The sequence below is a fragment of the Taudactylus pleione genome, unplaced genomic scaffold (genome assembly GCF_031769625.1).
Source record: "Taudactylus pleione unplaced genomic scaffold, aTauple2 ptg000296l, whole genome shotgun sequence".
Taxonomy (NCBI): Eukaryota; Metazoa; Chordata; class Amphibia; order Anura; family Myobatrachidae; genus Taudactylus; species Taudactylus pleione.
In genome coordinates, this window is record NW_028284698.1 from 12,256,158 (window position 1) to 12,544,515 (window position 288,358).

At 44.2% G+C, this 288,358-nt stretch overlaps 1 protein-coding gene and 1 pseudogene across 1 annotated transcript; one reads left to right on the plus strand and one right to left on the minus strand.

The window, feature by feature from the left end:
• Positions 1-4,039: 4,039 nt before the first annotated feature.
• On the plus strand, positions 4,040-220,646 carry AMMECR1 (AMMECR nuclear protein 1). The gene is made up of 7 exons (XM_088482851.1): positions 4,040-4,129; positions 115,876-116,470; positions 157,467-157,577; positions 191,645-191,759; positions 199,591-199,681; positions 204,463-204,559; positions 215,137-220,646. Exons 2-7 carry the CDS (start codon positions 116,076-116,078, stop codon positions 215,249-215,251), a joined length of 924 nt encoding a protein of 307 aa, XP_088338977.1. The 5' UTR covers positions 4,040-4,129; positions 115,876-116,075; the 3' UTR covers positions 215,252-220,646.
• Positions 129,226-131,003, minus strand: LOC148511721 (uncharacterized; annotated as a pseudogene).
• Positions 220,647-288,358: the final 67,712 nt, after the last annotated feature.

Consider the following 288,358-nt stretch of genomic DNA (forward strand, 5'->3'; position numbering starts at 1 on the left):
GCCATACACTACAAAGAACATCACAGCCACACAATATGGCTCCTGAAATTAGATAAATCAGATAGCAAGCAGCTGGCAGATCTATATCAATAATACAGCACAGTCCCGAGCCCGCCTAAAGGTGTGTATACACGCAGTGATTTTTTTCGACAACAGAATGGTAACGATATAGTTATCGTTCAGTCATCCAAAATATTGTTCAGTTTCTGCCCCAAAACGATGAACGATAATGATCAACGTGCACTCCCGTTTGTATTTGGTCATTATCGTTCATTGCCTGAACCTCCTGTCCACTCTGACGACATTGTCAGGTTGAACATGTTCGGCAATGAGGGAGGGAGCCCGGCACTGAATGATACTGAGCACACCCCTGCTGGGGGCACACGGGATGATGTCGCTAATGCAGCGAATCGTCCCGTGTGTATGCAGATTTACTCCTCCATCCTTCACTCCCTCCATACCGTGTGCACCACTGCTAATGTGTCAACACACACACTGAGCTTGCGGCTGCATTGTAAAGAAGCAGAGCTGAGGCATGAGGCCAACAAAGCTGTAGTCTGTGGCCTGCAACACCTCTGAAGGGTGATGATTTTTGATTATCACCCTTCATTGGTCCAGCTGCAGCAGTGCTCTCTCACTCACTATGTGCATATACTTTATATATATATATTAGTGTTCACTCTAGGCAGGGTGCCGGACCTAGAGCAAAGGCACTTCTGTGTGCACCAGAAAAGAGAATGAAAAGGGGGCATGTCTTTATGATGCTTTCCCTTTTCATAACTCTTGGGGGCATGCCCGACATGCCGGGCAGCCCCTAAGCTCCACGGTCACTGTGAATGTATTCACCGGCGGTGACCGCTGCTGTGCCATTTTCCCCACCCACGGGACACTGCTGCACACAGGTGGAGAATAGAACCCACAGGTTGTTTCAGCAGGGCACCACGCTGGAGGGCAGGGTGCTTTCTGCCCTTCATAAATAGGGCAGGGTGTGGCGCCCAGCTGAAACAGCCTAGCGGGAATGCTATATATATATATATATATATATATATATATACATACATATATATATATACATACATACAATCCAGACAATCTGGCACTCAATAATTTGAGCCAATACCATTCCTTTGCCAGTGTGCCCCCCATAGGAATGGCATACTCCAATAATAATTGCCAGAGAAAAGGCGGCACTCCCGAACATCAAAGTGGAAAAAAAAATGGTGTTTTATATCAAAGTTTCAGGGTTATTCCTCTGTCATCAGGACACACAGTGACAGATAAAACAAGTGCAACTTAAGTACTTACTTAACAGAGCCCTCTCCCACATGTTGAGGCCATGTCCCCGGTGTCCGCACTCCCACTTCCGGTCTCGAGTGAGCCATCGCGCAGGAAGTGACACACAACAAGGGCCTCAGCTAACTGTGAATGACGCCCATGGAATGTGTCCAGGTTCCCAGAATGTCAAGTTATGACCTGGCCACATAATCGAGCATTGTGATAGCATTGCAAATATATGCAATGAATCAATATATAAAGTGTATAATTATAAACAATACACATAAAATGATGATGCACATAACCATGCTGAAAATGTTGTAAATAAATTGTGATAATACACGTACAATCATGATATTCATAAACGTGATAAAAATCTCATCAATAAATATATAGTGAATATATACCACAAGTAAAGTGCTTATTCAAACCATGTAAAAAACGTGTTACATAAATATATTGTGAATTCTTATAAAACCACACCTTGCATAATGCATACTCCTGTGTATATATATATATATATATATATATATATATAATATTATAATTATTAAGCTTTCATAATTAACTCTGCCTGCTCTGCATTATGCATAAAATTTATATTACTATACAGCAGCACCTTGATAGCCTTGCAGGCAGGTCTGATACATACTTCACTTCAGGACTGCTGCTGCCAGGCCACCTTCATGAGGAGCTGCTATCATGGAGGACATAGTCGGCTAAGCCGGGCGCCAGCAGGTCGGCTGCTTCAGGGTGGTGCGGTGGTGGTGGGCGGCACCTATGTGACGTCACACGCAGTGACATCACGTGGCGCAGAGGCGGCGTCATTGCCAAGTCACTGACACTGTGCATTAGCGGTGCTGGGAGGGTTTGTGAAGCCCTCCATGCGCCGCTGTCACGATTATTCATTCTGCTTTTTAGAGCTGCGTGGGAAGGGGGGGTGTCGTGCGGATGGGGGGGCGGGGCCTCTGACTGCCACTCGCAGGCTGCTGTTGAAGGAAGAAAAAATCCTGTCTACAGCAGCACACTCAGTAGTTGGCTGCTGTGGGCCTATTCTGATGGTGGGCCTGGAGCTGTAGCTCCATCAGCCCCATTACTAATCCGGCCCTGCTCACAGTGCTGCAGCCAGCCCACAGTACACAGTGCCCCTGCCTTAACAGTGCTCCTAATCATTTATTTCATACATGCCTACCCTCCCGGTTTTCGCGGGAAGCTCCTGATTTTTCGGGTAACCTCCCGCACCCCCGGAAGGGTAGGCATTTCTCCAGCATTCTGCCCACTTCCTAGTGAAGTGGGCAGAATGAGAATACCCGCGGCGATTGCAGGTCTCCGTGTAGGGTGCGGGGGTTTAAAACGTGATTCTACATGGATCACGTCATTTCGCCCCGCCCCCTATGCAAATTCTAGCCAATCGTGGCAATTTCCCCACGAGGGGGCGGGGCTTAATTATGCAAATCGTCAGGCCCCGCCCCCATCATTTCCCTCCTGCTTCTCTTACGCGGGCTTCTCCCGGGAAGAGATTTACAAAGGTAGGCAACTCTATTTTATTTTCTACATAAATATGCAAAGTGACCCTTTTCCTGTCCACTCCTCTTATTGGCGTTTATTCAGTGCTGCAGCCAAGTTCCCACACCTTCTCCCTCCAGTCTCCAGTGTGAAATGGCATCTGATCACGAGGGAGGGACTTTACTATGCAATCCAAAACACGTGAGATCCAACGCCAGGAAGATGACGTTTTGCTTCAAATTGAGATCCGAACATGGCGGGAAGACCCAAGTCCCGGCTTGGTATGACTCATTACCCCTACGTTTGGGTGTGCGGAAACCGAACTTGCATGTGCAGGGAACCTGTCTGGACTGAGCTAGACCTGATGAGCAAATAGCATAATCTCCAGAGATAGGTGCTTAAGGGAATGCACTACACTACCTCTCAGATCGACAAGGAGCTACACATACGGTATATGCCAAAATTTATATGATATGCCTATTTTAGTGCCAGTTTTCATTTCCAAACATTTGTCAGCAGTGTTATATACAGGGAATCACTATCTGTAAAACTACTGGCCCAGGTTATTTAAAAAACAAACAAAAAAACATAAATTACTTTGTGAAAAAGAAAGCGGCCAAATAATAAACAAACTTTAGCCCGGATAGGAAATTGGCTGAAGAAATAAAACCAAACCTTTTACTGCGATGCGCTGTGATAGACAAGTGACCTCTGAGACACAGCCAGACATATTTTCAGCTATACATGTTATATTACCTTAACCATTGTCTCTGTCCTACAGCCATTAAACACTGCCTGGCTGGTTTCCCTACTTGTGTATTAGTTTACTCTACTATTATTCTGTTATATACATTTTGTAGGCCACATTTTGATGGGCTTCTAGTTCCATTAGCAGCAGAATTGTGCATCCAATGGTCAGAGATCACATCGTCTTCCCTCTCACACTGGTATTTTATTCCAATGACCCACGTGGTGCAGTTCCCCTGTGTTTCCTGCCAACCTTTTTCTCCTCAGTTTAATCCACACACCCAGAGCGACCCAGATCTTTAAATTCAGCAATTCTTTCTCAGGTTTCAGCAAGTCATTGGCAGCCGGGGCTATTTTGGGACATTTTTCTCTCTCACTCTCTCTCTCCCTCTGTAGTGCAGATGCAGCTCAGGGAAACGCAGGGAGCATGATAAGAACCCACAGCTATATGTACTGTGAAATCCTCTCTTTCCTACTGAATTCCCTCTTCCCCTCCTCTGATCGCTCCACGAACCGTCTCTCCCTTTCACATCCAGCCTGTGGAGCCTCCTTATCGGGATACCAGTCTTCATTACACGGATTAGTAGACAGCTGCAGCACGGTAAGGACAGCACACTTCATACTGCAGCTTTTTTTTCTAATAATGGGATCTGTGTGGGGAGAGCAATGCTTTCTGTGACCATCTCTTCCCAATCTACCTTTGCTGCCGTAGCAGGCTCAGTCATCTGATCTCCATTTCTCTGCACTTGTAAGTAGTGCTGTTTCCTTCATCTTGTGTGTGCATTTTCTTTGTAGGTGAAAAGACATCTGAGATTTGCATGGCACTCTGCCAGTATTTTATGCTGTGTACCTCAAACATTGCTCTGAAGATTGTCTATTTATCTATCTACATTTGCAAGTACTACAAAGGCCTATTACATGAGTAAGATGTCTATATACATAGTACTAGTGTATGCATCAATCAGTACTCAACCCATAAAGAAATAGTTAATGACTATGCCCGCTCTTCTCTATTCTGCATTGGGTTTTAACCATGACATTACTCGTGCTCATCTTACAGCAGAGCAGATAGGTCCACAATGATGTGTGTGAGCTGAGAAATGCATGACGCAGCACTGCGTGCTAGACACAGGACCCCCACTGAGGAGCTCTGTACAGTAACCTGGTGCTACCCTACAGTCACACAGCAAGCCTGAGGGAACGTGCTGACAGGCTGTAGATATATGCAGATGCTCATTTAAAACAGCAAAAAAATCTTAACAGCTATGCCTCCAGGGGAAATAGGTCTCCCTGGTATTGCTATGTAAGATTACAGTCCAAATGAATCAGCAGTGTCACCAGAATCTCCAGTGCATTGCCTCGGAGGGACAATCTCCATTTCTAATTAGGCCCTGTGCTGTGTGGAACTATTCAGAGATACCATAAGCCTTCTCAGAACTTCAACGGAAATAAATGATGACAAAAACGACTTCACCTACTGATTTATCCAAGGGAAGCATTTTGCCATGGTCACCTACTTGCAACAAATCAATTTATAACATAAATGGCCTGATACAGAGCTGAACACAACTCTTGCATTGCGTGTACAGAACAAAGAGTGTGTATATACGCCCGCATGCAGAACTGCAAGCATTTTCCATTGTGCCCACCCCTTAGCCATATGCTTGGTTTGATACCCATCATCATCATTGTGCCCGTCCCTTAGCCGTATGCTTGGTTTGATACCCATCATCGTGCCCGCCCCTTAGCCATATGCTTGGTTTGATACGCATCATTATCATTAGTGCAAACGTGCGCCAACTCTATACTAGTTAAAAGAGATAAATCCCAAAACAGGTGTTTTTACGCTTCTATCAAACTATTCATAGCCCAGTTGCACAAAATGAACTTTAATATGTGTGACTGTGCTTTCACAGTTGAGTTATGCCTCTTCAGGTTCAAATGTAGATGCAATTAGCAGGCAGAGCCGGAGAGCATGTACAGTCAGAGCCGGAGCAGGGCTCACTGCCGCCCTGTGCCGCCCCCAAACACATGCAGGGGCACTGATAGGGTCGTGGGGAGGGTGCTAATTACCCAGGCACCGGGCTTACTGGAGGGGCCTGGCGGGGGCCCGGGTCCGACTCCGCTGCCCCCTCCCCCCTACCTATCAGCAGCTGGACTGCAGTGGGAGATTGCCCACTGCAGCTGAGCAGCAATAGTCTCCTCTGTGGGGATTTGGACCAGGCTGGGGCAGTCACAGCTCCCCCCTCCCCGGCACGCAGCGCCACTTTGCGGCACAGCAAAAGGTTTTTTCTCTGAGGGGCCGTGGCCACGCCTCCCACAAATAGGCCATGCCCCCTTCACCCGTGCCAGCTTTCTACGGCCATGAACATGTGATGTCTCTCAGGGTCGGCAGGAGAAAGTAGAAAGTTGCCCGGACACTCTGGGTGGCTCTACACCCTGCATGGTGTATGTCCTTTGGATGCTATGAGCAGCACTGCAGCAGCGCTATTGACCATAGGGTGCCATTCCATGCACCATGTTAGCCAGATGCATGGGCCCTGGGGTAGCAACAGTGCCCTCCCTGCAACCCTGTGTACAGTGCAAAAAAATCACAAGATACGCTCACAAGTGAAAACAAGAAAGCAGAATAAAAAGAAACTTAAATACACATGGAGCATTTGTGATTCCACATATATGCTTGAGTCATCTCAATAAAGAAGTAAATGTTTATTTTCTTTCTTGTTGTGGGTAGGAAGTTCCATATTTGCATAAATAATTTCCTTCCTCCATTGACTGATAAAGATTTTCCTTTTCAAGTGATATTATTAACTTTTACATATGTTATAATTTATTGGTATTTTATTTGTATGTTTTTCATGCATTGTACTGTGTATTTACATATTTTATGATTATATTGAGATTAATTATTGACATAATCCTGTTGTGCACACTCTTTATTCCTTTTTTTTTTTTTTTAGTAAACTCCAAAAAGTTTAACTTTTTGGAGTTTAGTACACAGGGGTCAGATCGTAGTCCCCATTGATAATAATGGGGACTGCGATCTGAAGTGCTAATTAACACTTTGCCAGAGATTTCTTTGAAATCTCCTGCATTGTGTCATTAGTACATAGGTACTAAACTGTAGTTTCTGCAAAACATACATACTGCAAAAAAATACTTTAATAGATAGGTGTCTAAGGGCAGAGGAGTAGTGTGGAACCATAGCACCCGGAGAAAGTGCATGTCATAGCGCCCCCCTCCCCTGTACTGACCTGTGCCAGTGGGGTATGGCCAGCCTGTGTGGGAATATTGAAGTGAAGAGAAAAACAGCAGTGGCATTATCATGCTGGGGCATGGAGGTCCCATTGGGGGAATAGAATCTGACATTAAGGGGTAGCTCCTTTGGCACTGCTTTATTTATGTATAGCACCTAGGATCTGACTTTTGCTCCTTTGAATCATTGTTATTAGTCAATAGAGAAGATTGTATGATATATTCTGATAATTTAACTTAAATTGACAGAATACATGTGCTAGAGTGAGATTCCACAGGGTGCACAGCTTATTACTGCAATTACTGCCCCAAGCAGCTATCACTGGAGTGGGAACACCTATGGTAAGCTCCCTTCTCAGCTATGCTCCTACTTCATAAATATACATTGCACCTAAATTAATGTGAGTACTACTAATCATGTTCTGTCTACCACCATTATTATTATTTCAGTTCTCCTAATAGGTTTTAAAAGATCTTTTTAATCTCATACTTTATAATTGATGTTTAGGACTTTACCTCAGATGTGTCACTCATTGAAGCACAATGAATAAATGAGAACAGATGGATCAAACAGGGGAAGGGGAGAGGAAAGTGACAATCAGAGAGGGGTGGTGACAGAAGCCAATAAGAAAGGAGAGATGAGGGGCAAAGACAATTGGAGAGGGTCAGTGACAGCAGCAAATAAGAAAAGGAGAAGGAAGGGGCAAAGAGTTGATCAGAGAGGGGTGGTGACAGAAGCCAAAAAGAAAGAAGTGGACAGAGGCAAAGACCCCATCCCAGAGTAGAGAGAGGAGGGAATTAGAGGTGAGAAGTGAATGTAATCAATCTGACAGGAAAGGGGAGGTGATAGAAGATCACAGAGGAGGGAGGGTCAGAGGGGAGGCAATCTGGGCATCTTGAGGCAGCATGAAATATAGAGACGGATCTCAGATACATAACTTATTTAGGATATAGAGCAAACAAACTAGATAAAACTAACAGGAGGCTGTCATACTGTGCAGTGCCTCATGAATTCCGGAACCCTGAATGGCACCCTTTGTCCATTTTAGCACCCGGAACTCATGCTCCACTGGAACCACCCTTGCTACTCCCTTGTCTAAGGGCCTGATTCGGATTTGGGAATAGAGTAAGAAAGAGAACGTAACTGTGCACCTTAGTAATACCATGTTGCACTGCAGGTGGGGCAGATGTTAGATGTGTAGAGAGATTTAGATTTCGGAGGAAATGTACAAACTGAAATCTATATTACAGTGTAAAAATAAAGCTGACCAGCATTTGTGGGCTACAGGTAAAAGCAGCCAGTATTTACCCCACACGTAAAAAAAAGGTATGTATTTACACCCCTTGCGTCGTAACATAATTTGTCCAGGTACACAGTGACATGCTCTAACTTACTCTATTCCCAAATCTGAATCGGGCAGTCTGTAGGTTTCATTTTGAGGACTCAATATAATTTCCTTTACTTTGGCAAGTCTACAAAGTGCTCTTTTGTCTGCGGAACTTAGCAAGGACATAGTAACCAGCTCCTGCCCTGTTACCTGAGGGGGGCTGCTGCTGCTGGTGGTCTGGCCTAGCACAATGAATCTGGCAGATGCCAGGACTGGTGCATGAGCGGCGGTGGCACTGCGCATGCACATGATACCTGTGTACTGCATTGGTTGCAGCCAGGGGCTGGTTGGCAACTTTCAGGCTAGGGGACAACACAAGCAAGTGGTCCCGGCTTCTGAATGAAAAAATACTGTGACAGAAAACTATAGATCGATAGATAGATAGATAGATAGATAGATAGATAGATAGATAGAGTATGTTATATACATTTACTTTATTTATTAACCATATATAACTGTATATCTATCTAGTGTATATTTGAACATATATATTTAGAAATATATACACCTGTATATATTAATATTAATCTACATACCACACTGCGCTCCCCCTCCACCAATCCACATCCCACACTGTGCTCTCTTTCTCCCATCCACATCCCACACACTGCACTCCCCTTGCCCTAACCACATCCCACACTGTGCTCCCCTTCCCCCATCCACATCCTACACTGTGATCCCCTTCCCCCATCCACATCCTACACTGTGCTCCAATTCCCCTATCCACATCACACACTGTGTTCCCCTTCTCCCATCCACATCCTACACTGCGCTCCTCTTCCCCTATCCACATCCTACACTGTGCTCCCCCTCCCCTATCCACATCCCACACTGTGCTCTCTTTCTCCCATCCATATCCCACACACCACTCCCCTTGCCCTTACCATATCCCACACACTGCTTTCCTTCCCCTTTCCACATCGCACACACTCCACTCCCCTTGCACTAACCATGTCCCACACACTGCTTCCCTTCCACTATCCTCATCGCACACACTGCACTTCCTTTCCCCAATACACATCCATAATGCGCTCCCCTTCCCCTATCCACATCCAACAGACTGTGCTTCCCTTCTCCCATCCACATCCTACACTGTGCTCACCTTCCCCTATCCACATCCCACACTGTGCTTCCTTCCACCATCAACATCCTACACTGCACTCCCCTTCCCCCATCCACATCCCACACTGTGCTCCCCTTCCCCCATCCACATCCTACGCTGTGATCCCCTTCCCCCATCCACATCCTACACTGTGCTCCAATTCCCCATCCACATCCTACACTGTACTCCTCTTCTCCCATCCACATCCTAAACTGCACTCCCCATCCCCCATCCACATCCCACACTGTGCTCCCCTTCTCCCATCCACATCCTACACTGTGCTCCCCTTCCCCCATCCACATCCTACACTGTGATCCCCTTCCCCCATCCACATCCTACACTGTGCTCCAAATCCCCTATCCACATCACACACTGTGCTCTCTTTCTCCCATCCATATCCCACACACTGCACTCCCCTTGCCCTAACCATATCCCACACACTGCTTTCCTTCCCCTTTCCACATCGCACACACTCCACTCCCCTTGCACTAACCATGTCCCACACACTGCTTCCCTTCCCCTATCCACATCGCACACACTCCACTCCCTTTGCACTAACCATGTCCCACACACTGCTCCCCTTCCCCTATCCACATCCCACAGATTGTGCTTCCCTTCTCCCATCCACATCCTACACTGGGCTCACCTTCCCCTATCCACATCCCACACTGTGCTCTCTTTCTCCCATCCACATCCCACACACTGCACTCCCCTTGCCCTAACCATATCCCACACACTGCTTCCCTTCCCCTATCCACATCGCACACACTGCGCTTCCTTTCCCCAATACACATCCATAATGTGCTCCCCTTCCCCTATCCACATCCCACAGACTGTGCTTCCCTTCTCCCATCCACATCCTACATTGTGCTCACCTTCCCCTATCCACATCCCACACTGTGCTCCCTCCCACCATCCACATCCTACACTGCACTCCCCTTCCCCCATCCACATCCCACACTGTGCTCCCCTTCTCCCATCCACATCCTACACTGTGCTCCCCTTCCCCCATCCACATCCTACACTGTGATCCCCTTCCCCCATCCACATCCTACACTGTGCTCCAATTCCCCATCCACATCCTACACTGTACTCCCCTTCTCCCATCCACATCCTACACTGTGCTCCCCTTCCCCAATCCACATCACACACTGTGCTCCCCTTCTCCCATCTACATCCTACACTGTGCTCCCCTTCCCCTATCCACATCACACACTGTGTTCCCCTTCTCCCATCCACATCCTACACTGTGCTCCCCTTCCCCTATCCACATCACACACTGTGTTCCCCTTCTCCCATCCACATCCTACACTGCACTCCCCTTCCCCTATCTACATCATACACTGTGCTCCCCCTACCCTATCCACATCCCACACTGTGCTCTCTTTCTCCCATCCACATCCCACACACTGCACTCCCCTTGCCCTAACCATATCCCACACACTGCTTCCCTTCCCCCATCCACATCGCACACACTGCGCTTCCTTTCCCAAACACACATCCATAATGCGCTCCCCTTCCCCTATCCACATCCCACAGACTGTGCTTCCCTTCTCCCATCCACATCCTACACTGTGCTCACCTTCCCCTATCCACATCCCACACTGTGCTCCCTCCCACCATCCACATCCTACACTGCACTCCCCTTTCCCCATCCACATCCCACACTGTGCTCCCCTTCTCCCATCCACATCCTACACTGTGCTCCCCTTCCCCCATCCACATCCTACACTGTGATCCCCTTCCCCCATCCACATCCAAGACTGTGCTCCAATTCCCCATCCACATCCTACACTGTACTCCTCTTCTCCCATCCACATCCTACACTGTGCTCCAATTCCCTTATCCACATCACACACTGTGTTCCCCTTCTCCCATCCACATCCTACACTGCGCTCCCCTTCCCCTATCCACATCCTACACTGTGCTCCCCCTCCCCTATCCACATCCCACACTGTGCTCTCTTTCTCCCATCCACATCCCACACACTGCACTCCCCTTGCCCTAACCATATTCCACACACTGCTTTCCTTCCCCTTTCCACATCGCACACACTCCACTCCCCTTGCACTAACCATGTCCCACACACTGCTTCCCTTCCCCTATCCACATCGCACACACTGCGCTTCCTTTCCCCTATACACATCCATAATGCGCTTCCTTTCCCCTATACACATCCATAATGCGCTCCCCTTCCCCTATCCACATCCCACAGACTGTGCTTCCCTTCTCCCATCCACATCCTACATTGTGCTCACCTTCCCCTATCCACATCCCACACTGTGCTCCCTCCCACCATCCACATCCTACACTGCACTCCCCTTCCCCCATCCACATCCCACACTGCGCTCCCCTTCTCCCATCCACATCCTACACTGTGCTCCCCTTCCCCCATCCACATCCTACACTGTGATCCCCTTCCCCCATCCACATCCTACACTGTGCTCCAATTCCCCATCCACATCCTACACTGTACTCCCCTTCTCCCATCCACATCCTACACTGTGCTCCCCTTCCCCAATCCACATCACACACTGTGCTCCCCTTCTCCCATCTACATCCTACACTGTGCTCCCCTTCCCCTATCCACATCACACACTGTGTTCCCCTTCTCCCATCCACATCCTACACTGTGCTCCCCTTCCCCTATCCACATCACACACTGTGTTCCCCTTCTCCCATCCACATCCTACACTGCACTCCCCTTCCCCTATCCACATCATACACTGTGCTCCCCCTACCCTATCCACATCCCACACTGTGCTCTCTTTCTCCCATCCACATCCCACACACTGCACTCCCCTTGCCCTAACCATATCCCACACACTGCTTCCCTTCCCCCATCCACATCGCACACACTGCGCTTCCTTTCCCCAACACACATCCATAATGCGCTCCCCTTCCCCTATCCACATCCCACAGACTGTGCTTCCCTTCTCCCATCCACATCCTACACTGTGCTCACCTTCCCCTATCCACATCCCACACTGTGCTCCCTTCCACCATCCACATCCTACAATGCCCTCCCCTTCCCCCATCCACATCCCACAGACTGTGCTCCCCTTCTCCCATCCACATCCTACACTGTGCTCCCCTTCCCCATCCACATCCTACACTGTGATCCCCTTCCCCCATCCAATGTAGGATGTGGATGGGGAATTGGAGCACTGTGCTCCAATTCCCCATCCACATCCTACATTGTACTCCCCTTCTCCCATCCACATCCTACACTGCACTCCCCTTCCCCCATCCACATCCCACACTGTGCTCCCCTTCTCCCATCCACTTCCTACACTGTGTTCCCCTTCCCCCATCCACATCCTACACTGTGATCCCCTTCCCCCATCCACATCCCACACTGTGCTCCCCTTCCGCCATCCACATCCTACACTGTGCTCCCCTTCTCCCATCTACATCCTACACTGTGCTCCCCTTCCCCTATCCACATCACACACTGTGTTCCCCTTCTCCCATCCACATCCTACACTGCGCTCCCCTTCCCCTATCCACATCCTACACTGTGCTCCCCCTCCCCTATCCACATCCCACACTGTGCTCTCTTTCTCCCATCCACATCCCACACACTGCACTCCACTTGCCCTAACCATATCCCACACACTGCTTCCCTTCCCCTATCCACATCGCACACACTGCACTCCCCTTGCACTAACCATATCCCACACACTGCTTCCCTTCCCCTATCCACATCGCACACACTGCACTTCCTTTCCCCTATACACATCCATAATGCACTCCCCTTCCCCTATCCACATCCCACAGACTGTGCTTCCCTTCCCCCATCCACATCCCACACTGTGCTCCCCTTCTCCCATCCACATCCTACACTGTGCTCCCCTTCCCCCATCCACATCCTACACTGTGATCCCCTTCCCCCATCCACATCCTACACTGTGCTCCAATTCCCCATCCACATCCTACACTGTGCTCCCCTTCCCCTTACCACATCACACACTGTGCTCCCCTATTCCCATCCACATCCTATACGGTGTTCCCCTTCTCCCATCCACATCCTACACTGTGCTCCCCTTCCCCTATCCACATCCCACACTGTGCTCCCCTTCTCCCATCCACATCCCACACTGTGCTCCCCTTCTCCCATCCACATCCTACACTGTGCTCCCCTTCCCCCATCCACATCCTACACTGTGATCCCCTTCCCCCATCCACATCCTACACTGTGCTCCAATTCCCCATCCACATCCTACACTGTACTCCCCTTCTCCCATCCACATCCTACACTGTGCTCCCCTTCCCCTTACCACATCACACACTGTGCTCCCCTTTTCCCATCTACATCCTATACGGTGTTCCCCTTCTCCCATCCACATCCTACACTGTACTCCCCTTCTCCCATCCACATCCTACACTGTGCTCCCCTTCCCCTTACCACATCACACACTGTGCTCCCCTTTTCCCATCTACATCCTATATGGTGTCCCCCTTCTCCCATCCACATCCTACACTGTAATCCCCTTCCCCCATCCACATCCTACACTGTGATCCCCTTCCCCCATCCACATCCCACACTGTGCTCCCCTTCCGCTATCCACATCCTACACTGTGCTCCCCTTCTCCCTTCTACATTCTACACTGTGCTCCCCTTCCCCTATCCACATCACACACTGTGTTCCCCTTCTCCCATCCACATCCTACACTGCGCTCCCCTTCCCCTATCCACATCCTACACTGTGCTCCCCCTCCCCTATCCACATCCCACACTGTGCTCTCTTTCTCCCATCCACATCCCACACACTGCACTCCACTTGCCCTAACCATATCCCACACACTGCTTGCTTTCCCCTATCCACATCGCACACACTGCACTCCCCTTGCACTAACCATATCCCACACACTGCTTCCCTTCCCCTATCCACATCGCACACACTGCACTTCCTTTCCCCTATACACATCCATAATGCGCTCCCCTTCCCCTATCCACATCCCACAGACTGTGCTTCCCTTCCCCCATCCACATCCCACACTGTGCTCCCCTTCTCCCATCCACATCCTACACTGTGCTCCCCTTCCCCCATCCACATCCTACACTGTGATCCCCTTCCCCCATCCACATCCTACACTGTGCTCCAATTCCCCATCCACATCCTACACTGTGCTCCCCTTCCCCTTACCACATCACACACTGTGCTCCCCTTTTCCCATCCACATCCTATACGGTGTTCCCCTTCTCCCATCCACATCCTACACTGTGCTCCCCTTCCCCTATCCACATCCCACACTGTGCTCCCCTTCTCCCATCCACATCCCACACTGTGCTCCCCTTCTCCCATCCACATCCTACACTGTGCTCCCCTTCCCCCATCCACATCCTACACTGTGATCCCCTTCCCCCATCCACATCCTACACTGTGCTCCAATTCCCCATCCACATCCTACACTGTACTCCCCTTCTCCCATCCATATCCTACACTGTGCTCCCCTTCCCCTTACCACATCACACACTGTGCTCCCCTTTTCCCATCTACATCCTATATGGTGTTCCCCTTCTCCCATCCACATCCTACACTGTGCTCCCCTTCCCCTATCCACATCACACACTGTGTTCCCCTTCTCCCATCCATGTCCTACACTGCGCTCCCCTTCCCATATCCACATCCTACACTCTGCTCCCCCTCCCCTATCCACATCCCACACACTGGGCTTCCCTTCTCCCATCCACGTCCCACACACTGCACTCCCATTCCCCCATCCACATCCCACACACTGCACTACCCTTCTAACATCCACGTCCCACTCTGCGCTCCCCTTCCTCCATCAACATCCCACACACTGCACTCCCCTTCTCCCATCGACATCCTACACTGCACTACCCTTCCCCTATCAGCATCCTAGCATTCCCGCTATGCTGTTTTAGCGGGGTGCTGCGCCCTGCCCTCCTTCTGTAGCGCCCTGCCCTCCTTCAGGAAGGCAGAAAGCACCCTGCCCTCATCACGCAGCGCCCTGCTAAGACAGCCTGCTGGTGCCATCTCCACCCATGGGTCGCAGTGTCTCGTGGGTGGGGAAATGTGCGGTGACCCAGTCACCACCAGTGAATAGACGCTGGGCGCTTGCGCCGGGCATCTATTCTACCTGTCAGCAGCGTTTGGGGGCTGCCCAGCGTGTCCGCAAGGGCCGGGCATGCCCCCAAGAGTGATGGAAAGGGGACGCAACTTATAGACACACCCCCTTTTCAAGGAACACCCCCCCCCTTTTTGGGTGCATGCTTATGTGCCCTGCCTGCTGCCAGAGCTAGAGTGACAACTGCTTCCTGCACTCCCCTTCTCCCGTCCAAATCTCACACACTGCACTCCCCTTCTCCCATCCTACACTGCTCTCCCCTTCCCCTTTCTACATCCCATATTGTGCCCCCCTTCTCCCATCCACATCCCATACTGTGCTCTCCATTTCCCATCCACAACCCTTAATGCACTCCTCTTCCCCTATCCACATCACACACTGTTTTCCCCTTCTCCAATCCACATCCTACATTGTGCTCCCCTTCCCCTATCCACATCACACACTGTATTCCCCTTCTCCCATCCACATCCTGCATTGCGCTCCCCTTCTTCCATCCACATCCCACACACTGCACTACCCTTCTCACAGATTCAGATTCCATCTACATCCCACTCTGCTCTCCCCTTCACCCATCCACATCCCACACACTGCACTACCCTTCTCCCATCCACATCCAACACACTGCACTCCCCGTCTCCCATCCACATCCTACACTGGACTCTCCTTCCCCTTTCTACATCCCATATTGTGCTCCCTTTCTCCCACCCACATCTCACAAACTATGCTCCCCTTCTCCCATCCACATCCTATACGCTGCGCCCCCCTTCACCATTTACATCCCATACTGTGCTCCCCATCTCCCATCCACAACACACAATGCGCTCCCCTTCCCATATCAACATTCAGACCCACACAGGGCTCCATCCCATTCCCCAATACACATCCCACAAAGGGTTCCCTCATCTTCACCCTTGTGTTACCATTCCCCTCCAACTAATACCGCAGCATAAAATAAAATAGCCTTACCCCCCGGCGGTCGTGGCTACCCTTACTGTACTGCACTTACATAGAAGTGACATAAAATTCCACCCCACGGCTGCTGCTGGATGGTACGTTGGCTGAGCACTGGGTTGGGGGCGTGGCTGCTTGATGATGACTCCTCGGACCACTGACTGAAAGATCTAAGTCATCAGGCAGTGCTGCTCACCCTCTGAAGGTACGAGTGGCTGTCTTATTAAAGACAGTCACAGATTCTGATGCCGGACAATTCTAGGGGTCGCCTGTGTGGTGCCGTGGTGGATATTGATGGCGGCACTGCGGGAGGCGATCAACGAGGGACAAGGATAGCATCAGTGGCAGTTCTAGGGTGCCGGCGAGGTGACTGCGGCCACGCCCTCATGCCGCAGTGCCCCGGGCTATAGCACTGCTTGCCAGCCCGTAGAACCGTCACTGGTACAGGGTAAGAGACAGAAGACAATGGTAAAACACACATTTGCATGGGGAGAATGGGCTGAATCTAGGAAACAGCTGCTAAAAGTCTCTCCTAGTAGAAATTGAAGGTGAATGTAAAGTCTAGACAGGTACTTACAGTACTTCATCAATGTATCAGATGTCTGTCACTGACTTGCCTGCATTCACATTCCACACACTGTACTCCCCTTGCCCTAACCACATCCCACACTGTTTTCCCCTTCTCCCATCCACATCCTACATTGTGCTCCCCTTCCCTTATCCACATCACACACTGTATTCCCCTTCTCCCATCCACATCCCACACACTGCACTCCCCTTGCCCTAACCACATCCCACATACTGCTTCCCTTCCCCTATCCACATCCCACACACTGCTTCCCTTCCCCTATCAACATCACACACTGTGTTCCCCTTCTCCCATCCACATCCTACATTGTGCTCCCCTTCCACTATCCACATCCCACACACTGTGCTCCCCTTCCCCATTCCCAGTGGTTCCATAACTATTTTGAACCACGGCACCCTAGAGTATCAGCATTGTTTTCAAGGTACCCCTAAGCCAAAAGTTTGTTATTGAGAAATTCAGAAAAAAAATGTAGTGAAGTAGTACAGTGAAGTAAATTGTGCTTACCTGCCATCCTTAGGTTTGGTTATATAGTGGTGGACAGGTTTGTGCTTCTGTTTGTCCACATATTTACATTACATTGACCATAAAGAATTTGATTTGGTGCTGGATCACCAACCTGAGGCACCCCTGCAAGTGTCCCAAGGCACCCCAGAGAGCTGTGACGCACAGTTTGGGAACCACTGCCCCATACATATCCCACACACTGCGCTCCCCTTCACCATCCACATCCTACATTGTGCTCCCCTTCCCCATCCATATCCTACACTGTGCTCCCCTTCCCCTATCAACATCACACACTGTGTTCCCCTTCTCCCATCCACATCCTACATTGTGCTCCCCTTCCACTATCCACATCCCACACACTGTGCTCCCCTTCCCCATTCCCAGTGGTTCCATAACTTTTTTGAACCACGGCACCCTAGAGTATCAGCATTGTTTTCAAGGTACCCCTAAGCCAAAAGTTTGTTATTGAGAAATTCAGAAAAAAAATGTAGTGAAGTAGTACAGTGAAGTAAATTGTGCTTACCTGCCATCCTTAGGTTTGGTTATATAGTGGTGGACAGGTTTGTGCTTCTGTTTGTCCACATATTTACATTACATTGACCATAAAGAATTTGATTTGGTGCTGGATCACCAACCTGAGGCACCCCTGCAAGTGTCCCAAGGCACCCCAGAGAGCTGTGACGCACAGTTTGGGAACCACTGCCCCATACATATCCCACACACTGCGCTCCCCTTCACCATCCACATCCCATACACTGCACTACCCTTCTCCCATCCACATCCCACTCTGCGCTCCCCTTCACCTATCCACACCCACACACTGCACTCCCCTTCCCCCATCCACATCCCACACACTGCACTACCTATCTCCCATCCACATCCCACACTGCGCTCCCCTTCCCCTATCAGCATCCTAGTGTTCCCGCTACACTGTTTTAGCGGGGTGCTACGCCATGCCCTCCTTCTGGAGCACTCTGCCCTCCTTCTGGAGGGCAAAAGCACCCTGCACTCACCACGCAGCACCCCGCTAAGACAGCCTGCGAGTGCCATCTCCACCCATGGGTCGCAATGTCCCGTGGGTGGGGAAATGTGCGGTGACCCGGTCAATAGAATAGACACTGGGCGCATGTGCCCGGCATCTACTCTACATGTCAGCAGCGCTTGGGGGCTGCCCAGCATGTCCGTAAGTGCGTCCCCAAGAGTGATGTCTTATAGACACGCCCCCTTTTCAATGACCCCGCCCCCCTTTTTGGGTGCATGCTTAGGTGCCCTCTCTAGCTCCGGCGCCCTGCCTGCTGCCAGAGCTAGAGTGAACACTGCATCCTACACACTGCACTCCCCTTCTCCCATCCAAATCCCACACACTGCACTCCCCTTCTCTCGTCCACATCCTACACTGTGCTCCCCTTCCCCTATCTACATCCCACACATTTCCCCCCTTCTCCCATCCACATCCTGCACTGCACTCCCCTTCTCCCATCCACATCCCACACATTGCTCCCCTTCCCCTATCCACATCCCACACACTGAGCTCCCCTTCTCCCATCCACATCCTACACACTGCGCTCCCTTCTCCCATCCACATCCTACATTGTGCTCCCCTTCCCCATCCATATCCTACACTGTGCTCCCCTTCCCCTATCAACATCACACACTGTGTTCCCCTTCTCCCATCCACATCCTACATTGTGCTCCCCTTCCACTATCCACATCCCACACACTGCGCTCCCCTTCCCCATTCCCAGTGGTTCCATAACTTTTTTGAACCACGGCACCCTAGAGTATCAGCATTGTTTTCAAGGTACCCCTAAGCCAAAAGTTTGTTATTGAGAAATTCAGAAAAAAAATGTAGTGAAGTAGTACAGTGAAGTAAATTGTGCTTACCTGCCATCCTTAGGTTTGGTTATATAGTGGTGGACAGGTTTGTGCTTCTGTTTGTCCACATATTTACATTACATTGACCATAAAGAATTTGATTTGGTGCTGGATCACCAACCTGAGGCACCCCTGCAAGTGTCCCAAGGCACCCCAGAGAGCTGTGACGCACAGTTTGGGAACCACTGCCCCATACATATCCCACACACTGCGCTCCCCTTCACCATCCACATCCCATACACTGCACTACCCTTCTCCCATCCACATCCCACTCTGCGCTCCCCTTCACCATCCACATCCCATACACTGCACTACCCTTCTCCCATCCACATCCCACTCTGCGCTCCCCTTCACCTATCCACACCCACACACTGCACTCCCCTTCCCCCATCCACATCCCACACACTGCACTACCTATCTCCCATCCACATCCCACACTGCGCTCCCCTTCCCCTATCAGCATCCTAGTGTTCTCGCTACACTGTTTTAGCAGGGTGCTGTGCCCTGCCCTCCTTCTGGAGCACTCTGCCCTCCTTCTGGAGGGCAAAAGCACCCTGCGCTCACCACGCAGCACCCCGCTAAGACAGCCTGCGAGTGCCATCTCCACCCATGGGTCGCAATGTCCCGTGGGTGGGGAAATGTGCGGTGACCCGGTCAATAGAATAGACACTGGGCGCATGTGCCCGGCATCTATTCTACATGTCAGCAGCGCTTGGGGGCTGCCCAGCATGTCCGTATAAGTGCGCCCCCAAGAGTGATGTCTTATAGACACGCCCCCTTTTCAATGACCCCGCCCCCCTTTTGGGGTGCATGCTTAGGTGCCCTCTCTAGCCTCGGCGCCCTGCCTGCTGCCAGTGCTAGAGTGAACACTGCATCCTACACACTGCACTCCCCTTCTCCCATCCAAATCCCACACACTGCACTCCCCTTCTCTCGTCCACATCCTACACTGTGCTCCCCTTCCCCTATCTACATCCCACACATTTCCCCCCTTCTCCCATCCACATCCTACACTGCACTCCCCTTCTCCCATCCACATCCCACACATTGCTCCCCTTCTCGCACCCACATCCTACACTGCGCTCCCATTCCCCTATCCACATCCTACACACTGCGCTCCCCTTCTCCCATCCACATCCCACACACTGCACTCCCCTTCTCCTTTCTACATCCCATACTGTGCTCCCCTTTTCCCATCCACATCCTACACTGTGCTCCACTTCCCCTATCCACATCCCACACATTGTTCCCTTTTTCCCATCCACATCCCACACACTGCACTCCCCTTCTCCTATCCACATCCCACACATTGCTCCCTTCTCGCACCCACATCCTACACTGCGCTCCCTTTCTGCTATCCACATCCTATACACTGCGCTCCCCTTCTCCCATCCACAGCCCAAACACTCGGCTCCCCTTCCCCTTTCTACATCCCATACTGCGCTCCCCTTCCCCATCCACATCCCACACACTGCACTCCCCTTCTATCCGCATCCCACACATTGCTCCCCTTCTCACACCCACATCCCATACTGCGCTCCCCGTCTCCTATCCACATTCTACATACTGCGCTTCCCTTCTCCAATCCACATCCCTCACACTGCACTCCCTTTCCCCTATCCACATACCACACATTGCGCTACCCTTGCCCTTTCTACATCCCATATTGTGCTCCCCTTCTCCCATCCACATCTCACACACTGTGCTCCCCTTCTTCCATCCACATCCTACACACTGCGCCCCCCTTCTCCTTTCTACATCCCATACTGTGTTCCCCCTTCTCCCATCCACATCCCACAATGCACTCCCCTTACCCTATCCACATCCTACACACTGTGCCCCCCTTCTCCCATCCACATCCTACAAACTGCGCTACCTTTCCCATTTCTACATCCTATACTGTGCTCCCCTTCTCCCATCCACATCCCATACTGTGCTCCCCATCTCCCATCCACAACCCACAATGCGCTCCCCTTCCCATATCAACATTCGGACCCACACAGAGCTCGCTCCCCTAATACCGCAGCATAAAATAACCTTACCCCCTACGGCGGTCGTGGCTACCCTTACTGTACTGCACTAATATAGAAGTTACTCGCCGGCCTGTAAGTGACATAAAATTCCACCCATGGCTGCTCCTGCTGGGCACTGTGTTGGGGGTTTGGCTGCTTGATGATGACTCCTTGGACCACTGGCTGAAAGATCCGAGTCATCAGGCAGCCCTGCCTTCACCCCAGCACTGCTCACCCTCTGAAGGTATGAGCGGCTGTCTTATTAAAGACAGTCACAGATTCTGATGCCGGCCAATTCTGGGGGTCGTCTGTGCCAAGGATAGCATCAGTGGCAGTTCTAGGGTGCTGGTAGGGTGACTGCAGCCACGCCCTCAGGCTGCAGTGCCCAGGGCAATAGCACTGCTTGCCAGCCCGTAGAACCGCCACTTGTACAGGGTAAGAGACAGAAGACAATGGTAAAACACACATTTGGATGGGGGGAATGGGCTGAATCTAGGAAATAGCTGGTAAAAATCTCTCCTACTAGAAATTGAAGGTGAATGTAAAGTCTAGACAGGTACTTACAGTACTTCATCAATGTATCAGATATCTGTCACTGACCTGCCTGGATTAGACAGAATAATGGCACCTCTTACATTGCATGCTTCCACAGCTACTTTCCTATTTATTGCACTTTAAATAGGGGCCAGCACTAGCCTTAAGGGCACTGGGGCCAGCACTAGCCTTAAGGGCACTGGGGCCAGCACTAGCCTTAAGGGCACTGGAGCCAGAACTAGCTTTCAGGGCACTGGGACCAGCAATCTCTAACCCTGCAGTTTTGTGCCATGTGCTCTGCAGTAGTTTATTACCTGGCCCCAGTGTTGTTTATGGGGTTGGCCCTATTCTAGCGCCTCTTGCATACTGTATCTTTAGCACTCTCAGGGGCCCATAATCCTGGCAGCACATCTCAGGTCTTAGCCAAGGGGTGGTGGTATTAATCTCTGCTGGTGGTTGCAGCCAGGCCTCCTGCACTCAGACAGTGAGTGCACACTCTGCAACAAAACTATTAGGCAGGAACTGGAAAAGTTGAGCATTCTTTATTCCTTGGGCTCCTGCTGCCCACACTGCACCTGATGCAGCATTCTCCGTCCTCATCACAGGTCCAGAAGAGGCACCTCATTCTCTCCTTCCCAGAGCTGAAGGTGTTCATGCTGCCACGATAGCTGCTTGTGCAACTGGTCACTTGCAGTACTGCCGGTGACCACTGTGCAGTTATATTCAGCAAAAAAAAAATGCATTGACAGCCCTAGCACTGCAGAATTGTGCCAGCCCAGCCCGCCACTGGTTGTAGCCCCGAGAAACCCTATTGGGCTGCCCGAAAGCCAGAGCAGTGACTTTCACTGGAAGCTGCTCTCTGCTAATCGCAGTACGGACTGGCAGCCCGGAGGGAAGGAGACACCTTTTTTGCATGACTGGCAGATGGCGCTTCCAATGAGAAGCCACCTCCAGTCACAGTGAAGCCAGTGCAGTCACGGACTGCAACTGGTTCACTGAAGTAGCAGATCATACTGGGGGGGGGGCTGAAGCCCCGCAGCCACTAGGTAAAATCCGCCACTGATAGTAATCCATTCAAGTGAAAAGCTGACCAGACTACAAAGTATTTAATATGATCATGCCCTCAATTCACTTTAAAACTGGAGGTTGTCCAGCCTGGAAAAAAGTGGAACTATACCTATTTCAACCAGTGATAATTATATATACAGTGAAAATAATACATGCTGTCTAAGGGGCTCGTAAAGAATAGGCAGGCAGTCAGGAGCCTTTCTTTACAGAAGCAGGAACCTGATGGTAGTGATGCCATGTATACACGCATTCAATAAGAATAACTCCTAATATGTGTGTAACCACAAAACAAAATATCAAATTTTTCATATGCCACATGTCCTCTGATCCCAATGCTGTGTGCTTCACAGTGCGATTTATCTGGCCTTTTTATTAACCACAGACACTTTTATTCCAATTCCGATCACTCCTTGCTTTCAGATAGGAAAAACTACCTTCATAGTGCATGTGGCAAAATATATCTTGTAAAAAAAACAACAGATTGCCATGAAAGTCTTATGCCACCTAACCTGGTTATTGCATGCAAGGATATGTGACTGGGCTAATATATTGTGCCGTGATACAATGTTCAAGGTGGGTGGTTACGTAGTTTCTTGCCCCAAACCACACACTGACTAGTGGAGTCAGGTAAGAACTCCCAGAATGGGGCATTTTATTAAGCTACCCATCACTTTAGTCACTATATGCCATACTTGTTGACTTTACAGAACTCCTCCCAGGAGCAGCCCGGAGAGGAGACTCTGCAAACATCTTCGGGGGTGGGCCGAACTGTAGACATCATTAGGCCCCGTCCAAACACAGGAAAAGGCCGCGATTCGCCGGTCCGTGAGGAGGGGCTGGTGCTAAATGATGCGATTTGTGTAATTTTAGCCCCACCAGCCCCCGGCGGACCCGGAAATTCCTAGTAAAATCTCCCCATCCTGCCCACTGTACTAGGAAAAAAAGGCAAAATAGGTTCAGGAGCCAAATGTTCTGTTTACGTGACAAACACTTAATGCTGCTCCCTCATAAGGTGTGATCAGCCCCTCCAAAGTTACAAAGAATAAACCAAAAAAAAAGGTGGAAGCGCAAGTAAGCTATGTAATAATTGGACTTCAATTATTTGCCCCATCCTTATTTGCAGACACAAAAAAATTAATAGGGATTACAATCTAGAACAGCCAATGATGAAAATATATATAATATTTAATACAATATATAATATAATTAATACATACGATACAGTAGAAAAAAAATTAAGCAAAAATAACAATCCCCTGATCCCACTAAGTCAGTCCAACATATAAGCTTATATGAAAAATTGTACTTTACTAGGAAGTGGGCGTGATGCGGGAGGTCTGCCACAATTTCAGTAGTGCAGGGGGCTACCCAAAAAATCGGGAGCCTCCCGCCACTTCCGGGAGTGTAGGCAGGTGTGCTGTAGGGCTAATGCCAAGTTTGATGGAATTTGCATCTAAATCCCAAAAGTAAAATGTGCCTCATAAAGAGATGTAATTTGCTAGATGTACGCATAAAATATGTCCAGCCCAGCAGCAAGGATAGCATAAGTGCCTGCTTTACTTCTGGAGACAATAGTAGTAAAAGCTCCTGATTTGCACCATTCAGTGTGGCTCCACATTGGTGGTAGTAAATTGTAAAAATACAGCCCAGGTCCTGATTCAGAGATGGACGCAGTGCCGATATTTACACATATTGGGCAATTATTTTCCATGGTACATGCGTGTAAGCCATGCTGCGGAAGCACAGCGACTGAATTGCGAATATACTCAGAGTGTGAAGTGAGTGACAGGTGGTCAGCGTTTGGGGGAGGTAATGGAGGGTGGTTAGAAAAATGCTGGCGTGTCTGACAGTTTAAACTCTGTATTCTGGGCAGCCATAAATTAGCCACTGTGTCCTTGCTTGCAGCAGGAGAGCCCTCTGCGTGTCTGGAGATCCGCTATGTCTGTGACAGCTTAGACCAGGGATGGGGAACCTCAGGCCCGGGGGCTGTATAAGGCCCCCGGAATCATTCGGTCTGGCCCTCTGAGCTTTTTTCTACTAGCCTCATCTGGCTAGCAGGGTGCCTAGAATGGCACCCTGCAGCCAAAATCTATGCAGCAGTGTCGCCAGGAGCGTCCTTAGGACGCTTCAGATGCTCACACCACTGTCCTTACAGCTCCCGGAGCATCCTCATGATTACTGGCGATAGAGGCACCGCCCCGTGTGATATCATACGGAGGGGCGTGGCCTGCACAAGGCCCGCGAATAATGTTATATATATGAAAATGGCCCTCGGCAGAAAAAAGGTTCCCCACCCCTGGCTTAGACTTACTCAGAATGCTGATGGTCGCCTGATCTGCGTCTTTAATGTTTCCAGTTTTGTATGTGAGCTGCGCATGTGAGATGCTCTCAGAGGGTATCCGTAAACACTGGATTGTGAATCAGTCATTAGCAGATTTTAGCAATTGCGATCTGTGAGAGAGCGGTAGCTGCGATTGCATTTGCATACATCACTGCATACTTGCCGACATCTCGGCAGGGGAATCCGGGAGGGAGCTGGCAGGTCCGTCCAGCAGGGAGGATGGGGGCGGGTCAAAGAGGCAGAGTGGGGGCGTGCCGACGCGATCGCGTCATAGTGGCCCCGCCCCCCGCTTTGTAATGCCAATATTACTGGCATTATAAGGCAGGGGGCGGGGCTACGATGACGCGATTCGCGCTGAATCACACCCCCGCACCGCCCACTTTTGCGGCTGGCGCGGGGAGCCGGCATCTATTCCGGGGGACTTACCTAGTCTTGCGGGGTGTCGGGAGCGGCACCCGATTTTCGGGAGGCTCCCGACAGTCCCGGGAGAGTAGGCAAGTATGCATCACTGAATCAGGCCTCCAATTCATACACAATACAGTACACATCTGGACAGTGTTTTTAATATAATATAATTGCATTTCCATTTCATAGAAAATTAATCGAAGATGCAAAGACAAAATAGAAATATGCTTTATTGCTGCGTACCAAGTGCTAATATCACTGTAATAATGCAAATAGATCACAGCACCAGCCATACCGTAGTGTTAATATATATGTGGCAGGCATTTGCACCAGGGGTGGAGTACCGGAAAGTGATGAGCGTCTGAAAATTGCAATTCCGAGTCGGATCCAAGACCGGCTCGGGTTTCCCCACATGACTCGGATCTCAAAACTAGGCAAAACATTATCCTCCCGATGTCGGATTCTTGCGGGTTTTGGATTATATAAAGTTTCCCGCGAACGGTGCCATTTTCACTCCGGCTGCAGAGAAACTAGCAGATGTGTAGTCACTGTCAGTCACTCAGTGTGTGTCTAGTCGGGGTCTTGGACTGAAGGCTGCTGCTGTGTTGCCCATAAAGGGGCTTAGGCTGCAGTATATAAAGGTGGGCTTCCTTCATGGGTGCTGCAGCTGCGGTGTCACTTGTTCTGTCAATTAACTGTGGAATTGCTTTAGAGCAGAATGTAACTGAATTAAGTGTCATTTTATAATACAGCTGTAAGTGATATGGCATATTGTCTGAGTTCTTAATGGATACCATCACCAACCACTCTAACTTTTGCACTGTTGTTATTATGGTCACAACTTTGCACTAATAGTAATGTGATTCAATTTATCACCCCTGCACAGATTTGTCTCCTATTTCCCTTTTGCTTAAATGACTGACTTGCTACATGACAAAAATTTTAGGACATATTTTAAAACAACGGGTAACTACAATTTTGATAAATTCTTTCAAGTGTATTTTTTTAATCTAATAGTTACTATGATGTAATATGTGGTAATAATATTGTAATACTTGTAATGGCATTGTATTCATCAATTCTTCAAAACATTTTTCCTTCATTGAAAATCAGTGGCTAAAATTATAGTATTATATGTAGACAAATTTCTATCGCAATTGTTTTTAATTTGCCTAGTCTTATAATCACTTTTCTAATGTAATAATGAAAAAAAACAATCGGCTAACTACTGTAATATGTGAATGAAGTAAATTGGTGTAGACCATCCTCATTGGTGGTTCACAGGAGGTGATGATGTTTTAGTTGCCGCTGTCCTCAGATAGTCTCCTTTCTGTGTATTTTTTCCTATTGTTGTACCCTTTTCCTAGAACTTTTCTGTTATGTAGGGTAGATTTTGTGATGCTAGTAATGTAATGGGTTCCGAAATGAAAGTACCAGCATGATTTCAGCGAGTTTGCCACTAAATTTAAAGTGGCAAACAGCTATAAGTTATAACCCCCTTAATGGTATATTTACTAAAGTGCAGATTTTTAGCAACCAATCAGATTCTACTTATCATTTATCTAGCACCTTCTAGAAAATAATAGCTAGAATCTGATTGGTTGCTATGGGCAACAACTCCACTTCTAAAAACCCGCACTTTAGTAAATATACCCCTTAGTCTCTATTTGCTGACAATGCCTACAGCTCTTAATGTGAATATGTTCTCTATTTTGTGTAACTTTCAACTGTTATTATGCTCTTATTGGGGTGCATTTATGCTCTTATATCGAGAAAAGAAATCCTTGCTGGCATTTGACATGGTTTTTGTCTCCAATGTTTTTTGTCTGGATCAGCCTCCAGTAAGCTTGTACTACTTTGCACATAAGATGTGGGGGCAACTCAATACTAGAGATATTCGCTGACCCCCCGTGTTTTGGTTTTGGATCTGGATTGGTTTTGTTTTTCGGTTTTGGATCTGGATTTTTTCTTTAAAAAAATCATAAAAACAACTAAAATCACATAAAATGTGCCTGTTTTTGTTCCTACAGTATTATTAACCTCAATAACATTTATTTCCACTCGTTTCCAGTCAATTTTGACCACCTCACAGCTCACTATATTGTTTTCATCCAGTTTAGGCCCAAAATTTGCACCAAGCTAGCTGGCTGACTAAGCTAAGTGGCAGCAGTGGGCGGCACAAACACATGGTAGTTCAATTTCAAACATGGCACATCAAGAAACACTTTTATTATTCAAGAGAGGCCTGAGGGAGTTGGAGTATGTATGTAGTGGAAGGCAGGGCAGGGACAGGAAGGGTTGATTGGTAGTAAATTTAATAACATTTTTTGATTCTGAAGAAAATATATGAGGGAGAAGGGGAGGGGAAGAGGCATTTACAAAAAAATGTTAATACAATCACATCAGTCCTTGCCACAGAATAATCCTTGAGCATGGCTGCTGCTGGGAGTGGATTTTCTCATCCCAGAAGGGGACCAGGAAGATTTCTAGTAGTGCTTTCCACATGAGAAAGCATTTCCCAACCTGTACATGCACATTAAAAAAAAACATAGTTAGTGGCCTCAAGCGTAAGAGCTATGATTAAAGGCAGGGGTAGCCAACCCTGGTCCTTGAGAGCTACCAACAATGCTTGTTTTCCAGGTCAATAACTGTAATAATTAACTCCACCTGTGGATCTTTCCAAATGTATTGGTGAGTAATGAATACACCTGTGCACCAGCTAGGTGGTCTGGAAAACATGGACTGTTAGCAGCTCTCAAGGACCGAGGTTGGCTACCCCTGATTTAGGCCTTACATTGTGCCTTTCTTGAGAATCCTGCGCCTGCTTCTGCGGCTAGAAGTGGATTTTCATCCCAGAAGGGGACCAGGAAGAATGCTTCCAAAAACAATTGACTTAAATAACCCTTTGCAAACCTTTCATAAAGGTATTTCCCAACCTGTACAGGGACATTAAATAAAACAGAGTTAGTGGCCTTCAAACTGCCATTGTTCCCACTATCCACTTAACCATATTACTTAGATATGTGAACAAGCGGAACAGAGCATTAAATGCAACATTCCATTTTAAAGTTTAAGTTTTACGTTGTGTCTTTCTTGGGAATTCTTGAGCGCCATGCCTGCTTGCTGGGAGTGGATTTTCATCCCAGAGGGGATGAAGAAATTGTTTTTTCTTCCCAACGGACACAGATCTGAAGAGAAAGACATACATGTAAATGACTACTGGCAGGAAAAAAGAGGCAATTTGGGGGTATATTTACTAAAGTTTCTAAAAATGAAAAGTGCTCATGTTGCCATAGCAACCAATCAGATTATAGTTATCATTTCTCTATTGCATTGTAGAAAATAATAGACAGGACCTGATTGTTTGCTATGGGCAACATGAACACTTTTCATAATTAGAAACTTTATTAAATAAATATACCCCTTGGAGGCCCTTACACAAAAAAATTGCCTTTGCTTTACTTGAGCTGCTCACCTTCCAGTGTGTACTCAGAAAGAGTTTTTAGCACAGCCGGGAACCTCGTCAGTGATCGGCCTGAGACTACTTCCCCAAAATGTGGAAAAGATGATGTCCATCAAAATGAACTACAAATTCTACGAGAAAGACCTTTACCATCAATTACCTGCAAAAATTACAGAGGCACCTGTAATGGCGGATTCCAGCAGGGACAAATTAATATTGTATGAAGAAGATTATGTATACATCACCCCAGATTGTACCATCACCCAAGCATATATTGTCATCCCATCCTGTGTTGTGTATAAATTACAGCTGTGCTCCCTGTTAGATTGGATTCAGTATGATTTACCGCCGGCCGCATGGACGGTGGTTCAAAAGCCGACAGCGGCTGCTCTGCAGGGGTGAAAATCCCGATCGTACAAGGTAAGTATTTGTTAACCCTATTCTACCCCCTAACCCTCCCTTAGGGGTGCCTAACCCTAACCTCCCCTTCCCCGCTGCCTAAACCTAAGTCCCCCGTGGGGGTGCCTAACCCTAACCTCCCCCCAGGGGTGCCTAACCCTAACCCCCCCTTCCCCTAGCATAACCCTAACCTCCCGGGGGGTTCCTAACCCTAAGTCCCCCCCGGGAGCCCTAAACCTAACCCTCCCCCCACCCCCCCCCGCCGGTGTCCGCGCCCGGCTTACCAGTTGTATGGAAAATTAGCTCCATTTTAGTCCATATCATCACCACACCCCCTACACATTTTCTGACCTGGGCTACAGGAGGAGCAGCTGCACTCTGGAATACGGTTGCATGGAGTTGCCCCTCTGACTCACTGAAAGTCAGGTAGAGGGGCCATGGGTAGGGAGTAGGGACACTATAATCAGAGAAGGCAGTTAACTGATTTATTCCATTTTTTAAACCATATTCTCTATTTTGTCACCTTTGAAAATGTTTATGCAATTCTCAGCAGAGGCATTTGTGATGGCATGGCTAGCGCGCACACAGACACACAAAAAAAAACACATTGATTGATAGATTTAATTTTTTTCTTTGCACTTGGGAGGGAGAGAACCCGAACGAGACAGCAGCCTCTTGATAAATAACACAGGCAGCACCCCTGCGCACCTACATTGCTGATAAGTGTGGCTAACAGGTGCGGACACACACACACACACAGAAAAAGTTGGTTTTATCATTTTAACACTGGTGGTGTGGCAGGCTAATATGCACACAAAAAAAATTGTTTGTTTTTTTCACACTGGGGGTCGGTGAAGAGCACCACTGAAAGAGGCAGCAGCAGCCCCTTGACAGACAGCACAGCCACACCACTGCGCACCTACATTGATGACAGTTGTGGCTAACACGCAAACAGAAAAAATTGATTTGGGTTTTTTTCACACTCGGGGTGGGTGAAGAGCACCCCTTATGGACAGAGCACCCCCTGGACAACACAGCAGAACAGCCAGCCTCTATGGACAACAGCCAGACCCTATGGAGAGGACAACAGCCAGCCCCTATATATAGACAACAGACAGACAGCCCCTATGGATGGGCAGGACAACCTCAGTCACAACAACATGGACAACAACAACTGCAGCCAGCCCTATGCACAGCAGCACAGCACAACTCCCAGCTCCCTCCCTCTTCACTCTCCACAGCCGGAATGAAAAATGGCGGTGATCGCGGGACCTTTATAGAATCCAAAACCTCAGATTGTCAACATGTTCACATCATGAAATGTTGACATGTATAAATCTCAACATTTTCAGAATGTTGACATTAGGGTTAGGCTGTGAGACGGGAGGGTTAGTGTTAGGCACTAGGGGAGGTTATGGCTAGGCACTAGGGAAAGGGTTAGGGTAAGGCTTAGGGATAGGGGAAAATACTCAACGGAATGATTAATATAGACATGATCAATGATCAATGTCGACCTTGTATACCACACCCAAAAAAGCGGTAGTCATATCCTTGCTCTGAGAAGTTTACTAGGCTTTTAGTTTGGAGCCATAGGGGGTCATTCAGACCCGCTCGCGAGCGCAGGACGCTCGCAAGCGGGTCGATGTTCCCCCACAGCGCATACGCACGACGGAGGGAGCTCCGTCGTGCGCATGCGCGAGACCCGGCGAGCAACGGGCTCTCCATCGCTCCGGGTCTCGCACCAAAGGGGGCGTGCTGTCGATGTTGATTGACAGCACGCCTCCTTTGGTGGACGTGCCGGGGGTGTGCCTGCCAGACGGAGGCATTCCCATGGGAACACCTACCGTCTGAAGCCGGCCCCAATGACATCACTAGTGATGTCAGTGGGAGTGATTTTGGCTCTGATAGAGCCAAAATCACTCCAGGGCTTGCGGCAGCGAGACCCTACCGCAGGGTCTCCGTCGCAAGCCCGATGGTTGCGATGGTCAAGACCATCGCGACCATCATCATGGGCGCTCGCATATGCTGTGGGTCACCGACAGCTATGCGAGCGGCCAGGAGGCCGCTCCATTTTCATGGAGGCAGGCCCTGATTCAGAGCGAGCGCTCTGGTCAGAGCATTCGGCTCTGAATCAGGCCCATAATACCATGCCTTTCTTTATGTGGACTTTTTTTTTTTAACATTGAGTTACTCGCTGATGATCCTGATAAAGTAACATCTATAGATGCTAATCTTTGTTCTTTAAGACAAGAACAGAATGTAAGATTACTGTGCCTAGCTTCTAACGATGGACAACTTGGTCTGGATGGAATGATCCAATGCTCAGGTTAATTAAGGTTGTGACTTTCTGAGCAAATCAAAGACTTTCTGTGGCAATACAGCTTCTTATTTGATGCAAAAAATAAAGAATATGTGTCTGCACCTGGGACTACTAAATAAATACAATTACTATAAACATTCAGCTATAAGCTGTTTTAATTCACAATATCAAAGAACAACAATGTATAAAATACACAGAACTGCAGTTCCTGAAATAGATACCAAATTGGTTATATAGCATGCATAATGTAGCACAAATAAAAAACAACAATATGGACCTGATGTTAATCTCATAGAGGAATATGCTGATAAAAAATATATATTTCAGCGCAAAAAAAATCCCATAAGAATATTGTAAACGATGATAAAAATAATCCTTGTACGATAATGAACACAGAGTCTTTATCCTGAATAGGGGATTGCTGTGGTCCCTCAATAGTGAAAGGGTCACGCACCACTCCAATTGAGACAGCTTGGTGATGGATAACAAGATCACATATGATTTTTTGAAACGTGGTGACCTGGCGTCAGTAATCCTGTAATGGTCCCAGGAAAACTGACCGGGCACAGTGAGAGCCTGGGGGGAATGCCGCAGCAGCTTTCACTACTGAGGGATCACAGCAATCCCCTATTCAGGATAAAGACTCTGTGTTCATTATCGTACAAGGATTATTTTGATCATCGTTTACAATATTCTTATGGGACTTATTTTGCCCTGAGATATATATTTTTTATCAGCATATTCCTCTATGAGATTAACATCAGGTCCATATTGTTGTTTTTTATTTGTGCTACATTATGCATGCTATGTAACCAATTTGGTATCTATTTCAGGAACTGCAGTTCTGTGTATTTTATATATTTTTATACATTGTTGTTCTTTGATATTTTGAATTAAAACGGCTTATAGCTGAATGTTTAAAGTAATAGTATTTATTTAGTAGTCCCAGGTGCAGACACATATTCTTTATTTTCAGTTCTATTTTGGGGATATTCAGGCAGGAATCCCCCTGTGTCAGCTGCCAGTGATCTACTATTGATCTCTGCTTGAATTAGCGCACCACTTTTCTGCTGTATCCTTATTTGATGCAAGTCTCTATTAGGAGACTAGAATGTGACCAACACTCCACATCTTCCTCTTATACTTTGCCTCCAGCAGAACTTATGGTTCATCCTATCTGGTTAGCAACCACTTGCATACAGACTGTGCCTTTTCAATTGGTGATTTTCATTATGCATTATGCAAGTTATATCCACATACTGTATGAGCTTTAATGGCTCTATTAAAATTGTTGGAAGAAAGGATCCCCTCCACTAGTCAAGGTAAGTAATTGGTTTCCTGGTAACTTTCACTATCGTTAATCCCCTCTGAACAGAATGAAGAGAAAGCCTTGGATGCAAATATACCAGATAGAGAAAATTAAAGCAGCATATTGTACACTGTGTAAAGTACAGTATATGTTGTTTCACCTATGGTCTTTAGTTAAGTAATTCACCCTTAAGATGGTGCCCAATTACATAGTCTAGTCCATCAGTGGTTGATTTCAGTAATTGGTTTTAGTGATAGTAATCTATAAAATAAATGATAGAGTGACGTACTAGGTCTTAGTAAAGTACAGTTGAGTACAATTATTTGGTGTGGACAAAGGACTTCCAGTTACCAAATTGATGCATTTCACGGGTCAACTGTCTGCTTCATCAGAATGGGTTGTGATGGTTTAGGTACAGCCGGGAAGTGAGATTTGTGTTAAAAGCCAGTGGTGTCCTCGAATATGGATTTACTTGTCCAGTATGTCTCCGGTCTCTGATTAGATTCCAAAAGTGCTCGAAGAAGAATAGCATGCAAATTTAAGGCTGTATGATTACCCACAAGAAATGTAAAAATATAGACACCCCTCTGACAATTTGTAACCAAGGTACATTGACCCATTTAAAATATCTTCAGATTAGGCATTGGATCCAAACCGTCTGCCATTTATCTGACACCCTGTGAGCTATCCCTCTTCTTACTATGCCCAGTATCACCTACATGAAACATAGAGAAGGCATACAGTATATCATTGGTATTCCTTAATAGTTGAATGTCTGCCCGATAACATACCAGCTCAACTGAAGTGGGAATGGGACTTAGATATATGTTTTGACTCTGAAGAATGGGTCCATTTATTTAATTCAATCTTCAAAATGTCAAAGTATACCAATCATATTGAAATGTACATAAAATTGTTTGTATTTGACTCTTGATAGACTGCATAAGATTTGTCCCTTACAGCCATGCTTGCGTTGGCGTAAGTGTGGCCTAGTAGGAGATATCTTGCATATGTTTTGGCATTGCCCACTTATTCATCCCCTCTGATTGGAAGTAGAGAATCTCATTTTAAAGGTGACAGATCTCCAGTTGTTCCTTTACCCCGCCATTGCCCTCTTACATTTATTCCCAGATTCAATGCCACAGCATCACATGGATAAAAAAATGTGGTCTCCCGGCCTGGGGGACAACCAGCCCTGGGCTGCAAGCATTAATTCATATGAAATTAATGGATTAATGTTCATTCTAAATAATGGCTAACTTTAAATGAACTCCAAAGTGTTTTAGTTAAACATAGGGAAATGTATATCACATAGCAGATATAACAAACTCTGTAGTCATTTTTGATTGGAAGACAATACAAACATAGAAACATTGCACCTACTGTACCTCTGGGCCTAGAGTAAGTATTAATCATAGTTGACTACTTTTCAGACCAAGGGTCAAGTACAGGGGCTAAGGCAACTTAATTTGCATCATCACAGGTTTTCTTACTGCTGTACAAGGACGGGTGGGGGGCAGGGCCATGGTGATCGGATTTCCATTAAATCGCATCATTCAGGCCCCACTGACTTCAGAACAAAGTAAAGTGGGATTGGAAAGGGTGACCGACTCTGCCCGGAGTCCAGGAGGTAAGTATGATAAATATGACCATTCATTAAACTAAAATCAGATGATATTGAGACTTTTTTTTGCAAGCTGAGTCTGTGCAATTCCTATGAGCTCTAGGTGCAATGTTGTAAAGTTATATTTAAAAGCTGCTTACCTGTTCTCATTAAGTTCACTAACTCCATTAAATAAACATTTCTTAGTACTAAAATGCAGTTATTTGTTTGAGCCTTAAATTCAGACAAAAAAGGAACAAAGAAGATTGAGTTGCATCCATATGTCATTTTTGGAGGTAGTAGTGTATTTTAGGAATACTGAAAAGCTACTAATTTACATTACAACTTAACACCATCATTAGGCTAGACATTACATTAGGCCTTTGCATAAGTGATAAGTCATGTGACCTTTAGCAAAGTAAGGGAACACTTCCAAGCATTGTTCGACACAAGCACCTAGATGGAAACATATCCAGAACACCGCAATCCACATATAACCCAGCTGAATTATTTGAGGTCCTGGGGCAATGACATCACAGACTAGCAATTTTTGTTTCTTGCTGCATACTCTGTACAATCTATCTGCATAAAGGGTGGAGGGTTTGGCACAACAGATATTCCTATAGGTTTATGTATTAGATACGTATATACTGGTTGGTTGTGTACAACTGCAGATTATTATATACTATTCATATGATAAAATAGAATTCAGTATCTGACTGACACAAGAGGAGAAGTATTAAGCCTTGGAGAGAGATAAAATGGAGAAGCTGATTAGTTGTCATGGACAGAATGGGTATGTAATGCCGGCAGTTGGGATGCCTCCTGTCTCAATACCGACAGTGGCATCCCGATGGTTGGCATCCCGACAAGGGTTGGGTTAAGTATACTTACCCTCCCCCTTCTAACCCTAACCCTCCCTTATTGTAGCCTAACCTTCCCCACCCCGCTCCCTAACACTCCCAGTTAGTGCCTACACCTGTTTCCCCCTTCGTGCCTAAACCTAACCCTCCCCCCTTAGTGCCTAACCTTAATCACCCAGTGGTGCCTGACTCTAACCCTCCACCCTAGGGCTCCCTAACCCTAACCTCCCCCCCTCAAAACCTAACACTAACCCCGTTAGATTACCTAAAACTAACCCCGCCCCGCGGGCTAACACCCGCAGCGCCCCGGGCTTACCTTCGTTCGGGCACACGTCCTCCTGGATTCCCGCATCGGGATTAAGATAGGCATCTGTATTATGACGCGCCTCTTAAGTCCCTTGTCGTGATTGCAGAGTCTGGATTCAGACCGGTGGTATCGCGGCCACCGGTCTCATAACTACATCCCGTAATGGACAACTTCTCCATGTTATCTATCTCAGAGGTATGATATATCTTCCCCGCAATGTTTTCAATGGGTGCAAGGTGTACGGTACATACGGGCATCTGGGTCCAGGGGGGCCCACACACCGCACACCCTGCACCTATTTATATATACTTACCTCTCCATTGGCCCAGCGCTGCAACCATTTCCCCGATGATTCGCACGTTCGCAGTAGAGATGTCCCAGGAATGTGGCACAGGCGCCATGTTCCCAGAGACTTGCACATGCGCCATAGTAGTAGTCTACTGCGCCACCGGAGAGGAGGGGGCCTGATCAGTGCCTGCACTAAAGTGGAGAGAAATAAAGTACCAACCACTCAGCTCCTAACTGCCATTTTTCAAACAAGCCTATAAAATGGTAGTTAGGAGCTGATTGGTTAAAACTTTATCTTTCTCCACTTTATCACTCTCCAAGACTTAGTACATCTACTCCTGTATGTATAAAGGAGGCTTTCATATTATTTGTATCACTGTACAATGAAGTAACATAAAATTAATCCTTTATCCCTTCAAATGCAGACCCTCCAACTCATATTATCTGTATCACTGTACAATGAAGTAACATGAAATGAATCCTTTTATCCCTTCAAATGCAGACCCTCCAACATAACCCCTTCCATCAGGTACAAAATGCTCTGGTCCTGGACTTCCCACTTAATTTATGATTACCCTCACCTGTGTTTAAACACAATTCTCATCAATTAACTCGTTTAACACAGGTGACTGCAATCATATATTAAGTGGGAAGTCCAGGAGCAAAGCATTTTGTACCTGATGGAATGGGTCATGTTGGAGGGTCTGCAAATGGCCCAACAAACCAGACAAGAAGTGTATGTAGTGGAGACAAAGAGACATAAAAGGAGTAGCCCCTCCAGAAACAAAAAACATGATAAGTCCACAATTTGCAGCTTGAGGACCAGCTACTATACAAACCAATTTTCAGATTTTTATTGAAGAAATGATGATGTCCAGGGCTATTTTTCAGCAGGAACTCAGGGCCTGATTCAGACCCGCTCACGAGCGCACAGCGCTCGCAAGCAGGTCCATGGTCCCCCACTGCGCATGCGCGAGACCCGGCCAACGACAGGCGCTCCGTCGCTACGGGTCTCGCACCAAATCGGGGCAGCTGTTGATTGTGATTGACAGCTTGCCCCATTTTGGAGGCGGGCAGGGGGGGTGGCTGGCCAAACGGAGGCGTTCCCGAGGGAACGCCTGCCGTTTGGGGGCGGCCCCACTGACATCACGAGTGATGTCAGTGAGTGAGCTTCTGGCTCTATTAGAGCCGAAAGCTCACTGAGGCTTGCGGGAACGAGACCCTACCACAAGGGTCACGTCGCAGGCCCCCGGTGGTCAGGATTGTCGTGACCATTGCGACATCATCTGGCTGCTCACTAAAGCTGTGGGTGGTCACCCACAGCTTAGCGAGCGGCCAGGAGGCCGTCTTTAAAAAAAACCAGGGACGCCCTGATTCAGAGGGAGTGCTGTCAAAGAGCATCCGGCTCTGAATCAGGCCTTCAGTTCCTGAACCTCTCAATAACTATGACGTAATGTCCTGGGCCAAAATGTATTTTCCATAAGATAAGTTTTATTTTAAAGTCCCTTTTGAGTGCCTTATTTTCTAAATACTATATATACAGTATATGTATATATTATATAGATAATATACATATATAATTGTTTTTCTAAAGCTCCGCCACCAGTAGCTTCACCCACAGTTCTTGACCCTATTTTTCCAGAAAAATAGCCATGATGATGTCTATCTGCATAGGACATTATTCCATTTAAAAATGTGACAAAGTTTCTGATTGTTCGCTGTCTGTACTGCCAGAAGTCAAAATGAAGATAAATTTGGTGAGAATACTGAATGTGTTTCTGATCTGGGAATAACTGGGAATTTCCCTCCAATATGTTCTATAAGGAGGTATTGTAATCAGGAGCAAGTTACCACCACCCAACTGCAAGTTCACAGTTCTCCTATACAGCATTTTTCTACATTTGTACAGCCTGGCAGCAGGGCTGTGACTTTATTGGGCAAGTTCAGGCAGTTGTCTCATGCAGCGTGTTTTGAGGGACAGTGAATTGTAGATCAGAAATTCCCACTCAGTGAGTCAAATACATATGTGGCAAAGCCAGACTGTAGGGGGGTAAATTTACTAAGAATCGTGTCTGGTCGAGATTGCAATCTCAGGTGAGTTTAACCATTTTCACCCACTCAGAAATTTACTAAAGGCAAACTCGGGAGAGATTTCTCTGTGTAGACAAAAAATCAGGTGAGAATGCAATCTTGATTCAATACACCATCAGCCAAACTCGCAAGTACTTTCTGTGGAAAGTATACAACTCAGGAATTTACCAAGAATCGTGATTATAATCGCGGGTGTAATTTGAGCAAACTCGTTCCTAAATAGAAGTTTTAAATAGACTACCACCTGAGCTGCAAGTTTGTCAGAAACATACACATATCAGTGTGATCTGTGTATGTTTCTGCCTGTAATTACTGTCTAAAGGGTTAATGTTAAAAAAGAAAAAAAAAATTACGTCAGGTCCACCCCCCCAAATCATAACCAGCCCCGGGCTCCTAAGACAGTCCTGGTTCTAAAAATATGGGGTAAAAAACGTGTACGGTTCCCCCATATTTTAGGAACCAGCACTGGGCTCCCAGAGCAAGTTCTGGTTTTAAAAATAGGGAACAAAATGGCGTGGGGTTCCCTCTATTATTAAAACCAGCACTGGACTGAAATCTAGCAGGGGTGTAATGCCACAGCCATTAACACCTCAAGCTAGTCAGCACCAGCCGGGGATCTCAGGGGAGGTGGGAACCACCCCAATAAAGGGGTCCTCCCTCTCCTGAGCACCCCAGGCTTACACTGAAGCCCGGGGCTCTTCCCTGCACCCCTGGCTGGTGGGTGCAGGGGTAATAGTGTGAACAATAGATTAATACTATTGTTTTTTACAGTAGTACTACAGGTGCCAGCATGCCTGCCCTTTGGCACCTATGAAACTACCTAGATTTAATACACCCTACCCAAAGTGTACAGTGCTATGAGGCACAATGGTGCCGTAATGGAGACAGGTCATTTTCTTGCTAAGGGCCTGATTCTGAGTTAGATATAAAGCAAGAACAAGTAACTTTGCACCTTGGTAAAACCGTGCTGCACTGCAGGTTGGGCAGATGTAAAAAGTGCAGAGAAATTTAGATTTGGGAGGGGTGTCCAAACTGAAATCTAAATTGCAGTGTAAATATAAAGCTGTCCAGCATTTGTGGGCTTCATGCAAAAGCAGCCAGTATTTACCCCACATGCAAAAAAAAAAAGTTTCTATTTGTACCCCTTGCAGTACTACATGGTTTGTCCAGGTGCACAGATACTTGCTCATCAGGGCCGTAGGGAGGGTGGTGCGGCCGGTGCCACCACACAGGGCTGAATCCTCTAGCGGCACTGGCCACAAACTGCCCGGCTCCGGAGAGGTCTGCAGGAAGAGACCTCCTGCAGTGCTGCGCGGCGCACCAGCGACGTCGACGAGAATCTCCGCCCTCCACTCACCTCCCAGAGGAAAAGGTAAGCGCTCAGGGGGAGGAGGGGGCCAGCGAGAGGGGTGGCAGTGCAGCACAGGGCGCACTGCCTTCCTCATATGGCGCTGTTGCTCATTCTTGCTTTATTCCCAACTCAGAATCAGGCAGTAAGAACGGAGTAAGAACACCTGTGTAGCTACTGGCCAGGCATTGAAAAACCGAGATCTAATTTTGCAGAGCTTAAAAATGGATATGTTCTTTTAGGGTGGAAATGGGACATTCCTTGCAGTGCAGAGAAGTACATGGTTATTTTTACTCCACAATGGGGATTGAAGTTTGCAGTGATGGTCTTCAGGTCTTATCCTATACTTTTATTAGGCCACATGTTGCACTTCAGTGGAGACAGTGGCCTCACTAGGGTGGTTGCAGACCGCACCGGGTGTCACCCTCAGAGGGGGTGACGCCAAAATGCTGTCTCCTCCTCAGTGACCGTGAGCCAGGCACTGCACTGTGACGTTTGTGTGCACGGCTCAGCCCATGATACCTGACTCCAGGGGTCAGAGCACCCTGTGCCAGCCCATCATATGGCGCCCTTTCATCGCGCATGACCGAATTTGGGGGCGTGGCCTAATTACCATAGGCCACACCCCCTATGAACATTATTGGGAGGCGTGCCCGCATGGCACGCCTCCAAATAACGTCAGGCTGGGGGTGAAGCCCAGCAATCCGTCACTGGCTGGGCTTCCCCCAGCCCTCTTCCATCAGTGAATGGATGCCGCGCGCAGTATCCATTCACACTCAGGGGGGCCAACCTCCCAATTAGACCACCCGCGGGCCACTTTGACCCGCGGATGGTCCCGCTGAAATCGGGATGCTGGGGAAGGATGCCGCCCTCTAGGGGTGGCGCCCTTGTGCGACCGCACTGGTCGAACACCCCTAGAGCCGGCCCTGGTACCCGGGTATTACCTACCACAGTGACACCACTGGGTGGAAAGAGGTACATTTCTAGAATTATCATTTCTTTCTTTAACACATTCATATAATGCAGCATTTCCCATATAGGGCGTATTCAGTTAGCGGCGAAAAGCCATTTTTCAGCGTAAAAGTTTCACCGGTGATGTCATTTCGCCAGTGGAAACTTATACCCATATTCAAATATGGATACTTTTCGCTGGTGCGGAAACTCAAAGCATTATAACCAGCGAAAAAGTTTTGCCTATGACTAGGTGTCGAAAAAAGTGCAGAATTGGGGTTTTGGGGTGCAAACTTCATTCAGAAAACCCACCTGCACCTTTAGGACAGTCCCCCAAAGGTAAACTGCATAAAAAAAAAGTTTAAAAAATAGTTTAGATCACCCCAAAAAAGTACTTTCATTTTGGGGGTGAAAAAGTCCAAAGTTGGGGGGACAAATTTAAAACTAGCGAAATAGACTCCAGGGGGGTCCCCAAGTATGCCCCAGGTGTTTTTAAGTTTGCAGGTGGCTGCGGCAGGTGGATTTTTAACATTTTTTAAAACTTCACTTTAGCAACTTTAAAATATGCTAGCACACATTTTCGTGTACCCAAAATTTGCTGGGACTACTTATTTGCTGCAAAAAGACCTCCTAAATGCTGTTCTTCATCGCTTGTGCAAAAACGCTAATTAGCAGTTATTGAGAGCATTTAAGTACCCCAAATACCATCAGCAGACCTATTCGGGGGTATCTATAGTGATCCCCAATGTTAGTGCATCTTTTGGGGGGTGTCAAGCTGATTTCCCCAAATCTGACAGCACTTTTCGCCTGTTTGCTTTTCACCGGGTGCCGTTTTCGGCGATTCTAATTGAATACGCGGATAAGCAGGGACGAGAGCGTTACTTCTCCGCATGGAAAACCAGTGATGACGGCGAAAAGTCGGGCATGCGAAAAGTACAGGACTTTTTGCACCTAAATGAATATGCCCCATATTATTGATCCTTTACATCTGCCCCACTGGAGATTACAGTCTAATTTCTTCTCCACACAAACATGCACTAGGGTTAATTTTGTACGAAGCCTATTAACCTACTAGCGTACTTGTGGGCTGTCTCCCTACTATGACAAACAAAAAATTTACAATACCTATGGCGCTGCACTCCAGTGCTGCAAAGGTTAATAATAGGTCACCACCTTATATCTAATAGCACATAACAAACCAAATCAACCTCACTTACGCTCTGGATTGTTCCAACAAGTCAACAATAAGTCCATCAAAGGAATTGTCCCACATCCTCTGGTTATGGTAATTCTCTGGTATATAAAATAAATGGGAAACAGAATATAGTGTATTAACGTCACTGTATAATGTAGCCACCTGGGGATGTGAATATGAGGAGAATATGGTGGACTATGAAGATCTTCTCCCGGCTTTATATGGTCCCAACTCCCGTAAGAATCACCCAGATGTGAATAAGGATAAATCTCGTATTGAGGGCCTGATTCAGAGCCGGACGCTATTTGCGCTCGCTCGTTGAGAAAAAGGGGCCGGCTATTTAAATTGAGTGCTCGCTCTTTGCGGTCTGTTGACGCCTCTATGTCTGAGCGAGCGAACGAAACATGCGCTCGCTATTTTGTTAATACGCCCCCTGGCCGCTCGCATCATACGTCATCTCCGCTATTTATTAGATTAATCGAGTACATCGAAAGGCGTCTGAACTGCTCGCAGTTCAGGCTAAGAAACAACCAAGTGACGTGGTCGATGACGCTGCTTTGTTAATTATGCACACCCTTAAAACGCCCGTTTTGACCGATTGGCACGCCTGCGTTCGGATCTCCACTCCCCGTTTTCAAGCACCTTCCCCTGTTACCACCCACAAATGCCTCATCCTGTCACTCAAATTAGCAGGCACTCGCAATTTTGCGAACACACGTTTTCCGACCGCACTGACTGGTTGGCGCATGCGCATTACGACCCATACGCATGCGCAGATGTGCGACCATCGCTCGGAGCGAACGAGCGGCCGCTTACGAGCGGCTCTGAATCAGGCCCTGAGTTTCTTGCATGTACTCCACACGAGATTTATCCTCCGGCGTGCACATGTGCGTGACCCGTCCAGCGACGGCAGCTCCATCACTACTGGTCTCACTACAAGGGGCGGCTGTCGATGGTGAGTGACAGCTCGCCTCGTTTTGTAGGCTGGGAGGGGGGGTGGCTGCACAAACGCAGGCGTTCCCTTAGTAGAGCAGGAAGTCCACTCGGGCTTGCGGGAGTCGAGACCCTACCACAGGGTCTCGTCGCAAGCCCGATGATCATGATAATCGCGACGACTCCAGGCCGCTCGCACAAGCTCAGCTTAGCGAGCGGGTTGGAGAGAAATAAATAAAAAAACACGCCCATCAGACCTGCGAGTGGGTCTGAATCAGGCCCTATATCAGGCCCGCACTGTATCCCACACTGTATCCGACCTGCACTGTATCCAACCTGCACTGTATACCGCACTGTATCTGGCCTGCACTGTATCCAACCCACACTGTATTCCGCACTATATTAGACCCGCACTGTGGGCCTGATTCAGAGGTGGACGGAATTGCACAGCCGCACACAAGCAATTGTGCAATGACGTCCATTTAAAATGCAAATGCAGAAGGAGGTGTCACACACATCCTTGCTGCATTTGCGTGATCCCAGCGCTGCGGGCCAGGTCTCAGCCTGGGGTCTTCATCGAAACAATCACGACCATCAGTCGCGATTGTTGTCGATGTTCCATTGGCCAGGCTACATCTTCTAAGAGAGCCACAGGATTGCCCCCCAAGAAGGGTCCTGACCAACCGCCAAGACATCGAAAGTTACCTGCTACAGTAACAACCACCCCGCCCACATCATCGGCAAGGTAACGCTGCGCACCAGTACGAGTGAGATGAACCACCGGTGAAACACCCACACTCGTGATCCTACCTTGAGAAGCCAGGACCGCACGGGCACCACAGCACAACGCCCCCAGTCCAACACCAGCGCACCCAAGCGACAAGGACACGAAGCTCCAGCTAGACCCCTGCCCCACCCACCAAACTTACCGGTAAGTGATAAAGTATAAGCAGGACGCCACTCTAGCACTGGAACACCCCAGACTGTGCATCCACGGAGCCAGCCAGGCTACCCCCACCTTGGAACTATTCAAACCCCCCTAACCAACAGGGTATGGACTTTTCTCCTTGGACTGTAACAAGCTTCATACGGTTCTGAGCCCAGGAGGGACTTGCACAAGTGCTTAGAGCACTGTGGGCCTGATTCAGAGCCACTCGTAAGCGGACGCTCATTCGCTCTGAGCGATGTTCGCACAACTGCGCATGCACATGGTTCGCAATGCGCATGCGCAAACCAGTCATTGCGGTCGGAAATCGTGTGCTCGTAAAACAACGAGGGGCTGCTAATTTGATTGACAGAATGTACCGTTTGTGGGTGATAATAGGGGACGGTGCTTGAAAATGGGGGAGTTTAGATCCGAACGCAGGCGTGCCTAACGGTCAAAACGGCGTTTAATGGGAGTGCATAATTAGTAAAGGAGCATCATCGACCACGTCACTTGGTTGTCTTTTAGCCTGAACTGCTCGCAGTGATAGCGGGAAGTAAATCCTACCACAAGCACTGCGAGCAGTTCAGATGCCTTTCAATGTTCCCGATTAATCTAATAAATAACGGAGATGACGTGTGATGTGAACGGCAAAGGGGCGTCTTTACAAAATAGCGAGCGCATTTTTTGGACGTTCGCTCAGACATAGAGGCGTCAACACACCGCAAAGAGCGAGCGCTCAATTTAAATATCCTGCCCCTTTTTAAGAACGAGCGTCCGTAAATAGCGTCCGGGTCTGAATCAGGCCCAGTGTCTCTTATCTGTACACTGCAATAAACACCTGTTCACCCTGTATTCACTGTCCAGTATTTATTCACGCCTGCATCAAACACCACCCCACACCAGTATAGATTACCACACACAGGCATCCCACCTCATGCGTTTCCCCCATCTCCCCATCTGCTCGTCCCCCCTTCTCCCCCATACACCGTCATCCATCCCTCTCCCACCTTTCCCCAGTCACCACCATCCCCCACCTACACCTGTGCAGTGCTACCTTTCCAAACCTTCAGATACCAATTTAGAAACCAGACACCTCTTAGGGAACCTGCACACAGACTAACTCCCCGCTCCCCTCAGCCACCATCATCCCCTACACCCTCCCCTGCTCCAATCAGAGCGCAGTATTCAACCATTGTTATATAGATCTAGGGGTATTTAAGTCTGACTCCAGGAACAGGAAACTGCTGTTCAACTTTGCTGTTTCAGTGATTGTTATGCTCTCTGGTGTTTTCCACGAAGTATCAACAGTGTGTTGTCTCAGCCCTCACGCTGTCCTCCAGTGTTACTTGTATTAGCTCCTATGCTAATTCCCAGCATTTTACTTCAGCTCTCTCACAGAACTCATTTGTTTCTTGTAAATCCCTGTGTTGTTTTAGTGTGCTGCTCAGCTCTCTTAACTGCCTCCCTGTGTTCCTGTGGTGTCAGCTTTCATGCTAATTACTAGTTAGCTCTCAGCTGGATCTCTAGTAATTCCCAGTACATGCCTGTATCCACATTTCTCTGTGCAAGTCAGCACGTGGATATCTAGCAATTCCCAGTACATGCTGTGTTCAAGTATTCAGTTAATTCGCTGATCTCCTGTGCTCAAGTATTCAGTTTATCTGCTGATCTCCTGTGTTCAAGTATTCAGTTCATATGCTGATCTCCTGTAGTCAGTTCATACCCTGATCTCCTGTGCTCAAGTATTCAGTTCATTTGCCAATCTCCTGTGTTCAAGTATTCAGGTCATATGCCGATCTCCTGTGTTCAAGTATTCAGTCCTAGCTGATCCTTTGTGTCCTAGCAGCCTAGCTATTTAGTTTTCACGCTGGCCTCTAGTGTTATTTCATTCCTAGGGTTCCCAGTGCTAATTCATTCTATTATAGTTCTGGTCTTCATGCCACTCCCAGGTACCTGTCCAGAGGGCCGCGACCTGCTCACTTGTTGCAGCAAAACCCATAATCCAACTGGAGGGATCACTGATGAAGACCACCAAGTGAGTTAAACTCCTCGCCTCTGGGTAGATCTAGCCAAACCTTGGTTTGGCTGTAATAGGAAGACCTAGTACTGTCACTCACCTGGTCAGTCCCTAGCCGCCCTAACCCCCTGGCTTTTGTCTTCTCCCGAAGGAACTTCCCATACGGTTCCTGACAGCTATACCGTGCACATTCTGTGATCTTCACACATACAAAGATGACGTAATAAAAACAATCTCATTGTCCCCAAGTATTAGAACACTTGAAAAATATATATTTTATTATTTATTTATTAAGTTTTCTTATATAGCGCAGAACAAAACTGGGTAATAACATACAGATATATAGGTAGGAAGGCCCTGCTCACAAGCTTACAATCTATGGCCCTGATTCAGAGCTGCTCGCTGCCACTGCCCGCTCGGATTGTGGGCGTTTTTGTTCTCCGGCCATTCGCAAAACTGTGGGAGACCACCCAAAGCTTGTGCGAGCGGCCAGGAGACCATCACGATAATCATGACCATCGACCTTGCGACAAGACCCTACGGTAGGGTCTAGGCTGCCGCAAGGCCGAATGGACTCCTGCTCTAATAGAGCAGGAAGTCCACTACTGGCACTTCAGTCGCTTGGCGGGGCTCACGCACGCTGGATGCGGCGCTTGCACAGTGCATAAACATCGGGCCACTTGCAAGCGGCTCTGAATCAGGGCCAATATTCAGGCTTCCCCTGAGTATGAAGAATTATTTATTTGTGTATAACAAGGTTGCACTGCACTGTAAAGTCCAGTTAAAGTAATTTTACTGTGTTAGCATAAATAGGGACATTTTTAAGATTGCTACCAATCAGACACAGTCATCATCAGTGTGCAACCAGGGTTATAGCACCCACCAGTCAGACCTTTTCAGCCAGCTACGTTTGCAACTCTTCGCTGCCCATTTTATTCACAATTAGCAAATACAGGTCTACACCATGCCCTTTCTGTACCTTGGTAGTGTCTGCATGCCCTCTGCCCATCTCTGTACACTCATTCCAGCCCCAAACCAGCTCCCTAGTCTTACACAGTGGCACATCCGACTTATGCTTGAAAAAAAGACACGCAGTTTGAAATGAAGCACATGTGGAATAAGAAAAGATGCATGTTCCAGCCAAAAAAGCCACAAATTGTGTTTATGTCTGACTCTGAATAAGGTCCCCAATGTGTTTCTTATTCGAACTTTCGGGGTTTATTTAGCTCTTCTGCTCATGTTTATGCCTGACATTTAAAAGGGCAGTGCTTTTACTAGCTGTGTCTAGCTGTGTCTTGCTAGTAAGAGCGCTTCCCTTCTAAATATCGGGCATAAACATGAAAAGAACCGTCGGGTTTTATAACACTTCTTAAATAAACCCTCAAATGTCTAACTTACACTAGAGAGAGATTCATACAATCTATTATTCAGCACAAATGTTTTACCTAAATGCACTTGTAACTCTCCCTGATTGTCAGGGAGACTACCTGAAATAGTAGCAATCTCCCTGATTGCACCTTACCCATGTTATGTAGCTGTTATGTACACGGGAAAAAAAAGAAATAAGATATCTATATACATTCAAATAGGATCACCGGTGCCATTTCCCTGCATTAGTTATAATCCATATGGCAAAATGCATTTTCTGATGAGTATCAGTGTGTTTTCATCAACACATTGATCTTACTAACTGCTGTGGGACTCATTTACATTTGGATGTAAATCAATTTTATGAACGCCTCTCAGATGTAGCACTAGACGTCCGCTTTAATGCGCGCTCATAGGTGTTACTTTCACAATCTTCCTGAAATGCTTTTTCAAAAGTAGGCAAGTATGAAATGAGCCCTCTTGTCACTTGAACTCAGCTTTTACCAAGCCTATAGCCAACAATATTATGCTGATTCCTTGCTGACATTCAGGGCAGCTAGCAGCCAGATCGGCACAGCAAGAAGGAGTGAGAGGGTGTGACGCATAAGTAGGCCGTACAAGGGTGCACTGACAAGATCGCATCAATGTGGCCACACCCCTGCTATACAATACTGCCTGGCTACGATGACGCGTTTCAGCATGAATCACGTCATTGGCTGTCCAGCCTGCCCACTTTAGACAGGGGACACTGCGGGGATACTTGTATGCCTTTCCGAGTGCCCGGGAGCAGCACCTGATTTTCGTGAGCCTCCCGGCTGTTCTGAGAGGTCACATCAAAACGAATGACCTTTTACTAAATATGTAATGGAATGGCCTACAATTCCCTTCTGCACAGTTCTGCTTACACTTTATAAAAAAAAAGGAATACAGTTATGTTAAAATTAGAGATGTGCGTGGACAACCTGTGCTTTTGTTTTGGTTCTTATTCATCATCTTGTTTTGATTTTGGCAAAACCATGCTCAAGTTTTTGGATTCCGATTTGGATTCCTTAAAAATAGATTAAAAAATCAATAAAAATCAATAAAACAGCTAAAATCATGCAATTTGGACTGTTTATATGCAACCCAAAACCTGAGCTCGGTTTTTAAATCCCAGTTCTGAACTGACTGCTGAACCGTACCGGGACTCAGGCCCTGATTCAGAGCCGGACGCTCTGACCAGAGCGCTCGCTCTGAATCAGGGCCGTCCTATTTAAATTTGGAGCGGCCTTTTGGACTCTCGCATAGCTGTGGGTTACCACCCACAGCTTATGCGAGCGTCCATGATGATGGTCGCGATGGTCAAGACCATCGCGACCATCGGGCTTGCGACGAGACACTGCGGTAGGGTCTCGCTGCCGCAAGACCTGGAATGATTTTGGCTCTATCAGAGCCAAAATCACTCCCACTGACATCACTAGTGATGTCAGTGGGGCCGGCCCCAGACGGTAGGCGTTCCCATGGGAACGCCTCTGTCTGGCAGCCACGCCCCCGGTACGCCCACCAAAGGGGGCGTGCTGTCAATCACCATCGACAGCACGCCCCATTTGGTGCGAGACCCGGAGCGACAGCTTGGCTGTCGCTATCCAGGTCTCGCGCATGCGCACGACTGAGCTCCCTCTGTCGTGCGCATGCGCATTTGGGTACCATCGACCCGCTTGCGAGCGTCCTGCGCTCGCGAGCGGGTCTGAATGAGACCCTCAGTTCGACTCGGAACTCCAAAGTGATTCCGAACTTTAACTCAATTTGACTCGGAACCCCTAAGTTCGGGTGTGTTTGTATTTTAGGAAAACCAAACCGCATATCTCTAGTTAAAATGCTGTTTGAAAACATTTGTTTTTATTTTTTAAGAGGCAGAATGATTTTGCTTTATTTATTTGCTTTTACTGTGTGTCAGGACTTTTTAGGCCTGTATGAAACCAGTGTTTGCTTACATTGCACACATAATATTTCCTGGTGAAAAATTGTTGTATTTACCATACATAGATCTCACTGTACTTTCTGCAGTCAGCAATTCTATAGAAAGTCACTAGGGGTCAGCACTATGCAGTGAAAAACTGATCTTTGTCATGAACAGCATATGGCTTTAACCTGGGTCTTTTAGGGTCTGAATCAACAAGGATAGCAACTTCTAATACGCACGCAATCGGACGATTGTTGCGTACTGCGCATGCATCGCGGTGTGCGTACCATCCATTGCGATCGAGACTGCAGTGACTACACAGACCCATCGCAGAGTGATTGACAGGAAGTGACGTTTGTGAGAAGTGTCGGGGGGTGGTCAGAGAAATGCATACGTGCCAGTGCGTTTGAACGCCTTTGCATAGGCGTGCATAAATTATCCACTGCGATGCCATACACAGATTGAGCACTGATAGCCTGCAATGAAGTTAGCAATTCCTGAGTAAGGTCAGGGCTTGTGCAAGTGTGTGTGAGGCTGCGATGGTACTCTATGTTACCGGGTTTCACAGTCTTGCTAAGGATTACGAATGTGTGTAAGGTAAAGTGGGCGTCCTTATGTTGTGCTTCGGCAGCATAGCGATCGCAATGGATTAGCATACTATCACAGTGAGACTGCGTGCGTAAATGCTATTAAAATCGCAGTTGCAATCCGTAATGAATCAGGCCCTTGATGCAATTGGTCAGCAAATGACATAGCATATTTATTAATATTATTTTTACTCAAATATTATGAAACCGGGTGTTTTCACACCCTTTTCACATTATTTTAGTTCACCAATCTATATTAATTTAACCACTTAACTGACTAATTTTTTTCCCCAAAAAAGCTCAGAAATTGTCTTTTTTTCTTCTGATTGAATTAGGTCAAGAAGATCTATTTAAAACTTATCCAACACAATTTTATTAAAAAAAAAGTATACCATAAAAGCAGCAATTCTATCTTTCCGCCCCTGACCTCTCCCCCTCTCTCCTCACTCGTGTCTCCAAATGTCTCTCTGCTATCTATTCCTGGATGTCCCAGCGAATTTCTTAAACTTAATATGTCTAAGACTGAGCTGATCATTTTCCCACCCCCCAACATAACCACATTTCCCACCATTTCTTTATCATTTGATGGCATAACTATCTCCTCTAGCCCCAAAGTGCGCTGTCTTGGAGTTATCCTGGACTCCTTCCTCTCCTTCAAACCACATATCCAGAATCTCTCGCAGTCCTGTCGTTTTCATCTTAAAAAATATTTCCAAGATTAGGCCCTTTCTCACCCAGGATGCCACTAAAACTCTCATACACTCATTGTATACACTGGCCATCTCCAGATTGGACTACTGTAACCTCCTCCTATCTGGCCTCCCCAAACCCCTTCTCTCCCCTCCAGTCTGTCCTCAATGCTGCTGCTCGGCTCATCTTCCTCTCAAAACGCTCTACATCCGCCTCTCCATTTACGTCTCGGATCTCATCTCCCTTCACTCTCTTGTTCGCCCTCTTCGTTCAACAAATGCACACCGCCTCTCATGCCAATTGATTACTTCCTCCCACTCCCGCCTCCAAGATTTTGCCCGCGCTGCTCCCCACCTTTGGAACTCTCTCCCGCTTCCCATCAGACTCTCCACCTCTCTTCAATCAGGCTCTCAAGACCCACTATTTCATGTAAGCCTTCCAGATCTCATCTTAACTTGCTGCTAAATACTCCTTCCGCCCTGCCTACACCATCTGTGTCACACCTGTTTGTCTGTCGTCCCCCCTTTAGATTGTAAACTCTTATGAGCAGGGCCCTCTACTCCCTTGTGCTTCTCCCTACTCTACTTTCATCTACTTCTTACTCTCTACTAGAGCACCTAACACTTGGTTACTTTGCATTGTTGCTTATCTGGGTGTTATGGTCACAAATGTAACAATGTATATTATCCATGTCCTGTATTGTACTGTACTGTAAATCAACCTATTTGTTTATGTACTTTGTAAGGCGCTGCGGAACACATGTGGCACCATATAAATAACTTATAATAATAATATGGTATACTGTAGTGATGACCATCGACGGCTGTACCATCAATGGCTAGTTACTTTAAACCATCAATGGTTTCGTTCCACATAAAATCGATTTTTCTGAGGTATCGGGAAAATCGATAGTAACAATGATCAGGACTGACTGGGGGAAATAGGGACTTGGGATGGCCAACCATTGATGATAAACCATCGATGATTTGCACCCCCCTCGATAGTCACTACTGTTGGGGTTGCGGTGGGCCAATAAAAAATGGAAAAGGGGCTTAGCAGGGGTGAGGCTAAGCTCTGTCCTGTTGAGGAGGAAAAAAACATCAGCCCGCACTCATCCATTGATGACAGAGAACCATTGGTTCTGTGCCATCGATAGGAAAACTAGTTATCAGCCAGCCACTATCGATGTTGAAAACATCGATGGTTGATGGTCATCCCTAGGGACTGCTATTAGTGAGTGGAGGCAGGCTGGCTTTCCTTGGCGGCTGCTGTCTGCCTGGCTATACTGTACAAACTGTGGGGCTGGCTTATACCCGGCAGCTGCTCTCTCTGCAGGTAGTGAGGGGGAGGGCCACGTGCTGCCTGTTTCCCCGATGGCTGTGCTTCACTGCAGCTGCCGGGATCAGTGTAGAGGGAGGTGCCGATGGCAACGTGTTTCCACAGCAGCTGCTTCTCCTTGCAGCTGCCGGGTTCAGTGAGGGTGGAGGGGTCATTTTCAACGTGTTCCCTGGCGGCTGCTTCTCCCTCCAGCCACCGGGTACAGAGAAGGGAGAGGTGCCGCTGGCAGCTTGTTTCCCCCAGCGGCTGCTTCTCCCTCCAGCTGCCGGGTACAGAGAAGGGGGAGGTGCCGCTGACATCTCGTTTCCCCAGCAGCTGCTTCTCCCTGCAGCCAATGCGTACAGAAAAGGGGAGGTGCTGCTGACATCTCGTTTCCCCAGTGGCTGCTTCTCCCTGCAGCTGCTGGGTACAGAGAAGGGGGAGGCACCGCTGACATAATGTTTCCCCGGTGGCTGCTTCTCTCTGCAGACGCCGGGTGAGAGGTGCCACCGGGCCGCCGATCAGTGGTAATCGGCACCAACCCGAGGTGTAGACTAGAGGGATGGGGAAGTCCCTGTAGGATAGACGGCTGGTGAAAGATTAGCTTGCCGCAGCTGCCCACTGGACATTTCTGACCGGTTGCATCAGAGGGGACCATGTCAGGGAAGCACAGCCTGGTGTGGTCGCATCTGATGCGACCGTGCCAGGCAAGTGGTTAAAGGGCATTTGTAGGAGAATTTGCAAAACTTTCCTCCAAGCCCTAATTATCAAAAATTTTTAGTAAGCATGTTGCATTTCCTATAACTGTAATGGGAAATGCGATCTGTTCACATTTACTAAATTTGAATTGTAAATAAATAGAGAAGCCTTGTGATAATAACGCCACCTGGAGATGGCCCCGTTTCACCGACTCAGAGCAGAGCTGAGAGCCAGCGCCTGTGATCAGCCTTGTGTGTCTAAATAGACCACAAGCTGACTGCAGTAAAAAAAAAAATGTAAGAAAAAAAAAAAAACACTTATCTGCACCTTGGGGCTTTCTTGCCGACAACCTGTGTAGCCAGGTCGGCACAGCAGGTGGCGTAACGTGTGATTGGTGGCGAAGCATGATTTTGGGCGAATTTATAACATCCCATCCGAATTTGAAATGCGGATTGTGATAAACATGCTCCTATTTGTATAAAAAATTATAAATAGTATTGACACCATCTTGTATGACTGTCCATAGGCAAATGCAGGGAGGGTTTCTGGTTGCCTGGAAACCCCCGTCCCAAGCCCACATCATGACCACAATAGAAGTAGTAATATAATAGAATTTTACTAGTGTTGCATGTTCCTCAGTTTCATAAATGAAATAATTAGTACCACCTGTGGATCTTTTAACATGTGGCAGCAGCATTGGTTCTGAGTTTATACTGTGTTACCAACGTGTTGTTATAACTATACTTCTCTGACATTTTTATGGGCACTCTCATTAGACTTCAGTCAGGGTAGGTTCCTGCAATATCATATCAGGTCCCTTCCTCTGACTGGATCTAAAAGCAGATGCTCAATACACTCATTCTTACCCCTTGGTGAACGGATAGTACGCTCACATATCATTCACTACTAGCTATAATGATATGCAGCAGCTGCTACCTTGCCACTGTGCAAAGGGAGTAGTCTATTCTTTGATTCAATTCAACTTATCTTTCGCAATGCTATCTATCTACAGTGCCTGAGGCAGGTAATATACGAGGCTATTTGATGTCTCCTTCCTGAACACATTTTAGTTATCAGGACCTAATATATTTTCTGTATACTCCACAATACATTATGATGTGCCAGTTAAGCAAAACATTCTTTATGCTATTATGACTACTAAAACTGTGACAAATATCACAGCGCCGGTCGATATGTTGACTGGTCACTGCACCTCTAATTGCAATATACCTTGAGCTATATAATATGTTATGATTCCGTGACTGTGGTATATTTTTGAATAATAATTGGTTATTATACCATTATTGTTGAATCACCCTGTTATATTTCATCAGCTTTCTGGTGATTCTTTTAATCTCGTTTTTATAATGATTTGCCTCTGATTTGTGAATTTTGGCAGATTATTTATTATAGTGGTTCAAGTGGTACTGAACGCTATAGGGAGGTAGATAGACGAGGTTTAATAAGAAAGGGACGGAAGATGAATATAAAAGGGAATAAAAATGTAAATAAAATAATAAAAAAACAAATCTTAAAATCTTAAGAAATAAATGGATAAAAACTCGGTAGAAGCATGTACTAAAAACGTCACTATGATTTAAATGGTGTGTTTTATGTTTATAGCCTTTTTAGGAAAAGGTGGGGAGCAGAACTCGGGGCTCGGGAAGGGTGTAAACAGTCCACTTGGTAGGAGTCCGCAATACGCATCAACAGCTATCCCTAATCTTACCCTACTCGGGGCTGCTGACCGCACAGTACATATACTGCCGATACGTTTTTGTTTTTTTACTTCCCCATCTGTACTACACTTTCACAAAAACAAAATATCACTATTAGCAAATTACTTTAATTATTATACTGTTGTTTTGCTCTCGAAAAGAAGATTTATAGAGATACAGAGAAGACGCTTTTAGTAATTCTATTTTTTTCATATGACCTGCTTGTTTGCTTAGCGCATTCATAGATGCAAGATCACATTCTGGTTTTGGGAACTGCCCCAAAAAGTTATCCTGCTCCAACTTGTGCATGTACATCTAGAAATTAGGAAAGTCTGAACAACAGTCCAACCCTACTACCTCCATCCTGCTACCTCAGCCCTACTACCGCCACCCTACTACTTCCACCCTACTACCGCCGTCCTATTCCACCCATTCCATGCAAGTGGCAATAGATACGCCCATATGTGTAACTAGACATGTCCTTTGGGCAGAACATGACATGCCTACTCAACAGAGCACCTTGCGAGGAGCATTCCACTACCAATTATAATCTCCCAGAAACTAGTTTTCAAAAGTTTTCGAGTATGGTGTGTGGCAAGTGCCATGAGGGTGTGGATACCCCTACACCATCCATCACAATCTCTCTCTAAGTACCATTTTGTGAGTAAAAATAGAAATACAATTTTAATACTTATGATTTATGGCCAACCATGTGGTCAACTTAAATCTGGCCTTGTGCCTTAACATGTGTCCACTCCTGAAAGTTCTTGTGTGATAGGGATCATTTACATATTATGTTTTGATTAAAGAGGTTCTAAACACCTCATTTCATTGGTTGAGAAAATGCATGAGCCCGAAATGACTGTTACACTATTAATATGCACAGAAGCTGCTGGAAAGATGGAGCCCTTTATGAGGGATTCGTTTTCTGTGCTCTGTGATTGTGTGTCACTATTATGGTCTGTGTCACTAAAGTAGTAAGACTAGAGGCCTCGCAGTGAGTCATGCACCATACAAGTTCCTGTTTGAAAGATATAAAAATAGCACATAAATAGTGCTGGGGTATTCTCAGGTTACTTCGTGAGCATTTAGTAGGAAACCCTCTGGATCAAATCTGGCTCAGAAAGCAGCCGAAGGCATCTGATGGCTCAGTTGTTTTCATAACTGTACATTAGCACAAGCCAGAAGCTAGCAGCTTTTTATTTTCTTTTTCTGTGAGTACAGCATAATACTATGTACAATTCTGACATTGCATTGATCATTATATACTATACATACACTGGTGTTTATAGATTGTACCCACCATGCAATTAGGCTTCCTGAATGCACATAACATTTGCTAAAATAAAGTAACACTGATAATAGAATCATAGGGGCATATTTATCAAATTGGCCCCCCCAAAATTTCCCTACCCTGTGCAAGAATTTTTTGAGCGCCCTCCCGCTGTTTAATTGACACTATAGCGCCACATACTGTAGATATGGCACCTAATATCCGTCAACTTTATCTCCATCCAAGGCTTAGTAAATAGACCCCTTAGAGAGGGGAGTGCGTTCCTGCGTGGTCTCCTCTACAGTGACCTCAATGGGATGATGTCACTGAGGTGCTACTGTGCATGCGTGACCCGGCACACGCCACTGTAGAGTACTGCACAGATGTGTAATACTTAGCTCTTTTAGTGAGACCTGATTACTGTTGATAGCCTCTGCAATTACTGCTGTTAACCCTGTATATACTACCTATTGTGTATACCGCTGTTTAACTCTGTGTACACCGGTGTTATTATAATAAACCCAGCAGCCTGGTTAAGGACAAATCTGTGTAGACTAACCTCCATTTCGCTGGTACCTGTTGTGGCCAAGCAGTTTACACAGTAGGTTATATAACACTCTCATTAGGACGATGTCCTGATGGAAGTTGGCCCTGCAAGAACTGAGTTGTTATGGCAACACTGGACCAAATCTTGTGTATGATCTTACCAGTCTACACACTTTATTCTGCACCGCATGTCTGCCAAGCTGCTGTCTCCTTCTTTAGTTAGTAAAGCTTGTCCCTCCTAACATGAGAATCTGCCGTGAGAGAGCATGATGAACATAATTAGTTAATAAGCCCTCCAGCTGTTGCATATACATGTATATTAATCAGATCAGTAATGTATGGCTTTTAATACATACAGTAGAGCTCTGAATATCCATACTAATTGGGACCAAGGGTACAGTAGTTTGGAAAATCAGTAAGTTTGGATAATTGAGCATGTGTTAAACCGAATCCTGACTGTACTAGAAGAATGTAAAGGCCGATATAGGAAGAGAGCACCTGTGCAGAAACTAGGGCCAATTTTGAAGTTGGGTAATTCGGGATGTAGTCAGCATCCCGGCGTGCAGGGTGCCAACGGTCGAAATACCGGCGCTGGAATCCCGACCGCCCGCACCCTGAAGGTAAGTATCGGGGGTTAGAGGGAGGGTTAGGCTTAGGCATGGTGCAGGGGAAGGTTAGGCACGGGGATGGGAGGTTAGGGTTAGGCACTAAGGAGAGAGAGTTATGGTTAGGCACCGAGGGGGAGGTTATGGTTAGGCATGAAAACGGGAGGTTAGGGTTAAGCACTATGGAGAGAGGGTTAGGCACCAGTGAGTGGGAGGTTAGGCACAGGGGAGGAAGGGTTAGGGCTAAGGGTTAGACATCTTATTAACTGAAGGGTGTCAGGATTCTGACGGTTGGGGTGCCGATATTCTGACCAGCAGCATACCAACCGCTGGGATCCCATACCCAGCTGAGGTAATTCACTGTGTCTGCTGATAGCAGCTGACTAGGGACAAGTGGTCACCGGGTATAATCAAGAGAAGAAAGCTGGGTGGCAAAAGGAAAGTTGTTTGTCTAATTGCCCCTCAAAGGTGGGCAATCAGTTTGGCTTCAAAATTTGACAGTGATAGACACTCTCCAATGACATCGCAATCGAAAAAGACAAACTTTGTGTTTTGCATTTTAAATGGTTGGTGATTGGTTAGTTGTTCTGTATATTGAAGTCACATGTAGTCATTATTTGCGTTTCAAAACAGACCATTGAGGATTCAGTCTCCCTAATGGGTCTTATTCTACAAAAAAAAAAAGTGGGATGACTTTTTGTATTATGGCTTATCTCAGCAATATATATATATATATATATATATTAGTATAATGAGGTCAGAACTCTCACTTTGTTCAATTCACATCTCCTGGGGAGCTCTAAAGACTCAGTGGTGCCCCAAAGGAGGAGTAGCACCACTATATTCCAAAAGGTAATAAGAGTGCACTCACCAGGCTTAATAGTCAAATGATAGAATAATTATTTGGCTTATACACCAACATGTCACAAGGTTGACGTTTTCATCTGCTACGAGATCTCTGTCAAGACAGGTAATCAAGCTGTCTTGACAAACGTACTTTTCAACTTGATTACCTGTTTTGACAAAGTTGTTGTAGAAGAATGAAACGTTGACCTGTTGGTGTTAGCCAATAAATTCTTAATTTAACATCTGAGCCTGGTGAGGACCATACACAAAACCAATTGCTTATGTAGCAAGGGGAGCAGAATGTAGTTTGGGAGCCAGCAGTGGGTGAAGAGCAGGGTCACCTCTGTCAGTCATGGTTCCGACAGTTACCACCTAGTTTGATAATGGGTGGGGAGTAGAACCAACAAGGATGTGATACGGAATGAGCAGGTCAAGAAACTAATGCTGCTCATTGGTGGCTGATCTCAAGGGATGGGCCAGCTATTGGGAAGCACAGAACTGGCCCTCTTTAGACCAAGGCTAGTCCCGATAATCTTGCGGTGCTCAGACATGAGGGTGCCTAGTCCCTACATTTTGAAACCTGGGTGAGAGAGGGTCTCAGCAGATTTTTAAAAAAGAAAAAAAAACATTGGAATTGGAAGACTGCCGGCATAGCTTAAAGCTGATATCAGTGTTATAATCAATGGGTGCAGCATGTGCTGTGCACATGGGCCCCTGGGTCCAGGGGGGCTCACAGTGTACCCATTCAGTATACATATCCCTCCAGAGTGTATACTTACCTCTCTGGAGTCCTGCTTTGGCACACAAATCACTTGGAAAATGGTGTGACTGCTATTTTTCAGGAGAGTTGCACAGTACAGATATCACAGGAGGAGACCAGTGCATTCGCAGTAGATTCTGGTAAAGTCTACTCACAACTGCGCTGTAGAGAGATGACGGGAGTCTGCATGGAGGCTAATATGGCCCCCTCCTCTCTTCATCCGCTCCTGGCTGGTATCAGCATTCACGGGAATCACATGTTTATCCCAATACCAGTACTAGGCTGTGAGAAGGAGGGTTGGTGCCATAATGACGACTAGGTCTAGCCCATTCAGCACTGGGGTCTCTTTGGCAATCCATAAGTTAAAAATAAATAACCCTCATAGAGCACAATAACTTTCTCTGATTCGTTCCTAAGGTATTGTCATGAAGTTAGTGCAAGGTAGAAATATGCCCAATATTTAATTGGCTTATTCTCCTGAGTATAGTGTTACCACTTTCTTCTGTGTCAAAAAGTTCTCATTTTGAAAATGTCAAAGATTTTCTCCTATGATTTAATGGTGACTGCAGAAGAATGATGACTTCTAGGGGTGTTTTTTTTTCTATTACAGGCACAGTAAGAATTCAGTTATGATGGGGGTCCCAGTTACTTATTATTATCATGAATTTATATGGCGCCACAAGTATTCCGCAGCGCCTTACAAAGTACATAAACAAATAGGTTGACCAGTGACTTTACAATACAGGACATGGATAATATACATTGCTACAGTACATTCGCGACCATAACACCCAGATAAGCAACAGAGCAAAGCAACCAAGTGTTAGGTGCCCTAGTGGGGAGTAAGAAGTAGATGAAAGTAGAGAACGGAGAAGCACAAGAGGGTAGAGGGCCCTGCTTGTAAAAGCTTACATTCTAAAGTTGAGGGGCAGACAAACAGGTGTGACACAGACGTGGTAGGCAGGGAGGAAGGAGTATGTAGCAGCAAGTTAAGATGAGAACTGGAAGGCTTTGATGAAACAATAGGTCTTGAGAGCCCGTTTGAAGGATTGTAGAGAGGTGGAGTCTGATGGGAAGAGGGAGAGAGATCCAAAGGTGGGGAGCAGTGTGGGCAAAATCTTGGAGGAGTGGGAGGAAGTAATCATTTGGCATGAGAGGCGGCGTGAATTTGTTGAATGAAGAGGGCGGACAGGAGAGTGAAGGGAGATGATGTCGAGCTGATGAGTTCACCTAGTGAGGATGTATAGAGTGAGAAAAGGAGAGGTCCAAGAACAGAACCTTGGGGAACACCTACTGTAAGAGTCTGCGGGGGGGGAAGAGGAGTCATGAGAGGAGACAGAGAAGGATCGGTCAGAGAGGTAGGAGGGGATAGCCAGGAGATGGCAGTGTCACGCAGACCAAGGAAGTGAAGGATTTGCAGAAGGAGAGGGTGGTTCACAGTGTCGAAAGCAGCAGAGAGGTCAAGGAGAATGAGCAGAGAGTAGTGGCCCTTGGATTTAGCAGCAAGGAGGTCATTGCTGACTTTTGTGAGGGCAGTTTCAGTGGAGTAGAGAATGGAATCCAGACTGAAAAGGGTCAAGGAGGGAGTGGGAGGAAAGAAAGGTGGTAAGGCGGTTGTAAACAACATGCTCAAGGAGCTTGGAGGCAAAAGGGAGATAGATGGGACAGTAGTTGGAGAGAGTGTTAGGATCAAGGGTAGGTTTTTTTTAAGAATGGGGGAGACAAGGGCATGTTTGAATGCAGAAGGGACAGTGCCGATGATAGGGAGAGATTAAGGAGGTGGGCAAGATGGGAGCAAACTGGAGAGAGGTAGCGGAGGAGACGTGAAGGGATAGGGTCAAGGGGGAGAGGACCGGATGAGGGACATGACTTCCTCTCCAGATACAGGGGAGAAGAATGTTAGAGTCTGTAAAATGGATTGGAAGGGGAGATCTGGGAAAGGATGAGGTGGAGAGCAGGGGGACTGGTGGGATATGATGTCCTGACATATGGAGTCAATTTTAGATGTGAAGTAATTAGCAAAGTTTAGGGCAGAGAGCGAGGAGGGGATGGGTGGAGGAGGGAGTTGAAGGTGGTGAAGAGATGCTAGGGATTTGAGGACTGAAAGGAGATGAGTTTCTTGAAATATGACTGTTTACAGAGGGAAAGGGCATCACTGTAGGATGAGAGCATAAATTTGAAATGGATAAAATCTGCCTTAGAGCGTGATCTTCTCCACTGTCGCTCGGCGGTTCGCGAACACTTTTGCAGGTATCTGGTGCATTTGGAATGCCAGGGTTGAGGTGTGGATCTGCGAGGGTGAATAGTGATTGCTGGAGCCACAGAGTCCAGAGCAGAAGTAAGGGAGGTATTGTATAAGGAAGTGGCTTGTTCAGCGCAGGAGAGACAGGATAGGGGAGAGAAGTGAGTCAAGCTGGGAAGAAAAAGAAACAGTGTCAATAGCCTCCATGTTATGCTTAGTGATGGTAGAGGAAGGGAAGGAGAGAGGGATAGGTTAAAAGAGAGAATGTGATGGACAGAGAGGGGGAATGGGGAATTGGAGTAATCAGAAATGTCACAACGGTGAGTGAAGACCAGGTCAAGCGAGTGCCCACTTACATGGGAGAGTGAGGAGGTTCATTGGGAGAGACCAAATGAAGACGTGAGTGTAAGGAGTTCAGGCAAAGGCTTCTGTTGGGATATCAATTGGAATATTGAAGTCACCTAGGATAATGGAGGGAAGGTCAGAGGAGAGAAAGTGAGGGAGCCAGGAAGCAAAGTTGTCAAGGAAATGACAGTAAATGACCAGGGGGCCAGGGGGACAGTAAATGACAGCAGCTCTTAGGTGTACTGGTTGGAAGATGCATATGGCATGAACCTCAAATGTAGAGAAAGTAAGGGATGGTTCAGAGGGTAGGAGTTGGTAGGAATAACTAGGGGATAGAAGGACCCCCACACCCCCACCATGGCGACTCCCAGGCCGAGGGGTGTGAGAGAAGGTGAGACCCCCAGAGGAGAAAGCTGCAGGGGAAGTGGTGTCAGAGAGTGAAATCCAGGTTTCAGTAATGGCTAAGAGATGCAAGTTTTTGGACATGAAAAGGTCATGGGTGGGAGCGATTTTATTACATACTGATCTGGCATTCCAGAGGGCACAGGATAGAGGGACAGTGTTTGTGGGAGACATGTGAATTAGATTATCAGGGTTGCTATGACGAGAAGGTGAGTTTAATTTGGTTAACCGAGATGAATGTAGTGGAGAGACTGTGATAATTATTATGCCATAGCAGCCATAGGCTTGCAGCCTAGCAATAAAACTTAAATAGTGATTGCTGGCATGTGTATGCAATGGTTACAATCAACCCCAAATACCCTCCCACTAATATGGCTAGCAATAAATTTCCTAACATAAACAAACAAGGAATACCACAAAAGCTAATAAGAACTAGGTCTAGTTATATATACACTGTGCAAATAGTACAAAATTAGATGTTCTGCAGCAATGATGAAGTTACCTAATATGCAGTACACTGCGCAAGTAGTACAAAATTAGATGTTCTGCAGCAATGATGAAGTTACTTGCCAATGATTATTGTACACTTGTGGTATTACACATGAAAGTATATACTTGTGCCCAAGTGCATACTGGTACCTGTACTGCCACAAAAGGTTCTAGTATATTTTAACCCTTTTACCCTGGTACCCAATGGACAGGAGTACAATGTGTTACTTAACATTGGACTGGAACTCTCTAGGTTAAGCACAATAATATTTTCAGGCTCTACCCCTCTTCCCTACAGGTGGCCAGGCTTGGAGTTACCATCCGGTGTAGCATGAACGGCATGTGGATTACGGGTTTGCAATCCGTCACACATCTATGTGTATGAGATTTCTATCTTCAAACTACAAGGTATTAAATCCTAGGGTTTGGATCTGGTGTGTGGTGGTTTGCAAACCGCATACTAGTTCACATTTTAGAGAATATAACCCAATAAGAGCCAAATGTAGCAATAACAACTGATCTTTCTCTACCACAAACACTGTAGTTTAAAAACACCCTAGCACAACTACCCAGTGTTTCATCAATAAGTCATTAGGAATGGCACTGCCAACTACTCTAATAATGAGTGCACACTAGAGCGATATCGGCACGATATGTCGTTTTGAGGAAAATTGGTGTGTACACTCAATTGCATGCTCCCGTGCATCGTATACGACATACTCTTGTTGGCTGCACTGCACGGTCAATCAGAAGATATCATGAATGATGTGGTTCACATTGTGTAGTGTGTATAGCCAACCGGATGACCAGACGATATGTCATTCCGATTTGGCCTCTGAAGACGTCACCTCTTAAAAGATGTTTGTTCTAGTGAGTACAGGGGCAACGATAAATCGTATACAATTAAATAACACGTTAAATAATTCCGTCACTTGAAGGATTGCAGTGTGTAGGCACAATATTTGTTCTGGAATAAAGGGACATTTGAACAACCATCTTGTCATTTTGGCATCGTATTGATGTGTACCTGGCCTGAGGCTACATTTAACAACAGTCTATATATCTGCAGGTCAAGTGATCTGCAGATATATCTGCAGATGATGGTTCACACTGAACAACCATCATCTGTGTTCTTATACAGAAAATAAGAGAAGGCCACCCAGCGCTGCTCTGAAAAACAATTATTTGTTAAAAAGATTAATAAAATATATTATGAAAGGTTCTTCTGTCCGATAACACCAATCCAAGTCCTTAGGGAACTTCAAGCATCGATTGCTTGAAGTTCCCTAAGGACTTGGATTGGTGTTATCGGACAGAAGAACCTTTCATAATATATTTTATTAATCTTTTTAACAAATAATTGTTTTTCAGAGCAGCGCTGGGTGGCCTTCTCTTATATTCTGTATATGTTTTGCAAGGTTAAGAGCTGGTGATTCTGTGGGTTGGACCCCGGCTGCCGTTCTTTTAGCGCAAGTCACATACCTTTTTTCTTTGTTATCATCTGTGTTCTGTGTGTTGGAGGGGGGCAGGTCCCGCTGGCCGGGGCGTGTCATGCCCCCTTCCCCGCGGCTGCCGCACATCACGATGACCCAAAATATCTGCAGATATATTGGGCATCTGACATTACATGTCTGTGAACTACATCGTTCACAGATATATCGCTGGTACACACAATTGATCGGGCAATATATCTGCCAGTGTGTACCCACTTATTCACACTATCTCCCATTAGTGTCTGCTGATGTTGGCTGTGTTCCAGCTGAAGCAGTGCGTGAGTCTGTGGATGCAGTTTTCCATTGTATGATAATCCAGTCTCTGACACTGAACTGCTTCTCAGCAATCTGATCCTCTGTGTATGGCCCAATTGTTCACAGGTTTAATCGTGCTAGACAATCAGATTGCACAATAGGTCATCATTAATCGTACCATTAGCTATTTTTCAAAGTTTTGAATTTATTTAGAATCCTGAAAACCCCACCTTAATAGGCCTGCATTTGAAAATCATGGCGAACCTATGACACCAGTGGACAGACTGTTTATTCTTCTAAAACCTTCAGCAATTCCTTGCAAAGACATTACAGCAAATGCTCAGAAAATGTAATGTTGTTATAGTTGGTGCTTATTGAAATGACTAATGTGTTAAGCGAGTCCCTTTTTCTATTCATATCTAACATTCAAGAATGAGTGTTGGATGGGAGGGATCATTGAGGTTAATGGCTCAGTCCCTGAGCTATTTTGAAAGCCTGAGATGATTTATTTGCAGGCTGCACTTTTAAAAATACTGTTGGCGTCTTCTATGGATATTTATTAAATTACGGTTATATCCTGATATAATGAATGGAGAGACTAAATGTAATTTTTCCCTAAGTCATTTTTAACCAAGAATATTATTTCTGAAACCTACGTATATGCAAAGCATTGATGTTATTGGCAGATCTCCCAGTGGGAAAACGGCCAAGAACCCAGCAAAACTCCGGTACTTCTCTGACCATGAATTATGGGCCTAATTTAGAGATGTACGCTAACCCATTGGGTAGCATACATTTCCGATGGTTTATGGTCTGCACATTCGCAGGACCCGTTCTGTGTATGTGCAGAATGGGTCCTGTGTTGTCGCACTCAGACCCCACCCCAAGCTGCAGTATGGCTGACATGCTGCGGCAGTTGGGTGGGTGGAGCAGAAGCGCGGCTGGCCACCGTTCCGTGTAACCCACATTTTCCGGGAGGGACGAGGCCAGGGTCTGCATCGGTGGATGCAGATTTCCTGGCTTCGCAAGTGACCAGGACCCGGTCAGGCTGCAGTAAGCTTCAGCTTCCCCAGCCGATGGTTGCGAAGGTTGTGTTGGTGATCCCAGGCTACATCAGTCGCAGCGCTGGGATCGCAGATGCAGCAAGGAGATGTCTGTTTCCTGCTGTATTAGCATTTTAGGTGGACGGAATTCCCAGGCGCTAAAGATGTTTCCAAAAAAACATTATTAGGCCTCAAATTCATTGGCATCAATTTTGTGCTTTGTGCTAATGTTTTTAATGCCAGAATAATGTTTGAAAACAGGTCTGAAAATAGAAGCCATTGTTTCCAATGGACTCATGCTTATTTGCGATATTACTTACATATGTCAGTGTTGCATTTTTCAAAAATCTGTTTGGTCTATTAACTTGTATTTACTGTCTTGCAATTGACATGGTACCAATCAATCCACAGCGTTTCTCCCTTTATTCTGTATTATTGTATTCATACAGAAGTCTGTACTGTATAAATAAATTACATCAAAGAATTAGGTTTTTTTAATTGAGTCAAAATAGAACATTGTGTTTTCACATTGGATGGCTTTGTGTTTCTGTTTTGCTCATATTCTGTGTGTGTGAGGCCATCTTGTAGTGGTTAAGTAGCATACTATTCACATTTAGTCATGGAGCAGTAATATTACAGTGGGAGGACACTGTGCTTTAATGTTTACTTAACTATTGAAAACTTTTTCCACACAATTTTTTTCTTTAAATTATTATACTACAGTTTGTTCTTTATGTAACTTCAGATTATAAAGAAAACAAACACAGTTGCCCAGGTTACATAAATCTGGTTAATTGTCAAGTGTTTTAGGTGCATATTTTATAAACAATTGAAAAAGCGCAGAATATAAAAGATTTATGCTAAAGGTTTCAGATCATTTACATTTTTTTCTAATTTACGAGATTACGTTTCCTGTGGAATCCGATTACAGTTTGTGAAAGGCACATTGTCAGAGAAACGGTCTTCTCTTGTAGGTGAACTAAAATACCCGTTCCTGTCTACACCATTCAGTCCAAATTAGCTTTGTATTCATTTGGAATCAATTCCAGTACAGGTTGAGTTTCTCATATCCAAATATTCCGAAATACAGAATTTTTTTTGGCATGACTGAGATAATTAAACCTTTGATTTTTGATGGTTCAATGAACACAAACTTTGTCTAAGGCACAAATTATTAAAAATATTATATAAAATTACCTTCAGGCTGTGTGTATAAGGTGTATATGAAACATAAATGAATTTCATGTATGTACACAAACTTTGTTTGAGCCACAAAATTATTCAAAATATTGTATAAAATTACCTGCAGGCTGTGTGTACAGTGGCGTCACTCCCCGCGGTGACACCTGGTGCGGGGAGAGATGCCTTGTGCGCAGCAAAGACGTGCGCGCTAAGAAAAGGGGCCGTGGACTCGGGTAAGGGGCGTGGTCTCGCGGCCCGAACCCGGTGCCCGGCCCGTGTAGATTATGGAGAGTGGTGGGGGGTGCTGGAGGTGAGGGCAGTGCAGGCTCCCTCACTGTGACAGGAACCGAGTGCTGCACTTAATGATACAGTGCAGCACCCAGCTCCTGTCACTGAGGGGAAGATTGCACCTTGGTGTCACCCCCACGGCGGGTGACACCCGGGTGCAGCCCGCACCCCCCTTGTGACACCACTGTGTGTGTATAAGGTGTATATAACACATAAATTCATTCTGTGTGTATATTTGGGTCCTATTCCCAAGATATTTCATTATGGTATACAATTATTCCAAAATACGGCATATTCCGTTATCCAAAATACCCTTGGTCCCAAGCATTTTGGATATGGGAGACTCAACCTGTACATGACTTTGAGGGCCTAATTCGGAGGCGCATGCAATTGGAATGCATTGCCAATGTTCACTTTTTTGTACCCTCTAGAAATTTTTCATGCGGTTACGCACATTAATATATAAAAAACTACTCATATAATAAATAGATTTAAACACACAAAAGTTACACATTAACTACACACCTAGCTCATACTCCAAAACTATCCTAACATAACTGATTCTGTCTAATCCCTAAATAGGATGCAAAGCAAATTTGTTTCACAGGAAACCTAATTAAAATTTATTTTTGGACTTTTCTCTTGATGATAAAACCTGATACAGAAAATAGCTACAAGTTGAAGAAGAGACTGAACAATGGGGGAGATGTACTGTATGAAGAGGTGCTGTCAACTGCGCTATAAACAGCACAATTTGACCATCGATTATACAGATGTATGAAAGCAGATAGCTTAGACAAAGGCACTTTCACTTTTCTCTATAGTATCTGACCACATCTAACGATTATTATAGACATACTATTGTATGGCGATGGAAATTATACAGATGTTACTAAAAAAAATAAGTGCACTTTTATGGCTTATTGTTTCTTAACGTATCAGCAGAATTACCTGCCGATATGTGTTCTGTCCAACGTTGGCGTCCCATCTGCGAATGAGATCTCATGATGTTAGCAAGATTTTGCTCATGCGCATTCGGACAGGCCTGGAGGCAAGACATAGGGATCGCCGGGACATGCAGGGATCGCCGGAGGAGGTTGTTTTCATCTCAATGTTATTGCTTCTTCTCAAAATACAAAAGTCAAGGATGGAGAATAGCCAGACATAAACATATGGGATAGGGAGATGTGTTACCATGGCAGTTCAGTTGCAGGACAGATGTAGAGCCGAGGTAAGACAGTTGTAAACAGGGTGTAACTAGGTGTGGGCATGAGGTGCAACCACACAGGGCCTTGGGGATAACACATTTGCGCCCTTATCACCTGTATTTGGCATGCAGGGTGCCTGGAATGGCACTATGCTGCCTAGAAAGCCACTGCCTGGAGAGTGCTTAGGGCAATCAACTTCTCCCTGGGCCCAGTGACAAGCTGCCGCAGAGCCAGCAGGAGTGTCCTTAAGATGCTCCAGAGCGTTTAGTTTCTCCTTGGTCTCGGCGCCCCCACCTAAATGTGACATCATGATATTACATTCAGATTGCAGGGCACATTTTTACCCTGCTACAGCTAGGAGCGCCAAGAGCAGCAGTCCAGGACACGGTGCTGTGTGCTGGGCTGCAGTGGGAGACTGCTCGCAGCTGCTAAGCAGCAGTCTTCTATGCCTGTGGCGGGGGGAGCGATTACACTGATCGCACCCACCCTGGCTGTGTACTGGCCTGAAGGGCTCATAGCACCCCCCTCCTCATCGCTGCAAAAATATTTTTTTTAATCCTAAGGGGGCGTGCCCACGCATCCCACAATTAGGCCATGCCCCTTTCCCCGGCACGGCTCTCAAGCACCCCTGGCTACAGCCCTGATGGCAAAGTAATATAGTAGTAGTTCAAGGGTGAGAAGTAGGGGCGTAACATGACCTAGGGGGTCCAATACCAAAATTTTCACAAATATGTCATTAACAAAAAACGTTTTTTTTTTGTTTTTTTTCTAGGCCAATTGGGCAATAGTTAAATGTAAGAAGACTGTGTAGCTTCTGTACACATAATGTGCGATTATTCATTCTTTGCGATACGTGACGCTGAGTCATGCATCTCTGCACCAGGATTCTTAGCTCCCTCTGATTGCATTACCTTCTGGAGAACAAATGCTACAGACCTCTAGTTTATGCACCAGATTTATTTTAATTATTTGATCAACCATAATAACAGTAAGTCACACAGCAGTGTAATCCATGAGTCCCCGTAAATCCATTATAATATGAGCCATAAAATTTCTCTTTAACAGTAGAACATTTACAATGCATGTTTTGAATTGTCAATTATCCACGCATGCATATTGGAGATAAAATATGCCTTTTACACATTTTGTAGACAACACAAGTTATTTTCTGGTTTTATATACCTTGCATTGTAAATTACATTCTGATTTCTTTTGAAAATGTGCACCAGAAACTACTGTTTATATCCTTAACATTAAAAAAAATAATTTGATTCATCCATTAATAAAAAAGAGTAACACATTTTCTGACATTAGATTTATTGGCTTAATTAGTTAGAAGCTGAAGTATGGGAGATTCATTCATCTACAGTGCCTTGCAAAAGTATTCGCCCCCCCCCCCTTTTACATTTTTCACGTTTTGTTGCCTCACAACTCAAAATTAAAATGGATTGTTTGAAGGTGTGCATCATTTCATTCACAGAACATGCCTACAACTGTGAAGTTGTGTTTTTTTTATATTGTGAATCAAACAACATTTAGGACAACATAACAGATAACTTCAGCGTGCATAACTATTCACCCCCCTAAAGTCAGTACTTTGTCGAGCTATGAGCTTGCCACATCATGCCACTGAGATTTTTCCCCATTCCTCAAGGCAAAACTACTCCAGCTCATTCATGTTGGATGGTTTCTGCTTGTGAACAGCAATCTTCAAGTCTGACCACAGATTCTCAATTGGATTAATATCTGGGCTTTGACTAGGCCATTCCAACGCATATAAATGTTTCCCCTTAAACCACTCAAGTGTTGCTTTAGCAGTATGCTTCGGGTCATTGTAATGCTGGAAGGTGAACCTCCGTCCCAGTCTCAAATCACAGGCAGACTGAAACAGGTTTTGCTCAAGAATATCCCTGTATTTAGCACCATCATCTTTCCCTCAACTCGAATCAGTTTCCTAGTTCCTGCTGCTGAAAAACAAATGGTGTTCTTGGGGTGATGGGATGTGTTGGGTTTGCGCCAGACATAGCGTTTTCCTTGGTGGCTGAAAAGTAAAATTTTAGTCTCATCTGACCAGAGCACCTTCCTCCATACATTTGGGGAGTCGCCCACATGCCTTTTGGCAAACTCAAATCGTGTCTTCTTATTTTTATCACTACGTAATGGCTTTTTTCTGGCCACTCTTCCATAAAGCCCAGCTCTATGGAGTGTACGGCTTATTGTGGTCACATGCACAGATACACCAGTCTCTGCTGTGGAACTCTGCAGCTCCTTCAGGGTTACCTTTGGTGTATGTGCTGCCTCTCTGATTAATACCCTCCTTGCCTGGACTGTGAGTTTTTGTGGGCGGCCCTCTCTTGGCAGGTTTGTTGTGGTACCATGTTCTATCCATTTGTTGATGAGGGATTTGATGGTGCTCTGGGGGACCATCAAAGATTTGGATATTTTTCTATAACCCAACCCAGAATTGTACTTCTCAACAACTTTGTCCCTGACTTGTTTGGAGAGCTCCTTGGTCTTCATGGTGTGATGCCTCTTGCTTAGTGGTGTTGCAGCCTCTGGGGCCTTTCAGAAAAGGTGTGTTTATACTGACAGATCATGTGACACTTTGATTTCACACAGGTGGACTTGATTTCACTAATTATGTGACTTCTGAAGGTAATTGGTTGCACCAGAACTTTTGAGGGGCTTCATAGCAAAGGGGGTGATTACATATGCACACGCCAATTTTCAGAATTTTATTTATAAAGATTCTTTTTTATATATATTTTTCTCATTTCACTTCACCAAATTAGACTATGTTGTGCAAATCCATCACATAAAATTCAGATTACAAAAAAAATATAAATTACAGATTGTAATGTAACAAAAAAGGTAAAAAGCCAAGGGGGGTGAATACTTTTGCAAGGCACTGTATATACAGATCACATTTTGTTTTGTTTTTAAAAACAAACACATTAAAAAAGTAATTTCTACTGTTAAATATTATTAGAATAAAGGGCCTGATTCAGACCCACTCGTGAGCGGCTGTCCGCTCGCAAGTGGGTCGATGGTGTGCACTGCGCATGCGCACGACGGAGGGAGCTCCGTCGTGCGCATGCGCGAGACGTGACGAGCGAAGGACTTTCCTTCGTTCGTTGTGTCTGATCAAAGGGGGCGTGCTGCCGATGTTGATTGACAGCACGCCCCCTTTGGTGGGCGTGCCTCCCAGACGGGGCCGTTCCCAAGGGAATGCCTACCGTCAGAAGCCGGCCCACTGACATCACTAGTGATGTCAGTGGGAGTGATTTTGGCTCTGATAGAGCCAAAATCACTCCAGGGCTTGTGGTCGAAAAACCCGACCACAGGCTTCTGGTCGCACTGGCGATGGTCGCGATGGTCAAGACCATCGCGACCATCATCCTGCACGCTCGTATGTGCTGTGGGTGGTGACCCACAGCTATACGAGCGTCCAGGAGGACGCTCCATTTTTATGGAGGACGGCCCTCATTCAGAGCGAGCGCTCTGCTCAGAGCGTCCGGCTCTGAATGAGGGCCAAAGTTCACTTTAAATATTACAGACAGGAAGAGAAACTGCCAGGGCTGCTCAAACTCTGGATTCTGGGCCTTTTTCATAGGTGGACGCAAATCCCTTTGCAGCTGCAATCCCGTACGTGGCAGGTGTGAGAAAATATGCAAAGTTCGCAGCCACTGGGATTTGTATTGAGACGCCCACTAACGATGTCTCAAGTCCACCGCTTACATACAAAGATGCACCATCGGGCTACTGAGAAACCCTATGGTCCCTCAGAATGTCTGTTGCAAGTAAGATGCCACTGCGAACAAATTTGCAGTTTCTGGCTGCGACATACCCCCAAAATGGTTGTGACTCGCCTATGTTTAGTTGCCACTTCCCCGTTACCTTCCCCAAATGGTCAGTGTCTGGCAATCACTCTGCGCCCTAATCCACACTACAACCACCAGCACAAAACCATTGCGACACGTGCAGTGCACCTCTGACAATACCAGCCCCTTGTGACTGAAATCGACAGTGTCCACTGCTGACATAGGCCCCCTGTATTGCTGCTTTGGGTTCTTGATCGTCTCCCACTAAAACAGTTATTCTTTGATTTGCAGTTCTTAAGCGGCTGTTCCCAGGATTTTCTAGTTACTAAAGGAGTTTAACCTATTCCTACTCCAAACCCAGCCTCGTCTGATTTTAGGGTTTGTTTGTGTCTGATTTTGTGTTATTGGAAAAATATTACATTTAAGTATGTGGGAAGGACAATGAGAACCCGTTTTGTGCCAACTTTTGCAAAATTTTACCTGGGGGAGTAGGAAAAGTCAGTGTTAATGAAAGAAAGCCCCTTTTCAAAATTATAATGGTCTGTAAAAGATTTATAGATGATACCCAAATGATATGGAAAGGTTCTAGGAGTTAACCTATTATATTTATGGTCGGAGATTTTGTATCTAAATTAATTTGAGGTTTACAGCCAACTTTTGAGAATACAAAATGTAGTATTTTCATTTAGTGCTAGATAGTACCCAGTGCACTGAAGATAAACACATATACCTTCTTCAAGGATGTAGATAGGAGGCTACAAGAAGCAATTGTTCCATACTGGTAACCAAAATATATAGTGAATCATGCACTAAAGTATTACAATAACAAGTAAGAGCAATAACAATGAAAATAACACATTCTTCTGTCCCCTCTTTATGTAATTTAATGGCTCAGAAAGGAAAAGTTAAAAGATTATGGGAAACCATTGGCATATCTTACAAATGGACCCAATTCCATCTGAATTCCTTCCAGGAAATCCTAATACTGACTTTATAATAGCAAAATCTTTAAAATCTTTTTGGACTCCTAGTTTCCTACAGAATAATAAAAATCCTACTAATTCAATTAAAAATAACTTCATGAAAGCCCTATAAGGCTTCTTAAGATGTGGGATGTGCAAAGTTTGTAAATATATTGAAAAGGGTGCAAAAAAATGAAGAAAAGGATAGTAGGCGTAAAGGGATATATTAATTGTAATACGGCCTTTATAAATGTATATGTTTGACTGCAGCTGAGAATTAAAGTTGAAATGAACCCAGATATTCAGATTAATAAAGCAGATGGTGCTTGATCTGTGGGACCCATTCTCTTACACGTGACAGATAACGCTGATAATGGCATTAAAATAACTGTAATGATTTCTGATAGGGTGGGGAGCACTTCATAAATTGGCCCTCTGATGAAGTCCTGATGATGAAACACGTAGGAACCTAGCTTTGCACAGTTCTAATGGTACCACAGAGCTCTGCATCAATTCGGTTATAGTATTCATTGTACTATTGTACATTTAGAAAAGCTCTGCAACCTGTTCATCCTGCTGAAATGATTGACTTACATGCTTGTTTTTATCTGATTTTGGTATGCAAAAGATATATATTTAGGCTGCAAAATAAATAAGATATACTTTTAATGCACTATGGAGCACCCCCTTTGTTTTATTTCTTTAGACTGAACCAAAGTCCATGAGGATTCATGTAATAAAGGGGAAGCAGCAGACTGACCTGGTCTTAGACAAATGGAGCCCACAGAGTATCTGGTGTTGCACTGAAGACGAAGATCCGTTGCTAGTTGACTGATAAGCTGTGCCACAGACTGTAGCACAGCGTTTAGATGTTAAAACAAATTAAGAAACATAAATATTTGGTTTTCTAACTTTTTAAAAATTTTTTCACTTACACTAACAAATATTTTATATATATATATATATATATATATATATATATATATATATATATAATGTGGTAGATGGGCAGCGGCACTCCTCAATAAGATACGTTACAAGTTGGGTATATGAACCACTAGTTTACTTCAACGTTTCAATCTTACACGATTTTCTTCAGGAAGCAAATACAAAACAAAATAACACTTACCTATATAGCACCACGAGTGAGACACACCGCGTCTGTCGGAAGCTGTCAGTGACGTCACCTGCGGCACACAGTCCAGCGGGCGCGACGTATGCCATAACGCTCACTATGACAACAGAGTACACAAAACATAAACATCAGGTCCGTGCCACCATCACCAATATATAAAAGAAAAACTATTACAGACATCTGGGATTATAGCAATAGAGCAGGGGAACAGCCAATATGAAACAGGCTAAAGGTAACATCTCATTCAGACCATGAGGTTGGGCTGTGTTTAAACAGTGTATCCACCTAGTTTCTGTCTGCAACAGGATCTTAGACCTGTCGCCACCTCAAGATTTATCGACTTTCATCTACAGCCAGTGATTCAAACTGAAGGGACATACTTAAAGGACACCAACTCTTTTTTACTTAAACTTAAAGAAATTGGTGAATTACCCAGTCAGTGTTGGTTGTGCACTATCGATATAGTTAGTCTATATACCAGCATACCTAATCATAGGGGTTTAGCAGCAGTTAAATCACTTTTGACTAGGGATGTGCAGGCTCGGATAGGTTCGAGTTTGCACGTGGAGTTCGGATTTTTCCCTCCAAAAAAACGGAACTCAGAAAGAGGCAAAACGTCATCTTACATGGACGAACATCATCATTCCTGGACTTTTGTCCAGGAATGATGATGTTCGTCCATGTAAGATGACGTTTTGCCTCTTTCTGAGTTCCGTTTTTTTGGAGGGAAAAATCCGAACTCCACGTGCAAACTCGAACCTATCCGAGCCTGCACATCCCTACTTTTGACTGACAATCCTACCTACAGTGGCCCCAACCTTACTTTTTTGTTACAGCTGTTGTCTCTTACTTTGACCAGAAATAATTTTATTTTTCATGGGTTATTCTATCTACAAATCCTTGGCTGTGCCATGGGTTCTTGTGCAGCCCCTGCCTATGCGAATGCATTTATGTACTGTGTGGAGTCCGAATTGTTTTTTGGTGACCAGCTTGTCGCCGATAGCATTCGGTTCTTCACGTGGTACATAGATGACATCTTCTTAATCTGGCTTGGCAGCAGGGAGGAGTTTATACAGTTGATGGATGTCATAAATACTCGTGACCCAGATATCAAGTTTACATACGAGATTAGTGCCCAAGAGGTACACTTCCTGGATGTGTGTGTGTCACTTGCTGGTGGTAGGTTAAATAACTCTCTTTACAAAAAGCCCAACGACTGTAATAATTTGCTCCTAGCTTCCAGTTACCATCCCAGAAGTCTAATTAAAGGTCTACCGTACTCTCAGTATTTGAGAATACATAGGATCTGTAGTAACCTTTCTGATGAACTTCAGCAAATGGACCGTATGACAGATAATTTCCTGAGTAGAGGGTATTCTCTTAAGTCCTTGAATACTGCTCGCCAAAAGGCTTTATCTGCCCCTAAATGTCCAGATTTCTCACAAAACAAAGAGAAGAAACTAAAAGATAGTTTTGTTTGGGTCAATCATTTTAGTGCAGGTAGTGATATGATTGTTAAATCTACAAAAAAATTTTGGCCTCTCCTCAAATCCGATACCAACCTACCATCTCTGAAAAATACTGCCCTTTTGCCTTGTTATAAACGAGGTAAAAATGTCCGCGACTGGCTTGTACATAATGATATTACCGGCTTCGGTAAGATCACAAAAACACATTTTTTATCCAAAAAACATGGTAATTATAAATGTCTCGGCTGCACGACCTGCAGCTTTATGGAAACAGGTGACAGTTTTGTACATCCGCATACAGGTTTTAGATATAAAATTAACCATGTACTCACTTGTACCAGCCAGTTCGTTATATACTATATTCGGTGCCCTTGTGGGCTTTTATACATTGGTAAGACCACTGGCCAATTTCGTGAAAGAATGGCTCTTCATAGATCGCCCATTAGATTAGCTTTAAGTGGTAGTGAAAACTTACAACCGGTGGCACGCCACTTTAGAGAGCACAGACATGGTCTGTCTACTATACGTTATAAAATGATAGACCACGTTCCAGAGAACATTAGAGGTGGCGACAGGTCTAAGATCCTGTTGCAGACAGAAACTAGGTGGATACACCGTTTAAACACAGTCCAACCTCATGGTCTGAATGAGATGTTACCTTTGGCCTGTTTCATCTGATTAGGTACTTTACTCCTGATATTTATGCCCTTTATGCCATTTACATTTTTGCATTGATTTGTTGTTTCATATTGGCTGTTCCCCTGCTCTATTGCTATAATCCCAGATGTCTGTAATAGTTTTTCTTTTATATATTGGTGATGGTGGCACGGACCTGATGTTTATGTTTTGTGTACTCCGTTGTCATAGTGAGCGTTACGTCATACGTCGCGCCCACTGGACTGTGTGCCGCAGGTGACGTCACTGACAGCTTCCGACAGACGCGGTGTGTCTCACTCGTGGTGCTATATAGGTAAGTGTTATTTCGTTTTGTATTTGCTTCCTGAAGAAAATCGTGTAATATTGAAACGTTGAAATAAACTAGTGGTTCATATACCCAACTTGTAACGTATCTTATTGAGGAGTGCCGCTGCCCATCTACCACATTGTCTACATTCTCTGCAGAAGGCACCCACTTTGTTGTTATTCTGAGGGACGAGTGCCAAGCCTTTGCTACACTATATATATATATATCTTAATCACAGCAAGGAGAGGCAGCACTCAGAGATTGATAAGTAGAAAAATTGTAATATCAGGTGTACATAAAGGCAAGTTTCGTGGTGTGACTCTCTTTCTCAAGCCCACATCAATGCAGTACAGACAAACATAACAAACATCACTTACCCCATTAAATATCAGTGTCTGTTCTCTGTCTGACCAATGCTACTCCCACAGGGTCTGTCCACCGGAACTTCCGCATGACGTACTTCCAGGTCATGCGTTCCACCGTTACCCGGCAACCAGCTGCTTACCCTCCAGGACCACTTCCTGGTTCAGCTGACAGCCGCTATGTCTGGGAAGGGGAATTGCTGGTCCCTGCACCCTACATCCGGCTTCATCCCGGGGGCACTTGATAAGGATGTAGAACTGTTGTTGAAAGAGCCAACCACGTCATTGTGACAATCATAGCCAATAAACAAAAAAGTGACAAATAAACAAAAACAATCATAATGACATATAAAAAAATCATATAAATCTACAACCTCACCTGTGACATAAAAAGAAATACAAAAACATCAGACACATAGATGACTTAAAAAGTAGAAAGCATCCATGTGAGCAGGGCAATTATGACATTGTTCACATACAGACATCCAACCCTATAGTTGTCCAAGACCAAATATTAAATGTGTCGAATCACATAGGCTGTAAACAATAACACCTTATATGTGGCATAACGATCTTCAATTGTCTCAAAATATTCCAGTTAATTTTGTCAATCAGCCCCTTGGGACGTGTAGTGTCCAGCCCAAATATCCACTGGGCTTCTCTGTTCAACAAGGTTTTTGCACGATCTCCACTTCTAAGTTACTCTTTCACATGGTCAATGATCATGTACTGAAGTGCAGATAATGGATGGTCTGCATCTTTAAAATGACGCGCCACCGGTTGATCATTATCCCTACCGGCTAGTGCTAATTTAATAGAAGATCGGTGCAGAGCCATTCGTTCTCTGAATTTACAGATTGTTTGACCTACATAATATAAGACACAATTTTTTTTGGATTGGCACCGGAGTTTTATGCGGATTATTTGTTGTGAGTGCCGGCATATGGGGGACATGTGTTAACTCCGGTGGATCCGGAGTAAGTTGCAAGGCACCAGCTTGACTCCACACTATAGGAGTTTCCCTGAAATATTTTACCAAAGTATTAGGGAACGGACATTTACTCTATTCCATAGATTGTGGAATCAAATCCAATGGATAAGTAAGCTTGAGAAAGCATCAACGGCAGGAGCACCGTCAGACCCAGTGGGCTGCAGAGATGTCATTACACATATTGGTGAGACCTTTAGCTTTTCTGCGGCAAAAGTTGAGGGTATACTGTTCAAAGACATCACGCCCCCTATGGAGACCATACAAGATGTGGAGTTACCTAAAACCAATTGTTCAAGCTTAAGAGACGTGAAATGGACCTCTTCCTGCACGGCACTACATTATCCAACTGCTATCGGGCACGCAAAATTCCTAGGGGATTCAGGATTAAAAATGTGCCAACGATTGGCCGTCATAATCCTGACTTTGTCAGAAAATGGGTGGCAATCTTGAATCGTTGTGCCTTCGATCTAATGATCCTGGTAATTGAAGAGGCAGGAAAAGAATGACACAATACCAAGATCAAAATTAATGATTTCGAAAAACTACACAAAAATTAATAGAGGATGACATTAATTCCAGTTGGATAAGTAAGCTTGAGAAACAATGTGAACAATATAAAAGAGATCTACTGCGATTTAAGAATAATAAAAAACAACTGGTAGAGATGGACTATGATGAGAATAAAGTGTATGGTTGGTTGATGCTGGAAAAGGGGTTGATAGAACACAAGCCAGAAGGCTGACCCTGGCAGTCCAAGAAACCTCGAAGAGGAGAACAACAGCGTACACACAGTCATAGTGATAGTGATTTTTTGATTACGGACTCCGACGAAGCCTCTCGAGTGGATTTCATAAAAGAACGACCACCCGTCGGGGGCAGCAAAACAAGAGTGGGAAGAAAATGCCCAAAGAAAACAATAACTTAGTATTAAATTTATCTAGTAAACAACTATCTGAGGTAGAAATTGAAGTCTTGAAGAAAGGACTATCATTTGTGCCAACTAATTTGCACAACTAGTTTAATTTGAAAAAAGATCTGTACCAGTTCTCCCGTAAGTTACGTTTGAGGGAACACTTTCAAAATAAAGCCCCTACTACAGACGAAACAATTATGGATCAGTTTCTTAGGACCTCCTCCAAATCAACGTTTGACTCTGTGTCAAGTATTGCATCCCTTAGGACCTTCACCAGACTTTGGATGACTCGGTCACGAGGTTTACAAGTACACCATATCAAATCCGCCCTAATTTATCAACTATTGAACGCCAAGCACTGAGAGACCTGGGGTCATACCAGGATGTGATAATTCGACCGGCGGATAAAGGCGGTGCGATAGCCGTACAAAACATCGAAGACTATCGGGATGAAATGACACGACAATTATCTGAACCTGGTGTATATACCAAATTGCCTAGGGATCAGACCAAAAGATATCAGCAAGAGCTGAAAGGTCTTTTGGCATCAGCAGTGGATAAAGGGGAGATTCCGGTGAAGATGCTTAAGGCACTTTGTCCAGAACCTCCTAAAGTACCGATTCTGTACATGTTACCGAAGATCCATAAAGATGACAATAGACCACCAGGTAGATATATTATATCAGCACGCGATTCATTGTTTCATCCGGTAGCACAGCTATTAGATTGTATTTTGCGGCCGTTATTGACATTAGAGGAGACATTCTTGAAGGATACCACCAGCTTCTTGAAGTTATTAATGGAATTTGAGAACATTCCTCCAGATAACCTCTTATGCTGCTTGGATGTTTGCAGTCTGTATACGTCGATACCACATACAGATGGACTGCGATCAATTAAGGAATTTCTCCTTGAACATCTCCCGGAGACCACGTTTGACCATAATCTATTCTTGTCACTCCTGTAAATGACATTATACAACAATTATTTCCTATACGATGGGAAGTTTTTCCTGCAAAATCGAGGATGTGCAATAGGATCTCTGGTCGCATCATCATATGCAAATGTGTATATGTTCTCACAGGAGAAGAAATTATTAATCTGCAATACTGATATTCAAGATAACATACTGTTGTTTGTTCATGATATAGATGACGTATTTATGCTGTGGACGGGGGGAATAGAAAAATTGGAGAACTTAATGCAGAGCGTGAACAGCTCTAACTCCCCTATCAAATTCACGTACACATACAGTATGGAAACAGCTCATTTTCTTGATGTAACCATTATTATTAAGGGAGGAAAAATACACACGGAGGTCTTTAGTAAAAGTACCGACAGAAACACGCTTCTGAAGTCAAATAGCCATCTCCCAGAAGCCCCTTAAACGTGGACTGCCACTCTCTGAAATGATGAGAGTGGCCAGAATTACGAGCGACTCAAATCGGGTGCTGGAACTTCTGGATAACCAGATCACCAAATTTGTGGCCAGGGGCTATGAAAAAACGGTACTGGCTCAACAGAAAACTAAAGTGCTGAAGATGTGGAGAGAGGATCTGCTACAGCCGAGGGTAAGAGCCACGAACCAACTCATCCCATGGACCAGCGATTATACAACGGTGAGTCCTATCCTTAAGAGAGCTACCAGAGCCCTTTGGCCCATTGTGGCAACTGATAAAGACCTACCAGTGTTCAAATCCAGTAAACCTCTAGCAGCATTCAGACGTGGTCGGAATCTTAGGGATCTACTAGTGCACACAGACAACACAGGGAGAAATGCTCCGAGAGCCCCTAATGTATACATCAAGGCACCCGGATTGTATAAATGTACTAACTGCGTGACATGCAAGTACTTAATTAATGGCACCAACTTCCACCATCCTCATAGAGATAAGAGCTATAAGATTAACCATGTCTTGGACATGCACATCCTCTTTTGTTGTGTATATCATAATATGCCCTTGTGGCTTATATTATGTAGGTCAAACAATCCGTAAATTCAGAGAACGAATGGCTCTGCACCGATCTTCTGTTAAATTAGCACTAGCTGGTAGGGATAATGATCAACCGATGGCGCGTCATTTTAAAGATGCAGGCCATCCATTATCTGCATTTCAGTACATGATCATTGACCATGTGAAAGAGTCACTTAGAAGTGGAGATTGTGCAAAAATCTTGTTGAACAGGGAAGCCCAGTTGATATTTAGGCTGGACACTACACACCCCAAAGGGCTGAATGACAAAATTAACTGGAATATTTTGAGACAATTGAAGATCGTTATGCCACATACTGTATAAGGTGTTATTGTTTACAGCCTATGTGATTCGACACATTTAATACTTGGTCTTGAACAACTATAGGGTTGGATGTCTGTATGTGAACAATGTCATAATTGCCCTGCTCACATAGGTGACTTAAAAAGTAGAAAGCATCCATGTGTCTGATGTTTATGTATTTCTTTTTATGTCATGGGTGATGTTGTAGATTTATATATTTTTTTATATGTCATTATGATTGTTTTTATTTGTCACTTTTTTGTTTATTGGGTATGATTATCACTATGACGTGGTTGTCTCTTTGAACAACAGTTCTACATCCTTTATGAGGTGTCCCGGGATGAAGCCGGATGTAGGGTGCGGGGCCCAGCAATTCCCCTTCCCAGACATAGCGGCTGTCAGCTGAACCAGGAAGTGGTCCTGGAGGGTAAGCAGCTGGTTGCCGGGTAACGGTGGAACGCACGACCCGGAAGTACGTCATGCGGAAGTTCCGGTGGACGGACCCTGTGGGAGTAGCGTTGGTCAGACGGAGAACAGACACGGATATTTAATGGGGTAAGTGATGTTTGTCTGTACTGCATTGGTGTGGGCTTGAGAAAGAGAGTCACACCTCGAAACGTTGCTTTCATGTACACCTGATTTACAATTTTTCTACTTATCAATCTCTGAGTGCCGCCTCTCCTAGCTGTGATCTATGAACGTTTTTCGATTGGCACCGGAGTATTATGCAGATTATTTGTTGTGAGTACCGGCATATGGGGACATATATATATATATATAGTGATAGGATTTCTGGTAAAGTGGTCATTGGTAGATACATTTGCCCAAGGTTTTTGACCTATGTGTTCTAAAAAAGCCCCCAGGAGAAAGTCTGCACTGTAGCAGATTTGAGTTTCGGCTTTTGGAAAAGCCGGTTTGGGACCTAGGGGAGTGGATGTGAGGAGAGGCTGGGCTCCATCCACAACCCACTCCAGATTTTGATTTTTGGCCTGTTAGCAGGCTTATTAAGCTCTGCAGCTGGAACTGGCTGATATAGGCTGTGTCTAATTGTAAGGGAGGGTCCCATACCTGGAAGAGCATGCGCTTGTTTTGATAGTGGAGGCAGTAGGCCCCACTGTTTCTTTAGAGTGGGAACCTCTTGTTTAGTTAGCGCCCAAACAGGCTAGCATTTACTTTTATGTTTTGTTTTTCCTTTTACTTGGCACAATAAAGACTGGTGCCGACCAGTTCGCACGAGACCCAGACTGGTGTACTATTTTCCGGCTGCTGTGTGTGTGAAGAGGGAGTCCATCTACCCCAGGAGAGGGACCCCTAATCCAGTCCTGTTACAATTGGTGGAGAATGCGGGCAAGCACACACTGAAGAGTGCAGCAAGGAAAAATTTGTCCTTTCAAATTTAAAGGGACAGACACGTGATTGTTGAATCCCTGGAGGTGGCGTCAGCCAATGCTCAGAGAGGCAAGGTTCAGCTTCCAACCAGCACCTGGAGGTAAAATGGAGGACATAGTAAAAGCCCTGCTTCAGGCTACAGCAGGAAACAAACAAAATCCATCAGGAATCCACCAGGGTGCAGCTATTGGCCTTGGAGACAGCCCAGAGGCAACAACAAGTCACCCTCGAGGAAACCCACCAGGCCTTAGCGGAAAACAGCCAGGCCATCAAAGAGATGGAACAACCCCTAGTAGCCCGGCCTGGAGATGCTAATACTGGTCCTCCCACCATCACTCACTCGCTTAAACGTGTTGTCTAAGGATGGAGGAAGTAAAATATCTGGGGTACACCATTGGCAGAGGTTCGATAAAACCACAGCTCAATAAGATTGAGGCAATACAGAATTGGCCACGACCCCTCAATAAGAAGCAGGTGAGAGCCTTCTTAGGGATTACTGGATACTATAGAAAGTTCATACCCAGTTTTTCCACCATTGCCTTCCCACTTACTGACCTTACCAAGGGCAAACAAAAAACCATGGTGGAATGGGGTCCGGAAGCGGAGAAAGCTTTCCAAGAATTAAAAATAGCCTTATGTACCCAACCTGTTCTGGTAACCCCTGATTTTGACAAAGAGTTTGTGGTACAAACCGATGCATCCGGTGTAGGCATCGGAGCCGTCCTGTCCCAAAGCACAGAGTTTGAGGAACACCCTATTTTTTACCTGAGCAGGAAATTGAATACCCATGAGAGAAAAGAAAGCTTTGGCCATAAAATGGGCGTTAGATACTCTCAGGTACTATTTAGTGGGAAGAATGTTCAAACTGATTACTGACCATGCCCCTCTGAAATGGCTGTCCGAAAACAAGGACAGTAACGCAAGAGTAACGAGGAGGTTCTTGGCGCTACAAACCTTTAAGTTTTCAGTAGAGCACAGGCCAGGAAGCCAGCTGGCCAATGCAGACGCGTTGTCACGCGTACATTGCTTGGGGGCTTCAGTTGTTCCGCCCCACAGGTCGAAACAAAGGGGGGGGATATGTGATAGGATCACTGGTAAAGTGGTCAGTGGTAGATACATTTGCCCAAGGTTTTTGACCTATGTGTTCTAAAAAAGCCCCCAGGAGAAAGTCTGCACTGAAGCAGATTTGAGTTTCGGCTTTTGGAAAAGCCGGTTTGGGACCTGGGGGTGTGGATGTGAGGAGAGGCTGGGCTCCATCCACAACCCACTCCAGGTTTTGGTTTTTGGCCTGTTAGCAGGCTCATTAAGCTCTGCACCTGGAACTGGCTGATATAGGCTGTGTCTAATTGTAAGGGAGGGTCTCATACCTGGAAGAGCAAGTAGGCTGGCTGGCTCAGAGACACTTGGTGAAACTACCTGTAAGGTCTGTGCATGCGCTTATGTTGATGGTGGAGGCAGTAGGCCCCACTGTTTCTTTAGAGAGGGAACCTCTTGTGTAGTTAGCGCCCAGACGGGCTAGCGTTTACTTTTATGTTTTGTTTTTCCTTTTACTTGGCACAATAAAGACTGGTGCCGACCAGTTAGCACGAGACCCAGACTTGTGTACTATTTTCCGGCTGCTGTGTGTGTGAAGAGCGAGTCCATCTACCCCAGGAGAGGGACCCCTAATCCAGTCCTGTTACAATATATAATATATATAGGTAGTCCAATGGAGCGGCACTCGGGGTCATAAATCAAAATCCTTTAATATGGGCAACAGATACAGCAACGTTTCAGTGCTCGACAGGCACCGTCATTAGTGCCTGATGACGTTGCCTGTCAAGCAATGAAACGTTGCTGTATCTGTTGCCCATATTAAAGGATTTTGATTTATGACCCCGAGTGCCGCTCCATTGGACTACCTTTACATACTCTTGTGCGGGCACCTGGGCAAGCTATATCCGGTACCTAGAGAGCCTGGGCCCTTTTGGATTGTTTGTTTGTGTGTGTGTATATATATATATATATATATACACACACACATATATATATATATATATATACTGTGATAGGATCACTGGTAAAGTGGTCTGTGACAGGGACATTTATCCCAGATTCCTGTCTTATGTGTTTTAAATCCCCAGGAGAAAGTCTGCAGTGTAGCAGGCTTGAGTCTCGGCTTTTTGAAAAGCCGGTTTGGGACCTGGGGGGCTCCACCCACGGCCACTCCAGGTTTTGGTTCTCGCAGCCTGGTAACAGGCTTGTTAGGGTTTCCACCTGAGAGTGGCCAATATAAGCCTAGTGTGTTTAGGGCTGAGTGTCTCACCTGGGAGAGCAGGCAGGGAGTTTGCTCAGAGACACTTGAAAACCTAACTGTGAGTGTTGTGCTGTGCCTTTGTTGCTGGTGAGGGCATTAGGCCCTGCCAGGTTCTGGTAGTGAGGGAACCACCTGTGAAGTTAGTGCCCCGACAGGGCTAGGATTTATGTTTATGTTTTCTTTATGTTGTTTCTGACACTGTACAATAAAGACTGGCGTCTACCAGCTTGTACTCGCATCCAGACTGGTGTGCTGCTTCCCTGCTGCTGTGTGTGTAAGGAAGGAGACCTCTACCCAGGAGAGGGACCCCTAATCTGACTGTGTCACAATATGGTGGAGAATGCGGGCAACCACACACACTGAAGTTGCAGCAAGAGGAAAACTTTCCGTTTAAAAATTAAAGGGACAGACACCCAATTTGTGAGTGTGGAAATAACACTGTGTCCTTGGAGTCCCATAGAGGAGGCGTCAGCTAATGCTCAGAGAGGCAAGGTTCAGCTTCCAACCTACACCCCAGGCCAAATGGAGGAAATTGTTAAGGCCTTGCTCCAAGCTACAGCAGCTCAGCAGGAATCTACCAGGGCTCAGCAGGAAGCTACAGCAGCTCAGCAGGAATCTACCAGGGCTCAGCAGGAATCCACCAGGGTGAAACTGTTGGCCTTGGAGACAGCCCAGAGGCAACAACAGGTCGCCATCGAGGAAACCCGCCAGGCCATAAAAGAGGTGGTACAGCACCTGGTCACCCGGCCCAGAGATGTTAATACTGGTCCTCCCACCACCACTCACTCCGTACGAGCCAGTCACTTCCTCCAAAAGATGACTTCGGGCGATGATGTGGAGGCCTATCTCACCGCATTTGAAAGAACGGCCGAAAGGGAGAGTTGGCCCAAGGAGCAGTGGGCAAGTCTGGTGGCACCTTTTTTGTCTGGGGAGCCACAAAAGGCCTATTTCGACTTATGCCTGGCTGATGCCAAGGACTATAAAAAACTAAAACAGGAGATCCTAACTCGCTTGGGAGTCACCTCCTTTGTTCGTGCCCAACGGGTCCACCGCTGGGAGTTCCATATGGACAAGCCTCCACGTTCACAGATGCATGACCTCGTCCATCTGTCCTCAAAATGGCTACAGCCCGAGACGCTGACGGGACCACAGATCGTGGAAAGGGTCGTGATGGACCGGTACCTGTGATCGTTACCTGCGACTCTGCGCAAGTGGGTGAGCCATGCGGACCCTAAGTCCGCGGACCAGTTGGTCGAGCTGGTGAAGAGGTACGTGGCGGCTGAGGAGTATGCCCCACCGAGCCCCGATGGCGCACCGGCGAACTCCCACAGACACTGGTAAGACTGTTCCAGGGGAGAAGGGTGCTGGGCGGTGGAATGTACCTAAGACTGAGGGTGTAGAACCTGGAGACAGGCCTGCCAGGCCAGGAAGGTTCTTGCCCCGTAAACGACTAGACATTAATATGATTCAGTGTTTCCGGTGTGGTGACTTCGGCCATATTTCCGCTAATTGTGCACTTACAACTGAACCTATGCAATGTGATACTGCTCATGTCTACCGCAGGGGGTCTTTCTTTGCACAGACAGCCTGTACGGCTGACCGGCAGGCTGTGACTGATAAGCACATGTGTGTACTCACTGTAGATGGCAACCGAGTAGAGGCACTGTTAGACTCTGGTAGCTTGGTGACACTTATGAAAGCTGAGCTGGTGAACCCCTTGAGGCATACAGGGAAAACTGTTGGTGTGACCTGCATACATGGGGATACTCGATATTATGTTACTGCCGAGGTGAACATCGAGACACCATGTGGTTCTGTTATAGTTTCTGTGGGTTTGGTGCATGGTCTGATGTACGATGCAATATTGGGGAGAGACTTTGCTCACTTCAGGAAGTTGTGGGAAAGCCGTTTTGTTCCAGAAGTGAACAACCCCGATCCATTTGAGAAGGTTGTCGATGTAGTGGAGGAGGTAGTTTCTTCTGAGTCAGAGGTACTCCCTTTTTCTACTATGATTGGCGAACTAGAGAATGCGGAGCGTGACGGTGGCCCGCCAACAGATGTGCCTCCCATTGAGGTGGGACGTGTTGTTGGGCCAGTTGATCGTCTGCCTGATTTAGAGGTCAGAAGAGAGGTCTTTGCCGTGGAGCAGTTGAATGACCCTACTTTGGTAAAAGCCAGGGAGAATGTAAAAGTAGTTGATGGTAAACACATAGACCCTGATAGTCCTTTGTCCTATCCCCACATGGCAATGTGTCAGGATTTGTTATATCAGGTGACTAAGAAGGGGGAAGATGTTGTGGAACAACTAGTACTTCCCAATGCCTACAGAAGAACAGTGTTGGATCTGGCCCATGGTCATATAACGGCAGGCCATCTAGGGGTAGAGAAAACCACTGAGCGAATAATGCAGAGGTTTTTCTGGCCCGGGCTTCATAAAGAGGTATCTGACTTTTGCGCATCCTGCCCTGAGTGTCAGTATCATGCTCCCAGGCCACATTTTAAGGGTCCACTAGTTCCATTGCCTATTATAGAGGTGCCGATAGTGAGCACCTGGAACCGGCTCAACAGGCACGGCAGAGGGTATACAACCGCAATGCTCGGTTACGCAGCTTTGCTCCTGGGGACAGAGTGTTAGTGTTGGTTCCCACTGTGGAAAATAAACTTTTGGCTAAATGGCAAGGGTCCTTTGAAATCTTAGAAAGAGTGGGACAGGTCAATTACAAAGTTTACCAGCCGGGGAAAAGAAAGCCGGAACAGATATACCATATAAATCTGTTAAAGCCCTAGAAAGATAGACCGGTACTGTCGGCCATCCGAGCCCCTCCAGTAAAACCAGGGCCCTTAGTTCCCGAAGTGACAGTGGCAAAAACCCTGTCGGCAATTCAACAACAAGAGGTCAAGGAGTTTCTGATCAGAAATAGGGTGCTGTTCTCTGACGTACCTGGGAAAACCTCGGTCGTTAAACATGACATCATCACTGACCCAGGGGTTAAAGTTAATCTAAAGCCCTATAGGTTACCAGTAGCACAAAGAGAATCGGTGTCGAAAGAAATTAAAAATATGCTAGAGTTAGGGGTTATTGAAGAATCACATAGTGAATGGTCAAGTCCCATTGTGTTGATTCCAAAGCCCGACGGGAGTGTGCGTTTCTGCAATGACTTCCGAAAGTTGAACAGTGTTTCAAAATTCGATGCCACAGTGGAGAAGGAGGCGTTGGCCATAAAGTGGGCATTAGAGGCTCTCAGGTACTACTTGGTTGGTAGAAAGTTCAAATTGATCACTGACCATGCCCCTTTGAAGTGGATGTCTGAAAATAAGGACAGTAATGCGAGAATTACGAGATGGTTCTTGGCGTTACAAACCTTTAAATTTTCAGTGGAACACAGGCCAGGGGGCCTGTTGTCTAAAGCAGACGCGTTGTCACGCGTTCATTGTTTGGGGGCTTCAGTTGTTCCGCCCCATAGGTCGAAACAAAGGGGGGATATGTGATAGGATCACTGGTAAAGTGGTCTGTGACAGGGACATTTATCCCAGATTCCTGTCTTATGTGTTTTAAATCCCCAGGAGAAAGTCTGCAGTGTAGCAGGCTTGAGTCTCGGCTTTTTGAAAAGCCGGTTTGGGACCTTGGGGTTGTGGGTGAGAGGAGAGGGAGGGCTCCACCCACGGCCACTCCAGGTTTTGGTTCTCGCAGCCTGGTAACAGGCTTGTTAGGGTTTCCCCCTTAGAGTGGCCAATATAAGCCTAGTGTGTTTAGGGCTGAGTGTCTCACCTGGGAGAGCAGGCAGGGAGTTTGCTCAGAGACACTTGAAAACCTAACTGTGAGTGTTGTGCTGTGCCTTTGTTGCTGGTGAGGGCATTAGGCCCTGCCAGGTTCTGGTAGTGAGGGAACCTCCTGTGAAGTTAGTGTCCCGACAGGGCTAGGATTTATGTTTATGTTTTCTTTATGTTGTTTCTGACACTGTACAATAAAGACTGGCGCCGACCAGCTTGTACTCGCATCCAGCCTGGTGTGCTGCTTCCCTGCTGCTGTGTGTATGTGTAAGGAAGGAGACCTCTACCCAGGAGAGGGACCCCTAATCTGACTGTGTCACAATACACACACATATATATATAGCGAGAGATTACAGCGCCAACTGGGTATAAACCCTCTTAAATAATATTTCAGTTATGTGTTTCTTATTTCACACACATATATTGTGTTTCCTCTAGCTCCGGCGCGAGGCAGGGCGCCGGAGCTAGAGAGGGCATGTCCATGCGCGCGCGCCAAAGACCGAGAAGGGGGCGTGGTCATTGAAAAGGGGGCGTGTCTATAAGATGCATCCCCTTTTTTGTCACTCTTGGGGGCGTGCCCGGCACTTACGGACACGCCGGGCAGCCCCCAAGCCCTGCAGACAGGGAAAATAGATGCCGGGCACATGCGCCCGGCGTCTTTTCTCCGGCGGTGACTGGGTCACCGCACATTTCTTCACCAGCGGGACACTGCGACCCGCGGGTGAAGACGGTTCCCGCAGGCTGTTTGGGCAGGGCGCTTTTTGCCCTCCTTCTGGAGGGCAGGGCGCTTTTTGCCTTCCAGAAAGAGGGCAGGGCGCCGCGCCCCGCTAAAACAGCCTAGCGGGAACGCTACATATATACTTTAACCAAACCAAGATGTAAACATGGTTATCATGCACTCCCCCAAAAATATGGGTGTCAGCTCAACCAGTAGAAACAATGTATCAGTGATGATCTGCTACATATATGAAAAATGGAACTATTGGAAATGGAATAGAGCGCCTTATGTGCTTATATACCCTTATATTTACATAAATGGTATTAAAGTGTCTAGTGGACTGTGCAAAAAGTGCTGCAGTGCAAGAAATAATTCATTAGGGGATATCTCCCAAACAATGGAGTAACAGGAATGAATATCAACAAGATTTCATGAAAATGTGCAACCGTGCATTAATTATTAAAGTGCAAAGTTATGAAAGTGCAAACAAGTCAATTAAAAAAGTATAAAATAATTTTAAGCAAAAACAACAATATCCTTCCACATGAAGGATAAAATACATAAAAACCAAAATATGCAATATGTATATATATATAAAAATACCGTAAAAAATCATATGAATGGGTAGAGAATAGGAGCAACCAACGCGTTTCGTCCGTATCCCTTGAAGAAGTCCAGGATACGGATGAAACGCGTTGGATGCTCCAATTCTCTACCCATTCATGAACTTGCCATTTTTTTATCAGATAAGCTATATTTTTTAATCCTTATTTACGCTGATTTTTTACGGTATTTTTATATATATATACATATTGCATATTTTGGTTTTTATGTATTTTATCCTTCATGTGGAAGGATATTATTGTTGTTTTTGATTAAAATTATTTTATACTTTTTTAATTGACTTGTTTGCACTTTCATGTTGGCCGAGTGACCACTTCCTGATCTCTCGCAGTGGTTTGCGCACGCGCATTGCGATGTGTACGCATGCTCAGAAAGCAGCAGAGAGCTACGAGCGTTCGCATCATAGCGAGCGGGTCTAAATCAGCTCCTAAATTCGTACTTGGCTAATGGTCAGAGGGCCTGATTCAGAGCCGCTCGTAAGCGGCCGCTCGTTCGTTACGAGCGATGTTCGCACATCTGCGCATGTGTATGGGTTTTAGTACGCATGCGCGAACCAGTCAGTGCGGTTGGAAATAGTGTGCTCCCAATATAGCGAGTGTCTGCTAATTTGAGTGACAGAGTGAGGCGTTTGTGGGTGGTAACAGGGGAAGGTGCTTGAAAACGGGGAGTGGAGATCCGAACACAGGCGTGCCAAACGGTCAAAACGGGCGTTTAATGGGTGTGCATAATTAACAAAGCAGCGTCATCGACCACGTCACTTGGTTGTCTTTTAGCCTGAACTGCTCGCATGACTGCGGTAGGAAAATGCTACCACAAGAATAGCGAGCAGTTCATACGCCTTTCGATGTACTCGATTAATCTAATAAATAGCGGAGATGACGTATGATGCGAGCGGCCAGGGTGCGTTTTTTACAAAAAAACGTCCGCATGTTTTGTTTGCTCGTTCAGACATAGAGGCGTCAACAGACCACAAAGAGCGAACGGTCAATTTAAATAGCCAGCCCCTTTTTCTGGACGAGCGAGCGCAAATAGCGTCCGGCTCTGAATCAGACCCAGAGCTCATACAGTAAGCGAATTCTGAAATGCATGGGACAGTCATATGGCTATTGCTAAGGGTTCAATATAAAATATAAAAAAATTTACAAAACCAACACATACAAATAAAGGTAAACTGAATGGACTTGTATTTTTTTTTCTTCTTTTTTTTTGTTGATGTGTCAAAATAATCTAATTTTGCTGAGTTTTAGAATGCTGCTTCTGTAAGCAGAGCCAGCATCATAGTCAGTAGGGCATGGAAAGGAACAAACAGTAACTGAATTACTCTAAAAATTAACTTGCAAGAACAGAGGGCCTGATTCAGAGCCGGACGCTCTGACCAGAGTGCTCGCTCTGAATCAGGGCCCTCCTACATGAAAATGGAGCGGCCTCCTGGACGCTCGCATAGCTGTGGGTGATCAGCTTATGCGAGCGTCCATGATGATTGTCGCGATGGTCAAGACCATCGCGACCATCGGGCTTGCGACGGAGACCCTGCGGTAGGGTCTCGCTGCCGCCAGCCCTGGAGTGATTTTTGCTCTTTCAGAGCCAAAATCACTCCCACTGACATCACTAGTGATGTCAGTGGGGCCGGCTTCAGACGGTAAGCGTTCCCATGGGAACGCCTCCGTCTGGCAGCCACGCCCCCGGCACGCCCACCAAAGGGGGCGTGCTGTCAATCAACATCGACAGCACGCCCCCTTTGGTGCGAGACCCGGAGCGACGGATACCCCGTCGCTAGCCGGGTATCGCGCATGCGCACGACGGAGCTCCCTCCGTCGTGCGCATGCGCAGTGGGGTAACATCGACCCGCTTGCGAGCGTCCTGCGCTCACGAGCGGGTCTGAATGACCCCCAGAGTTTCCTTAAGGGGACATAATCATGGTACAACAATGTACAGTATGAATATCCTCTGATGCAGATGTATCTAATGTTCAGTGCTATATAAAATGACAAATGACAATACTGAATCATGTACATTAAAATAAAATTTTTTACTGATGGAATAACTCAAATGCAAGAACAAATAAAACAAAAAAACTCAGTGATAAGCCTGTTTATAAGCGGTCTCCCTGATCCTATGGAATGGGATAGAAATACCGGCGGCTGTTTAGCTCAAATCCCAACAGCGGATGCCCCACATGAGGAGATCCCGACTGGGGTAGGTAAGTATACTAACCCTCCCCTATCCCCCCTTAACCCTCCCTTAGTGGTGCCTAACCCTATCCTCCCCCCCAAGGGGTGCATAAACCTAACACCCACTCCCCGCAACATAAACCTCTCGGGGGGGGGGTGTGTCTAAACCTAACCTTCCCCCAATGATGCCTAACTCTAACCCTGCCTCCTAGGGGTGCCTAACCCTAATCTCCCCCCCTCAAACCTAACGCTAACCCCACTAGACTCCCCATTACTAACCCTCCCCCCCTTGGCTAACGCTAAGGGCGCCCCGGACTTTCCTTAATTCGGGCTGGCGTTCCGGCGTCGGGATTAACATAGGCGTCGGTATTTCAACGCCTATGTTACATCCCTTGCCGGGATTCCGCTGTCGGCATTGAGACCGGCGACCAGCCGGGACTCCGCTAGCGGCTGTGTGTTTGTTTCTGTGGAGGGTGGGCCCTGACATCGGATTCTTTTGCGAGGATCCGACATCAGGAGGCTGCCGTTTGGCCTCGAAGTGGGATCTGAGTCAGACGGGGAACACCCGAACCGCGTTCTGGTGGACTCGGATCCCCGATGTTCGGAGCAGTTCGGATTCCACAGAATCCAAACCGCTCATCTCTAGTTATAATAATGCCGACACTGGAAAATATTGGCATTTGGCCTGAATCAGAGATGTACGCTGCCGCAGTTGTGAATTTGTACACAGCAGCTGTGCAATAATATGCAAAATGCTGCATACCACCTGGATTTGTAATGAGACGTTCACTGGTGTCTTTGCAAATCCAAGCAGCTGAGTACAAAGAGGCAGCATCAGTCGCAGATTATCAGACTTCTGAGTAACTTCACTGCGAACTACATCATTGATAATTGCTCAGCTGCGTAATGATCGGCATTGCGTACATCTCTGAATCAGGCCCACTGTCATAATATTGACACTTCCATAAGGCTTATAGTAGGGTTACTGTTAGGAACAGAATTATAGGAAAAGCAGCACGTTAACATTTTAACAATGTCAACATAAAATCAGTGTCGATATGCTGAATGTCGACATGGTCAAAAGTCAACATGGCCAAAAGTTGACAGTATGACCACGTCGATAGTCTCTTGGAGACCTAATGAATGTTGACAATGTGAATTTATAACATATAAACCAAACAAAGGTATATAGGGGAAATATAATTTTACCTTAACTTATTATGTAACTATGAAGAGAAAGTAAGTATTCTGAGCATGGCAGCGTACTGTATAGTCAGGCTTTAAATATTGATGGAAGTAATTTTATAAATCAGAGCTTTCAGTTCACAGTGTGTGCTTCTTAAGCTTTCATTAGTCACCAATAACTGATAGCTTCAGGCCTGATTATTCTCCATATAACAGAAAAGAATCACAACCCTGTGTAGCTTCTTATGGATTTGTTCTCAGTACACAAATAAATCATCTAATGATAAGATTGTATTGTACATATTATTCTTTCCAGCAGCGATCCTTTTAAAATCTTTCATTTTATGTATTTATTGCATTGCCAGTATTGGCAACAAGAAAATAATTAAACTGCAAGATTGTAAAAGTAGTAAGATCCAATTTGTATATATATATTCTCTCTCTTTTCACTGTAAAACGTGTCAGGGGTAACCATTCCATATTTTGTGACATAGTTAAATACCTACTACATGGCTGTGGTGTAACACTGGGGCTATTTACATTGGCACTCCTATTGGCTTTAGGCACGGGTCTTGTTTTCTATACATTTTTTTCATTATTGGCACAAGGTACAGCCCAGCTACGGCTACAGGTGGTAGACACAGCTGTGGGGGTACTAATGACAGGAAATGCAGGGGGAAAATGTGTTTTGTACTCCGTGTATTGATATCATTGTATATTCGCAGGGTATTTGTATATTGTACAGTCAAAGAAAGTGTACTCTCTTTCAAACCTGGCTTTTTACTTATCAGGACATGAATTAATCTAGCCCTCACAAAGGCCTAACATTTGATAAATCTAAAATAACAGATCTTCCTTCTGAACAACAAAACAATCATTAAAATGATGCCAAGTATTTTGTATACACACCTCTACTGCATCCATATAAATAAAGAAGATAATTAGAATCAGGTGCACCTAATCAAGAACATTTTATTATCATGATCATAATTAAGTGCTACCACTTCTATATAAAAGCAGTTTGGTTTGGTAAATTCAAAGTTGAGTACACAAATTCATCATCTCATACTGTTAGCACAGAAGCCTATTGTATATTCTCTGAAGTAAACCAGCTAACTGTGGACTTCACTTACGCTCACCGGTACTATATTGCCCCTAGATCTTAAGCACATAGTAATGGGGTTAATTCCTAGCGTTCACTGTTAAAATGGAGAATCGGGATACAGCATGTTTAATACACTGTGATTCAAGTACTCTCACAAATCTGTTTCAAAGACCATGTAAAATAGTGTCTACCACCAAAGAAAGGTCCATATGAGAAGCAATTGCCTGAGCGAAAGTAATCCAGGTCCAGAGTTGAGGTCAGGTTGGTGTGATCAAAAGTAGTCATTATCCAAAGAATATGGCCAGGACCGGCTGCAATCAAAGTGTAGTCAGAACCAGAAACAAGACAAGAAAAAGGATAAGCAGATTCAGAAGCAGCGTGACTGCACATATCATTGGGACCATGGTTGCTAGCTTCCTGTATTTTAATATTGTATAAAATGATTACACTGATTACCAATCTTCCCAGGAGTGGGTGTCTCAGCAAATTTCAAACAAAGATCCAAATACAAAGTTACTAGCATTTTTGCTTTGCTCTAGGAATTAACATCAGAAGCCCGGCATCAAATGGTTGTCACTTCCTACCTCAAATCCAGTGATGCAATGGCTGCTAGCCATCATACAACCATTCTATGGTATAATCATTGATGGTTTTACTGTGCACATGTGCAGAAGCTCTCAGTGCTTCGCACATGCGCACATTTAGCTGGGCTGTGGACACCACATCCAGGAGTCCACAGCTGTACAGATGTAGCTAGCCATCGGATGAGAATCACAAAGCCACATCCGATAGGTTGCCACCATCAAATCCCACAATTTAATAGGAAAAGTACTTCCATCGTATCGGGAACATCGATGGTTGCTAACCTTCGGCTTCTGATGTCCATTCCTACTTTGCCCCAGTGTACTTCATTTTGCAGAGCAGTCCAGAAACGATTTCCTCTTGCAGATGGATATTACTGAAATGAGATGTAAGCTGGAGACAGGACATGTTTAGATGTTCTTGATGTGTACAGAGAGATACGTGGCACTTTTCAAGTTTGCAGAAAAACTGGAACCAGCTCAGACAGAGCTGGCAGCCTCTGGGTCTCGTCCTATACATTTAATGAGACCCTATGTTGGAGATGCAGTCAGGAAGCCGACGATCGAAACGCCGACCACCAGCTTCCCGACTGTCTAATCCCGGCAGGGGTCTAATGATAGGCGTTGAAATCCAGACGTCTATCATTATCCCTACGCCAGGAGCCCGACATACTGAACGAAGGTAACCCATGCGGCGGGCAGACACCCGCGCTTTAGGTTAGGGGCTCCCGAGGAGGACTTAGGTTCAGGCACCCCCGGGAGGGTTAGGTTTAGGCTGCTGGGAAGGGGGGATTAGGTTTAGGCACTTACAGGGGGGTTTAGGGTTAGGCTCTTGGGGGTGAGGTTAGGGTTAGGCACCCCTAAGAGAGGGTTAGGCGGGTGGGGGGGTAGGGTCAGTAATAGTAAAAATACTCACCTGTTGGGAACTTTTGTTGCCGGTCTTCCGGCATCGGGATTTGAACCGCTGGACATGCGTCTGGCAGTATTTCATACCAATCCCCTATGTTGCACTATAGCAGAGTGGTGCAAGTAATGTCCTAAAAAGCTTTACACACACAAATTGTAAAATTTTATAAAAGGCAGTGATTCTGTTACTCTGCTCTCAAAATATAAGTTAGGATTAAAAGGATGAGTATTTTAGGCGAAAAATTTAAAATCTGTGAAGCTTTATTCCCATTGTGTAAATTAAGTGCATATACTGCTGCTTGTCTCCAGGAGTAAATGTGGCGCTTAGGCTAATCTTGCTGAGCTAGATGTATATACGACCAGCTCAGTTTATTAAGCATAATGCAGCTTTTGTTGGGCTTCACTTGGCGCTTTTGACTTAGACGCAAATTCTATCCATGTCAGCATGAGCCCCATAGTCATAAGTAATGTCCAATGTGACATAGAAACAATTTTTTTTTGATCTTGTATTTATCTTGGAGTAGCATATTTATTTTTCTTTAACCATAACGTTATCTAAATCTTGCTTTATACTGTAAATATTTGAGATGTACTATATTTAAAGCTATGATATTTTTAAATTCCATTTCCATGCATTTTATTTTGTTGCCATGACAACTGATGTTGTTTCCTGACACCTTGAAATAGATGTCTAAGTATTTCAGCTAGTATATCTGATTGTCCCATTGGAGCTTACATTCTAAATTCCATAACAGAGACTCGTCTGAATGTCTAAATAGTCTCTGTACAGTTCTGCATCATATTGTGTCACCATATAGATAAACAATAAAACATAAAGTAATGATTCTAAAAATGTTTATTTAAAAAAATATAATAGCTCTCCAGCACTGTTTAACTAATCTAAGCAGCTGGGAAATGATTGTGTTAAAGACATTTACTAAGCTTTGGATGGAGATAAAGTGAACGGAGATAAAGTACCAACCAATCAGTTCCAACTGTCATGTCACAGGCTGTGTTTGAAAAGTGACAGTTAGGAGCTGGTTGGCTGGTACTTTCTCTCTGTCCACTTTATTTCCACCCAAAGCTTAGTAAATAGACTCCTTAACATGTTAGGGAATATGAATTGTAAAGAGATTCACCCATTATCAGAATATAAAAGCAGCCATTCAGGACCTCATATTGAGTAAGCTGCAATTCTGTGCACCAAACATAAGCATAGTATTACTGCCACAATCAAAGTGTGTGTAAGATATAGTAGAGGTAACTCAAAATGTACTGATGCTGTAAATGTAGCCAGAGTAAAGATACAGTAGTCATCATCAACAACATCTTGATGAGGGTCCTAAAATAGAATAATGAAATAAAATTAAATTGTGTCACGGCAGTGCTAGGAATAAGTCTTCATTGTTCTACTAGCAGAGTTTATTTATTTACATTTCGACCTCTGGACAGAAAAAAAGACTATTCCGTATGGATGTAGGTGACTAATAAAGTGATAAATAATGGATTTTGGTATTTCAAATAAAATAATAGAACATTCAGTGTGTGGCTCTTTTATTTTTAATAAAAATATTAGGTACTTCTATGGAAGTACATGTTACTGGCTGCTAGTATATGCTGGTGTTTGTAGTTCCACAATGTTCAGCATGCTTTGGTATCCAGTAAGCGTCAGCATGTCTAAATCAATGGTTGCCAGTGCTTGATAGAACTTGTAGTTCAACAAGAGTTCTTAAAGATTTCCTGACTTCAAGTTATTACCCTGGCACTGATCGCCCAGTGGGTATTAGGATGAGACCCAGTGCTCAAGGTCTGATCAAGGATTCCGGATGCCCTAGGCTAAAACATTCATAGTATCCACATGGATGCTTTTTCAGGTGGCAGGGACTGAACTGGAGCATCATTTTTCTGTACATGCTAAAAATAAAAAATGATCTGTCTAATAGTCTTGTATTTATAAAACATAAGGTAACTGCTAAGTCAGTAGAAAACATGCAGAGATTCTGGATCGAGTAAGACTAAGATTCTGAAACGTTCCTAAAACCCTACAGTCCCTAAATAATTTTAATTTTCCCACCATTCAAACAAGTGGGCTCTGCAGTGGAAAGATCATGAAACATAGAATGAGAGGAAGTTGTAAAATAGCAGCTCAAGAGCCTTATACAAGAACAGTATTCCCATTACCTTTAAAGTACAAGTTTCCTTAGCACACTGTCCCATTTTTTTCAATTGAAACTGCAGAAAACAATAAACACAAACAGCAAGCAAATAGGTGCAAAATTTAAAACATAATAAGCAAAAAAGAAAAAGTCACGTTTTCACTCGTGTCTATCGTAAAGCTAAAAGGGGATGTTTATACCACTGTGTATACCATATGATGACCACAGTTACCTTATTCTTAATCCAGATCTGAGTCCATGCGTTTTATCCCTGTATATGTGACTCATATAATCAGTGTCAGTAACCCAGCTGTTCACAGGCAGGGAAAACATATTACATATCCTCAGTATATGATGCTGCAGTTATGGTATTTGATAAAAAGATGAGATGACAAAGGTTGAGGAAATTGTAACACAGTCTGACTTGCTGAGTGAGAGATGCAAGTAGCATGCTAGGAAACAGTGTGTATTATATATATATATATATATATATATATATATATATATATATATATATATATACATACACAGAGATGCACCACTCAGGGCTTTGAAAAAAAACACTCAAACGACTTCCAGCAGTGTCAACGTTTCAATGTCAAAACAGCATTTTCGTCATGTTGTTTTGACATTGAAACGTTGACACTGCTGAGAGTTGTTTTAGTGTTTTTTTCAAAGCTCTGTATCTATATACTTGCTACAAGGCTTAATTTACGATGAGGGCAATGGGGTGAAGTAATTACATTTTAAAAACATGAGTGCTGGACTTTATCTGTGATATATATATATGCATATGTGAGCATAGGCCTGGACACACACACACAGGCACATAACAGAAAATAAGCAAACAAAAGTAAAACAGTCAGCAATTGGCCATGCTCTCCCAGCATAGCCCTTTGACCCTGGCACTACAACTACTACCTGGCCTCTAGTCAGCATCAGGGCAATGAGCAACAGGTATGTGAGAGTTTTAAACCTTTCCTGCGCTGCTGACTTCCTGCTGGCTCTGGGCGACCTGGAAAACACTGAATTCTATATTTCCTATTGAGCTGTGCAGCCCAGAAATCACGGAGTTCCAAACTTCTATTGCATATGCACAATGTGCCAGTCTTGTTTCTCTCTCCCTTGGAGGGAGCTGATCCCACCAGAATGTGGGAATTTCAGGTGAGAGAAAACTCCTCTCACCACACTTTTCCTTTCGCGACAGCCGAGACCATTCAGTCTTCCGAACCACCTTCCAGGCATGTCTTCTTCATATTCCCTAAACATGGTGCGTTCTGGCAGAAGAGCAACCATCTTTCTTTTCTTGCGGACACTGAGTTCTACTCTTTTCCGCTGCCCCGCAGACAAAGTATCCCTCAAAGAGCCAGGGCAACATCAGAGCGATCTAACGAGATGTACAGGGACCGGACTTTCTTCTTGCCATATAGCTTGTCGCCATGCCTCAGGAATGCGATACAGTCACTGCTTTACGCCCACTCCTCCAGGTATATTTATGTCGTGATCCACCAAGGATGATGCGTCCCGGCAGGGAAGAAAACACACCCTCATTATTGCAAATTAAGGCTTTCGGTTCTTTCCACTATTCTACTGACAAGGTGTCAGTGGATCTTCTGTAGGGCCAAGCGAACTAGAGCAACCCCCAGTAACCTGAGGTGTGGCGGTTTCCAGCACATACATGGCAACATCTGTATTGAGTATGATACCTCTGCAAATATTTTTCTCTGGCCGTAGCCGGATAAAGTATTGCGGATTTCTTTCCTTAGACATTAATTGCACAGAGGTTCTCTCTCCAAAGAGGACTGGCCTTGCTTTTCCACTCTTCTCCCTTTTGTGTTGTAGGGCCTTGGAGATTTTACATTGGCATTGTCACTGTGGTTCCTTTACGAGTGCAACAAATCCTGGGAAATTGTGTCCCAATATGATTCGACAGGGGAGCTTAGGAACAACCGTGGCGACCACCTCATAAGTGCGCTCCTTTATGGTGATGCTCAGTCGCACCCAGGAGTAGTTTTCTGCAGATCCATGAACGTAGAGTACTTCAACTAACCCTGGCACCTTTTCCACTGGCCTGGGCAGGACAGTCTCTGAGATCAGGGTAAGCTCACTCCCTGAGTCTATAATAGCTGGGAGTAATGGGGGTCTGGAATCCAGGGGTACCATATTGCAAAAAGTGGGGTACATAGCGCCCATACTAGCAACCCCACACTCCACACGCTCTGCTTTTCTGGGACAGTCCCACCTTACATGACCTGGCTCTCTGCACTCATAGCAAACGACCCTGACATCTCCAGCGGTGTTCCCTTGAGTCACAGGCCAATGCGGTACCATCTTAACGGGTCACCCATTCCCTGGTTTCTTTTCTGGACATGACATCTCCAGTGTTGACTCCTTGAGGAGTCACAGGCCAATGCGGTGCCATCTTAACGGGTCACCCATTACCTGGTTTCTTTTCTGGAAGTTTTGTCATATTTCCTGCAGTGTCATACCGCTCCAATACTGTAATTAATTCCTCCAAATTCTGAGGATAAGCGTGTATGACCCAGTGCTGCATATTCTGCCCTAGAGTTCTTATACACTGGTCAACAACCACTGTCTCTACAATCTGAGCGGCAGTGCGGTCTTCTGGCTGGAGCCAACTCCGCCCCTGTCTGGTGAGTTCTGCAATCTACTTCCGAATAGGGACTCCTGGTAAAAGGGCCCATTCGTGGAAGTGCTGTGCTTTCCCAGGAGTGAGACCTGACCTGGCCAGAATGGCACTTTTGACTAAGTCATATTTCTTTGCATCAGCAGAGGACAAATCAGCATAGGCTTTCTGTGCCTCACCAGTGAGATAGGGGTCAAGTCTATCAGCACAAGTATCTGCTGGACACTTTAAATGCTGTGCCACCCTCTCAAATATCAGCAAATATGCCTCTGGGTCATCTTAGGCAGACATTTTCTTTAGATGCCCTGCACTTGTCGTGCCCAGTGACTGGGTCAGCAGCTACAACATTTGTTCCTCTGTCTTTTGATGAAAGGCCAACAAAGTTGCTATAGTACGAAAAACTTCCTCTATTTTTACAGTGGGAAAGGTAAGTAAGAACTTAGAGGCTTTTAGATAAGAAGCCAGTTTACACAAATAAATATCTCTTTCTTTCAGCAAAGCAACTGTTAATCAAGTTTAACAAAGAAAAAGAAAACACTGCTTTTTTTTCTTCAGCAATGCAGGAGTTAAACAGAACCCAGAAAAAAAATGTTTTCCCTTTTCAGCAATGCAGTGCTTAAACCTCAGTACAGTATGTGTCTTGCTTTGTTCAAACAACAGGTGAACTTAATTAGACAGCATAAAGACTAGCTGGTGAACACACTAATCAAAACAAACAAAAGGAAAGTAACTTTTTTTACCTCAGTATACACACAGCTTTTTTTTCAGTGCAAAGCAGGTTACACAATGTCCTTATAATAACTTCGTTTTTTCAGGTTCACCAACCATACTCACGTATACCGAACTTTTTGCCTTGTTAGTTCCTTTGCAACGCCGTAGGCGTCTAGCGATTGCGCTTCGAGACAGCAGTGCACTCCCCGTACAGGCCACCAAATGTAACACGGGGTATAGAAATGAGGACTCCAGACAGGCAGGTACTTGGTAAAGCAGTGGCTTTTAATGGCAGCAAACACTGCACCTTAGTGTACGCAAGCATAGGCCTGGACACACACAGGCACATAACAGATAATAAACAAATAGACATAAAAGTAAATGTCCAGTACTCCTCGTGCTTAACAGTCAGCAATTAGCCATGCTCTCCTAGCATAGCCCTTGAACCCTGGCACTACAACACTACCGCTTCTAACTGGCCGCTAGTCAGCATCAGGTCAATGAGCAACAGGTGTGTGAGAGTTTTAAACCCTTCCTGTGCTGCTGACTTCCTGATGCCTCTGGGCAACCTGGAAAACCCAGAATTCTATATTTCTAGTTTGAGCTGTGCAGCCCAGAGAAACCGAAGTTCCAAACTTCTATTGCAGGTGCAGAATGTGCCAGTCTTGTGTTCCTCTCCCTTGGAATGTGGGCAATTCATGTGAGATACAACCCTCTCACCACAATATTATATATATATATATATATATAAATAATCATCATGTTGCCACAGTTGGTATGAACTCTGCACCTAATTCAGACCAACTCGCTAGGATGCGCTCGCTCATAGCATTGTGCCTATGCGTACGCACCGCAGTGTGCATGCGCGAACCAGTGCGAGAGATCGGAAAGCGTTTGCTTGCTGCGCACAGGCTGCCTAACAGAGTGAGTGACAGGAGAAGCCGTTTGTGGATGGTGGCGGGCTGGCCGTTAAAAACGGGGGAGAGATGGTGCGAATGCAGATGTGCCTGAGAGTCTCAATGCCGTTTCAGAGGCGTGCATTATTTAGAGACAACGTCATAGTACACGTCACCCGGCTGATTTTTACACTGAAGTGCTCGCAGTGCTTGTGGTAGGGTACGGTCAGCCACAAGCGCTGCGATCACATCCGATGGTACTAATGGTTGCATACACTTCCTGGAGATGACGTGCGTTAGTGGCGTCTTAAGACAGGCTGGTGGGCGTCTGCATACACTGAGCGATCGCACGCCAAGACATAGTGGGCGTGCTTATGAGTTGCCGGGCGATCGCCTGCCTTCCAAAATTTGCATATGCATCGTGCGAGCAAATGCATCTAGCGAGCGGGTCTGAATGAGGTCCTCTGACCCTTCCCACCAGTATCAGTGATGTCACTTTCAGAGAGTTCCAGCATAATACACATCTACAGTCTCCAAGCACTTCTGTTATTTCCCATACCTCACATCACATAGCGCCTCATGATAAAAACGGGATGCAGTCAGGATACCGGCGGGCGCTATCCAGCCCACCGATATCCCGACACTTACATCCCGCATTGGGACTAAAGATATCATTAGCCCCACTACGGAATCCCGACACCTGGCATACCGAACGAAGGTATGCCGGGTGTCTTAGCGTCTAGCCGCAGGGGAGGATTAGGTTTAGGGACCCCCGGGGGACTTAGGGTTAGGCACCCCCCGGGAGGGTTAGGGTAGGGGAAGGGGGGGTTAGGGTTAGGCACTCCCCAGGAGGGTTAGGTTTAATGTGCGGGGAGGGGGGTTAGGTTTAGGCACTAAAGGGGGGAGGTTAGAGTTAGGCACTACTGAAGGGAGCTGTCGGTATTTGATCTGGTGGCTAAACAGCCGCCGACATTACATACCAGTTCCGATAAAAACATGGATACTCCTCAAAATCAACCAATAACAATATTGCAACATTATCCACAGCCAAAAATGTAGAATAGTAAAGATGAAGAGAAAAAAAGGTAATGCTAAGGATACTCTATATAATAAAATCAAGTACTGCTAATGCCGGGTACACACTACGTGATATGTTGTTCAATCAGCCGACGAACTACATCGCATAGTGCATCTGTGGGTACAGAAGATATGTGTGAACGGTGTCATTCACAGACAAATCATATTGGCACTGCAGCACAGCTGATGCCAATATATCTTAAAGATATATTGATACATCTGACTGTCTATATGGCCAACCTGCCGACCGCCCCACATACTAGTTGCAGGAACCACCGAAAATTATGTCACTACCAGTTCCTGTGACCAGACATGCCAGGCGGCATATTGGTAAGTGTGTATGCACAATATAATTTGTGCATGCCACTTACCAAATGGATCAGTCGGCCAATCGTGTGGCCGGCCTATCCATTGCTCAGGTGTGTACCCAGCATAAAAGACATAGGGGAAATGTACCAAACCTTTGAGAGAAAGTGGAGAAGTTACTCATAGCAACCAATCAGCTTATGTCATTTTATAGACTGCACTAGATAAATGATAGCTAGAAGCTGATTGGTTGCTATGGGCAACTTTTCCACTTACCTCTCTCCAAGGTTTGCTACATCTCCCCTATAGACAGATGAAGAAGAGAGAGATGGAGTAGAGAGGGGGAGGAAAAGGAAGAGAAAAAGAGTGGGGGAACACATAAGGCAGACCAGAGGAAAGAAAAATAAAATCCAGCTCTATTCAGGACATACCAGACCTATTCAGAATGGGCCTGGTATGTCCTGGGGGACACGTTTTAATTATGAGGTTGGTTCCACATTAGGATAGGGGACCCCATGCTGCAGGTCTCCTTTACACAGTGACCAATCCATTAAGACACAGTGTGGTGTGGTTCAGCATTCAACTTATTTTAGGGCACTCACTATTTCAGAGGTTCCCAAACTCGGTCCTCAAGGCACCCTAACAGTCCAGGTTTTAAGAATAACCATGCTTGGGCATAAGTGACTTAATTAGTATCTCAGTCTTTTGATTTAACCATCTGTGGACAGAGTTTGGGAACCTCTGCACTATTTATTGAAATATTTTGTTAACTAGCGAATCGCTTACCTTTACATTATGCTTACCAATAAAATATACACTTCCTACTAATGTGTGTGTGCCCTACTGTACTTAGATTTCACTTGTGTGCCCAAGAATCTCCCCTAAAGGCATAGGGGTCTGTAAGTGTACGTTGTGTGGGACTTAAAATTCTGTTGTTTTACTTATAATATGAAGCAAAACAGAATAGGTGTTTACTGCCCAGATTTAGACTATTTATCTGTAAGTCAGACACTCAGGGCCTTATTCAGAGATTAATGCAATGGCGATTAGAGACGCAGATTGAGCAATTCTTTGCCAGTGCACATGCGTACAAGTCACACTACGCATGCACAGCGATCGCATTACGATTACTGTCGTACAGAGGATCCACTCACAAAGTGAGTGACAGGTAGTCAGTGTTTGGGGGTGGTAATAGGGGATGGCCAGAAAAACACAGGCAAGTCTCACCATTTGGACACCGTTACATGGGCGGTATAAATTAGTACTTGCGCTTTCATACGCAGCATGTGAACCCACTGCGAGTCAGGAGAACTACCGAGTCTGCGGCTAGTCAGACCTGACGCAAGGGCAAGATGGGTGCTGTTCGTCGATGTTACTGATTTTTACGCAGGTAAGCGACATCGTACGCATGTAAGAAGGCAGCAGTAGGCATCCTTATACTCTGGTGATCTTTGGTACCATTAACATATTTTCACAGCTCTGTTGCGTACGAAACCGCAGCTGCGATGGCATTAGCGTCCATCTCTGAATCAGGCCCTCAATCTCAAATAATGAACTCTTTCATTTCCAGTGCTGTACATTCTACTGCAATCTCCCTGGCTGGGACTGTATACTGGATGTGTAGTTCCATAGATGATGGAGAGTCACATGGTGTCTATCTTCTCTGGTCACTGCAATCAACTTCACTTAATCAAGAAGGGCTTGTTTTGTTCATACTTCAAAGACTAAATTACCTTATTGATAGAGCTTAGTTTCTGTAAACTCTCAGTAAGACACGTGGGATTCAGTCAAACTCCACCAATTGTATTTATGTGTACTGTATAAAATGAGAGCTGCCATATACTCACCTCTGTTACACTATGTTATGTAATAGTTACCTAATGAAATAAAATATAGGGCCTGATTTAGAGATGGATTAGCAGCTATGCTAACATATCCTAATGCCACAGAAGGCGTCTGTCAGCATTGCAGATCTGAGGGCTGCAATGATGTCATCTGCAAGACCATCTGCAGGTGGTCATTTGCAAGACCCTAAAGTTATGCAGATTGGCCCTCACAGCTCCGTAGCCAAGGCCAGGAAGTCTGCGTCGGAAGAGTCAGACCTTGTCCTTGGCACTCCCAGAAAATGGCCTTCTACTAGACGAGAGGTTCCCAATCTCGGTCATCAAGGCACCCTAATGGTCCAGGTTTTAAGGATATCCATAGTTGAGCACAGATGGTTAAATCAAAAGATTGATGTACTAATTAAGCCACTGTGCCCAAGAATAATTATCCTTAAACCTGAACTGTTAGGTGCTTTGAGGTCTGAGTTTGGGAACCCCTGTACTAGATATTCACAGGTCATATAGGCCGCATACTTGCCTACTTTTGAAAAGCATTTCAGGAAGATTGTGAAAGCAGCACCTATAAGCGTGTTGGTAAAGTGGACTGTACTGCTACATATGAGAGACTAGTCATAAAATTGACTTACATCAAAATGTAAACGAGCCCTAATGCATTTAGTAAGTTATACATGTTCATGAATACACACTGATACTTTTCAGGGCTTGCTTATGTATTGTTTTTTACAAGTTGTTCCATATAAGTGGCCACAAGAAACCTTATATTAAAATACATGCAGCCATAGGGATCATTGTGCCTTTCAACCAATGCAGGGAAATGGCACTGATGATTCCATTTGAATGTATATAGCTGTAATTTCTTTTTTTTCCAAGGCAAGTATATAACAGCTACATAATGGGAGTAAGGTGCAATCAGGGAGATTGCTAGACTCTTCAGGGAGTCAGGGAGACTGCTTTTATGTCAGGGAATCTCTCAGACAATCAGGTAGAGTTGGCAAGTATGATATCGGGGCTTTGGACAATAGCTTCACTTTGTCCTCATTTACTGTACAGTATAGTACAACAAAGCCCTGAAACTTGGAATGACAATTACATTTTCTCTGGCCCAAGCAAGAGTGGAGATTGCTCTGAAGCCAATTCTGCCTGGCTTACTGCTAAACCAGCCACATCTGCAGATGGAAAATAATGTTTGGTCTACAGGTGAAGACACATTTTCCTGATCAGACATCATTCTAGAGCTTCGCTTCAATCTCAAATTTTAACTCATTATTATTAGACATGATGTTTTCTATCTCGACAGTAGGCATAGTATTAGCCAAATGTATAAAACTAAAAATAAATCTCTGCCTCCTACTTTTGCCCCACTCAGACATTTTCTTAGTGTAACTGTAGATTGTCAGAGACATTATGAGCCTAAGGAACATTATCATTTTGCACTGTATCAGCATTTTAAAAGCATTTGGTAGTTACATGACTCCTTAGTTGACAAATGAAACCTTTTTTGAGTTCTGTTTTTAGTTCATTAACAGACTGGGACCTTAAAATCCACAAGATCCGATTCAGGGTTTGAGCCTGCAGTGCCTTTCATTTTAAACTTAGGGACATTTAATTTCTGTGTTGTTGAATTAAGCTAGATTTCATTAATAACCTCTGCTCATGATCTGTAAACTCATTTTCAATAATCACATTCTTGTTACATTTCCCTCTATCCTTATTTCACAAGTGTGTGTTATCAGGATAACCTGCAGTGGGGTAGCTACCACGAAAGCAGTCCATATAGAGATGCTATGGATGCCGAAAATGTAACTCCCAGGGACAGTGGTTATCGCTAAGGTACACTTAGTAGATAGCGAGGATATCATATATTCATTCAAAATGAGTATGTGTTTATATATATATACTTGCGCACACACACATTGTATATAGATATTTATATATATATATACACATATACACTGTATATATATTATATATATATATACACATATACACTGTATATATATTATATATATATATACATATATATACACATATACACTGTATATATATATATATATATATATATATATATACACACAATCAGTGCATCCAGAAAGTATTCACAGCGCGTCACTTTTTCCACATTTTATGTTAGAGCCTTATTCCAAAATGGAAGAAATTAATTTTTCTCCTCAAAATTCTACATACAATACCCCATAATGACAACGTGTAAAAAGTTTTTTTGAGATTTCTGAAAATGTAATAAAAAAAACTAAAAGAAGAAATCACATGTACATAAGTGGGGGTAGGGGGGATAAGGTGGGCTCTCCCTGCTAGTAGTGGTGATGACTTGTGTGTGTGTTTGTGAGTGGTGTATATTGGAATGTTTCTTCTGGTGGTGGTGGTGGTGTTTTGGGAGTGAGAAGGAGGGTGTGATTGGGTATGGAGTGTAGTTTGGAGTAATGTTAAAAGGGGAATAAAATAGGATCAAAATGAGGCCAGCGAGACACAGTAATTTGGGGCAAAATCTTTTATTGAGTAGTCATAATGCTGCTCTGCTGAGATCCCGGGCAGGTGGGTGGGGTTCAGTGATGAGTGGTGATGAGACTGGGGAGGTAGGTGGACCCTTTCAGGGGGCTCCTTCCCGTGCGGTTCAGTGACCTTGCACGTCACCCCTGCTGGACCTATGGTCGACAGTCTAAGAAGTCTCGGGGGGTGGGGGGATGTGCAATGTGGGTTGGAACACCTGTGCGGCGTGTTGGTGTGAGTCTTGGCAGTACTTACCTACCGGTAGGTTTTTTGTTTTGGTGATGTAGGTTGAAGTTGCGGCCGTGTTGGAAGCTGTAGGTTTGTTGGTGAGCTGGATCAGCATGTTGCTAGTGTGCTGCAGGTGCACGGCTGTTCTGATTGGTCTGCGGAGGTCAGCGACCGGAGTGTGCAGCTGAGGTTGGCTCTTGGTCGTGCCGGTGGTGGTGCGGAGCCAGAGGTGTGGATGGGTGAGCCACTGGGAGGCTGGGTTGCAGCGTGTGTGCTGGGACCACCCCTGGGGGGTGGTCTGCCTGGGATACTGATTCGAAAAAAGCCAGGGAGGGGGGGGGGGATGTGGAAGGTGTGACCGGGATGGAGCTGGTCACTGGTGATGTTGGCTGTGCGGACTTGCGGCCAGATGTGCGGGGTGCTCTTATCACTGACGGCCCCTCGTGGAAAAGGGGATCGACGGTGGAGACAACTCTGGCCAGGAGTCAGTTGCTGAGCACGCGTGGGAGGGGGGGGGAGAGAGAGAGGCTGGTCCGGGGTGGAGCCGGTCACTGGAGGTGTGAGCGGTGTGGACCAGCGGGCGGGTGGGCTGAGAGCTTTCTGCACTGGCGGTCCCTGGTTGGGATGGGGATCTTTAGTTGAGGTCAGCCAGGATCTGAGTCAGGTTTAATGTACGGGTCTCAAACGCGTTTCGGCACAGGTGCCTTCTTCACACCTCCTCGTTGTGCGACTACATGTTCGTGGAGTACACCATGGTACGTGTTTTGCAGGGTTAATCATTTTATATGTTTTAGTGACTGTCTATATTTATATGATGAGGACTTTCAACTTCTTTTTAAACCGATCCTGTCTCAGCCAATTGTCCGGCTTCCACAGTATATATTGGTGTAAGTACACTGGATGTAAACCAGGCACATGTAACGTTTTACCGCTTATCTTCTTTTACGCATGTTTCCAATTCTACCTCAGCCCTAGAGTATAACAGAGCTTTAACAACATCCTCCATATAGAAACAGGAGCCCCGTCTTTACTGTTATCAGAAAGCAATGTCTTTTTCTATGTTTCATTGTACTTCTCTGTTGGAATGAATATTAATGCATCTCCTTTTTCTCAGATTCCTGCATTCTCCGCCTTATGTGACAAAAATCCTTACTCAGCGTAATGTTTTGTCTTGGGACCTACAATCACTCCTTCAGGATAGAAAAAATGACTTGCAGGCAGGCACCATTGGATCCAGCTGACTTCAAGCTGGTTTCTTACACCCAGGGAAACTCAGCTAACTATGCAGCACAAAGCAAAAATAATATAAACAAAACCCTAGCTCTTCCAGAGCACTAATACATTGTAAACACACCTGTCAACCAAGCAGCTAGGCTGTATGCCAGCATAAATATGTAACATACACATGTTCTGTTCTTACTTTTTTTTTGGTGGGGGGGGGGGGTTAGAATCGGAGACCTTCCTGAGTATTCCGCCTTATTCACATAGCCTTAGTGAGAGGTATGTCTCTCAGATTTAAATAGGTATTTTCTTTTTCAAAAGCACCAACATAGATCAATTACCTGAGAACCCATGCTAAGGTGGCTAAAGCAAATTCTGGACCGAACCCCTAAATGTTTGGCCTTAGTGGTGGAGAGCACAGAAGCAGCAGCCCATCCTTCCCATGCCTCCTGCCAGCATCGCAGATCCAAGTGTTGTATTTGAAGACGCAGCAGCGGGTCAGCAATGCAACCATCTTTCCGGGGATTGCCAGCCCTGGGCTGACTGGTTAATGCTTTGGCAGGGGGAACCCCATGCCTTGTGTCCCCCTGCTTTGGCATTACCACCCTGTCTGGTCCAACCCGATGCTGGTTAAAGGAAAGTACGGAGAACTACACGCTGGTTTTCCCCCCAATTTCCTGTACCAGACTAGGATGAAATTTACAGGGCTGGCTATGGATTTAGGGGGGGGGGGGGATAACCCCACTCAGTTTTTTTTGTTAACTGTTTAACTGCTCTTAAGCCTCTGAAGCCTGAACAAATCATAGTGATCAGTGCAGTGATAACCATCAAACTCGCCTGCCTCAGACAGGTCTATTGTCTGCTCGATTTTGATGTCGACTTCCAGTTAATTTAAAAACCGACCGTTAGTAAATCCATGTGCAAATCACAGAAAAATGCCAAATCGACCAAAATCAACCTTTAGTAAATGAACCCCTGAGTATGGATCTATTGACCTTATCACTCACCAGAACTCTAGTTAATTGTATTATGCCTGGCACAAGACATGTCTTGTTGGCATATGTTGACTTATGACTTTCAGAGCTTATTCCTACAGCTTGGACATAGTTGTAAAGATTTTCATGTTTAGCTTTGTTAAATATCTAAAATACATAAAAAATAGTACAAAGAGAGTGATGTATTATGTAAAAAAAAAAGTTGATTATTTATTTAGTTTGTTGTTGTAGGTTTACATTACAGGGGTATCAAAAATACAACTGTCCTGTTTAAGCTGCAGTTTATAAGAAATAATACATAAAAATTGCATATAAATACTGGCAACATGTCACATAAAGTTCAGTTTTGTGGTTTTGTTTAAGGGTTTGCAAGCCTTTAACTATTTTATATATACTCCCTCTCAAATGTGCATATACATCCTTAAAATTGGGCTATCATCAGCAAGCCACACAGCAAAATATAAAGTGGTAGGGGCCACGGCCGGATTAAGGGCCTGGGGCTGAAAATGTTCAAGGGCCCATTGTGAGAAGGGGAGGAGCTGTGACCAGGGCTGTGTGGGTGTGGCCAATGCCATGTGGGCGTGTACACTGTTACACTATCAGCCCCAATGTCTCCCTAATAATTTAAAATGATAAAAATTGTATAATTTTGTGAGGATAATAGAAATAGTTTTAATAGCTATGATTTCTGTCCAACAGTGCCAGCTGGTGGTGCTGTCATGATGATGGGCCTATTTGTACATGGAGGCCTGAAGCTGTAGATCAACTACAACAGAATCTGACATTAATGGGGGCAGTCATGCGTGTTTATTTACTGCAAAAGAGATCCTGCTGTGCTGAGTGGGGGCGGCTGCATGTGCAGCAGAGCCCAATTTGTAAGTTGAAAACCCAAACAGCGCTCCACTGCTCATGTATTCAAGCAAATGGACAAATGTTACCGTCCCCCTTCACCGCTGGGCACCACAGCAGCCACACTCTGGGGCCAACTATGAGGAATCCTCTTTAGGTTTTACTGCTTCACCACTTAAAAACCACAACGACATTGGGTTTGAACTTAATATTACAAAAAAATCCAATAATGTCAGCAACATCACTGCACAGTGGGCCATTGTACAGTGCATCTGGAAAGTATTCACAACGCTTCACTTTTTCCACATTTTGTTATGTTACAGCCTTATTCCAAAATGGAATAAATTAATTTTTGTCCTCTAAATTCTACACATAATACCCCATAATGACGTGTAAAAAGTTTTTTGCGATTTTTGCAAATTTATTAAAAGAGAACAAACTAAAAAATCACACATACATAAGTATTCACAACCTTTGCTCAATACTTTGTTGATGTACCTTTGGTAGCAATTACAGCCTCAAGTCTTTTTGAATATGATGCCATAAGCTTGGCACACCTATCTTTGGGCAGTTTCGCCCGTTTATCTTTGCAGCACCTCTCAAGCTCCATCAGGTTGGATGGGAAGCGTCGGTGCACAGCCATTTTCAGATCTCTACAGAGATGTTCAATCTGATTCAAGTCTGGGCTCTGTCCTGAAGCCATTCCTTTGATATCTTGGCTGTGTGCTTAGGGTTGTTGTCCTGATGAAAGATGAACCGTCGACCCAGTCTGAGGTCAAGAGCTCTCTGGAGCAAGTTTCCATCCAGGATGTCTCTGTACATTGCTGCATTCATCTTTCCCCCTATCCTGACTAGTCTCCCAGTTCCTGCCGCTGAAACACATCCCCACAGCATGATGCTGCCACCACCATGCTTCACTGTAGGGATGGTATTGACCTGGTGATGAGCGGTGCCTGGTTTCCTCCAAACATAACGCCTGGCATTCACGCCAAAGAGTTCAATCTTTGTCTCATCAGACCAGAGAGTCCTTCAAGTGCATTTTGGCAAACTCCAGGTGGGCTGCCATGTACTTTTTACTAAGGAGTGGCTTCCGTCTGGCCACTCTAATATACAGGCCTGATTGGTGGATTGCTGCAGAAATCGTTGTCCTTCTGGAAGGTTCTCCTCTCTCCACAGAGGAATGCTGTAACTCTGACAGAGTGACCATCGGGTTCTTGGTCACCTCCCTGACTAGGGCCCTTCTCCCCCGATCGCTCAGTTTAGACGGCCGGCCAACTCTAGGAAAAGTCCTGGTGGTTCCGAACTTCTTCCATTAACGGATGATGGAGGCCACTGTGCTCATTGGGACCTTCAAAGCAGCAGATATTTTTCTGTACCCTTCCTCAGATTTGTGCCTCGAGACAATCCTGTCTCGGAGGTCTACAGACAATTCCTTGGACTTCATGCTTGGTTTGTGCTCTGACATACACTGTCAAGTGGGGGACCTTATATAGACAGGTGTATGCCTTTCAAAATCATGTCCAATCAACTGAATTTACCACAGGTGGACTCCAATTAAGCTGTAGGAACATCTCAAGGATGATCAGTGGAAACAGGATGCATCTGAGCTCAATTTTGAGCTTCATGGCAAAGGCCATGAATACTTATGTACATGTAAATTTCTTAGTGGTTTTTTTTTTTTTATTAAATTTGCAAAAAACTCGAAAAAAAACTTTACACATTGTCATTATGGGGTATTGTGTGTAGAATTTTGAGGACAAAAATGAATTAATTTAATTTTGGAATAAGGCTGTAACATAACAAAATGTGGAAAAAGTGAAGCGTTGTGAATACTTTCCGGATGCACTGTAGATAATGGCAGGAACTGAAGGACAAATAAGTGGTTTATACAATATGCTATAGAGAGTGCATACATTACTGTTCAAATGTTTTTACAATACCCCCATTTTTCCAGCTTTTATTGAAATGTATGCAGTATAATGTCTCAATATACTCTGAAATTAAAACATATAACAAATTAACAATTGGAGATTATAATAGCCACCATTTGCAGATATAACACACTTGTGGAATTACTTTTACAAGGAAAATCAAATATGACCTGATCAAGAGGTGGATGCAAATGGCACCACCATTACACGCAGCAGCTGGGATAAAATATACAGCAGCAGGAAGCGTCTTGTGTAAAAAGACACCCACTGCCGGCTTCTGTGATCCACTATCTGCATCCATTTGCCGGGTGCCCACTGACATTTTGGTACCAGCGGGCACCCGACTCCCTCCCCGCAGCGCCAGCCAGAGGCTGGAGAAAACTCATGAGCTTCGGCTTCCAGGTCCCGCTGTGTGCAGTGCACTATGGGAGAGGCATCATTATTATTATCCTTTATTTATATGGCACCACAAGTGTTCCACAGCGCCTTACATAGTACATAGAACTAATAAGTGAACAAGAAACATGTAATTTACAGTACTTATGGGGAGTAAAGAGTCAAAGAAAATGTAAAGAGAAGCACATGAGGGAAGAGGTCCCTTCTCGTGAGAGCTTACATTCTAAAGGGGAGGGGCAGACAGAGACATGACACAGAAGTGGAAGATAGGGAGAAAAGAGCATGAAGTGGGTTAGGATGAGAGCTGGAAGGCCTTGATGAAATAGTGGGTCTTGAGAGCCTGTTTGAATGATTGTAGAGAGGTGGAGAGTCTGATAGGGAGAGCATTCCAAAGGTAGGGAGCAGCCCGGGCAGAATCTTGGACGCGGGAGGAAGTAATCAGTTGGCAAGAGAGGCAGCATGCATTTGTTGAGCGAAGTGGACGGGCGGGAGTGTGAAGGGAGAGAAGGTCAGAAATGTATGTGGGAGAGGATTTGGTGAGGGCTTTGTAGGCGAGTGTAAGAAGCTTGAATTGGCATCTGAAAGAGAAGGGGAGCCAGTGTAGGGCTTGAAGGAGAGGGGAAGCAGATGTAGAGCATCTGGAGAGGAAGATGAGCCAAGCAGCAGTATTGAGAACTGATTGTAGTGGAGAGAGGTGAGAGACTGGGAGGCCAGCTAGAAGAAGGTTACAGTAGTCCAATCTGGAGATGACCAGTGAGTGGATAAGGGTTTTAGTGGCATCCTGGGTGAGGAAGGGTCTAATCCTGGAGATATTTTTTAGGTGGAAACAGCAGGACTGCGAGAGGTGCTGAATGTGTGGTTTAAATGAGGGAGGAGTCTAGGATGACTCCAAGGCAGCGCACTTCGGGGCTAGAGGAGATAGTTGTGCCATCAATAGATAATGAAATTGTGGGAAGTGAGGTAGTGGAAGAGGGTGGGAAGATGATCAGCTCAGTCTTAGACATGTTAAGTTTAAGAAAGAGCTGGGACATCCATGAAGAGACGGCAGAGAGACAGCTGGAGATATGGGTAAGGAGCAAGGGGGAGAGCTCAGGGGTGGAAAGGTAAATTTGAGTATCATCAGCATAGAGATGATGTTGGAGGTCAAAGGAGTTCACCTAAAGAGGATGTATATAGGGAGAAAAGGAGTGTCATGAAGTCATGGAGCGTCATGACGTCTCTCCATAGTTCAGACTGAGGAGCAGCCAGGTGGACCAGACGGCAGCGGACGTGGGTGCAGGGCTTAAGGTATGTATTCGGTTTTTTTGTGTAAGCGGCTTCACAATAGGGGATATTACTACTGGGGGCATTACTACTGGGGGCACTACTGGGAACATTACTCAGGTGGCACTAGCACTGGGGGCATTACTACTAGGAGCACTATTACAGGGGAATTACTAATGGGGCACTGCATAAGGGACACCACTACTGTGGGCTCTGCATAAGGGGTACTACCACTGTGGGCATTGCATAAGGGGCACTACAACTACTGTGGGCTCTGCATAAGGGGCACTACAACTACTGTGGGCTCTGCATAAGGGGCACTTCCACTGTGGGCACTGCATAAGGTGCACTACCACTACAGAGGGTACTGCATAAGGGGCACTACCACTACTGTGGGCTCTGCATAAGGGGCACTCCCTCTGTGGGCACTGCCACTACTGTAGGCTTTGCATAAGGGGCACTACTACTGAGGGCACTGCATAAGGGGCACTATAGTGGGCACTACTGCTGTGGGCATTGTATAAGGGGCACTACCACTGTGGGCATTGTGTATAAGGGGCACAAATGTGGGTATTGCGCACTGCTGTATGTCATACATGAATAAGAGACACTACTATGTGGTGTAATGTGAATCAAGAATGTGCTACTGTGTGAATCAAGAATGTGCTACTGTGCGGCGTAATTTGTATCATGAATACTATTATGTGACCAAGCCCCTTTTCCCCGGCTGTCTCTCACAGAGGGGGGGGGGGCAGTGAGTTCCACCACTTCTCTAGGACCACTTTAAGCACGGCTCAACGGCATACAAAGATCGTGCGTGATGAACCAAAGATTTTAAATATTGATTAATTGGTCCATAAAACCCTCCTCCAGTGCTCAGTAGGGCACTGGCGGTGCTTCATGGCCCAAGCATGGCTCTTTTTCATTGCTGCAGAACAGCTTTAAGTTCTTAACTCATTACTTGTTCCCTGAAAAAAATCTTTTTTCTTTTTATAGCTCTGAAAATGACATTATTTTTTCAGTTTTGGTAACCTAATTTTTTTTTAACCTGTAGCAGTTTAGTTTACTTTTCTACCATTTCAGTTTTTTGCACTGGACCTGAATTGCCTTCATTTTAATAAAAACGGAAAAAATAGGGGTGTTCTAACCCTTTAGACAACTAGCGTAGAAAAGATAGGATAGGGGTTATGTAGCATTATTATAGGCGTGCCACTTGAAAAGTGGTCTACACCCGTCATTCCATGGATTTGGTTACCATGTCTGTGGGGACAAAGTATCGGTTCATGAAGCATTTTAGGCATCTGTGTTAAAAGTCCCCTTGGACTCACAGGTGAGCTGACAAGTGCTGCCACCTTAATGTGAGCATCTGGGCTCTAACAGAGTAAGGTGCTGGCAGATGACATTTCAGAGGCATCTTTATCATTGGCAAATACAGGTTGAGTCTCCCATATCCAAGTACTTCTATATAAGGAATATTATGAAATACAGATTTTTTTTTTAGCATGACTGAGAGTGACATCTTTGCTTTTAGATGGTTAAATGTATACAGACTTTGTTTAAGGCACAAAATAATTTAAAATAGTGTATAAATTTACCTTCAAGCTGTATATGATATGTAAATTAATTTCATGCATGTACAAACTTTGTTTGAGCGACAAAATTATTGAAAATATTGTACAAAATTAACTTCAGGCTGTGTGTATAATACATAAATGCATTCCGTGTTTAGATTATGGTCCCATTACCAAGATATCGCATTTATAGTATGCAAATATTCCAAAACACTGAATATTAAGATAACCACACTACCCCTGGTCCCAAACATGGATATGGGAGACTCAACCTGTACTGGAGTTATAAGGGAGATGTATCAAACCTTCAGATAAATAAAGTGGAGAGATTGCCCATAGCAACCAATCATTTTATACCTGTCATTTCATTGACTGCTAGATAATGACAGAAGCTGATAAGTTGCTATGGGCAACTCCTCCACTTTATGTGTGATACATCGTCCAACGAGTATGTAAGTTAAAACAGGAGGTAGAGGTGGTCCGTCCCAAACGTAGCATGCTGGCAATACTACACCACTGCAGACTGCAACATAAACGTAATATACCGGCAGCAGCATTCTGTGCACATGTATAACCACCCTGAGCCAGGCATTAGAGGCTATATCTGTGTGTAACCTCTATGGTCACTCCAGCAAGCTGTGTGCACTGACCCCCTGCCCTCTCTGTCTCCTGCTGTAGGATCTCCAGGACCGCTGCTGGCTGGAGCCACCGTCCAGGAACAGAGCCAACACCCCCGCCACAGCCGCCTGCTGCCACCCGGTTACAATTCAGAGCGTGCAGTGGGCGGGGCCACATACTGCGTGACTGACAGGAGAAGGCGGAGCTTCGACCTCCGGGCGCTGCGACGTCACCACGCACAGGAGGAGGACGCCCGGAGCATGGGTCGGAAGCGGTGCGTGGGAGACTGTTCCAAGATGGCGGCGGGCTGCTGCGGGGTGAAGAAGCAGAAGCTGTCCAGCTCTCCGCCATCTGGCTCAGGGGGCCCGGGCGGCCCACACTGCAGCGGGGAGAGCCAGTGCCGCGGGGCGGAGCTGGGGCTGGGAGGCCCCGGGAGCGGGCCTGGCGGAAGCAGCCGGGTGAACGGCCTGGGTTGTGGGAACAGCCTCTCCCCGGGCTGCGGGACTCTCTCCCCCGGCTGCGGCTCCAGCCTAAGCCCCGGATCCCGGAAGATGGTGGTGTCGGCGGAGATGTGCTGCTTCTGCTTCGATGTTCTGTATTGCCACCTGTACGGGTACCAGCCGCCCCGCACGCCGCGCTTCACCAATGACCCATAGTAAGTGCCAACAGCGGGGCATGACAGGATGATGGGGGTAGGGGCCAGAGCCTGTGGCTGGTAACACCAGGTGCCCGTGTGCCAGGCTGTGTGTTTCTCCCTCCGCCGGCATATAAACTAGGTGCTGGGAAACAAAGGAGCACTGGTGTAGTGCAGGAGGGCACCAGGGTGGCAGTGCCAGGCAGAGAGCTGCAGGCTGTGATGAGATGGGCTTCCAATGGCCGGCACGGGTAGATGGGTGGTGGGTACAGCAGCAGAGCTGACAAGTGTTAAGTGTGGCAGAGACAATTTGGGGGGGAGGTGGGGGGGTAGTAGATAAGTTCATGCTGGTAAATGTTTGTTGACATTATGGGGGGAGGAGGGGCAGAGTGTGAGGGCACATGGGGGCACGGTGGCTGTGAGGAGTGTTGGGGTTGGCTGAGGATCACTAGCAGGAAGCAGCTGAATGTATATATTAAACAATCCAGACCGTTTTACAAGCAAATAGTACTAGATTGTGTTTAATAAGTTGATTTGTTGATGTAATAAACTGGTATTTGAGATTGTTATATATTCACAATTCGTCTTATGAGTCACTGAACTTTGAGCATTGAAATCAAATACAGACGTCAGTTGGAAATCTATAGAAGGTAGAACATGAAGAAATGTACTCTGGTGTATCTATTACATCAAGCCTATGCTATAATGTATCCCACCTCTGTTCACTTCTCTAGATGAAAAGTAAATACAAATATTACACATTGGTTACATCCCTATGTGTTTAGTCTTTCAATTATTGCCTTTTATTTTGTCTCTATAACCCTTGCCCTAGTATTTTAAGAATTTAGCCAAGTTTGTTAAATAACTATCGAGTGTATCTTGAGAACAGCAATCATCATCACTTCTCTGCCACTGGTTTCACTATTACTAAGGAAATAATAGTTTCAATCTAAAAGCACTAACTGTTTAGTATGAACTTATGCAATCAAAGTAAAATTGACTTCAACGGTTTATTTTTATTTTGTTTATGAAAAATTGCTCCTCTACTGCTCAGACTTTTGATATGGATGAGGATAAAGGGAAATAAGGTCCTTTAAATTAGGACTTGTAACATACACTACGTTCCCAGTGCATATTATGGAAACACATATGGTTACTAACCCATCCCAAGAGAAAAAATAATGTATCTGAGTATGAAAGACTTGAATATGTAATATTTATTATGTAGACTCTTGTACTGTGTGTTTTCGTCTCCTGAACAGCCCAGTGCACTCTGGGAAAAGCTGCAGCTCAAAATGACCACCTGGGTTTTCTGTGGTGCAAGGGCTTTTATTGTGTTTGGTACGGGTTGCCGGCACCCGGGATCCCGATGCTGGCATACCGACAGGGTTAGGATGCCGACGCCTGTCGGGTAAGTATCCAAACCCATCCACGCCCCACACCTAAACCTAACCACCTCTTTCCCCCCCCCCCTCCACCATTGCTGTTGCCGGGATTCTGACTGGTGTCAGGATTTTGGCATCCCTGTCTTTCAACTGCATCCCCTTTTATATCATAATTAGTCATATAGTATTGTGGATCCACTGCGTCCCTTTCATGACTGAACAGGCAAATGTTGGACCTCTCTTTAGTATTGGGAACTAATGATGCCTAGATGAGGCCTATGAGTGGTGCTGGGTATTAAGGAGCAGTGGTGATCGGTTTGTCGCTGGGTGGTTGCAATAGTTAGAATTTAGTTGCCTTTCTATTGGAATTTTTCAGTTGTGCTTAGTCACTATTTTCCGTAATATGTACATTGTTTATGTGCTGAAATAATATGAATGCCAGTCTCCACTTTCAGTTTGCTTTAGTGTGTTCTGATGCTACTTTTAAAGTGGTTCTAATTTAATAGTACAGAACAGATTTTCAATAATGGCATTTAGTGCTTATTGTTGTTTATACTTTTGTCTCTCTTCCCATTTCTTTTTCATTTTTTGTTGTTGTGGACAAATGGCTTCAAATACTTATTATAGGTAGGTAACATATTACCTTTAATTACAGTTAAACAAAAACTCATAGCCCCTGCTACCATATCTTAGGCATGTAGAATTAACACATGCAGTACATTAAAAACCAGCATGGCTCCTTCATATTGAAATGTAAAGTAAACTGTATTGGTTGTTGATTAAAACATCAGGAGGAGGGATGAGTGGAATTGTACAAACACCTCTTTCTAACTGGGGAGCCCCCCCCCATATAATTAACTTAGCATGTTGGGGTCAGTGACATGAGTAGAACTGGTCAGAATAGAATAGTAGCTTTAGTAAAATAAATGGGCTCAGTGGATAAATAGGTCTAATGTGAAGGTCATTAGAAAAAGCAATAGTTTGACTGTAGTTTTGTTTTCACATATACGGGTCATTTCAATTACCTGCGAATCCCCTTGCGGAGTAAGTGCGAAAATTAAGCATTTACGGCACTTCCAGACTTGCAGATATTTTTTACATTTTCATAGGACTGCGTGAAAAACATCCATGAGATCGGGTTGCTGTACCATTGGTGGCGTTTCCATACCGTTGCAATGGCAACTTCACCTCGCTGCTATCTGAGTTGAGCCCATTGTATTTGGCTGCATATAGCAGGCCATGTTAATGCTTAATTCCTGGCACAACTGAGAGAATATTCTATGTTGGGACTGCATTAAAATGTAGTGATTTACCCTGCATTATTCTAGTGTGCTCTACACAGTCTAGTAGTTGCCTTGACATGTACTGCTGCGATGGGGATGGGGGCTCCGAGCTTTGGGTTAGAGGCTGTAGGCAGAAGCAGGACTACCTAAAAATGGACAACTCCTTTTATGTCCTTATACGGTTGTTTAAATGTGTGATATCAATGTTTGTCTTTCTGTATTGCTGGGTTGATAACCGGCTTTGTTTTTGTTTTGTTTTTAGAACTTGAGCCACTCCTAAGAAAATGTCAATCCCTATTTATACATTCTATGATACAACTCTCAATTTAAAAAAGAAGGGCGCTCATGGGCGTAGAGGGTGGCTACATGTCTGGTTGTGTATAGAACATGGAGTACTTTATCATGCTCATGTAATCAGCTGCAGCCTAATATGATTTGAATGGCCTGCCGTTTTAATTCAGGAGTGTTTCCTGGATTGATCACACAGTCCAACCCATTACTAAATATATCCAATATGCATTTGCTATTTTTAAAATGCAAATGTTGTTGGCATCCCGGCGGTCAGGATGCCGACGTCTGAATCCCGACACCAGTGAGAACCCCAGCGACAGCTTCTCGACCGCTGACATCCCCATGGTAAGTATTGGGGTTAGTATTAGGCTGTGGGGAGGGAGGGTTAGGGGTAGTGTTGGGTACTTACCAGTACCTGTTGGTATTCTAACCCAGTCGATATGCCGGCGTCGGGATTCTGAGCGCCAGTGTCCCATACCCAACCCGTAAAAAGTTGCTTAGGAAATTGGATAACTTGGGCAGTGCAAAAATAATTTGAGTGACAGATTTGAAATGACGTAGACTAGAAAAATGTTTTTGACATTGGTCAGTTACTATAACCGATATGCAGTGTATTGCCATTTCAGCTTTTTCTCTTTTGCAGTTAAAGGCAATGGTTTCTTTTTGTGCTTAGTGAGTAGGAAGAGAATATTGTGTGTGCAGACATTAGACATAGGTCCATATCAAATTAGCCATGATAAAGTTTTTTTTCCTAGATAAGTTTTCATTTCTGAGAACTATTCGATAATAATGGTTATCGTGAAATCTTATTAGCCGCAGTTTGCGCATTTGCGAAAACTGTAAAGGAATTATCGCAACTTTTTCCTATTTTTGGTTAAAAATGTTCGGAACTTGATGCAGAACCCCTTGAACGCCCCCCTTGATGACTAATTAGGCAAAAAATAATTTTTTAATTTGGCTAATAATTACGTAATTTTGGGGGTAAAAAATTGTGTGGAAAATTGGTTTAAAGTAGTGGGTCAGGTATTTGGGGGAAACACAATACCAATAAACAAGGCACTTTCAAACCTTAATGAAATTACACAATTAATAAAATCAAAATTCTGTTTGGTGCAGGTCAGAGAGAACCAACTGTGGAGGTTTTAGGGAAGGATCCAAAAAAAAGGAAAATATAGCAGACCTGCACACTTGAATTTAGCACATACCGAAGGTTTCTCATACATACAGTTTAATAAGTAACAATTCTTAAGTGTATGCTGTTTGGATACAAAACTAGCCAATATATACACAATAGCAATAAAGTATCTAGTTATTATTGAGCAACCGCATAGATTATTATGTATTTAGATGGTGCCACAAGTGTTCCCCAGTGCCTCACAAAGTACATAAACAGGCTGACCAGTGACTTACAATACAATACAGGGATAATATACATTGCTACATTAGCAACCATAACACCCAGATAAGCAACCAAGTGTTAGGTGCCCTAGGAAGGAGCATGTATCAGCAAGTTAAGATGAAAGCTGGAAGTCTTTGATGAAGTAGTGGGTCTTGAGAGCCCGTTTGAAGGATTGTATAGAGGCGGAGAGTCTGTTGGGAAGAGGGGGAGAGTTCCAAAGGCGGGAAGCAGCGCCGGCAAATCTTGGGAGGCAGGAGTGGGAGGAAGTAATCAATTGGCATGAGAGGCGTAGTGCATTTGTTGAACGAAGAGGGCGGACAGGAGAGTGAAGGGAGATGAGATCAGAGATGTAAATGGGAGAAGTATGGCTGAGGGCTTTGTGAGTGTGATAACCTTGAATTAGGTTCTGAAATCCAATCTGGAGATGACCAGTGAGTGTGTGATGGTTTTTGTGGCTTCCTGGTTGAGAAAGGGTCTAATCTTGGAAATATTTTTAAGATGAAAACGACAGCACTGCGAGAGATTCTGGATATGTGGTTTGAAGGAGAGGGAGGAGTCCAGGATTACTCAAAGACAGCGCACTTTGGGGCTAGAGGAGATTGTTGTGTCATCAATTGATAAAGAAATGGTGGGAAGTGAGGTTATGTTGGAGGATGGGAAAATTATCAGCCCAGTCTTGGATATATTAAGTTTAAGAAATCGCTGGGACATCCAGGAAGACATAGCAGAGAGACAGTTGGAGATACGAGTGAGGAGAAAGGGGGAGAGATCAGGGGAGGAAACGTAGATCAGAGTATCATCAGCATAGAGATGATGATGGAGGTCAAAAGAGCTGATGAGTTCACCTAATGAGGACGTAGATAGTGAGAATAGGAGAGGTCCAAGAACAGAACCTTGGAACACCTACTGTAAGAGGCTGTGGAGGGGGAAGAGGAGTCATGAGAGGAGACAGAGAAGGATTGGTTATAGATGTAGGAGGATAGCCAGGAGAGGGCAGTGTCACGTAGACCAAGGGAGTGAAGGATTTGCAGCAGGAGAGGGTTGGTCCACAGTGTCAAAAGCAGCAGACAGGTCCAGGAGAATGAGCAGAGAGTAGTGGCCCTTGGATTTAGTATCAAGGAGGTCATTGCTGGCTTTTGTGAGGGCAGTTTCAGTGGAGTGGACAGAACTGAAGCCAGATTGAAAAGGATCAAGGAGGGAGTGGGAGGAAAGAAAGGTGGTAAGGCAGTTCTTTAAGAATGGGGAAGACAAGGGCATGTTTGAATGTAGAAGGGACAGTGCCTGATGAGAGGGAGAGATTAAGGAGGTGGGCAAGATGGGAACAGGCAGAAGGATCGGTAGCGGAGGAGATGTGAAGGCATAGGGTCAAGGGGGGGAGGAGGGAGGTGGAAGGGGGGGAGCACTGGATGAGGGATATGACTTCCTCTCCAGATACAAGGCAGATGGATGTCAGTTTGTAAAATGGATGGGGAGGGGTGATCTGGGAAAAGAGGAGGTGGAGAGCTGGGGGACTGGTGGGATATGATGTCCTGACGTATGCAATCAATTTTAGATGTAAAGTAGGTAGCAAAGTCACGGGCAGAGAGTGAGGAGGGGGTGGGCGGTGGAAGAGGGAGTTGAAGTTGGTGAAGAGACGGAGATTTGAGTACTGGGAGGAGAGGAGGTTCTTGAAATATAACTGTTTAAGGAGGGACAGGGCAGCACTGTAGAATGAGAGCCTAAATTTGAAATGGAGAATATCTGCCTTAGAGCATGATCTTTTCCACTTGTCGCTTGGCGGTTCGTGAACACTCTTACAGGCATCTGGAGCATTTGGAATGCCAGGGTTGTGGTGTGGATCTGCGAGAGTGTGTAGTGATCGGCGGAGCAACAGAGCAGAAGTAAGGGAGGCATTGTATAGGTAAGCGGTTTGTTCAGGGCTGGAGAGAGACATGATAGGGGAGAGAAGTGAGTCAAGCAGGGAAGAAAAAGAAACTGTCAATAGCCTCAATGTTATGCTTAGTGATGGGTGCCCTTAGGAGGTAGAGGAGGGGAAGTAGAGAGAGATAGGTGTAAAGAGAGAAGGTGATGGTCAGAGAGGGGGAATGGGGAATTGGAGTAATCAGAAATTTCACAACTGAGTGAAGACCAGGTCAAGCGAATGCCCACTTACGTGAGAGGGTGAGGTGGTCCTTTGGAAGAGACCAAATGAAGATGTGAGGGTAAGGAGTTTGGAGGCAGAGGATTCTGTAGGGATATCAATTGGAATATTGAAGTCACCTAGGATAATGGAGGGAAGGTCAGAGGAGATGGTGAGGGAGCCAGGAAGCAAAGTTGTCAAGGAATTTGGAAGGAGGACCAGGGGAACGATAAATGACAGCTACTCTCAGGTGTACTGGAAGTGGTGTCAGAGGGTGAAATCCAGGTTTCAGTAATGGCTAGGAGGTGCAGGTTTTTGGAGATGAAAAGGTCATTTGTGGGAACAAGTTTATTACAGACTGATCTGGCACTCCAAAGGGCACAGGATACTGTTTGTGGGAGAGATGTGAATGAGATTATCAGGATTGCTGTAACGAGAAGGTGAGATTAATTTCGGTGACAGAGATGAATGTAGTGGAGAGATTGTGCGGGCACCAGTGCTTAGAAGGGAACCTAGCGTTCCCGCTAGGCTGTTTTAGCGGGACGCGGCGCCCTGCCCTCCTTCTGGAGGGCAAAAAGCACCCTGCCCTCCAGGAGGAGGGCAAAAAGCGTCCTGCCCTCACAGCCTGCAGGAGCCGTTCTCACCCGCGGGACACTGCGGTGACCCGGTCACCGCCGGAGAATAGACTCCGGGCGCATGCGCCCGGCATCTATTCTACCTGTCTGCAGGGCTTGGGGGCTGCCCGGCGTGTCCGTAAGTGCCGGGCACGCCCCCAAGAGTGACGAAAAAAGGACGCGTCTTAGACACGCCCCCTTTTCCGATGACCGCGCCCCCTTCTCGGTCGCGCGCGAGCCTTCGGCGCGCGCACAGGCATGCCCTCTCTAGCTCCGGCGCCCTGCCTCCCGCCGGAGCTAGAGGGAATACTAGGAACCTGTAGGTGGTGGGCAGGGAGGGAGTTTAATGAGATGTGACTGGAGGTGGGGTGACATGGAGAAGAGGTTTGAAGGACGGACTAGCAGTGGAGTAGTAGGACTCAGGAGGGGTATAAGAGAATGAAAGTGGAGTAATGGGAGAGGAGAGGGAGGAATGCAGACAGAGGAGGGGAGATGAAGGAGGAAGGTTTAGGAGACATGGGGGAAATGATGAAGGGAGCAGAGGATTAGGTAGAGGGGGAAGTGGAAGAACACCTGGTTAGATGTGGATGATTTGAATGGTGTTAACCCATTAATACCTCTTTCAGACATACAACCCGGGAAATTTCCTGCTCAGAACCGGGAATTTCTCCCGTGCAATTTCCCGGGTATTTGGTCGAGACCCCCCTTTCACACTACAGTGTCTACCCGGGAAATTCCCAGGTAGACCGCTTTCAGACAAGAGCAGGGTTTTTCTGCTTACCTGCATCTTCTCTGCCGTCTGCTCCTCCTAGCCTATCCCCTCTCTGGCTGATGATGATGATGTCATCATTCAGTTGCCGGAAGCCGGCCATTCATAATGCAGATTTTTATTTTTTTTCAATTTCTTTTAATTCCCTGGTGGGAGAGCGGGTGGCCCGCTATGGCTGGGACCAATCGGCGGTCTCCAGTGCGGGTGTCCCCGGCATCCGGCTGGGGTCCTGTGTCGCTGACACAGCGACCGGCGTGGCAGGCGGTTCGCTGTGGCAGAGACCCGCCGGTGGGTGTCCACACCGTCTGGCTGGGGTACTCTCTACACAGCCGTCCGCCGCTAGGTGTGATGAGCAACAGCGCTGAGCGTTCTATAGGACGCTTTGCGCTGTCAACTCAAAGCAGCAGCGCTGAGCGTCCTATAGGACGCTCTGTGCTGTCAACTCCATGTCAAAGCTTCTTGGTGCTGCCCGGGAGTAGTAAATTCCTGGGTAGCACCATTCAGACAGAAGCAGGGTAATTTCCCGGGACTAAAGTCCTGGGAAAAACCCTGGTCGATTGAAGGGGCGGCTACCCTGGAACGTGTTCCCGGGTAGGTACCTTTCAGACAGACACGGCTACCTGGGAATTTGGCTGAGGCAGGCCAAATTCCCGGGAATCTCAAGATGTCTGCAAGGGGTATAAGCTGTAGCAGTAGGGGGGGGAGATCAAAGCCCCGTTAATAGCAGGTTGTGGTGGGCAGCCGATAACTCACAGTTCCTTCGTGTAAACCTGGAGTCCCGGTGTTGGTAAATTGCAGTGAGCGGCCAGACACTTACTATGACAAGGAGGGGGTCCCTGGGGCTAAACAAAAGTAGGTTGTCAGTCCATCCGAGCAACCACCGATCTTGTGCTGCACGGCTCTCCCACTGATGCCTGCAAAGCATTTTAGGGGGGCTGCATGGATTGGACATGTGTTTTAAACATTGCAGGTGGCCGCACCAGGTGTATTTTGAATTTTTTTTTATAGTGCCCTAAAATGACACAAAAATATACTTGCACCCATTATAATGTACCCCTAATTGAACTGCAGCATTTATTTTGGCCTAAAAAACTTGCTTTCTATCATTTAACGGTTTTAGAAAAATGCATATAACAGCTATTTTACACAATTTAAGAACCCCAAACACTTTTGATTATGGCAACTAACAAACTTCTATACTACCCCCCCTATCTTAGTTTACATTTTTTGGGGATATAAGCTGATTTCCCCTTTTTCCCTTCTGCACTTTTCACTGGACTTCAAAGCAAGGCTTATCGGGCAAATGTTATCATGCCTTTTACAGTAGACTTGCCCGATAAACTGGAGCACGCAAACATGCAAAAAGTGGCTAATTCGGGCAAATGGTCTGCAAGGTTTTCTTTGAGAAAACTTGTTATCGCTGCTAATTGGATATGACCCATAGCCATTACTTCAGGGATGATGAAGGCCAGAGAATAAAAAAGGGAGACAAACAGTATTGGTCATGATATAGAAAGAACTTAAGGGGCCTATCCATTACACGACTTTGTGTACAATCCGACCAAAACCAGGAGGTATTGGTTGCATTGTACACAAATTTGGGTAATGGATAGCTGGCAAGGACCAGCGATGCGCGTGCACACTGGGTCCTTGCCGACCCCGACTATCTACTGAACATGCCCGTCAACTTGACAACGCTCGTCAAGTTCGGCATGTTCAGAGCTAGGTCGTCGGGCGTCTTCACTGAATGACGTTCAGTGCGGGCACGTCACCTCGGCGACCTGAAGGTCTGAATGCTAGACATTCAGACTTTCAGGTCGTTTAATGGATAGGCACCTTTAGCCTTTGCACCTAAAAACATCACTACTGGCACCTAGTTTTTGGGAGTAGTTTTGATCTGGCTGGTCAAATGGATGTCCATATTCATTGGTTCCTTAAGCATCCTGCTGGCTCCTGAACCTTCATTGTTTTGTTCACCATTTTTTTGGTGTAGGCATACCATTGTACTAGACAAAATAAAGTAAATAATGTTTTGAGGTCATGAAGCCTTTTCAGCATGTATAATAAGTAATACCAGTTATATGTTCCTTCTAATCAATTCTTACATGTAAACAAAATGCTTGTTTTATTTTTTGATCACTGTTAAGAGACTAATTCCAGTCAACACTAAAAGTTCAACATAAATGCATTATATTTCCTGTGTCTCAGGGTTTAGCCTGGTGTACCAAGCCTAGACTGCCTTCTGTGTGTTGCCTATGGAAAGCCTACTTCTTCAGGAACTATGGATATCTCCCAATTTCTGCTGCATTCCTGGGATGATCCCCTTCTGCTGCCATGCCATGATTTTTTCAGATTAATGTTTAATTTACGGAATTATGGTTTTTGGGTGGAATTTATCTTTTTTAACAGTGATAAAAGAAATTAATTCTATTACATGTGTAATTGATACAAAAATAATCTAGTAAATATAGTACTTTTTTACATACAGTTGTGATGGAATAAGTTTCATGATTGTGTTGGTGGATTTTTCCCATATTAAATATAAAGATTTGGGCAACAATCAAGCTGAGCAGTGTAGTGTGTATGTTTGTGTTATCTATTACTCAGTGGATGCCTTATTAGGTACATCTTTCTAGTACTAGGTAGGAAGCTCCTTTGCCCCAGAAAAATGTAAATTCTTTGTGGCTTAGATTCACCAAGGTGCTGGAAAGGGAAACAGTCGGGAAGCCGATGGACGGAATGCCGACCGTCGGCTTCCCGACTGTACGATCCCGGCAAGGGTTAAATGACAGGCGTTGAAATCCTGACGCCTGTCTTTCTCCCTACAACGGGAGCCTGACACCCAGCTTACCGATCGAAGGTAAGCTAGGTGACGGGCGTGGACAGCTGCTCGGGGGGGGGGGGGGTTTGGTTTAGGGTTCCAGGGGGGGACTTAGGGTTAGGCACCCCCCCCCCGGGAGGTTAGGGTTAGGCTAGTTGAAGGGTTTAGGCACCCTTGGGGAGAGGTTAGGGTTAGGCACACCCCCAGGGGACTTAGGTTTAGGCGGAGGGGAAGGGGGGGGTTAGGGGGTAAAATTAGGTTGGGACATACTTACGTAGGACGATTGGGATTTTCATCCTTCTCGGGCTGCCGCTGTCTGGATCATACAGAATCCGCTGGAAACATTACTGAGATTCTGGGCCATGGTGACATGATAGTGTTACACAATGGTTGCAGTTTTGTGGGCTGCACATTCTTCTGCAAATCTCCAGTTCCACAACATCCCAAATATGCTCTTTTTTTATTTATTTATTTTTTTCTATTATTTTTCCTTTATTCCGTGGTCCAGTTTGGTGACCCATTGCTGATTAGAAGCTCCAGTTTCTTGTTCTTAGTTGACAAAAGTGGAACTCAGTGTGATTTTCTACTTTTGTAGCATATCCACTTCAAGATTCTACATGTTATGCATTGAGAGTTGCACTTTGCATACCACAGTTGTAACCATTTGCTATTTGACTTACTTTATTCACCCCCTACCTCCTCTCTTTAATACCACTTTCAGACAGAAAAATCCCCAAAACCCGGGTTTTTCCTGTATCGTTCAACCCGGGAAGGACCTGGGAATTTGCTCCTAACACCCTTTCACACAGCACATAATTCCCGGGAAATTCCTGGGTAGACCCCTTTCACACAGAACCCAGATTATCCCTGCAATATACAGTGTGTCATAATAAATGGACTGCTTTTATGGCACACAGAGATGAGGTCATGAAAAGTGGGTGGTGTCTGCTCACTGCATACATACAATGACATAGTATAGACGACACAAGTCTTGTTTTGCAATCAAATTTGTTTTATTTGAAAGCCTCATGTTATGTCACATATAACACCTGCTTTATTAAATTTTTTAAAGTGCTTCTGTTATTTTTCAACAAATATGCATTAGCCATTAACAACATGGCCTTAATGCATTCAGCAATTTAAATCATATATATATATATATATATATATATATATATATATATATATATATATATATATATATGAAGACAATCGAAAAATAGGTGTTGCTGTCATGGAACTGAAAAATATAATAGGAGAGGCACCCCAACTATTAGAACTGTGTGTCAGGGCCAGCCTTAGAAACGACACATATACAGTATACATTTTGTAATACAGCGGCCTGTTAAGTGCAGTTTACAAATTTTTAAATACCAAAGAAATAGAGGTAATGTGTGTACATTCTAAATTATGTACACCCCCATATATACACGTAGCTGACTTAAAGGGCACCCACACATTGCCCTAAGCTCTTGCCAGGCCTGTTAACGGCAGGATAAACAATATTGTCAAAAACAACAAACTTCAACAAAAAAGAAATATAAAGTAGACAGCAAACATGTAAAACATCATACAAGTCTACAACTGTCTGTAGGCAGTGCTGACAATAGTGCTAAGTGGAGTGTTATGATGAGTGCCATCTGAATAACTATGCACTCTGCCATCCTGTGTATTAATCCCCGTGCCATCTGCATAAGTATGCACAGTGCCATATTGATTAGTATTTCCTGTGCCGTCAGGACTATTATGCACAGTGACGTGGAGTGCTAGGCACTGTGCCCTCTGGACTGGTATTGGCATGTGGACTGCTCTGTACAGTGACATGTGGATTACTATTCCCTGTGCCATCTGGATAACTATGCACTGTGCCACGTGGAGTAGCATGAGGTGGATTGGAGGGGTTACTTTGCAGAAATGGTAGCCCTCTGCTATGCTGTTGGTAATTTCTAACAGGACCCTCAGAGTACTGAGGAGGATACATTACATAAGGTTGTGGAGTGTGTAACCTAGACACTAGACCGTTAAGGAAGGACATCTGTGCCTCTCTGTTTTCACGTGAAATTCGTTCGTGTAGACCAACAAGCTGACTGACAAATTAATTTTGTAACTCTCTTTCATTGTCAAAGAAGCGCTGGAGTCGGGCATCCTCCTGTGCCTGGAATTCAGCATCAGAATCTCACAGCTGATTTACCAGGATTCTGGTCATTGTGCGCGTTGCTAGCTCCATCTTGGAAGTTTTTTTTCTTCCGCTCTGGTACTTCAAAGACTAGGAGGGGAATTCAATATGAAACGTTAACTTCACTGTCGAAGTTAACGTTTCATATCGGAGTTTTTACCTGCGTTAAAGTATCGGGCGCGCTCCCGCTTATACCCGTATTCAATATAAAATTAACGAAAACGGGAAACTCTGAAGTTGGATTTGCGTAAAGTTACGAATTTTTCCTTAAAAAAATTGTAAGACCTCCCTAAAGTAGTAAAAACATGGGGGAACACTATGGGTACCCCCGTTTTAGCCTTTAATTGAAAGTCTGGGATTTAAATAGCCGCAGCAGGTGTTTTTTCCCGACATTGAAGAAGTGTTGCAGAAGAGCACTTAGGTTATTTTTTTTCGTTTTTTTAAGTGGTCCCATCAAATTTGGGGTACATGAAAATGGGTACTAGCAAATTTTTATGTCCCTAAAGTAAGTTTTTAAAAATTCTGCATTTGTGCACCTGCCGCTATAATTCTGTTCTAGAAAACACCTGCCGCATACATGCAGAATAGCCCTGAACCTACTTCCCTATTGTTAAACAATTTTTTCCTATTTTTTCTTTTCACCCCAATTTGTTAATTTATTTTTTGGGGTGTCCCTATTTTTTTTTAAAACTTTTTTTTTTGACAGTTCATTTTTAAATGTCATTCCCTATTTTTTTTAAGCCTGCACCCCTAAACCCCAATTCTGCACTTTTTATCGACACCTATTCAATGGTGAAAAGTTATCCCCGTTTTTTATCACAGACTTTTCAATACTGCGATAAGTCTTTGAAATTGAATACGGTGTAAAAGTCAAACCTGCGATAATGACGTCAAAAGTGCGATATTAACGCAAAAACGATGTTATCGCTCCCATATTGAATACCCCTGTTGGAATAGAAGAAAATAAAAAATACATTTACAAATGAATTCAAAGCCGTAATGTAAACATATATGTGCTTGCTGCTTACTGCACCCTAGCTTCACATTGCAAAAGATACATTGAGTTTAGATTTCAGCATAGTCATACTATGACAAGTCTATACAGGACAATGTTAACATCCCAAAAATAGTGGGTGTATAGTAACTTTGACTGTTCCTGCGCAATGTCGGAGTCTCAGTCTGTGCAGGAGTTGGCGTCCCACTCGTACTGCTTCCACTCGCCTCAACCACACCCTCAAGTTATTGGTGTCTGGGACCCCCCTGGCAGCCATCGGATCTCTGTCACTTATCTCTGTGATATCATCAAAGAGTATTGGTGGTGTAATTGGGCAGGATTGGCTGTTCTCCGGGGTATCACTTCGTGAAGATGCAGAACTAGACGATGATATGGCAATGGGATTAACCAGTGCAGAATTGCCAAAGACTTCATTACACTGATCGTAGTAAACCCATTCCATTCTGGCAGCACCACTTTTCCGCCTGTTATGGTCGAGAACTTTGTTATGGTATTTGCGTAGAGCTTTCAGTTTGTTCACTATCTGCTGCTGGGTCCGCACAATGCCCCTTGAGGTGAGGACCTTAGCTATGTTTGTGTAGACTGTTGCGTCCTTCACTGTGCCACTGATCTGTTTGCGGATCTCCTCCTCCCCTCTGACTGCCAGCAGCTCACGGATCTCCTCATCCTTCCAGTGCGCCATGCTTCTCTCTCTCTCTCTCTCTCCTTTTCTGCAGCACAATTGTGACATCAGATGCCAGCGCCACTGCCCCGCCCGCTCAGCCAATCAGCCTGTGCACCGCCATCTCAGCCAATAACCGCTGTTTACTGTGCCCGGAGTTGAAAAACCCGGGTCGGCGCCTTTCAGACAGCCGCCAACCCGTGTAAGACCCGGGAAAAAACCTGGTAAATACCTGGGTCGAAGTACCGGGAATTAGGTCCCGTGTTGACCCTTTCAGGTAGGAAAAAAAACCCGGGTCGACCCGGCAAGAGCCGGAAAATTACCGGGTTCTTTTCTCTGTCTGAAAGGGGTATAACAGTGCTTTTTGCCCATAGAATTTGACTATTTTCTGCTTCATTCTCTGAATTCTAGAGACTGTTGTGTATTACAATCCCTGGAGGTCCGTTTCAGAAATACTGAAACCATCCTGTGTGACACCTACAATCATTCCACGGTCGAAGAAATTTAGATTACTTTTCTGCCCATTTTGGTATTCATTCTCAACAACTGAATCTCTTGACCATGACGAAATGCTTTTATCCATTGAGTAACTGTTACATGATTGGCTGATTTAGATATTTACATTAGCAGATAGATGTACCTCATAAAATGACCACTAAGTGTGTCTATATATTTTCAGTAGGGAAAAGTCATAAAAATGTTGGTTTAGAAGGGTGCCCAGTCAAACAAATTTGTTCAACTAATTTCAGCATCTAGATAGCCAACACTCCCATTTAAATCCAAAAGTCACCAGCAATATATTCAATTCAGCATATTAGAAGATGCAGTAATACTTATCACAGCCAACTGAGGCTCTGGATATGTCAGCTTTTAATGTTTGTCCCTGTATCCCAGATAACATCACATTTCGTGTAAGGTATTGTAATATTTGCTACTGCATTGAATGTAGCAATATTTTAGTAGTAATCCTTTTGATTTGCTAGAGGTGATAGAGGTTAGAGTTCATCCTTTTTAAAAATCAATGTTTTCCCTCCCAATAGCACTATTTTGATTAATGTAGCTCCCCTTGCACTCTCCGCAATGGCTGCATTTAGCAGTGTTCCTATTGCATGTAGCTGGGATCTCTTCTGTTTGTCTTCAGATTTAGGTTTTCTGTGATACAAGCAATTACACAGCATTTGTAGTTGACCGCAATAGACCAGGCCTGGCCAACCTGTGGCTCTCCAGCTGTTGTGAAACTACAAGTCCCAGCATGCCCTGCCACAGTTTTAGCATTCCCTAATAGCAAAACTGTGGCAGGGCATGCTGGGACTTGTAGTTTCACAACAGTTGGAGAGCCACAGGTTGGCCAGGCCTGCAATAGACCCTCTGTGGCCTCCTCTTTGATAAGATTGTCCTATTTCACCACTCTGTCTGGAGTTTGGTTTGTAGACTTGTCTTGGGATTCCCCTTAGTGTTAGTAACCTAGGTATTCTGAGCACTACTACTTGGCGGTACACCTCTCAAACTGTTATGCAGATATCCGAAGACTAGCTCAGGGAGGACAGAAACCTCCCGTGGAGCAGACTCGTGACTGTCAACTGGTCGTTTCCGTTAAGTGCCCAGTTGTAGGAAAGTATTTACTGCTATACAGAGACTCCTTCACCGGCACATGGAATCACTGCTCCTGTTGGCCTAAGTAACTGCTGCAGCTCCTCTTTATTGATTGCTGTGGTTGGAAACTCTTGGCCACTTGCTTTGCTTCAGAGCTGCTGAGTAACAGAAAGTGTTGACTCAGGAAGCTTGAGACTTGATGTGCCCTTCCGGAATGTTACATGACGCCCGCCGGCATCGCAAGTTTTCCCTCACACTACATAGAGGTGCAAAGGAAAGCTTGTGAAGTTGGCACTACTGTAACTGACTGATACGGCCAACGGCTTCAGACTCTTCATGAGGAAATACCTTCTACTGTACTTGTCCCAGCACTTGGTCAAAGAATGTAGTCAATGTAGCACCAGTCCCTTAACTGGTCTCAGACTATACACACAATTAATAAGAAGACATAGGGTGACACCAATCAGCCAAGACATGCTGATTATATTTTGTAGCGATAGACACAAGGTGCAGTGTGCGCCAGCAATACAAACATTACCGTTATGCACTGGACACCATAAACTTTAATGCACATGTTTTTACATATACATTTTTTAAATATTCTGTTAATAAATGGGTTTGTTGGCCAGACATTTTCTGGTATGGCGTCCCAATGCTGCACAGTTACTTGTCTGCATGCCTCTTTGAGTCTAGTTTCCTAGACCACACCATGTTGCACTGTATTCTCTTATGGTATCATGTGATAGCTGCACACTTAAAATCCTGAAGCTGTCATCTGAAGTCATGAGGAAGTCCCATTTCAGATGTGTAGCTGGATGAAGCCCCTGGCACAGATTAATTCTGAGCAACGCTTCTACATATAGTCTATTGATAGCGATCACCTATCTACTGAACATAGCTGTATTCAGTTAGACACACAACATATTTTTATATTGACCTCACACATGTGGGCAGATACACATCTTGAGTTTTGGGTGTGGTGAGCAATTTTACTTAAATGCTTTATTTTTTTTTTCTATGGCTACAGTATGTTTATAATGAGAATATTGTGGGTCTTTTTCATCTTAGTTCTTTTTCTTTAAGGTAATACTAGTGCTTCGTGACTTCCCCCACTGCAGTGCGTCCAGACTTCCCCCACTACTGTACAGTGCTGCATGACTGTGAAGTCTGAAAGGCCTGTAAAAAAATATGTTAAAAATGATGCTTCTCTCATTAATAGGAAAATGAAAAGTGATGTTACAATAATGATGCAAGTCAACCAGCCCAAAGGTGTGTGTGTGTTATTCATTGACATGTATAAATTTGCTTTTTTTATCTTATGGAAAATGATCAAATGTTTTCATGCTGTGTACATTTTGTATTTGAACTTTGCCGTTTATTTTATTAAAAAAACGTGCTTTATTTTCAGTAGTCTACCCCCTCCCCCCTTCCAGAAAAGGTGCTATGAAGGTGTTTATTTTTCAAATTTGTACCCCAGAGTTTACTATACTTGATGGAACTGTGTTCCCAATAACTGGTATGATAGCAGCTTTGAAGTGCTGCTTTTGTTTTATTAGAGGCTTTAGAAACCAACACTAACTTAGGCCCTGTTCATAGAGTATGCTGTTCATGTTGCCAAACAAGCTGCATGTTCGTCAATGTTATTTAGTTGGAATGTGCGGCCTCCAAGTAAGCCTTAATGATGATCAGATCCTATTGGATCATTATTGGGTTTGTTCTCATTTGTGTGGTTAGAATTTGGCAGCTATTAGTCTGTGTACATAACCTATTTACTGGCCGTGATCAATTCACTCCCCCAGAGCTTCATAAGACCGGATCTACTCCAACTTGGTCACGCACAAACAAAATCATATTGTAGTCTTGTCTTTTCCCTGTTTGTCGTCTGCTTTACTCAGAGTTCAGTATGTCCTATAAATGCTGGCAGGATGATATGAGGAACACTGGAGCATTGATCAGGCAAGGACAAATACCAAAAGAACCTCAAAGATGGCAGACATTATCTGGTCACCTCACCACCCAACTTTAGGTCTTGCTAACAAGCATATTTGGGCCAACATTTGTAAAATGAGTTGCAAGGACATTAATGGGTCAATCCAATTAGGTGCAAGTTTGTTTTAATTTAATTTAACTTCTAAATGCCTAATTAGTCATTAGGGTGTGTGTCCTAGAGGTTCAGCATGGTGTCCCGAAATTTTAACCCTAAAATAAAGATTTTCCTTTCCATCTCTCACTAAGGGAGGTGTGAATGGAAAAACGCGAGTGACTGGTTCAGTGCGAGCTGCTAATTGGATTGTAGAATTAATTCGCTATGTGATTTCGCAGAGAAAACAGCAACTCGCACCTAATTTGAATGACCCCCCCCCCCAAGTCTAGTTCATTAAATAAAACCGTATAATTGGATGGATTTTGTTGCATTACACTCAGTCCGTCAGTTTTGTCCTTCCCTTTTTTTTTTTTTGTAGCTTCTCATATAACTGTAAATTACTTCCCTGGGACCCCCAATATTTGTCAGATACAGATGTGTCTAGCGTTCCTGCTAGGCTGTTTTAGTGTGGCACTGTGCCTTGCCCGATTTCAAAAGGGCAGAATACAACCTGCCCCACTAAAACAGCTTGTAGGTGCCGTCCCCATCTGCGGGCGGGGAAAATTGCGTTAGTGATTACCGCTGGTGAATGGATGTCGGGCGCATGTGTCCCGCATCTATTCAGAGACATGAGTGCTTGGGGGCAGCCCAGCATGTTCATAAGTGCCGTGCACGTCTCTAAGATTGATGAAAAAAGGGCATGTCTTAAAGACATGCCCTTTTCACTTGACCACTCCCCCTTTTTGGACGCACACACTAAAGTGCCTTTTTTCTAGGTCTGGCGCCGGACCTAGAGTGAACACTCTGCCCACGTACATCTATACTCCGTACGTTGCAAGTCGCGTTACAGTAAGCAGGAGTATCATGTGATTCGGTAGCGCTTAGCATCTTTTCGTGCAACTTTTTCCCTTCAAATGCTTAATAGCACAGCGATGTGAATAGGACGCACAAGTTGGTTAAAATGATAAACTGCATGCCTATATTCTGTGTGCGACTGTGGGTGCATCTGCATGCAAAATGCTACGTTACAGTGTCAGCGGCTGTAACGTAGCGTTTCACATGCAGGAGCACCCATAGTCGCACACAGAATATAGGCATGCCGCATATCATTGTAATCAGCAGAAGCTACGTGTGTCCTATTCACATCACTGTGCAAATAAGATGCATTTAAAGGGAAAAATGCGCACGAAATGATGCTCAGAGCTATAGAGTCATGCCACAGCATGGCGTGACTAGTAGGGCTGTTTAACATGCAAGGAGGCTAGATGTATAAGGATATATCTGTAGTCTAAGTGAATTAGGCTGAGTCTCGTCAGCTTGTTTCAGCAACTTGAGTTCAGCTGCAGCCAGTTTTAAGTTACAGCCTTTTCTTTGCCATGACAATAGTTATAGATCTGTGAGGTAAGCTCAAGGATGTGGTAGTGAATGGCTGGAGCACACGGAAACATACCATTAAGATTGAACTTGGTTATTAGAGGGTTTTTATCTGAACATTTCTTAGGAGATCAGAGTTCTATAAATTTCCTTCTAGGATTTAACATTCAGTTGTAATGATGTGGTGTAACTGACAAGAGTATATTATATGAAGTGCTGTTAAAGGTCATTGCCAATGGCCACACTGTTCCCATTGAATGTAGCCATAACGTTGGAGATGTTTTATTTTAATTTGCAAAGTATTTGAAAAGTTACCAATGACTGAAGTGAAATAGCTCATTTACTGTGCGTTGCAGCTTATTGCTGTACTTTAATTCTGTGGAGGTGTAAAAAGCTGATGTGTGTTTATTTTTTAGTCTTTTTATTACTTAAGAAATTACATTAGAAAGTGGAGTATCTGTCCTCCAAAATCAGCAATGTACTATCCATACGATGGGAACACCTTCCTAAGTTCCAATGCTATGTCCGGTTCAATTTGATATTCATGTAAAGTTCCTGGTTTAAGACTTGTTCAAACAGTATGTGGTCAGGAAGTCTGCAGTCGAAATGCCGACCGCCGGCATCCCGACAGTGTAATCCTGGCAAGGGACTTAACATAGGCGTCGAAATACCAACGCCTATGTTAATCCTGACGCCGGAACATCGATCCCCGCCATCCCGATTGTTCGCAACGATTAAGTAGAACTCGGGGTTGGGGGGAAGGGTAGGTTTAGTCCGGGGGGACTTAAGGTTAGGCACCCCAACCCCGGGGAAGGTTAGGATAGGGAAAGGGGGGGTTGAGGTGAGGCGCTATTGGGGGGGGGGTTAGGGTTAGGCAATCCCCCAACCCCCTAAGGAAGGTTTAGGGTGCGAGAAGGGGGGGTATGGGTTTTGGCACCCCTGGGGCGAGGTTAGAGTTGGGCACTAGGGTGGGAGGATAGGCACCCTTAAAGGAGGGTTAGGGATAGTTAAAATACTCACTCTGTCGGGATCTTCACTGTACTGTCTTCCGGTGTCTGTATTGCATCCGCTGGGCTTAGGACCAGCGGCATGTCATACCAATTCTGTTCAAAACCTATCCAGTTCATGACATTCTTCACACTTTAATAAGCACTTTAAAAATAGGAGTTATAAATATTCCATGGTGCCAGTACTACTATTGCATTCTAAAGTCTTAGAACCTAGTACATCCTATTTCTTCAATTATTATTATCCTTTTATATGATTGTTGCAAGGATTCTGCAGAGCTTTACAAAATACATAAACAAATGAGCACACAAAGAAAAACTTAACAGTACAAGACCATGCAGGACAAGGACATGGCTTATAAACATTGCTGCATAAAAAATAAGCAGCAGAGCATCAGCATCCAAGTGTTCTGTGCCGTTGTGGGGAGTTAGATAATATAAGTAATGGAAGGGGTATCCCGTGAGGAACGAGGGCCCTGCTCGTGAGAGCTTTCTTTCTAAAGGGGAGGGGCAGACAGGAAGGAGCATAGAGGAGTGGGTTAGGATTAGTGCTGGAAAGTTTTGGTGAAGTGAGTTTTGAGAGCCTATTTGAAGATTAGTAAAGGTGGAGAGTCTGATAGAGAGGGGAGAGAATTCCAAAGATGGGGAGCAGCACAGGTGAAATCTTGGAGACAGGAGTGATAGAAAGTAATCAATTTGCAGGAGAGGTGACATGTATTTAAGTGAGTGTGAGAAGTTTGAATTGGGTTCTGAAGGGGACGGAGAGCCATTGTGGGGCTTGTAGGAGAGGGGATGCAGATGTAGTGAGTTTAGAGAGGAAGGTCAGTCGAACGGCAGCATTGAGAACAGATTGGAGTGTAGAGAGATGGGAGGCTCGAAAGTAGGAGGTTACAGTAGTCCAATCTTAGGGTTCATGCACAGGCTTTCTGTAAAAGCATAGGCACAACCTTGGACTTTGTCCTCCCTTTTAGCTAACAAAATGTTCTGATTTCCTCCTTGTAGCACATTGTACAATGTTGTAAAGGCATACTTCCCTTAAAGCTATATACAATATATGGAGTTCTAACACATGACAACTCTGGTAACGAGTGTACGGGGATGCAGTCAGGATACCGGCGGCCGCTATCCCGCACGCCAATATCCCGACACTTACACATCCAGACATGGGACTAAAGATAGACGTCGAAATCCTGACTCATCACTATCCACACTACGGAATCCCCAGCATACTGAACAAAGGTATGCCGGGTGTCTTAGCGTCTAGCCAAGTGGGATGGGTCAGGGACCTCCGGGGCGACTTAGGGCTAGGCACCCCCTGGGAGGGTTAGGGTAGGGGTAGGTGGGGGTTAGGCTTAGGCACCACTAGGGGGGGTTAGGGTTAGGCACTAACGGGGGAGGGGATGGAGGTTAGGGTCAGGAACCCCTAAGGGAGAGTTAGGGCACTTACCTTCAGCTGTCGGGATGTCAACCTGCTGGGCTGCTGCTTTCGGTATTTGATCCGGCAGCTAAACAGCCGCCGGCATTACATTCCGATTCCAGTGTACTCATGTCCATATTCCTACACTATTAAACTATTGAAGTTATGTTCACTAGGTTTATTTTTACAAGTTATATATTTTAATTGAACACCTTCATGTATATGTAGGCCTTAAATTGCTTTAAACAATAGGACGTGTTACACCTAGACCAGCGTAATGCCAGGAACACAGTACGATATGTTGTGTGATCCAGTGGATCGGACGACATATCGTCCACACCACTGTGTACCTGCTATGTTGCTTAGTATGAGCGTCGTCGGCAACATCGTCTGTCAGACCTGCACCCATGTCAGACTAGCGATATCTTCAGCAGGGGCCATGCTGCAGAATGCAGCATGGCCCCCTCCTTCGCTGCCGGCATCGGCAAGTGTGTATACACTTGCCGATGCCAGGTCCTGCCGCGAATGACATCGTTTAGTGTGTGTACCCTTGCATAAGGCTGGGTACACACTAGACAATGTCATCCAATCCGGCAGATCGGAGCAACATATCTGGCACATCGTCTAGTGTGTATCCGCTATGTCGCTGACTATGCCCTCCTGCGCGTCGCCAGCGACATCGCCCTTCAGACCTGCATGCTCCCGGCATTGGCGGGTGTGTACACGCTTGCCAAAACCAACCTTAAATGTTTAGGAATAGAATTCTTATATGTACATAGAGATATCAGTTATTTTGTTTGACATACATTAAACTTGGTTGCAATCCATCCTTTGTGAACTTTCTTCTTGCTACTTTGTATTAAAATGTACATCCATTTAGCTTTGTTGACATTTTTTGCATTGTTTGATTAGTTTAATTGGTAGATTATGTATGGAACGCTTGTGTTTTATTTATGCCAGGTGTGGCATTTCTATAATGCACAATCTTTCTAGCATTGTTGAATCTAAAGGACAGACTTTTCTTTGTTTTAGTGTCGCATTTTATTTGGCTTGAACAATTATCTGTTTATATAGCGCCAGCATGTTTCTTAATATTTTACAGAGAATATTTGTTTGCTTTTTTAATTAATTCAGTTGGGCTTTAACCAATAAAGGACACTATTCTTCCACTGCTTAGGAGTCATTTGAGGTCATGTCTCAGGGATGGAAAGGTTTCCTGTTCCACTTGTTGTTGGGTTTTGTGTTCATACATATTACTGTTCTGATACATTAGGTAGATGTCTTTGCAGTCTATGGAACATAATTATATAGTCCCATTGATTACTGTATATAGTTCATAACAAACATATATTTGAGTAAGAACATTTTTATAAATTTGATCTATTACTTTTCAAAATCTGAATCAAAACATCCTGGTAATTAGAAGAGTGAACTAACAATATGCAGGCATTTTTCAAATACTCAGCAAATACATTACCTGAATTACTCTGCTAATTCTGTAGTTTTACCCTCTGACAATTGAGCTGTGTTGCACAAATGGGAGAAACATGTTTTGCTGCAGTGTAGTACATTCTGGTGCACTAATTACACTGAAAATTGGTATTACTTACAGGGGTATTCAATAAGGGAGCGAAAACATTGTTTTTGCGTTAATATCGAACCTATGACGTCATTATCGCAGGTTTTACTTTTACACCGTATTCAATTTCAAAGACTTTTCGCAGATTCGAAAAGTCTTTGATAAAAAACGGGGATAACTTTTCACCATTGGATAGGTGTCTAAAAAAAGTGCAGAATTGGGTTTTAGGGGTGCAGGCTTAAAAAAAATAGCCTGCACCCCTGGGAATGACATTTAAAAAAGAACTGTGTCAAAAAAAGTTTTAAAAAAAAAAAATAGGGACTCCCCAAAAAATGAAATTAAAAATTGGGGTGAAAAACAAAAATGGGAAAAAATTGTCTAACAATAGGGAAATAGGTTCAGGGCTATTCTGCATGTATGCGGCAGATGTTTTCTAGAATAGATTTATAGCGGCAGGTGCACAATTGCAGAATTTTAAAAAACTTACTTTAGGGAAATATGCTAGTACCCATTTTCATGTACCCCAAATTTGATGGGACCACTTAAAGCGAAAAAAATAACCTAAGTGCTCTTCTGCAACACTTCTTCAATGTCGGGAAAAAAACACCTGCTGCGGCTATTTAAATCCCCGACTTTCATTTAAAGGCTAAAACGGGGGTACCCATAGTGATCCCCCATGTTTTTACAACTTTAGGGGGGTCCTACAATTTTTTTTAAGGGAAAATTCGTAACTGTACGCAAATTCAACTTCGCAGGCTCCCCTTTTCGTTAATTTCATACTGAATACGGTGATAAGCGGGCCCGCGTCCGATACTTTAACGCAGGTAAAATCTCCGATATGAAACGTAAACTTCGACAGCGAAGTTTACGTTTCATTTTGAATTCCCCTCTTAGTGGTGGTATGTCTGCCCTTCTGTACTGTAGAAATGGTGTGACTGTCATTTACCAATTGGCATGTTAGCAGACTTTAACATTTGAAATGGACATAGATACTTTGTTATAACACTTGGTTTTTCGTTGCTTCCAGACAGGCTTGCATCTAGAGAGCCTTTTGGGTTTCATTTATATAGCATAGCTTGCTATAGATGGCAACAAAGAGATGACCAGGTAGTAAAACGCATCCTATGAGTGCCATGAAAAATGAAGGCTCCTAATAAATATTTGAGAAGCAGTAGAGGAGTTTATCCATTCATTATATGTCTCTATAATCTCAGAAATAAGATTGGACGTGTTTAAAAGGGACACACCACTATGGTTTAGATGAGTTTCCGAATAACATTGTGTTCATCTATAAATGTTATTTTTGTACTGTTCGCAATGATGTGCAAGTCTATAGAGCATTTGGAATCTTTTGGAATCTTTGTTTAAACTGTAATAATAAAGAACATTTGATTATACAGTTGACACAAACTTGTATTTTTTTTTTTATGTTTTTATTAAAAACAAACCAAATAGTACAGCCTTTTTATCTGAACTAGGACATATGACTGCAATTAGTCCAATACATAATTATCTGCTCAACACCAGCATTAAGTTTGCGTTCCTTTCTGAGTTTCTAGTCACTTTGCTGACAGCCTGCTGGAGAATGTATTGGGGAATGCTTTATTGCTCCTGGGATGAAATCAGAAATTACTTCTGACTTCTACATTTTATTTGTTCAGTTTATTTTTTCCCCAATGTTATTAATTTTAGTCAGAGGATCACAAAGGTCATAACTCTTATAAGAATGAGAAATGCTATCCCTGAATTCTAAACTTGATCCCTGTCCTAGTCTGGCATACTGTCCCTAAACTACACAATATGATGGTCTGCTTGTGGACACACTATCATAGAAATATTAAAATTGAAGATGTGTAAAATGTTTGTAATCTGTAGGCATTAATGAAAACTGTTAACCAGAGACAAATGTTTCTGTGTAAACAATAAACAAACGCCTATCTGTATAATGTAATATACTACTTGCGTTTAATGTTTTGTACATATTTGATTATTGTGTATTCTGTCTGGCCGAGTAAATGTTAATTTTTAACTTTTGTTAACTAGTTCCATCCCAAATTTATCCTCGTTTAACATGATGCTTTGAATTCTTGTGGAAAAGTGAGTAATGCATATGGCGTAAGACTAATTTTCCTTATTAGTCCCAGTGCTAATCCCTGCACTAAAAAAATTAAAAATCTAAATGCCAAGGCATATTGTGTAGGACACTTAATGTGCTTGATCTCCCACTTCCTGGCACATAGAAACCCTTGTAAAGAAGGTTGTGTCATTAAAAATTTGGAATCTTAAGCTGGGCACACACCTGAAAGACGCGACTAACGGCGGCCGGATACAATACAACAACGTTCTGCAGTGTGATGACATATTGTGTTCAGGGAACATTACTGCATTGTACGTCGCATCGTCCAATCTGATGTGCAGCACGTCGGATTGGATGATGTGTGCTAACGACAGATGGAAGTACACATTAAACGATGGTTGTGCAGAATGGTTGCAGGTGTCATGAATGTATGACATATAGGTCACTATTAAAATGCTACAGACCTCTTCTGCTGGGCGTCTATACTAATAGGCACCCAACGGAGCAATTCAATTGTTTTCCAGTTCGGGCGCCCATTAATAGTTATCGCATCCACAAGCACAGGGTTTAGCTGTGCACTGCGGCTAAACCCATCAAAAGTTGTGGTTAGAGCACTCAAAAAAAATGGGCTTTGACACCTTCCTTCTTGCACCTTAGCAGGCTGCAAGAAGAAATGTCCACCCGCAGCTTTAGGCGTCTGAACAGAGCAACAATTTAATTGCTCCACCTGGCGCCTATTCGTATAGACGCCCAGCAGGGGGCGACTATAACAATTTATTTGCCCCCATAGTGTAGTGTGTACCCCGCTTTAGAAGTTCTTGTCTGGTGATCATATGTGATCACCAGAGAGTTATACCCTACACTATAGAAACCATTAGGAAGTCCAAAGATGTTGGAAGATCTCTCCTTTCTTGCTTCAGTAAACTCTAAGAAACCCACATTTTGAAAGAAGTTTTCTCTTTCAAATGATGTATCCTCATAGTTTGTTTGATCAAATGTGATCACCACTATAGCTACAATAGTAGAACCAGGAGATGAGGAGAGGGCACTAGACTTAAGGCCGGTACACACTAGACCAGTGGTAGCCACCCCTGGTCCTCGAGAGCTACCAATAGTGCATGTTTTCCATGTCTCCTCACAGAATCACAAGTAAAATAATTAGCGCCACCTTTTGGATCTTCTCAAATGAATACACCTGTGCACCAGCTCGGTGGTCTGGAAAACGTGAACTGTTATAGCTCTCAAGGACCGAGGTTGGCTACCCCTGCACTAGATGATGTCTAGTGAGTTTGACCTCATTAGCGGGGGCTGCCGGTGTGTATGCACTTGCCGATGCCGGGAGTGACGGCAGGGTCTATGCTGCATTCGGCAGCATGGCCCCCGCTAACAATATCCCCTGTCGAACCTGCATGCTAGAGAGCACACAGTCAGTGACATAGCAGGTACACACTGGCCAACCTGGACAATGTGCCGATCGGGTGGCATATGCAGCATTACACCTAGAGAGTACATTTGAAACAATGTGCTCTCTTAGTAGTTGTTGTGCCCTGCCATCAGACAATAGCACCCAACACTACAGGAAAGCATTATGAAGTCCAGAGAGGAATGTACAAATTCCCCTCACCCCCCTCATCCTGGCTTCTGTATACTCAGTATGATCAATTAATTGGGTAGATTATGTAATAGTACCTTGTGTGGTGATCCATATTCTTCCACATTTTTTGTGCATTCATAAAACACATTCTATTACTGTTTAGAATCCTTTTTTTTTTTTAATTTTCTTTTATTGCGATTTTGGAAATGCAGATTGATGCCAAAGCAAAAACCGCAAGTTCACAACCCTTTTGGCTAGATTTCCTTTGCCTTGTCAGGAGACATAAGCAAACTAATTGTATTTTTATGAAAATTGAGACTTCCGTAAATATAAATAAAGTTTTAATTATGTGTGAGTTCTATATAAAACAAATACTGATCTCTATGTAGAAATATGACCAGCTCAAAATAGGCTAGAATAGCTTCACCACAGGGGTGTGAACATCCTCAAAACCAAAGGGGTTAAAGGATAATTTTATCTAGAGCTTCAGCGGTCCATCATTGTACTCTGTTCTGTCCCAAGGCAGGCTTTTCAAACACATTCTCACATATGGCAATTTTACAGAAGGGCACAGACCACATTGCAACTTGCTTCAACCAGGTATAGGGCATATACATGCTATAAATATCCTTTCCGCTTGGTTGTGAGAAACCCCAGCGATGTCATCAGGGACTTGGGAGCCTATTTATCAAGAGTTTATATAATTTTATGGGAAAAAAAAGTCTCTGCATAACTTTATTAATTGTTGCTATGTACTAATAGCCTAACGCAGGATACTTCTAAGGCTAATTACCGCTGCAGATCGGAGTCCCCATTATTATCAATGGGAACTACGATCTGACACGTGTGTACCAAACTCTGGGAAGCTTTTTGGCATTAGTCCCCCATTAGTTTACATCATCTTCAGATGTTAACTGCTTTAAGCCTATGAAGGTTTACAAACAGGAGAGAGATTGACCAAACCCTCTGTTGCTGTGCACAGTCAGATTCTCCCAGAAGATTCCTCCAAAACGCCAGGGATGTATCTTGCAGGGACAATTGTTATCGCTATCCCTCCAGGTTCAGTTTTTAGTGCGTAGTGGGGATATTTTAATTCAAAATGAATATATCTGCCGCAGTACAATGTTAATAAGTAACATAAGCAGTGCCGCGATTATTAATACATAGGCACCTTACTCTTTTTAGGCATACCTAGTCTCTTTGGAACTGCTATCTCAGAAAATTATAGACATATACTGACTCTGATAGTATTTTCTGTTGCAGTTTATATCTGATCTGGTTTACATTTATTAGCAATAACAATATTGATATTTCTTTAAGACCTCAAAGTCTCCTTTATATATAAAATGTTAGGATGAAACCAGGAGTTAGTTAATATTTTAACAAAATGCAAACTTAGAGATGGAAAGCTTTACAACGTGTGTATAATGTACTGAATGAATGAGCTCAGTAGTGCCAATTTGGAAATAAGTATTCTGTGCAGTTAGAAAACCTAAATGGATAAAAAAATAAAAATTTTCATGAGAACCTGCTTCTGCTTCCTTTTTATGCTCCTGGAACTGTAACTTCATTAAAAGTCTATATTTTTGACCACCCATTTTAATTGGGAGAATTACATATATTTAGGTTAATTTTGAAGTCTAATTATGGAGAAGTCACTATGGAATTTGGCACTTTATTCCCTAAAGAGACCAAAAAAAAAAAATCTATAAATGCTTAAAAAAAAAATGATACTGAGATCTTATATCGTCCATTTACAAAAATAGGGAAATCCACATAAAGGCCATTATTTACAGGTAATTCTGAATAGGTCTGGTTCCCCTTCATATTAAAACCTCTCTGCTCTTGTTACGCTCTAACAATAACATAAAATGGATTGTGTTTTTGCCTTATCGCACTGTTTAGTTTTGGAAATATAACTTCTTATAGCACACATTACTTAATAGCTCCCATGTGTACCAGTTTATCCAGTCTCAAAACAGGGCAACTGTGATTTAATAAATGCAGTAAACGCCATCTTGATCTATAGTGTTCATGCTAGCGCAGGCAGGGGGGTAGGGCGACTGTCTGAATAGGACACTTCGTCTTGTGCATGCCCGAAGCAGTGGGTGGCCGCATAGAGAAGGCGGTGGGGCCTTGAGATGAGCCACCTTTTCATCACTGCAGGGGGCGTGCCCAGCACTCAAGGAGATGACCTCTGTATAGCAAGTGAAGGGGAAATTGGTGATGTGGTTGTATAAATAAGCTATATATGAAAAAAGACATCAAATTTAGAAGCCTAGTCCAAGAACACTTGGGGTATTGATGCAGAGTGAGCACTACAATAGTTGTCAGAGTGCAAATGGCCTAAATCATGTACATGCTCAGAACTGTATGCAAACACATTGCGCCCATTCAGGTTTCTAACTTTTTGTTACTTACACCTGTCTCCAGCGGCTTGCAACAGAATGGGCGGATCATGATGGAACAGTAAGGAGCGATCACATGTTGACCTGGAAAAAAGATGTAAATATGCCCAGAAAAGACCGATCATTTGGGGGGGTGTAGGTGAAAATTCAGGGCATTAAATTCTTTGATCAAGTTGTTGCTGCTGATCATAGGATAGCTGGTATATAGTTGCAACACATTAAATTGCACATGTATGAAAAATTTAGTTTAAATACAGTAGGTCCTGGATCTGCATAGGAAATGTTTTTACATGTGGGTGGTCATGATAATGATTGTTGCATGTCCCAGGGCCACCTTCTGCTCTCTGTCACTACCAGTCTATTTTGTAGCTGCAGTTGGTTTGGCACCAGACTCAACTGAGGCAGCCTTATGTAAATTCTGCTCTGACCCTAGGTAGGTGCCAGTGTTGGGTCCCTAATCCTACTGTCCAGCACTCCTGTTCCTGCCACTTCTAATATCCAGTGTATGAACTGGCTATTCTGACAACTCCTATTGCCTGCTGATGTTGCATCATTATCTGTTACTGGTCTGGACCTCAGCTTTACCTAGACCATCCTTTGGCAGTATGACAGAGCATATCTGTACTAGTACTGTATACCAGACTGACCACTCCTCTTGTAAAGCCCAACCTATCACACTATGGACTTGGGTGGGTAGCTATAACTAGCATATCATATGCAGCAAGTCCAAACTTACATGGGTTGCTGGAGGAGACCATTAACGCCAGTAAACCAGTGACACTGACTTTCTAGGCAACATATAAATGCAAAATTAGGGGAGGACTGTGATTTGACTGACATGTCATGTTTAAATCGCTACTATGGCCCGATTTCCATTAGTTGCCGTAATTGGAAAATGTACGTGGCTTGACTCAACGTGCTTATAGCAAGGCAGTTTTTTGCATGCGCGTTCCCGCTAGTCATACTATTTACTTATGTAATGCTTATCCGTGGGAGTCGGGCAAATGTTGCCTTATTGTTAGCTGCATTAAGTATGGTGGATAGTGGGGAAATCGCCCTGTGCAGGTTATTAGTGATTATAGTAAAGGTATTTGGTCTCTTAAAAGGTGTCAAATGGTTTATTTAAAAAAAATTTAGTAACCGTGAAAAAATTATAGAAAGTAAATCTTTTTTAACATATTAAAGGCTGTAGATGTTGTAGAATGTTGCCTGAAAAATGATGACACTGGCCTCTTTTTTTTTTTTTTTTTTTTACCTTTAAAATAGAAATCCCTCCCCCCCCTACTTTTCACCTGTGCTCTGGCTGCAAACAAAATGCTGTGTTAAATCTTATTGTAAACCGGGTTTAGTTAATGCAGCTCTTTAAATGAATAGCAATAAACCACCGTGGCTGGCCACGTTAACGCTACTAATTGAATACAGGCCTAAACCACAAGCTTTAAGATATGAAGGATAAATTATGTTCAGTGTTTATTTGACATTCCACTTCAGCCCTTGTATATAGTGTTCTCTCCCTACTCTTTGATGAACAGAAAAATCTCCTCCCACATCTTCACAGCCGTATCCTGATGAGATCTTCTGCAGTACAAAGAGCTGATGGTGCAGGCATTAGAGTTGTGACATCACTGGCTGTGTTTCTGCTAAGCCACGGTCTGCCTGCTTAGTGACGCACATCCCTCCTACCTTAGGAGTATGTTGCAGATGAGTGAGTGAACCTGATGGAAATGTTAAGCATAATCACTTAGCTATTAACAGTTATTTATATAGGGCATTCACATTTTTTTACACAACTAGATATTAACAAGCAAAAAGTGATAAGGGAGCCCTGCCCACAAGCTTACAATCTATATAGTAATAGGAGTTTGATACTTGAGGTTAAAGCTGGGTACACACTTGTCAATATGTTTTTGTTTGAACAATATATCGTTAGTGTATCAGCGGGTGTGTATACTTGGTATGTCTGTGAACTACATCATTCAGACGTCTTATATCAGCACTGCCCTGCAGCACAGTCTGTGCCGGTGTATCTGCGTGTGTAGAGGCGACCCGCCGATCACCCGTACGCTGATTACAGGGACCACTGACACTTGTCAGGCAACTTAAATGCCCACCCTGTTATTTCAGGCCAGACTTGCCAATCGGCCCCTCGATGTGTGTATAGCTTACAAATGGACTGCTCCGACGGCGGATCGGTCTGCTGATTGTCCGTCGTTTAAGTGTGTACCCAGCATAAGTGCCACTTATTACATATCGGTGGCACCTGATTGCAATGAAGACAGGATTAGGATACAGACTGGGTGTGGGAAACAAAGGACATTTCAGTGTCAAGGATGGCACCTAGGCAGCGAGCTTGAGGGGTTTATTTTTGTGTTGCCCAAAGATATAGTGATATCTGGTCAAATAATTTTGTGCATCATATTCAGCTCAGTAATGCACAGCCTTTCATATAACCTTCAGAGTCACTTTACTTTCTATTTTACACTCTTACAGGTTGAGCAACTATACTTGAATGTTTTATCAGAAGTAAAATTACTTTTTTTGTATAAATGCTAATTTTTATATTAAGCAACCACCTTTGCCACCTTAAAACCAGATAAATTTTCATAGTTACTGTGATGCCTTCATTGGGAATACTTTTTAATTTCTACCCAAGAAACTTTCTTTTTTTTTTCTCTCTTTTGTGCACATTTTCATTTTACCATCAGCAAAGTAGATGACTGACTTTAATGGCATTGGCTCTAAGGATTTGAAAATGTTGCAGAAAAATAGGTCTTTTTAATTCTCTCCATGCTTAGGGATGCTAGATGTGTGTGTATATAAGTCTCAGAGCTATAGGGGCAGAAATAGTTGGCTCATGTATTGTGTGTGTAAACAAATAAACCAAAAAATTCACATTTCAACTTGTTCAAATTGCAGGGTGAGGACCCCAATGAAACCGATCTTGACCCATCGGTGTACATGTAGTCACTGACTGCCATGGCCTGAGATGGAGGATCACTTTCATTACCATTTCCCTTGTTTCTAGCATTAGTTATAAACACCATTATTTATATATATATATATATATATATATATATATATATATATATATCTAGATATATATATATAGATAGAATATATTTACTCTATATTTCTTTAAATTTTTCATAACTGTGGTGAACACATGTACCATTCTTTAAATTGATGTTGGCTGAAGCTCCTATAAGTACAAATATTTATACTAATTTCAGAAGAAACTTCTCATTGTATTGCACAGTAAATGTAACATTTTGTTATTGACATCTTTCGTTTTTACAGTATATAGATACAGGTATACCATTTAATCCTATTTGTTTTTACATATTCGCTTTGAGGGTAAATGAATGCTACAAGTTACAGAAAATGTGATCTGTTTCCACTGATTTAGTAAATAGGCCTCATGACTATATGCAGAGGCCAGCTGGTATATGTAGTGTTATGTGCAGTTAATGTATGTACCCTTGTTTGTAGTGGTTATAGTTGCTGAATACTCCCGGACTTTGTTTTTGTATTGAGTAGTGCTCGGACATGCTCGTTCCAAATGAAGCTTGTGGCATAGGGAATGCACAATGAAAGCCCCTCTGTTCTGCTTTTTATTTTGGGTGGGAGGGGGTAGAGATTGTCATGGGGCATGACATTACAAAATACCATTGCATATTGAATTTACTTGTACTTCAATTATGCTCTATTAATAGTTGATATTTGGGATAAAGTGGCATGAAATTTTGTACGTGTGCAGAAATATATACTGTATGTAAAGCGTAAACATACTGCATAAAAGAGCTTTGTTTTACCTTATTAAAATAGGAGCAGCTGATTTATTACTGCTCTGCATTATGTAGAAATTGCCTAACAAATATGCCACTTCTCATCTTGTTACATGTCATCCATTAAGGACCATTATGATTTGTTTATTCACTCTGCACATTTTCCGCCAGTGTACGTACACTTAGTAATGCAATTAAATATATATATATTTTTTTCCCCTGTGACACTTCTGCCTTTTCAACACATTTACTATGTTTGCAAACACAATCATTACTAGGTCTTGATTCCTGAATAACTAGGACATAAGGGCTCTATGGGGGCAATTCAATAGTTAGCACCAGCGACTGTCAGTGATGGGCGCCCGATGGCGCAATTAGAATTTGTTGCTCCGTTCGGGCACGATACAGTTGAATTGCAACAATGGACCTCCATTAATTACCGTGCCTTGCCTAAAGGTGCATACTCACGTAATGATATTGTAACCAACGATTTTCTGTCAGATTGAAGTGTAATGAACGATTTTTTGAACGATAAATGAATAATGTTCCTTCCCTTAATGAAAATCGTCATGTTGGACAGTCTGAGATGGACGATGAACGAGAACTACAAACGGGAGTGTGCATTTGTGATTATCGTTCATCGTTATAACTCATAAACTGAGCGATTTTTGTTTTTTTTGAATGATAACGACATCGTTATCGTTAAATCGACAAGTCATTCAAAAAATTGTTACGTGTGTATGCACCTTTAGAAATCATTAAATCACCCTTTTTATGGCACTTCTGGACCCAATAATATAGTATTGTTAATTGTTTTTACTTCAGGTTTATTAGGGGTAGCTGTCCAAAATAGTTCTGAAAAGTAGCAAAAAGTAACTTCATTAAGTGGTTTTCCCCAAATAGCCAACATTGCAAAATGTGTGTTTTTTTTGACATAACAGATCTTTATAATAGATCAGATCTCTGTAACTGATCGCAGTTGAAAACATTTGTCGGGCCTCATAGTCAACTGACAGTTTGCAGACGTGTGGGCAGCCCTAATTTATTGCATACTGATGTATAGGAGGGTATTAGAATTGGTAACACCGATATCCATAGAGTGAGTGAGATTTCTGCTCACTGGCACATAACCATGCATGTAACCTGTATTGCATTGATCCACATTAAATCTGATAAGATAGTTCTCATTGATCTCTAGTCATTACATTATCGGTATACTTATGTGTTTCTGACGCACCAGGGTCTATCATTCTGTTTATTGTGATCATGACCAGCAGATATGTGCTGACTTTGTATTTGTTATGGGGGTTTTAAGTGATTTATCCGGTTAATGGCTGTTCAAACTACATTAACCATTTGGTGACCACCTTTCCCAGGAATGCAGATATGCACTTTCAAACATTAGTGTGTACATAGCCTTTAGCAGCACTTGTCAATCATACTGCTCAGCCCATGTTCTGGATGGCATGGTCACTGTTCACAGCCACGTATGTTGATGGTCCACTTGTGCCATTTGGCAAAATCACTGATTTTATTATTACTGGGACAAGAGGCAGATAGTGATAATTTTCCAGATGAAATTTGTAATATGTAAATTCTGATTTTTTTTTTTTTTTATTAGCTTACAATTGGGCATGATGCCCAGCTAGAAGCCATGCGACGATCATTTTATCAAAACCTGTTATCTGGATCCCTTGAAGCATCTCTTTTAAAGCAGATCTTTCAATGCAACCTGCATAGATAAGGGTCCGCTTAGGACACGGCCACACTGCTGCGGACTAAGTTTGTCTCCTGCACGATCTTATTTTGCTGTGCCACTCTGCCAAGTGATGTTTAGAACTGCCATGTGGAAGACTTTGAACATCAGTGTTGCCTAGCAGCTGGGAGAGCAATGTGAAAGCACCAGCTGGCTCTCATGAGACCCAATAAGCAGCACTAAGTGAGGACTAATAAAAAGCAGCACACTAGTTGCAGGGCGTCAAAGGTGGGAATTGCAGCAAGGCCTCTGCCATTCAGTTGTGGTTTATTTAATTTGGATGCTATTTTGAGATACGTTTTATGTAATTAGCTAGTCCCTATTTTGTGGATTAAAGTTAAAGAAGTTGATTTTTATAATTGTGTTTAAGCACAGATGCAGACTGGACGAGGCATGTGTTGAGTCCTCTATTATTGGCATAGGCGTGAGTTAGGAACCCATGTAATATTTTCTTTTAATGAATGGTAAATGTGCACGTTTGTTACATGCTTAGATAACCAATTACCTTATGAATTGTATGCTGTGTGATAATGCAGATAGCACCCATTACAATTACTGGCGAATTGTTGGTGAAACTCGTGATGTGCCATTGCAACGGTGTGAGAATACCCTCACGGTAGATCATATCGCACTGATTTTGCCTCAGAATTGCATATTTCTGTTTGCAGGTCCATATAGGAGCATATAAAATACAGCGATTTAGTACGACATAGGTGTGTACTAATTCGCTGGCATGGCCCGTAATTGAATTCACCCCTTGGTATGGTTTTTATATTTGTGTCAGAAGTTTCTACTTGAATAAAATCTAAAATGTATTGCTTTGTACTAAACATATAGTCAGTCAATCAGTAACTTGTATGTTTGCCGAATAAATCATTAATAGCTGTGAGGTAAAGCCAGTAATCAGAGTTGAATACATGATGGAAAGCAGACAATGGGTGTACCAAAATGGCGCTAATTAGGAATGCTAGGAAGGGAGATTAGAAAATATAGCAATCAAACAGTCATAGTAAACATGGCAATGAGTTAGAATAATTATTCAACAAGACACATTCAGGGAAAGGTCTTGACTGTATTTGGGCAATAGATTACTTTGGCTAGCCTTTACTACATACAGCCATAACGACTTTTCCCTATATGTGCGGCAGCTGTACAAGGGTAGGAGGGTCCGGGACCTCTGCAGTTATTACATCCACCACCTTCGCTGACTGCAACTCTTGGGTAAACGGTCTGTTTGGCTAATTATTCTGACCCCTTGCCATTTCTATTGTGACTGTTTGACAAATTTTAATGTATGAAATCGTGTCGACATATACACGGGTATTCAATATGGGAGCGAAAAGTCTGCTGGACTTTTCGTTCCACATCGGAGATTTTCCTGGGATAAAGTATCGGGCGCACGCCCGCTTTATCCCCGTATTCAATTTGAAAGCTACGAATTTGGGAGCCGGCGAAGTAGGATTGGCGAAAAAAAACGAAATTTACCTGGAATAAATTGTAGGACCCCCCTAAAGCTGTCAAAACATGGGGGATCACTATGGGTACCCCCTTTTTAGCCTGCAAATGAAAGTCGGGGTTTTAAATAGCCGCGGCAGGTGTTTTTTCCCCGACATTGAAGAAGTGTTGCAGAAGAGCACAGGTTATTTTTTTGTTTAAGTGGTCCCATAAAATTTGGGGTACATGAAAATGGGTACTAGCATATTTTTAAGTCCCTAAAGTCTTTTTTAAAAAATTCTGCAAATATGCACCTGTCGCTACTAATCTATTCTAGAATACACCTGACGCATATTTGCAGAATAGCCGTGAACCTATTTTTAAACACTTTTTTCCCATTTTTTTTTTTCACCCCAAATTTTAAATAATTTTTTTGGGGTGTCCCTATTTTTTAACTTTTTTTGACACCGTTTATTTTAAAATGTCATTCCCAGGGATGCAGGCTATTTTTTTTAAGCCTGCACCCCTAAACCCCAATTCTGCACTTTTTTTCGCAACCTATTCAGTGGTGAAAAGTTATCCCCGTTTTTTTTCAGACTTTTCGAACCTGCGAAAAGTCTTTGAAATTGAATACGGTGTAAAACCAAAACCAGCGAAAATGACGTCATTGGTGCAAAATTATCGCAAAAACTTTTTCGCTTCAAATTGAATTGCCCTGATAGTCTCTGTGTTCTCCCCAGGCTGTTTTTTGCAGGTGCACCAACCAGAACTTTGGGAGCCTGCAAATGGGGACAGTATCTGGGAGCTGTATAAAAAGGACCAGATTCTACAGACTTTGCAGCTTTTTCAGAATCCGACGACTGGGCCTCTAATCAGAAGATATGCCCTGGGCTCCAAATACCCTAGTTACACCACTGGGTGTAAGTAACCGGGAACTAGCAACCTGTTACTCAACGCTAGGTCTGATAATCACCGTGCCAACTCTCTTCACCAAGCTCAATTAGTCTTGGGGAAGGGTCTATATCTTCGGGACATGAGTGTAGCCTGCTCCAGTGATGCAGGCAAGAATTGCAGCTAGACAGCCCATTGGGAGGGTGGAAATGAGCGGTGTAGGCCATGGTTTCCTAAAGATGTAAGAAGATTGTGCAGAACTGAAAGTCCCAGGAGACACTTCCAATTGTTAGAGGAGTTGGAGCATTACATAGTGCCACATCTGTGTACATCAAAAACTGAAGACTAGAGGTAGAGGTCTTCCTATATAATATATATATAATTTAATTAATGTCCACATAATATCTTTATTATTAATGTTCCCAGGTGAGTAAGAATTTCCTGAAGTCTAAAAACTCTTCCCCTGTGTCCCATTTGAGAAAGTGTGGAGTCTGGGGAACAAGTCTCACACTCTTACAAAATTGTGAGATTAGTCTGCCATGATGAAGCTTTCACTCTGGTACTCCCAGCTAGGGATTTCTCATTCCCTATGGTTCTAAATAGAGCAAATATAAAGTAGCTTTCTCACTGATTCACCACATTATAGCTGCAGCAAAAAGAAGACCGGCCTGAAGGTTAAATAAAGGTTATTTTAAACTTTCAGTCGACCGATGAAAGTTTTCTTAGGATGGTCAGGGACTACATTATTGCACGTAGAATGAACTGATTTTATTATAGTGCACCTATAATATGGCGAAGCAGTGCAGAAAACTATTTTATGTGGATATTCTGATTTGCTTTGTTTGATTTATTGCAGGCAATGTTAAATAAAGTATTTAACATTGACGTGTGCTAGTTGGCGTCCTCCTTGTTTCTTCTTAACATTTTTTAAAGCTCTAGTGAGTTCAGGTCCAAGCCACAATGATGCCAGATGGGAAAGACATATTGGTGTACAGTTCCTAACAAATCATTCTTTAAAGAATGTTCGAAAATGTGTGTTTCCACTGTCATCGAATGTCAGACAATAATATTAGATGTGTCCTGTGTCCCTAATCTCATTATCCAGAGCAAGTGTACAGAAAGAGGAGTTTTATGTCAGTTTCTCCGCAGCTTCATGAACATGCTGCTGCCAGCAGATAGATGAATGTTCACTCATTATTAGTCATAAATATTGTAGCACCCTTTCCAAAGGTGTATCATCAGAAAATAACCAATGGATTCTTTTCTGGGATATAAGTGAATGTTGTATTCATCTTGGCAGTCCATTTAGACAGACATGTTTAGGACAGCCCGGGTGCTGTCTGCACCAACAATTTATCTCAGATGTTAGGAAAAATATTCCCATTATGATCTTTTTGCCACGTGCAGGAATAACAAAACAAAGGCTACCTCTACCTGATATATTCTGAATTATCTGTAATGTTGCATTAATGCAAGAATTCCAAGTGTTTTTCCTAAGCATGCTCTCCCCTATGCCTTACTCCTAAAGTTATAAAGAAGTAAATGCTGTGCTTAATGGTCCCAGCTTCCCAGATCCCAATGGTTGATTGACTTTTTTACTGATGTTAGAATAATATATTCAGCCAGGGGCCTGTTCTTCGCCCAACGATAAATTGCTAAGGCTGATTGCTTGGATTCTGAATAGCACATACTGAGAAGTAATGAATTACCCTGCAAAGTCCAAATTCCTGCTCTTGTTGTGAGCTTCAAATGTTAGAGAAAGATTAACATCACTTTACCAAGTCCATTTCTGTTGGTGGAACCCAAGGGTTTGTTATACCTACTCTTTTGGACCTCATACAGTCGTGGCAAACCATGGGCATAATGACCATAGGAGCAAGGAGTGCAGCTGCCAGGGGGCCCAGAGCTAAGGGGGCCCATCTCCCTTGTCAAAGTTAAATTTTTCACCATTGGGTGGTACATAGTGGCCCTTACAAACCTTTGCTATGTCTGAATCCGTATACGAAGTGCTACAATGCAGCAGTGGTGGTTTTTTTCCATGCCAAGTTCCGCTGTGCATCGTATACAGATGCAGATATACAAGTGTCACATCTCAAATTAATCCGTGCAGTCTTGTGGTGCGTTTCATCGCTATGCAACTAACACACATTTTCGGGCAAAAAAAATGCTTGGCACTAGCAGAGTCGCACGGACCTGGATTCTCACTTGCACCTGGTGTCTCGCATCGCATGGCTTTTTGAAGCTAGGTGTATGAGGACACATCTGTATAGCACAGAATTCCCATAGATACAAATTTTCTTTCTCCAAAAGACCTAAATACAGTAGGGCTTTGTTTTTTATATTGTACATTTTTGGAACTTTATTTGGTAACCGCTGTATTTTAATAAAGGGTAATGTGAACCATGAGAGTCCCGAAAAATTAGGACACCGTTTTAGTTTTTTAAGTTTTGTAAAAGATCTGAATGTGGACATCTGTTGCATGTATAGATCATTCCATTAAACCCTAGAAATGACGCTTTGCTTATTCAGCACACTGTATGCTGCGTCTCATACAGCATACATTTGTATGTGTATGGCAGCACTTTATTGGAAGCTGCTTTTGTATATTAAATGAATATTTAAGTTTTTCAGGGAAGGGGGTGCACAATTCTGCTGTACAGGCAACCTACCCCCTGTCCCATCCTTGCTGATAAAAATAGGGTGTAGGTGGCAGCTGGTATTTGATTTGTTTCTGCCACACAATCATAAGTTTGTGTCTTGTATTGTAAGTACACTGCCACTTTAGTTTATTTGAAAAAAAAAAAATTCTGAAATAGAATGTTTTATATGGGAGCTGCTGCTATAAGCTTTACCTAAAGAGCTTTGGAACATGCATGGAAATAGTCCTATGGGGATGCAAGCAAACATTTACGAGTCCGGCGGTACCATAAGCATGCCATGTAGCCGCTCTTACTTGCTTGCATCTAATTGAGGCGACTCCAAAGTCATCTTTTAATAATCTATGATGATTCATTTAATAATTTGATTCCCAATATTATTAGCAAATTGATGCTGGTCTCCTGTGTTCAAGTCCTATTTGCCTGATTCAAAGTGTGCACTCGCACACTGTGGGTAATGCATTGCTAAATCAGATGGACAAGACTGCAGGAGACTTTGGGGCTATGGAGGCTTCAGGGACCTGGTGGATCAATGGAAAGAAAGACGGGATTTAATGTTCTTATTGATCTTCATCTGAAAACCTAAATTCAAATATTTGTTGGAGACCTTCTGATACTGTGCTAAGTGGGGGAACCAGGAACAGGATTTGTTTTGGGCCAAATGCATCTGTATATAAAGAGGATAAGCCTAGATTTTCTGTTTTAACTATGTTAGTCTAAATATGTAGAATATGATTTTGTTTAATGTGAAACTGAATATATCCTGTTATTTTTATCCTATCCATATGTTGTATGTGTTCTAATACGTATCTGTGCTTTTCTCTGCAAGCCCACTGTTTGTAACATGGAAGATAGGACGGGACAAAAGGCTGCGTGGATGCATAGGAACCTTTTCTGCCATGAACCTCCATTCTGGTCTCAGGGAGTACACACTTACCAGGTAACTGCTCACGTGTATTTCTACTGTGCCTGTATACTGCTTGCATAGAAGCCTAGATTGATGTGTTTTGAGTTTATGTACTTTTTAATAAATATATATATATATATATATATATATATATATATATATATATATATACACACACACTCTTATAGCGTTCCCTATGGGCTGTTTCAGCGGGGCACCGCGCCCTGCCCTGTTTCTGTAGGGCAGAAAGCACCCTGTTCTCCAGCACGGCGCCCCGTTGAAACAGCCTGCGGGTTCTGTCCTCCACCTGCGGGCTGTAGTGTCCCGCGGGTGGGGAAAACAGTGGCATCCATTCACAGTGACTGCGGCGCTTGGGGGCTGCCCGGCATGTCCATAAGCGCCGGGCACACCCCCAAGAGTGACGAAAAGGGGACGCGTTATAATGACATGGCCCCTTTCATTGACCGTGCCCCCTAGCTCTAGGTCTGGCTGCCTGCCGCCGAACCTAGTGAACACATGGCCAAAAGTTTTGCGAATGACACAAGTATTGGTTTTCACAAAGTCTGCTGCTTCAGTTTTTATGATGGCAGTTTCCATATACTCCAGAATGTCATGAAAAGTGATCAGATGAATTGCAATTAATCAAAGTCCCTCTTTACCAAGACAATGAACTTGATCCCAAAAACAAAATTTCCACTGCATTTCAGCACTGCCACAAAAGGACCAGCTGAAAAATCCTGTCAGTGAGTCTCTTGTTAACACAGGTGACTGTGTTGACGAGGACAAGGCTGGAGGTCACTGTCATGCTGATTGAGTTAGAATAACAGACTGGAAGCTTTAAAAGGGTGGAGCTTGAAATCATTGTTCTTCCTCTGTTAACCATGGTTACTTGCAACACATGCAGTCGTCATTGCTTTGCACAAAAAGGGCTTTACAGGCAGGGATATTGCTGCTAGTAAGATTGCACCTAAATCAACCATTTATTGGATCATCAAAAACTTCAAGGAGGAAGGTTCAATAGTTGTGAAGAAGGCTTCAGGGTGCCCAAGAATGTCCAGCAAGTGCCAGGACCATCTCCTAAAATTGATTTAGCTGCGGGATCAGGGCACCACCAGTGCAGAGCTTGCTCAGGAATGGAAGCAGGCAGGTGTGAGTGCATCTTCACGCACAGTGAGAAGAAGACTTTTGGAGGATGGCCTGGTGTCAAGAAGGGCAGCAAAGAAGCCATTTCTTTCCAGAAAAAACATCAGGGACAGAAGTTGATTGAAAACAAAACAATGTAGCGCTGGAATGGATGATTTTTTGCAATGATCTGTAATAGATTTAATAAAATAATGCATAGTCTAACTAGTGCTTTGCAATCACTCAGATCAGCTGTTTGGATTTTAAAAAGTATGTTACCCATTCTACAAGCTGCATAGTCTAACTAGTGCTTTGCAATCACTCAGATCAGCTGTTTGGATTTTAAAAAGTATGTTACCCATTCTACAAGCTGCATAGTCTAACTAGTGCTTTGCAATCACTCAGATCAGCTGTTTGGATTTTAAAAAGTATGTTACCCATTCTACAAGCTGCATAGTCTAACTAGTGCTTTGCAATCACTCAGATCAGCTGTTTGGATTTTAAAAAGTATGTTACCCATTCTACAAGCTGCATAGTCTAACTAGTGCTTTGCAATCACTCAGATCAGCTGTTTGGATTTTAAAAAGTATGTTACCCATTCTACAAGCTGCATAGTCTAACTAGTGCTTTGCAATCACTCAGATCAGCTGTTTGGATTTTAAAAAGTATGTTACCCATTCTACAAGCTGCATAGTCTAACTAGTGCTTTGCAATCACTCAGATCAGCTGTTTGGATTTTAAAAAGTATGTTACCCATTCTAATCTAGCAAGCAACATATTGCTCTTACATTTCTGCATAATGGATTTTATTTCTGTTAGCAAAGATATAGATGTAATGACTTGATTGTATTTTGTATTACCTGGGTGGGGGATGTTGTTCAGTGATGCCTAGTTTATGGTAGGATACTGCTTGTGTTTACACAAACCCAGTGCCAAATTTCTTCATTGATTAGTTAGCATTTGTGGTCAGCTGTAGCATGTCTCAATCAGACTTTCTTTAAGTTTAGAATCAGTATAGAGGCAGCCGTGGATGTCGATGGCAGCCGTGTATTATAAGCACTAAGTGTGTTATAACACAAAGTGTAATTATATAACAGTTAAAAAAAAACAGTTGAACAAACAATGAACAACATCTACAACAAGGTAATTACAATATCATTCCTTACCAGTAGTTTGTGTGTTGTGCATTATTGATTGTATTGCAAAAATGTATCAAAAACTTCTATTAATGATCTCACTCCATGGAATCATCTCTAAGACTACTACATCCTTTACTCTCCCTGCAGCTCATCCTTTTGTACATATTGCTGCCTCAGTACTTTCCTCTTCTCTTACAAACACATATGAGCTTTTAACTTATCTAAACACATTGACAATAACATCCACAACCTCTCGCCATAACAAACATTCTGTCAAATCCCACAAATATATTTATATCTCGCTCCTGTTGCTTCTATTAGCTGGTGACATATCTCCAAATCCAGGCCCAACTCACATGCCACACCCACAACAAACTATAAATCCAGCTAACCTCATAAATATTGCATGCCTCCCTTCACCATCCAAGTCACTAAAATGTGCATTATGGAATGCACGCTCTGTCTGCAACAAACTAACATCCATCCATGACCTCTTTATTTCAACCAACCTCAACCTTCTGGCAATAACAGAAACATGGCTAACACAATCAGACACTGTCTCCCCTGCTGCACTTTCACATGGTAACCTACACTTCTCACACACCTCCAGGCCTGGCAATTGTAAAGGAGGTGGGGTAGGAATATTACTCTCCCAATCTTTCACATTCACAGTTCTCCCACAGGTACCTTCACTCACATTTACATCATTTGAAGTACATTCTATCAGGACTTTCACCCCTTTCTCTCTGCGAGTTGCTGTTATCTATCGCCCGCCTGGGCCACCGCACCAATTTCTGGAACATTTTTCAGCCTGGCTCCCTCACTTCCTATCCTCAGACATCTCCACCATCATTATGGGTGATTTCAATATCCCCATTGACAGTCCACAATCTCCTCATGCCACCAAACTATTCTCTCTAACCTCCTCTCTTGGCCTCTCCCAATGGACTGACTCCTCTACTCATAAGGAGGGCCACTGCCTTGATCTTGTATTTACCAGACTATGCTCAGTTTCTGATTTCACTAATGCTCCTTTCCCTCTCTCAGATCACAATCTTATCACCTGCACACTTTCCTCCATTACATCAACCTCAATGTCAGTGAAATCAACCAAACCTACTAAAACCCGCAGAAATATTAATGTGATTAACTTTCAACAACTATCTACCTCTCTACAACAACAACTCTCACCAATTTCAGCACTCACTTCTCCTGAGAATGCTGCATCACAGCTAAACCAGATTTTAGTAAAAGCCCTCGATGAAGTAGCTCCAGCTACCCATCACACTCCGCGTAGACTCAGACGTCAACCGTGGCATTCTAACTTAACAAGGCATCTACAAAAACTCTCACGTAAAGTAGAACGTCAGTGGCGAAAGTCTCGCACTCCAAGTGACTTCCTCACATATAAGTCTATCTACAACTCTTATCGTACTGCTCTGGACACTGCAAAGCAAATATATTTCCAATCTCTAATCTCTGCTCAAGCCTCTAACCCCAAGCGACTTTTTAATACATTTAAACTGCTTCTTACCCCTCCCTCACCCAAGCCACCTGCTACTATCTGTGCACAAGATCTTGCTTCCTATTTCAAGGACAAGATTGATAATATCCGAAATGAAATGTTATTCTCTTCCTCAGCTAGTGACCTACTCAATTCCCTACCTGAACCCTCTGGCACATTCTCTTCATTTGACCCCACAAATGAAGATGAAGTATCTACACTCTTCTCATCCTCCTACTCTATTACCTCTCCTCTAGATCCTATACCCTCACAAATTAGTAAAGCTCTGTCTCCTGTGCTCATCCCAACCCTAACTAAAATCTGTAATCTCTCTCTTTCTACTGGCATCTTTCCATCACTGTTCAAGCATGCAGTGATTACTCCCATTCTGAAAAAACAAAATTCTGACCCTAACACTCTCTCTAATTACCGTCCTATCTCCCAGCTCCCATGCCCCTCCAAGCTACTGGAGAGACTTGTCTACACCCGCCTCACACACTTTCTTAACACCCACAACTTATTGGACCCACTTCAGTCTGGCTTCCGTTCCCAGCACTCCACAGAGACAGCACTGACTAAGGTAGTAAATGATTTGGTCACTGCCAAGGCTAAAGGCCATTACTCACTTCTAATTCTTCTAGATCTCTCTGCTGCTTTTGACACTGTTGACCACTCTCTTCTCGTACAAACATTACAATCCCTAGGTCTTAAGGACACAGCCCTTTCTTGGTTCTCTTCCTACCTATCTGATCGCTCTTTTTCTGTTCGTTTTTCTGATTCTGCCTCCTCTTCGCTACCTCTATCAGTTGGAGTACCGCAAGGCTCTGTCTTAGGTCCTTTGCTATTCTCAATCTATACCACCTCTCTTGGCAAACTAATCCGCTCTTTTGGATTTCAGTACCATCTGTATGCGGATGATACTCAAATCTACCTATCCTCTCCAGATTTATCACCATCTGTATTGGTCCGTGTCACTGAATGTATTTCTGCCATTTCATCTTGGATGTCATCTCGCTACCTGAAACTTAATATTTCTAAAACAGAATTAATTATATTTCCACCGGCCAATAACAGTTACCAATCTGATCTCTTTATCACTGTTGATAACTCAACAATCCACCCCACCCCACAAGCTCGCTGCCTTGGTGTCATCCTTGATTCTGAATTGTCCTTTGTTCCCCACATTCAATCTGTCTCAAAATCATGTTACATACATCTAAAAAACATATACAAAATTCGACCATATCTCACACAAGACACTGCAAAAACTCTAATCCATGCACTCATTATTTCCCGCATTGACTATTGCAATAGTCTCCTTACTGGTCTTCCCAAAAACAGGCTATCGCCATTACAATCCATTATGAATGCAGCTGCGAGGCTTATCTTCCTTGCCAAACGTTCATCATCTGCTGCCCCGCTCTGTCAGTCCCTCCATTGGTTGCCAGTTTTCTACCGTATTCAATACAAAATGCTGTTACTTACACATAAGGCCATTAACCGAATTACACCAACATACATCTCTTCACTCATCTCAAAATATCTCCCAACCCGACCTCTCCGCTCAGCACAAGAACTGCGTCTCTCATCCCCACGCATTACTTGCTCCCATTTACGGTTACAGGACTTTCTTCGGGCTGCACCTACTCTATGGAATGCCTTACCACACACAATAAGACTTACCTCTACTCTTCAATCCTTCAAGCGTTCCCTGAAAACTCACCTCTTCAGACAAGCTTATCAGATTCCAGAACCGACCACATAACCTTCATAGCTTCCATGTCTTATCACATCCCCTCTCACAGTCCATACATAACCTCACATATTGTCTTTCTTTCACATACTCCTGACATTTTGCCGACATTCCTATGTGACTGGATCAAGCAGCCCACCAAGAAACTCTGCATTCTGGCCAGACCAAATTGCAATATATATAGCACCTATCCTTGTGTATCAATGCCTGTTTCCCTATAGATTGTAAGCTTGCAAGCAGGGCCCTCTTACCTCTATGTCTGTCTGTTATTACCCTGTTTTGTTCTATCAATGTTTCCAATTGTAAAGCGCAACGGAATATGCTGCGCTATATAAGAAACTGTTAATAAATAAACTGTTAATAATAAAATATAATATTCAGCAATAGTATAAAAACAATAAGAGCAATCTTATGCCTCTACCATGTGATATTTAAATAGTCCAGCCTGTTCCTATAAGCACTTCCAAGTGTATAATGCACATAGCTTACAATGCAAAGAGCTCCACTCTCATTTGGGGAATGTAGTTTTCCAGTAGGTGTTTTATTAGTTACCAAGTTCAGTTTGACCGATAGAGGAATGTTCCTATTGGAATAGTGTCTCTATGCAGCACTCGGAATCCTCAGATGACACGGTGCACAAGTCCCAGTGCAGGAACAAGGAAAAGAAATCCCAAGATGGCAACATCCAAATGATGAGTTCGGGAAGTTGGTCCAGGCTGGTATCAGGCAAGTTCCAATATCACTTGAGGGCAAAGGCAGAGTCACCTGACACGTTTCGCTGTCTAAGTGGCAGCTTTTTCAAAGGACAGAAGTTGATTTGCCAGGGCAAATTGCAGAGGTCTTGAAAAAGAAGGGTCAACACTGCAAATATTGACTCTTTGCACAAACTTAATGTAATTGTCAATAAAAGCCTTTGACACTTATGAAATGAATGTAATTTTACTTCCCTATACCATAGTAACATCTAACAAAAAGGTCTATAAACACTGAAGCAGCAAACTTTGTGAAAACAAATATTTGTCATTCTCAACATTTTTGGCCATGGCTGTAGAAGTTAACTAATATTATGGTGCAGTGTTTTTTTCCAATGAATGTTGCTCTGAACCTTATGCGTTTTTTTCAAAGGTAAATGCGTTGGGAGGTCTGTTGAACATTGATGTGTGTTTTTTTTTTAACTTTTGATTTTTTTTCTTTTACACAATTGCAAAGCTGTTGGGTTCCTAATGTGTTTAATGAATCTGACAGGCGTCCATACTTTTTTATTGTTTGCATGTAATCCTTTTATAGGCTTGAGCAAGCCCTTGGATGATGCTTTCTGCAAAATATAAACTTAAACTACACTTTGGCATTTCAGAATATTGTTCATTTTTCCCAGCTTTCAAGTCCACCCTTGGCTAAGCTATAATATTTATATTCTCTAAAATTGGTTTGGATTAAATCCTACATAGGGCCGTATTCAATTAGAGGCGAAAAGCAGTAATCAGCGAAAAAGTTTCGCCTGGTCGGAACTCATCTCGGAATTCAATTCCAGCCGGAATTTGCCTAAGCGGAAACTCAATGCAATGTAATAAGCAAAACGTTTTTCCAAAGAATAGCAGGTGAAAAGAAGTGCAAAATCTTTATTTTGGGGTGCAGATGTGGGGAAATGACCCAGAACCCTTGGGAAAGCCCCCCAAAGGACCTATATGGCAAAAAAATAAAACACCCTAAGAACACCTCAAAAAAGTACTTTCATTTTTGTTGCAAAAAAGTGGGGGGACTGGCATAAAAACTATCGAAATAGACTTCTTGGGGGTCTGGAAGCATGGGACTGGTGTTTTGGGGCATGTAGCAGGTGTGTTTTTAATATTTTGTAAACCTTTAAAATATGCTAGCACCCATTTTCAAGTACCCAAATTTTGACTGAACAACTACTTTTCACCAAAGAATACTGCTTTATGCCTTTCTTCACCACTTTTGCAAAGACGCTAATAAGAAGCAATTTAAACTACTTAAGAACCTCAAACAGGCGAAGGAGGCGGAAAATCGGACAGGCGGAACTTCTCCGACGTTTCGCCTCTATTTGAATACGGCCCATAATCTGCTAAGTTGTGAGTCAAGTTCAGGATAAATATGTTTGAGTGAAGAAATTGCTGGGAAGATGTTCACTATGAAATGTATGTTCTTTGTTTTATACCGGTTACCACTTTATCTTCAGCATAATTTGTGTTTGACAGCAGCCGTTAGCATGGAGTAATTCATTGTGGGTTATTTTTAAGATGTGTTATAATGTGTGTGAATTTCAGCCATTCTTTTCTGACCATGAGTTTTTGATGGATTAATGTGAGGTTTTTGCTACATATAGCTGATTTAATATTTTCTGTGAGGGATTTGTTTATTTGCTAGATAGTTTTGTTAATGAAGGGTTGCTGTAATATCCCTTTATCAGGGATACCTATGAGGTTCTGTGGCTGGCTGACCTCTATGGCCATGATCAGCGTGAAATTCTGGCACAATTGAATAGCGGCCCGCGATCTCCTGTCACTTTAGACAGGAGATGCGTGCCGCGAAATCAATTGAATTCCGCCCTCTGTCTCACTAATGTTACTGGTTCCTACTTCCTAGAGAGTTCTCATGTCTGGCTGAAGAGCAATCATCAGTGCTGAAAGTGATCCACTCAAAATGCATGGAGTTGTTTTTCGGTGAAATTAGATTGGAGGTTTAGCTTTCTGAATAGGTAAGGGGAGATCTTTCCCATTTGGGCACAGATCCGCCACACCTATGTTCCAATTTGTAAAAAGATCCTGTTACTTTGCGCTTGCATCTAAGATCATCTTATGTATGGCCACAATCTGCTTCTCTTCTGGCACCAAGGTGCAGTATGATATATATCAAATGCAAATCTAGTGAAACGTTTTCCTTTGTTATAGTACAGAATCTCTATGTATAGATGTGTATATACAGAGAGATTAGTTAGGTCATATGTGTTTTTATTTTACACTAACGATCAGTCTGCCCCATTCCTAGTTATGCCCCGCTAGCATTATGGAAAGATTTTAAAGTCACAATAACTTCTAGGCTATTTTATCACGATTATCGGATTGGAAAATGTGGTCTTTTTCCTTTATGAAAACCCGTCGCTGTCTGAGTATATTTTGTTTGACTGTAATTGCTCAGTGAATCGGGAACATTTTTAGATCTGCTTAATGCAGAGCATTTTGCTTGATTAGGCCATAAATGCATTCTTTCATTTTATATAATTTGTTGCGGACTGTTCTCCTTAGTAGTCTGATTATATTTTGGTAAAAGCAGCATGCCGCTCATTAGCACTGTATATGCAGATAAACCGAGTACTAAAGTGATCTTTCAGGACAAACTATGCACATACATTTTAATCACTAGAACCAATTCTGTACTGCCTAATGTAATTATTCATGCTTTGATTTTATTTGGTATACTTCCTCACTAATTACTGTTCATTATATATTTAACTCAATATACTATATTTTTTTACACGCAAATAGTGATTAAAGGGATGTGGTTCATTAACAGATCTGTTGATCCTAACATTTATTTACAGACCTAATTAGGTTCCCTTTAAAAAATAAATCAACTACACCCTTCAATTGTTTTTTGGGTGCCCATCGGAACAGTTCAATTGTTCCTCCATTTGGGCTTCTGCGTGCCTAAAAGCATAGAGTTTAGCTGTCTATAGCAGCTACCCTGTCTAAAGTTTTGCTTTGGGCGACCAAACAGCAGACCAAGCAGCCACCTCAGTAGGTTGCGAGCAGAAATGTCTAACCGCAGCTATGCACGCCCAAATGGAGCAACAATTGAATTGCACCATCTGGCGCCCAATAATTTAGTCACCCTATAAAATAATTGAGTCGCCCCCCCCCCTTACAGATATACCATAAAACATGCCATGCATAAAGCTTCCCTGTTGAGAGCTGTCTGCAGAATTTAATCTAATTTAGTAAGTATACTATTCAAGGCATGGGGATAAGGATTCTGTGGGGAAAAAAATTTATTGAATACAATTTCTGATCCAGCATAATGGTAGTAACGTTGTACATATAAATTTACATGGTCTAGACACCAAATGTCCTTTATAAAAAGCTACTTACCTGGGCTTATTTTTTGGGGCTCAAGTTCAGTATCTAATAATTGCTTTCCATTTACTGTTTCCTTGGCTTCTGCAGGAAACCTTGTTAAATGCAAGGAAAGGTTTCATGTATTTTTTTTATAACATTACTGGTGCTTTGAAACTTCTTTACCACTAGCATGAAACAACCAACCACTGAAAAATTACAATTGATGGGCCTTTTACATAAAGGGGGCTTTTAAATATATATTTTGAGTAGGTAGTTGACTTTCAAAACAACTGGTCTATAGAAAAAGTGTTTATAAATGAGGTTTAATTCCTCTTTTTAAAGTGAATGTACACCCCAGGCTGTATGTAATTATTTAGCTGTATCTGCCATGGGTCAACTTGGCATTAGTGGGGCAAAGAGAATGTCTCATTACGAGCCAGGGGTGCAAATGTATGAAGCTCTGGAAAGTGATGAAGTGCAGAGTGATAAACGACCAATGAGCTCCCAACTGTCATTTTTAAAACACAGCCTGTAACATGACAGTTAGGAGCTGAGTGGCTGGTCGTTTATCACTCTGCGCTTTATCACTTTCCAGAGCTTCATACATCTGCCTCAGGACTTCGATTTACTCGTGATGCCCCTTTTTGATACCCCCTGCTGCTCCTAATCCCCTCAGATGAATGCATTAAATAATGCTGTTAACACGTGGCTATCCATAACCTCTACGGAAAACTACCATTGATGTACAATCTGTCATTCCATGTCAAGTGGAGTAATTTTGAAGACCGCACCCACCAAAGTTTAGTTCACAATATGCAATCGTAGAAAAAATATGGCCCTCAAAGTGGGGATGGGTGTTTTGCTACTATTGCATAGTGAGAACTAAAATGTTCCCAAAGTGTCTGACATATGACGTCCTTCATGTAAAGTTTTATGATTGTTGGAGATGGTCAGGTGTTGGTGGACTTGACATGGAATATGACCCATCTATATTATAATTTTGAAATGGTCTGTCTGTCATGCTCTGCAGGAGCCAAGGCGCTAATGGCTCCTACTGTGTGCAAAGACAGCAGGATGTCATTTAGAAGACTTTGCCCTCTGCGGGAGGAAGGCTGTGGGGGGGGCTGGTGAATGACTGAAATTAAGGTGTAAGAGTAAATATGATTAAACACCTTAGGGGTATAGTTCTTCAAAGTCATTTTAGTTAATGTTTTATTTGTCAGGTTACAGAAATTTCTTTGGAGGCACATTTTAGTAGTTTTCCTATTTATTCAGTAGTTGCTAGGCATAAGATGCCTGTTGGCAGAACTGATGGCATCATTAGGTGCCATGGAAAGATTTAAAATGAAGCAATTTCCGTTGATTGCATCATGCCGCACTTATACTGTTTTTCCTTTCTTTCATACTGTTCATTTATTTTACATGAGAAATAAATTCAAGTGCATTAAATATTACAGTATAGCACATTTGTTTTGTTCTTGCTCTTTACTAGATTAGAATTATTATTTCTTCTTCGGGGCCCACAGCCATCACATTGGGGTTTATGGATTCATCCAGGCACCAAACAGTTAATACAAGGGGGAGGTATGGCGGCGGCCATGTCAGTTGCCGGTTGGTCCATGCAGCATAGGGAAGGTACGCTTCCACGGCGGCCCCTCCCCCAACCCAAACTACGGCCCTCCTGAGGTCCCACCTTTTGGTTGCTCCACCCAGCTTCCTATTTGAGTAAGTTACAGGCCACACTCAGTGCTCTCTATGGCTGTTGCTAAGGAAGCATTGGGTCAGTCTCCCTGTATACTTCTCCTCTGGGATCATTTATACAGAAGCTCCATATATGCTACTAGGCTTTGCTAATTATAGTGCATGGGAGCCTAAACAAATTGCATAGACTCTGCTAAGTATATATGCATTGTGTGACCTGTGAAACTGTGTGTATGTACTGCTTACATTTCATTACGGTTTCTTTCCCTGCAGCCGGTGTGTGGGTCACAGAGATAGAGATATATATATATTTTAGAATTTAAAATATGTGAAAAGATTCTGAAAGGCAGATGGCTGAGGCCCCTCTTTTGATATCATGTGTAGCCTGCAAGGCAGGTTTGTCCTCTCAGGACTTTGTGCAAAATGGCTAACGTGTTCGCTGTTTTAGAGAGTCTCCACAGCAATCAAATTTGCCACCATCGGGTCAGGAACCCCCTTGGACTGCTTTTTCCCAGATCATGGCCCAGGTGGCCGAAAGATTGGCAGTTGCAGCTGCTTCGGGGATGAAAGTTCAGCAGCAATTACAGCCATCTGTATTTATGCCTCCTATGTTGCCATCTTGGAAGGATATGTATGCGCATGGGCAAGCAGGCCCTTCGTCATCTTTGACTTTTCAGCAGCTGCCTCAGTTGGCCAAACCTGTACAGCCAAAAGCTAGAAGGCGTTTGGCTGCGCAGGCAAGTCAGGACACAGATTCTGATGTCTTCTGAGGAGGATGAAGTATCCTCTCAGGGATCTCTCTCCACAGAAGAGGGGATGTTTTCCCAGTGGCTTGTGTCCCATTCTTAATTAGGGTGGTCAAAGCGGTTTTGAATATCGAGGAGGCAGAGCCTATACATAAGAAGGCTCCGGTGTTTAAACGCCAGAGGGTGGTCAAAGCGGAGTTTCCCGGGTCGGAGCATTTATCGGAACTTTTGGGCGAAGCTTGGAAAGCTCCGGACAAGAGGTTCCATGTGGCTAAAAAGATTTCGGCTTTATATCCGTTTTCTTCTCAGCAGTGTTCTAAATGGGAGGTTCCACCATCAGTGGATACGCATGTGGTACATTTAATGAAGTCTTCCACTTTACCAGTACCTTCAGCCTGTTCCCTTAAACATCCTACTGATAGGAGGCTGGAGTATTGCCTTAAGACGATTTTTTCAATCTCAGGGGCAGCTACCCGGCCGGCAATGGCTACAGCCTGGGTGGCTAGAGCCATAGAAGAATGGATGAAGGCTTTGGCTGAGTCCTTACCTGAGTTGTCCAAAGAACAGCAGGATATAGTTTCCTATGTGACGGAGGCTTCTTCTTACCTTGGAGAGGCCGCTCTAGATGCAGGAATATTGTCTGCCAGAGCTTCAGCAGCCTCTGTGGTCGCTCGTAGAGCATTATGGTTAAGAGATTGGAAGGCTGATTCAGGATCCAGGAGGGCCTTAGAGTGTCTATCCTTCACAGGTGTAGTCCTTTTCGGTTCGGAAATGTACAAAATTGTAGCCTCGGTGGCAGCCTGTAAGGCTGCAGGGTTACCCTCAGCATCAGGGTCTAGACAAAGGTCTTCTTCCTTTCGGCCTCAGGGGAAGGTCAGAGGGCAGCCTTTTGGTAGAGCAGGTGTTGGTAGAAAGCCATCACCCAAAAATCCCTGGTAAACCAAACGCCCGGGTTCCAAGCCACAGGATAAACCCGTGGCCTGATGGGACGGGCTTCCCCCTGGGGGATCCCAGGGTAGGAGGCTGACTTCTTCGGTTTTCGATCGTCTGGCGTCTCACAACAACAGATGCCTGGGTTCGGGAAATAGTTTCCCAGGGTTATGCCCTAATGTTTTGGAGAAGTCCGCCCCAAAGGTTTTTTTCCGTACCCCTGCCTGTGGGGTCTGTGAAAGCATTGGCTATACAGCAAGGTGTTCTCTCCCTGTTGAAGACAGGGGTGATTGTCCGAGTGCCACAGGAACAGGTTCAAAAAGGGTTTTATTCCAACCTGTTTCTGGTTCGGAAGCCAAATGGGTCCTTCCGACCAATTCTAAATTTAAGGGACCTCAATACGTTCATATGGGTACCCAGGTTTCATATGGAGACCCTGAAGTCAAGAGTATTAGCCTTGGAACCGGGGCACTTCATGGTATCCCTCGATATTAAAGACTCTTATTTACATGTGCCCATTGTGGTATCCCATCAACAGTTTCTGCGGTTTGCAGTAGGGCAGGACCATTTTCAGTTTCAGGCATTACCGTTCGGCCTGTCCACAGCCCCCCGGGTTTTTACCAAAGTCATGGCGGTGATAATGGTAGCCCTCAGACGCCAGGGTATCAGCGTTTTGCCCTACTTAGACTATTTCCTTCTGCTAGGGCAGTCTCCGCAGGAGTTGATGAGGCATCTCGAAATGACAATCTCTTGTTTGCATAGGCACGGTTGGATTGTGAACTGGAAGAAATCCTTCCTTCAACCAGCACAACAGTTGATGCACTTAGGAGCACGACTGGACTCTGTAAAGCAGAGATTGTATTTACCGGAAGAGAGGATTGCGGTCCTACAGGGGCGCATACGCAATCTTTTACACAACAAGCAAGTATCAGTGCATGCGGCCATGCGAGTGCTGGGGTCAATAGTATCCACCTTCAGCATGGTGCAATACGCACAGTTCCACTCCCGGCCGTTGCAATGGTGGGTTCTCTCACGCTGGAACAGGGATTATCGATCGATAAAATCTCAGAAGATCTACCTCTCCCCAGAGGTCAGGTTGTCCCTGTCCTGGTGGCTACGGACGGACCACCTCAACCAGCGTCGGCCGTTTTGGATATCGGATTGGACTCTCCACCGATGCCAGTCTTCGGGGTTGGGGAGCAGTGTTAGGCCCGCATGTCTTCGAGGGAAGATTGACAAGGGCAGAAAGTTGTCTACCCATAAATGTACTGGAACTGAGGGCAGTTTTCAAGGCATTGGTACAAGCCCAGGATCTTGTGCACGGCAGGCCGGTGCAAGTACAGTCCGACAATGTTACCACGGTAGCTTACCTAAAATGGCAGGGAGGCACCCGAAGTCGGGGAGCCATGGCAGAAGTGTCAAGGACCCTAGTATGGGCAGAACGTCATCTTCCTGCGATAACGGCAGATTTTGTACCAGGGGTACAAATTGTGGAGGCAGACTTTCTAAGTCGGCAGGACATAGACGTGGGGGAGTGGGCTCTCCACCCGCAGGTATTCCAGGTCTTGGTGGACAGATGGGGTCTTCCAGAGATAGACCTTATGGCCTCAAATCGCAACCACAAAGTCCCCAGGTACGGGTCCAGGACCAGGAACCCACGGGCAGACTTCACGGATGCGTTGTCAGTATGGTGGAAGTTCGGGCTGGCGTATTTTTTTCCGCCTCTAGCTCTTCTTCCCAGGGTGGTCAGAAAACTCAAACAAGAAGACACCATGGTGATATTGATAGCCCCTGCTTGGCCCAGGCGCCATTGGTTCACCGATCTACAAAACCTCTCAGTGGACACGCCTTGGCCACTTCCTCTCAGGGGAGATCTGCTGCTACAGGTTCCCTGCTGGTATCTGGATCTCCCTCGGTTAGCTTTGACGGCATGGCTCTTGAGGCCTCTGTGTTAAGAGCCAAAGGATTGTCAGAGCCAGTTATAAAGACCATGATGAGGGCACGAAGGCCTTCTTCGGCCCAGGTTTACTATAGGGTTTGGCGTGCTTTTTTTCAGTGGTGCAAACTGAGAAAATATGATCCTAATGTGTTTAGGATCTCCCGAGTACTCGCTTTTTTCCTGTCAGGGTTAGAGCGGGGTCTTCGCCTGGCCTCCCTAAGAGTGCAGGCTTCTGCGCTTGGAGTTTGGTTCCAGCATAGGGTTGCTTCGTTGCCTGATGTAAAAACCTTTTTCAGGGGGTTTTGAGGGTGCAGCCTCCGTTTGTTCCTCCGGTAGCACCATGGGACCTGTCTTTTAGTTCTTAAAGCTTTACAGGCTTCCCCCTTTGAGCCATTGGAGTCGGTAGATCTCAAATGGTTAACAGCAAAAACAATTTTTCTTTTGGCCATTGCTTCTGCTCGTAGGGTGTCCGACCTGGCAGCCTTGTCAGTTCGCTCTCCTTTTCTAGTTTTCCACCAGGAAAGCGGTGCTGCGGACCCGAGCAGGATATCTCCCTAAGGTGGTATCGCGATTTCATATAAACGAAGAAATTGTGGTCCCAGCTTTTCATGTGTCAGGGCTGTCCTTAGGTGAGGCTTCCCTGGATGTTGTGCGTGCTTTACGTGGAGCGCACCAGCAAGTTGAGGAAGTCTGATTCTCTTTTTGTTCTTTATGGCTGCCATAAGCGGGGATGGCCAGCCAATAAGCAGATTTTAGCAAGAGGGCTTCGTATGACCATATCACAGGCATATACTCAGGTGGGTCGTAGGGTGCCAGACTCGATCAGGGCACACTCTACGCGGTCTGTGGGTCCTTCATGGGCGGCCCGCTGGGGCGCGTCTGCGGAACAATTGTGTAAGGCAGCCACGTGGTCGTCTGTCCACACCTTTATAAAATATTATGCATTTGACACCTTTGCCTCTCAGGATGCCTCCTTTGGGCGCAGGATCCTCCTTTCTTCCGAGACACAGGAGCGTTCCCGCCCTTAGGAGTACTGCTTGGGTATATCCCCAATGTGATGGCTGTGGACCCCATGGACCCCGAAGAAGAAAATGGTTATGGTATGACATACCTTTGCTAACTCCTTTTCATCGAGGTCCATGGGGTCCACAGGACACCCATCCTAACGCACCTAGTGTTAATGGGTAGTTTTGTTGTATCTCTTAAGTGTTTCCCTCGTTGTGAGAGAATGTCTAGAGAACATATGTCCTTCCTTCTTACCTCTTTTTGCCTTCTTGTGGTGGGCTTTGTGACAAACTGACACCCTGTGACCAGGGGCGGGGTATATGGGGGAGGACCTAGTGCATCCTGCAAGCTGAGAGCTTCGATTAACTGTTTGGTGCCTGGATGAATCCATAAACCCCAATGTGATGGCTGTGGACCCCATGGACCACGAAGAAAAGGAGTTAACAAAGGTATGTCATACCATAACTCCTATTTTTTTATTACAAAATGTAAAGGAAAAAAGATTTTCCTTTTCTATGTAACAGAGTAGACTAATTAACAAGTCACAAGATAGTATTGTTGTGTTCTTATAAAAAGGGGCCTGATTTCACCACTAGTTCAGGAAATCCATTGGGCTTATGATGAATCATTTCAAACTTTCATTTCGTGAAATTATCTAGGTGGCAGAACGCTCTGTAGTCACCTTTATCTTCACATCTGAGTCTGCAGGGTGTGGGGGTGTGGGCCATATATTAGGCTGGAGGCAACACTGAAATAGTATGTAGAGCGTGTGCTGTCTTCTGAATGCCAGCCCCCCCCCCTCCCCCCCCTTTAATTTGACAAAATGTGAAAATAATACACAAGTGAGCTCATGCTGTGTGGGAGTATAGTCTTACTAGCATGACATTACACTTGTAATTGTGTCATTATCGCTTCCTTCCAAACATCACACTGGTTTTCTTTACTAAAATGAAATGACGTGACTGTTTTATAATGGTGGCGCTATTTCAGTAGTTGGGTTTTTAAAGTGTTGATGTCTTTCCTTAAAGGGGAGGTTTATAGGGTTAGATCTGTGAACGTATTGGTTGTACGTGCGGTTGATGCCCTGGGTGAGGCTAGGATGAACTGCAGCCAGTCAGAAGAGTGTTTTACCTCCATCCTGTGTAAACACATTGTAGGTAGGATCAGTTAAACCATATGTAGCTAAATCCCATCATCAAAATGTAACATTAGTGTCAGACTCGTATTTAAACTGATGGGGAAAAATAGTGGCCTTAACTTCAGCTTTGTATTGAAACAATGCTCATGCTTACTATTGGCATTTAAATTAGGTTTTTTAGTATTTTCCCATTGATGTCCAATTAGTTTTCATGACCTGCGCAATAGCCATTGTAACACAAAAATATTTTAAAAGTGTATGTTTGGGCTTCTACTTAACAATTGTTTTGACCCCTGTCACCTTTCGTAGAGAATAGAATTAAAACTACACAATTATGTTCTTGGAATGATCCATGATATGACGCACAAGGCTTGGCTGTCAGCTAAGCATTCTTCTATTTCATGGTGTTCCCAGCTTCAGTCTTCTTGGGGAGTTAATGTTCTGTGCTTAAAATGAAGAGCTACAGTGAAATATACTATGTAATGTCCTTAAGATTACAGACGTGAATAGTTGCTGGTGGCAGCTTTTAGCCTGGGGGAAAGTGCAATCAAGTTACCCCAAGTTTCCTAACCACTCAGAGCAACGCAAAATGGACTTGGCAAACATACTGCAGGAGTGTTTATCCAATGGGGATGCAGTTTAAATGTGTAATGAAATAATCATGTCTAAGAATTCTAATTAAATATATCACCTTCCAGCCCTGTCTGACAAACTGTTCTAGTGACTGATATAAAATAAAGGAAGCAATATACAATAACCACCTTACAGCACCTTACCATCTACTGCCCCATCACATATTTTCCATGGTCTCACAAAGCCCGGCAGTCTGCACCTACCTTATACATAATTCTCATTCAGTCCACCTTTTCTACTGCTGGTTATCAAAATTAACATTGCTCGCACTGCACAAAGGGAGAACCACAGTAAGTTAGAGATTGTGATATTTGGAAAATTAGCAAAGATAATGGTCTATAAGGCATGCTTTTACAGGGGGATATGACTGTAATGGAGTACAATGCTGCTAGGAGTCAGCCCACCAGTCACTGGTCTCTAAAGTCAGGATCTGGTGGTGTGCCCAGTGCCACACCTTACCTGTTGCTATATGTGCCTCTTTACTTCTCGTTAGCTGGTCAGAGCTGTGGCAGCAGATACTGCTGGTATCCAGGTCTGGCAGACACTACTCAGAGTGGCCCCAAAAGGATTAAACGTCCCTCTCCTGTTATACTAATAAGGCAACAGGAGAAGTACTCAGTCTGAGGAAGGCATGGGCAGCAAAAGTCCTGACAGTCCCCCTATATGCCCCACCTTCTTTTCCACACTCCAACACCTTGGGTTTCTGGGAAAGAGAACCTGGCTCCCCGTTGGTCATTGACGGACATATTTTTTTAACCAAAAAGATAAATATGTATGAGGTGGTGCTATAAAGACACACAATAATATAGAGATCCAATATCCCTATTTAATTACCATAAGACAATCATATTAAAATATATTTCATTAAACATAATACATGCACATAATAAAAATAAAAAAATATTATTTTTTAATTTTTATTATGTGCATGTATTATGTTTAATGAAATATATTTTAATATGATTGTCTTATGGTAATTAAAAAGGGATATTGGATCTCTATATTATTGTGTCTTTATAGTGCTACCTTATACATATATATTTTTTTGTTGAGTGGATTGGCAAATTTCTTTCGTATAGGTGTGCAGCATTTTGACACTTAGTATTTATACATCACTGCTGGTACCGGGTCGCTATTACTTTGATATTTTTGTAACCTGCTATAGCAATTCTTTGTAAAACCCTGATGTTCACCTAGATTACTTCAGGTGGTCTTAGATCACTAATATTGTACTGGCCCGAGCAGGCATGAGGCAGTTTGCTGCTTCCATAATGTATTATTGTCCCATTCTTTAATAGTTGTAAACCCCAGTGTGTAATTTAACGGTAATCTAGAGTTTAATGCTGGCTACATGGTACACACTGGAGCGATGCAATTCCAATTTGGGCGTTTTGGGCAAATCAGAACGACATATCGTACAGTGTGTATGCGCGCTCCCGCAGTCACATGCAACATAGTCAGGTCTGATGTGCTGCACATCAAACCTGACAATATTGCATGCGTCGCCATGCATTTTAATGAGGGACAGAGCAAGTGATGCGTCCTTCCTTAATCTATTTAGTGTTTACCAGCAATCTATGTCCCTGGACAGCAGCACGATTGCTGGTCGCACAAGTGTGTGCCCACCTTTAGATATGCATACGTGGGTACAAGAGTTTTATGTGATGGTGGGCTAATGTGTTAAGGTCTGCCTTAGCATGGCATGTGTGACATTTTGGGTTTAAAAGTGTTAATGAAAACAACCACCTGCTCTGTTTTTGAAAATAACTAAAATCCTCTCGAAAATTATCTCACTCAGCTGTTCTGCCATCACTAATGGTGCGTACAGACTGGACAATCGACAACGATAATGATATCGTTGTTCGAACTCCCGGGTGTGCTGAACTATCGATCATCCAGCACACCACCTACTAGTCGCCAATGACGTCCCTATAGTAACCTGGTCGATATCGACCAGGTTGGCCTGCATGCACGGGCGATGATCGTTATCGACCATACGTGCCCGCGCATCGCAGGTCGTTTGGCACCGAAAAATGGACGATATGAACGATAACGATATGTTCGATATAGTTCATATCGTCCATTTTAATCGTACCGTGTGTACGCACCTTAAGACAAAGTGCCACAGCTTACTCAGAGGAAGTTTTCAGTCACTCTGAGGGAGATTTAGCCAAGTTTGGGGAGAGATGTAATTTTAGGTGTAACTAAACTTAATTATTTACAAGAATATTAAATCAAAGTTTTACCACTATCAATTTTTTTTTTTTTTTTTAAATAGTCCCTTTAACCACCTCACATATCTAGTTTTTGTCCTGATTTTCTGAACATAAAAACCTTTCCTCCTAGACCTTTCTACTATCTTATTAAAGCTAGTAACCATTTCCTCTTTATAGCTGTAATTGCATTATTCAGCAATAGATAACTGTATATGGCTGTAGTTAATTTATGTACGCAGATACTTTTAGCATCCCACATTAAGGAAAATCTCATTCTGTTTACTGCTGCTCCCTAGACTATTGGATCAAGATGATGGATTATTATTCGCCATGTATAGTGCTGAGATTCTAAGGTTGAATATGGAAATGAAACCTTGAATTGGAAGTTTCTGCAAAAGAATCCAGAGCACAGTAGTTACTGTCAGACAAGATACTGAGTGCCCTTGACCTCATATACAGGCATTCACAATGTTTTTGTGCAAATCCTTTGAGTTTTATACAGAGGACATTTGCCCTTGATGGAGAATGGTTTCTATTTAAAGATCCAATCTGTTAGCTGAACACATTCCCAAGGTCTACTTAATGAATCTGTAACTAAGGAGTAGGGATGTATGTCACCGTTAAGTTGCATCCTTCAGATTATTAGATTTTGGCTTTGTTCACTTCCTGTAAAGTCTGTGTGTTGTGTCTGCAAGTTAGGACTATTTCCGATGTACTCTATAGTTCAGTGTTTGTGACGAAATCCTAAAATGTTTCAGGAAATGTGCTTGCTCGTCAAGTTTTTTTTGTTTTTTTTTTTCAAGTATGGCCATGAATAGGGCAATACATATTCAGCTGCATCACACACAAGGAAGCCCAAAAAGCTGTATACACATCACATGACTTGATTTGTTTTTTACTACATTTATTTTTAATGAATAATTTCTCTTTCATCCACTAGGGGACACTGGAGGTGCTTACGCTGCGGTATAGAGGCGTGGATAACTGGAGCCGGCACTTTAAATAATTTAGAAGTGTGAAGCTCCTCCCCCTCTATGCCCCATCAGCCCTCAGTTTAGAAAATGTGCCCTAGGAGCTGGTCACAATTTGCTGTGATCCAGCAATACATTTATTATTTATTATAGGTTTTATTATTTTACTACATCTTTTTACATAGGTACCCTTCGTCACCTCTTCAAAGGTGGGGTCCGGGTACCTGGCGCCCTGTCTTATTAGAAGCAGGAAGGAGTGCACAGTGCTTACATTAAAAGCACTGACAGCTCCTTATTGCCACAGCACAGGAAGAAGTGCTGAACAATTGCAGAGAGAGACCTCAGCGGGGACACGCAGTGAGTATCAGCGCTGCACATCCCCCGGCTTCCACCCTGCTGCCCAGCACTATCTCAGCACTTAGTAAGAAGTGCCTGCGCTGGGTTAGGAAGAGTAGCGCTACAGCGCGGCTTCCTGCTTCTCCCTCTCCCCACTGACAACACGCAGCTTAGCGCGGAGGGGGAGGAAATGACAAGCAGCCATCTTTGAAGCCCTCGAAGCATAAAAGGGGGCGGAGCTTCGGCAGCGCGGGCTCTCTTCCTCTAAGCGGCAAGCGGCTGTGTAAAACAGCGTGGCTGCCGTTTTTCTTGTTACTAATGCTGCATCTCTCCTTCAACCAGGAAGTGTGCAGTTTTAACAGGATCCTTGGCAAAGGATTACACAGAAGGCTGACCTGACTACATCCCTGGTACAGAGGCTGTGAGTAGTTCACTGGGATTCTGATCTGTGGGAAGGGAGTGGGGTGTACTCCTCCTCTGTGTCCCAAACCAGCCTTCTGTTTATTCTCTTATTCTGTCTATACTCTGTCCTTCTGTGTGGAGTGACTGTATATCCATGTCAAACAGAACTAAGGCTTCTCAGAAGATATTTGTCTGTTCAAAGTAACAACAAACTAACCAAGCCGCATGCCACTGGGTCCACGTTATGTGATGCTTGTTTAGCAAGTGATCCACCTATTACTGCCTCACCTGCTCCTCCATGGGCCGCTGACATGGTAGGAGTTATGTGAGGCTTAGCGTCAGAGTTAGCTGAGGCACGTAAGTCTCAACCTCCCTGGGTGGCGGGGCTAACCAAGTCTCTAGACACCTTGGTACAGGTTATGGGCACAGTGGCGTCTGCACCCTCCACTTCCTACCAGAGACCGACCCAAAAGCGTACTCTGACGACTGTTTTCTTGTCAGAGGAGTTGGACGAGGAATTTCTAGCTACGGAGGATACCGAAGAAGGGGAATTGGAGGATGCTTTACAGGACGATACTCCTCAGGAGTTAGTCAACCTCTCCCGGGGTGGAATCTCTAATTTTGGCGGTCAGAAAGACCCTGAATTTACCTGAGGATATAATTCCTGCATCACAGGAGTTTGAATTATTTCATGAACAACCTTAGAGCTCTGCGGTTTTTCCGTTCTAACAGCAACTTCAGCAACAGCTCTCAATGGCCTGGAAACAGTCGGATAAGCGGTTCCAAATTCCGCGCCAGTTTTCGTCTAGCTACCCTTTTCCATCATCCATGATGGAGAAGTGGGAAACACCTCCTCCAGTAGATGCGTCTGTCTCCCGTCTCTCAAAGAAAACGGCACTCCCACTACCGGGAGCTACAGTATTAAAGGATCCATCGGATCGTAAGTTGGAGACAACGCTAAGATCTATTTATCTGCAGCGAGTGCTCAACTTAGGCCCACACTTGTTACCACTTGGGTTAACAAGGCGGTGGTTTGCTGGGCCGACCAATTGATTACAGGTTTGGACTCAGGTACTCCAGAGCAGAGTTACGTCTACTAGCAGAACACATCCGTGAATCTGCAGTTTACTTGGGAGAAGCTTCTAAAGATATCAGTCAGATTATTGCTCGCATATCTGCTTCGGTTTGGAACCAGACTTCTCCAGAACCGTGGATCCGCAGACTAATTTCCCTGGGGTACCGAATAGACTTCGAGGTCCACCTCGGTTCTTCACTACTAGTCTGCCAATACCTGCAGACAAGGCCAGGGTTCTACAGGAGGCTATCCAGTCTCTAGTAGTATCATCTGCTAGTTCTGGTTCCAGAACATCAACGAGGTTTGGGGTTCTACTCAAACCTGTTTGTAGCACTCAAACCGGATGGATCGGTCAGGCCCATTTTGAACCTCAAGTCATTGAACCTGTATCTGAAGATGTATCGGTTCAAAATGGAGTCTCTGCAGGTTACAAGCTTGGAACCAGGAGAGTTCCTATTATCCCTGGATATCAAGGATGCCAATCTCCATGTTCCCATCTGGGAACCACACCAAGCCTTTCTGCGTTTCGCCATATTGAAAGATCATTATCAGTTTCGGGCATTGCCGTTCGGGTTATCCTCTGCTCCCCCGCATCTTCACCAAACTCATGTCAGTCATGATTGCTCTCCTTCGGTCATCGGGAGTGAACATAATCCCTTATTTGGATGACCTGTTACTCAAGGCGCAATCGGTATCTCTTCTTACAAGTCATGCCTTACTGACAAATCAGACTCTAATCCAACACTGTTGGATAATCAACTTCAAGAAATCAAATCTCAATCCATCCCAGAAGCTCCTGTTTCTGGGCATGATCTTACATACGGCATCACAGAGGATCTTTCTTCTACTAGACAAAGCCTGGGATATCCGGTTGTTAGTTCAGCTGGTCCTCAGACCAAAGAAGGTGTCCCTCCTTCTTTGTCTGTGTCTCCTGGGGAAGATGGTAGCTGCTTTCGAGGCACTACAGTTCGGGCGGTTCCACTCCAGGGTGTTTCAGCTGGACCTACTAACACAGGGGTCAGGGTCTCATCTGCTTCTACATCGACAGATCCGTCTGAGCCCAGCTACCAGAGTGGCCCTTCTCTGGTGGACACAATCCAACAATCTTTTAGCGGGCCGGAACTTCGGAGTGTGGGACTGGATCATCGTAACAACTGATGCCAGCCTTCGAGGATGGGGAGCAGTAGTCCTCGATTATCACTTTCAGGGTCGATGGTCCCCTCTAGAACAAAAGTGGGCCATAAATGTGCTGGAACTCAGAGTGATTTACAATGCTCTGATAGAAGCAACAGAGTTTCTAAGGACTCGTCCGGTAAGAGTTCAGTCCGACAACGCGACGGCAGTTGCATACATCAACCGCCAAGGAGAGACTCTGAGTCGCATGGCCATGCAAGAAGTAACTCAGATCCTCAGGTGGGCCGAGAGCCAGTCAGTAATCCTGTCGGCGGTATTCATCCTGAGGGTGGACAGCTGGGAAGCAGATTACCTAAAACGCCAGGATATCCATCCCGGGGAATGAAAGGTTCATCCAGACGTGTTCAACGCGCTGATAAGTTGATGGGGATGTCCTCAGGTGGACCTCCATGGCGTCACGATTGAATAGTCAGCTCCCGGTATACGTGTCAAGAACTCGAGATCTGCAGGCGGTGGCAGTAGACGCTCTGACAGTTCCGTGAAACTACGACTTAGTTTACCTCTTTCCTCCGATTCCACTTCTTCCTCGTCTGCTAAAAAGGCTAAAACACGAGTCAGCCTCTGTCATTCTCGTGGCTCCGAACTGGCCTCGGAGAAGTTGGTGTGCGGACCTTCTGACCCTATTGCCAGACGATCCATGGCCCCTTCCTTTGTGCCCAGATCTGCTACAGCAGGGTTCTTTCGTACATCCCAACCTAGCGCAACTACATTTAACGGGGTGGCTCTTGAAACCGATATCCTAAGATGCAGAGGAATCCCAGAGTCTGTCATTCCCACCATGCTACGTGCCGGGAAACCAGTTTCGGCTGCGCATTATCATCGCATCTGGTGTTCTTATCTCATGGTGTTCCAGTCGGGATCTTCCATCTAGGACTTTTCGGTTGTCCCGGTTTCTGCTTTTTCTTCAGACGGGTCTGGATTCTGGCCTTCGTCTTGGAACTTTAAAGGTGCAGATTTGTGCCCTTTCCATTTTCTTTCAATGGAAATTGGCCCTCATTCCTGAGGTGCAGACATTTCTTCAGGGGATCTTGCGTGTGCAACCTACTTTTGTACCTCCGATAGCTCCCTGGGACTTGAACTTAGTGCTTTTGTTTCTTCAGTCGTCCATTTTTGAACCTTTGGAAGAGGTTGATATGAAGTATATGTCTTGGAAAACGTTACTCCTCCTGGCTCTAGCTTCGGCTCGTAGAGTTTCGGAATTGAGTGCTCTGTCCTATAAGCCACCTTACCTTGTTTCATGCTGATAGGGCGGAACTCTGGACGGTAGCCGCCTTCCTTCCCTAGGTAGTGTCGGCTTTTCATATTAATCAGCCTATTGTAGTTCCGTCTTTGGTGGAAGACTCTGGTTCTTCTACCTTGGATGTGGTTAGAGCTCTCCGCATCTATATTAACAGGACTGCTTCCCTCCGTAAGTCTGAGTCGCTTTTTGTCCTCGCCGATGCGGTTCGGAGGGGTTGGCCAGCGTCTAAGCAGACTCTGGCACGTTGGATCAGGCTGACTATTCACAAGACTTATGTTGGTGCCGACCGCCGGCCTCATTCGTCCATTTCGGCTCATTCCACACGTTCTGTGGGTGCGTCATGGGTGGCCGGTAGAGGAGCATCCACGTCCCAATTGTGCCGTGCGGCCACTTGCTCTTCAGTTCACACGTTTGTCAAGTTTTACAAATTTGATATGTTTGCTACTTCGGCATCCCGTTTTGGCAGTCTTGTTCTGCAGGTGCCGCAGAGCACTCCCGCCCGTGGGGAAAACTTTGGAACGTCCCCAGTGTAAGCACCTCCAGTGTCCCCTAGTGGATGAAAGAGAAAATGGGAGTTTGGTACATACTGGTAAATCATTTTCTCTGATTCCACAGGGGACACTGGACGCCCACCTCTGCGCTCTTAGCCTGCCTGTTCGGTTTGTTCCGTATGTTGTTTGTTTTGGTTATTGTGTATTCTTCTCTCCCTTTTACTCCACCTGTTCTACATCTCCTCTTGGTCTCCATTTTCTAAACTGAGGGCTGATGGGGCATAGAGGGGGAGGAGCTTCACACTTCTAAATTATTTAAAGTGGCGGCTCCAGTTATCGACACTTATACCCCAGCGTAAGCAACTTCAGTGTCCCCTGTGGAATCAGAGAAAATGATTTACCGGTAGGTACCAAAATCCCATTTTTTTCATATAAAAGAAAATGGTGGGGGAGGGGTAACGCATTATATAGTTCCATAACTAATTAATAATTAGCTGTTTACATATATATTTAAATCCTAAATGGATAGAATACAAAAATTAAATATACACACATCTTCACAGATGCAAAAAGGTTAGAGATAAAGAAAGGTTAAAGGGCTGAAAGACCCAAAACAGACTACCCCCTGCAGTTAAATCAATAATTCAAAATACAAATATAAAACATAATATGGTAGTTTGTTTAACCTAGGGTGTTCGTTCTGGCTCCGTCACTTTTAACGATATGTAAATGCCAAGAAATCCATTTTGTTGCCGAAGAGGTAGACTTCATAGAATATGGTGCTTCAAAAGTTTCCATTTCAAAGTTATGTTGAATTTTAATAATAACTTTAGGTAACTGGAGATTTCCATAATTGAACCAATGTGACTCTAGCCACTAATAATAATTGTGCTGATAGATGGCGTTCAAATTTAGAAATAGATGGGGGACTCCAATATAAAAGAGCAAAAGCCAGATCAGGGCTAATAACCACCTTGATTACCTTTGACAATAGGTAAAAAAAAAACACACCCAAATTGGTGAAGACAGGTGCAGTTGTAAAAATAGTTTGAGTGTACCTTCTTCCACACATTAGTGCCAACAATATTTCGAGCATTTTGGCCACATTTTATGGAGTTGAACTGGTGTAAGGTAGTCGATGGAGCAACGTAGCAATTCACTACTTAATGAAAAGAAGCATAAAGTCATTAACCCTGCGCATATTTAAATTTTTTTTGCCTATTATACCCAGTTGTATAATTTATCTTCTGACACCACAATACTGAAACCTACAAGGGAAGATATTGCATTTTTTCTCACTGAGCTAAACCTGCCCTCCATATCTACAGAAGTCTTGACCCTTCTTAATGCTCCGTGGGCAGTGGAAGAATTTGAGGCGGTTATTAAAACTCTCCCCAAAGATCAAGCCCCCAGCCCTGATGACTTCATCAATTCTTTTGACACTACCTTTAATACTGCCTTAGCCCCTATTCTGGTTAGCTTATTTAATGAGGCTAAAAGACCAGGCAGTTTACCTTCTGATGTATTAGAAACTCAAATATTCCCATTCCCAAATCGGTTAAAGACCACTTTAATCATAGAAACTACACACCCATAGCTTTTGTGTTGGACCAACAGACCTCAGATAACACCTGTAGGGTTTTTATGTGCTTCATCTACTGTCATTTACTAAGGAACAATTTGTGCTCCTATCTTTAGATGCCGAGAAAAAGACTTTGATAGGGTATGTCGCATATAGTCCCAATTCAGCTCTTTTTGGTTTTCAAGGAGCCGCCCTTTATTAGAACCCACCAGTTTGAGCTTACAGCAATGGCTTTTTGTCCAACACATTTTCAATTACTAATGGTACCAGGCAAGGTTGCCCACTTTCCCCCTTAATATTCATTCTTGCCATGGAAACCTTAGCCCAAACAATTAGACTTTGGGGGTCGTTCCCAGGTTATCTACCTCCTAGTTGTACTCATAAACTGCCTTTTCACTGATATTTTACTTTGTCACTGACCCAGTAACATATTTACTTGTCTTGCATATTATTTTAGATAGCTTAAGTAAGGTCTCGTATAATTATAACAAGAAAGTATTACCCAGCGCTAATTCAAGAAGGATGATCAAGTATTGATGCAGCAGTATAAAAATGAGGTAATTGTCAACGTCATAGAAAAACCAAGAAACAAAAAAAAACTGCGCTCCAATACTAAAGTGGGGACGTCAATATGGCAAAAAGTCAAATGTTAACAAATATTTAATCAATATAAATGAACCATCAATGTACAGCAATGAAAATATTAATAATAAAAAATAATGAAATTAGAAATGAAAATGCATTACATATTTAAACCATTGATAACTTAAATTATTGAGAGCATAAATAAATTAAATAACTGGTAAATCAATTAAACTGCAATAAAAATAGAGTTGATCAGACTCTTAATAAAACAGAAAATGTAGCAAGCAGTCTCGGGGAGACAAAGAAGTAACTGTTGCCAGTAAATAATCCGGATAGTGCTTGTTTGTATCCAAAGGATTGATACTATTATACTGGAATCTCTCAATAATAAATTAGTAAACCTTCCGGAGATTCTTTAGACATAGGATCTTCTAACCGTTCTTGTATAGTTGTAGTGAAGCGACTAAATCCATCAAAATTAGATTGTAAAGTGTAGTATTTTTTAATTTTGCTGGTAAAGAATTTGGCTACAGTCAGTGCTCCTTCAAAAGAACCTGTTTATAAGTGTCAGTATTGTAAATATGCATACCAGTCGGCAAGATCCCTTCACCAGCGGTATCCGATGTGCACAGGAGCCAGCCGGACGCTGCCACAAAATACACGTGGCTCCCGTCTCCGGAAAGCAGACAGCGGCGTGAGCAGTCCAGCAAACAGCCTCCAAGCCATGACCACATGTGCCGGCACTAATCACAGGTCACTCCACCGCTGCCTGGTGGTAAAACTTATGGCAGGGAACAAGCATGCATCGGTGGTAGTTGCCGGTTACTGGATATTTAGTCAGCAGCAGGAGGGTGCAGATGAGTCTCCGGTTTTCAGGATAGGTGAGCAGCTATCCTGCAAACCGGAGACTCCGGAGTTTTACCATCCGTCATTCTCCGACTTAAGTGAATATAGTTGGACTACAGTTGAATAGCTCCCTAACTAACATCCCGGTCAATTGAATCGCCCCCTTTTAAACTTGTGGACTTGAGAGCTTAAGCTTTTGCTTTTAAAAATAAATCATGGGCCACACGAGTTGTATTTACAGTAAATCGGGATTAAAGTCTCTGCAGTCGATGTTTTACCTGTTGGGTAATGGAAAGATGACAAAGTTGATGAACATGACATGGCCAATGCAAATTAACATGTTTCCTTGCCGGGGCTATTCTACATTGTGCTGAATTGAAATGCCCCCATTGACAAAGACATCAATTTATCTTGCAACCTATTTTCCCCCACTAGATTCCCATCTTCTCATTGCCACTAGTTTATCCTGTTACCACTCTTCTAACTTGTCTGTTGTGTATGTTGTATAGGTGTAATATAATTCGTACTGAGGTTCTGCTGGGAAGTTACTTTGAGACCTACATGGCAGTGAATCACAGCATTTATGGACCAATAAGACCACTGACTCCTATATGATTGACTCCACTGAGATATCAATTAGTTGTTGGGTAATTAGTGGGATGATTTATATTGGAGTGTGTATCTCTGAGAACCAGTATGTGGCAATGTTGGGAATAGATTACTCTTCGGGCTAAGTTACCATGGCTAGCTGTGTATGGGGAACCTTAGGGCTCTGACTACTTGTGTATGTTCAGCCTATAGTCTGTCTTGTAGGGGTAACTAAATCTTAAAATGAAAGCGCTAATATAAAGGTGTCAATACTTTAATATGTTAATAGTGTGTAAGCGGCAGCATAAAAAACAACTGTGATCACGCTGACCGAAAAAAAGGTGTGGGTCCCAGGTACCCCTCACTTTACAAAAATGGGGGTACTACTGCACTTTCTGGGTCCCATCACATATTAGGGGGGGTGAGGACAGGCAGCATTTGGGACAGTGCTGGGGGCAGGTAGCAATGGGGTAGAGGCAGGCAAGGATGGGACTAGGCGCAGACAGTGTTGGGTGTAGGTAGGGGGCAAAGGTAGTTAGCAGCTGGCACAGTTCTGGGTGGCAAGGAAAAGTTTAGGGGAAGGTAGTGCTGGGGTTAGGGAGGGGCAAGGGTAGATAGCAGCTGGGGCAGTACTCGGGGCTAGGAGAAGTTTGGGGGCAGGCAGTGCTGGGGGTAGGACGGGGGTAAGGGTAGATGGCTTAAAGCAGTAGCAGCTGTCCCATCTCTCCCGACTGTTTGCCAAACGGTAGCACCCCCTTCTGGCCGCCAGCCCACCACTCTTTACTGTTAGAAGCAGCCGCAGGAATTTTCCCCCAGCCGCCACAGCACCAAACAGTCACCGCAGCACTGGGCAGGGCCAATGCAGGATTTCCTGTGGAAGGGGGGAATATATATATATATATTTTTTTATTTTTTATAATATGCGCGCTGTGACTGGTATCCCCCAGGGCAACAACACCAGAGACCATCTTCTGTAGCACATCCCCCGTGGACCCAGCCATTTTGGAATAGTGAGTCCCCAGTCCACAAAGATGGGTAAAGTACGTTCTATAAAACTTTTAGGTAGATTTAATGTTTAGACCTCACACCTATTTCAGGTTTGAAGGTACGGAAAAACCTTTCCTTATCTAACCCTCACATGTCCCTTATGCGATCCTTCACTCCTCCGTTAATTTGCTGCAGGTCTCCGGGGTGCTCCTGTCTGACCGTCTATGTGTTGGATGGTACTAACACAGGCGTTTGAATGCAGCAATGTCACTAAATTGCCTGAACATTGTACACTTTATTTTGTAGCCATGTAGTGGTAAAATGCACAAAGTAAGAATACGTATGCACAATGCACATCTCCCATACATCGAGCTAAAACAGTGATTTTTGCATCACTCCTTATTGAATTGACTCAAATGTCATTACAAGGGAAGAAAAAGCTTCATATGCAATTAAATCTGCATGTTCTTGGTTTGTTTTTGTTTTTTAAAAAAGATGTAAGTGTAGAAATTAGTTTGCCCTTCTCTTACCTATGTGCATATACTGGTGGGGGCAGGGTGCCAAGTGCCCCCCGAGCCACAACGCCATGCGAGCTGCGGGCAGTCTGTGTCACTGTGACACAGGCTGCACCGCGTGTGTAGTGCCAGCGCCACAAAGCACAAACACACAGCCGCCGGAGTCGGCAGCTGTGTGTTTGACAGACTCTCAGCGGCTGCTGATTACAGCAGACTCTCATCGGCTGCTGCTGCTCCCACTGCGGGAGCCATCTTCCGGCTCCCGCAGTGGGTAATGGGAGAGACGCCATGACGACGTCTCTCCCATAATGCAAAGCGGCCGGAGGAGCCGGTAGAAGCGTCGGGACCAGGAGCGGGAGTTTCAGGTAAGTTTTTATTTTTTTGTTTATTAAGTCTCTCTCTACTGGGGGGGGGGGGGGACTACTGGGGGGGCACTACCAGGGGGGGTGGATTACTACTGGGGGCACTACAAGGGAGGGCTACTACTGGGGGCACTACAAGGGAGGGCTACTACTGGGGGCACTACAAAGGGGGGGGACTACTACTACTGGGGGCACTACAAAGGGGGGGGGGGACTACTACTACTGGGGGCACTACAAGGGGAGGGGACTACTACTAGGGGCACTACAAGGGGAGGGGACGACTACTAGGGGCACTGCATGGGGGGAGGGGACTACTACTAGGGCACTACATAGGGGGAGGGGACTACCACTGGGGGCACTGCATTGAGGGTCCACTGCTGGGGGCTCTATATAAAGGGCAATACTGGGGGTACTGTATAGGGGGGAGACTACAACTGGGGCCACTATTTAAGGGGCATTGCATAAGGGTTACCACTATTGGGGGCACTGCATGGGGGGTGGATTGCTACTGGGGGCACTGCATAGGGGGTACCACTGTTGGGGGCACTATATAAAGGGCTTACTACTGGGGGCACAAGGGGCACTGCACAGGGGAGACCTCTACTGGGGGCACTACTGGAGGCCTGCATAAGGGTGTTCTCTCCTGTGGCACACGGGGGCACAGCATATGGGCACTATGACAGGGGGCTGCCCCTAATCTTTATTTTTACCTTACATTAATCCCATATGGACCCGCCTCCTCCCTGAAACACTTGAGGGGGGGCGGCGCCGTAGCACACACGTTCTTCGGGCACCCTGGCTACACGCTACTCCTCTGCCAGGGCCGCCTGCATGCATTTGCCCCCCAGGCTAAAAGTTGCCAGCCAGCCCCTGGGTGGGAGTTGTTTTACTAAATACTGTTGTGTTTGAGAATCTTAGCTTTTTGTACAAGTACATGGAGAGGAGTTTTAAAAAATGCTCTTAAAAGCATTGGTCTTCAAATGTCCACGGACGCGTGGGGCCGTATTCAATTAGCGGTGAAAAGCCGTAATCTGTGAAAGCATGGTGGATGACGTCATTTAGTCAGGCGGAAACTTTCCGCCGTATTCAATTGCAAAGACTTTAAGCGTACGCGGAAAGTCAATGTAATATGTGAAAAAGTTTTGCCTATAAATACCAGTCGGTATTGGGGGTGCAAAGGTGCGGACAGACCCCCAAAGGATAACTGCGTCAAAATGCAAAAACAAAAAAGAGGAACACCCTAAAAAAACCCTTTGAAAATGGGGGAGAAAAAGCACAAAGTTGGGGTACAAACTTAAAAACTAGCAAAATAAGCTTATGGGGGAGGTGTTTTTTGGATTGCATGTGCTTGCTCAAGGTGTATTTTTAACGCTTTTTAACACTTCACTTTTGCGTTTTTTAACTATGCTTGCACCCATTTTCATGTACCCCAAATTTGATGGAACTAGTTATTTTCTCCAAAAAAAACAAAACTGCTAAATGCTATTCTTCACCACTTGTGCAAAGACGCTATATAGAGGCAATTGAAAGCACTTAAGTACCCCAAATAGCTCCAGGGGGATAATCGGGGACATCTATACTGATCCCCAATGTTAGTGCATCTTTTGGGGGTGTCAGGCTGATTTCCCCAAAACTGGCAGCACTTTTCCCCTGTTTTGAGTTTCGCTGGGACGCGTTTTCGCAAGCTTTGGAATTGAATACGGCGAATAGCGGGGGCACGCACAAAAAGTTTCCGCGGCTAAAATACGTGAAGTCGGTGAAAAGTGCGGCATGCAAAAAGTACGGGACTTTTCACACCTAATATATATGCCCGTGGTCTTTAGCAGTTTTCCCACTGTAGAAAATAAATACAGCAAGTTATTAGGTTTACAATCCATATGCTAGAGCAGGGGTTCCCAACCACGGTCCTCAAGGTACACTGACAGTCCAGGTTTTAAGGATATCCGGGTGTCTTAATTAATAACTCAGTTATTTGATTTAACCATCTGTGCTCAAGCATGGATATCATTAAAACCTGGACTGTTAGTGTGCCTTGCGGACCGAGATTGGAAAACACTGCTAGAGTCCAGGGTTTAAGGATATCCATTCTGGAGCACAGGTGACTTATGGTGTATACACACGGTCAGATATGTCAGATGAATGGTTGACCAACGATTTGAACGATTTTTGACTGCATTAAAATGAATGGAATTGTCCAAATCTGACTGCAAACACATCAGATGTCAGATATCGTTATCTGACAAGCAGGAACGCGCATCGTTCATCCAACAAACATGTCAGATATGTCAGATTTTCCTTCAGATATAAACGATTGAATGATTTTTAAAATCGTTATTGTACAGATCTGAAGGAAAATCTGACCGTGTGCATGCACCATTAGTACCTCAGTCAATTTGATTTAACCATCTGGACTCAATCATGGATGGCCTTAAAATCAGGACTGTAATGGCAGAGTCTAGGAACCTCTGCCAGATGCGTTAGAGTGATTAAGAAACTGGCATTTAGGTAGGTAACATCCAAATCATTGCGACGTAAGTTAATATGTAATAAATTTTTTCCTATCAGTAAATGTGCTTGGAAATGTGTTCTTATATAATCCAGTAGATCTGTCCATGGAGAGACTGATAAACTACTTTTTCACATTGAGGTAAAACAAAAAAAAGTAATTTTAATATCTAGTGGTTTTGGCCAGATGACAACAATTACTATGGCACAACAGCATAACCTAATTACACGGTGAGTTGGGGGAGGGGGGATCTTGCATTCACTTATACCCTGAGATTGAAAAAAACATTTTATTTTTGAGCTTTGTTCATCTTTAATGGTTTATGGTTTGGGTGTGTTTGTTTTTTTCTTTTAGGATCGAGTCATCACATTCATTTGGTATAATATAGCTGCACGTAGTGCCAAGGCTTTTGAGGTTAAGAAAATGTTCCCACAGAGTTTTGTTTAGAATAATTTGAAAGCATATATTCATCTATGCTACTAAAGCCACTTACAACATAATTTTTATTTTTTTCTCTTTAGTGCCCTTAAAGATAGCCGTTTTCCCCCAATGACAAGGGATGAGCTGCCACGGCTATTCTGCTCAGTGTCTCTGCTTACAAACTTTGAAGATGTATGTGATTACTTGGACTGGGAGGTAAGATGAGCTGAACAAGCTATTTACTGTCTCTCTGCCTTTAGACTTGCGAATTACTTCAGATTCAGCACCAATCCGATGGCTTCCATGGAGTGAGCCTTCGGCAGAGCATAACCAGCATTTTGTTTGTGTGATGGATACAGAGCTCAACTGAGCTCTAATTGGCTTATCTGAGCTCTGTGTTGGTTGTGATGACAATCAACAGCTCCACCATCGTTGGTTTAAAACCAGATGACAGGAAACCATTAATGGTGAGCCACCGATGGTTTGTGTTTTACGACAGCTCATGCGCAAAACACATATTGGTTTCATCACCAAGCTCAGTCATCGATAAACCATTGGTGGCTGGACCTGGATGAACACTCATCATCCTCTGACCATTAATGGGTTGCTGGCCAAACACATGGGTTGGTCACATATCCGCAAAGCTGGTTACACTTTGCCAATCGCTCACTCTGGGAGAGCTGTCTGATTTGGGTCTGCCTATAAAAAACTTGAGAGCAATCTCTGATGGGAGGAAGATCTGTGACGGTGTCTCTGATCAGAGCCGAGGTTCTCTGATGTTAATGTTTACAGGCAGTCAGAGATTCCTACCTCATCTTTCTGAGACAGGGAGCCATTTGGGTGGTGGATACATCGCAGAGAGGGTAGACGTTGAGTGCAGACATTGACAGTGTTTCAGTATTTATTGCTGGACACCGTTATATCTGTGTCCAGCCAGCAAGTGGGCAATAACCTGCAGAATCTTAAAAAATGTATTTGTATCCTGTCAGCAAATGGGTAATAACCGTACGAGTCTTTAAAATCATTTAATTTATTTTATTCAGCCAGAAAGTGAGCAATAGCTGCAAGAGTCTTTATATGGTATCAACATTTTTCATTATTGCGAGGTAGTACACTGTCCCCATCCAGCTGCTACTTAATGCCACCCTGCATGCAAACTTTTCTGAGGAGAACACGGTTGACTATCCATGTGCTTTCCATTTTGTGATGTTCTCAGAGTTCATTGGAGTGTTGGTTACTAAACGTAAGTCATCTGTAGGAAGGACAGCCCTGCGACCAGTCTAAAAAGTTTGAGAGGTGGCCCAGCATTATTATAATTATGGGTATTTATTTTTTGTTTACTTTGTACTTTGGATTTCCTGCTCTTACAGAGCAGCACCATGCTATGTCTACCAATATTACGACTGCTTGAATGAATGAGTTTTTTTCTGTAATAGTTTTTTTTTATAACCCCCACAGTTCTGTTAAGTCAGGGATAGCCATCAGTTCAAAGTCCCAGCGTTTTTCCAGTCAGTGTTCTGGGTCTGTCATTCCACAGCTGGAGAGCTGACTGTCCCAGCAGTAGGCTATGGTACCTAACTGGGAAGAGGTCTGCATTATACACTGTTACATAATGTGATGGAGCGTTTGCATTACTGGCAATGGGGGCTGTAGAAAGTGGAATACGGCTGGGTGTGGCAGGCCGACTTTCTTCTTCTTTTTTTTTTTTTTTTTTTTTTTCTTCTTTTTACACCTGGAGCCCAGTGTTCTCTAACTCAGCCACTGGTGTCCTGTTTCCTTCTGAAAGAAAGCATGCACTGCATTCATAAATACCTAGTTTAGATGGGCTGTGTACCTGTGTTTTCAGCATATGCAATTCCAAAGTTCTACTTTCAGTGGTGTAGCACTATCTGCAGCTGTTGTGATTTCCAGGAATGGCCATAGAAATAAATTGACAGCTTGAATAATTTCACCGACGTATGCTGTGCTCATGGAATCAAAGGGGATTTGGCTTAATCTCATCTGATATACATTTAGATACTTACCAGCTGCTTTTCTCTCCACGATGGCTGTTCTGCAGAGGTCCCCAGCTTTGTCGTCCTTTTTTTTTTTTTTTTAAATAGCAGGCCTGCTATATATCACAGGAAGTAAACCGTCTACTACTGCAATAACAATTGTGATCCTGTGTTTATTTACTAACCTTAGTGGTTTTTAAAAAGTATAAAAAAAAGATGCATGTAACCTAGGTTTATGCGATTGTCTGCACTTTTATGTAAATGCCTAGAGAACTTGAATATATCACTCTGCAGAGGACCTGATTTCTTCATGGTTATCTTTATCACCTGCATAGATATATATTTATCATGCTTGCAATCGTGTGTGGATTCAAATGTATGTGACTGTATCTCTTGCATAGATTTTTTATTTTTTTTTTCTTCCTGTATAGTCTGTATTGGTCAGTGAAGCATAGTTTATGGTATATATCTGGCCTGGTTTTTGCTCCAACTCAGAGCAAGTTATCTCCTTTGATCAGCAGGCCAATTGAGTCAGTTGTAGCCTGTCTTAATCAAGGGATACCACTCCTTATATCCAGTCTAGGGTCAGCTGGGGCTGTTTGCAGCTGGGGTTAAAAGCACCAAGTGTTAAATGCACAAAGTGTGATTACATAACAGTTAATCAAACAGTTGAACAAACATTGACCAACATCTAAGGTAATTTCAGATTAAGAAACTGATTGCTTTAAAATTTGTCTAAAAATAACAAACCTAAAACTCACCATGTACTACACATTTCTTTTTTTCAACTCCCTCCTTTGTATTTTCTCTAAGGATATAACATCCCTAACTCTCCCTGCATCTCCCCTCTCTGGACACACTGCCGCCCTATTGAGTCACTCACCTCCTCTAAAAACTGAGTTTTCTTTTCATCAAAAATTGACAATTACAGCCTTATTGTGTCACTATAAAAAAAACTTTTACACACCTACAACTATATCTACTTTTCCATCCTTCTGCTTTTATTATCTGGTGACATATCACCAAATCCAGGCCCCACACACATACAGCGGATTTACTATGGAATAAATATCCTGCAAACCTCACGTCTCCCATCACCCTCCAAATCAATAAATGTGCCTTATAGAATTCACACTTGATCACAACTTATCATTTTACATCTGAACATCTCTTTACAATAACTACTTTTACCAATTTCTACATTTACCTGAGACTGCTGGTTCACACGATAACCAAACTCTCTAAATAGCCCTTCATGAAGTGGCTTCAGCCACCCGTCAGACTTCACGTAAACTGATATAACAGCCCTGGCTTTCCACAGACACCTACAAAAACTGCCTCTTAAAGTAGAATGTCAGTGGCGTAAATCTTAATTCAAATGACTTCCACACATACTGTAAAATAGGAATCCACCCATCTGTCATCCTAACCCTCTGTCCCATGCTCACTGTCTACCCCATTAGTGTCACCCCTGTTTGTTTGCCCATCCCCTCTAGAATGTAAGCTCTCACGAGCAGGGTCCTCTTTCCTCTTGTGCTTATCCTTTCTTTACTTATATTATCTGCTCTATACTCAAAAGCACCTAACCCGTGACTTTTGCCATCCTGCTTTTGTTGCAGCATTGTTTATATGCCATGTACTTGTCTTGTAGTGTCTTAAACTGTATGACACTGTTTTCTTGTTCTGCTCAACTGTTTATGTACTATGTTTATGTACAATGTTTGTGCACTATGTTTATGTACTATGTAAGGCGCTGCGGAACCCTTGTGGCGCCATATAAATAAAAAATAATAATAATCACTTGTACAACCCATACTGTACTTACACAGCAAAAGAAACAGTGTGTTGTTTCCAGTAGAACATTGAGCCTTTTTGAGACTTTGTCAGATCATGAGCAAACTATTTCTTCGTGAAATATTTTGTTTCTTAGAGGGTGGTTCAATAAATAAGGTAACAAGACCTCTCATTGCCTAAATGTATTCAACTTGTAGATATATATACGTACAATCAATATTATGGCCTTGGTACTGATTATTTTTCCAAAGTTCCCATACTTGTCTACACATTTTGTTCCAACGGTACACCAAGGGAATCTATCCTGGCATAGAAAAAAATCTGTGTCAAGCGCCTGAAGCCAGGACATGACGGCTTGCTGACTTCACTGTCTGTTGTGTATCGCCTTCCACCCAGGTGCTGCTTCAATGGTCCAAATAGATGTCAGGGCTGTAGAGGATGGTCCAGTACCTCCTAATGGTAGCACCGTCTTGTTACCACGGACGTGCAGTCAGGGTAGGCAGGGGGGACAGAGCTTCCCCTGTTATACTCCTTAGATTTGATATAAAATATTCTTATTATTCTAATCATTTTTATAACTTATACATATTTGTTTATTGTAATAATTTTCTTTTACGCATTGTTTTTATTGAAGATAATAACCTAATACAACATCAAATCTCCATACATGAAAATTCCAATTAATAGCATAACAGAATCAACATTTGGTTTTTCAGTTTGATAAAAATATTACAGAATATGATCACATTTTTCAACATAAACTATATCTTAAACAATTCTATCAGAATGAAAATAAAATAAAAAGGGAAATTGAAAAAAGGTGAAAAATACCAAAAAGCCTCAACCAGATAGCAAAAACAATACGTCCGCCCATCTGCTTCTAGTGAACTACAAAATATCTACCAGAGTCTATTTGTTATCTTCCTTAGTCCCGACTGAGCGTCTTATAATGGTCAGACTCCTTATAATGCAACCATGGATACCAGGTCACAGTGAAATTTTGGCCCTTATCTGTATGGGGTAAAATGAAATCATCCATAGACCTATAATGATTAAGACTTGTACACCATTCCGACATGGAGGGAGCCAACCTGGTCTTCCAGTGGACAGATATCACGGCTTTTGAAGCACTCAATATATGATGTAATAGACTTTTTGAAATGAGCATGGGGTTTTCGAATGAGATTCAGTAGCCAGAAGCTGGGGCAGGAAGGCAAATCTTCCTGGAGAATAAGACTTACCGTTTCAATTACTTTGTCCCAAAAAGGTCTAAGAAAAGAGCATTCCCACCAGATATGTAGAGGGGTTCCCCTTTCCGTCCCACATCTCCAACAGGTGCTAGGCACTCCTGGATACATTCTAGAGAGCTGACTAGGACATCGGTACCAGCGTGAGAGGACTTTGTAGTGTGTCTCCATTACTAACGCATTTGAAGAGGCAGAGTAAGTATTTCTGAAGACCTCTGGCAAATCATCCTCTCCCATAAACCCCGTAGATCTGATTCCCAATCAGAAAGAAATTTAGGTCTAAAAGAAAAAAGGCATTCAATCAACATTGTATAAATCGAGGACACTGGGTGTGACGGAGGCTCTCAAGCTACACACATATTTTCAAATGGGGTAGTCCCCCACCTATATGCACTAGGAGTGCTCAACTGCGAGAGAAAGTGCTTTATTTGAAGGTATTTCCAAATCTCACTGTTCTGCAAACCCCGTTAAGCTTTAACGGAGGGAAAACTCATAATTTCCGATCTTCAAATAAATGGTTAACCTTTAAGAATCCCCATGTGCACGCCATAATCGAAATGAGTTAGCTGGGATCCCAGGAGGAAATGTCGTATTACCAAATAAGGTGATTAAAGGAGGAGGGGTAGGGGAAAGAAGAGGGTGTGAGCGGAGATGGTCCCAACAGGAGATGATTGGGCCCAGTAAGGGATGGGTCGCTCGGGGGAAGTTCGCTGGCCAAGGAAAATGGAAGTCTGCTGAAGGGAGAGAAAGCTGCCTCAATATCAGCCCACTGCTTTCTGTCGGATAACGTACTCCATTCCATCACCCTTGTAAGTAGAACTGCATGGTAGTAGGTGAGAAAATGTGGCAATTGTAGACCTCCGTGATGTTTTCTCCTACAAAGTAACTATTGTTTGAAGCGAGGTTTGCGGCCTGCCCAAACAAAATCCCTAACAATTCGGTGAAGGGTAGTAAACCAGGAACGGGGTATTGTAATTGGGAGCGTTTGTGAAAAATAAAGAACCTTCAGAAGTACATTCATTTTAATAATTCCTATCCTACCTGTCCACGAAATCTTCTTGAGAGACCAGTTAAAGATCTGTTCGCAGCTTAGAAAGTAAAGGGAGAAAATTTAGAAGAGAATACCTTAGAGGGCTCTTTATGGTGGAAAACTCCAAGATATTTTATACGTGTGGGGTGCCATGAGAAATTGTAATAATCTTTATAGTTAAACACTCACCAGATTTGTGGAGCTCCCTGGGACTGTAGAGAGATGAGGCAGGAACAGCTCAGGCTCACTTCTGTATAGTTAGACACTTCTTGCAGAGCTGAGGACGGGGCTACGCCATGGGCAGTAAGCTGCACAGAAAGAGAGGAAATACAGGCATGCCTCTGAGTATGGGGGGTGTGCCTTGAGCACTGATGGATGTGGCATGTGACCAGGAAGTACACTGCAGTGTTTAGAGATTGGAGCTCAGCAGCAAGAGAAGACACCGTGATCTTGGTAGGAGAATCAATGGACACCGAAGCTTAGTGCAGTGAGGGGAGAGTTACATTGAGTAGGAGGGTGAGACAGGCTCCCAGCACTCAGACACATCTCCCTGTGTGCCTCGCCAGTCATTGGCCTCACCGCATGTGACTGCTTGTTACCTTATTGAACCACCCTCGTAGAACCTTTAACTGTTCTGTGTGTGCAATATTGGAAAGTAGGTAGTCCAATTTCCACATCACAGTCCAGAATTTCACCAGTGACGTATTTCTCTATGAAGTAAGGATTTATCAGCTACCTGATGGAAAATGATCCAAAGTTGAACACACCAGTGTGCATGTATAGATAGGGTTATGCATTGCACTGAGAGACATTAAAATACTGTCCAATTCACAAAAGCACTGCATTGCTATCTCAACCCAGGAGCCAGGCATGGACTCTCCTTATGTTTTGGTTGCGTAGCCTCACATCTCTTAGTTTAGGGAGTTGGTAATAATAAAACCTACTCTAGGCAAACTATCATTAGACACAAAGTATGGCATATTAATGTGGGGCTCCTGATAAAGAAATATTGAAACCAAAACACACTTCCCCCTCCCCCTCAGGAGTGATCCCAAACTTATTGCTCCCCACTATTTGCGTTCCATATATGTAGAAGTGGGGGTCATTTTAAGGTGCTTTTTGACCTTATGTAATCGTAATTGATTTTCTATGTTAAAAAAAATAAATGACAGTGTATAGTGCCGTATTCTCTGCATTGTTTTGGTGTACACTTACATGTTTTATATTTGGGTAGGGGGTGTTTTTTTATTTTTTCTGCCTAACCAAAGTCGGGGGAGTGTGACTGTATTGCAAATGCCTTTTTAGTACTACCGTATATTTGGGAATTACATTTTCTACAATGACTTTGTCTTGTAAATTATCTCATTTAACTTAATTACCCATTGCTCTATCTTTCTAAATGTCATCTGTTCTTCTTTTAAACAGTGTCTTTGTAACATCAGCCAAAGTTTTTGTTTACCTGGGATAGCATACAGCTACTCTTGTGGTTTAAAGAGTCTGCCCAATATATATGCAAAGTAATAAAGTAATAGGAATTTGAAGAGGTGGTGGTGAAATTCTGTTACTAATCTCCAGATCTGACATTAAGCCGTCACTGAAATGCCATTCTAGTGTGAAGCGTTCATTAGCTAAATTATTGCAAGCAAAGCAGACGTTCTCTCTCTGTGGTTGCTCTGCACAATGAATTTCTGACTACGGTAGTTTGTTTCCACAAATGCTGACCTCTACTAAACCTTTTATGCATTACTTTCATTCACTCCTCCCTCTGCATCTGTTCTTTCTGTAGAAGTTTGGCCTTAATATTGTTGTACCACAAGTTTAACATAGAAACTCCCTTCTTTTTTTCTTTACAGCATTAACTTCTACAGGACAAGCACAGGAAAAAAAGGGCCAAAATTCTTTGTGACCTTCCACACAACTCTAGAATTATTGTTGTATTATCTCTCCTGAAATGTACTAACCAAACTGCCGGTTTCTTTCAGGTGGGTGTACATGGCATTAGAATAGAATTCATCAATGAAAAAGGATCCAAAAGAACCGCCACGTACTTACCGGAGGTTGCAAAGGAGCAAGGTCATTGATGCACTTTATTTCATAACAATTGGTTAAAGATTTAAACAAAAAAAAAATTAAACATACAAACCAAAACACAATATGTGACCTTGCACTGATGTCAGATGGTGGATCATTTAATTGTAAGGCTTTTATCTTACATGAGATTTTACTGATTTTGTGAATGTATTTGTTTAACTCTGTTAACATGATTTCTCTATAGGTTAGTAAGCTTGGAAAGTGTGACGTCTGAGGTCATTTTTGTGTTGAGTCAGCAACTGGCACAGGGTTGGTGATTTAGCATAACTTGGACCCTTTCTGTACTCTTGATTGGTGGATGACCAATACCATACTCCAATGTGTGTTACTGCGTCTGCATGTCTGTGTCTAAGACGCAGGCAGGAAATGCTAACTGGTCCCTGTTACAGCCTGCCACTGCTAGGGAGTGTGATCGCCCCACTGTATCCGCCATTGTTGAGACGCAGACATTATGTCAACCCAATAGAGATTCAAAGAGAAAAGCGTTTGGGAATAGGTTATTAACAATAGATTTTGCTAACGGGAAAAAGATTATTGGTGAGAAATGTTTAACATTTAGTTGAATTTAAAAGTGTAATTGTAATCTGTTAACTTTTAGGGTTAATGAGAAAATCGGGTACATACCCCTCCCTTTTGTACTTCCTGCAAAATGCCCTTGTGAATATTTGTCTCCTAAACAGAACCCATCATTGGCATTGTGTGTGGCACAGGCAGCATTTGGTGATATTTCACCTTTTTGCAGACATATAGTGTGACACCTTACAGCATGCATATCGTATATGCCTAGTGACTATCACTCTGACCTAGCTAAGGAATGCAGGACCTGGGGCAGGAGGCAGAAACATCGTTTTGTATATAATACATATGAAAAAAAGAACTAAAAAGCTATGTTTAAGATAAAAATGTTCATATATACAAAAGATGCCAGATATACACACACACACACACGCACATGGGATTTGCTGTGCTGTATGTAAGTGTTGAAACCCATCCAAATGAACACTTATATGCTAAATAACTATTTTAAAAGTCAATCACTGTGTTAAACAGCAAACGCATAAACTACTACAATTACTATACACTATAACAAAAGTCACAGGCCAAAGCAAAGACTGAGAAATCTGCATGTTACACCCCAGTAGCATGATGATGTCTTGCACCACAGCAACACTTAACTCATTGCTGGCTGCTTGCACTACATGTTGGTCTGCAGCCCTCAGGTCCTTGCACTGCGTTGCCTTTTATAAATAAATCAATATGGTATCCTCACGTTGCATATTGCAACCCCCATATCTGCAACCTGCCTGTCAGTGACTACCTCTGGTTCTAATAATGTGGCACGATATTTGCATTAACTTAGTGTCCAATGTGAAACCTATGTGCGTGCAGTAGGAAAGTCTAGGTATCTCTGCCGTGATACAATAGCGACCTCCTCAGGGATTTTCCTCTGTGCAGGGCCTGCTTATTTTCCCACATATAAAGCACTTGAAATGTTTTTCACTAAGCTACAATGAGAGCCCTATCTGTCACCGCAAAACCAGTGTGATATTTAATCAAGCTATATTAGGCAGCTGAAATAAAAATAAATAATTTGTGAAATATGGCCTTGTCTCAAGGGTATGTATTGCCTCCCACTATTAATGGGTCAAGATTTGGCCCTCGAAGAGGAGGTACGTTCAATACCCCAGCAGATGGGATTCCGGCGGTCAGAATCCCAGCGCCAACATCCCAACCGCCGGAATCCCGAAGGTAAGTAGTGGGGTTAGGGGTTACGGTTAGGCAGTAGGTATCCTAATCCTATCAGGATGCGGGCGTCTGGATTTTGAACACCGGGACCCCGTGCCCAAGCATCCTGTACCCATCCCTCGAAGAGTTTAGCTTTGGTTTTACCAGTTAAAAACTCCTGTAGACAAACGTATTCAGAACAAAAATGAAAAATAAGAGCGCGCTAACGCACAGTTCTAAAATAAAAAATATTGATTTATTAATACCTTTCTTAAATAGGAATTACCAGCTCTTTAGCACATATACATATACATATATATATATATATATATATATATATATATATAATCTCCATTGTTGATAGACCAATAATGTATATCAATGCATACAATTTAAAAATTATTATGACACTATCTGTGGTGTACAATCAATTATAAAAATATATAGCTCTAGATTTCTACAGCCATATATATCTATATTCAAACAGGTAAAAAACACCCCCTAACTAGACTGTTACATCTAGATTGAATGCCATAACACTTAGTTAGATTGAAACTCTTTTTGCAGTAATTTTATCATATTTGATTCACTGGTGACATTGTAAAGAGAAACAGATATTTATGTGTCAGTTTTAGACAATTTGTTCATGTACGTTACATACATAATATAACACAAACACAATTTCATGCAGTGATCCTGTTTCTTGTATTCTTTTGCTGCTCATACAAGTAAAACTGTAATCCATGAGTCAGTCCCTAATGCTGGAAAATTGTACATGTTCCTGTGACCTACAGTGTCTACTGCCGTTACTGTGAATAATAGAGGCATTCCCGAGTTAGGATCATTGATTCCAAAGCCTATACGATTTATGGAGAAGTTCACTCATGACATGTTGGACATAGCAACATTTGAGATCCGTATTTCTACATGTGTTCCAATAAGCAGACCTGTGTGCATATCTCTGCAGATGTTGGGCCACATTTTAACAAACTATTACCAATTTAATGCATCCAACACCAGAAGAGGCTGTATAACCTACACTAATATGCACAGTGGATGATGAGATGAAGCCTGGAACATTAGGACCTTTTGAATTTGAGTACACCTAAAAAGATGCTTTTTTTTTTTTTTTTTTTTTTCCTTCATGCTTCAACAAATAAACACATTATTCTATACACAGCTACTAATAAAAAAGCATACAATGAGAATACTTGCAAATGAGGAAAATGGAGAAATAAAATCTTTAGAAATAGCATGAGGTTTTCATTGCTTGTTTGGTAGTTTAGCGTGTAATGGTTTATTACTTAAATTATATTTGGAGCAGAGACAAAAGTATTGTACACAAATGATTTACAACAGATGCTCAGACACTATGTACTGCCATATTGTAGAAACAAAACCCAGAGCAATGGTTGATTTAAGGGCACATCCACACTTAAAATGAAATAAAAAACTTATAGCACCGTTCTCGCATCTATTTTAGATCAGATGTGAAGAGCAGCAATAAATTGGATCCCTTAATGAGTGTTATGTTAATGTGTACCTGTTACTTACAGACTATGGCACTAGTCATTTTAGTTTCTTCACTCAGATTTCCTGGGCATGCAACCTACCCATTTACTAGAAACCAATGGGGTTGCTGGCTTTTTACTAATGATCAGGCTGTATGTAGGCAACTGGCACTGTTTTAAGTAGCTACCTTGAAATTAAACTTTTACTACTTGGAATATGTTTTAAAAAAAGAAAAGCCTAACCACATTTCCTGAATAAATGTCTTCAATAGGATTCAACCTCTGCGTGGGTCTCTGCAAACTTTATATAATGTTAAATGTATCTTTGCAATTTATTTCGCTGTAAAATACATGTGTTTTATGTCTAAGTATTTATGCCCATGCTGTTTTATGTAACCAGTATCTTTTTACTGCAGTCAATAAAGATTATTCTTTGACTGCATAGTCAATGACGATGTGTAATTGAGAAACTTCAGTACATAATATAAAAAAGCAAAAGTTTTTGTAATATAGTTATGTTGAATCCTACGTAAACAGTGTTAAAGAATTGCTATCTACTAGTTATTTACATATACTTTTTGCAGCACTGTCATTTTTTACTTTAATGCCTTTATTTTATTATTGGCCTGTCTCTCTGATGCTGAAGGTTAGGACCTTGGTTTGTCCTACGCTATAGCCTAATGGGCCATGGGCTGAACTTCTATGTTCAAACGCCCATCCAAATAAGTCTAAATAATTTCACAGTTTCTGTAGGCTTTGAAAACCATCTACTTTTGAAACCTGGTGTATTTTTAGTAGTCAAAATCCCACCAACCTAGGTTATTGACATAGAACATGGCTAACATTATTTGTAGGCTTGATTTTATAGAAGCAAAGAGTGCTGCATTTAAAAATATAAAAAAACAACCCTGAGCAGCTTAAATATTCTATCATTCTATACTTACCCAGGGCAGATCACTTCATACAATGTTCTAACCAGCTTTTAATAAACCACAATCCCCAGCTCATGCTGTTGAATATCACTCTTCCATGCGGTTGCCACAGCTGAAACGTTGTACATGAATAACTTGAAAGGAGGAAAACTATTTATGGAAGAGACTAGTAATAATGTGACTGCTGGAACATACAGTTTGTCCTTCTAACCTTGAGATTTCATTTGGTTTCACAGCATAATAAACTACATATTGCAGAAACCAAGTGCTTATACCTGTTATCTTTCACTTATAGAGCATTTTGAAGAAAAAGTCCTTTCTAAGTGTATGTAAGACACGAAGTAGCCATTTAAAGTACATCGGACAGTGAATTCTGCCCCAGATTTATGAAAGTGAGTGAGCTGATTGGTTGGAGCACAATTTAAGATTAGTAACGAGTGATAACAAAAATATCACTCGTTGATAAATCTGGGCCTCTGTGCTAATGTTCCAACAGAATAAAATATTTAGGGTACAGTAGATGACATAATCTATGACGAGTAATACATTGGGCATTGCAACCTTACTGACGCTGGTCTTTGTTGTATTACTGCAGGTTGGGACCACATACAGACCATAGATTCCTTATTGAGGAAAGGTGGATACAAAGCTGCAATCAATAATGACTTCAGGAAAACTATTAAACTGACCAGGTATGCCAAGGTCTTGTATTAAAGTCCATTTTAGCTTTAAACTATTGAATTTTATCATCTTCCATTGCATACAGATTACAGTTTGATTCAACAACTACAAACATGCAAGTTTACAACTTTTTAAAATATGATGTACACTCCAGTAGTATTCTACTCATGATCTGTTGATTACTTGAAGGACCACTAAATCCCAAAATGTACAATTTTCTGATGTGAACCATGGTGGTAAATATATATTGTTTAATTCTACCTGGACACACCCTTGCCACTTAATGATGAACAGTGTTACTGCTTCATTCTGTTAGATAGCTGTAGATCACACCACTACTATGTAACTGAAGCCCCTCCCTTTTCACCAGTACTAGATAACTGGAGTGACTCCCACATCGTTCCACTACTAGCTAGAGCTGTAGCTCCTCCTTCTCACCAGTACCAGATAACTTTAGCTCCTCCCACTTCACATCACTTCTGGATAATTATAGCTCCTCCCACTTCACATCTGGGTAACTAGCTCCTCCCACTTCACATCATTCTAGGTAACTGTATTCCTCCCGCATTGCACTACTAGATAACTGTAGCTTCCCCTGCATCATTCCTCTAGACCAGTGGTTCTAAACTCCAGTCCTCAAGTATCCCAAACAGGTCATGTCTCCTGGATTTTGTTAATCACGCACAGGAGAGTTAATCTAGTTTTTTGGGTCAATAATTGTCCTACCTGTTTCCACAGAAATCCTGAGGTTTGGAATTACCACTGCACTAGAAATCATTGTAGCACTCCCTCACATGACTGTTTTGTGTATTTCCCTGGTTATCAAACTTGGTCCTCAGGACCCCACACAGTTCACGTTTTCCAGGTCACCCAGCAGGTGCACAGGTGTATTCATTACTCACACATTTTTAAAAAATCCAAAGGTGGAGTTAATTATTTAACTTGTGATTCTGTGAGGAGGCTTGGAAAACATGCACTGTTTGGGGTTCTGAGAACAGAGTTTGAGAACCTGTGGTGTTAACAAAGAGCCATGTCATCAAGTATTATCCCTCACTAGTTAACCATTGATGGTGCTATCAGTGATTAACAGCGATGGCATGAAAGCATTGATGGTTTGCACCCATCAACAGCAATCCCTGCTTGTTAGCATGACGGGGCTTACGTGGTCGCAGGGGATTTTCGCCATTGATGGCAAAATCTTTGAACTTTGATGGCAAACCATCAATGGTGTTTCACCGTTGATGACCATTTCTACCCTCACCCTTCCTGTGTGTATCAGGGTCAATGTAATTGCATTCCAAGGTGTGTCATATATGGTGATGAGGCAGGGACTTTCACAGACAGAAGATTGATGGCCAGGTATGGCACTACAACAGTACATAAAACACAGTGGATATGTAATGTTTTGGCACAATGGCAGTTTCTGTTGAATTCTAATTTAAAATCTATTTAATCATAAGGCTTTTAACCAATCTACACCAACATACAACTGTGCGCAAATCTCAAAATATCTCCAAGCTCGGACCTTTTTGCTCTGTGCAAGATCTGCATCTCATCCTCACTCATTGCCTGGTTCCATTTATGGTTACAGGACATTTTGTCTCGTGCTGTACCCACTCTGTGTAATGTCATCCCATACACAACAAGACTTTCTACTTCAGGGTCCATAGGGTATCCACATCGGGCACCATAGAGTTAAGTTTTCAGCCTCCCAGGATGCACTAGGGTCCCCCTCCTATACCCCGCCCCCGAGCCAAGGCATCTCAGTTTCGTTGGTACCTGGCTCGGAGTCGGATGCACCTGTTTAGTGGGGGGCCGAGGATAGCCCCTGAAGTTTTTCTACAAGGCAGCTGTGGCTGCACATCTGGAGGTACAGCAAGGACAGTCATTCTTGACGTCCATGCTGTCTTCCCTACACCCCCGCCGGTACTGATCCGGGTATGCTGGTAGGCATCTGGGGTCACAGCTAGCGGTGACCCCAGATGTTTCGGACCTGCGCTTCCACTACCCCCCTGGGACAGCGGACCGCAGCTGAGCGGTAGCGCTGCGGTGTCCCAGGGGTTAATTGCATGCTAGGGGAGCTCGCCTTCCCTGTACACAGCCGCGCCTCCCCCGCTGCACACAGCCCTCTGCACCTGCTGATTGGCCCTGTGGCAGCGCTCCTCCCCCAAGCCGGCCTCCTCTCTGCTACTCGGTGGCCATCTTTATGGAAGCATGGTGAACGCTGCTGGAAGCTGCTGATCGGTGGCATCATGGTCTGGGTCCCCCAGCATACCTCTCCTCCGTTGGAACAGGTCTGTGTATGCAGCGCTGAGCCCTACCAGGCCCTGTGTCTGCGTAGTTGAGGATCAGCGCTGATAGTGCAGGGATTGATTTCTTTGCATCGTATGTGACTGCTGCTAGCGTCTGCTGCCTGTACTTTCACTTGCTACTGTCAGGCTTTTCACTGTCCCTGCTCTTCTTCTGCTAAAGCCCTTGCGGTACGGTGATTGCAGGGCGGTTCTCTCACTATACTAACGTGTATCAGTGAGAGGGGTCACATACTTGCCATCATGTCTGAAAGTGATTTTTCTCTCCAGCTTCTGTGTACTACATGTAAGGTACCTATAGCGGAGGGGGAGGGTAGCGCGGAGGGGCTATGTCGGCCGTGTTTTTTATTGACGCGGCCAATTGCTGTCACGGCTCCGGTACAGGAACTGCCCTGGGCTTGTTTCACTAAAGCGCTTACAACCCTAGTGGGCCAGTTAGCTCCGCAACCTGCGTTCCCTCAAATGGTATTGTCCCAGCAGTCAGTGGTGTCGTCACCCATGCAGGGGTTCCCGAGACAACTGATGGTACCCCACAGTCTCCCTATTTCCCCTCCTCAGGTCTCTCAGGAGCCCGCCTCTCAGGAGCCTGTTAATTCTCTGACAAGTTCTGTGCAGCATTTGTCAGACATGTTACAAGGGGAGTCCATGTTGCGGCCTCACAAGCGGCTGGTGGCGTCTCTGTCCACTCCTTATGAGGATGACGAGGGGAGGACCGATGATGGGGAGATTCTGGATCTTTCGGACCAAGAACCTCTCTGTACTAAAGAGTCGGACGCTAAGTCTAAGGTTTATATACCTGGCCTTATTCGTGTAGTCCGCACAGCTTTAGTTATTGAGGATGATGAACCTCCGGTATCAAAATCCAAATATGCCTTTTTCAAAGATGTTAAGGGTGACGCCACAGTGTTTCCTCTTTCGGGTCAGTTGGTGGACCACTTGGAGGAAGCGTGGAAACATCCTGGCAGACTGTATCAGCCTCAAAAACGTTTAGCAGTGGCTTATCGGTTTGCGGACAATTATTTTGCTAAGTGGGAATCCCCACCACAGGTGGATTCTCATGTAACACGCCTGGTCTGACGTGCCACGTTGCCCATGCCCTCCATGTCCTCCTTAAAGGATGCCACGGACTGTAAGGTGGAAATCTGCCTGAAGTCAGTTTATTCCCTCGCAGGGGGGGCAGCCATGCCGGCTATGGCCATTTGTTGGGTAGCCAGAGCTATGGAGCGCTGGGCTGATAGTTTGGAGGCGTCTTTCAATTCCGACTGTTCGGCTGAACAGACCGAGTTGATAGGCAATCTCCGGGATTCAGCCACTTGCATTAACAAAGCGGCTTTAGATATCAGTACCCTGACTTCCCGGGTTTCTTTGGCAGCTGTGGCGGCTCGTCGTACCTTATGGTTGCGATCTTGGAAGGCGGACGCCGATTCCAAAAAGGGTTTGGAAGCTTTGCCTTTTAATGGAGAAGTCCTATTTGGTCCGGATCTGGACAAAATTGTAGCCACGCTGGCGGCAGCCAAATCGGCATGTCTCCCGTCTGCTGCAGTTCCTTCCTGTTCAGGTACGTCGTCCTTTCGGCCTTACAGGGCCCAGGGAAGGCCTAAAGCACAGTCCTTTCCCCGTCAGGCTGGCCCCAAAAAATCGTCCAAGCCCCGGAAGCAGGCCTGGAGTACCAGACGTACGGCCCCTAAGTCCGATGACAAACCTGCGGCCTGATGGTCCAGGCCTCCCTTTGGGGGATGCCCAAGTGGGAGGCCGCCTGCTGCAGTTCGCCCAGTGTTGGTCGGTTACCACGACAGACACTTGGGTTCATGAGGTTTGTTTCTCATGGGTATGCCCTCTCCTTCCGGCACAGGTCCCCATCCCGATTCTTCACCACTGGTCTTCCATCAGACCGGAACAAAGCCACGGAGCTGTGGAAGGTCTTGCACACTATGCTCCAGGCTGGAGTTATAGTGCCTGTTCCATTCTCCCAGAGGGGCCAGGGTTTCTATTCCAATCTGTTTTTGGTGCAGAAACCCAATGGGTCGTACCATCCGATCCTCAACCTCAAAGCACTTAACAAGTCCTTGCGGGTGCCGAGGTTTCGGATGGAGACCCTACGGTCCATCATTCTGGCGCTGGAACCTGGGGATTACATGGTGTCGTTGGACATACAGGACGCTTACCTGCATGTCCCTATTTTACGCCATCAACAGTTCCTCAGGTTTGCAATCCGCAACGATCTCTTCCAGTTCCGGGCTTTACCTTTTGCGCTGGCGACAGCACCACGTGTGTTCACCAAGGTTATGGCGGTCATGGCGGCTTCCCTGCGGCTGCAGGGAGTCCGCATGTTGCCGTACCTAGGTGACCTTGTGTTGGTGGCAGGATCTCCGGAGCTCCCTCTACACCATTTGGATCCGACGATTGCAGTACTGCAACGGCACGGCTGGTTGATAAACTGGCAAAGTCCACCCTGATCCCGTCTCAGAGGATTCTGCACCTCGGAGCCTTGTTGGACTCCAGTCAGCAGAGGATCTTTGTGACGGGGGAAAAGATCTCTGCCTTGCAGTTGAGGGTGCGCAGTTGTCTGCAGAGCCTCCGGGTGTCTCTTCACTCGGCAATGAGGTTACTGGGCTCCATGATGTCCGTATTTGACATGGTGGAATATGCCCAGTTTCACTCCAGACCTCTGCAGCAATTGATCCTGTCCAAATGGAATGGACTGCCTCAGAGTCTCAAATCCCAGACGATGGTGCTCACTCCGGAGGTTCGCCTGTCCCTTGCCTGGTGGTTGCAGACGACCCATCTCAACAAGGGTCGTCTGTTTTGGGTGGCGAACTGGGTCCTATTGACGATGGACGCCAGTCTTCAGGGCTGCGGAGCGGTCTCGGGTCCACACTTGTTCCAGGGCAGATGGACTCAGGCGGAAAAGGTGCTTCCGATAAACATCTTGGAACTCTGCGCCGTTTTCAATGCTCTCCAGCAGGCCCATCGGGTTCTCCACGGTCATCCCGTGCAGGTCCAGTTGGACAACGCCCCCACTGTAGCCTACATAAATCGGCAAGGAGGAACCCGAAGTCGGGCGGCACTCGTAGAGGTGTCCCGCATCCTGATCTGGGCAGAGCACAATCTCCCGGCCATATCAGCGGTATTCATCCCGGGAGTCCTTAACTGGGAGGCCGACTTTCTCAGTCGCCAGGACGTTCATCCGGGGGAATGGTCTTTGCACCAGGATGTCTTTCAACTTCTGGTGGACAGGTGGGGTCTTCCAGAGATCGACCTTATGGCGTCACGGCACAACAGCAAGTTGCCGGTGTACGGGTCTCGCACAAGAGACAAAAAGGTGTCTCTGGTGGATGCCCTGTCCGTCCAGTGGACGTTCCGGTTTGCCTATCTCTTTTCTCCGTTTTACCTTCTTCCACAGGTAATCCGGAAATTCAAACAGGAGCTATCAAACTGTTGATAGCTCCCGCGTGGCCCAGACGGCACTGGTTCTCAGACCTTCAGGGTCTGTCCATGGACGTCCCTCTGCGGTTGCCGCTACGACCGGACCTACTGTCACAGGGCCCTTGTCTTCACCCAGTCCTGACTCTGCTGTCTTTGACGGCGTGGCTGTTGAGACGGCCATGTTAAGGTCCGGGGGTTTTCCAGCTCTGTAGTACGCACTATGCTGAGAGCTCGGAAACAGTCTTCTGCAAGAATATACCATCGTGTTTGGCATTCGTTCTTGCGATGGTGTCGACCGAGAGGTTATGCACCTCGGGAGTTCTGTCTGTCTAGAGTGCTAGCCTTCCTACAGACGGGACTAGATCATGGGCTTCGCCTTGCTTCTTTGAAGGTGCAGGTGTCTGCCCTGTCTGTCTGGTTCCATCGTAGGATTGCTACAATCCCTGATGTGCGCACCTTTATGCAAGGTGTTCTTAGAATTCAGCCGCCATTTGTTCCACCGGTGGTGCCTTGGGATTTAGCTGTGGTCCTGAGGGCTCTCCAGAGACCGCCGTTTGAACCACTGGGCTCAGTGGATCTTAAATGGCTGACAGCTAAAACAATTTTCCTTCTGGCCATCGCTTCAGCCAGACGTGTTTCTGATTTAGGGGCTCTCTCTTGTAGACCCCCTTTCTTGATTTTTCATGGGATCAGGGCGGTGCTGCGCACTCGTCCTGATTTTCTTCCCAAAGTTGTTTCCCGTTTTCATATCAACGAGGAAATAGTTGTGCCAGCTTTTAACTCACCTGACCTGTCGGTGGGTGAGGCCACTTTAAACATTGTGCGGGCCTTAAGGATTTATGTTGACCGCACTTCTTCATTTAGGAAGTCGGACGCCTTGTTTGTCCTCTATGGCTTCCGTAAAAAGGGTTGGCCTGCTTCAAAGCAAACTTTGGCAGCTTGGATTCATATGGCCATTTCAGAAGTTTATCTTCATGAAGGCCTGCCGGTTCCATCCTCTGTGAGGGCTCATTCCACTAGGTCTGTGGGTCCTTCGGGGGTAGCTCGACATGGTGCCTCTGCAGTCCAGATCTGCAAGGCTGCCACGTGGTCCTCGGTCCATACATTTGTGAGGTATTACGCGTTTCACACCTTTGCCTCTCAGGATGCTTCATTCGGCCGGCGGATTCTCCTTTCAGCACAGGAGCGTCCACACCCTTGAAGGATACTGCTTTGGGATATCCCCAAGGTATCCTGTGGTTACCCTTTGGACCCTGAAGTAGAAAATATGAGATATGATAAGAACTTACCTTTGTTATCTCTATTTCTACGAAGTCCATAGGGTTCCACAGGATTCCCGCCCTGTCGCACCTGTGCTGCAGATGGGCTTTATTCTGGTCACCGGTTTTTCCGTCTCCCTCTGGTGAGAATGTGATTCTTGTGTGTGTCCAGATCTTTATTTTTCTCTCTTCCTTATCCCCCTCCGGCCTATGGCTTGGTACGTAACTGAGATGCCTTGGCTCGGGGGCGGGGTATAGGAGGGGGACCCTAGTGCATCCTGGGAGGCTGAAAGCTTAACTCTATGGTGCCCGATGCCTGACGTCATCACCTATACCCCAAGGTATCCTGTGGAACCCTATGGACTTCGTAGAAATAGAGATAACAAGGGTAAGTTCTTACCATATCTCATATTTTCCTGTACTCTCCACACATTCAAGCATTCTGAGTCCTTACCTTTTCAGGCAGCTTATCAAATCCCGGAACCACCCATGTAAGGTGTATCATGTCTTTTTTACATAATTAAACAATTGTGTTTAAGATAGAGGAAAATAAGGTAAAAATGACAAAATATTTACTATGATTAGTTTAATAAAATACATAAAAAATTTATAAAGGGTGTCTTTTGTCTTATACAAAAATTACACAACCCATTAATTGGACAATTAGCTCCTCAAATGAATAATTGAAGACATGGTGAATTTATATTGGGGTGGTCCGCGCTTCTGATGGTTGTGATGGGATGGGGTCCTAAGTGTCAGGGAGGGGGTGGTGGAGGTGATGTCTGGGACAGGGAGTGGGTTGGTGCTGCAACATATGGCAGGAGTACCAAACCTGCTGGTTTAAAGTGATAAACAGTGTGGGTTATATGTGCGCTCCTGTGTGGGGTGGGGTGGGTGTATGGGCGGGACGTGGGGAGAGGACGAATAGGGGGTGGGGAGGGAGATGTGGAAATGTAAGAGGTGTGTGAGTGAAGAAAGAGACTGACAATGGTATTGGGATCCAACCTGTTTATTGGGTAGACACAATGCTTCCCGAGGTGGTTTCCGTTAAGGGGGTCAATAACGTGGGTGGGGGTATAGTCTCTGTGCGTCCCACGGTTAGGGGATGGGTTGACCCTTTTAGGGGGCTCCTTTTGCGTGCGGTCCTTACTCCTGCAAGTTCCCTTGCTGGACCTCTGGTCAAACAGACTTGTGGCAACCGAGGTATAACAATGTTGTTGTATCTAGGAACTCATACAGTTGGCGACACAGATGATAGTGAGTGAAAAAATGGAGCAGATTACTGTATGTACAACAAAGGACAAACAAAAGGAGTCAATCAGTATTAATTGACTCCTTTTGTTGGTCCTTTGTTGTACATATATATTTGCTCCATTTTTTTAATGACCTGATGCACCTTGTCCTAAGTACCTGCGTAATGCGGGAGGTATTTATCTGCTACACAGTCTAGTGAGGATCACTCCTTCTGAAGAAACGGCTAGTCTCACTCAGCTGAGAAACGCGTTAAGGCATCCTCACTACCCTTACAGATTGTGCCTGATTTTGGCTCAGACCTCCTGCACACGTATATGCTGACGCACTGGCACCTGCCATTACAACAGTTCCTCCAGTGCAGGTAATTAGGTGCTTCAGCTGCCTACCGGTCCCTGGCTGTCCCAGCACATACAGCGGCACTCGCTGGGATCATACACTTAAGCTGCCTTCACAAGCTGTACCTATTTGCTGAGTGCTGGGAGCCTGTCTCACCCCCTATTCACTGTAACTCTCCCCTCACTACACGAAGCTTCAGTGTCCTTTGATTCTACTACCTGCATCACTGTGTCTTCTCTTAGTGCTGACTCAGCTTTGATCTCTAAACACTGCTAGGCACTTCCTGGTCAAAAGACACATCCAAGGTGTCAATCAGTGCTCAAGGTACACCCCCCCCCCATCCCTCCAAATACTCAGAGGCATGCCTTTATTAGCTCTTTCTGTGCTGCTTACTGCTGATGGCGTTGGCCCGCCCAAAGCTCTGCAAGGAGTGTCTGACTATACAGAAGCGAGGCTGAGCTGTTGCTGCCTCATCTCTCGTCCCGGGGAGCTCCACAAAGCTGGCGAGTGTTAACTATAAAAATGATTAAAATAAACAAAGACAATATTAATAAGTTATAAATATCTTTGTATTCTAATAATTTTTATATCAAATCTCAGGCGTATGACGGGAGGCTCTGTCTACCCTGACTGCATGTCCCTGATGTGTTTTTGTGTATACACTAGTACATGGAACTTTAATTTCCCTAAAGTGTGCAGCACAAGTGCAAAATGTTTTGCATTTGATATCCAATTTATTTTTATGGATTTCAGAAAGATCTATGTATGGTGGAGGACACTAATAGGATTAATAGCAAACTGAGCTAAGGCCTGCATCTTGTGTAAACCTGCATTCTCAGCTCTTGTGTTACTGGGGCTGCCCCTGTCCAGTCTGATCTACGATTGCTGACACCAGTGGCTGCCAAGCGATTTTGCTGGCAGGTTACCTTAGTGATTACTTTTACACTACAGTTCATGTTCCATTTATTTAGCCACATTTCATTAACATTTTTTTTTTCTATTTCTGACCATCAAGAATTAAAGGAGACATTGTTTTATTGTAAGCGGCATCTCATTTCCATAGTGGCGGCCAATAAAGTTACAATACTTGCTGCCAATGTTCTGCACCTGTGCAGAGCCAGAAGTGTTTGGTCCGTATTTCTGAAGTTGAATAGAAAAGCTTTCATGGCAATGAGGCCTTTGCAGATGGTGTTTAAAGTTCTAAAGGATTTAGGTCCTCATTCAGAGGCGGTCGGAGGATGCAAGCGGTCGCTCAGAAACTGGGCGGCCGCTTGCATCCTGACCGGCCGCCTCTGTTTCGGTCGTTAGGCTGTGGGTTTACACCCACAGCTCTAACGACCGCTAGGGTGATGGTCGCGATGGTCTCACTTGTCATAAGCCCCGGAGAGCTTCTGGCTCTGTCAGAGCCGGAAGCTCTCCACTGACATCACTAGTGATGTCAGTGGGGCCTCCCCCAAACGGCAGGCGTTCTCCGTTTGGGCTGCCACCCCCCCGGCCCCCCTTCCAAACGGGGCGAGCTGTCAATCAACATCGACAGCTCGCCCCCTTTGGAAACAGACCCGCTACGACCGGCGCTGTCGGTCGTAGCGGGTCTCACGCATGCGCACGAAGGAGCTGGACAAACATTGAGGCGGCCGTGCGGTCGTAGACCATACGGCCGCCTCTGAATAAAGCCCTTAGTGTTTTGTGCATGACAAATTGTGCCCAGTAATCCCTCTGCAATACCTCTTGTTTCCTGCATTGCCTATGACACTGTGAGCATCTGATTTAGGGTTCAGGGAAAACCATATACATTTTACAATATGTCTGTTATATATCTTTGCAGTATATACCCACTTAGACAGCTTTTATATGTATTTTACTAAATGCATTTTCTCTCCATACCTTCAACACTGCTAATAATTAAGTTGTGGCATATACAATATGATAAATCTATTAGGAGCTAGCTGTTGTTTGTGTTTCATCTTACATGAATAATACTTTCATTCCTTTCTCCTCTTACAGATACCGTAGTGAGAAGATGACAATGAGCTATGCTGAATACCTTTCCCACCGTCAGCATCATCACTTTCAAAATGGCATCGGGCACCCCCTCCCACCATACAACCATTATTCCTGACACTGAGCCGCATGACCAGTCACTAGACCTCTCCGCAGAACTCTTCCCAGGGGACCCGGCTCCCTCTTGGTCTAGCTATCTCTATTACTGTACTATTTTATGATGATTGTTTCCGTTGTCCTGTTTACGCCTTGTTCACCATGACAATGCGAATCAGGGCAACGGGTGGGAAGACATTAAGTACCCACAATTTTTTTTGTCTATTTTTATTAGAATTTTTTGAGCTACTGAGATTGAAATTTTTTGCAGCATATTTTCTTTTACATTTACTACTTACATTATTTTACAGTTTGTTTTTGCTAACCTTTATCCCTACTGATCAGGGTTTTTCAATGATTGTGGATGGAAGGACATGTTAAATAATGAAGGATCTGTGATTGACATATAGTTCTTGGTGTGTGTTTAGCTAGTTCGTGTCCAGTACATATGTTTTATTTGAATACGTATTTCCGAGATAGCATACATTGTTTCACCTGTTTTTGGCTTTTCTAGGCATGGATGGTAAGGTTTTTCTTTGGCATTTCCACTGATTTTCGAAACCTCAATTATATTTTAAGAAAATGGACAGACTGTAATTGTCTTTCATTACATTATCTGGGTTAAACCCAGCAACGGCACAATGTATCGGGTGGTCCGTACACACACTGCACGATCTGGTGTATGACAGCCCAATATATCGTTCCCCTCCCCCACTGCATCCAGAAGCATAGTGTTGGCCACCGGAACTTCTGATTGGCCTGCACTTCAAGCAGATTTGAAGATACGTTGAACAACGTGCGGGAGCGCGCAATAGTGTGTACACACTGAACGATGTGGACGATTTGTTCCGATTCGCCTCAAAGCGACAAATCATCCATTATCTCGTACCCATCTCCATCAAATGATTATTGAAGTAATGTTTCGTCCTATCCCTTTAATTGTTAATGAGCGGTGAGAACCTATGGCTGAGGCGTTTACAAGTAACGGCAGCACAAGAAATAAAGGCAGATGATGGAAATGTTATACCTATACACGGTTACATTTTTGTTTTAAAAACCCTACCTCAGATTCGCCTTGCAGTGTTAGATAACAACATGTCTTTAGATGATTAACTGTATTTGGTTAACCAGACTTCTTTCTGTTAATGCTTTGGTGCACAATGATCTACCTTTCTGCTGTGCGTTCCATCCTCTGTCATATCACGTGTCTCATTTATGTTTAAAATCTTTGTAAATGCCAAAGGGGCTGTGTGCTACTGAAGGCTAAATACAATGCAAATCTTATTCTCTATTTAAGTAGCTACTTGAGTTCAGCAGGATTGAGCCCGTTTAGGATACCCACTGTTTCACCATTGGTCTCTGTTTTAGAATAAAAAAAAAAAAGTAAGAGCAGGCTACAGTCTGTTAGGCGTCCGCTTCTGGTGTGAAGTGTGGTTTCATTTTAGATTGGTAGGAAGATTGATGTTTTAATGTTGTAGGGCTGTGAGCAGAAGGCTGGAGTAGGCGGATGTTAACTTGTGTGACATGTATTGTGAATTTATGCAAATCTAGCTGTACTTTTTACCTGCTCAAGTGCCATTACCCCCCTTCATAGCTTTACAGATCTCAGGCTCAAATAAAGTTGTTGGTCATTAGTGTGGGTGCTGTAAAATGTTTGAAACAGAAGTTTAAATCCACCATGCATCATAGTGAGCAAAGCCATCGCTAGACGCATCTAAAAATGGATTTTGTTTGCATGATGGAAAGGTCATCAAGCCAAATAAATAGGTTTACAGAATACACCCAGGAATACAGTTTGCATTGGAAAGTAGAATGAGGTTATATCCAGTTACTGATATGCACTGTAGTAGGCTTCTAGATCAGGCTATAACCTTGATTTGGTTTTCTGTTAGTGGTCAGATTTGTAACCTCTGATGCCCGGAGGGGCTTTTTGAAAAGCTCATACAGCCTCTCTTGCTACAAAGTCGTTACACATTACAGCTCCTCCTTCATCCACATCATGCTCAAAATATTGGTCACTGCTGCTGAACCTCAGTAGCAGGGGTTTTCTCCCCTCTTTGGATGCCTTAAGTAACTCACATGCTGCCAGAACACATTGCAGTGGAGATTTTGTGCTGTCTGAGCGGCTTCCAAAGTTTGTCAGAACAATACGCTGTATGGTCTCCAGTCAGCAGGAGGGGTGTGAATATTTTTTTCTATGTTCCTCCCCACACTCAGGTGCATGGAGTACTAACATTTTATTTTTATTTCTCCCTTTTGCATTGTGTGACATTCTCTAGGGGAGTTCTCAAACTGTCTCCCCATAAATCAGCCCTTTGTTTTGCATCCATCAAACAAAGTGAGCACAAGTGAAATCATGATTTCTGCTGCAAAAAAATCTATTTTTTACCAGTACTGGCCCAGCAAAACTATTTGATATTGTTGGTGCAGGTTGCTACACATTCTTTTCTGAATGAGCTTTACAAATTCCTTTTGTTTTTTTTTTTTTTAAATGTATTTAAAGGTGCTAATCATCCTTGCACAAGGTCCCGTGACTGGTCATGCCAACTCAAAGATCATATCAGATTTTTACTATCCTCGATATATGCAGATGTTCTACAGATGTTTCTTACCAGTGTAATAATGCGATACTGATGAAATGCCAATCCTGCAGGTTTTGATAGTACAAGGTCAGCAATACTTCCCAGCATGGCTTAGGGGAGAACGAAAAAAACACAAAAAGGATTGTTTGTGTGTCCTTTTGTATACAGCCTAGTGCAAAAATGCAGTTGTCTTAGTAGCTGTCAATTATCAAACAAAAAAAGTTGTCTAAAGATTGTTATGCAACTGTGATGGTGTGCGATGTCATTCTTCTATAGATATCACTATATCTCTAGTTTAGGGCTTGGCTGCCTCTGACACTACAGTTCAAACTACATTTTTTATTCTTCAGTGCTGCTTGGCAACCACGGAAGTGCCAAACACTTTGGATCGTACACTACAAGGCAGTCCAATTATACTACTCTAGAGATTTGCTCTATAATTTGCTTTGCAAGTGAAATCCACTTTCCTAAGCCTCACATTTACCCATCCACCGCTTACTAGGCAATCCATTGGGTTGGCTTTCTGTGAAGCAGTCATTCATTTTTGTAGCTGGATTTGGTTCAATCAGTGGCAGCAGGATTGAGCCCTAAACCCCAGAGCAAGTTTCATAAACACACCTTTTCCCTTCTACCATCTTTGAAGCCAGGAGGTCCAGCTATGCAATTACACCCTCTGGTATATTATTTTTAATTATTTTTGTCATTTACATTCTTTACTTACCATAATTTTAAATCCACTTGAGCCAACGTTTTATTTAAATGTAAAATGAAATTCAGCCGACTTTCAAACCAATGGGTATTTTACAGTAAGAGATCCAGGCATTTAGCAGGAATCGTGCATCTTTTTACATTTTAATCTTGCCTGGCAGAGAATGTATGTTTTTTATTCTTTACTCCCTACGGTAGAAGGAATTTAGGATAGCCCTACATATTATAAAAAATGTGGAAAGGTGCTGTAACTAATTTCAACCAATCATGCTATATTTGATTTTTCTATTGCAGTTTGCAATAGGAAACTGAGCTTCTGGTTATTTATTGCAGCACTTTTTCTGTGCACCGTGATTGACCCCCTGAATATGTAAAATTAAACTTCGCATGCATAGAGAATATTTCTGTACTATGTTGGCTTTAGTCTTGAGACTGCCATCTTGCAGCATGTGTGATTATATTGAGGCTTACAAGAGCAGAATATTGCTTTTTTTGTTTGTTTTGACGACAAAAAAAATTGTACATTTCACTATGAAATGACTGCCTTACAGAGAATATGGTGGTATTTATCCCTACATTTTTCCTGGGGTGTTTTTTTTTTTTTTTTAAAGTATAAACACTGCATTATTTTTCTGTCATCCTTCTGTGCTTTTCAGTTGTCTATCATTGGGTATTTAATTTGCCCTTGGATAGAACACTTAATGTGCTTTCTGTATACAGCTTTATTTAGTGCAGAGAGCAGAGCTTAACCTATGTCATGTCCAGGGGAGAAAGGAAGATTCAGCACTGCTACTTACCATTAATACAGGAAAAGCACACAAGGAATCCTGGGACATAATGTATTTATTAATAAATAATCTAGTCCCCTTCAGGTAGCCAATACCTTGAACACATGAATGTTTGCAAAATAAATTTGAACTTTGTTGTCATGCCTTGCGCTGAGGTATTTATAGGCTAATGCACCACTCACTTGTATAACATTCTTTTTATTTCTCGTCTTCAAGTGTGCAGGTTTCTTAAAAGTAAATTAACTAAAATCCGTCTGAGATTTCATCTCTTGTATGTTAGACCAAACCAAAGAAACCTCTGGCCATACTCTAATGCTGCTCCTTAAAGCCTTTTAGTTCTATCAAACTATCCTGCAGGATTATATAATGTTAAACTTTTTTATTTTTGTACAGTTTCTAACAGATTTTTTTCTAGTGATGTTTAAGTGAATCAAGTTTATTTGAGGAGACTGGAAAAAAATGCATCCTCTGTTTAAATAAACTTAGAATTCTTTTCTTTCTTTTTTCTCCCTATTCATTCTTTTCTCTAAGGAACCCTTCTTGTGTGCCTCTGAGATTTATAGGGTTCCAAGTTACATTCATTCTTAAGACCAGCAAAGATTTTCTGTTAGAAGTAACTTTTTTTTTTTTTCTTTTTATATTGCTGTTACGGGGAGGGAAGGGGGGAAAAAAAAAATGTAAAAAAAAAAAAAATGAAGACTGCGCTGGACCCAGTATTTATGCTGGTTGAAAAACGCACTGAGAAAATGAACTTATGTTTGAAACTTTTGTATAAAACCTTCGATGACTGTTTTTGTATATCAAAGTTGATTCTTTTTTCAGAAATTTTTTGGGATCTAGTTTCTAAGTTAGTGTTTTTATATGTTACAGAAGAAATTGCTTTGAATATATCACCAGCTTGATGGCAATGCATTGGTGATCACCTTCACGGCTCAAGATCCTTGGAATGCATTGTAGAGCAATGTCTTGTGGGTTTCTTCAGCTACGAAGGCTCTATATAAAATGGGGAATGTGGCCGCCTGGAGTAGCTGCAGCCCCTCTCTACTTATTAACTTGATTATGAATTACAATAATTACATTACAAAGTACATACTCTCCTTTCCATTATACTAGATCCTTCCCTCCACATATAGTTGCTATTAGTGTGAAGAAACTGTTATAATGGGCATTTTATTATGATAGGTAAGACTAAAAAAAGGTAAAAATGGAGAAAAGGCAAAAAAAAAATCTATATATAGAAGGTTATTTGTGGGTCTGTGAGCTATGGCTGTGGAAAGATATTGTAGTAGTTTTAACACTATTGTTACCTTTTAAATTACCCAATAAAATATGAAAAAAGACTGACCGCTGCTGTTCTGAATTTCATTTTCTATTATACATAATTACAGTGAACCGTATAGACAGAGAAACAAATTGACAGATACATAATTGCATCCCATAATATGCAAAATTACATAAACTAAAGGGCAACAGGAGGACTCTACATGGGGTGCAAAATTTGGGAAGTTGGATGAGATATGCTGGTAGGCTTCAGTGAAAAAGTGAGGTTTTAGGGCGTGTTTAAAGGTTTGGGAGGCTAGGCAAAAGTCTTATCAATCGAGGCCGTTCCAGAGGATGGGAGCAGGGAGAGAGAAGTCCTGAAGGAGGAAATTATTAGGGAAGAGGAATCAGATGTTGGCTTAGCAGAGCAGATGAGCGGGAATGTGAAAGGAGATGAGGTTGAAAATGTATGGAGCGGCAGAGTGGTTGAGGACTTTATAAGTGAGAGGAGCTCAAATTTAATTGGTGATTCTGATGGAGCAAAGATGGAGAGGAGTGTGAGGAAAATGAGGGCAGCAAACTAGGCCAGAGAGAAATTTACAGTAATCAAGGTGGGCAATAAGGGTGTGAATAAGTTCTGTCATCCTGGAGACCACCAAAACTAGCTGGAAATGTTAGCAGTGAATGCATCTGATTTGGTGGGGGACAATGATGATGTGAAGTTAGATAACAGCAGACTTTGTAAGCAGTAGAGGGCGGCGGGATCACTTTGGAGGTGGTATAGACAAGAAGAGATGACCAATGGATGGTTGGAAATTTGGGAGAGAACTGAGTAATGTGTGGAGATGTAAAGTTGGTACTAGAGGTTGAAGGAGCTGATGAGCATTCCAAGGGAAACCGTATACAGGGAAAAGAGAAGGGGACAAAAGATGACAGGAAAGAGGACAGGATTGGAGGTTGACATGGAGACAATGTGTGATTGGCCAGATAGATGTGAACCAGGAGAGTGCAGCGTCATGGAGGTCGTTTGAGTGGATGACTTGTAGGAGGGTTGTTGACCATATTGAAAGCAGCATTGAGGATGGGTATAGAGACCCATAGATTTAGCAGTGTGGAGGTTGATTACCTTTGTGTGAGCAGTTTCCATAGAGTGGAAAGATTGGAGTGGGTCAAATAGGTGAGGCCATGTATAAACCTGCTCAAGGAGCTTAGAGGCAAAGGGAAGGACAGAGATGAGGCTGCAATTAGATCAGTAGGTTAAAAGGATTTTTTGAGAATGGGGGTGCTAGGGCAAATGTAAATCGTAAGGGAAAAGGTTCACATGGTGGGAGCAGGTATCATGGTGGCGGGACTTAAGGAGGTAAAAGGGAATCAGATTGAGTGGACAGATGTAAGAAGGCAAGGAGGGTGCGTGGACTTTGATTCCTTTGATGAGAAAGACTAGATTGGTAGGCATGGGTTAGGACAGAGTTTCCCAAACTCTGTCCTTAAGGCACCCCAACAGTCCAGGTTTTAAGAATATCCATGCTTGACCACAGGTGACTTAGTTCCTCAGTCAATTTAATTTAACAACTGTGCTCAACCACGGATATCTCATAAAACATGAACTGTTGGGGTGCCTTGAGGACCACATTTGGGAACCTCTGGGTTAGGAGATGGATGGGAGGAGTGGTCACAACGGGTAGTTTACATTTGGAGGTAAAGTGGTACGCAAAGTCAGTAGCTGAGAGTGGGGATGAAAGGAAGGAGTTGAAGGCGGGAGGGCTGGGAGGAGGTGAGGGATTTAAAGTGGACTGTTTAGATGAGGAAAGTGTAACTGCAGGAGAAGAAAATTAATTTTAAGTTACTAAAATTAACAGCATGACACACTCTGAAATACTCTGTAGTAGCATGAGAGCACTTTTGGAGATAGCAGGTTAGAGAAGAATGCCAAAGTTGTTGGAGTGTGTTTAGGTATCCAGCTGAAAGCATTAGCTTTAAAGTAGTGACGTCAAGGTGAGAGCACATTGAGCTTGGTCAGTTTAGGAGAAGGTGGTTATGGGGAGAGGAGAATCCAATGTGGAGTACAAGCTGGATGGATCAAAATATTTCACATTACGGCTAGTGAGATTGGACATCGGTGAGGAGCATGGGAGAGAGAGAGGTGTTGAAAAAGGAGACTATGGTCAGAAAGAGGAGAAGTTATTCAAATTGGAGACCATACAGAGGTTGAAGAACTGTGTGGCCACCGATGAAGTAATAGGAAGCTGTCCACTAAAGCCAAACAAGGCAGTCCGTGAGAGAAGTTTGATGCATCAGTTCTGGTGTATTCATCAATATGAATGTTGAAGTATCCCTGGGTAAAAGGCTGGAGGGATAATGGGGAAGCTAAGGAGGGACGTCCAGGAATTGGACGACAAGTCCAGGGGGGCAATAGATGGAGGCGACTGGGAAGTGCATGGGAAGGAAGAGTCTGATGGGGTGCACCTCAAACGAAAGTGCTTCATAATTTACACAGTACTTGCCTGGGTAATATAATCTAGTGGAAGAGCCTGGTGCTTTATAACTACAATATTTAAATGTTTGGGTCTAGTTTTAGCAAACAGATGTGGAAGATTAATCTGTGTGGTGGTGGTGGTGGTTAATGAAAAAACCCTACCTGTTTAGATCATTAGATGTTTTCTTAATTTGTTTTGCACCTGTCCTCTGCACTAAGCACTAGACCGCACACAATTGCATTATAATGAGCAATGCTGGTAGTGGTATAATCTGTCATCTGTTACATCCTATAGTATTTATGATGTTGCCACAACACATATTATAAGGTAAAATATGCCTTCCACTCTGGGAGGAAAGACATTTTCTGTCGTAACATGGAACACCTGTGGTTTGCCTAAGCAATCAATGTTTCAGGCATTTTGCTCATTAGGCCTTGCTGCATCCTGGGAGTAAAAAAAATAAAATAATGGCTTTTCCTTTAAATCCTCCTAAAATTACTCTGGGATTTTTTAAATCCAAAAATACTCTCTAGCTTGAGTAAATCTAAATGTCCCAGCATACAATGCCTGCTCGGGGAAAACACAACAGTATCAAAGCCTCATGCATCGAATGAATGCAGAGGAAACTGGTTGTAGGAGTTTTCATACATTCTGTAAGTGTGACGATTGGTAAGTGCATAGACACTTCTGTATCGTTAGCCTGATGTGTCGTGACTGATGTTGCAACTGGGCAGGCATTAACATGTGCCCACCCAGTTGTGATATCAGTCTCTGGCTAGTCCCTGCAGCAAGTGAATGGGTGGTTAGCTGACTGCCTATACACACAGCACAATGTGTAATATATTGGCCATCGGGTACACACCCGCCAACAATATGTTGGCTGTTCGGTTGAACGCCCTATAGATCAGTCATTGAGTTCCCAGCATTAGCCTGCTTGGAGGTTTAGTATGACCATAGTCCATTTGTTTTTTGGCCCTCGTATCCTCCCATAGTTGCCCTCAATTTTAAATGTGTGATCATTCTCATTACTGCACCCAACTGATGATTCAGACAAATTTGGGTAATGATGTAATGTACAGCCATAGCCAAAAGTTTTGAGAATGACAGAAGTATTGGTTTTCACAAAGTTCGCTGCTTCAGTGTGTTTACACCTTTTTGTTAGATGTTACTACTGAAGTAAAATTACAAGCATGTCATAAGTGTCAAAGGCTTTTATTGACAATTACATTAAGTTTATGCAGAGAGTCAATATTTGCAGTGTTGACCCTTCTTTTTCAAGACCTCTGCAATTCACCCTGGCATGCTGTCAATCAACTTCTGGGCCACATACAGACTGATGGTCGCCCATTCTTGCCTAATCAATGCTTGGAGTTTGTCAGAGGGTTTTTGTTTGTCCACCCGCCTCTTGAGGATTGCCCACAAATTCTCAATGGGATTAAGGTCTGGGGGGGTTTCCTGGCCATGGACCCAAAATTTTGATGTTTTGTTCCCCGAGCCACTTAGTTATCACTTTTGCCTTCAGGTAAGGTGCTCCATCATGCTGGAAAAGGCATTGTTCATCACCAAACTCTTCTTGGAGGGTTGGGAGAAGTTTCTCTTGTTTTTGTACCATTCTTTATTCATTGCTGTGTTCTTAGGCAAAATTGTGAGTGATCCCACTCCCTTGCCTGAGATTTGAGAGACTTTTCCATGAGAAACTCTGCACTTTATTGGAGGATGGAAAAGAGAGACATTGTCGGAAAATAATTTGCATAATCATATCTACAGTTTGACAGGAAGCGTATGGAAGATGATTCTCTTTTCTCGTGAATTATTTTTAGCCCAAGACCAACGTAGCATCATCCTGACCATGAAGCATGACTTAAAAACCATATTGCTCTGGGGTTGCTGCACTGTAATCTAGCCAAAAAAAGATGGCACTTGATATGGATAAATGTGAAAACTGAAGGTTTATATTACAGCATTATAAAGGCCATATTGGAGTGGCTTAAATACAAAATAATAATGATAATGTTCTTTAGTTGCTCAGACCTCAATTTAATTTATAAAATGTCAAATTATTTATAAACTGCTGTTTACCAGTGGTTCTCATTAAAGCTTATGGAATTTGAGCGACTTTACAAAGAACAGGTAAAAATTGTGACAAGTTTAATGCTTACAGTGATTTAACCAAGTGTTAAAATAACGATGAATATTTAATGACTTTTGGCACAACTAAGAAATTTGTTTACATCCTTATTAAAAAAATAAAATAAAAATGTGACCCTACTACTGTGTACTTTTTTTTTTCAGTATTAAAAAAATTCCCAAAGAAATACATTTGGATTGCAGGAAGTGAGAAATAACATGTAAAAAAAAAAAAAAAAAAACACCACTCGGGTAAACACTTTATAGACCCTTTCAATCTGCATGTAGCTAAAATATGCGAAGATGCACCTGTCAGGAGACTTTTATCTTGCAGGTGCTCAGCCCCTGGTTCAAAATTGATGCTAACAATCAGTTGTCTATGACTGTGCGAGTGTATCTTAAAACTTCCCACTGATATAATTACTATTATTAGTATGGCTTCTGCAATCACATTATTTGTATGATACCGGCTGGAGGATCCGGTGAAAGGGTCCCACGGCTGCAGCATTACACAGCCGCTAGAAAGAATCCGGAAAATATAGGGGACCCATTCTCATTTTGTGCCCTGTATTTCCAAAACCAGGACTGGCTCACTTAGCCTAGTGTAATAAGGAAATGGCATGTGATTAATCATGATGTACAGTACATAGCCTTGCCAGTATACACTACTACTATCTGAATAAAACATAATATATTTACAGTTCATTATGCCTGTACAGTGTCTTAATTAACGTTTCATGTGTGCCAACATCGTTAGTCACTTTCCAGGCCACTATGAAAATTCTACCAACATCGATTACTAATTTTAAAGAAAAGCATAAGGCATTTGTGTCACTGTTTTATATTGTCATCAATTTTTGATCAGGATTTGTTTGCTAATACATACATCTTGTAGTTGTCCAGTGCTATTTGATTTCCATCAATAGTACTTTAATATTAGTTCCTTCTCCATGTCAGTTTCTAGCAAACTGCCCTCTTCCTCCCTACTGCTTTTCAGCATCTGGAAGACACCAACACAGTAATTCTACCTGCAGTAGGGAAAAGATGAATAGAAGATACAATGTTAATTAAAGGGACAAATGAAACTACAAGGATAAACAATCTTATCAGATGGATTGTGTAGATTCACATGATTGATTAATAAATATAAAATGTTGATCATAAATAATTTTAAAAACTTGTAAGGATGTTTAATGAGTGAAAATTATGTTTTATTCTAACAATCCTTCTTAAAACAGACCTTTGAAGGTAACTGAGGTCACTGGGAAAATAGCTATTCAATGCAGGTCTCCATAAAAATGGCAGACTTCCAAAATATTTCTTATTTCCTGACAAAGTGATGGCAGAAGTGAGGGCTCTTATTTAGTTATATATTTTGGGCATGTGTTTATGCTAATGGTAGATGACTATTTGGATAAGCCTGATGCACTGTAGGGAAGACTGTGTATGAGTTGGATGATGTATGTCCCTACCCTTTAGCAACGTCAGTGGTACTCGGTCACACTGCACTGACTATCTGCAGATCACTCCACCCAAATGATTTGGGGAGAGTGTGTGTGGAATTAAAATTAGAGAACGATGTCTCGGCTGCTTGGCCTCAAGTGACAGGTACCATTAATCTGCTTGATATAAATCTGCTTCCCTAAAGCAATCTGAACCTGTAAGGATGACTTTAACTAATAATGAGAATGTAGAAACCTGTGTGTTTACAGAACAGTTTTGCTACTCTCATTCCTATGAAACTGCTCTTTCTCCCCTGCCTTGCTCATGATACCTCCCAAGCTCTGATTCAGCATTACGCCCATTAGGATGAGAGGACTTTGGGCAGCAGTAGGTTTAGTGGAATCGTTATGACATACCGCCGGACCTAAGGTAGGCGGATGAAATACAGACGCCAGAGGTCCGACAGATGAGGATCCAGACTGCGCCTGGTAAGTACCCTAACACTCCCTTATCCCCCCACTAACGATAACCCTCCCTTAGGGGTGCCTAACTCTAACCTCTCCCCAGGGTTGCCTAAACCTAACCCCCCTTCCCTTAGCCTAATCCTAACCCTCTTGGGGACGTGCCTAACCCCGAGTCCCTAAACCTAACCCCCCCCCCACACACACACACAGGTCCCAACGCCCGGCTTACCTACGTTCGGTATGCCGGGAGTCAGGATTTCGGCGTGGGGCTGATGATAGGTATCGGTATTTAGACGCCTATCATTAGTCCCATACCGGGTTTACACAGTCGGGAAGCCGGTGGTCGGCATTTCGACCGCCGGATCCCTGACTACATACCGGTTTAGCTTGTCTTTTTTTATTTGTACAGTGCATATGTTAATCAACATATATGGCTATTATGGAGTGATAATTTAGAGTAGAGGCAATACTTTGTCTTTTGACAGGACCAGCAAGAATGTGACAGGTAATAGAGGTATGGATAGTGGCTGGGATATGCCTACAGGCCTCAAATTATTAATGCCAAAATCCTCCTGGTTCCTCATTACTGAGATATTACCTTTCTTTCATCTCTAGCTGCAAATGGTCTTAACATTAAGATTTTTTTTCCCCCACATTTGTACTCCTATATTCATGCATCACCTTAAATCACCTCTCCTCAAGTATTCCACTAATAATTATTCTCTTTATTTTAATCACAGACCTCTCCTCCACTACAAGTAGGAGCAGAGGAGGGAGTCTCTCTTCTCCTGAAGCATTAGCATATGTACCATAGTGTGTACTAATCTGGAGGGGGCTGGAGAATAGGGGGTGGGACCTGCCTTGTTAGGAACTATGCCTTCCCATTGATATTTGCATCTTTTGTTATGTTTATGCTGAAAAAAGGTTTTCTCTCTGCCCCTTTAAGTCAGGTGCAATTTGTGTTTTGGGCGCAATGTTGTCACCTGCACAGAGAGAATGCTGGAAGCGTGTAAAATTATTCCTGAGGCAAGTTAGTGTCTCAATGTCAACCTCCAAGTTTCAGCTCCTAACTTTGTTCAGTCTGCTGCAGCATTTGATACCCTCTTCAGCCAGTGCTATGCGGAGGAGAAATGGTTCCAATTATAGATAAAGTAAGCTTAAGGCAGTATATTTAGTTATATTGTTTTAGCATAGTTTTTCTATATGGTACTATTAATCCAGTGGCAAAGCCAGGTTTAAATAGGATAGAAATGGGTGCTGTCACAGGGGTGTGGCTTCAAGAACCAGGGGTGTGACTTCCTTATATGTAAACCATAAATAATGTTTGAGATCATTAAAAAATTAAATATGTTTATAAAATATAAACAATGATAAATTCACCTGATTGATGATAATACGTGTTATAAAAAATAATGGAATGTAACGCCTCACAGGGCCATAACGGGCACAAATAAGTTACAGCATACAAGTATGAATGCCGAATCCTGTGATAGATATGGGCTGAAGCAGGCTTCCTGGCCCTCATCGTCATCTGGATCACAGAAGCAGAGAAACCTTTGGCCTTTAAGATGGAAGCTTCAATAGCCACGCCGTCAAAGCCAGCCGAGGTAAATCTGAATATAGGCAGGGACCCTGCACTAGCAAATCTGGTCGTAGAGGCAGTGGAAGTGGCCTGTCTATGGGATAGACATGTCAGATCGGTGAACCAATGTCTCCTAGGCCAGGCAGGAGCTATTAGTATTAACCTGATGCCTTCCTGCTTGAACTTTGATGACTCTTGGGAGGAGGGATATCGGTGGAAACAGGTATGCCAACCTGAAGTTCCACCTCACCGTCATAGCTTCCACGAAGGCTGCTGAGGGGTCCCTCATTCTTGAGCCGTACCTGGGGACCTTGTGGTTGTGGCGTGACGCCATGAGGTCTACCTCTGGTAGTCCCCACCAGGACTTGAAAGACGTCCAGATGAAGAGCCCGTTCTCTGGCGTGTATGTCCTGACGACTTAGGAAGTCCGCTTCCCAGTTGAGGACTCCTGGGATGAATATTGTAGAGATTACTGGAAGATGGCATTCTGCCCACAGCAGAATGTTTGCCACTTCCCTCATAACTGCTGGACTTCGTGTGCCTCCTTGATGATTGCTATAGGCCACCACCGTCGCTTTGTTGGACTGAATCTGGACAGGCCTGCCGTGAAGTAGGTCCTGTGCCAGAATGAGCGCTCTGTGCCCTGCACGAAGCTCCAAGATATTTATCGGTAGGTGACTTTTCTGAGTCGTCCACCTTCCCTGAAAGGTGTGATGCCCTGTCACCGCTCCCCATCCTCGCAGACTTGCATGAGGAGTACCCATTCTGGGACCCATAACGGATGACCCTTGTCTAAATGAGTCGTCTCCAGGCACCAAGCGAGGGATCATCTGAGACATTATCCGATGATACAGACCAGGGGTCTTCAAACTTGGCCCTCCAGCTGCTGTGGAACTACACATCCCAGCATGCACTGCCATAGTTTTAGCATGCTGTTATATCAAGAAGGTGGTAGTGCATGCTGGGATGTGTAGTTCCACAGCAGCTGGAGGGCCAAGTTTGAAGACCTATGATACAGACCATCCCAATGAGACAGAATCCATTGCTGCAGGACCTGGAGAGGAACTGGCAATACTGCACCTCATCGAATGTGGATACCATTGGAGCCCAGCACCTACATTGCCAGGTGAACCGACACCCTTTGTTTGCAGAGTAGACTGCGCACACAAGACTGTAGTGCCGCAATCTTGACCTCTGGTAGGAGAATTCTCTGGCGCAGAGAGTCCAGCAGCGCCCCCAAGTGCACTTTCTGCTGAGTTGGAGAAAGAGAGGACTTTTTCCAATTTATTATCCAGCCGTGCTCTTGTAGGTAGACAATGGTCATCTGGGGATGACATTGTAACATCTCCTGAGATTGTGCCAATATCAGGAGGTCGTCCAAATATGGCAATATCCGGACCCCCTGTCATCTGAGATGAGCCGTCATCACTGCCATTATCTTGGTAAATACCCGAGGGGCTGTGGTTAGCCTGAAGGGTAGAGCTTGAAATTGGTAATATTGCTGAACTACCGCCAATCTAAGCTGCATACACACGTAAAGATTATCTGTCAATCAAACCAACTAGTTGATTGGTTGGAATGAAAATCTGGTAACGTATGGGAGTAAATGACAATCAGCAATTTGCTCCTAAATGCCAGAAAACAGATGAAAATGGTCGTTCAGACAAGTTTGAACAAATTGTTTAAATCAAACATTTAACAAACAGTTTTTGTCCATTTTCTGGCGTTTGGGAGCAAATTGCTGATTGTCATTTGCTTTCATACCTTACCAGATTTTCATTCCAACCAATCAACTAGTTGGTTGGTTTGACAGATAATCTTTACGTGCGTATGCAGCTTTAGAAATCTATGGTGGGATCGTGCTATCGGAACATGCAGATATGCATCCTGTATGGCCAGGGAGACCATAAAATATCCACGCTCCATTGCCAGCATAATTGACCGTTAGGTTTCCAAACAGAATTTGGGCACATGGATGAATCTGTTGAGAGATTTCATATTCAGGATAGGGTGACCAATTTGGTTTCTGAATCAAAAACAAATTTGAATAATAACCCCTTCCCTGTTACGCAACAGGGAAGGGGTTATGACTCCTGACCACGAGGGCCCCAATAGACTCCCGGAAGGCCGAGGACCTGACTGGGTCTAGAGGCAGGGTTGTACCAACAAACATTTGAGGGGGATGCCTCAGGAACGTAATGGCGTAACCTTGAGAAACCACCTCTCGAACTAGGGCATCTGCTGTGGTCTGATGCCAGGCCTGAGAAAACTGTAGGAGTCTGCCTCCAACCCTGAGACCCCCCAGGGGGAGGCCCGCCCCATCAGGCAGTGGGCTTACCATCGAACTTGGAAGCAGGATGCTTGGTTGACTAGGATTTCTTGGTCTGACATCTCCTGTGAGAATTATCCTGTCTAGAGGAAGACTGTCCCTTTGCCCTACCCTGTGGGTGAAAGGACCGAGCTGATGACTGCCTATACTTAGGGGTAGTTGTAGATGGCAACCCTGCAGATTTAGATGTCGCCAGGGAAGACACTGTCATCCAGCTCTGGTCCAAACAGTACCTTTCCCACAAAAAGCAAGGATTCCGGGGCTCTTTTGAAACCTGCATCGTCTTCCAAGATAGCTGTTCTCTGGTAGCATTAGGCATGCTATCTTCCAGAGACTTTTGACCTCATTCAGAGGCGGTCGTTAGTTGCAAGCGGTCGCCCTGAATCAGGGCAGCCGCTTGCATCCTGAACGACTGCCTCCTTGTCGATCGGTAAGCTGTGGGTTAACACCTACAGCTCTAGTGATCGACATGGGTGTTGGTCGCGATGGTCTTGACCATCGGGACTTACGACCAGACCCTAGGGTTGGGTCTGGGCACTCGTAAGCCCCAGGGAGCTTCCTGCTCTGATCGAGCAGGAAGCTCCCCAATGACATTAGCAATGATGTCAGTGGGGCCGCCCCCAAACAGTAAGCCTTCCGGCGGGAACACCTCTGTTTGGGCTGGCACACCCCCTGCCCGCCTCACACATGGGGCGAGCTGTCACTCACCATCGACAGCTCGCCCCCGTCTGCTGCGAGACCCCTAGCGACAGAGCATCCGTTGCTAGCTGGGTCTCGCACATGCGCACGACGGAGCCGGCTCCATCGTGCGCATGCCCAGTGGGGCAACATTGCTGGTCTGGTAATAGCTCCAGATAATGAAAACACTGATTTTCTATCTGTAACCTCTTTTAATGAGGATGCTGCAGGAATGGCTAATGTAGAGCTTTTGATCAATCTAGTTACATGAGCATCTACCGATGGGGGAACTTCCCATTTGTTAAGCTCACCAAGTGCAAATGGGTATCGAGAGGTTAAATTCCTTGTAACAAGAAAATGTTTACTTGGAGTACACCATGCTTCAGACATGAGATTCATCAGTTTCGACTGAGGAAAATAATCTTTAGCCACCTTCTGATGCCTAAAGACCGTAGTCTTATGGTGGGTACACACTGGCAGATATATTGGCCAATCAATTATTCGTCCAAAATATATTGTGCCGGTCAGCCAGTGTCTACAGACGATATGTCTGTGAAAGATGTCATTCACAGACATATCATATTGGCTGTCGTATCTGTCCATACCCACGGAGCAGAGTCTGGCATTGTGCGTCCGCCGCTGCCCCCAGTGTGTGTCCGTCCCATGCCAAATTCAGTGAGGCACAGGACAGCTCCTTGTACTAGCTAGGTGCACAGTCACCCAGGCAGTATAACAGCTGAGGGAGTGCTAATTGCCCATCCCTATCTTAGCTGATCCCTGGAGCTCATCTTTACTGCTGGGGCATTTTAATTGCTGGGGCTTCCCCCCTCCCTACCTCTACTTTTGCTGCCACTGGCTCTTGCACTTCCCCCTACATCTTCCCCTGTGACAACCTGACAGCGGCCAGTGCTCTCTGGTACAGTATTAAACCCCTCACTGCCAGAGCGTGCACAGGCTCTACACATACATACTGTACATATACATACTGCACCCATGCCCATTGTAGATAATACATACTGCCCACATACATACTACCCACATTCCCACTGTACACATACATACTGCCCACATGCCCCCTGTACATATATGTACTGCACAAATGTCCATTGTACAGATACTGCACACATGCCCACATACATGCTACAAAGATGTCCATTGTACCCATACATACTGCCCACATACATGCTGCAGTTATATATACTGCTCACATGCCCATTGCACACATACAATTTAAATAAAAAATTATGTATTTTTATTTTTTTTCGTTAATCGTTTACTTTTATTTTCTTAAGCTGGGTACACACTGATAGATATATCGCCTGTTCCATTGAACGAGCGATATATCTATAGTGCATCGCCGTGTGTGTACAGCAGATGTGTCTGAACGATGTCGTTCACAAACCTATCCGATCTGCTGTGCAGCACAACAGTTGGGCGACATATCGGACATCTGCTGGTGTGTACGGGTGAACCGCCCATCGCTTATACACATATGCTGCCCACATGCCCACTGTACACATACATACTGCCCACTGTGCACATACATACTGCCCACATTTAAATGCCCACCCAGTTGAGCTATCTAGAAACAAACAGATCACAGGTGCACAACTCCAATTTACTAATAAATTTGCAAGCAATAGAGGTTTTAGCATAATCATGGCCAAGGTTATGGGCCTACCCACCCTATCCAGGTAACCTCTGTCGGATAGGTCCCTAACATACTAGGATACAAATCCAGAGCACAGGAGACCCCCAAACTAGCCCAACTGAGCCACCACAGGGCACCACCATAATAGGAAAAGTGAAGTGTAAAACAGATCGTTAAGACCAGCCACTGCATATACTGTAGTGCAACTTTGGTTCATTTTTGGGGCGTGGGTCCCCCTGGATTGCTTTGGTTGATCTGTTTCAGGGCACCGCATTATAACACATTTTTCTTTTATAACACATTTTAACCCTTCACTGTTTGTTTATTATACATGTACTTCACCTTTTTATTTTCATTTCTTTATATGCAGCAGTGGCTGCTCTTAACTATCTCTTTTACACTTCACTTTTCCTATTATGGCGGTGCCCTGGGGCGGCTCGGCTGGGCTAGTTTGGGGGTGTCCTGCGCTCTGGATTTGAACCCTAGTATGTTAGGGACCTACCCGACAGAGGTTACTTGGATATGGCGGGTAGGCCCGTAACCTTGGCCATGGTTATGCTAAAAACCTCTATTGATTGCAAAATTTGATTGCAAATGTATTTATATATAATTAGTAATTTGGAGTTGTGCACCTGTGATCTGTTTGTTTCTGTGCCTACACAGGTATGAACTCCCATTTTCTATATATATATATATATATATATATATATATATATATATATATATATATATATATTCAGGGTGTGCAGTCCAGGAATCTTTCCTATATACTACAGTTGAGCTGTCTAGCCTGGCACAACGGGCGGGCAATTAATTGGTCTGGCCGATTCGTCTACCTAGTGTTTACCCAGCTTTATTCCAAAGCTGTGGTAATGATTTTTTTTTTCTAGGGACAATCCAGCATTTTCTGCCAGTGGCATAACAAGGGCGTGGTGAGCGGGGTACATTCCCTGGGTGCCAGGATGAGGGCATGGCTTGGTGGACATTACAAGACTCTAGCTTCCTACCAAGTACCGCATTATGCCCAAACTTCATAGTGCATGTGATAGGACAGCTCTCCCACGCAGGACCTGCAAACAGCAGTGTTTCAATTTGTAATAATAATGGCTGCTGCTATATTTTCCCTTTAAACGGCATTCAAACACACTGACACGCCTGCTTTTTGCCGATCACCCACCCGTCAACACCCCCAAACGGTCATTTCCTGTCAATCACTCTGCGATGGGTCTGCGTGGTCACTGCGGTCACAGTGTGATCACATTGGAGTCTTCGCGCACTGTGATGCAACACAACAATCGACCATCTGCCTGCGTAATCGCAGTTGTGATCCGTAATGAATCGGGCCCTATGACCCAGATGCTGATACAGCAGCAGGGGATAACAGGAGAATAGAGGGCCTATTTCCTTTCCCTGTGCGCTCTTTAATAGGCCAGCCCACTATGTAAATTACAGGAAGAGTTGGCACACTTCACAAAGACGATCTGCCAGTGTGTATGGAGTAAAAGATTAATTGGCCAATGTCCTCACAACAGATATATCTTTAGATGGCAATGATGGTTGTTCAGTGTGTATGAATAGATAGATATTTTGGTGCCCTGTGCGATAAAGGGTATTGGTGCCACCCCCCCCCCCCCCCATCCGGACAGCCAGGGCATGCTGGTACTTCTAGTTCCAAGCACAATTCATGCAGTCTGAAGATAGGCACTATGCACTCTATACAGTACACACTGCTGGTGGGCATGGGCACCCGGTCACAGTAGCTGGCACATGGCACTGAACATCAACTCTCACTCCTCCCCTGAATGGTCCCTGGGTAACTTACTCCTTCCCCTGAGTCACTTCCTCGGGGGATGTGAGCTCGTGCAGCTGGCTGCACTCACCTGCTAGTGACCGCACCATGAAGATCATCATGGGGTCTGTCTGGGGGTGGCAGACATTGGGGTTGACTGGCAGGGGGTGGTATAGTGGGGGTGGCAGAGGACAGAGGAGGGTGGTAGATAATGGGGACAGGCTGGGGGTGGCAGATAGTGAGGGTGGCAGGTAATAGGAGGATGGCAGATAATTGGGTGTTGGCAGATAGTGGGGGTGGCAGCCCTTGGCCCTTAGTACCTGGCACAGGGTGGGCCCCTACAGGATTCACCAATGGCTCCTCACTTGGCAGAGAAGGTACTGTGCGGCGCTGCTCAGTGGTTCTGCTCCATGTGAGGGAGGATAGACTGATGGCGAGGAGTGGGGTGGGCATCCCTAAAACCCCTCCCCACCATAAGTCTATCCCCCCGCACATGGAGCGGACCCCCTGAGCAGCACCACGCCCGGCTTACTCACACACAGCTGCTTACCTTCTACTGATAGCTGACAGCGTTCTCCTCCTAGTATCATGTCCTGCTCACTAATTCCACGATGTGTGTCCGACAGCCGCTGGGCTCCGTCCCCCATACCACCAGTCACCAATATTGGACGCCGTCCCGCTGCCTTGCACTGCAATTGGCCCAGGGATCCGGTCTGTAAGGGCTGGAGCAGAGCAGCACGCGGGCACTGGCAACACCCCTGAACAAAGGGAGGAGGTGGATCTCTGGCCCACACTGAAAGAGCCGGGCGCACCGCTAGTGTCATACATCGCAGTGGGCGCTCGGCAAGTAAAGATTGCGGTGGCGGCTGGTTCCGCCCCAGGGCTTCCTCCGCTCTGTGCGGTGGCACCGGCCGCACCACCCTAGCTACGGCCCTGATGAACAACCACCATCTGCAGATAGGTTGATCTGCAGCTATATCTTTCATATCTGCAGATATATCTTTGTAGTTCCACAAGTGCAAAATATGCTGGCACTTGTAGTTCCACTGTAAAGTACAATAGTGTTACATTATTTGGCCCCCCTATTACCCCCATACCCACCAAGCAAGGGGTATGGGGAAGAGCCCCAGGCTTCAGCGTAAGCCTGCGGTGCTCGGGAGAGGGGGGACCCTTTTTTGGGGGGTCCCCGACTCCCCCGAGATCACCGGCTTGCGCTGACCGACTGACCGGGTGTAATGCTTTGGACCTGGAGCCCCGATGATTGGGTCTCCGGGCTGTGGCATTACACCTCGGTCAGCTGGGTCTGGTGCTGGTCTTAAATATAGGGGGTACCCCATGTCGTTTTTGCCCCCTATATTTAAAACCAGCACTAGTCCCTGCAGCCTGGTGTTGGTTTCTAAAATATGGTGGAACCCTACACATTTTGTTCCCCGTATTTTTAGAAACCAACACTGGCTGGCAAGCCTGGGGCTAGTTTGGCTTTTGGGGGGGGACCTTATGTTACTTTTTTTGTAATTTTTTACTCATTTTTTTACAGGTTAACTAAAACGGGAATTTTCGGAAAATATTCTAGGGACCCCCCCTAAAGATGTCTAGACCTGGGGGATCACTATGGGTACCCCCATTTTTAACTCCTGAAGGAAGTCGGGGTTTCTAATAGCCTTGGCAGGAAAAAACACCTTGCAAAGCTATTTAAAAACCCGACTTTCTTTTGCAGGCAAAAACGGGGTTATCCATAGTGATCCCCCATGTCTGGACATCTTTAGGGGGGTTCCTGGCATATTTCCCGAAAATTCCCATTTTTTTCCTTAATTGGAGTCAAGGGTAATTTTTTAAAAAACAGGGATTATTTTTCACCATTGAATAGGTGTCGAAAAAAAGTGCAGAATTGGGGTTTAGGGGTGCAGGCTTAAAAAAAATAGCCTGCACCCCTGGGAATGACATTTAAAAAAGAACTATGTCAAAAAAGAATAAAAAAATAATAGGGACACCCCAAAAAATTAATTTAAAAATTGGGGTGAAAATAAAAAAAGGGAAAAAAATTGTTTAACAATAGGGAAATAGGTTCAGGGCTATTCTGTATGTATGCGGCAGGTGTTTTGAAGAATAGATTTATAGGTGCACAAATGCAGAATTTTTAAAAACTTACTTTAGGGACTTAAAAATATGCTTGTACCCATTTTCATGTACCCCAAATTTGATGGGACCACTTAAAAAAATGAAAAAAATAACCTAAGTGCTCTTCTGCATCACTTCTTCAATGTCGGGAGAAAAACACCTGCTGCGGCTATTTAAATCCCCGACTTTCAATTAAAGGCTAAAATGGGGTACCCATAGTGTTCCCCCATGTTTTTACAACTTTAGGGGGATCTTACAATTATTTTAAGGAAAAATTCGTAACTTTACGCAAATCCAACTTCGGAGTTTCCCGTTTTCATTAATTTTATATTAAATACGGGGATAAGCGGGAGCGCGCCCGATACTTTAACGCAGGCAAAAACTCAGATATGAAACGTTAACTTCGACAGTGACGTTAACGTTTCATATTGAATACCCCTGTAAGTCAGAATCCTGAGGCAATGTCTGGAGAGTACCTCTCTTATGTCTCTGCTTCTTTACTGCCGCTGGTCTATTTGCCTGTACCACCTGCTGAGGGGCTACAGACGGCAGCATACTCTGACTAGAGTGAGCAGAAGAATCAAACCAACAGGGATTCATATGGGACATGTACATAGAAGGATGCAAATGCTGTGTATATCCAACAGTAGAGGGCAATATCGTGGTAGGAGCATGTGATGCTGCGACATTATACACCATATGCTACAAAACCTGCGACCAAGACACCACCAAAGATGGCTCTTGTGTCGGTGCAGGTGTACCAGATAGGAAAGGTGGCTGTTTACAACAGGCACTACACAATCCATCTTGCACAAAATCCTGTTCAGACAGGCCTGCAAAACAGGATTTACATGACTTGAGCAGTGGAGGGTCACCCTTATCACCTTTACCCTCAGACGTGGGTGATCGGTATAAGGTGTACAGTATAAATGCAATGTGATGCACTTCACATATGAAAAACCCCACACACCTTTTCAGAGGAATACGGAGGAAACACAGTCATAGATATAATTGACAGTTTGAAAACAAAAATACAGTATATATACAGCAGCTAGCATAAAAGTCACATACAATGCATAAATACCAACATTGCTATTGCAATTTGACTCTGAATCAACTGACCAGCCCCTTCCGGGGTATTGGCAGGGTAAAGAGTGCTATATACCAGACCCAGAGGAAATGTATACAGAGAGACAGACCAGACCTCAGAGACAACCAGTCTGCTGCAGTATGCACAACTGCGTCTTTGTGCCCTGCGAGCGTCTCACACACGAGATGGTCAGCAGTAACAACCCAGAGGCAGGAATCTGTAACCGAAAGTTGCGTCTGGTTTGGGGAAGGAGTGGCCGGGGGAGCGCCTATCTCTCCTAAGCTGCAATTTTGACGGCACAGGAACGCTGGCCTCACAGTAGTAGACGCTAACTAGTGTGCTCTACTGCGTCTACTACCCATCCCCAGGTAGAGACAATATGGCTTTGGCCGCCTTAGTGAGTACACGTTACATGAGGCCTTCACCCGCAGCCGCCTCTGGTGCATCTCCTACACCGGAGACCTGGACTGCATCACGCAGGATTCTCCTCACGAGGAACCTCTTACCTGTCATCTCCGTGAATCCGACCGCAGTTCAGACCCCATCGATGCCGCTAGCTAAGCCTCGGTGAGGCCCGCCGAAATCTCCAGAGCATATAGCGGTACTGGCTTTTTAGCATCGGCGGAGGTAGGTGGAGTTGCAGTCCCTGCATCCTGTTCGTGCTGGTACCGCTCAACTCAGAAGTACAAAAAAAACTAAGGTAAATCATAAAAGCTGTTAAACAGGTGCGTCTGGATACTTGCCGCCCACCAAACAAAAAAACTGATTGCCTGTGGCTGGGGGCGGAGTATATAGAGATGAGGACCAGTGCATGCTGGAAACATTAAAGCTGCAGTGTAGCTGTTTGGTGCAATGGATATCTCCAACTACATTCCCCCTAAGGTAGATTCTGTGGACCCTATGGACCCTGAAAAAGAAATAGTGTTAGTGGGTGATAGCGGGCAAGGTATATTGTCAAGCAGTTGTTGTGAGTGAATGTATTTTAGTGGGTGAGACTTGGTGACAGGGAGTGATGGTGGATGAAGGATACAGTATTTTAATGGATGAGGTATAGCGTCAGGGAATGATACTGATTTAAGGTTTAATGCCAGTGAGTGGTGGCGGGTGATACCATCAGTGAGAGATGGTGGGTGAGGGATATATCAGTGGATGAGGATAGTATTTGGGAATAGCAGTGAGTAAGCAGTATTATATATATTGCATTGATGAGTGAGAGGTATATCAGTGGGTAGGTGTTATATTTTGTGAGGGGTAAGTGTGGTGGGTGAGGTAGTGTAGTACATGCAGCAATACTTACCTCTGTGTCCTGAGCCTGCACTGACTGTTCTCTGTGTCTCTACTCCTTGTTCCTCCATGCAAGCTCCATTTAACAGTGAAAACATTGTGGACATACCAGAACAGAGTAACAGTAACAGAGTAAATGCAGTAGGTAAACATGGGTTGTACCCTCACCCTACAAACATGTCTCTCTTCACAATGGTGACATCTGTTTTCAAGTGGGGAGTGTAAGCTGTACATTTATATATGTCAATTAAAAAATTGGGCTTGGAAGGAAAATGGTACCACAAAGGCTAAGCAACATGGTACCTATAGTACAAGGTGATGCAACATGTACCACCAGAAGAGGGTAGAGTGCTGATGATGTCGCTCAGCCAGGGCACTAAAATGTCTAGTTACAGCTCTTACCCAACTCACATTCCTCACAAAGCTAGAGGATGTCATCCCATTTTTAGATGCACCGAATTTACCTGCACTCCATGCTAACTTACACCCCTGAAGAATTTGGTGATATAACGAAACGCGTTGGATGATAAATGTGCCTGATTCATGCCCACACGCAACAGTTTTAAAGGAAATGAGCATCCCAAAAGGGTTCCCAGTGGACCTAACATCTCGGGCTGTTGTACGAGTTCAGTTTTGTGCTAAAGCATTTTAAGTAAGAGCATATAAATTTGCTTTAAGAATTGCATTAAGTAATTGGTATACTTTTCAATGATTGGTCGCTGTACTTTTTTCTTGGGTGCATTTTGTGGAGGAGTATCCTTACAGGAATAAGAGTCCCATTAATCTCACAAATATACATTGTGGAAGAAAGATTAAAGCTGTAAAAAGACAATGTCTACAGTGGAAGAGATATGCAGATAAACAATAATTTAAAGTTTAAATAATTTGGCGCATAATGCTTATTGAAACACCATTAATGTTTAATTGAAGCAACTATACAATAAGCCCACACTTCAGGGCTCAGAGACAATCGCAGCTACAGCAAATAGATATCATAGAGTCTGTGTTTATTCACTTTCTTCAGGATTACAAACACAAGATAAAACCATCTTACCTTATATAACAGAGGATCACCACATGTGGACAGTGGGCCTGATTCAGACTTGGGAATAGAGAGAGATCTCTCTCAGCTGATCATCTTGGTGAAACTATGCTGCACTGCAGGTTGGGCAGTTTTAAAATGTGCAGAGATTTAGATTTGGGAGCAGTGTTTCCAAACTGACATCTAAAATGTAGTGTAATAATAAAGCTGTACAGTATTTGTGGGCTACATGCAAAAGCAACCAGTATTTACCCCACATGTAAAAAAAAAATGTATGTATTTACACCCCTTGCATTGCAATATGGTTTGTTCAGGTTCACAGTTGAGAGAGATATCTCTCTCTTTTCCCAAGTCTGAATCAGGCCAGTGTTCCAGAGGCGGTGTCCAGTACTTTGAGTACACCTATTAATGTATGTAAACCTGTTTATTGGGAGAGCGCTGACAGGTGGTGCATTCACTTACTTTACTATATGATCTTTGGAGAATTGGGTGTTTACTCTGTTTTGCATCACTAGCAGCTGCACTTTTAATTTTATTGCGCACCTGTTTTGTCAATCTTTATTTTCAGTACCGATCGGCGGCAAGTCAGGACGTCTACCCGAGCACCTGACATCAATGTATAAACAAAAACTCATCACCATGACAATACATACTGGATCTTACACAGAGCAAATTACACAAATAGATGGACATGAAATAAACATTACATATACTAAATGACACAGCACACAAACTATGCAAAGATGGAAAAAAAATGTAAACTACACTATAGGGGTCATAAATATATCTAAGCTATATGATATCACATATACATTATACGTTAAACATTTAGAATAAAACAAGGCTACAATGACTAGCATAGAGAATAATAAAAGGCCTAATGGCTAGATGAAATCAGGTAAAGCTTGCTAAGTCTGCTCTCATTATGACCCCATGGGAGAAGAACATCTAAACGTTGAATCCAGTCTCACTTTGTCATAACAATTTGGCTCAAACTCCACCACACCGGAATGATAGGATATGATCTATCATCCTAGACATGAAAGGTTATAGCCAGCCATAGCAAAATGATGGGCTACTGGTTGCTCACTAGAGCCAATATTGAGGGCTGCCCGAATGGCTGAGCAATACAAGGCCATATGCGCTTTAAATTTTCACTTTGTTTTTCCAACATAGGATGGCCCGCAAAGGCATAATACTTGGTATATCACATAGTTACTATTACATGTAAGATGGGGATTAATACTGTAAGTTTTGGCTGAATGTAAATGAAAAAATGTGCTATCTTTTAAAAGACACAGTATCATACAGACTTTGTCACTGGAGCTAAAGTCAGCACTTTCTGAATAACGACTTGATACAAATGGGCTCAATTCAATTCAACGCAAATTGAATAGCGCGGAACAGGCTCCCAGCGTTATTCAATTCAGCGCGCTGTTAAGCCCGACTAATACCTCTTTTCCACCAAAAATTCCGGGTCTGACCCGGGATTTACCCCATTTCCACTGCTGTGCCGACGCCGGTCACACTGTGCACCCGGGTGCAGTGCCGGCGCTTGGCAATGTCATCACTCCCCTGAGTGGGTGCTTCCGGGGGGAGGGGTGCCATTCGGGAGGCTGTCACCAGGGAGGGAGAGACGGGGAGGCTGTAATCTCTCCTTTCCAGGTTGGGTATGCTATCCTGCGGCTGAATAGTCACTGGGTGAAATACTGATGCCGGAAGCCCGATCATAAGAAATCCTGATGGGTATGCAAGCACTATCCCTACCCCTCTCCCTTCCCCTATCCTCAACAGGGGGTGCCTAACCCTCCCCCCGGTGGTGCCTAACCCTAACCTGACCCCTCTCCACACCCTAAAGCTAACCCTCTCCGGGAGGTGCCTAAACTTATCCTCTGCCCAGTGGTGCCTATCCCTAACCCCCCTCCCCACAGCCTAACCCTCCACGGGGGATGCCTAACTCTAAGTCCCCCTGGGGGTGCCTTAAACCTAACCCTCCCCCCCCATGGCTAAGAGCTAAGGAGGGCCAGCTTACCTTCATTCGGGAAGCCATCTGTCAAGATTCTGGTGTCTAGAACTAGACGGGTATCGGGATTTAGACGCCTATCTTTAGTCCCGAGTTGGGATTTAGATGCCGGGATTTAGACAGACGGCTTCCCGGCCATTTGTGTTTCAACTACATCCCCTCCCTCCCCAGTGACAATTGTCACAGACAGCTTCCGAATGACACACAATCACTGTGCTGGAAACGGGTCACCAGGTCGGAAGACCCAGGTTACCCGTTTACACTGAGCCTGACCAGGGTTTTACCCTCGTAAAACCCTGCTCGAGACCCGGGAAGAGATACCAGGTCAATTGACCCGGGATTTTTTCATAGGACCCTTTTCCACTGAGCCGCTACCCGGGTTGACATGGCAAAAAGGTATTTTGGCCAGTGGAAAAGGGGTATAAGGATTTCTTCTCTCTCCTGGGGTGTGAGCAGAAATCCAAAAAAACTCCTGGTTCGATGTTGTTTTCCGCCCTTAGCACCACGGAAACAGTATCAGGCTGGACAGTTTAGTCAGAGAAAACTGGTTCTCGCGACTAAATACCATGTTTAGGGTGTGAGAACGGCCATTCTTTGACATAACAGCGCGCTGAATTGAATAGATCCGGGAGCTCCTTCCCGGCGCTATTCAATTTGCGTTGAATTGAATCGAGCCCAATATGACTCTACTGGATGGGGGCGCACCTTTTTAGCCATGGAAAGAGCAATATATCTATTCATCCACAATAAGTAGGGCTCATCTCTTTAGATATTATTTTGTTTGGACAAAATGAGCTTTCTGTCCATGGCTCATACGCCCTGCTGATAAGGGTGAGGCCATAGTCCTGCAAGATTTTGTGAACTATAAGGTGATACATCAGTATATTGTAAATTACAAAGTGACCTATCACACAAATTAAAAAAGAAACTTCAAGAATATTTGGCTCAAGCAGTTCACACTAATATCATGCCCGAGACCTTGCTTAAAGCACTTTTATCGGAATGGAAAACAGAATTATCCCTGGCGCTTCAGTATGAGGATCGTAAAAAAAGAATCAGTAATCGTATATAAAAATGTATTACTGATTCTTTTTTTTACGATCCTCATACTGAAGCGCCAGGGATAATTCTATTTTCCAACTAATTTATACAGGGAAGGTGAACCCCTGTTATTTCATCCCCTAGCAGCATCCCAGAGGCGTTTAGGAGTTATAGCGCAGCCATCTCAACCCCTATTTTTGTTCTCATTACTTTTATCGGAATACCTTACCATACCTATCCCGTATTCTATGCCTACAATTCATAAGGGGCCATATCCACCACCTGTGCTAACCATTATTGCAGCAGGAGGATCGTTATTTAAAACAACAGCAATTTATTTCCACTTGTTGCTACTACCACATATTCAAGAACATCACAGATTCCTCTGTGACACTACTGCATTGCTGAATAAATTGGAAGGACTTTCTTTCCCCAATGATTCTTGTTGGCTTATTAGTATAGATGTCACCAGTATCTACACCAGGGATGGGCAGTAAGCGGTCTTCCAGCTGTTGTTAAACTACAAATCCCAGCATGCCTTGCAACAGTTTTAGCATGGTGAAATAGCGAAACTGTGGCAGGGCATGCTGGGATGTGTAATTCTACAACAGCTGGTGGGCCGCTAATTGCCCACCTCTTCTCTATATGGTCATTTCTCATACCTGTGGTATAGTTGCAGTAAAATATATATAACTTATTGTGCAGTTTTTGGAGACGATATTGACTAAGAACTTTTTTATGTATGATGTGCGGTAAGGTCAAGTGTGGCCCCATCCTATGCAAACATTTAGGTCTGCTATTGAGTAAGATGTATTTTTATTCAAGCCAGACATTTCTGCTAGTATCTTGTTTTATACAAGGTTCATAGACAATTTATTAATCATTTGGAATGATACTAAAGAAACTTTTGTACAGTTGATTGAAGATCATAAAAATTCTGAATGCGCTGGGAAACTAGTCAGGTTTGTGCAAATTTTTGGAAGTTCAGTTAATTAAAAATATCCTTCAGTTATCTACCACATTGTATACCAAGAGCAACAACCACAATACTCTACTTCTGGTGCAGAGTTGTCATCCCAGGGCACTTAAGTTACAATTTTCCTAGATGACCTGAGCTATGAAAATTAATAATGACCGTAATGTACCCAGTGGGTCATTCCATGTCAAGTGGACGAGTGCTCCCCACCTGACCAATTTTGATACAATGTTACAGAGAGGTTGGTGTATATATATATATATATATATATATATATTTCAAACTAACTTTGGGAAAGTTTTAGTTCACAATATGATACTGTAGTAAGACTATGGCACTCAGAGTGGGGGTAAGTAAAAATGTAACTTACTCTGCGGCACACAATTAGCAATCCGTGGCGGATCTAGCAGAGTAAAAGCTGTGTAAGATGACATGCCTGTACAACTTTTGGTGCAGTTTTCCAAAACCAAAGCCCCAAGACCTAATTCTTTTAACTTTTTTCACAGCATGAAGCCAAAGTAGGCAAAAAACATGTTGTGTAAAATTTATTTTTGAATTCAGCTGCTTATATCTCCAAAGGAAAACATTATTTTAGTATGACATCAATATTGCTAATTCCGTTGGTGGACACCGTCAGGGGCTGGCTGGCAACTTTCAGCCTAGGGGGCAAACAAGAGCAAGTGGCCCAGTTTTTCTACCAGCGAATGGAATTTTAAAAATGGGTGTGGCAATAATGTTGGAGGTGTGGTTTGCATAATATGGGTATGGTTTAAATAGCAAATTAAATATGAAAAATTGCTGTGACAAAGAGCTATAAACAAATATATCAAGTACCAGCCCCATATGACCAATGCACACTGACAGATATATCGCCTGTTCTATTGAACGGGCAATATATTTGTAGAGCATGATCGGTGAGTGTGTAAAAATGATATGTCTATTAACTGTGTCATTCACAGACATATCGCATCTGCCCTGCAGCACAGCTGATGCCGATATATCTGAATGTTTTGATACTAATACTGGCCCTAAGCATTCAGGATCTCATTCAGAGTCGGTCGAAGCGGCCGCACGGTCGTACGCCACCGATGTTCGCTATACTGCGCATGCATAAAGTTCGCAATGCGTGTGCGCAAACTAGCCGCTACGATCAGAAATTTCTCTCTCCTTGAACACAGCCAGGTCGGTAGTTTGAGTGACATATTGAGGCGTTTGTGGGTGGTAACAGGGGAAGGTGCTTGAAAACGGGGGAGTGGAGATCCGAACGCAGGCGTGCCTAATTATGCGAACAGCGTTTTATGGAAGTGCATACGGTTTATGGGAGTGCATAATTAACAAAGTAGCGTCATGGCACATGTGACATGGGAGGTTTTTACACTGACATGATCGTAGAGCTTAAGAGAGGGTATGGTCAACCTTAAGCTCTACGACCAGTTCCGATGGTCTCGATTAATCCTTATATGCCCGGAGATGACGTGTAATGCGTACGAGAAGGGGGTGTATTTTTTTGTCTTCCGGCCGCTTCCTCCCCTTGGTCAGCCAGCTACCGATCCGAACTTAGGGACGCAACTTGCATATCCGACCCCTTTTCCCGTACGACCGAGCGGCCGCTTCAACCAACTCTGAATGCTCCATATCCAACCTCAGTCTGCTCCATATCCTTCAGATAAAATCATGTGCTGTCCCAACTCTGGTGTCTCACAGTCACAGGGGGAAGCTGTACGTCTGTGTGTCTCTCTCCAGCTTGTGTGGATTGGGCTGCTGGAGGCATGAAGTGGGAGCACTGGGTTCCACCTTCTATTGCGTGTGCCTCCCAGGGGCTGGGTTGAGCAGCTGCGCCAGGCCCTTTGTTTCACCTCCCCTCTTTGCGTTGTGTGTCTCTGCTGTGGAAAAGTCAGGGTGCACATCATCTATTACAAAACGGGCAGGGTGCATTTCACGATTAACAAATGGACAGTGGAAGCACATATCTATATACTGTATATATATATATATATATATATATATATATATATAACAAATTGTTTTGGCAGCACTCCAAACCTGTGTGCAGTTAAGGTAGTCCGGTGCCCTCCTAGGTATACACAAGCAGAGGATACACAATATAGAGAATGACAGGTGGCACTCAGATAATAAATTCCAAGACACAGCTGGATACAAAGATTCAATGTTTCGAGACTTTATTGTCTCGTCATCAGGATAAGAAACATACAAAAGAACTAACCTTATATACCTCCACCATAACCACGTGCAACATAAGCAGCCGGGAGTCTCGAGAGACGCATCTTAATGACGTCACTCGCAGAAACCCAAAAGCCATGGAAACAGTAAACACCGGCTGTAAACAACGTCCATCTTGTGCGCACACACATAAAAACATATAGTCAGTCAACAAGGCACATGCAACATGGTCTATAATATAATATGCATCCCCATATTCCAGGTAATACACCAAAGGCAGCAAATAATATTTACATAATACATTACATACACTAAGGACTCGTTAGATACTACAACAGGGATAGCGATAGTTTAAATAGTGGTCATCTCACCACACATGCATGAAATATTCACATGAAACAATGAAGTCCCATACTTTCATTCAGTCCCTTCGGGGACATTGGGCCTGATTCAGACCCGCTCGCAAGCGGGTCGATGGCCGGGCAGTGCGCACGTGTGGCGTGCGCGAGCCCTGGAGCGAGTGAGAAATCACTCGCTCTGGCGCTCGCATCCAAAAGGGGGCGGCTGTCCATGTTGATCGACAGCTCGCCCCGTTTGGTAGGCGGGTCAGGGGGGGTGTGGCTGTCCAAATGGAGGCGTTACCGAAGGAACGCCTGCATTTTGGGGGCAGCCCATGGTGAGCTTCCGGCTCTATTAGAGCCGGGAGATCACTGGGGCTTGCAGCAGATGAGACCCTACCACAAGGGTCTCGTCGCAATTGTCGCTATCATCACCTGCCCGCTCGCTAAAGCTGTGGGTGGTCACCCACAGCTTAGCAAGCGGCCAGGAGGCCGGACTGAAGAAACAAAAAACGCCCTTCAGACCTGCGAGCTGCCTCCGGCAGCTAGCGGGTCTGAATCAGGGCCATAGTTCCAAGTCTGTGAATCCATTGTGATTCACAGTGTAACAACTTGCCGGCTCGATCACCCGGGCGTACAGATCAAGTGGAAACACAATTCCTTGTTTACATAAGAGGAGTACTTTTGATCCGATGTCTCAGAATGCATCTATAAAACCTTTTTCTCGCTTGTTGGATAACAGAGTGAATGCAGCGTTGAAAAACAAGCTGAGACACGTGGTGGATCTTATAAAATGTATAATTATTTGAATAAAATTGAACGTGATGCATTAAGAAATTTGTCCAGATATACTGATATTATAATATGCCCCGCGACTCCCGGCTGACGTTGCACGTGGTTATGGTGGAGGTATATAATGTTGATTCTATTGTATGTTTCTTATCCTGATGACGAGACAATAAAGTCTTGAAACTTTGAATCTCTGTATCCAGCTGTGTCTTGGAATTTATTATCTGAGTGCCACCTGTCTTCTCTCTCTCTCTCTCTATATATACTAACAATATTAGAAATGAACCTCTATATACCCCTGCCTATACCTTCTGAAAACCTTCCTATAAACCTCTAAACACAACGCTAATTGCGTACGCAGTATGACCACAAATAAAGACAGGACTGGAATCTGTGGTTCCAACGCACAATTATTATTCAGGTAAAAGTACAGTCAGTTACACGCAATCTATACATACATAATTTAGGCGTAAAAAGGAAATAATACAGACCCAAGTACAGTATACATACGCTTGCGCCTCCGGACCCAGAGATAGAGCTCAGACTAGAGACCCCTAGTACATACAACCTTCAGCATGGACTGGCAAACCAGTATTTGGACACATGTATTTATTCCCCCCCAGACTGAAGCAGGACAAAGGGAAAACTTCCTGCTGATCTCATTGGTTCCCAGAGGAGAAGCATATGTTACGGCACATTTAACAGGTTGTTTCAAATAGACTTTCCCTGCCTCCGACAACAGGGGTCTTTCTAGTAACGCCTCCTGTAACATTCCGTCAGCTAAACATTTTGTTGCTTGTAAGTTCTGCGATCCGTAACTTGAGTTTGCATAATGCGATCTCTCCACCGATAACACCGGGATGCTGTAAAAAGCGTGCGCATCAGAACAAAACCAAACACACCTTGCTTATCATGTATAATACCTTAGTTATCAAAAACCTCTATTTCTTAGCATTTAAACTAACTTAACCAACTTGAATCATACAATTTGATGCTAATGGAACCTTGTTTGCGAATATGTAATGTGTGGGTATTCGGGGTTTGGTATAAGGACGCTAGTTATTAATGGGTGAGATTTAAGTGCATAATCTCTCATACACGAAGTGAACATCCAGCAGTGTGGATGGCTGAGGGTTGTAGTTCTACATGCCCTCTGTCAGCAGGCCCCCACCTGTTGTGTGTTCAAAGGAAAACAAATCCTCTTTTGTTCTCACAGACTCTTGTGTGAAATGCAAATGTATTACCACCTCAAGCTGTGGAGTTTGGGGCCATCCTGTCTAGGATTCAGACAAATCCAATTGTATAGATCAATGCCTGGATTATATTACAATTGCCACAACTATACTTTATCTGCATCCAGGGATTCCCAATTTGTATGTAAAAATACCCATTGTCTATTCTTATTTACTTTTACTCAGAAAGCTTGTTTTTCCAGTTGCCCTTGGTAGGTTAACAAAAACATTGCCATCTGTTCTTAGCTCCTGAGTCATAACTTGAATTGACGCTGACCACAAAATGGTGTCTTGCGATCTCATTTCCAAAATGTAGTCTTGCGGCCATTCGCAAGATGGCGTCGCCGTGATTAAATTTTAAGCTGAACTTGTCTCAGCCAATTATTCAGCTTCGACAGTCCACCCTTTGATAGCAAACAACATGCTATCACAATCTGCTATTAGAATTTAATTTACATATTATTTGGTGTTATTATGGGATGGCACAAGGTGGTTCTTAATCCATCAATAATGAGTCTCTAGGCGGGGGCATAAAACTACTATTATACGCACACCACGGATCTTGGGAGATCATGTGACAGATGTGGGAATGCACCAGTCTTATAACAGCAGTTTTGAAGGGGAATTTGAGACTTTACATTGTCTGGGTGTTCTATAAATAACATTTCAATAATATCTTCTATGCATGTCTAAATATTATACATTTAAATGATGGTACTTCCTAGCTCAGGGTTGTAGTGCAGTTCTGTATCTACCTCGGTATACATATTATCATTTCTGACCACCATCATAGTTTCATTCCTTCGTTTCACTCTGTTTTCACATTTTCCACACTTCAACACAATAGGAACACACCGGACGCATATGCCAATTACTATGATGACAATCAGTATAAGGATCAAGAATTTGCCTACGCTGGAGACCACTTCCTGGACCCACTCTCCTAGACCCGAGAACCATTTCACTGGGTTCAGCCATGACACCCAACCTTCTATCTTTTCCCCTGCTTCAGCCACTGATGCGTTATGGTTCTTACGAAATTCCCACTTTAGCTGCAGAATCTCATCCATCTTCTGGTCTATCACCTCCTTAGGGTCGCTGGTATCATTGGTGACATAAGTGCAACATTTTACTCCAAATTGGGTGGCTAACGTTACACAATACCCTCCAGTAACAGTGGTTAAATAATTCAACACTAGCCTGTGTTGCACTAGTTCTTTCTTGTACGCTTGCAATTCTCTCCCCGTGTACCTGAATGTGTCATCGTACATCTCGGTGATATTATCTATTAATTTAGCAAGTTCCTGGATATATCTAAAATTTAATGTACCCCTAGCAATTCTGGTGGGATCCAGGGCGACAAGAACTTGGAAGCCAGTTGTCTCACTGATTAACTGAGCGGCTTTATGCATAACACCAGGTATCATATTTCTCTTGCCTCTGTGTTCATATTGTGTGTGAAGATATGGTGACGGTGTGTTTTTATGTATTCCCAACATTTCAACATGTGTGAGGGTCATAACTTCTGGGACTACTCTTCCCAGATAACACAAACCTTCGGAACTCGGGGAGAGCCATTTATACGCTTTTCTTCCACATATAAAATATACATTATCAGGGAGAATATAAGGAATGGTATGCATCATTATCATTAAACACATTTCTCTTGCAAACAATCCTATCTCAGGCTCTTCCATCTGGTATATGCAAGTTTCTGGTTGTGTTATTTTAGCACAATAACCATCTGGTACTTTACCAATCATTTCTTTGGTGGAACTCAATGTATACCGGTACCTAAAATATTTCCCACTTGATTTAATTGAGCGTAGCAGATCATAGTTTATGGACTCATTATCAGCTCTTTCTGAGAAGGTCATCGTCTGATTATTCCCCATCACTTCCCAACCTCCGGGTTTATTGGGGTTGGTTATGTTTAAACACAAAAGTGATTTATCTACTTGAAATTGATAGAGTTTGAAATGAGGCGGTTTGGATGAGAGGAATTTTCCATCCAATGTTTTCCCCTTTTGTAATTCTAAAATTTCCGTGATATTCAGCGGAAATGGCACCAACCCTACATTATGCTGTCCCTGTGGCACATGTGAACACACCCAGCAATCGGTTTGATTTAACACTTTGCCTACCATGCTGTGATAATCCTCTAAAGGATACCCTCCCCAGTACGGGTTATATTTAGGTTGGCACCGTTGAATACAGTTCTCATCAACTAGGGACCCACAAAACTCACAAATACAGGAATCTTCAGACGATAACCCTTCACACCTTCCCCGAGTACCCGGAATGACAACTCTCTTAACAATAACAGTACTAATATTGGTCAGACACTCCCCTGATTGGCATTGCACTCCTCCTCCTGACTCCACTCCATCAGCTCCGCCATAAGCTCACATCTCCTTTATCGGTCCCCCATCAGACACGAGCATCCCCAAACAGATCATCATGGCAAAAAAAAAAAAAACCTCTGGAAAGAAAAAGAACTAGGATGACCACAGCAGACCACTCCATTGCTGGAAGCACTGATCTACACATTTCTTTAGCTCAGATATCTCACCGTCACCTTTTTAATCCTTCCGGCACAAGCTCGCAATCGACAGGTCCACGTTATCGGCCTTGTCTCTGCCTTGTATCTCCACCAGTTGGTTAACCTCCTTATAGTGAGTGGAATGGACCCACGTATCTTCCCCGGCCACCCTTTGAGGATGCTGTATCATCAGATACGGACCTTTCCACCAATCAGTCAAACAACCAGAGCTAAAAATTTTTTGGATCATAACAAATTCTTCCAGATTTGACATCATGACAGTTTGCATTAGACATGTTAGTTAATAACACTTTCAATTTCGGTTATTCTCATTCATCTTCGTGAGACCCTGCACAGTAACCTCATTATCATATTTTCACATGAGGCTGCCTGTTTGGACAGTATCTCAAAGGGGGGCAAATAAAGGAAAAGACAATCTGCGATAATCTCAGTGTTGTTACCCATCATCTTACACATGTTCTTGGAAACGTCACCTATACAATAAGTCCCCCTATCATTTTTAATAATTCTAGGGATATAGTATCTGCATACAGGTTCCTGCAATTAAATCTTGTTATCAATAGCTACTGCTCTAAATAATGCCTGTGCCACTGGGTTGGATAGTATTCCGAGTAGTCGACCTCAGCCTGGCATGGCTGCCGTTTATCCTTAGCAACCTTGTGTCCTATGAGTGGGAGATAAAGCAAAACAGTTTAATATCATTTAAACATGACCCAAAATACAACAATAAATCATCCACATTTTACATTAGAACAGATCCATTGATAGGTTGAAAAGTTTATAAACAGTCATATAAGGCCTGGGAGAAGATACTGGGGTTACCTATGAACCCATGGGAAACTCGTGTTCCTGTGTGGTGTTCTTCACTTTGCAGTACTTACTTATGTGTCCCACTTGGTGACAGTTAAAACATAATTTTGAATGGGGTGGATGAAAAGATTGTTGTGGGATTTGAGCAAGAGGGACAATTGGTGGGTATGGGTAAGGATAGGGAGGGTAAGGATGTGAAGGATAAAGGTATTGTGGGAGGTATGAAGTTTGTGGGTAGTATGAGGCCTGTGGTTGTGTATGATATGTGGGGTAAGGATGTGTTTGCTGTGGTTTAGGATTGGTGAGGACGTGTAATTGTTCAGGTGCAGGTGTGCCGGTTGGCGGTGATGTTATTGTCATTCCTTCCAGAGCTTGTATACTGACAGCCATTAATTTTTCGCTCTGGGTCTCCCTCTTTTTTGAGATGTTTTTGTCATGTTCTATGGCAGACTCTATGAGGTTATCTATTGTAAGTCCCCGCCAGCCAGGCTGTGAGGTCTGAACCCGAGTTTTTAAATTCTCTTTTAACACATCCATTAATATCGTGACTATCATTCCCCTGTGGTGAATGCTATCTTTAATCTCTTCTATCCCAGTGTACTGGGTGATAGCCTGCAGAGCCCGGTCGCAATATTCTTCTGCAGTTTCACTCTCTTTTTGTTTGATTGTGAAGATTTTGTTCCAGTTAACTACTACTGGAAAATATACACCCAATTGAGTCACAATGCGGGAAATGTTACCTTGGTTTACTTGGTCTGTTAAGGGAACGTCGCCATCCAATACACAATCCATGATCAATTTTGTCACGTCGGTATTGCGTGGTAGACAGGCCCTTAACACTACACGCCAATTTTTATTAGTGGGCTCATGAGAACTACCCAAATTTCTCAAAAATCTTTGAGATTTGGCTAATTCCTTTTTTGGATCAGGGAAATCATTTATGATGGAATTTAGTTCTGCCCTTGTCCATGGACAATGCATTACTACTTCCCTAGTGGGCACTACACCGTTTGCATCCGCATTTCCATTCGGAACAGTTATTGTCCAAATGGGATGCAGACCGGCAGCGTTGCTACCTCTGACCTGGTTACCTGGCTGGGGGTTTAATCTGCTGCTGCTACGTATGGTATTAACAACTTCCTCAACGGGTGCAGAGTGATTTAACACTTCCCTTGCTGTTACCGATGGAGATGGCGGCACCACCCGTGATTGTGGTGATGCAGCATCTATCATTTGCACAGCATGGGAAATGGCAGACATTACAATAGGCTCATCTTCTACATCATAAACATTTTCTTTATGGTTACTTAAGAGGGGGTACAAATTACTTGTTACATTTTTATTGGTATTTTTGGTAACTGTACTTGCACCTCCATCCACATAAGGTGGGGGAGGTGAGCATGAACTGCTGGCAATACTCTCCACGACGCTACTTTGCCGCACGTGCGCGCCAATTTGCGGCTCGCCCATATTGCAACTCAGCGTCGTGGATGTATTTTCTGGCAATGCGTTCGCAACGCTAGTTTGCGTCATTTGCACATTTTTAAGCCAAGCATCCCCTTCATGCTGCCATAGTTTTAAACATTCAAAATACTTAATCTTTTTCTCTCGGGATCGCACCATACTGATGTGATCCTGGACATTATCTAACACATTTTTGTCAAAACTACCAATTCTGGGAAACGGTCTAACACTCTTTCTCGTCATAATAACCCATATATCACAATACCTTATTGCATAAGTACCGTACTTAGTATGCATGATACAACGGGCCGATCTGATAGGCGCCTCCATTAGCAGCACATCATTGCCTAATATTTCTACTGTTTGCGTGGCTCCCATTCTGAGACAACTCCTATGCTTTTCAATAAAAATTTAAGCTGGTGAAAGACAATCAAGATACTTTCACTTACCTGTGAACGATTTTAGTCGGCGGCGCCCACACACCTGGATAAGATTTCGTAAGGCAACTTCCACACCTAGATAAGTTTTGAAACAGGCAACTTCCAGACCCAGATAAGCTTTAGTAAGGTAACTTCCAGACCTATGAGAGTTTATATGTCGGCCACTCTCACGCACCTCTATACAACAAAGACAACATGTGTTTAGAACGGTAAAGCTGCTTACCGAGCGACTAAGCTAACCCTTGCACCCAGCCCTTAAGGATCATACGGTACCCTTAACTTTAGGGAATAAATTACCCCTACCAACAATACACTCACTGTTACACACTTTTTCTCTGCGCAGAAAATAAACGTTAACCCAGATATTGGTAGATAGAAAAAAAATGTAAACCTCAATGGCTTTGTTCAAACACGTGGCAGCAGAACCGGAAGTGCGTATACGCTATTGAGCGAACGGCCGCATACACAATTATGCGACTACCACACAACCGTATAATGACTTTTTTAACGGCGTACGCAAAAATGCGTTTTAGCCGCGTACGCAATACTGCGGCACCCCTCTAAACACAAGGTTCTATCAACAGAGGAAAACAAACTTTTTCCTCTCTTGTCCCTGGATTCTAGTCAGCTTCCTTAATTCACACGGAGATGGATAGCGATCTTTCAGCACAAAGCGGTTGCAGGCAAACCCTGCATGTGGCCACTCCACCCTTTGCTGAAATATCGATGACCGTATGTACCGTGTGAGCAGGTAAGTGACTTCTTCACGAGCCCCCAACTAACAATATTAGAAATGAACCTCTATATACCCCTGCCTATACCTTCTGAAAACCTTCCTATAAACTTCTAAACACAACGCTAATTGCGTACGCAGTATGACCGCAAATAAAGACAGGAGTGGAATCTGTGGTTCCAACGCACAAGTATTATTCAGGTAAAAGTACAGTCAGTTACACGCAATCTATACATACATAATTTAGGCGTAAAAAGGAAATAATACAGACCCAAGTACAGTATACATACGCTTGCGCCTCCGGACCCAGAGATAGACCTCAGACTAGAGACCCCTAGTACATACAACCTTCAGCATGGACTGGCAAACCAGTATTTGGACACATGTATTTATTCTCCCCCAGACTGAAGCAGGACAAAGGGAAAACTTCCTGCTGATCTCATTGGTTCCCAGAGGAGAAGCATATGTTACGGCACATTTAACAGGTTGTTTCAAATAGACTTTCCCTGTCTCTGACAACAGGGGTCTTTCTAGTAACGCCTCTTGTAACATTCCATCAGCTAAACATTTTGTTGCTTGTAAGTTCTGCGATCCGTAACTTGAGTTTGCATGATGCGATCTCTCCACCGATAACACCGGGATGCTGTAAAAAGCGTACGCATCAGAACGAAACCAAACACACCTTGCTTATCATGTATAATACCTTAGTTATCAAAAACCTCTATTTCTTAGCATTTAAACTAACTTAACCAACTTGAATCATACAATTTGATGCTAATGGAACCTTGTGTGCGAATATGTAGTGTGTGGGTATTTGGGGTTTGGTATAAGGATGCTAGTTATTAATGGGTGAGATTTAAGTGCATAATCTCTCATACAGGAAGTGAACATCCAGCAGTGTGGATCTGAGGGTTGTAGTTCTACATGCCCTCTGTCAGCAGGCCCCCACCTGTTGTGTGTTCAAAGGAAAACAAAACCTCTTTTGTTCTCACAGATTCTTGTGTGAAATGCAAATGTATTACCACCTCAAGTTGTGGAGTTTGGGGCCATCCTGTCTAGGATTCAGACAAATCCAATTGTGTAGATCAATGCCTGGATTATATTACAATTGCCACAACTATACTTTATCTGCATCCAGGGATTCCCAATTTGTATGTAAAAATACCCATTGTCTATTCTTATTTACTTTTACTCAGAAAGCTTGTTTTTCCAGTTGCCCTTGGTAGGTTAACAAAAACATTGCCATCTGTTCTCAGCTCCTGAGTTATAACTTGAATTGACGCTGACCACAAAATGGTGTCTTGCGATCTCATTTCCAAAATGGAGTCTTGCGGCCATTCCCAAGATGGCATCGCCGCGATTAAATTTTAAACTGAACTTGTCTCAGCCAATTATTCAGCTTCGACAATATATATATATAGACAGACACACACACGCATACAGACTGAAAAGACACAGAAAGACAGACACACGCATACAGACAGACTCAGAAAGACGCACACAGACACATGCATAAAGACAGACACACACACTTAGTTAGCGCACACACATATATATGCCCCACTCCACTTACCTGGTATGAGTGGAGAAGACAGGAAGCAGGATCTCCTCCCCTCTGAGGCACTCCTCATCTCACTCTGCCCTCTCTGACTCTCTCCTCCATGGGTGCGATGCCATTCAGTTCCTCTTCTCACTCCTCCGATAAGCCATGCCCCCCTTACCCCATTCTCCAGCCTCTTGGGTTTCTGGGTAGGGAAACCTTGCTCCCCATTGGTCGACAGCGGCCATCTTTTTGTAGCCTGATACGGGGCAGCCATTTTCGTTTAGCCCCTGCTACTTGAATCGGACCTCTCACAAGCTGGGCAGTGGCCGCGGAGCAGGAGCATCCTCTGCCTGCTACAGCCTGGAGGCCCTGGAATACTAACATAGTACCGGCCTGGGAAGGCAGTTGGCACCCTGCCCCCAGGCCCCTGGACACCATGACAATGCTAAAATATCAGACTTCAAACTCCTTTAGTTCCTGTGACACTTGCTGGGAAAAACAGCTTGCTGCAGTTGTTTCCCACTTGAGTGAGCCTTGACATGGCTTACTGGCAGCTCTATGCAGAAAGGGCATATTGCGACATGGAGTGGTGAGGGAGGGAGTGCCAACTAGTGAGGCATAGAACAGGAAGGGGAGACACAGGTCAATGATCCGAGCAGTGCTTGTAATACAGTAGGTGGTTGATCCCTAGATGGGTCAACCACAAAGAAGGAAACCAATCACCAATGTCAGGACTAACCACTAATAAGCCAGGACCAACCTTGATTAGCATTGGGTCAATTAATTAAATAGGATTTTTTTCTTTAAAAAAAAGTCTCAAGAAGTGAGAGATGAGCAGGGTGCAGGCGGTTCCTGGAGGCAAGTCAGGCCAAAGACATGTAGGGACAATGACTTGGAAAGATGTATCCAAAATGTAATCAAAGAAGTGAGCTTTTCTCAATTGTACACAAAACCCATAAAAATAAAAAGGATGGAAGCATACGAGGCGACGAGCATACAAAATAAAAAATTATGCAGCACTGGAATTAATCCACTGAGACTCAGAGCTAGCCCCAGCTACAAGATTGCCAGAACAGGGAAACCTGTCACCAACAGCCATATAGTGGGTTAGTGTACTTAATTGTACTGTAATTAGAATGATAGAATTGAGTTTGCGTAGTGTGATGCGTTTTCTTTCAATCAATTTGCTTACCAATGTGCTTGACAGTTTTTTATTCTCCAATCCTCAAACAAGGCAATTGAATTCAATTAAACAGTTTATAGCAACAATATTATACAATACAATACATTAATACATTTCAGAAAAAACAATATAATGGACACTTTTCTGAGAATGAAAGTAACTCTCTGGTCCGAGTAATATTTATTAAACAGGAACGCAGGATACTTGATCCACCTACGGGAACAATGGGTTAAACACAAAAGAGCATACAAGATCACCTTCTTCTGCAATAATTGGACCCCAAATGACACAATTGATTACTTTCAGGTGCACCTGAACCTCTAATGCACTAATCTCTTTGTTATATCTCTGCATGCCAGAGTTAACTGTATCACTTTGATATGGGTATACCGTTGCCCGGGATGATGTGTAGCTTAAGTAGAGAAGAAGTCTATAGATCCTCAGACAATAAAAAGTCCTGCGATGCTATAGATGGGGTGTAATAAATTGTAGCAGCCTTTCCTGGCTAAGGCCCTCATTCAGAGCCGTACGCTCTGAGCAGAGCGCACGCTCTGCATGAGGGCCGGGCTCCATTTTCATGGAGCGTCCTCCTGGACGCTCGTATAGCTGTGGGTCACCACCCACAGGCTATACGAGTGTGCATTTTGATGGCCGCGATGGTCGTGACCATCGCGACCATCGAAATTGCGAGCCGGAGCCTGCGGTTGAGGTTTTCAACCGCAAGCTCCGGAGTGATTTTGGCTCTATCAGAGCCAAAATCACTCCCACTGACATCACTAGTGATGTCAGTGGGCCGGCTTCTGACGGGAGGAACGCCCCCGTCAGGGAGGCCCGTGGGAACGCCCCCGTCAGGGAGGCACGCCCCTGGCACGCCCACCAAAGGGGGCGTGCTGTCAATCAACATTGACAGCACGCCCCCTTTGATCGGACACAACGAGCGAAGGAAAGTCCTTCGCTCGTCGTGTCTGGCGCATGCGCACGACGGAGCTCCCTCCGTCGTGCGCATGCTCAGTGCAGACCATCGACCCACTTGCGAGCGGACAGCCGCTCGCGAGTGGGTCTGAATCAGGCCCTAAGTTCCCTATAAATGGGTTGTCAGAAACTGGTAACTCCACTCACTGTTAATGCTGTAATGAACGTACGGTGCCCTTCTGAGCTATAGATAAATTCTTTGCTAACTATGCCAAGGATAGATGCTTTTTCTTTAATTTTGCAGTCACAGGGGTTAATAATGCCTGCTGAGATGACCTTACGGTTCTCTCCCTGCCCAACTCTGACCTGATGTTAGCTGAAAGTGTTCTGCTAATTCTCCTTCTGGCTTTATTCACAGTTAGGTAAACTATAGTTCACGTTATAACAGCTGTAACTGCTGGGTTTCTAAGATATCCTGCTTAAGAGTCACAAGAATCTATTGCCTCGCATCTAAACCTCTCCTGAGCTGACAGGGCGAGAGTTAACTGGAAGTTTGACTGGTACTTCACTATGATGCATGTACTGAGCAGTTCATATAGCGTTAAAGTGCCAGTGTATAAAGATTCAACAGACCTGTACTGTTGGCTGTACTCCACAGCAGAGGTAACTAGCTGACAGGGCGGGAGTTAACTGGAAGTTTGACTGATACTTCACTATGATGCATGTACTGAGCAGTTCATATAGTGTTAAAGTGCCAGTGTATAAACATTTGACAGACCTGTACTGTTGGCTGTCAGTCTCTGTGCAGAGGGAGGAGGCCGGGCGGTTCCACTGGTGAGGCCGCTTCCCTCTGTGCATGCCCCCGCAGCAGCCACTCGGCTCCCCGGCTGTCAGTCTCTGTGCAGAGGGAGGAGGCCGGGCGGTTCCACTGGTGAGGCCAATTCCCTCTGGTCACGCCCCCGCATCAGCCGCACAGCTCCCCGGCTGTCTGTCACTCTGCAGGGCAGGTTTGAAGGCGGTGCCCGGCTGGTGCGCCCTCCTCCGGCAATGCCTCCAGTCGCTAAGCAGCTCCGGTCCCGGCAGACGCTACACGGAGTCCTGCGGCCCCGCTCCACAGCTACCGGTAGGTCCCGCTTTCCCCTTATTCAATTCAACAAGCACAGCGTTTCCTCCCTTACGCTGGCTTACCTCAAGCAGACTCTTTCCGGCAGTCCCCGCGGGTCCTCATATGTCTAGCGGTCGCGTGCGGGTTAGCTTCCTGCCGACCGCATGTGCCGCTCTACTCACTGGCCACCTCTGTTACTTTAAGGGGGGGAATTCCCCTATGCTGCAGCTGCAATGTTTTGTCCCTGGCCATGTGCCCCTTAGTATTCATAGCCCAGAGAGGGCAGCCGGTTCCAAGTTCCCCTCTATGAGGGGTGGACATCATGCATGAATGGGTAGCTCTCTCAGTCCTAAAAAGCATACAGTACATATATAAACCAGCATGTTTATAACTCATTCAACACAGTGTAAATACATGAATTAGGGTCTCAATATGCAGTCATATTATCTTAGTGCACATATATTTATGAATGGGACAGTAACCATTTTTTAGGGGTAATACATTAGCATATGGACTCCACAGTAAGGCTGATGATAATGGCAGAATACCAGGCCACCACGGAATGTAGATACTGTAGAAGAACCTTGTGTCCAGCAGTATGGGATGGAGATCCTGGAGGTAGATAGTACGATAAGGCGAATGCAGAGTTCTTGCAGAGAAGCAGGTGCTTTGGAGAATGCAGAGTTCTCACTGTAACACAGGCACTTTGGAAAGCCGAGTACTTGCTTAGTAGGCAATTTGGAGAATTCAGAATTCTTGCCGAGAAGCAGGTATACTGGAAAATGCAGAATGACATGAACAGCGCTGGGTGCAACTGAAGCCTGGAGCCAGGGAACTATCCTCAGGAGAAGAAAGAGTGTTGTTCTGGCAATGGGCTGATCTCAGGAGAAGGTGCTCCTGGTGTCTATTGGTTGAAAAGATCATGTGAGAACAGCTGCTGAATGCCCATGCAGCTAGACTGTTTGTTTACAATTGAGGACAGAGTGCTCAGGAATGAAGCAGACGACCAGGGGATGCACGGATGACCGTGAGATGGACAACCGAACATAAGTTGGGCTAAGACCCTGATGTGTGACACACTTCTGTCTAGGATTGGGGTTCCCTGCACTGCTCTCGGCAAATCTAAATTATTTTCAGCCCTATGCTCCGAAGAGAATCTTGCAGTGAGCAGTGAGAGGAGTCCAGAGCCTGCAGTGAAGAGGGCAGCTACCACCTGAGGAGACCCTGTATCTGCTGTTCAGTGACCCGTTATGTCCGGTGATTGGTGGAGCCACCGGTCATCTGGAGAGACTGCAACACTGTCCTCAGTGATGACAATACCGGAGGGCAGTCACTGAAGAGTACAGGGGAGAAAGCTCAGTACAAGTCCCTAGAGGTGGTTCCTGTGCAGCTCAGTACAAGGGAGCTGGTGTCCAAGTGGCAGTGATCACCAGAGTGCAGCCCACTGAGGCTGGAGCTGGCTGCCTAGTTAGACACATCTCACTGACTTTCACCCGAGCACTGCAGTTAGTTTTATATATTTATCAATATTACCATAAATTATTCTTATAGTTAAATATAAAGTTAGTCTGTACCTTCAGAAGCAACTTATCTTTAATAACTATTTGTGTGTGACAACCTTAGATTACATTTTTATCTATTAATTTGTAGATTTAATTTTCACCATTGTTTATACACATTGTGTTGAAAGATACAGTATGTTAACAGGATCAATTGTATGTGATCCTCTATTTCCAGACAAGACTTTACAAGATTCTTTCAGTAGGATTGATACATATTAACTAATCGTATCAATCTACTATATACGTTGTATCTAGCACTAATCAAGTGTGATCCCCGGCCTCTGCATATGTCTGTTATAAACAGGGCGGTCCTCTATGATCTGATGTATACTTTTTATCGGATGCACTAATTAAGTGGCCCGATGTGTGCTTTGTGTCTAATGCAGGGCTCGACTAGGGGGCCATGGCTACCAGATTTTGCAGTGAGGGAGGAAGCAGATCCTCATCAGCTCTGGTGGAGATTCGTGCCTATAGTATTGGCATTGTTCATATCATGCACAGGAGTGCATGTGCTGAGTGTCGCCTGCGGTGACTGCTGTGCCTGTGTACGTCCCGGCCTGAGCTGACTACTCCTCTCCATCCTGGCTTGCTCTGATCCCTGCTGTCTGTCCCAGTCTACGCTGATCCTCCTGTACATCCAGGCTGTCTACTGTCTCCTATCTCCGGTTTGCATAGAGCTCTCCAATAGTAGGGTCTATGTGTGGCCAGGGATTGCGGAGCAGCTTTAGAGGAATAGTGGGTGTGACCATGAGGGGAGGGGGTGTTTTGTTGTACTTTCTGGCACCATTGTTTTATGTGAAATATGGTCCGTTATTACTGGAGGGTGGGGGAGTGGAGCAGGGGAGCTGTGCAGAGCAGTGAATGGGTTTCCATTTTACTGTATCCATTCAACTGTGACTATTTTGTGGACCAGTATAGTGTGTAAAAAGGTTGCATAATACACAGAGCTGTGAGCCTCACTCACTCCTGTAATTTTTTTGGGGGTACAGTTGTCTGGCTCCTACACTTTCATCCTGGCTCCAAGATTTTCAAAAAATTTGACAAGCCCTGGTCTAATGCACTATTTAAGTGCTTTCCCCTGCTTTTGTTGTATGTTAATAAATAACAGGACGGACTATTATGACATAATATATTTCCATGAGAAGTGAAGATAACTTGCGCCAATAAAAAAAGATCCAACGGATATTAGTATTATGCAGCTCAAACTTTTGGAACTCAACCAATAAGTTCCTACTTAGTGGGATCAAATGGGAGGAGTGCTTCCAGTACTTCCTTAACCTTGGGGCCCTGATTCAGACCCGCTCACTGCCGGAGACTGCTCGCAGGTCTGAAGGGCGTTATTTTTTTTTTTTTTTGACCGTCCTTCTGGTCGCTTGCTAAGCTGTGGGTGACCACCCACAGCTTTAGCGAGCGGCCAGGGTGATAGTCGAGACCATCAGGGCTTGCTACGAGACCCTTGTGGTAGGGTCTCGTTTGCCGCAAGCCCCAGTGAGCTTCCGGCTCTAACAGAGCCAGAAGCTCACCACTGACATCATTCGTGGTGTCAGTGGGGCCGCCCCCCAAACGGCAGGCGTTCCTGCGGGAACACCTCCGTTTGGCCAGCCATCCCCCCCCTTCCCCGACCTGCCTACCAAATGGGGCGAGCTGTCGATCAACATCGACAGCCGCCCCTTTTGGATGCGAGCGCCGGAGCGAGTGATTTCTCGCTCGTTCCGGGGCGAGTGCGTGTAGACTGCCCGGCCATCGACCCACTTGCGAGCGAGTCTAAATCAGGCCCTTGGTCTCAAGATGTGTGGGTTAATTTACCAAAAAAAAGAGGAAATCAAATATAGTGTACACTGTGCGAGTTCAAAAACACAGAGTCAATATGATACATGCTTACCGATTCTTGAATGTAATTGAGGCCTTGGGTAATATTGTACAGTTACCCGCTGGTGATTGCGGATTGAACTGGTGGCGTACAAACCTTCTTGTAGATGTTCTTCCATATACTCAGAAAGGTTTATAATAAAAACAACATAGTGTCTGTCACGTATGGTAAATCAGACCAAATAGATCCTTCAAGATCATACTCACTCTTTATAAATGTGTTATTCGCCTTGGACAGTCATTTATAATATTGATGTCCGTCAGTTTAATAGTAATTGAATAAAGTCCTGTTATCTCATTACAGAGAGGTATTAGGAATTAAATAATTTAGAGCTGTATTTCCCAAATTCATTCCTGGGAGCACTAACAGTCAATGGTTTCCATTTTTCCTTATTGGTACTAATTATTTAACTTGTGATTCTGTGAGGAGATATGGAAAACATGCACTGTTAGTGCTCCGTGTGGAATGAGTTTTGGAAGCACTGAATTAGACCAGAGGTTCCGAAAATGCCATCCTCAAGGCTCCCCAACAGTTCCAGAGATATCCATGGTTGAACACAGGTGACTTAATTAGTACCTCAATTTGATTTACCCACCTATGCTCAGCCATGGATATCTCTAAAACCTGAACTGTTGGGGAGCCTTGAGGACCACGTTTGGGAACCTCTGTTCTAGTGTACTAGGGTGTTCCTAGGCAACAATTTCTTGAAGTTAAAGATATGACTCTGTTCTAATGTGATTATTAAGAACCAAGGTGCTAAAATCTGTCATATCAGAGAGCATCTAGGGAACATATTGAAGGTTGCTGCTGTACAGTACAATCACACTTTCATTAATACTATTATATTTTCCAGAAGATGGTCAATGTCATGCAGACATTAAAATAACAGATTATACTCACTGATAATTAAAAATATTTATGGCAGTCATTACAATGAGTTAGCTCCCTTTTAGATAAGGTAGGAACAGGTAGTTAAAAATCACCCTTTGATGGTATATAAGGGAGTTCCTACCCTTCCAAAGTGTATTTGAGTGACTTCCAAAGATGCCTCTAAAAAAAAATCAGAGTACACTCGTACGACCCGGCGGCGACGTGTGTGTTTCAGCAGCCAATGAGAGTCAGACAGACTCTCATTGGCTGCTGTGCCCACTGCCAGAGCCGATCTGGAGCTCACTCATGAGCTCCGCCTTCCGGCTTCTGCAGTGGGGTGATGGGAGGGATGTCATGAGGCCTCTCCCATAGTACCAAGCGGGACGAAGGAGGAGCAGACAGCGGCGGGTGCAGGGATTCAGGTAAGTTAGTGAGTGTTTTGTGTCTGTCTGTTTGTTATGCACTACTGGCCGGGGGCACTACGGAAGGCACAGCATAGGGGGGATCACTACTGGGGGCCTTCATAAGGGGAACCACTACTGGGGGAACTGTGTAAGGGGAACAGCATAGGGGATCACTACTGGGGGGCATTGCATAGAGGGGACTATATAAGGGGCACTGCATAGGGGGGGGAACAGTATAAAGGGCACTGCTACTGGGGACACTGCATAAGGGGCTCTATTACTCAGAGCATTAAGGTGCATATGTAATGGAAAGGAATGATCCCAGAGTGACAAGAATGGGGTGTGTCATGTTGACACACCTCATTTTTCAGTGGCCACACCCCTTGAGGCATGTGACCACACCCATTTTGCAGCACACACTTAGCTCCATTTTGAATTTTGCCCCTGGCTCTGTATACCCTAGTTACGCCACTGCTGTGTAGTCCCTTTAAATACAAAACGTATGTCCTGTCCAAATATCAGATGGGCGAAGTATATTTACTGCTTGAAATAGCGGAATGATCAATAGTCAGTCTGCCCCCCCCCCCCCTGAAAAAAAAAACAAAAAAACATTATGCTATCTGCTGCTTGGGTGTTGATAGGGCAAGACCATATTTGGGATAGTTCAGTTTTCTTGCTTGAATTAGAGTATTAATGACCATGTCTGATATTCCTTTGCAGAACAGTTCCTAAATGACTCCCTTATGAATGGTGATTGAGTGCTTTGCTAATAATTAACGTCAGCCTGCATATATACACTAACAGGATAAGCTTCCCAATTACTAACTTTTTTTATTTGCCTGCAGTAATTATGCACTTCTAGCAAGATTTTATTAATGTTGCCAGACTTGACCATTATTATTACGGTTTAATTTTCAACGACTACTATTAAAATGGTATAATACATTTTTTTTGGGACCTTTTTCATGATTACTTGATATAGTATAGCAGATGGAATTTTAAAAAACCAGCATAGTGAGTAGTTCTTTGTTTATGAAGCAGTAGCAAGCACTGTTTATCACTTGCAGCAGGTTATAAATTGAATTGTTTTATTGTGAAATTCCCTGAGAAAATATGAGCTCCAGGTTAATAATTGTAAGATTTATTTTAGGCAATTGAAAACATTATTTCTTCTTGAGCAAATCTTGTTCAGTTTGGAAGTTATTAAATGTAGCTGCGCTGTATAATAATAGCAGATTATTATTTTCTTGCACCTTGTGTGGAGATAGGAAAGTAGAGGTCTTGGTTTTTTGGGGGGGATTTTTTTTCTATATTACCAGAACCTTTTGCTGATCCTGCTTGTGTTACATACTCCCTTTTCCATCACTTTGTGGTGTAGGATGAACCTTGGCATTCTGACATTTCTTCGGTCCCCTGAAATTCTTAAAAATGGATTTCAGGTTCACCATCTAGGCTAATCGCTTTCTGTGTTGGTTTAACTCTTTGTATTGCTTCCATCAGAAGGCTATCAATAGAGGTGGCGTTACTAAACCTTTAAGTTTTAGAACAGGTCACAATCAGTTTATTATTGTATGCTCTACTCAGGTAGTCTGTGGAGAAATAGCCCGATAAACTCTACATTTTCATATGAGAAAACAAGATTTATTGTACCTACCTTTTAAATCTATTTCTATGACTCCATCTGGGGGACACTTCATGACACATGGGGTTAGAGTAGCTTAGAGGCATCATCACTTAATGAGCTAGTTAATTAGCTCTATAAACGCTCCTCCCTCTGACCCCTCTTCGGAGTGAAATTAAAAAACCTGAAGGATAGGCTGAACTATAACCAACTTATTAATCAACAAATGAAGGAGGTAATCAAAGTGTCCACCAGATAAAGACAGAGAAATAGATTTAAAAGGTAGGTACAATAAATTTAGTTTTTTCTTCCTACATCTGGGGAACACTGCATAACACATGGGAGTATACACAAGCTGTTGCTAGGGTAGGGCTCATCCAAACTTAACTGAACTTAATACTTTACGTTCCAGGTCAGATTCACTGGAGGCAGAGTCATAAATTTGTTGAATGTATGCATCAAGAATCCTGTAGTGCTCTAACTGTTCTGCTGATGCCCCATTCTGCCCTGCCCATGAAAACTCACTATATCCCAATACTGAAACTCCATATCTTGATGTCCAACCACACAAACTGAGGTAGATGGAACAAATTACTATCCTAACTAGGATAGCTTGTTCAGTTTCGTCCTATGTCTACTGAATCATCGGCCTAATCCATCTAGCCGTAGTGTCCTCAGAGAGAATGGCCACTAAATTGCATTAGAGTCATAAAAAGAAACCATCGGTTTGCCTAATACTGGTTGTTTTCTAAAGATACATGGCTATGTTACCAGATTTTGCTGATTAAGATAATAAGGCAATAGACACTACTTAAGTAAAAACAACAGGTAGTGTATACCACTATCCGTTTGTCCTAAATAGAACTTTGCAGGCAAGCTCCCATTCTGATACTCTAGTATCCCTGTAAGCCATCTCAAGTCCACCTCCCTTAAATTAAAAAGGAATGTGACTGAAGTGCCCGATACTTAAATTGGTATACAGGATATATACAAATAAACATACACCACACAGGTATCCTAAACTGTATATATATATATGAACTCATAGATAAATCGGTTGTTAAGCTATCCACATAAGACTCCATTTTGGAACAGGATTGTGGGTCTTTAAGAAGAAGTTATTCATAAGCTTTAATAACTGAAAACTGTTGAGCAGGATTTTCTTACTAACCCTCAAGACCAAGTGTTGAAAAATGTGCAGCTGATCAGCAGTATAGCCAAATAGATGAGTAGACAATGTAGCCTTGCCTCCCATGTATGTATACTAACCTCCCTTAGCTCCCATCCTGAGAAAGATAAGGGATAATGAGGAACAAAGAGAGATTAATGTATTCCCAATACTAACCTTGTAGAACAATGAATGTCTGTATTTTCTGTAATTCTGCATGTCACATTTTGAGATCAACCTCTTTTTAGATACGCCTATAAAGTTGTATGCTTTTCTGTAATACAGTTAGAGCAATCTTTGAACACAAGACTGATGGATCTGTCTTGATTTGTCTCTCCTGAGATCTCAGTAATGCAAGGGTCTGACATACACTAATGAACCTGGGCTGGAGATGAATTACAATAGATTGGTTCCGATCTATCACTTGGAGCTTCCCGTACTGAGATTCCTATCCCTGAACTGAGGGCGGACACGTTGGGAGTGACCAGGACAGTGGATTCTGACTTTAATCCCGGGATGAGTGGTATTCTGTTCAAGGCCGGACTCCTCTGTTTTGTAAGCTTCTATGTCTGCATAAAGATTCAGGTAAGGAAAACTGTGTATCTCAGATTCTTGTTTTAGGGGGGGGGGGGGGGGGGGGGGGGGGGGGGGGGGGGGGGGGGGGGGGGGGGGGGGGGGGGGGGTGTGTGTGTGTGTGTGTGTGTGTGTGTGTGTGTGTGTGTGTGTGTGTGTGTGTGTGTGTGTGTGTGTGTGTGTGTGTGTGTGTGTGTGTGTGTGTTATATATATTTTTTTTTTAGATTTATTTTTCTTAGCATTTTAATTACACCTTTCACTTATTAACACATAGTATGTAAGATTGAAGTAAAAACTAACACTTTACTCTCTCACTGGGGTGCTTCACTGGGGTGGCTGGCCCTCGCCGGCTTTTTTGGGGTTCTGCACCCCAGATTCTAACCAAGTGATAGGGACCTCCGGCATCAGAGACGCTGTGACGTGGCCCGGAGGCTTAGCCATATCTTTGCTAATATATGCAACCGAGATCTCTGAATTATCTACCACCATGTAGTTTTTCAAATCTTATTGCTGATTTCAGTGTGCTGGGAGATTACTTTTTGTTGTTTCTTGTGTAGACTAACCCCTCCCTTACATGCACCTGAGTGATATTACTGAGGTGATTGAGCAGCTACCAACATGTAAATATGTTGTGTTTAAAAGTCTGATAATTTGTTTCCCTGATTAGCAGAAGTATTGTCCCTTGATACATGTTGTGATCTTTATACTTCCAAAGTGAATAGACATAGAAGTACATTTTGTTTGTTGGTAGGTTGCCATATTGATGGAGATTATCTTCATATAGTATTAAGATGTTTATAACAACTTTACCAATCATTCTATATCTCAATGGTAGGGTCATAGTGTGCCCAGAACGACTAAGGAGACCCACTTTAGTAACAGAAGGAACAGGGTTTGGTAGACCCACAGACAGGGTTTGGTAGACCCATAGACAGGGTTTAGTAAACCCGCACACACATATTGGGTTTAGGAAACCCACAGAAATGGGTATTGCAGACAGTAAACATCTGTCCAGCTGTCAAACCCCCATGGATATTATATGTAGTGTTAGGTCCTGGGGTGACAGAAAGAATGGAAATGGCACCCTTGATCCGATTAAAATTACAACATATACGTAAGCTACATGGCTCTGCATAAAGAGTAACACATTTTAAGGTAAACTTTTATTGGATAAAAGTGATAAACCAGATCTTGTTAAAGACAGATTCACAAGAAAGGGAATAAGAATTTAATTGTATGTACCTTAAGGATTATTTTGGAGTAATATCTGTAAGGACAGTAGGTCTAAATTGTTCAGTAAAGAATATTGCTAAATATAAGTAGCTATGCCCTGACATAGACTGTAAAACATGTGATGATTTGGAATTGTGGTGCTGTAAATTGTAGAGGTTGTAAACTGAAGGTATCATATACTGAACCCAGAGAAGATACCAAATATTAGAATAAGAAAAATACACAGAAATGTGAACCTCAATTAAATTGTGGAGTGCTAAATTGTTTATGATTTTAAATGTAAAGATAAGTGCATGTAAAAAATTGCAAAAGGTAGATTTCAGAAATGTGTTCAAATATTTCAGTTTAATTCTACGTGTTTGGGGACGTCCATAATGGTTGAGTTTTAAAAAAAACAAAGTTTTGCTAGTGTGTGTGTTTGAGAATCTCAATAGTCTCCCTTTAAGAAATAGTGAAGGGAGTGAGTGTTCAGAAATTTGTGCAGAAAATAGTGAGCATGAAATGCAAATGACTTTCAGAATGAAATTGTCTAATGATTTGACAAAAAAAAGTAAACAAAATGTTAAAGTCCATAAATGAAAATTAATGAGCTTAAGAAGTAGTGAACGTAGAAGATACATAAATTAAGATGCATGTTCAATGACATTTAAATGTGATGTTCGTAAGATATTATTGACCTTTGTTTTAGTGATACTACATAAATATGTATGAGTGTTGTATGGTTATGGTATTACGGGGACAGTGTAAGTAATGTTGTCCACCTTTTCCTTAATCCTGTACAAGGATTTATTAAGCTATTGTTACTTAAATATATGTTACCCATAATGAATAAGTTGGATTGTAACACTGAAGTGCTTACAAGTGTTGAAATGTAACAATTATTGTGAAGGTAACATTAATAACAAACAATCATAAGATAGCCCTCAGAATCATCTACAATATGACAAGTCATAGAGTCCTGCAATATATTGTACCCGTCTGGGACTACTAAAATGTTGTTCCGTTCAAATTAATCCCACCAGGACATTTGACCTCCTCTGTAGTCCTGGCCACTGGCCTGGATGGTCAAATACAGTATTTACAAAAGACAAATCCATTGCAGATTATTGTAAATAATGATGTAATAGTCTCAGATAACTGCCCACTTAATCTTTTAGAGGCAGATTTATGGTATGCATTAAATGCTACAATAACATACAAAGATGGGGAAGTGACTTTAGCTCATTAAATGTTATTAACACTGAAAGTCTATTCTGAAATGAGATGTTTGCTAAAGTCCCTGATATGTTATGAGCATAGGGTAAAATAGATATAAGGCTACTGCCCATTTAAATTAAACTTATAGCTAACATGTGTGGCCAGTTAAACAATGCTCTTTCAGATCAGATCAAGTAACCAAATAGGTACGAGGTTACAGGTTTAATACACTAACGGTACCTAATCTGCACACCTTGTTGAATGGCATACCACCCACCTCATAGTGTTTTTACTGCCTTTTAGTCCCGATCAAAAGAAGCAGTATGTTTAGTCTAAACTGCCACAAGGGTGTGCTGCAAGTTTTAATGTTAAAAGATTGGCTGTTTGCCAGTGCAATCATAATCGTTATACGATATGTGGACGATTTAGTGTTGATTCAGAGCAGAATTGTTTGCATGAAACAATAGTATTACTGAATATTCTGCACAAGTAAAACAAAATGATAACGTATTTAAAGATAAATTACAATCCATACAAAAAATTTATTTTTTTTAGGACATCATAAATCACAGTGTCTTTCTTTGTAAGTTTTAGCTTAGTGTGATTCAGGAAGTAGATGTCCAAACAGCTTAAAGTATTTTTAGGCTTATTTACATATTGTAGGAAATTAATATTTTATGTAAATAAATTGTAACTTTTATATAATGCAAACAAGGGATTGATATAACAGGATCCCCTTGCATTAACATATGAATACATTGAAATTTATTATATTGTAAAACAAGATATTATTAATGCATCAGCATTGGTCTTGCCTAATTATAGTAAACCATTTATACTGTTTTGTCATAAGTCTAACTCACATGCTCAGGGGGTCCTTAAACAATCACATGGAAACTCTTGTCACCTAGACCCTGTAAAGTGCTGACATGTTGGAATACCCCTTAACCCTTATAATAATGATTGAATCCTGCTTTCGCAGGTTTCAAAAGATGGGAGAGTATAGTGATCATTTAGAAGTAAATAGTGAAAGTGTCAAGGAGGACACTGAAAATATACAAACTTTCTATTTTCCTGATCATGATTGTGTTGAACTAATGAAGCAGGAATCATTATCCTTATTTAAGTTTTCAAATGTTTCTTTTGAAGATGGAGTTCCATACACAAGATATATTGGCTACGTCAGAGCACTGTCTACTGCATTCCAGTTATCCCAAAGGCTTGTAGTGATAAAAATGAGAGTACACTTGAGAGACCACACCTGAAGCTGAAAACAATAGACTGGTAGACCAGGCCAAACGTGCTGCTGCCATAAGTCATTGCTCCCAAGGACAACCCACTTATGTGGTAGATCCCGCCCCCAATATTGACTTAAGTACCCTCACAAAGCTCCAGGTACAAGCTCCAGAAGCTGAGAAAAGCAAAGCTAGGAGCTAAAGATAAATGGTGAGTGGGGGTAAGGTCAACGTTTAGGTCTACCAAAAACACTTTACCCAGATAATACTGTATATGGTGAGGTGCACTTGGGAAAGGCTACAATGGTGGCTATCACCAACCGTAATTGAATAGCTCCGGGTTTTGCAGACAGCACAGGCCTTTATGACAGGATGCCTAATATGTGCATTGGACAATCCAGGTGAGACTGTCCCAACCCCCTTGAAAAGTACTCCCCAGAATCAGTGTTCCTTGCAGAGGATACTAATTGATTTTATACCACTGCCCAAATGTTCCGAATGCAATATCCTCTTGTATGAGCCTCATCAGTCACTAGCCCGGAATGTAGGCGTGTTGGAGGGCAGATGCAAAGACAATGGCCAAAGTATTTAAGAAAATAATTTTCTCTAGTGTGTTAAGAAAATCATGATTAAGGTCATCTGCAGATATGGTGTACTATGTATCAATCTTACAGAAACAATTAACTAAAATACATAGTTGTGTTTTCTTCTATTCCAGTCCTTTATCTTGATACAGGTATCCACTGTATACAACCAGGAAATTGGATGATAATTTTGAAATATACCAGGAAGGCTATTGAGCCAAGTTTATTCCAAATCCTGATGACTACATTTATTTGGAATCGGTATGGAATCCCGGCTGCCTATGGCCGGCAGTTCGATTCCCGGCAGTGGCAGCCCGACAGCACTGGAAATCCCGATAGTCCCTAATGTAAGTATAAACTAACCTATCCTAACCCCCCCCTTTCCCCGCTGCCTAAACCCAAGTCCCCTGGGGGGGTGCCTAACCCCAAGTCCCCCCCCCGGGTGTCCTAAACCTAACCCTCCTCCCCCGCGGCTGTCCGCTCACAGCGCCCGGCATCCCTTCGATCGGGATGCCGGGCTCCCGGCGTCAGGTAAATGACAGGCATCTAGATATAGACGCCAGTCATTTATCCCACGCTGGAATAAAGCAGCCGGGAAGTCGGCTGTCGGTATAAAGGCAGCCGGTTTCCCGACTGCAAGCGGAGTCCGTCCCATGAATTTTCACTGAAATAAATGGTATGCAAAGTCTTCATCCGAGGGGAGTTGGAGTAATTTGATATTATGACTAGATACATGTTCCTAGGCCCCAAGCCTGACAAAGACTTGTGGAAATGTATATTTTGCTTTGCTTTGTTATGTTTTATTTTAGCCTTAAAACTTTGTGATCACAAGTATTAAGCTGAGTAAATGCATATATAGTTTTATATGAAGAGATGGAGCAGTAACAATATCTAGACTCAGTGTATAGTATGTTCAACATCTAGAAGCTTTAGCCAAATAGTGTTGCAAATTAAATATTTGATGTACTTAAGATGATCTTCAATGAACTGCAATTTAAAGTAAAGGTTATGGGACAGTTTAGACTGATCCTTGAGTACCTTGCTTGATAAGGTATGTGTCTTATAGTGAGACTAGCCTACTGTAATGTATATAGCTGATAACTTTTCTGACCTGATACATGGATACATGAAGAAAATCAAGGAACTGAAAGACCAGTTTAGGAAAACATATAGTAATCCAGAGTATGATCTTGATGATAATGAATGGTTTTCCTAATTAAACAATTAAACCCAGCTAAATGGTTTAATGATATCAATAGATGGAAATCAGGAAATCTTTCAATTACACTGCACAACAATGAAAATGTTTCTGATGTGAAAATAGTTACTTCTAATTGATTTCAGCATGCAAAGAATGAATATGACATTTAAAACTCTGTTAGCTCTGAGTTCCGAGATATAGCCCATTTATGACGATGTAGGGGTATTCCTAGAGAAGTGGGCAGAATGGAGAGAATCTTACCAGCAATCTGTGTTCCGCTCAGAGGGGGCGGGGCCTAATGACCCAATTAAATGAATCAGTTATTTGTTCCCTCCCCTATTCAAATATATGCGGTTCACAGGATTACCCACACAAGATAACTGTGGTGCACTGAATGACAAGCATAGTGAGCGATTCCACCAAGACATTTCAGCAATGGAACAAAGATATCAGGGTAGGTGAATCACTACTGTTGGACAGTGACAAGAGATGCCCCAGAAGAGGAGTACAAGCGACAAGCAAAGAGAAAGCACCCCCATGAAAAGGCCACTATATTAGATAGTACTTTCCTATGCTGTATGTTTGTTTCATTTTGTGTTCTTATTTGTGATTGTTTGAATTAAAACAACTGTTATTAATTTTCTATCAAGAAAATCAGGATTATTTAAAAATAGCTTTTCACTATGACTATATTACTAATGTACATACAGTATAGTGCAAGTAGTGTAGCTCAAAATATAGAGCTAGTAACAACATTCTGAAATCATTTTAGTTTTTCTCAACCTCAAATTAGTAATGTATGACTATTTTTTACAAAGGAAACAAATTAAAAGTATTAATTTGTTGTACAGTGTTATTGATAAAGGTTTAGCTTTGTTTGTAATCATTTGTATTGCTGTAAAACTTATTTTTCTGATTAAGAAGTTACTTACACTTTAGTGTATTTTCCTTGGAGAAACAACAGTCAAGGCCTTGATGATGACCAGGGGCGCCGAGGGGCGTATACAATTTGCCCGGGCTTCCAGAGGGGCAGGGCGGGGGCCCGGGTCCGACACCGCCCCCCCTCCCCCCCGTAGCATCCCAGCACACAGCGTGTGCTGTGATGCAGTGGGAGATTGCTTGCATTCCACATCAATCTCCTATGCCTGATGGGGAGAGTGATCACACTGATCATGGCCCCCCTGGATTTGCGCCTGGCTGAGAGGCTCACAGTGACCCCTCCCCGACGCTTCAAAAGTATTTTTTTTTTCAAGGGGGCGTGGCCACACCTCCCACGATTAAGCCATGCCCCCTCTTCACCGAGGCCCAGCAGAGCTCTCTACGCCCCTGATGATGACTCAAGTCTATGATAACATCTATGCCTAAGACAACATTCCAAGCTGCACCATTTGTGGAACCAGCCTCATTGAGGATGACAAGCAAACATGTGGACAATACAAGACTATCATCATTTCCCTGAATATTCATGACAAAATCTACATGAAAGACAATTAGAGACTGAGGACCGTGGACTTGCTTTATGGGGAATGGATCAATGTATAATCCTATGTATAGGTTCCTGTAGATGGCACTTATATATAAATGTACCTATATTTAGTATAGCAAGGTCGTGATCCTCTTAGGTAGATAGTATAGAGTAAAGTTATAAATAAAAGATGGGAAAATTATATATCTGTTGTTAAGCTATCCACATAAGACTCCATTTTGTAACAGGATGGTGGGTCTTTAAGAAGAAGTTATTCATAAGCTTTAATAACTGAAAACTGTTGAGCAGGATTTTCTTACTAACCCTCAAGACCAAGTCTTGAAATGTACAGCTGGTCAGCAGTATAGCCATATAGATATGAGTAGACAATGTAGCCTTGCCTCCCATGTATACTAACCTCCCTTAGCTCCCATCCTGAGAAAGATAAGGGATAATGAGGACCAAGGAGTGATTTATGTACTCCCAATACTAACCTTGTAGAACAATGAATGCCTGTATTTTCTGTAATTCTGCATGTCACATTTTGAGATCAACCTCTTTGTAGATATGCCTATAGAATTGTATGCTTTTCTGTAATACAGTTAGAGCAATCTTTGAACACACGACTGATGGATCTGTCTTGATTTGTCTCTCCTGAGATCTCACTAATGAACCTGGGCTGCAGATTAATTACAATAGATTGGTTCCGATCTATCATAGACAAGGAAACAGAAAATAACCTCTTCCTTATACCACAACGCAATCAAATTTCAAGACTCTAGATACTTATCCAACACCGCTGGTTTCTTCATAGTCTGGAATTCGGATTAGAAACCTCCTAATTCATGAGGTCTTCAATCTGTGGCCTGCGGAGCCGTTCCCAGTGGCACGCCGATGTTTAGAGTAGTGAGGACAGCACTAAGTGCGGTCCGCACTACCCAGAAACAAACACCGCCCGTGTCTGTCCTATATATGGGGCACTGCATAGGGGGGGGGGACCACTACTGGGGATGCAATATAAGGGGCACTATTGGAGGAACTGCATAGGGGGGGACTACTACTGGGGGCACTGCAAAGGGGGGACCACTACTGGGGGCATTATATAAGGGCCAGTACTGGAGGCAGAGTTTTCCGAACGGTTTTTGTTGGCATTTTATCTTTGATTATTTTATTTTTTTTAATGTTGATGGTTCAAAAGCATTGTCGGTCTTCCAGGTGTATAGCTTCTTGCATATCTAAACTACTGATGTGAAGAGGAAAAGTGAAAAAAAACAAAACAAAACTATCCTACTTTAAAACATATGTTTTGAGTATTCCACAGAAGCTTTGGTATCACTGCATCTAATTTTTCTACAACTAGAAATCTTCTTTTATATGGAAGGTTTCTGAAACTATAATTATACTGTGCATCTAATGGACGTTATCACAGGGCTCTTGTAGCCACTGTAAGGAAAGCTATCACACTGGCTGAGGAAGCAATGGTATTCCAAGGAAGTTTCGTATAGGAATTCAATTTATCTTTGCGTACTGCCTACACTTGTAAAAGATAAAAATATCCCTATATCTGTTTGCAGTGTACCACCCCACAGTCTGAGAGCTCTGGAGACTGAGGCTATGGCAATGAACTTCAGGCCAGTTCCTGCTGAAGTTTTACTTCTATCCACAAGAGCTGTCTTTGAGAGGACCCCATTCTCAAGTAGAGGAGCTGTAGTACTAGACAGGCTAGCTGTAACTGCTTCCACTTCAGTAGACATAATCAAAACATTATAGACTAAGTTCCACTGGGGCAGGAACCAGTGCAAATTGCAAAATATTTCACAGTATAAAAAAAAATTGCATGTAAAGCACTGCAGAATAGTGTGCAATATATTATTAACTTAATACTTGGGGTCCCTGGTACCTCTAATTCCACAGAAAAACCCCTGGTACCTTATACTACTACTGTTTGGCCCAACTATAGACTGTGGGTTTCAAATGCTTTATTCCCTCCTACAGGTTATGTTTATTTCGATTTGCAGGGGTATATGCCTTTTTTCTCTCTTTTCCCTTCCCCCAATCCCCATTTCAACACCTTTATTTTGTTATTTATCTTTTATTATGCAACGAAAAAACAAATCAAAGTGGATTGATAAATTTTTATTATATCCACTTTATGTCACAAAATGCAACAATTGTATGTTTTACGCATATTGATGTTGCGTGTCTCGTCAACATATGACTCACTTTCTTGTTTTTCACTCTTAAAAATAAAGAGATTACAAAAAAAAACACAATATGCAAACAAAGGGCCAAATTCAATTCAATGCAAAGCTGAATAGCCACAGAAGGGAGATCCCGTAGCTATTCAATACACCGTGCTGTTTGGGCGGCTAAAGGATTTCTTCTCGTACCCCCGTGGGGATGCGAGGAGGAATCCGACAAAAGTGGCAGGCACGCAGCTGTTTGCCGGCTTAGCAAGGCGCTACCAGACACGTGTCCGGCAATTCCGGTTCTCGCGCCTAAACACCCAGCTTAGTCGCGAGAACCGGCACTGTCTGACTTAACCAATTCCCGACCAGGCACACAGCGCGTTGAATTGAATAGCTGCGGGAGATCCTGCCACGCAGGCTATTCATCTTAGCATTGAATTGAATTCGGCCCAAATGCACAAAACTTTGGAAACTGGTTTAAATGAAGACTTCTACAAACTGTAATAACTTATTAGCTTTTAGTAAATCCCTTTCTAAATCAGAATCTCTTTGCTCAACCTGGGTCTGTGCTTAAGGCCTATGTCTTTTGCTGTGACAAAATCAGTTATACCCTTGATAACCCCCTTTGGACCTCCAAGAAAAAGAGTTGTGTGGTTTGGAGGAAATCAGGCACCAAACCAGTCAACGTTTTCCAGTCCCAGGCAGCACTAGTTCCCCCCCATATATACCCCGCCTCCGGCCACAGGTCCTCAGTTCGTAAACAAGCCCATTGGCATGAGACGTAAAGCGGAGAAGGAAGTACACATTAAACTAGAAACACACACACAATGAAGAGGGAATCAGTGACCAGAAGGAGCAGATCCCACTGAAGCCAGGTGCGTCGGGGAGGGTGCCCTGTGGACCTCGGAGAAAGTTATCAAAAGGTATGTTATACCGTAACTCTTATTTTCTTCTTCAGGATCCATAGGGTCCACAGGAACTACCTTGGGGATGTCCTAAAGCAGTTCCCTTAAGGGTGGGGACTCTCCTGAGCAGACAGGAGGATCCGCCGCCAAAAGGAAGCATCCTGAGAAGCAAAAGTATCAAATGCACAGAATTTGATAAAAGGTATGGACTGAAGACCAAGTGGCTGCCTTGCACAACTGTTCAGCCGAGGCGCCATGTCTAACTGCCCGTCCCACAGACAGAGTTGAATGTGCTGTCACCCTGCTAAGAATAGAGAGATCAGCCTGCGTATAAAAACTTGAGATATAGTCAGACGCAGCCACCGAGCCAGAGTCTGCTTGTTAGCTGGCCAACCACGTTTGTGAGAGCCATACAAAAAACAAACCGTGCATCCGATTTTCTGATGGAGTTGGTACTATCCACGTCGATACAAAGAGCTCAAACCACATCCAATGAAGTTTCATCAACGTAAAGGCATGAAGACTTGAAAGCCGGTACAACTATTTCTTCATTTATATGAAAACGGGATACCACCTTTGGAAGCTAGCCCGCCCGTGTGTGAAGGACAGCTCTATCCTGGTGAAAAATCAAATATGGGGGCTGACACGAGAGTGCTGCCAAATCAGAGACCCTGCAAGCTGAGAAGATAGCAAGTAGAAAAGTGTCTTCACTGTCAACAACTTGAGGTCCATTGTATTCAAGGGTTCAAAGGGGGCAGCCTGTAGCGCCCTGAGAACCAAAGACAAATCCCACGGTGCCACCAGAGGGACAAAAGGCGGTTGCAGATAGAGAACACCCTGAAAAATGTTCTAACATCCGGCAAGGGAGCAATTCTATGCACCAAACTGACAGCGCAGAAACCTGTACTCTCAATGTGGCCAGGAGGAGACCAAGGTCCAATTCCGCCTGGAGAAAAGCCAGAACCAGAGAGACCCTAAAAACCTTATGATCAACTCTTCTGAGGGCACACCACCGAAAAAAGGAATGCCAAATCCTGTAATAGATGCAGGCAGAGGAGGTTTTCTTTTCCGCAAGCATCGTATGAGTCACTGAGTCAGTGAACTGTTTGGCTCTTAAGACAGAAGACTCAAGCCATCAAAGACAGATGAGGTAGGTCCGAATGTAGGCAAGGACCCTGCCCTAGCTGATCCGGCCATAAGGGAAGTGTGAGTGGAGTGTCTATGGAGAGAAACGTCAGGTTGGTGAACCAATGGCGCCTGGGCCAAGCCAGAGCTATTAGAATCACCCTGCCGCCTTCTTGCTTGAAATTTCTAAGAACTCTTTACAGAAGAGAGATTGGAGGGAACAGGTAAACCTAACCTGAAATCCCACCCCACTGCCAGCGCATCCACGGAAGTGGCTGAGGGGTCTCTTGTTCTGGACCCATACTTGGGAACTTTGTAATTGCGCCGTGAGGCCATGAGATCCACCACTGGCAGTCCGCACCTGTCCACTAGGAGCTGGAAGACATCCAGGTGGAGAGCCCATGACTGTTCTACTCCGCGTGCCTCCCCGATGGTTGAGGTAGGCTACCGCGGTCACATTGTCGGACTGGATCTGAACAGGCCTGCCGTGAAGGAGGTCTCATGCTAGACTCAACGCCCTGTATATTGCCCAGAGTTCTAAGATATTTATGGGCAGGCGACTTTCCCGAGACGTCTATCTTCCCTGGAAAGTGCGACCATTTGTCACCACTCCCCATCCTCAAAGACTAGCATCCATGGTGAGGAGTACCCACCTTGGAATCCACAGTGGGCGACCCTTGTTCAGATGAGCTGTCTGAAGCCACCATGCTAGGGAGAGCCGAACCTCAGTGAATAGTCTCAGGTGATCAGTCTCTCCTCAGATACGGATTGTTCCAACAAGACAGAATAAATAGCTGTAAGAGCCTGGAATGGAACCAAGCATATTCCACCATATCGAAGGTGAAAACCATGGATCCCAGTACCTGCATTGCTGAGTGGACTGATATTATTTGATTAAGGAGCAATTTCCCACCCGCAAATGTAGAGCTGAAATCTTTTCTACTGGTAAAAAGATCCTCTGCACTTGAGAATCCAGGAGTGCTCCCAGATGTATCATTCGCTGAGTTGGAAAAAGTAATGACGTTTTCCGATTGACAATCCAACCGTGCTCATTTAGGCAGGCCACTGTCAGTCGGAGATGATGAAGCAAAAACTCCTGAGATTGTGCCAGTATCAGAAGATCGTCCAAGTATGGCAGTATTCTGATCCCTTGTCATCTGAGATGAGCTGTCATGACCACCATTATTTTGGTAAACAACCGAGGAGCTGTGAACAGACCCAAGGGTAGAGCCTGAAACTGGTAATGTTGCTGACGAACAGCAAACCGTAGGAACCACTGATGGGATAGTGCTTTAGGCACGTGCATGTATGCTTCCTTTATGTCCAGGGAGACCATAAAATCCCCAGGTTTCATCGCCAGCACAATTGATCGTAGGGTTTCCATACAGAATTTGGGTACATAAATAAATCTTTTGAGATGCTTTAGATTCAGGATAGGGCGATGAGACCCATTTGGTTTCTGATTCAACTACAGATTTGAGTAATATCCGCTTTCCTGTTGAGCTAAGGGAACCGTAATAATTACGTCTGAATGGCTTCCTGGAGGGCCAGGGCCTTCACAGAGTTTGATAGGGACTTGTGCAATACAAACTTCCTAGGATGAAGTCATCGGGAGGTGATCACATAGCCCTGAGAGACCATTTCTCTGACCCAGGCATCTGTTGTTGTTTAATGCCAGGTGTCGCAAAACTGAAGAAGCCGGGCACCCACTCTGAGGTCCCCCAGGGGGAGGCCCGCCCCATCAGGTAGAGGGTTTGTCGTCTGGCTTGACAGCTGGACGTCTGGCAGACCAAGACTTCCTTCCTTGTTGTGTCATGGTCGTTCTGCAGGAATTCGACTGCCTGGAAAACGACTGTCCCTTAACCTACCCCTGCGGCCCAAAGGAAGACTGTCTCTTGTAAGTGGCAGTTGATGGCAGCCCAGCACTTTGCCACTGCCACCGTAGCCACTATGTTATCCAAATCTGGACCAAACAGTCTTTTCCCAGGAAAAGGCAGTGATTCCAAAGCTTTATTGGCACTAATATCTGCTTTCTAGGATCTTAACCAGAGATCTCTACGAGCTACAACCAAAGTTGCCGATGCCATAATTCCTGCGTCTACTGCAGCATCCCCTGCATAAGATGCTGCCTCCCGCATATGAGAGATAATATGAGATATGGTAAGAAATTACCCTTGTTATCTCAATTTCTAAGAAGTTCATAGAGTTCCACAGGATACCTTGGGGTATAGGCGAAGGCGGCAGACATCCAGGCACCATAGTTAAATTTCCAGCCTCCCAGGATGCACTGGGGTCCCTCTCCTATACCCCGCCCCCGAGCCTCAAGCCACTCAGTTTCGTAACAAGCCATAGGCCGGAGCAAAAAAGAGAGAGACGAGAGTCTGGAACACACAAGAATCACATTCTCACCAGAAGGAGACGGAGAAACCGGTGACCAGATCAAAGCCCATCTGCAGTACAGATGCGACAGGGCGGGAGTCCTGTGGAACCCTATGGACTTCGTAGAAATAGAGATAACAAGGGTAAGTTCTTATCATATCTCATATTTTCTACTGCAGGGTCCATAGGATACCTTGGGGATGTCCCAAAGCAGTATCCTTTAAGGGTGGGGATGCTCCTGTGCTGTAAGGAGAATCCGCCACCGAAAGGAAGCATCCTGAGAGGCGAAGGTATCAAAAACATAATACCTTACAAAAATATGGACAGATGACCACGTGGCTGCCAATCACCGCCACGTCGACCTGCCCACGAAGGACCCACAGACCTAGTGGAAGAGCTTTAATAGAGGATGGAACAGGAAGACCTGTGAATCCATCCTGTCAAAGTTAGCGCAGTGGCAGGCCAACCCTTTGTATGGAAACCAGAAAGGACAAAACAGAGAGTCTGATTTCCTAAACGGACAGGTACGGTCAACTTAAATTCTTAGAGCCTGTATCACATCCAAAGAGGTCTCACCAGCAGAAAGGACTGGGGAAGTAAAGGCAGGTACTATAATTTCCTCATTGATGTGGAAACTAGACACCACCGTAGGTAAAAAACCAGGGCAAGTGTGAAACACTGCCCAGTTCCTAGGAAAGATGAGAAAAAGGGAGGTCTACATGACACAGCCCCCCATTCTGAGATCCTACCGGCCAAATCAATGGCCAGAAGGAATACATTCCTAGCCGTAAGCCATTTGAAATCCACTGAGCCCAGTGCATCAAATGGCGGTCCTCAGAGAGCCCTAAAGACCACAGCCAAATCCCAAGGAGCCACAGGTGGAACAAAGGGATGCTGAATATAATGTACACCCTGCACAAAGGTGCGGACATCAGGAAGAGTAGCAATCCTACGATGAAACCAACAGGGCAGAAACCAGCACCTTCAGGTAAGCAAGGCGAAGACCATTATCTAAGCCCACCTGTAGGAAAGCCAACACTCTGGATATCCGGAATACCCGAGGAGCATAGCCTGTAGGGCGACACCTGAAAGAAAGTATGCCATACCTGATGGTAAATTCTTGCAGATAAAATCTTCCGAGCTCGTAGCATGGACATAGGCCCTGTTAACTATAGAGCTGGAAAAACTCCTAGACCTTAAGAGGGCAGTCGTCAAGGACAGACAACCCAGGTCTGGGTATCAGCCAGGATCCTGAGACAACAGGTCCGGTCGTAGAGGTAACAGCTTCGGAGTGTTAACTGAAACACTCCAAAGATCTGAGTAATAGTGCAGTCTGGCCCACACACAAGCTATCAGCAGGAGCGCGCCTCCATCTTGCTATTATTGGAGGAAGAAGGGATAACGGAGGGACGAGGTACACAACTTGGAAGGTCCACTGGACCAACATAAGTCTACCATAAGAGTCTCATCTCTGAAAGGCTCCACTTGTTCACCAGAAGACTGAACACCTCCGGATGAGGAGGACATTTCCCTAAATGCACGTCCTGACGGCTGGGAAAGCCTGCTTTCCATCCGAGGATTCCTGAATGAACACTGCCGATGACGGCAGGGATATAGCCTTCCACCCAAGCCAGAATTCGGGACACCACTGTTAATGTCGCCCGACTTCGGGAACCTCCCTAGGTGGTTTACATAAGCCATCATGATGGCGTTGTCAGACTGTATCTGCATGGTATTTCCGTGGAGGACCTGTCCTGTATGCTGGAGAACCTTGAATACTGCTCTGAGTTCTCAGATGTTTATGGGAAGTGCAAAAACTACTGGTGTCCACCTGCCCTGGAACAAGTGTGGACCCTTCACTGCTTCTCAGCCACGGATACTGGCGTCCATCGTCAAAAGGACCCTGTCCGCAATCCCAAAGGGGGTGCCACCTGTTTAGGTGAGCTTTCCGCAGCCACCAGGCCGGAGAGAGACAAACCTCCGGGGAAAGCACTATTGACTTTATCCTATGGGGCAACCCATCCCATCCGGAGAGGATCAAGATTTCTAGAGGTTCAGAATTACACTGGATACTCTCCACCATGTCGAACAGCGACACCCTGGAACCCAGGAACCACATTACCGAGTGAATAGACACTCGGCGACTCTGCAGGCATCTGCATACCTTTGCCTGTAATGCAGAGATCTTTTCCTCAATCACAAAGATCCTCAGATGTTGGGATATGGAGCATCCTCTGTGAAGAATCAGAGAGGACCATTTCCAGTGTATCGGTCAGCCCTAACGTAGCGACACAGATATTGTCCGTTGCAGATGGCACTGAAGTATCTCTGGAGACTCTGGTAGCACCAGGAGGTCGCCCGGATTGGGTAACAAGCGGACCCCCTGCATCCGCAGGTGGGCTGCCATAACTGCCATGACCCTGGTAAAACTGGAAATGCTTATCGACCACTGCAAACCTGAGGAAATACACCGGTGTTCTAAGAAAATAGGGACATTCAGGTAGTCACCCTGAATTTATCCAACGACACCACAAAATTCCCAGGCTCCATTGAGTGATGGAATGCAGGGTCCCCCTCCTGAACCGAGGAACCCTTAAAAATTTGTTGAAGGATTTGAGGTTGAGGATGTCCAGATAAGACCCATTGGATTTCTGTACCAGAAAGAGGATGGAGTAATACCTCGTTCCCCTTTGGGGCAACGGAATAGGTACTATAACTCCTGCCTGGAGCATAGAGTGTAACACCCTCAAAAATTACAGGGCCTTGTCTTGAATTGACAGAAGACCTGTAACGAAAACCCGTGTGGGAGGCGTTTACCGGGAGGAGAGGACATACCTTCAAGAAAATACTTCTTACCCCAGTGGCCGTGGAGGTCAGACACCAGCACTGGGCGAACTGGAGAAGCCGGCCTCCAACTCTGGGGTCCCCTGAGAGGAGGCCCGTCCCGTGAGGCTGAAGGCTTATAGTCCAACTTGGGAGTAGGACGTCTTGTACTCCAAGCCTGTTCTTATGGTTGAGCAGATTGCCTGGCTACTGACTGTCTTGGAAAGCTATATTTTAGACTTAGCCTGGCCTCACAGGGCCGAAAAGACGAAGCCCCAGACCCCGATGGGACTGTAGCCGATGGCAGACACGCAGACGTAGCTGCGGCCTGCGGGGCCACAATTGTGTCCAGATGAGGGCCAGACAGGACCTATCCCGTAAAAGGCAAAGCATTCCAAATGGAATCTGCGTCCGCTTTCTAAGAGCGCAACCACAGGGAGCGGCGAGCCGCTACTACAGCAGAGCCGCTACTGCTGCCGAAGAGATTCTGGTAAGGAGTAGGCTATATGTAAAACTGTCTCATTATGAACGTGGCTAAGTCTCTGAGAATTTGCCACTATCCACCTGCTCTGCTAGAGAGTCAGTGTGCAGAGATCCAGTTACCTACCCAGCGCTCCATGGCTCTGGCCCCCCAGCACACGGCCATAGCCGGCCTGAAAGCCCCTCCAGCAAGGTAATAATTTGGATTTTAGATCTATTTGCACCTTGCAATGTGTAACCTCCTTCAAGGGGGACCTGGAGGGCATGGACAACGTAGCACTCCTCACTAGGCGTGTAACATGAGAATCTACCTGTAAAGGTAACTCCCATTCGGAAAAATAATTATCCGCAAAGGGGTATGCAAAAGGTCAACAGTTTTTGAGGCTGGAACCGCTTACCCGGATTTTCCACGCCTCCTCTAAATGATCCACCTGACCAGATAGAGGAATTACAGTGGCAACACCCTTATCCTTAAAGAAGGCATATTTGGATTTAGCCACGGGGGATATGTAATAACCAAAGCAGCACGGACTGCCCGTATAAGGCCAGGTATATAGACTTTAGACCCAGACTACGCCTCCGCTGCACTAAGGGGCTCGTGTCTGAAAAAGTCAATAATGTCACAGTCAGCAGACGTCATGTCCTTACCCGTCTGAGACCCGAAAGGCCGTTTAGAAGGCCGAAATGGTGACTCCCCCTGTAAAACGTCCATCAGGTGCTATACCATTTGGACAATAAATTCACCCACACAGGCTCCTGCGAGACCTGGGGTGGCGAAAAACAGGATACACTGGGGTACCATCAACTGTCCAGGGACCCCTGCATGTGATGAGAAAACCACTCGCTGCGATAACCCCATTGGGGAAACGCAGGGGGCGTTGCTGTAAGCATCTTAACCAGCCGAGGGCGGTCCCCTTTTTGTGCAGGCACAGTGACGGAAATGGGGATATATAGAATACAACATGCCCTCCATAAACACTCAGCGTCTACATATCCCTCCGCTAACTGCACATGATATCAGTACATTATAGCTTGAAGAGGATATCCTCGTTCACTTTCAGACATGAGGAGTGTGAACGGAGCGTGTGACCTCCCACACAGAAAAACCACGTTTACTGTGAGGTAATAAACACCCTGCAATACTGCACCGCAAGGGCTGTAGAAAAAGAACAGGGATAGGAAAAAGGCTGACAGTCAGAAATGAAAGTACAGGCAAACAGCGCTAGCATTTAAGTCACATACAATGCACAGTTAATATCCTGCATTACAAGCACTGCGATCAACTACACAGACCAGAGCCTGGTAGGAAACAGTGCGGCATACACTGACCTTAATTGAAGGAGAGGTATTCGGGGGACCCAGACCGCAATGGCACCTGTAACAGCTTCCAGCAGCGTTTGTCATTCCCAACACATGTAGTGAGAAAATGGCCACCGAGGAGCAGAGAGGAGGCGGGTCTTGGGGAGGAGCGCTGACCACTGTGGAATGGCACTGTGCAGCGGGGGAGACGCCGGCTGTGAGACAGGGAAGGCGTTCTCCCCTGGCCTGCTATTAACCCCTGGGACGCCGCGCTGTACAGCACATGCTGCAGTCCGCTGTCCCTGGTGGTCTAGTGGAAGGCGCAGGATCATTACCTGGCCCCACGGCGCAGCCGGTCCCCAGGGAGCCCCCTGCCTGGGGACCAAAAAGGACTTACCGGCGGGTGCCCACCGCGGGACCCCGCCACTTACCTTGTCCCCCGTGCATCCGGCCACAGTCCAGGTAGCCGGGGTCACCGCTAGCTGTGACCCCAGCTACCAACCAGCATCCCCGGATCGGTACCGGCGGGGTGTAGGAGTGACAGCATGGACGTCAATACTGACTGTCCTATGCTGGAGCACTCTAGTTGTGCAGCCACAGCTGCGAAGAAATCTTCAGGGGCCTTGAAAAGACCCCCCTCTGTACGGTGCGACTGGTCTGGCCAGGCACCCACGAAAACTGAGTGGCTTGAGGCACGGGGGCGGGGTATAGGAGAGGGACCCCAGTGCATCCTGGGAGGCTGGAAATGTAACTCTGTGATGCCTGGATGTCTGCCGCCATCGCCTATACCCCAAGGTATCCTGTGGATACCCTATGGACCCTGCAGTAGAAAAGATAATTGCTCTTTCGTAGCAACTGGCAGTCTCTTTTAATGCCGCCATACACTTCACTTGGCTAGCCAGGCTATCGCCATAGCCGGCCATGAAATCACCCCAGATATAAAGAAAACACTGATTTGAAACAAGTTTCTAATCTCTTATCCGTAGCATCCTTAAGAAAGGCTGCCGATAGAATGGGCAACGTGGAACTCTTAATTAAATGAGTTACGTGAGCATCCACTGTAGGAGAAACTTCCCACTTATCACATTCACTCGCAGAAAATGGTATAAAGAGGATAACCACCTTGCATGAAATCCTGAGGCGACAGACCTGCCTAACAGGATATACATGACACCAACACTGGGGCCTCAGTCTCATGTTTATGCCAGTATATCCGCCTGTCTAGGTTCTAGAGAGACAGACTATTGCTGTAAAGAATGCGGCCAAGAATTACAGCAGGATGGCTGCATAGGGGGTACACTCATAGCAGGTTGCAACTGCTGTGGAACTTCCACAGTAGGAGGCAGTATAGGCGCCGCAAAGCGATTCGCTAAATGCGACATGATTTAACTGCACTTACCAGAGAGGGGACGTCCACAGAGGCATGATAATCCTCTTCCTCAGATACAGACTCTGAGGAGGAACCATGTGCAACATCCGATACATCTGAGTATGCATCCAAGTCTAAAGGCTGGGCGGAATGACCATTAGCCTTAGACATAAAAAAATAATGCAAAACATGACTTCTTTGTATTTTACCCCACATCTGCTCAGAGGGATGAGAAAAGCAGTGATAGAAATACCTGACACAGGCAGTATCCACACACAGCAGCGCTAGCACAAAGTCACATACAATGCATATACAACTTTTGGTTGCAACTGGGCTCTGAATCAACTACTCAAGACACTAACAGTGTGGATTGGTAGGATATAGAGCGTTATATACCTGGCCCTCCGGGGTAGAGGTATACAGGGAGATCCCAACACCTCCTGAGACCAAGCCATTTTCACAGAGCACTGAAAAGTGGTTAGTGAGCGTCTCATATACAGAGGGGGGCGGAGCAACCCAGATACGCGAAACCTCCATGGCCTGGCATCTGAGCCGGTGGAGGGGCTTCCGGGGTGAGCGCTTAACTCCTTTGCTGCACAACCACTGGGAACACTGGCCTCCCAGCAACAGAAAGCATCTGAAGCCTGTCCCTGGCACCAGGCGATATTGCCACGGTGGTCTAGTTTGGGAGCGGACAGAACCAGGCCCTCACTGCAGCAGCTTCCAGCATCTCCCACACTGGAAGGAAGGACTGTCTCACTCTTACCTGACTTCCCCGTGACCTCCGGATGCAGTCCAGGCCGCGGCATCGTGGCTAGCAAGCTCCACAGC

Bases quoted from the DNA above. Each gene is read 5' to 3' on its own strand.
- AMMECR1 (XM_088482851.1), top strand. From the start codon at position 116,076: ATGGGTCGGAAGCGGTGCGTGGGAGACTGTTCCAAGATGGCGGCGGGC. The intron at 116,471-157,466 runs GTAAGTGCCAAC...TTTCTCTGCAAG, and splicing joins CGCTTCACCAATGACCCATA to CCCACTGTTTGTAACATGGA. The intron at 199,682-204,462 runs GTCATTGATGCA...GTATTACTGCAG, and splicing joins GGAGGTTGCAAAGGAGCAAG to GTTGGGACCACATACAGACC.